This window comes from Elgaria multicarinata, chromosome 5 (assembly GCF_023053635.1).
Source record: "Elgaria multicarinata webbii isolate HBS135686 ecotype San Diego chromosome 5, rElgMul1.1.pri, whole genome shotgun sequence".
Taxonomy (NCBI): domain Eukaryota; kingdom Metazoa; phylum Chordata; class Lepidosauria; order Squamata; family Anguidae; genus Elgaria; species Elgaria multicarinata.
In genome coordinates this window covers 827,885-1,116,242 of record NC_086175.1, presented here as the reverse complement: position 1 = coordinate 1,116,242, position 288,358 = coordinate 827,885, and the positions used below count along the sequence as shown (strand labels likewise).

At 44.9% G+C, this 288,358-nt stretch overlaps 1 protein-coding gene across 3 annotated transcripts; it reads left to right on the top strand.

The window, feature by feature from the left end:
- The first annotated feature begins 105,773 nt into the window (after positions 1–105,773).
- C5H10orf71 (chromosome 5 C10orf71 homolog) lies at positions 105,774–251,113 on the top strand. Of its 3 annotated transcripts, none has more exons than XM_063125879.1 (3): positions 105,774–105,791; positions 209,274–209,349; positions 245,626–251,113. In XM_063125879.1, the coding sequence occupies exon 3, from the start codon at positions 245,805–245,807 to the stop codon at positions 250,269–250,271; it is 4,467 nt and encodes a 1,488-aa protein (XP_062981949.1). In that variant the 5' UTR covers positions 105,774–105,791; positions 209,274–209,349; positions 245,626–245,804; the 3' UTR covers positions 250,272–251,113. The 3 variants fall into 3 exon arrangements, with proteins under 3 accessions (XP_062981949.1, XP_062981948.1, XP_062981950.1); XM_063125878.1 differs by lacking the exon at positions 105,774–105,791 and adding an exon at positions 106,028–106,063; XM_063125880.1 differs by lacking the exon at positions 105,774–105,791 and having other exon boundaries at positions 209,336–209,345.
- The last annotated feature ends 37,245 nt before the right edge of the window (positions 251,114–288,358 follow it).

Here is a 288,358-nt window from a genome sequence, read left to right as displayed (position 1 = left end):
AGGCAGCACCAGTCCTTTTTGCTTTCGATCTGCGAAGGGGGATGTCTCCTCGGGAGCTAGTCCCCCAGACCTGGACAGTCTTTGCTCCCAAGGAGACCAGCCCAGGCGCAGAGGGCAAGCGTCCCCTGCCATACTGCTTCTTGTGCGCGCACACGCGATGCTTTACGTGTGTCTCTCCTCTTCCTCTTTTTCTCCTCAGATCGGGTCTAGTGAGCTCCCTCCCCTCTCGAGGAGGCAGAGCCGTGCAGCCAGCCAGCCAGCCAGCCAGCCAGCGTCTGCCTTGCGAGCCCCCCCTCCCGCTGCATGAGAGGGGGGGGCCAGGCTGGTGAGATCTGCCGCTCCAGGTGGCTGCTTTAGTTGTGGGTCAGGGAGGACGCAAGAAAGAAGACACGGACACAAGAGCATTTGGGTGAAACTAGGGCCTCTTTTATTGAATAATTAGGCTAATCCTCCCTCCCCGGATCTGAGTGCGATAGTGCGGGAATCTCACATCTACACAGGCCTACTGCCTGCCAAAAGGGCGAGCCACTCTCCAGGCTAGGAGCCGAATCCTCGGCTCCACGCCTTTACGACACTCTGAGAGTGTGGAGAGACCATCCCACTGCACCCCCCGCCCACTGCCATAAGGGACAGTGGGTAGATGCAGCGAGTATGGTCTCCAACCGCACGCCATAGCCTGACTCGTAAGCCGCACAACCCCGAGGAGCAGGTCCTCTGGCTATGCAGCTCACCGCCCAGGGTGCCAGTGGGCTCACCGTCCCTGTCTTAGGTTTAGATTCCCGCACCTTCCTGCTCACAAATTAACCTATTTATAACCCAGATCGCCCTAACGCTCCTAGTGTGAAGTAGGCGAAAACCACGTATGTGGGAAAATTCCTACTTAGCCCTCCTTCCAAAAGGAGCGACCGGCTAATCCCAAACTAGGAACGGGCGGGAGGGTGGGAGCCGAAAATGCGGAGAGGCCGAGCCTCGGGCGGTGCGGCTTTTATAGCCGCGGCTCCACCCTTGGCTCACGAGGCTCACATACTGAGCCACGTGAGCCCAGTGCTCCTTTTCTCAGCCCTTCCCAAACCCACAACCATTTGCTTTCCCGCTCAAACTTAGGTTGGGCGGGAAGCATATATCATTCTATCTTTCAACTTTCTGTAATTTCTTAGCTACGTCTTGCCAATTCTTGGTGGAGACATTTTGGTTTTTAGGTGTGGCTTTTTATTCTTCTTTTCACAAATCTGACAACTGGAGGTCTGCTTCTGTTAAAACAAGTTCTCCAGTGGGGAAGGGTTTTCTAGCTAGACCGTAAGGCCTAAGTAATCTTTGTTCAAAATTCTAATTATCAGCTGAATTCTAAATCTGGTAAGCTCTGACTGGAGCTTGATTTGGGGCAGCAAAATCTTAGCACAGGAAACAATTTAGAGGGAGCATTTTTCTCACTTTTTCTATCATGACTCTTTGGATCTTGGCCAAGGACTCCTAAAGGACAAGTCCAAATAGAATGCTTGCATTTGCTTTTCAAAGACTTTTCAAGCTCACTGTTCAAGTAGCCTATTACATTTGGTTGGGCCACCTGTCCAGCAAATAACCTAGCACTTTTTGTTTCTGGGAGTTGGCGTGTTGGCTTGAAGTCTTTTTACTTTTGGCAATCTAACTACAACTGCTGCTAGTACAGGAAAAGGAGAGGGTTTCCCCCCCCCTCCTTCTAAATAATCTGGGCAGCCTGACTTTAACTTGGTGAATCTAACTGTGATGTTCTTATAACTACAATCAAACCACATACAGGGATCATGCATATGGCAATTTCCAGGTTTTGACACAGACACACACCTGGAGTTTCTATTTCTTTCTCTTCTATTTTTCTCCCTCCTCTTCTGCCCCCCCTTTGTTCATGGTGCATTTGACACTATGTTACCAGCTTGGTTAGGCAGAAATACATAAGGAGGAGGCAGGCAATTTAACGGTTCTTATTTTAAATTCAGGATTTTAAATTCAGGAGTCTTTGGTATTTTGACTTGCTTCTTCTTCCTGTGGATTTTTAGGGGTATTAACTGCTCCTTATTATCCTTAGTCACCCAACAAGAGGCATACGTTTTCTTGTGATCTTGGAGTTTTATTGTTAACATAGAAGTTTAAAGTCTGACACCCAGGCTTCATCAGACCTATATTTTGGCCAAAAAACACTAGGGGTTTTTATGGTTTTCTTTGGCCAGTCCAAACAACAATATTTAATCATCTTCTTCTTATCTTTCCCTTTTGTACAAGATAAATATTCCCAAGACATTAGCATCCTCCCCAACAGACTATCGAGAGGAATGTCGTGGGCCTGGAGAGACTCATCGTTACATGGTCCTTTCTTCGTTTTAGGCACCTTATTTCCCATGGTGAAACCCCGAGACTAAACAACTTCTGCAAATTGTCCACCCAGGGTGTGGATATTTCTTGGGGCTAAGTGCGAACCGCCAAAAGTCAACCCAAGTGGGGCTAAGCGCGAACTACTAAGTGCGAACCGCCAAAAGTCAACCCAATGAATGGGGCTAAGTACGAACCACAAAATACGAACCGCCAAAAGTCAACCCAAGTGGGGCTAAGCGCGAACCACAAAACGTCTACCCAAGATGTGGAAGTGTCATATAACAGTCAGTTCTTCATTCACTTCGTCTCTATCCGGCCATGGTCCTCGCGGAAACATGGAACTGCAGATCCGAGACTCCACACTCGCTTCGTGCTTCTTGGACATGTCTCAAACATCAGTCAGGACTCTCCACTCCACAATTCACCCATCCTGACCACCAAGGTAATACTTAATAGTCAATTGTTTTACCTTGGTTCGTGCACGAAGTTGCCTGGTCGATGCCGTGCCTACATTTGAATCCCTAAGTGGTTTCACCAGTCCAAATGTTCCAGGAGTTTGCCAGTCAGACCACTGACCCTCGGTGTTGGCCAGAGGGGCTGCCAAAACTTCAGCAGGATGCGTCTTCCCTGTGTCTGGCACCGATGGCCAGCAGCCACGATGGCTTGATCCCGGACGAGCCCCCAAATTGTTAGAAATGCGATTTGAAATAAAGATTCAAGGACAATGGTGAAAGCACTCTGTTCCTTTTATTGATACAGAATTGCAAGTCTGGGTGTCCAGCAAAGTAGGCACACTGTCCGGGAAAGCTGCCAAGTGGCTTGACAAAGATAAGCTCACACAGTTGGTATCTTAGTAACAAGGAATTTATTGCAGTTACAGACTTCGGAAGCAAGGTCCAGAGATGCAGTCCAAAGGTCACAGGAGTAGGCACGGGTAAATGTTGTCAGAGGCAGTCCAAGGTTACCACAGGATTCCGGAAGTCGTCAGGCGTGGTCACGGGGTCCGGGAGTCAAGGCTGGGTTCAGGAACTCGGGATCTGGAGCGAGGTGCGTGCTCAAGAGCTCTGGGAGCCAGCTTCCACCGAAGAGCTCAGATAATCTCTGACAATTTGGCAGGGCTCCTGGCTGCTCCTTTTATCCTCAGTCAGAGTGCTGAGTCAGCGTTCCGCAGCTGATCTCTGATTGCTTGGCGTTTCTCTTGAAGGCGGCTAGACCGCCTTCGGGTGGACTTGTCCGCCCTTAACTGGCTGAAACTGGGCTGGTCCCTCTCCTCCCCAGATCCCTGCGGCTCTTCCAGAGTCTTTGCTGGCATCAAGCCCTCAGAGCTGGCAGAGGTTCCTGCTGGCCTTGGCTCCTCTCCCTGAGGCTCTGCCACAGCCTCTGCCAGTCCATTCTCTTCTCCTGAGCCAGGCCCCTCTGCACTGGGTCCAGCCTCTGCCACCTCCCCCTCATCTCCCGACTCCGGTTCCATGCAGGGCATGACACTACTCCCCCCTCCATTATCCCCTTCCCCCGAACCCTGAGGGCCCGGTTTCCGGGGATAACGGCGGTGGAAGTCGCGAACCAAGACGGGAGCGTGGACTTCCGAAGCTGGTTCCCATGATCGCTCCTCAGGACCATAGCCCACCCAGTCGATCAGATATTGGAGTCGACCACGGTACCTTCGGGAGTCCAACACCTGTGCCACCTCAAATTCCTCTTCCCCATTTACTAGTACTGGAGGAGGAGGAGGCCCGGCCCCCGAATCCGGCCGCACCCCAGTCGCCGGGACTAGCAAGGATCGGTGGAAGACTGGGTGTATCCGTAATGTCCGAGGCAGCTGTAATCTGAAGGCCACTGGGTTGACCTCTGCGGTTATTAGGTACGGCCCTATAAACCGAGCGTCCAGCTTCCGACACGGCCGTTGCAGAGGCAGATTTCGGGTCGACAGCCAGACTCGGTCCCCGACCTTTAAGGGAGGTCCCTCCTGTCGCTTCCGATCCGCCCCGGCCTTATATGCTTCTTTGGCCACCTCCAACTGCTCTTGAAGCAATGCCCGAGCTGCCTGCAATTCCCGCAACCACTGGTCTGCTGCAGGAACCGCCGAAGAAGGAACGGCTGCCGGAAACCATCGAGGATGAAACCCCCCTGTCGTGAAAAAAGGGGTCTGCTGGGTGGAGGCATGGACCGAGTTGTTATATGCAAACTCCGCCAAGGGGAGCAACTCCGCCCAGTCATCCTGCTGATAGTTTGTATAACAGCGTAAGTACTGCTCCAGCGTGCCGTTAGTTCGCTCCGTCTGACCGTCCGTCTGGGGATGGTATGCTGACGACATGTGGGCCTTGATATCCAACAGCTGGAGGAGACTCTTCCAGAACCTGGCCGTAAACTGCACTCCGCGGTCTGAGACTATTCCCTCTGGGAGGCCATGGTACCTGAACACCTGATTGACAAAGAGCCTCGCCGTTTCTTTTGCCGTGGGCATCCCTATGCAAGGTACAAAATGGGCCATCTTCGAAAATAAATCTACTACCACGAAGATGGTGGTATGGCCTGCAGACAGAGGAAGGTCCGTTATAAAATCCATTGAGATCACCCGCCAGGGGCCTGAAGGAGTCGCCAAGGGGTGCAATAGCCCTGCCGGCCTCCCCCGCAAATCCTTAGCTCTGTGACAGACTGGGCAGCTTTGCACATAGCGGCCAACATCCGCTCGGACCCGAGGCCACCAAAATTCCCGAGTCAGTAGATGCAGTGTTTTGCAGAACCCAAAGTGCCCGGCAGGCTTTGAATCGTGGCACAGGCGAAGCACCGAATCCCGACAAGGCCCTCCTGGTACATAAAGACGGCCACGATGATACAGAAGGCCATCCTTCATGGCGAACGGAGTTGGCGGGTCATCCCTGGCGTGTGCTGCCACCAAAGAGTCCCGCCCCTGGAGGTCCCGAATCTGCTCGATCAAGGGGGATCCTACTGGGGCAGCCGCAAAATGTTCCGGACGCAGAATTGTTGACCTCTGTTCTTCCCCAGGCTGTGTCGCATATTCAGGCTTCCGAGATAACGCATCCGCTTGTCGATTCTGGGAGCGTGGGATGTACTTCAGCTTGAAGTTGAACCGGGCGAAGAACAAGGACCATCGCTTCTGACGCTGCGTCAGTTTCCGTGCAGTCTGCAAATACTCCAGATTACGATGGTCCGTTCTCACCTCCACCGGGTGTACCGCTCCCTCCAGCAAATGCCGCCATGCCTCAAAGGCCGCCTTAATGGCCAGCAGCTCCTTCTCCCAGATGGTGTAGTTCCGTTCTGGGGGCGTGAGCTGTCTGGAGTAAAAGGCACAAGGCGACAACCGAGATGCATCCTTGTTTGGCTGCAGCAGCACTGCTCCGATAGCAACATCCGAGGCGTCTGTCTCCACTATGAAAGGGGTCCGAGGATCGGGATGCTGTAAAATTGGAGACGAGGTAAACCTAATTTTCAGTTTCTCAAAGGCCTGCTGGGTGCTCATAGTCCACTGAAACGGGGCCTTACCCCGGAGCAACTGTGTGAGAGGCTCAGCGAGGGTCGCAAAGTCGGGAATGAATCTCCGATAAAAATTTGCGAATCCTAAGAACCGCTGAACCTCCTTCCTGTTCCTCGGAGGCTGCCACGATAACACCGCCTCCACCTTTGCTTGGTCCATCTCCACCCCTCTTGCCGAGATCCGGTACCCCAAAAATTCCACCTCCGTCAAATCGAACTCACATTTTTCTAATTTTGCATAGAGATGGTGTTCCTGGAGTCTTCGAAGCACCGCCTTCACATGGACGTCGTGGATGGTCTGGTTCGGGGAGTAGATCAAAAAATCATCCAGGTAAATTATGACGAACCGATCCAAGTAGTCCCGGAACACATCGTTCACGAAGTGCTGAAACACGGCTGGGGCGTTGCACAGGCCGAACGGCATGACCGTGTACTCGTACTGGCCGTATCTGGTCATAAAGGCAGTCTTCCACTCATCCCCGGGTCGGATGCGCACCAAGTTATAGGCTCCCCTTAAATCCAGCTTCGTAAAAACCCGAGCATGGCGCAGACGTTCCAGCAACTCCGGGATCAAGGGTAGCGGGTACCGGTTGCGGATGGTAATTCTGTTCAAAGCTCTGTAATCATTGCAGAGCCTGAGTTCACTAGTGTTCTTCTTCGTCACAAAGAGGACCGGGGCCCCTGCAGGCGACGTGGATGGACGAATGAAGCCCTTCCTCAGGTTGGACTCTAAAAAGTCCCTTAGGGCGGCCAGTTCCGGTTCCGACAAAGAATACAGGCGCCCCGCCGGTATAGGGGCTCCTGGGACTAAGTCTATGGCACAGTCATACGTCCGGTGTGGAGGCAGTCGCTCAGCTTCCTTTTTGTTGAAGACTCCCGCCAATTCCTGGTATTTTGCGGGTAGGCCGCCAGCAGGTTCTTGGGGGGGGTTTTCTGGGGCGGCAGGGATCCGTTCGGGCCAGCAGTATTCCTGACAGTAGGGTGAAGCAAACAGCACTTCCCTCCGAGCCCAAGATATACAGGGGTCGTGCTGGGTCAGCCAGGGCATCCCCAGGACCAGCGGGAAGTGTGGGACAGCGGCCACGAAAAACTGGACCTGTTCTACATGGCCCTGAATCTCCATAGTCAGCACCTCCGTCTGTTGGTTCACAGGGCCTGACTTTAGGAGCCGTCCGTCAATGGTCTCCACCGGCCGGGGTTCTTCCAAGTGCTGCAACGGGACCTGGTGCTGGGTGGCAAACCCCAGGTCCATAAAGCTGTTGGACGCCCCAGAGTCAATCATGGCCCCTACTGACATCACCAGGCCCTCCCGTCCCCTAAGGGTAGCAGTGACCAACAGCGGATCCCTTCGGGGTTCTAACTGGGGTAGGGTAGTGGCTAAAGCAGGTTCTCCCAGTCTTTTAACCCCAACTAAGCCTGGGAGGGTCCGTTTCCCGGCAAGGGGGCCCCTCGCTGCTTGAGAGGACACACCCGGGCAAAATGGCCCCCCTGTCCACAGTAAAGGCAAAGGCCCCCTGCCCTCCTCCGCTCTTTTTCTGCTGCTGACAGACGTGGACGTGCTCCTCCCAGCTGCATCGGCTCCTCTGGTGGGCTAATCACCGGAACCTTGGGCGAGGCTACGGATGTCTCTGGAGCAACTGCAGGTCCCCTCAAAGCCCACCCTTCTGACCTGGGTGGGTTCTGTAAGCGGGCTAGCCTGCGGGCATTCAGCCTGCCATCAATCCGTGCCGCCTGTTCCATGAGCAGAGCCAAAGACTCAGGTGGAGCAACTCGGGCCAATTCATCAAGGATAGCGTCTGAGAGTCCATATCTATACTGGGCTTGGAGGGCGCTATCGTTCCAGGTAAGGTCCTGGGCGATGAGGCGGAACTCAGTGGTGTACTCCCTCACTGAGCCCTTTCCCTGGTGCAGGTGATGGAGGAGCCTTTCTGCTGTTTCCACCTTAACTGGATCTCCCCAGGTATCCAACATCTCTTTAAAAAAATTGTCCAGCTGGTTCAGGAACGGGTGGTCTTGGAGCAGATATGGAGTAGCCCATCGCTGCGCTGGTCCAGACAGGAGGCTGATGACAAACGCCACTTTCTGAGTGTCTGTAGGGAACTCCTCTGGCCTGAGCTGGAAGTGCAGCCTGCACTGGGCAAAAAACCCTTCCAGCTCCTGCGGTTTGCCAGCGAATTTTTCAGGCAGAGCTGCCAAGCACTTGATTCTTCGAGGGGGGGGCTGGGGTTGAGCAGCTTGCGTTTGTAACACAGCCACGGCCGTTTGCAATTGAGCCACCAGCGTCTCCAGCTGCTGATTCCTCTGCACTAACTCTTCCATTGCTTTTTCTTTTCTTTGTCAGCCAGGTCAGAGATTATTCTGTCCGGGAAAGCTGCCAAGTGGCTTGACAAAGATAAGCTCACACAGTTGGTATCTTAGTAACAAGGAATTTATTGCAGTTACAGACTTCGGAAGCAAGGTCCAGAGATGCAGTCCAAAGGTCACAGGAGTAGGCACGGGTAAATGTTGTCAGAGGCAGTCCAAGGTTACCACAGGATTCCGGAAGTCGTCAGGCGTGGTCACGGGGTCCGGGAGTCAAGGCTGGGTTCAGGAACTCGGGATCTGGAGCGAGGTGCGTGCTCAAGAGCTCTGGGAGCCAGCTTCCACCGAAGAGCTCAGATAATCTCTGACAATTTGGCAGGGCTCCTGGCTGCTCCTTTTATCCTCAGTCAGAGTGCTGAGTCAGCGTTCCGCAGCTGATCTCTGATTGCTTGGCGTTTCTCTTGAAGGCGGCTAGACCGCCTTCGGGTGGACTTGTCCGCCCTTAACTGGCTGAAACTGGGCTGGTCCCTCTCCTCCCCAGATCCCTGCGGCTCTTCCAGAGTCTTTGCTGGCATCAAGCCCTCAGAGCTGGCAGAGGTTCCTGCTGGCCTTGGCTCCTCTCCCTGAGGCTCTGCCACAGCCTCTGCCAGTCCATTCTCTTCTCCTGAGCCAGGCCCCTCTGCACTGGGTCCAGCCTCTGCCACCTCCCCCTCATCTCCCGACTCCGGTTCCATGCAGGGCATGACACACACCCTACTTGCATCCGGTGGCAGCAGACAGTCTTATACCTTACACCCGGCCGAAGAGGTCCCTCCCCGTCTCGTTATTTGTTAGAGACTTGAGGGGTTACAGCCTATCCCGGCACACAGCTTTGTCCCGCCTCTGTTTACTTACTTTTCATTTCATTTAATATTTCACCCACCCCTATTTACTTATGTCTAAATATGGGTTTGATTTGTCTGGGCCTACCCACTTTATTGCTCTTTATTATCCTTCCACCCATCAGGTAACCACAAAAGTCATGAGTTCAAAAACAACCGATGTATGTTTCAGTTTTGTTCTATTTATCACCTTTTCTGACCACTAGTCTAACCACAAATTCCGCTTTGTTCTTTTTACTCCGACTGAATAGTCTAACGGCGCTTTGCACCTGTTTGGGCTCTTCCCTGTCCCTTAACCATCTTTCAGTAAAGATAACAGTACTTTAGGCTGGCTGCTATTCAGCCACATATTTTTAATTATATTATATTTCTTTATAACATATAGTATTAGCATCCTTATACATATAACATTATTGAAAAAGTAACATATCTCTCCATTTCTCACACAAACAAAAAAACATATTAAGAAAATTAATAGTTAACAGTTTTTAAAGAATTCCTATGTACTGAAGTTAGTAATGTACATTTTAATCTAAAATACTTGAAGCTACAATACTTACATGCAACAGGTCTAGCACTACTTGTGATTAATCTGTATGTTGTTACACAGGCTGCTAGCAGAAATAGAATACAAAGTTGTTTGAATCCTTATGTACTAGTGAAGGCAGTTAAAGCCCAGGTATGGTAAATTGGGGTTAATTGTACTCCTAACGGAGGCTAAAGCAAACATTCATTCTAAATTGATGAATGAAGCTCATTGTCATATTAACTGTAGCTACCAAAATTATCCCTGCAGGTAAGCATCACCAGTTACATTGCAAACTCAACTAGAGAGACACACATAGCGAAAAAGTCAGTAAGACTTCAAGATAGCAAAGTATTTCATCTGAACTGTACTACCACTGGATCAAGGGAAAGAAAAAGCAGACTACTCTAATTCTGCTCTTCCACCTGAGTGGGCCCTTGGGAGGAAGCCGTGCAACGCTGCTCGCTTGCTCGTGGGCGGCAAGCAGAGACGCCTATTGCGGGGGCTTGTGTGTTCAACCGCCTGTGGTTCTTGCTGTCCCTATAGGGTGAAAGTGATGGTGAAGGAGACGGTGGGTGATGCGATGCACCCCAGTTATCCAATAATCTTTAAACAATTGCCTTTGGCATCAGTTACTAGGGAAATACATTTATTACATTTTCTCATGGTGAGAGAGAAATGGAACATTGTTCAGAAACTGGAGAGTGGGGGATGGCATGAGAGGCGTTACACAAACGGGGGGGAACAGGGCAGGAAAGTCATAGGACTGGGGCACAACCATACAGACACAGTGGGGAAGAGAGAGAAAACGTTTACTCCCCCAAATTGTCTTGAGAGGCCCAATTAGGACTTCGTGTACTGATAACTCAAGGACACGCCATGCGAGCCACATTTCAACAAGAATTCGTAGACAGCACTGTGCAGTAGACAGAAAGCGAGTCGAGGTGCAGCTGCGGAAGGATGCTGGTCCCCAGAACAAAGCAGCAGCACATAACGTTGATCCTATTACTTCTAATTAGGTGTCTTAGAAGATGGCTGCATTTCCTGGAGATGAAAGGTGACTCCTCCCAGCAGTGGATTGAGGGCAACTCGTTTGGAATTCACCTAAGTGCACTGGCATATATTAATGTCTTCATTTCAGAGCGCAAATGGAGAGGACTTTGGGGTGCAATTTTCCGATCCCTCCGTCATTTGGATCGGCACCTGCTTTCTTTGGAGAACAAGCAGTAAAGAGCAGCACATGTTTGTAGTTCACTCAAGCGCTTTCCCTTATTCTTCATGCACTAATTAATGAGGCAGCTTGGTGAAGAGCTATACAAATTTTGCTCACTTCTGCTAAATGCTGCTTTAAAAACCTGTGGAGTTATTGCTTTCCGCTTCCTGCTTCCCAACATTGCCATTTTTTTGTTCTGTTCTTGGGCAGAAGTTGTCCATCCACAGGAAGTTTGGGTCAGCACCTTTCTTGCTCTCACATTACATTAACACAGTCACGCACCATCATGGAGCAGCACCGTAAAGTTCAACCGACGAAGAAGAAGAGGATTTGGCCTCAGAAGACCCCCCGCCCCAACATCCATCCTCGCGTGTGGTTTGCAATGTTGAACATCGTAAGCAAGAGAGATTCCCAATCCAAGGGCCTTCTCTGCTGTGGCACCCCGGCTGTGGAATGAGCTCCCTAAGGAGGTTCGCCTGGCACCTACATTATATGCTTTTAGATGCCAGGTGAAGGCCTTTTTATTCTCCCAGCATTTTAACAGTCTATAAATAAATTTTAACTTGGTGTTTTAAATTTGTAATTTTGCATTGCTGCTGTTTTTATCTGGTTGAACTTTTATATTGTATTTTATATTATGGTTTTATACTGTTGTTTTATACTTTGAATGTTTTTAATTTTTGTGAACTGCCCAGAGAGCTCCGGCTATTCGGCGGTATAGAAATGTAATAAATAAATAAATAAGATGCAAATGTCACTTGGAGGGAGGGGAGGGGAGGGGAGGGGAGAGAGGTTGTAACTATATGCGGTGAAACTGCTGTTTGGATATGGGATCATTACGCCCAGATCAGAGGAGGAGGGCAAATTGACGAATGTGATGTGTGATTTCATGTTAAGTTCTGCTTCAATACATATACCTGCTGTGTGTACTTACATCAATAAAAGCTTTTCTTTTCAATATGCTGAAGTTTTCTGTCCATCTAAGTAGCGCTGTGTGGGGAATGACGTGGGCATTGTGGATAAGCTCATTCCGTCATCATCTGAAAAAAGTTCAGAGGAAAGGTGTAGTGTGGTGTCATGGGTAAACTGTTACCCTGGGAGTAGGGAGATCTGGACCCAGTTCTAATTTTCACCCAGCCATGGAAACTCACTGTGTGACTTTGAGCCAGTCACAAACCCTTTTGAGTTTATAGTCCACAAGTGCGAAGGAACATATGAGTGCTCTTCCATTCCAATTGATTTCAACTGCTTGGGCAAGTAGCCCACCCGGTTGGGGTCTGGAGCAGCTGCAGTGGCTGCAGCAAGAGAGCTGCCTCCCCGGCCACCAGTGACACCAGCAGGAGCAGCTGCTGCAGGGCCCAGAGCGACGGAGGCAGCAGCAGCGCCACAACCAAGTGCACAGCCTCCGTGAGCAGGATGGAGGGCACCGACAACAGCTGTAGTAGTAGCAGCGCAGCAGCCACGAGGAGCACGCTCAGCCCCCTTGCACTCACTGTTTGCCTGCCTCTCTCTGGCTGCAATTTCAGGAGATGCCTGGCAGCCTCGAATTCCACAGGGCAACCTCAAATGCACAGTGGAGCATGGGCAGAGTGCCCCGATCCTCACCCCGCCCCACCCTGCCCCCGTCTTCTCAAGTACCAGAGTCCATTTGCAACACAAACCACTGTGGAGAAGTTGGGAAGGTGAGAGGGGGAGTTGCCCAACTTCAAACAACCAATAAACTGTAGGGGGAGGCACAAAGGAGATCAGTGGGCGGGGACTACGGGGGGGGGAAACAAGGTGTGGTGTAAGTGAATCTCAGCGGAGGTAACAGAGAGGTGTGCACACGTGTAAGTTTTGCAAGCTTACATACGCTATGGAAATGAAGTGGGATAATATGAGGGAAAACCAGAACAAAAGTGTAGGTGGGATGAAGACCTGACAAAGAAATGTGTGATGCAACTTTGTTTGGTTTCCCAGGAAACTTAACAAAAGGTCAAACTCTTCCTCCCTCTGTGATCTTTGATCAGTAATCTTTGCATAGAGTAAAAAGGCAAGCTAACTGGCAGGCTGAAGAATGCAACTGTTCATGGCGATTCAGAATCACCCTGTTTAATTGGGAGGAAGTCCCATTGGACTTAATGGGATTCATGTCTAAGTAAACCAGGTTTTTGATTTTGGTCATTAGTAGGTAAGCATGGTCTAGGAGAACAAAATGAAGCGGGACATAGGCTGATAGAATTTTGCCAGGACAACTCACTGTGCATAACAAACACTCTCTTCCAACAACCGAAAAGACGGCTTTATACATGGACTTCACCAGATGGCTGACACCGAAATCAGATTGACTACATCCTTTGCAGCCAAAGGTGGCGGACATCTATACAGACGGTAAAAACAAGACCTGGAGCTGACTGTAGTTCAGATCACAAACTTCTCATTGCACAATTTAGAATCAAACTAAAGAGAATAGGGAAGACCCACAGATCAGTTAGATATGAGCTCACTAATATTCCTAATGAATATGCAGTGGAAGTGAAGAATAGATTTAAGGGACTAGATTTAGTAGATAGGGTCCCAGAAGAACTATGGACAGAAGTTCGCAACATTGTCCAAGAGGTGGCAACAAAAAACGTCCCAAAGAAAAAGAAAACCAAGAAGGCAAGATGGCTGTCTGCTGAGACACTAGAAGTAGCCCAAGAAAGAAGGAAAGCAAAAGGCAACAGTGATAGGGGGAGATATTTAACCCAATTAAATGCAAAATTCCAGAGGTTAGCCAGAAGAGATAAGGAATTATTTTTAAACAAGCAATGCACGGAAGTGGAAGAAGACAATAGAAAAGGAAGGACAAGAGACCTCTTCCAGAAAATTAGAAACATCGGAGGTAAATTCCAGGCAAAAATGGGTATGATCAAAAACAAAGATGGCAAGGACCTAACAGAAACAGAAGAGATCAAGAAAAGGTGGCAAGAATATGCGGAAGATCTCTATAGGAAGGATAATAATATTGGGGATAGGTCAGACAGTGTGGTCAGTGAGTTAGAGCCAGACATCCTGAAGAGTGAGGTTGAATGGGCCTTAAGCATTGCTAATAACAAGGCAGCAGGAGACGACGGTATCCCAGCTGAACTGTTTAAAATACTGCAAGATAATGCTGTCAAGGTGATGCATGCCATATGCCAGCAAATCTGGAAAACACAAGAATGGCCATCAGACTGGAAAAAATCAACTTATATCCCCATACCAAAAAAGGGAAACACTAAAGAATGTTCAAACTATCGTACAGTGGCACTTATTTCACATGCCAGCAAGGTAATGCTCAAGATCCTGCAAGGTAGACTCCAGCAATTCATGGAGCGAGAATTGCCAGATGTACAAGCTGGGTTTAGAAAAGGCAGAGGAACTAGAGACCAAATTGCCAATATCCTCTGGATAATGGAGAAAGCCAGGGAATTCCAGAAAAAAACATCTATTTCTGTTTTATTGACTATTCTAAAGCCTTTGACTGTGTGGATCATAACAAACTGTGGCAAGTTCTTGGTGGTATGGGGATACCAAGTTATCTTGTCTGCCTCCTGAGGAATCTATATAACGAACAAGTAGCAACGGTAAGAACAGACCACGGAACAACGGACTGGTTTAAGATTGGGAAAGGAGTACGGCAGGGTTGTATACTCTCACCTTACCTATTCAACTTGTATGCAGAACACATCATGCGACATGCTGGGCTTGACGAATCCAAGGCTGGAGTTAAAATCGCAGGAAGAAACTTTAACAATCTCAGATATGCAGATGACACCACATTGATGGCTGAAAGCGAGGAGGAGCTGAGGAGCCTTATGACAAAGGTGAAAGAAGAAAGTGCAAAAGGTGGGTTGCAGTTAAACCTCAAAAAAACCAAGATTATGGCAACCAGCTTGATTGATAACTGGCAAATAGAGGGAGAAAACGTGGAGGCAGTGACAGACTTTGTATTTCTGGGCGCAAAGATTACTGCAGACGCTGACTGCAGCCAGGAAATCAGAAGACGTTTACTTCTTGGGAGGAGAGCAATGACAAATCTTGATAAAATAGTTAAGAGCAGAGACACCACACTGACAACAGAGGTCCGCATAGTTAAAGCAATGGTATTCCCTGTAGTAACCTATGGCTGCGAGAGCTGGACCATAAGGAAGGCTGAGCGAAGGAAGATAGATGCTTTTGAACTGTGGTGTTGGAGGAGAATTCTGAGAGTGCCTTGGACTGCAAGAAGATCAAATCAGTCCATACTCGAGGAAATAAAGCCAGACTGCTCACTTGAGGGAATGGTATTAAAGGCAAAACTGAAGTACTTTGGCCACATAATGAGAAGACAGGATACCCTGGAGAAGAGGCTGATGCTAGGGAAAGTGGAAGGCAAAAGGAAGAGGGGCTGACCAAGGGCAAGATGGATGGATGATATTCTGGAGGTGACAGACTTAGAATCATAGAATCATAGAATCATAGAATCATAGAATCATAGAATAGCAGAGTTGGAAGGGGCCTACAAGGCCATCGAGTCCAACCCCCTGCTCAATGCAGGAATCCACCCTAAAGCATCCCTGACAGATGGTTGTCCAGCTGCCTCTTGAATGCCTCTAGTGTGGGAGAGCCCACAACCTCCCTAGGTAGCTGATTCCACCGTCGCACTTGACCTTGGGGGAGCTGGGGGTGGCGACAGCCGACAGAAAGCTCTGGTGTGGGCTGATCCATGAAGTCACGAAGAGTCGGAAGCGACTGAACGAATAAACAACAACAAATATATATATGGAAACTGTTCCAGAATCTATATTTGGTCTAATCTATATTTGCTTAAGTATGGATTTTGGAATTTATTTTACATCCCAAAGTAAAAATAACAATTCTTGTAGCACCTTAAAAGTAACAAATGTATTGTGGCACAGAGTTTTCAGACACCATCCAGGTAAAAATGGACACTTTTACCATTCAAAGTATTACTGAACCACTCCATACCCTAACTGATCACAAATGAGGTGATATATTATGTTTCAGGCACTATGCAGTGACCCCCTGATTTGCCTCGGAGGCCGATCCGGAGCCCCCGAAGCAGCCCCGATCCACCTCGGGGCTGCTTCGGGGGTTACCGATCTGCCTCAATGCTGAAACGGAGGTGAAATTCGGACCCTCTGAGGCAACTTGGAGTTTTCTGGGTGCTGGCTGCACAGCTGGCACCCAGAAAACTCTTCTCATTTACCTGGTGCCTCCGCAATCCACTGCCATGGATGGCAGAGGCACCTGGTAAGCCCCCTTCCCCACTTACATGCATCTGCTGTCTGCTGCCACCGGACGCAGGCTTGCTTCCAGGCTTCAGTGTCGTCAGAGTGGAAGCTGCCAGGTGCAAGCCGGCGGTGGTGGTGGACCCAGGTAAGAGGGAAGGGGAGGGGGCTTACCTGTTGCCTCTGTCAATGATGCCATCTTTCTTCTGTTGGCTTCTGGTGCTGCTGGAAATGAAAGGGAATAGGCCGTGAAATAACTTAAAATCGCATGACCTCCTCCCTTTCATTTCCGGCGGTGGCACTGGAAGCCGCCAGAAGAAAGATGGCGGCAGCGACGGAGGCAGCAGGAAATGAGACTGTTGGGGGGGGGGGGTTCGAACCACCCCAATCCACTTCGGATTCAGGGTTCAGATCTGAGGCAGTGCACAGCCCTAGTATGCTTCACTGCAGGATGTACTGTAATAAATACATTTTTATTACTATTATTATACTACTATATTTATTTGTTACCTGCTTCTCCCTCTGGATCGAGGCAAGGTACAACACAAATGCAAAACACCATAAAATACATATAATTGATGAAAACATATACAACTAATACGTTATTAAAAAACTGCACATTATTAAAAGGCATCTTAAAATTCTACTTGGTAAGCCTGCCGGAAGAGATCAGTCTTCATTACTACACAATTGATGAAGCTCTCTGGGCAGTTCACAAGAATTCACACACAGAAAAAAATTGCAGTTTCATTGAGCATGTGTGAAGTGTTTTCAAGCTCTTCAACTTCAAAATTGCTTGTGAATGAACATGTTTATGGAGGAGCATTGTGGCTGGGAGTGACACAGTCTTCTTTTTACAAGGAGAGAGACATGGAGCTCCATCACAGCAGCGGTTTAACGTTCTCTCACTTGGGGGTTCTCCTAGAACCATCTCTGTCACTTGAGGCTCAGGTGGCCTCGGTGGCATGGAGTGCCTTCTACCAACTCCATTTGGTGGCCCAGCTACGCCCCTATCTGGACAGGGGTAACCTAGCTTTAGTCGTCCATGCTCTGGTAACCCCCAAATTAGATTACTACAATGCCCTCTACATGGGGCAGCCTTTGAAGACAGTTCGGAAGCTGCCGCTTGTGCAAAATACAGTGACCAGATTGATAACTGGAACCAGAAGGTTCGAACATATAACACCACCAATTCTGGCCCGCTTGCAGTGGCTGCCTATACATTTCCTAGCCCAATTCCAGGTGCTGGTTTTAACCTATAAAGCCTTACATGGCTTAGGACCACAATACCTGATGGAATGCCTCTCCCGACATGAACCTGCGCTCAACATCTAAGGTGCTCCTCCAAGTGCCTACTCCAAGGGAAGCTTGAAGGATAGCAACAAGGGAGGTGGCCTTTTCAGTGTTGGCCCCTCAATTATGGAATGATCTCCCTCATGAGGCTCGGCTGGTGCAAACATTGTTATCTTTTTGATGTGAGGTCAAGACTTTTCTCTTCTCCCAGGCATTTAACAGCATTTAACAACATATGTTAAGTTGGGTTTTTTTAAAATGGACCCCAGAACTGTTGTTGTTTAAATGGATACTGTTGTTTTATACTGTTGTTTTTATATACTGTTGTTTTTTATATTTTTGATGGTTTTAAATTTGGTGTACTTTTTAATGTTCACTGTTTTAAACTTTTGTAAACCGCCCAGAGAGCTTCGGCTATGCGGTGGTATATAAATTTAATATATAAATAAATATGTCTGGTACAGGGCATTGCAGCGCAAGAGTCACATAACATCATTCCTGTCCTGCACCCAACTTGCCTCTTTTCTTCCATTTTGCATGTTATATTGGTGCAGGGTAAGTCTGGATTATTTTCCCCAAGCAGATTTCATGTGCCCTTAAGCCTCCATGTAGTGCTGTGTACTCACTTTTTCCTTTGTTGGGTGTGTGTGCTTTGAATGGAGTCTTACTGACTAAAGGGGAGGGTGGGGCGTTTCTCCTCCTTCAGCACTCCTTGTTGAATGGATGGACTTGTGCTTAGTTAGTTGAATGGACTTTTTACTGCTCCAACCCCAGCCTCATTGTGTGCAGAAACGTAGCCCAGCTGATGGAACATTAAATCAGGAAATCAATAGACAACAAAGCCAGAGTGAGTGGGGGAAGGAGCCCAAATCACTGAGGACCCCAGCAGATCTCTATTTTTATGAACTGGAGATGCACAGCTATGCATTATCAAAGTAAAGGAAAACAGATCCTCCACAAATACAAACAGGTGGGATTTTGCATTGGTGGAGTATCAGGAGAATGGTTTGATGGGGTGGGATTAAAAAATCCTAAAACTCAAAGCATGAGTGGATCTGATTCAAACTTGGCATGGCTACATCCCTCCTTAAGAGCTAAAACCATGCCAAGTTTCATCTCTTTATTTTTTAAAAGAAAATATGCAGACATAAGCATTTTGGTTAGCCACAGATGTCAATATTAAAGCTACCCCTCAGCCCACTCAGCCTCTTCCAAATATATTTATTTATTTATTTATTTATTATTACATTTTTATACCGCCCAGTAGCAGAAGAATGTAAGCCTATGCGGCAGGGTCTCGCTATTTACTGTTTTACTATGTACAGCACCATGTACATTGATGGTGCTATATAAATAAATAATAATAATAATAATAATAATAATAATAACAATAATAATAAGTAAGTAAGAGACTTACTTCTGCGTAAACATGTATAGAACTGACTTTTAATAGTGTGGTCACTCAGAAGCTTTTTTTAAAAAGTTTAAAATAGCAAACTGGAAAGAAGTGCTCTGCAACCCTATGCTTCTGAGGTCTTACTTCTGTTTACTCAGAAGTAAGTCTCTCCCTGTTCAAAGGGGTTTACTCAAGGGTAAGCATGCACTGGATTTTAGTATGACTTGGATGTAAATGCAGTTGCAATCAATGGGATTTACTCTTGAGTAGGGAATCAAGCCAGGGCAATAAACAAGCTCCATTGAACACCCCTCACTCACTCCAATTCTGCCTTAATCCACTCCTGTGCAGAATCAGAGGTGTGTGTGTGTGTGTGTGTGTGTGTGTGTGTGTGTGTGTGTGAATGGGAAGGAATGACTTGAGGGGTGAATTAAAAATTCCTAAAAAATCAAGGGATGAACCAATCTGACTCAAACTTGGCATGCCTAAAGTCTTATGTAAGAGCTCCCACACTCCCAAGTTTTAGCTCTTAATCTTTAAAAATGAGGGAGCTGTAAGAAGTTTGGTTAATTCCATAGGAGCTCCAAAGAGCAAGGGGAAGAGAAGGCTGCCACTTGATCACAATGTCCATCAAGAACAAGAACCAATGAACTGGAAGGGGAGGGGGAAGTGGTGGGGTGGAGCAGGATGGGTGCAATTGCAGCAGGAGAGCAAACAAGGGGAAAGAGAGTTCACCAGTATAGTGACCATCGTGATAGGGAGGAATGTTTGCTGCACTTATGAAACAGAGGTAAAAATGCAGAAGCAAACTAGGTGGGGGAATAGGTGTGATGGAGCTCATGAAATCCCATCATGCGGGAATTTTTTTTAGAAAGTTAGAGAGCAATCATTTGCTGTGCTAGGCACTTGGAGGAGAAAGTTTCTGGTATTCACTCAGAATTTGACACCACAGTTATTATAGCAGTCTGGGGATGTCTCCAGTGCCCCCTGTGGTCATTTCCTGGGATTACTTCCAATTGTTGCAACTTGATAATGTGGACAAGATGCTTGAATCACTCCTTCCCACCACATGTAAACTTGACCCTTGCTCACCTTAGCTAATACGATCTAGCAGAGGTGGATTGATTGGGTGGGTCCAGATGGTGGTAAATGCCTCACTTTGTCAGGAAGTGGTGGCTGCCACCTTGAAAGAGGCTGCAGTGCATCCTCTCCTGAAGAGGGCCTCCCTGGACCCACAGTATGTGAGAACTACCTATCGTTAATATCCCCCTTTTGGGCAAGGTGCTTGAGCATGTGGTTGGCTGGGTAACTTTAGATGTTCTCAGAGGGAACTAATTATATGGAACCATTTCAGTCTGGTTTCAAGCCAGTGCATAGCACTGAAATGGTCTTGGTTGCTCTGACTGACAACCTACTCTGGGTGAAAGACAGAGGTGCTACCCTGTTGATCTTTCTGAACCTCTCAGTGGCTTTTGATACTATTGATCATGGTATCTTACTTACTTCCATGAGTGGCGTCATCATGTGTGTGCTATAAATCATTCTTTTAAAGACGCCCTTTCTCTTGCAGTCAAAGATATCCTGCCTTTGAGCATGGAGGCTTTCTCCTAGGGCTGTGCACAGCCCCCCGATCCGCTTCTCATCCAGATCCACAACTTCCAGATTGGGTCTGCTTCTCTCCGCAGCAATCTGCCTATGGTCCACTCTGCTGCGGAACTCCAGATCCAAATCGGAGATCCTTGTTTTCCCCCCATAGACTTGCATTGAAATTCACATGCCTATAACTTTTTTCTGTTGATGTTAGAAACCTCAAACTTGGCACCATGAGAGCTTATCCATGTATCCACATTCACAGGAAGGGTGGAATTAAAAGCAGCAGTGTTGCTGAATCACAACAACAAGAAGATATATTTTTAAAAAAGGCTATGTCTGTCTTTTACCAGTAAGAGGAAAGTGGACGTGCCAGGGGGAGGGGGAATTGTGCCAATTTCACTGGTCCTGTCTAGGTACCAGTCTTTCAGAAGCTACCACACACTTCAACTCATGAGAGACATAGTAGGTAGCTTCACTGGCTAACCTTTGGAGGGTTCTGATGACCCTCCAAGGGCAGGAGAGTGCACTGGACACGTCCACATGCCTTATGGACATCATCCCCTTGCACAACATCTATTCAGTTGTTCACCAAGGTTAGGATGGGTAGCAGTGCTGTGTTTCCTCTGTTATTTATTTTCTTAGTATATGATTTAAGGCTGTGTTTGTGCTTTTGGTGGGGCTACTGTTTCAAAAAACACTGGGAAAAGTCCGTTCAGAGACTAAGAAAGAAAAGTTTCCCAGCATTCCCAAGTTACTAAGTATCCCGTTTTGCTTATTCCCCCCCCCTCCAACTTTGGAATTGGAGGATGCTTCATCAGGTGATCATGACTGGGAGTTGAATCTGCCTCTCATCACTTCAAAAAAAGTTACCCCCTCCCGCTTTTTTTACCCTATTGTTTAAAAAATTATAGCAAGCAAACGGCAGCATGAAAACTGCTGAAAATAGACACAAATGACCCCCCCACGACTTTCTAAGCACATTCAGTTTCAAAGATGTAGCTTGAAAAATAAAAAAAGTTATATGCTAATCTTTTCCGCAATGCAGTCCTATGTGGAAAATATCCAAAATGGCGGGCGGAGCACTCCGCGTCAAAGCGATTTATTCGCTTTCAGTTGCTTCTCTTCACCATGCTTCGCTAGCCACCCAATCCACTTCTCCTCCGCCTGTAACGGAGGTGATTGAAGCCACTCCGCTATCTCTTCTAAGAACTGAAGAGAAGCGGAACACAGCCCTACTTTCTCCAATGAGATCTCTAATAGATAGTCCTCTTTAACATTACTGGACATTATATTCCATAAAATGTAGCCAGAGATGGACTATATCGATTGTCTCCAGCCAGGAATTTCACTAATCAGCCAATATTTTTTTTTTTAAAAAAAAAGTCACTGAAGATGCAGTCAGATTTAATGCAAGTTGTTTCAGTGCTTCAGATTCAGCACATTGGAAGTAAGTACTATTGGACTCAATGGAATTTACCTCTGAGTAAGCAACGTCTTTGTTGTGGATTTTGATCATGAACATGGTGCTTTGTTCTTTTTTACTTTTTTTTAATGCATACTCTGTCTGCTGGGGGGAGGGGGTTCATCCACCATACAACATGGTAATGACCCATGGTGGGTTAGTGTCAAGGAATAGTTTCACCCCTGCTATGGACCTTGTCGTTTTTAGCTAAGAGTTCATTGGCTGGGGCCCACAAGGCCCACAGCGGTGCTGAAATCTATTGCCTGACAGTTAGCCTGTCATCTGAACAGGCCCACAGTCTTGCCCAGCCAGCGGTAGAGTATGCATTTTTATTATTGTGTAGTTTTATTGTTATATTATATTGCTGTTTTGCTGCGAATACACACTATGTTCACCACTTTGATGTCTCTAAATAAAGTGGTATATAAATCTGGGGGGGGATGTAAATAGGAAATTGACTGTAGCCCTATTCCAAGTGTTCTGTACCTAAATAGGGCAAACACAGGATGAGCACTGCAGCCCTGCCCCCTCTCCTTCATCCCATCTACTTGTGGAGGGCGATTGTCCTTTATCTCCAGGCCAGCCAGAGCACTCCAACAGATCAGTGCCATCTAGCTCTGCCTAGAGATGTGAAGGCCTGGAAAAATCTGGAAAAAAACATTTCCCCCGTTTTCCCCCAAAGCCTTTTTTTTTGGGGGGGGGGTCCTGAAAATTTGAAAAAAATGAAGAAAAATGGATTATGGGATGTTTTATTTTAGCATGATGAATAAAATGTTTAAGACAAGGTGTTCAGATATTTACTTCTCTAAATGATTTCTAAAAACTACATACAATATCAGATTATAACAATTTCTGTGCACTGAGGACAAGCAAGTCCTAGGTTGCAAAGTGAGACTACAACTCTCAAATGCCAGAGCAAGATGCATTTCTGCCTCTAGGGGGCAGCACTGGCATTGAAGCAGAGCCTGAAACTGATAGTGATGGCTATAGCTCAGAAAATGAGTCTAATTAAATTGCATGCATATTCATTGAATCTTGGTCCCCTCCTTTTTTTCTCAGTTTATTTTATGGGAATGGGTGCTTTATGCCTGTTTGACACTGTGGAGGATAAATAATTTTCCTTGTTACTAAGGTTGATGGTTTCTTCTGTTGTTGTTTTTTAAATTGTTCTTTGCCTGCTCCTCATAAATTGGCTAAACCAAAGAGGTTCAGGTGTTCCTAACAGCTCAAGGAGCTTGTAGCGCCATTTGTTACCAAAAATGTAAAAAAAGAAAAAAAGAAAAGGAAATTTGGTTTGTAATAATTGTTTGGATGCACTGTACTTTTAATATACCAAATGTAATAATTTTATGCCAAACCAACTTGGACATAATTACATTTTATATTCCTAAAATAACAAAGTGACTTTCAATCTGTAAAAAGTGTTAATATTACATTATTTCAATTTCCCCCCAAAAATCCATTTTTTCTGTGGGGGGGGGGAACAGTTTTTTCCATGGCTTCAAAATTTCTGGAAATTTTACATCTTTAGCTCTGTGTCTCATATTATTAATAAGTAGACATATATTTTCCCCAACATCGTTAGCGCTATTAACAACTTGTCAATAGTACAGAATGGCTGATTTGAAGCATTTCAAAACAAAGCTGAATTAAACAGCCTATTTACACCATGTGAGAAAAAAATGGAATTACCACTTCTAAGTACAAGACTTACTTTTAATTAAATTTGTTAAATTTAACTTCAGGAGATGACATGTAATTTGGATTCCATAGTAAAACAAAACAGTCTGATAGTGGAAATGCAGCTGCCTAAAACCACCTGCATAAAACGAAGCACCTGCAATGACAACCAAGTAAGGGCTGAGATGTGGCTCATCTGGAAGGAGGAGGATCCCTGGTGCCATTCAAAGAGTTCTCTAAATAATCAGTATTTGCTGGGAAAGCAAGGAAACAGGTTTGGGAATGAAAATATTATATGAAATGGTGTCTGTCTGAAGCTTAGGCAGAAAACCTTAGAGCTCCTGCTAATGTTGGGAACAAGTAACAGTTATGACAAATGCAGAAGCTTCCTTACAAAGAGTGCAGGATGGGCAGAGTAGGAACCAGTAGCCTGACTGTGCCATAATGGTAGGTATTCTTGCGTAGTCATCAATAATGGCTCTCCTCCCCTCTGCTAGGACACAGATGTGTATGTCCATCATGACAATATGCTCTGAGCTTACTGCAAGAGCGGATCCTGGGAAAATATCCAGTGCCCTTAGCTCCAATTATAGCCCTACCGTCACGGCGTGCAGTATAAGATAGTGGGGAAATCATTTGGCAGAAGTAGTGTTTGGAACCTGTATAGAGAATTACTGAGATCTTTTGCATGACTTTTAGTGGGGTATGTTACTAAAAGAGCAAAGTATCTACAGCAATGAAAGGAAAAAATAAATGTGTTTAAAAAGATTATTTTAAAAAAGTTATTTTTAAGAACATTGTCCTACTGCTCAGCATAATCCCTGAAGCAAAAAAATGTGTTTGACATCTTTTGTTTTTAAAATCTCATGTGTATTTCTTGAGTGAAAAAATGCATATACAGCAACAGCAGGAATCTCAAATCCCAAAAGATGGGGTATATATTTTCTAGAAAAGATATTTTTATGACAGTTTCCTCAACCAATGTCTTCTATGTCCCATTATTTTCTATGGAAAATGTAAAACTAATCATACTCTGGGTTATGAGAAATGTGTCATTTGAAAACTACCCAAACACTGCTCAGAGGTTTACTATGACTTACTGTGATTCTGGCCTATGTGGCAAAAAAATAAAATAAAAAAATACCGGGTTAAGAATGTGTCATGTCCTTCGGGCGCAGCCAATGTTAAGGTGAGCTTCCCTGCTCAACTTGCAGGTCACCCGAGGCCTCGCTTGCCAAGTCATGACTCTGAAGCTTCCACCACAGCATCCTTTATTGATGAACCTATGGGAGAACACTAACTCCTGAGGAGCCACACGCCAGACTGCCTGGCTTCAAAGCCTATGCAAAGGGAACAGAATAGATGCCCCTGCCCAGGCCTCTGAAAAGGAAAGGGAAACTAACAGTGGCAGGCCTCTTAAAGGTATATACACACATATCACAGAATGGGTGAACAACTTTGAGTGTTCAACTTGAATGCATAAAAAGATTCAAAAGTGAGTTAGAAGGGCTTAATGACTCCATTACCATGTCCCCACGACCAAGGTGGGGGGACTAATGTTGTGGGGCAAAGATAGGGTAGCAGGCAACAGAGTTGGCTATCTCAAAGTCAAGAGAGGCCTGCCATGCCTCCCCTTCTTCCTCCAACTGTGGGTAAAGTGAAGATGCTCCACGCGTAGTAGTCTTAGGATCACCATATTTTTGAAACCAAAAAGGAGGACATGTCCAGCTCCCAAGGGGGTGTGCCCACTAACATGCCCAGCCCCCAAGGAGGTGTTCCCATCCAAACATGGACTTGGTCACATGCTTGATTTCACAGCACACAATTAAGACAAACCTTAAGACAAACCTTATACCGCTATTGGGCGGTATAAAAATGTAATAAATAAATAAATAAATAAATAAGACAAACCTTAATATTAAAATCACTGCAATAAAGAACCAGTGAGACATTCAGTGTATCTGAAATGAACTTATTCCTGCTTTTGCCTTACTTTGAAGCTTTTGCCATACTCTGTGTGATACAGTCTCCCCTTCCCTCAAATATCTTTTCTGAAAGCAAGTCCTTTACTGGATGACCATAGCCTCAGCTTTCCTAACATTTAACACTCTTTCCACATCACCTTTCTCATATCCATACTCACACATTCAGCATATTGCTACCACTGAACAAATGAAACTGTTGACAAGTACAGAAAAATCTCGTACAACAAACAAGCAAACAAGCATTCAGAAAGTGTATAAACTACTATTACCCTGCAAACATTAGTCATGGAACAAAATGGACTAAAGGCTAGCACTTCTTAGCTTGTTTCAACTTCAACCAGATGTAACAGTCAAAAACAAAGAAAAACACACCTACTTCATTGACATAGCAATACCTAATGACAAAAATGTTGCAGAAAAGGAAGAGGACAAGAGAGAAAATATACACCACTGGCTATAGAAGTTAAAGAACTATGGCAACAGGAAAAAGTTACAATTATTCCAACAGTCACATTAGTCACCAGCATCACATCATCATCATTTTTTTAAACAGAAAAACATCAAAAATTAGGCCTACCAAAATACATGCATGCCAACATCCAGAAAGAAGCCATACTTAAAACATGTTCAAAAGTCAGAAAATTTCTGTATCAGTAAAAGACAGCATGACTTGGCAAGGCCCATCAGATGATGATGATGATGATGATGATGATAAGGGCAATCCTGTTAATTTTTTAAAGGGTTTTTTAAGAGGGCCACTCTTTCTCATCTCCACTCTTCCTCATCTCCATCCGCCCCTCTGCCAGTCTCCACTTCCCCAAGCCCACCGGGTGCCAAAGCCAGCCCCAGCCCCCCACCACAGCAGAATACAGCAGCACACTACAATCACAGAGTCATAGAATAGTAGAGTTCAAAGGGACCTATAATGCCATTGAATCCAACCCCCTGCTCAATGCAGAAATCCACCTTAAAGAATACCTGAAAGATGGTTGTCCTGCTCCCTCTTGAAAGCCTCTAGTGAGGGATAGCCCTCAACCTCCCTAGGTAATTGGATCCATTGTCGTATTGTTCTAACAGTCAGGACGTTTTTCCTGATGTCCACCCAGACTTCCTGTAACTTGAGCCCATTATTCTGGGTCCTGCACTCTGGGATGATCGAGAAGAGATCCTAGCCCTTCTCTGTGTGACAACCCTTCAAGTTTTTGAAGAGTGCTATCATGTTTCCCCTCAATATTCTCTTCTCTAGGTAATCATGCCCAGTTCGTTTAGTCTCTCATCATAGGGCTTTGTTTCCACACCCTGATCATTCTCTTTTCCTCTGAACACTCTCAAGCTTGTCTACATCCTTCTTGAAGTGTTGTGGCTAGAACTGGACGCAATACTCAAGATAAGGGCTAACCAGTGCCGAATATACGGGATCCAGTACCTTGTGCAATTTGGAAGCTATACTGCTATTAATGCAGCACAAAATAGCATTTGCTTTCTTTGCAGCCACATCACACTGTTGGCTCATATTCAGCTTGCGATCTACAACAATTCCAAGATCCTTCTTGCTTGTAGTATTGCTGAGCCAAGTATCCCCTATCTTGTGCATTTGGTTACATTTTCCTAGGTGTAGAACTTGGTATTTATCCCTATAAATTTTCATTCTGTTGTTTTCAGCCCAGCACTCCAGCCTATCAAGATCACTTTGAAGCTTGTTTCTCTCTTCCAGGGTATTAGCTACCCCACCCAATTTTGTGTCATCTGCAAGTTTGGTAAGCGTTCCCTGCACCTCCTCGTCCAAATCATTAATAAAAAATATTTTTGTCAAGTACAAAGCCCTGCGGTACCCCACTCATTACCACCACCCCAGTTTGAGAAGATACCACTGATAAGTACTCTTTGAGTCTGATTCTGTATCCAACTGTGGATCCAACTAATAGTTGTTCCATCTAGCCCACTTTTAGCTAGTTTGTTAATCAGAATATCATAGGGCAGTTTGTCAAAAGCTTTGCTGAAGTCAAGATATATTAAGTCTACAGCATTCCCACAGTCCACAAGGGAGCTTACCCTATCAAAAAATGAAATCTGATTAGTCTGACAGGATTTGTTCTTGATGAATCCATGCCGGCTTTTAGTAACCACTGCATTGTTTTCAAGGTGCTTACAGATTGACTTATTTATAATTCTGCTCCAAAAATTTCCCAGGGATGGATGTCAGACTGACTAGTCTATAGTTCCCAGGTTCCTCTTTTTTGCCCTTTTTGAATATATGGACAATGTTAGTCCTCCTCCAGTTGTCTGGCACCTCACCCGTATTCCATTATTTTGCAAGGATAATAGACAATGCTTCTGAGAGTTCTTCCACCAGCTTCTTCATTACTCTAGGATGCAGAGTTCATCAGGATTTGGAGATTTGAACTCATTCAAACAAATTATGTGTCCTTTGACCATTTGTTTCTCAATCTCAAACTGCATTCCTGCCCCTTCAACTTGTACTTCACTTTTTACAAGGGGTCATAGACCTGCTTTTAGGTTAGCGAGGGATGCTAAAAGAAATAAAAAGGCTTTCTTCAGATACGTGAGTAGTAAAAGACAGAGGAAAGAAATGGTGGTTCAGCTGCTTAATGAGGATGGCAAATTGATAACAGATGACAAAGAAAAGGCTGAAGTGCTCAATTCCTAATTTGCCTCAGTCTTCTCCCAAAAGCGGGTCTATGACCCCCCCTGGAGAAAGTGAAGCAGAAGTTGAGGGGGCAGGATTGCAATTTGAGATTGATAAACAAATGGTCAAAGAACACCTAATTTCCTTGAATGAGTTCAAATCTCCAGGGCCTGATGAACTGCATCCTAGAGTAATGAAGGAGCTAGCGGAAGAACTCTCAGAACCTTTGTCTATTATCTTTGCAAAATCATGGAAGATGGGTGAGGTTGTTTGGGGAAATAAGTATTGATGTACAAATTCCTCCGCAGCTCACAAATAAACGCAAGCGTGAGTTTTGAATCTTCAACGCAGTTTATTTAGAGAAGTTCTTCAAAACAAAACAACCAGGCTTGTAGCAGCAAATTATAACAAAGCAATTGTCTCTCCATAAATCAAAGTAAGCATAACAGCTTTACGGTTCTCCTTGACAAAAGTTGGCTTTGCATCAAAACAGCATACTCCCTTCTCTGGCAGCGGCAGCAGCTTACGCCATACCCTCAAACCTCCAGTGGCTGACTGCATATTGGTGTGAAAGAGCGAGCTTTTTACTCCCTTCATTCAAACACCAACAGGTGTGCTGAGCTTGCAAGTCTTTGCCAATAATCTGCCTTAATTACTGTTAAGGTTAACACGAAAACCTGACATCCCCCTGCTTTTTGTGTACACCGATACAGTAATTACTTCATTTAATACAATTGTAAGTATTTTGTCAACTTCTGATGTTGTTCCTTACTTATCGGTTTAGACAAGAAATCTGCAGGAATGTCTTTTCCAGCTAAATATTGAACTTGCAATAGACCATTTCTTATACATTCTTTTGCATGACACAATTTGATTTGCAAATATTTGGTTCTTTGCTTACAACTATCAGTTTTTTAAGATAGAAATACTTGATTGATTGTCTTGATAAACAATAACAGGTTTTGGTACATCAATCTCAGCATCCTTTAACAATTGTAATAACCATTCAATGTTTACAATTGCATAGTTAAAAGCATTCAATTCCGCTTCACATGAACTTAATGAGACTGTAGACTGTTTTTTACAGGACCAATCAAATAAACTGTTATTTAACATGTAACAAACTCCAGATGTACTTTTTCTATCATTTATATCATCTCCAAAACTAGCATCAGCATGAATTTCTAAACCTCCAGTGCATTCCTTTGTAAACTTCAGTTTGTAGTTCAAAGTACCCTTTAAATAACGTGCTATTCGCTTCATAGCTTTCCAAGTATGTTCTGTGGGTTTAGCAGTTTGCCTACTCAATAAATTTACACTCACAGAAATATCTGGTCGGGTAGCATTGGCAATAAAACTTAGTTGCCCTAGTATACTTCTGTACAAGGTAGCATTTTCAAAATGTTTACTTTGACCATCTGCTTGGAAATTCTGCACCATTGGAGTATCGACAGAATTAGCATTCTGCAAATTAAGTTTGTCAAGCACATCATTTATCTTTTTTGATTGATGCAAATAAAAATTGCCCTCTTGGTCTTTTTCTACTTCTAAAGAAAGATAATTAGTTACATTACCTAAGTCTTTTAACTCAAATTGTTCTTTTAAATTTTGTACAAACCTGCTGTCTAGAAGTTCCATGAAAGGTTGTTTTTTAACTAACCTCCAGGTTTTATTCTTATCTAGTGAATTTAATTCAGTTTGTATGGCTTGAAGCCAAGGTTTAGCATTTTCTTCAGACAGTTTCTGTACATCTTTATAACTTTGAGGTTCATAAATGGCTCTACCAGCAAATTCATCAGAGTATCTCACAGGAGGTATACCTTTGGTAGAACGTTCTGACTTACGCACTACAACATGTTCATCCTTAGAACTATCAGCATCACTATCCTTTTCCACTGTGTCCATAGTATGCAATGGTTTTTTATCTTCTGCATCACTTCCTGATTCTTCCGATTGTTTTAAACTGTCCCTTTCATTACTGCTATCCTCACTTTCATCACTATCACCACTATCATTAGTTTCTGTTTCACTTTTGTCAACAGGAGTGGATTGGAAAATTCCAACTCGTTCCCAATTAACATTATACTCAACACTTTTTGTTAATCTTATATTTTGAGTATTTGTCATTAGCACTCTATATGACCCTTTTTCATAACCAAGAAATATTCCATGTTGACCTTTTTCTTGTAACTTCTGACTTTGTGGTGTATGCACCCACATGTCAGATCCAAAAATCTTAAAATGACTCACAGAAGGTTTTTTGTTGTACAATTTTTGATAAGGAGTGCACTCTATTACTGAACTTATGCTTCTATTACGCACATAGTTAAAACAGTTCAGTGCCTCCGCCCAGAACTCATCTCCTAAGTTGGTATCATGCAGAAGTGTTTTTAACCCCTGCAACAGGGTTTGGTTCATTCTCTCACACAAAGCGTTTTGCCATGGAGAACGTGGGGTGGCAATCATGTGCTCTATCTCCTGCTGTGAAAGAAAACTTTGAAATTCTGCAGAGCAGAATTCTCCACCTCTATCAGTGAAAAAACAGGTGACTTGGGTATTATGCTTATTATTAACCCAAGCACAAAATGATTTAAACTTTTCAAAGGCCTCATTTTTCTTCTGAAGCATTTATACAAAAGAATATCTCGTATATTGATCTATGAGGACCATAAAAAAATTTGCTCCTCCTCTGGAAACCTTAAGGGGTCCAACAAGATCTCCATGAACAATCTGAAATGGTTTTTCAGCTTTTCTATTTGTCATCTTTCCCTTAGGGGCTTGCTTAACCTTTTGTTTAGTTAAACCTGTAAACAAACCCTTATCTTTGCACATATTGTGGGTAGCACCACTGTCTATCACGAAATGGTCCCACCTTTTCTTTGAAGTGGACACAGCAACAAGCGCTTTAACTTGTCGCTTAAACACCCCTTTCTGTTGTCCTTGTCCTTGTTTCTTCTTCTTTTTACAATCTTTACGTAGATGTCCCATTTCTCCACAAGAAAAACAATGACGTACTTTTAGTGCCACTATCTTCTCACTCTCAGCAGTTAAATTACCCCTGCTGTTTGATATGTGCTTTTGTGAAGTTGTAACTGCATCATTACACCTGGAAGCCACACGCCTATCTACTTCATCCATGAGCCTCGCTTGAATAAGTTCAAGAGTCAGCTGTGCTGGGGGCAAAGCAGCTAATTGAGCAGAGATACTTTCATAACTTTCATTTAAACTGCTCAATACAATGTAGCAGAATTGCAAGTCAGGAATTTCTACTTCACGTCGTAATAACTCATCTCGGAGCGACCTTAAATTCCTCACATGTTTAGCTAGGTCACCATCTGGAGCCAACAGTGCGATATGGCTGCAAGAAAGGCAAATGCTATTTTGGGCTGCATTAATAGAAGTATAGCTTCCAAATCACGTGAGGTACTGGTTCCTCTCTATTCGGCCCTGGTTAGGCCTCATCTAGAGTATTGCGTCCAGTTCTGGGCTCCACAATTCAAGAAGGATGCAGACAAGCTGGAGCATGTTCAGAGGAGGGCAACCAGGATGATCAGGGGTCTGGAAACAAAGCCCTATGAAGAGAGTAAAAGAACTGGGCATGTTTAGCCTGGAGAAGAGAAGATTGAGGGGAGACATGATAGCACTCTTCAAATACTTCAAAGGTTGTCACACAGAGGAGGGCCAGGATCTCTTCTCGATCCTCCCAGAGTGCAGGACACGGAATAATGGGCTCAAGTTAAAGGAAGCCAGATTCCAGCTGGACATCAGGAAAAACTTCCTGACTGTTAGAGCAGTACGACAATGGAATCAGTTGCCTGGTGAGGTTGTGGACTCTCCCACACTAGAGGCCTTCAAGAGGCAGCTGGACAACTATCTGTCAGGGATTCTTTAGGGTGGATTCCTGCATTGAGCAGGGGGTTGGACTCGATGGCCTTGTAGGCCCCTTCCAACTCTGCTATTCTATGACTCTATGATTCTATGAAGACTGAGCCAAAGTAGGAATTGAGCACTTCAGCCTTTTCTTTGCCATCTGTTATCAATTTGCCGACCCTCATTAAGCATTTGAACCACCATTTCTTTCCTCTGTCTTTTACTACTTACGTATCTGAAGAAAGCCTTTTTATTGCTTTTAGCATCCCTCACTAATCTCAGCTCATTCACAGCTTTAGCCTCCCTGATGCCATTTTGGCACTTCTGTGCTACCTTTCTGTACTCTTCTTTTGTAGCCTGGCCTTCCTTCCACTTCCTGTATGTATCCTTTTTTGTTTCAGGTCATCTCTAAGCCTGTTTGTGGAGCTACATTGGTTTCTTCCATTTTCTTCTATCTTTTCTCCTTGTTGTAATTGTTTGTAATTGTGCCTTTAAAATTTCCTTTTTAAAAAACTCCCACCCATCTTGCAGTCCTTTTCTCATTAGGGTCACTTGCCATAGGACCTTACTTATAATAGGTCTGTGTTTATTAAGAATCAGTTTTCCTAAAACCCAGAGAACATGTATGGCTACACTTAGCTTTTGCTTCCTTTAAAATCAAGAATTCAAGTATGACATGGCCACTTTCCCCCAGAGCTCCCGTAACTGCCACCTTATCCACTAAGTCATCCGTATTGGTCAATATCAAGTCAAGGATTGCCGATCCTCTAGTCCTTCCTCCACGTTCTGTAGGAGAAAGTTCACTCACACATGTCAGGAATTTCTTGGAAGGGTCGCTTTTGGCAGTATTTGTTACCCAATAGACATTGGGTAATTGAAGTCCCCCATCACTACTACATTGCACTTCCTTGAAACACTGGCAAATTGCTTTTCAAAAGTTTCTTCCTTGTCTTCTTCTTGATAGGGTGGTCGGTAGTAGACTCCGATTATCATATTCTTTTTATTCCTTGCTCCATTTATTTTAATCCAGACGCTCTCGACGGGGCTCCCATCCTGATCCGCCTGTATTTCTGTGCAGGGATAAGTATTTTAACATATAGTGCAACTCCGCCTCCCTTTCTATTTCTTCTGTTCTTTTTGAACAAATTATAACCTTCAATTGCTATATTCTAGTCATGAGAGTCATCCCACCATGTTTCAGTTATACCTATCAAGCCATATTTGCCTTGATGTATTAAGAGTTCAAGTTCATTCTGTTTGTTTTCCATACTCTGGGCTTTAGTATATAGACATTGAAGACCATGTGCTTTATACTCTGACTTCATTCCTATAATGTTGTGAACACTGTTTTTAGGTGCTTTTGGAGCTGTTCTCTGTATTGTGGTGCATGGGCCTTCATCCATTGTTGCCTCAAAGTTTGCATCTTCTGTCCCCGTAAGATTCAGTTTAAAGCCCTCCTGATGAAGTTCTTCATCCTGTGGCCAAACACATTCTTCCCACCCCTTGTGAGGTCCAACCATCCCTTGCCAGCTGTCCATCTTCCAAGTATTTTATTTATTTATTTATTTATTTATTTAAGGATCTTTATGCCGCCATTCAGCCAAAAAAGGCTCTCACGGCGGCTTACAAAAGTATTTCTTGACAGTCCCTGCCCACAGGCTTACAATCTAAAAGACATGACACAAAAGGAAAGGGGATTGGGAGGGAGGAGGAGGAGGGGGGAAAGGAAAGCAAATTCAGGCACTACAATCTTAGTTGCAAAGTTCAGCAGTTACAGTTGACAACAGGAGGGAGGGGGCTCTCAGCTGGAGCTGGACCCAGGCACAGTGGAGAGGTGCCTGGCTGCTGCTTCCTCCCTCACTGGTGGCCTCTGTAACGCAGTCTATGGTCCCAGAATCCCAGTCTCTCGCGTCTGCACCACCTTTGTAGACAGGCATTCACCCAGAGTAGTCTTCTTTCCCTTTCTAATCCTCTTTAAAGAACTGGGAGGATGGATGAGTAAACGACCTGGGCCCCAATGTTCTTGAGTTTCCTTCCCTGAGCTTCAAAATCCAATGTGATTTCATCGTAGCTCCGCTTGGCAATACAATTTGTTCCCACATGGATGAGAAAAAAAGGGTATGTGTCAGTGGGCTTTAGGAGCTTTGGCAACCCTTCAGTCACATCTTTACCTGGTGAGTCCATGGGTCTTCACAACATTCTTGGTAGGGCTGTGCTCCGCTCTAATTTGGATCCCCGAATCAGGAACAGAGTGACTCGATCCAGACTTGGTAAATTTGGATCCAGATTGGGTCTAGGGATCTTCGGATCGAAGTGAAGTGGTTTGCCTCATTTCAGATCGCTTTGCCTCGATCCGGAGCTCTGGACGCCATTCTGAGCGTTTTTCCCATTGATTTGTATTGGGCAAATAAATGCCTGTAACTTCATAATTTTCAAAGATATAGCCCTGAAAATTACTGAGAGAGATTGCTCATTGGGGGTCATTTGTGTAGATTTTCAGAAATATCCGTTAAGCAGTTTGGTGGCAATTATTATTATTTTTTATGGGTAAGCGGGAGGGGGAAATAAGACTTTTTCAGCATTGATAGACAGCTTCATCTGCCAATTGTGCTGATAAGTGATCACCCCATGTGAAGCATCCTCCAATCCTAATGTTGGAGTGGGGGGACTAAGCCAGAGGCATACAGAGAAACTTTTCTTTCTCTGACTTTGTGGGGTAGGACTTTGTTCAGTGAGGAGTGAAATTTTCTGGAGCTGTGTTTGGAGGAGTTAGTTGGAAATATTTTTAAAAATTCCCCCCAAAATCAGGGCATGATCTGATTTCCTTCAAAGTGGCCATGCCTAAGGTCTTATGTGGAAGCTATCATGGTGCCCAGTTACATGTGAGTAGCTTACAAAATAACAGAAATCACTGCATTTCTGTAAATGGGGGAAATCTTTTTAAAAATCCCCAAAAATCAGGGCATGATCCCATTTCCTTCATAGTGGCCATGACTAAGGATCTATTTAGAAGCTATCATGGTGCCCATTTTCATGTTACTAACTTGAAAACTAAAAAAGTTATAGGCATTTTACATTTGCAATGCAAGTCATGGGGGGGGGGGAACAGAGCTCCAGATCTGGATCCGCAGTGGAGTGGAGGCAGATCGATCTGAAGTGGAGCGGATCCAATCCAAAAGGTGTGGATTGGAATCCAGAGTGGATTGGGGGGTCCGTGCACAGCCCTAATTCTTGGGTTTTAATCCCATGCAACAGGGAGTCTTCCACAATGACTACTCTTCTCTTCTTCTTGGTCAACTGTCTCTTTTTCACCGTTGCACGGGGTCCCCTGTAATTCTTACTCTTCAGGCTGTCCTCCAGTCTCACCCTCCAGTAGCTGAAAGCAGTTACATAACTTTAATGGTTCCACTGGTGCAGAATGTCTTCCAGTTCTTCTGCTCCTAACTGTCACCATTTCACAGGGAGTTTCCTCTTCATTTCCTTTCCTCACCTCAGCATTCCACTTCTGCTTCAGCTTGCTGATGCTCTTCAATCTCTTGTGCTTCTTGTTACTGTTGCCTTTCCACCATTCGATCTAAGGACTCCTCACCTTCTCTTATTCCTTGGAGGGTGAGCACTCACTCTTTCTTACAATAGTGCAACCAGCTTGCACTTGTTGCAGGTATACGCCGTGTTGTTCTCAGACAGGAACACAAACATTGCACACACTTTGCACCACTAGACACTCCTTTCCATCCATATTCTCTATTTCCATATTCTCTATTTCTGTTTTGTCTCTTCCTTTCTGATTGCATTGGAATTGCCTGTGGTTTGTCCTGTCCTCTCTGAAGGTCCACAACAAAGTCCCCTATTATATGACTGTGTCTTACAAGGAGAACATTCTGTTGAGCAGCTCCTTCTTGAACTCCCCTGAGAAACTCCTGTTTGCTCCCCCTGTTCACTTGGTCTGATCACTCTCTCTCTCTCTCTCTGGGACCTGTCTTCCTTTTCTAGCTTCTAGTTCAGCAGGGGAGGCTCCTCTTCTCTGCTTCTGCTCAGCTTGGAGCCAGGAATCAGAATGAGACCCCCTGTCTACTCAGCTGCTGAAAGCAATCAGGCCACATTCCTTCAGGCCCTGCAGCGACTCTCAGGACACGCCCCTTGACTCAGCACTCAGGAGCACATGGCAAGCACACAGCCACTTTGAGTAGGCAGCCTCCTGGATTTACTTGAGGCCGCTTTTCTCCTCCTTGCCTTGGTCTCTTCTTCTACTACACTCTCCCTGACAAACTCCTGCTTGCTCCCCCGTTTGCTCGCTCTGATTGCTTGTTCTCTGGGAGCTGGCTTCTTTTTGTAGTGTCAGGAACGATGTCAGATTGATGAAGATTTGGAACTGCTTCCATTACTATGATTCAGCAAATTACTGTAGATAATTTTCCAATACAGCAACACTGTCCTAGCACAATGACTTTGGCATTTGTCCAAAAATATAACATCTGACAAAAGGGGGGGAAGTGTACAAAGCTATAATGCTGGCTTTGAAGGCCCATCTTTTCAGTCGCTATTAACAATCAGAGAAAGACATTTTGTTGATAAGAAGATCTTTGCAGACATCTTCCTACATGTTAGATATGAGATATATTCTTTTGATAAGAACAGTTTTGTATGAATGTAACAAAATATCATTTACAGGGCACTTTGCCCTCTTATCATAAATTTGAAGAATGCTTTAAACAATTTATGTATGTACATAGGCCTCTGTGTCAATATGTCAATCTAATTTTACAATAAGAATATATTTTTCTTACATGTTCTCCTACCATGTTTTAAAGTATGTATTTTAAATGTTTTCAGCCCCTTGAAGAAGGCCTTGAAAAGGTACAGGCCAAAACGCGTCGGGCTTTACAAACTACAATAAAAAGTTCAGCATTCTGAGAATTCGTTTCTCCCTTCTTTTCACTTCATTGGATGCTTTTCTCCCACTGCTTTTGCAAATTGACGGTCCAGCAGACTAAACAGAGAATGCCAACATGCTTTCTGGCACCCGAAGGCACGCTCAACAGGCAGGCACGCACAGCTGTGTTAAAAGCTGAAGTTCTTCTGCATGGCATCCGCGGGTAGTAATATGGAGCCATCAGCACCCATCAGCTGAAGGGCAAACTAGAGGGCCCACAGGATGTCTGCATATGGAGACTGGCCCAGAGGAGAAGAAGCACCCTGTTGCCAGCTTGTCCACCAGGGGGAGTTCCAAAAAATGGCTGTATCATGACTCCATGCCAACACCCCCGCAAACACATCCAGGAACCTCCCCCTCGCATCCAACAGAGCCTGCAAAATCATGCTATGTAAGTGCTTGTGATTGTAGTATTTGTTGCTCCACGCACGGGATGCAGGATGTGCATGTCCTTAGAGCCCAGCATCCCCACTGCCCGCAGGAAGCCCAGGGCATGGAACCCATGCATGTTCTTCTTCTTGTCCCTCACCCAGATGATGTCATTGAGGTACTACTCATTCAGAACCCTCCTGGTCTCCTGGAAGATTTCACAGACAGTTGACTTGCACACTCCGAAGATGGTGGAAAGGGGCAAGTAGCTCACGTTGAAGGCCTGCATGTACAGCATCATGGGAAACTGGAATATGTGGCCTCATCACAGTGGATTCTATCTGCAGAATCAGGGTGACCTCAGCCACCAGTTTGTCAAACATCATGCAGGACATGTGGAAGCTGCCTTGGAAGTGCTAATTGTCCCAGTCTTCCAAATTCTGCATCTCTGCCCAGATGGCATCGGTCCGAGCAAGCACCCAGCAGCAGATAGTATTGCACTGCTCCAGCAGGTCCTCAGCCATCTTCAGCATCGGGATCCTGTGCAGGACATCCACTGCTGTGCTCCTGGCCACCATCCCTTCAGTCGTGCCAGCTGTGTCTCAGATGGGCAGCAAGGACTGGAGGCAGTCCAGGAGCAGTGGCTGAAGGGCCCCCAGCACCAGCAAACAGGAGATGAGTGGGCAGAAGGGAGCCCAGATGCTGCCGCCTGGTATGGCAGGCATCCTTCTCCTTGTTATCTGCACCATCATTCACCACCTCCAGGATGATGGCTTCCATGGCAGCTGTGGCAACTTGTCTTCTGGCCATTTTCAATGCTTTTTCATGGCCAGGGGGAAGAAAGAGAACAACTGGAGAAGAGTGGTGGGTGTGCCAGCCGAGGGGCAGGCCCCCAGCAAAGAGGAGACCGAGGCAGGGCTGGGGTGGGAGTAGCAAGATCCACAGCATGGGAACAGGGCTCTGTGACCAGATTTTTTTGCCTGCTCCACAGCTGCACAACAGGGGAAGACAGAGGGGGGACTGGAGAGGGAGGCGGTGAGAGGCTCCATGGAGAAGCATGCCACTGAGGGGGGGATGGGAGGGGGGCTGCTGGATCACTCCACTGGGGCTGCTTGAGGAATCAGGGGGGCTTAAAGGTGGCAGCGCCACTCAATGCAATTCAAGCGTCTCAGGCGGTGCTCAATAGCAGGCAGCACATCTTGCACAGATCACAGGTGGTGCTCCAGCTGAAGGTACAGCCTGCTGAGGAAGCCCAGGTGATGCTCAGCCAACTTCACTGTCAAGGTAGGGGAGAGGGGGAGAGAAGGGGAGGGGAGAGGAGCAACAGCAGACCTCAGTGTCAGGGCCTGCTCCCTGTAGATTCCACCCCTCCTAACTGTCCACACACAAAGCTTGTTGCCACAGAAGCCTCTGATGGTGGTGCTGGGCCTGCATCTGCATGCGAAGAGTGGGCTGGGCTCAGTGGGCCCACCCTGACTAAGAGGGTGCTGGCATCTCAAGGGGCTGAAGGCAGAATGAGGGAAACAAGGGGTTCACATGAGACATCTCTGAAAGAAGCAACATTGTTGTGGTATTGGTAGGCAATGCCATCCTTGACCATTCAGCTGTGCTGGAGAGAAGGAGCCACTATGGCAAGGGCAGGACATAGGGGCCACTTGTCAAAATAGGGGGTGGGTGGGCAGAAGGGACTGAGCAGAAGTGGGAAGGGGTCATAGGCTGCCTACTCTGCCTCATGTGGAAGGTTGCCCCCAGGCCCTTGCTCACCCTCCTCATCCAAGCCAAGTGGTATGGTGCAGGGATGCTTTGGCAGGCTTCCAGAGCAGTGGTGGGCAGTACCTTTGCAGGCCTGTATTTTGTATGCTGGACTCCTCAGGAGGCCAGTGCTAAGGCCTGGGTGGCTCCATTTGGTGGTCAATAGCAGCCGTGTGGTCACGCAAGCCTCTTTCGATGATGTCATTGGTGGTGGACATGGCCTTGGTCAGGCCATTGACATGGTTGGGAAGTCCTAGGTACACAGCCTCTCCAGACTCGCTTATGGCCTGAGTGCAGTCCCCCATGGCATCAGTGGCTATGCACATTGCCCACACAATGAGGATGTGCTTCTTGGTGCATCTGGTCTTCTCCTCGGCCATCATGTGAGTGAAAAGGCCGTGAATTCTCCCTCTGGTAGCCTCTGTGGCTATGACCAGGTCCTTTGCCACCTGCAGCTGGTCTGCTTTGCGCTTGTTGCAAAGCCGGGCACACCTCTGCGCCGTTCATCAGTGGGTGGGCTTCTGAAGCAGGGCCTGCATCACCTGCAGCAGCAGCAGGTGGGGGCAGTGGCTCTTCTTTGAGTGCCAGAGGGTCCTGCATTTCTTCCTCCAGCTCCTGCAGAGGGTCAGGAGCTGTGGCTGTCAGCGTAAATGACAGCCACAGCTCCTAGGGCTTCCTCATCGACAGTCTCCCCCTCCATGGCAACAATTTGTTTTTCTCTGTTGATTAAATAATCAAAATAGCATACCGTGAGTTGTGTGTCAGTTGTATTGCAGATGACTTGATAAGCAACGCAATGGACGGTTGCCTAATTATTCAACCGTTGCTTATTGTGTCATCCGAACCTGGCCATTGTTTTTTGGTCTCTTTCACAGGGAGGGTGGAAAATTCAGAGAATTTTCTCCTTGGAGAGGGGGGCAGGGTTTTCACATACTTTTTAAAAGTGTAGCTGGTTGCTGAGGGACCTTCTTCCTATTTTTTAGTGTTTCAAAAAAGGACCCCGTTCCTCCAGCATCTGGATGAGCTCAGCAGTTCTTAGTTCTTAGCCTATTGGAGACCATGTGACCTTGCCCTCTCCAATTAGCATCTAGTAAGCGCTCCTGAAAATGCTGGGGGTGTTTTAAAAAAGAAAAAGAAAGAAAGAAGTCTCCTCAACAAGTGACTACATTTAAAAAGGTATGTGGAAAACTTGTTCCCTCCCCAAGGAGAAAATTCTCTGAAATTCTCATATCTCCCAGCCATTTCTGCCTGAGTTTTGTCCTCCACCCCACCCCCAACCCTCACATACATACAGAATGCGAAAAATAGAATGGTCAAAATTTTTGGCGTAGCACTAAATTCAACAGTTGTCCAGTAAGCTGTTCATACATTAATCTAGCAGTAACATACATACATTTATGATTAGTGGAGCAAAGTCCAGAGAAATCCTGAGAGCCAATTTCTTTGGGTGCCAGTCACAAGCTCCACAACTATCTTACACCAAGCACACTCAGAGGTACGTTTAGCCTGCATTTTTGCTTTCATATAGGGGAAATATATGAGTAATAGCCGTAGCCAATCATTCTTTTAAAGAGAGAAGAAATTCCAATGATGTGTGCTAGGTTTCTCATAATAAGGAATGGCAATCATCTCCTACAAGGTCTCAACCAGGATGATCAGGGGTCTGGAAACAAAGCCCTATGAAGAGAGACTGAAAGAACTGGGCATGTTTAGCCTGAAGAAGAGAAGATTGAGGGGAGACATGATAGCACTCTTCAAATACTTAAAAGGTTGTCACACAGAGGAGGGACAGGATCTCTTCTCGATCCTCCCAGAGTGCAGGACATGGAATAATGGGCTCAAGTTAAAGGAAGCCAGATTCCAGCTGGACATCAGGAAAAACTTCCTGACTGTTAGAGCAGTGCAACAATGGAATCAGTTACCTAGGGAGGTTGTGGCCTCTCCCACACTAGAGGCCTTCAAGAGGCAGCTGGACAAGCATCTGTCGGGGATGCTTTAGGGTGGATTCCTGCATTGAGAAGGGGGTTGGACTCGATGGCCTTGTAGGCCCCTTCCAACTCTGCTATTCTATGATTCTATGATTCTATGGGATAACAATTCATCTTCAGTTCAGCATATAAGCAAACTAACCAAGGACAATTTGAATGGATTTTAAAAGGTGCTACCTGTAAGGGATGGGTGAATGGAACTGGGACTGGCCAGTCTTTTAACGTGTTAATTTTATTGTTATGGTTTATAGGAAAAGGGAGATAAGTGGTCCAGCTGCATGGGGGAGAATGGTGATGCCAGGAACTGCCTGAGGCATGTCCACCCGGCCTTGAGAGACATTAACATCTCAGGCGGAGGTGTGAAAGATCTACGTATGAAAAGCCAATGGGAGGGGGGAAGGAATTGGAGAAAAGAAACTATAAAATATACTTTGTGGGGGGAGTTCAGCGCGGCTGGCTGACTCCAAGGCTGGGTGATGTATGAACTGTAGTTTTAGTTTTCTGGCTTGCTTTTTCTGGGTTCTTATTTATATGCATGTTTTAATAGTTTTTAGTATGCTAATCCCATGTAACCTACCCGGTTCCTGAAATAAATGGTCTTAAACCTCCAAATTGTGAGCTGTGAGTGTCTCTTCTGGGGATCTGTGCTAAATCCAGTCTAAGGGCAAGCTTGGCTGGTGCGTGCTTCCTTTACATGGTGGGCAGCGGTGGGATTCGACACAGATCTGGAGGAACGAGACGCTGGTAGGAAAAGGGAGAGTGACGAAGCATACGTTGAACCCAGATCAAGCAAAGTCGAGTAGGCCAGCCAAGGATGTTTCAGAATCGGGGAGCGGAAGCTCCAGGAGTAGAGTTGTTGGGGGCGACCTCTCAGGAGGGAGCGAAGGGGGAGTCCCGTCCAGCCACTGTCAAGTGGGGGATGCAGGGGACACCCAGCTCTGAGGAGAGGGCCCAGAGGTGACATGCTGCACAGCTCTGGATGCCAGGCGAGGAGCGGGAGAGGCCATGGTTCGAGGTCCAGCCGAAGATTTCATTTCCCATGGTGATGATGGAAGGAGACACCTCGAGTGTGCAAGTCCCGCACCCGCAGGGAACCCCGCTGCTACAGACCCCTCGTCCACAGGGAATGGCGGATGGAAACGGCCCGGGCGCGAGGGCCGAAGGGGAGAGTGAGGAAAGGAAGGTGCAGCGCATGTATACTGAATGCTTGGAGCTGATGTCCCGCCACCTGAGGATCGTGGAGAGGGAGAGAGGGGGAGCGCCGGGATAGCAGTTCGACTGACGGGCTTTCCCGATGTACCAGGAGGGAGATGATGTGGGAGCCTTTCTGGCACTCTTTGAGGATGCGTGCGATGAGCTGGGAGTCTTGGAGAGCCAGAGGATGAGTCTACTGTGGCCACAAGTTACTGGAACTTTGAGAGAAATGATAGTCACCATCCCTCGGGAGTTACGCCACGACTATACACATTTCAAGGCTATAGCCAAAGAGCAGTTTGCCCTCACGGCGGAACATTGCTGGCAAAAGTTTCGACAGCTGACCAGAAACCCCAAGGAGACTTTCGCTGTGTTCGCTACTCATATGATGACGGCTATGGAGGCTTGGATGGATGCGGAGGGGGTTAAAGATCTGAAAGGAACCAATGACCTGGTGGCCAAGGAACAGCTCTATCGGCAGTTCCCCGAAAAGTACGATGCTTGGGTGGGAGAGAAGAACCCCCCAACTCTGATGGAAGCAGCGAAGATGGCAGACTGTCTGCAGGCGTTCGAGCGGAAGGGAGCCAGAGGGACCCCGCGGCCTATGGAGAAGGGCCAGGAGAGACATCCTGGAGGAGTGTCGGTGGAAAAGAAGGTGGTGTGGCCTGGAAAGGAGCGCCGGGAGAAAGGGAGTGCATCAGGCGGCGTGGCGGCGACCGGGCCCCAGGTGTGTGGGGGGTGCTTCTACTGCAAGGAGCCGGGGCACTTGAAGAGAGAGTGTCCCAAGCTGGTGGCCAAGCATGCGGGAGGAAGCGGTGGTCCGGGCGGCGGCAGCCCCACCGGCACCGGCATCCCCGGTGTCTAACTGGAACGATGACAGCGAAGGAGAAGTAGCTGACCTGGAGTGGGAGTACATGCGCACCGAGCCGGCTGGAGTGGCGCAGGCAACGGTGGCCCCAGGGAATCCCGGTTCCACGATGGCTGTCTCCATGTGGTTGGTGACCCCGGCCCAGCTCCAGTGGAGCCGCAGGAAATTCTCTGAGGGCGTGGTGGTCGATGGGAGGCCAGTTTGGGCTCAAAGAGATACCGGCGCGGACCTTAGCAGTGCCCATGTAGATCTGCTTAAGCCAGGACAAAAACTTGTGGGTCGAACCGTAACTGTGACCCCGTATGGGGCACCTCCATTCGAGGCACCGCTGGCTCGAGTGAACATTGAGTACCGGGGGTGGAAGGGGGAGATAGTTATCCTCACGCATACGGAAGGGCCAGCCTTCCTTCTGGGTAACGACTTATGTTTTAAAGTTACCCAGCTCGCGGTGATGACCCGGAGGAAAGCAGCCTAACAGAAGGAAGAACGGGAGGGGGAAGATCTAGCGGGCCCTTTAACGGAACCTTCCAATACCGAACCCTCCAAAGAGGGAAGGGAAGGCAGGAATCCGACCCTGCAGGCTTGGACACGCTGGAGTTTCGCCAAGAGTTGCAGCAGGATCCCACTCTATAGGAGTGTCGGGAGGCGGAGGGTGGCCCGACGGAGGGAAGAGGGAAAGTGGGGATGGCTGTGTTCACTTGGGAATGGGGAGGGCTTTACAGACAGTTCTCGCCCAAAGGAGGAGGGGGGTAGAAAGTAGGGATGTGCTCCGCTCCGATTAGGAGCGTAGAAGCAGTAGCGGATTGGCCTGCTCCGCCTTACCCAGAGGCGGAGTAGGAGCGGACCGCGGACCCCCTAGAAGCAAGGCGAAGAGAAGCGCCCATTTTTCGGAGCTCCGAGTTCAGGCGGAGCGCTCCGGTCGCCATCTTGAAAACATTTCGCCATAGGATTGCATTGCGGCAAATAATCGCGCATAACTACGTTGTTTTTGAAGCTATCATTCTGGAAATTCTTGTGCACAGAGAGTCGTGCATGGGGGTCATTTTGAGACCACTCTCAACTTTCTGCGTTGTCTGGGTCGCGGGCTATATTTTTGTGAAAATCGGATCAACCGCGCGGCTCAAACGGCGTTTTCGGCTTTTCGCCCATAGGATTGCATTGAGGGAAAGAATCGGGGATAACTGGGGGGGGTTTAAGCTATCGTTCTGGAAATTCTTGTGCACAGAGAGTCGTGGATGGGGGTCATTTTGAGACCACTCTCAACTTTCTGCATCGTACGGTTCGCGGGCTATATTTTTGTGAAAATCGGGTCAACCGCGCGGCTCAAACTGCGTTTTCGGCTTATCGCCCATAGGATTGCATTGAGGGAAAGAATCGGGGATAACTGGGGGGGGTTAAGCTATCGTTCTGAAAATTCTTGTGCACAGAGAGTCGTGGATGGGGGTCATTTTGAGACCACTCTCAACTTTCTGCGTCGTACGGGTCGCGGGCTAGACGTTTTTAAAAAATCGGCGGGAAAAATACCTTTTTCAAAGGGCTGAGGGGCAGAGTCAGCTCCCGGTCATGATGATCCCAAAGTTGGAGGAGGGCATAGGCAAAACAGGTAACTTGGGATTCTGGGAAACTTCTCTTTCTTCATCTGAACGGGCTTTTCCCCGTGTTTTTTAACACAGTAGCCCCACCAAATGCACAAACACAACCTGAAATCATATACTAAGCCAAGAATAAGAGATAGAAACACAGCACTGCTCCCCACCCTAACCTTGGGGAACAACTGAATCGATGTGGTGCAAGGGGATGAGCTCCCCTAGGGCATCTCATCGTGGACGTGCCCCCACTCTCTCCTGCACTGGAAGGCCATTAGAGCCTTCCAAAGAGAGTAAAACGGTGGAGCAATGCCTATCATGAGTTGAAGTGAATGGTCACTTTTCAGCGGTGGAACAATGCCTGTTCTGAGTCGAAGTGAGCGTTTTACTTCTTCTCAGAGCTGTGGCTGTCAGTGTCTTGAACTGGCAGCTACTTCCCCCTCCCCCGGGCACGTCCCCCTATTGCTGGTAAAAGACAGATATAGCCTTTTTAAAAAAGTTCTTCTTGTTGTTTATTGAGCAACACTGCTGCTTTTAATTCCACCCCTCCTTTGTTTATTGATTGATTTATTCCATTTTATATGCATTACTGGCTTATCCTTGGCTCACTTCCTTATGCCCCCAGAAATGCCAGCTGCATGCCTGCCTGCCTTCCCTCCCTCCTCCCCTGCCCACCTCGCAGGGATGTTGTGTGTGGGGTGCCCGATTTTCAAAAATTCCCCAAAAATCAGGGGATGATGGGATTGCTTTGAAACTTGGCATGCGTGTGTATATCCCCATGAGGTGTCATGGTGCCAAACATGAGGTTTCTAAATTGAACAGAAAAAAAGTTGTATAATTTTTTAGCTTTCAATGCAAGCCTATGGGGGGGGGGAAACGGAGCTCCGGATCCGGATCCGGAGCTCCGGGCGGAGCGGAGCGGAAGTGGGCGGAGCGGGGTGGGGCGGAGCGGCCCGATCCGGAAAATGGCGGATCTGCAAGTGAAGCGGAGCGGGGGGTCTGTGCACACCCCTAGTAGAAAGGAAACAGCTGGTGGTGCCCCAGTCCTCCAGGGGGAAGGTGTTGGAAGCAGCCCATGAGTTGCTGTGGGGGGGACATTTGGGGATTCGCCGAACGCTGGAACGAGTGAGCCGGGACTTTTACTGGCCCGGGGTCGCCCAAGAGGTACGGGACTTTTGTTCCTCGTGCGACACCTGCCAGCGAGTCGGGTTCCCTAAAGACCATCCAAAGGCCCCCCACAAGCCCTCGCCCATTACCGAGGTACCGTTTGAAAAGATGGGGGTGGATATATTGGGACCCTTTAGCCCAGCCACCCGGTCGGGGGAAAAGTACATCTTGACGCTGGTAGACTATGCCACCCGATACGTGGAAGCAGTGCCCCTCACGGTTATTTCCACCCCGCAACTGGCGAAAGCCATGATGATTATTTTTACCCGAGTGGGGGTCCCCAAGGTGTTGGTCCATGATTTGGGAGGAGGATTTATGTCCCAATTGCTGAAAGAGTTATGGAAGCTAGCCGGAGTACAACAGTGCACCTCTGCAGCCTATCATCATGAGGGAAATGGGCTGGTGGAACGATTCAACCAGACTTTGGGGAGAATGTTGAAAGCATATGCCACTAAACATGCAGCGGATTGGGATCAGGCCCTGCCCTACCTTCTCTTTGCGGCACGGGATGCCAAAAGTGATAGCTTGGGGTTCTCAGCCAACGAATTGGTTTTTGGGCGGGAGCTAAGAGGCCCATTAAAATTATTATGAGAGGGTTGGGAAGGACGAACCGCTCCTACTCCAGTCTCAGTGGTGGCCTATATGCAAAATTTACAAAATTTATTGTGGGAAGTGGGGGAGGCAGCCCAGAAGAATCTGGCTCAGGCTCAGCAAACCCAGAAGAGATGGTACGATAGGATGGCAAGGCAGCGGGTGTTCCAGGAGGGGGATAAGGTGTTAGTGTTGAAACCGCTGAAGCCGGAAAAGCTGGCGGTTCGGTGGGAGGGCCCATTGGTGGTAGAAAAGAAGCTAAATGAAGTCAACTATTTGTTAAGGGACCCCGACCGCCAGCGCCGCGCCAAGGTATATCATGTAAACATGATGAAGCCGTTCCTCGAGCGAGGGGTGCGTGTGTGCCAAGTGGGGAGGGGGGATCCCCTGGACAAGGAGGCAGGGTTAGACATCTTGGCTAACTATCGGGGAAAGGAGGGGCTAGCAGACGTTCAGGTCCCAGAGGAACTGACCCCCCAGCAGAGGAAGCAGTTGAAGCGGTGTTTAGGAAAGTTCGAGGATTTGTTTTCGGGGTTGCCAGGGTGGACGTCGCTGACCACGCATTCCATTGACACAGGAAAGCATCCCCCAATTCAGTCTCTGCCTCATCGGCTGAATGGAAAGCATTTAGAGATAGTGAATAGGGAGATTGAGGAAATGCTGGCCATGGGAGTAATTAAGAAGAGCCAAAGCCCATGGTCTTCGCCTCTTGTGCTCGTGGCTAAAAAGGACGGGTCAGTCCGTTTTTGCGTGGACTTCCGGAAATTAAACAGTGTCTCCACTGTGGCGGCTTACCCCATGCTCCGCACAGATGACCTGATAGAAACACTGGGGAAAGCCAAATTCATCTCCACGCTTGATTTGACCAAGGGATATGGGCAAGTGCCCCTAGATGAGGACGCGGCTTTGAAGTCTGCCTTTTCCACCCCCAGGGGGCACTATCAGTTTACGGTACTTCCGTTCGGGCTCTCGAATGCACTGGGAGGCTTCCAAAAACTTATGGACCAGGTTCTGGAGGGGCAAGGGGGATTTTTTGTGTGTTTACCTGGATGACGTGGCGATGTTCAGTGACACTTGGGAGCAGCACTTATCGCATTTATCCCAAGTGTTAAGCAGGCTATGGGAGGCCGGGTTAACCATGAAGGCCTCCAAGTGACAGTTTGGGAGGGGGGAGGTAACCTATCTGGGCCATAGAGTGGGGCAGGGAGCGTTAAAGCCTATGGAGGCCAAAGTAGAGGCAATCCAGCAATGGCCCATTCCCCAGACTAAGAAACAGGTCCAGTCCTTCCTGGGACTGGCAGGATACTATTGGAAGTTTGTCCCTAATTTTACCTTGACCGAGCTATGCTGAAAGAGACAACCGATACGAGTGCAGTGGACGGAAGTGTGTCAGCGGGCGTTTGAAGGGTTGAAGGGAAAGCTGAAACAGGCCCCAGTCCTCCGAGCGCCTGATTTCGATCGGCCATTCGTGGTTCAAACGGACACCTCGGAGGCGGGTTTCGGAGCGGTACTGCTGCAAGAGGGTGAGGGGGGCATTCATCAGTAAAAAGCTTTTGCCTCGGGAAAGAGCTCTGGCTACCATTGAAAAAGAATGCCTGGCTATAGTTTGGGCAGTGGGGAAACTACGCCCGTACCTGTGGGGGCGCCCGTTTCAGATTCAAACCGATCACTCCCCGCTCTGCTGGCTAGCCTGGGTAAAAAACACCAACCAGAAACTGCTGCGATGGAGCCTGGCCCTACAAGATTTTGATTTTACCATTTCCCACATAAAAGGCAAAGAGAATGTTGTGGCAAATGGACTGTCTCGGAGCTTCAACCGAGAGGGGGGGAGTGGGAATCAAGAGGATAAACCCCTGCCCCTGCATGGGCACAAAAGAGAGAATAAAGCACAGGGGTCAATGTGTAAAAAATTAAATCAAGGTATGGGTAGGATGGAATTTTCTAGAAATTCCATCTTAAGGGGGGAGGTGTAAAGGATGGGTGAATGGAACTGGGACTGGCCTGTCTTTTAACGTGTTAATTTTATTGTTATGGTTCATAGGAAAAGGGAGATAAGCGGTTCAGCTGCATGGGGGAGAATGGTGATGCCAGGAACTGCCTGAGGCATGTCCGCCCGGCCTTGAGAGACATTAACATCTCAGGCGGAGGTGTGAAAGATCTACGTATGAAAAGCCAAGGGGAGGGGAGAAGGAGTTGGAGAAAATAAACTATAAAATATACTTTGTGTGGGGAGTTTTGTGGCTGACTCCAAGGCTGGGTGATGTATGAACTGTAGTTTTAATTTTCTGGCTTGCTTTTTCTGGGTTCTTATATATATGCATGTTTTAATAGTTTTTAGTATGCTATTCCCATGTAACCTACCCGTTTCCTGAAATAAATGGTCTTAAACCTCCAAATTGTGAGCTGTGAGTGTCTCTTCTGGGGATCTGTGCTAAATCCAGTCTAAGGGCCAGCTTTGCTGGTGCGTGCTTCCTTTACTCTACCAATATATGCAACTTTGGCCATTGGTTTCAGATGATTTGCAAACACTGCAGCAATGTGGGAGGAAATTTAATGTGTGTGTTTTTCCTTTATTTTTTAGAGAAGTTGAATGTCCTCTTCACCTTGCATTCTGCACACACACTTGGAGTGTCTTTTTATTATTGCTGTCTTTACATTTATATCCTGACTTTTCTTTGTGGATACTATTTGGAAGGGTTTCCCCCTTTTCCTGTAATGGCAGCCATTTCTTCCTTTCCAATTAATAATAAAAGGTTTATTGATATAACTGATACTGCTTTTCCATCAGCTTAAAGCAGCATAGGATAGACAAAATACCACTCAAATGTCAAAAATGGAATCCTAAAAACAATCACAACAAAACCCAAATGGAAAAACAAGATAACAGCATTCATTGACCTCACAACTCACCCAACTCATATCAAAAGTGAACACAAAAGGAACATTTTGCAAGCCTTCCTTAAAGCCTTGGCTGCCTGAAAAATGACAAAAAGAAATTTAAAAATGTTTGTCACCTCAAAATGTGTTTAGATCCCCTCCACATCTCTTGAGGGGGAGAATTTGATTTGTAATGGGAAGAATAGAACTCTGAAAGGGGAAGAAAAGAACTCTGGCAGCCACCATTTTGTTTATTTGCACTTTGGGAAAATGAAAATGATCACCACAATAATAATAGAAAAAATACTGCCTTCTGCAACTCACTTGAGCTAATATGGGAGACAGCAGTCGAATATCCAGGGGCATTCAGTTTACAGATTAGGCAGATTTTATTCAAGGGGGTGCAGCAATGTTAAATACCGTTTCAAAGAAAAAGCAGTGTTTGAAACTGGCTTGTTTAAGAAAGGATTGTCAGGGATTGTGTAAATGCTGGAATAGAATGGAATAGGCCAAAACAACTCCTTTATTTAAAATATACTGTGCCAAAACAATGGCATGTTTTAGCAAGTGAGCCAAATTAACCAAACTCACCAGTCCCACAGAACTGTATGGGAGTGATACAATCTGCCACCAAACTTCCACAGAAACACCCACTGGTGAATTTGGTCTCTTCCATTCACTTCTACGCTGGTGTTTTACACAGTTTTCCAGTACACGTCATGCTTTGTGCTCTGTAAATATCTACACTTAGCCAGGAGAAAACTTGAATGTCCTCTTCACCTTGCATTCTGCACACACACATGGAGTGTCTTTTTATTATTGGTATCTTTACATTTATATCCTGACTTTTCTTTGTGGATACTATTTGGAAGGGTTTCCCCTTTTCCTGTAATGGCAGCCACCCTCGGCTGTCATTACAGGAAAAGGGGAAACCCTTCTCCCCCATCCCCACCCCACCATGCCCATCAGGGCCTGAAGGGCCTTTTAATACTTGTGTGGCATGGGGAGCATGTGGCTGGGAGAATATCCGAAAAAAGCACCCCAGAAAGAGTGCTCCAACACATGCCCATTGGTACCTCAAAGAGCCTCTTAATGGGCTTGCAGAGAAGAAGGCTTTTCCCTTCTTCTGTAATGATGGATGCCATGTGGAAGGGTCGCAAATCACTCAGACTAATGAATATGTTATACAGATTTCCACTGTTACAGGAAATCAAAGCTACTAACCAATAACTCCACCCAGAAAGTCCTCCCAGAGGGAGGTTCCACATACGGGGATGTAAGAGTTACACACATGCACACACGAAGAAGAGATACAAATCAGTACATGGTGTGATGTTTGGGAGGAGTTCCCACGGGCTGAAGACAAAGAAGCGTACGTAAGTGATCAAATGGACCAATAAAGTCTGAGTACTAACCTCACCAACTTAACCCATAAGCTGCCTTTGCACATGCGTGTTTACTATCTCAATAAATGTTTGATTGCACTTAGAAGCACATATCAACACTACTAACCACATGGTACATCACATGGACCACTGAATGTAAGCTGATGGTGTTGATAACATAAATGTATAAAAACAACCCCTCCATGTTTGAGGGGTGTGACATTGCTTCTGCGTGAGCGACAGTATTCACCCTAACTGCAGTTTAGTAAAATAAGAAAAACCCAAGAAGCCTCTGTCGTCTTTCTACCAAGTGTATACAAATCTGAACACTATGTTGCACTTGGTCTAAGCATATTTGTGTTACAGATTTGGCGAGCTGTCAGCCAGGAGAGAAACCGACCCGTGAGCCAAGGCAATGCCACCAACTGAGCACAGAAGCAGCTGCCAGTTCTCAAAAGTTAGAAACTGTCTGTTGACCCTTGGAGGTGTGGCCTTGGTAGCCCAGCAAACAAAGTTAACAAAAGGAACGGAGAGCTCGGGTTCGTGTGTCTGTGTCTCTGTGTGTGTGCATCTGAAACCGGTTTCCTCGTAACTTGCTTGTTTGAACTTCTCTGAAACGGTACGTACAAACCCATTGCCACGCCCTCACATAGGAAGGAAGCCTTGGGTGGGGGGGGGGTTCCACAAGAGATAGGAAGTCACAGAGTGTAGTACAATAACGCCAGACTTCACTTGGGGGGCCTTGGTCGATAAGATGGAAGTTGCCTACCACGGAGCTTGAATACACTCCCTTAAAGAGTGTTTTGGATCATTTCTGGGCTTTTAGGGGAGGGGGGGGTTAATTTAAAGCGACCTGGGGCCTGTCTACACACAGTCTTCGGGGCGCCTGGAGTGCATCTGCAGTGCGCCCCGAAATCGATGATGTAAGGTACCCTTACGTTCCAAGAAGAGGTGGAGGAGGAGGAGGAGGAGGAGGAGGAGGAGGAGGTCCCGCATCGCCCCGCACGGTGACGGGGTGAAGAGTTGCCGGGCCTGGCGGCTTCGCCGGGGAATCAGCTGTGTCCTTGGCGCCGCCCACCTGCCCGCCGGCCTCCTGTTGCCGGTGAAAGAGCCACCCGGGCCCACCTGCGTCAGAGAGCTCGGCGGAAGAAGCCGCCGCCAGCTTCTTCCACTGAGCTCTATGACCCAGGTGGCTCTTTCGCCGGCAACAGGAGGCCGGCGGGCAGGTGGTCGAAGCCGCCGGGCCTGGCAACTCTTCACCCCATCCCCGCGAGGGGCCATGCGGGACCTCCTCCTCCTCCTCCTCCTCCACCTCTTCTTGGAATGTAAGGGGTACTGTCTACATCATTGATTTCGGGGCGCACTGCAGACGCACTCCAGGCACCCTGAAGACTGTGTGTAGATAGGCCCCTGTACTTGTACAATTGTATGACTTTATACTGTTAGTTTTACCCTACCCAGTGCCTGTTTACCCTACCCTGTGCCTGTTTGCATTCTCTTCCCCTCCTTATTGTTTTATCATGATTTTATTAGAATGTAAGCCTATGCGGCAGGGTCTTGCTATTTACTGTTTTACTCTGTACAGCACCATGTACATTGATGGTGCTATATAAATAAATAAATAAATAAATAATAATAATAATTAAACCTGTTTGAGGGTTAAAATGGCCCAGAGGGGGACATGCAAAATGCCAACTCCCCAACAAACACCCAGCTGACATCTGGGCTCCCTCCTTTGGCCAACGTCCTTTTTCCCAGTCCGGCTGATCCGTTCCTTGCTGCCCAGGGCCCCAAACGCCAGTGGCATTTGCCCACGCCCTAAATGCTTTGGTGCCACCAGCTGCCGCAAGCCTTGTTCCCCAATCCTGACAGCTGATTTCTTCCTTATAAGTCAGGCAGAGAATTCTGTTGTTCAGTCAGTTACCTTGCCCCATGCAGCAGAGCCCGCTGCTTGCCATGTTCCTTCTGTGACCGATTTTTTCCCTGTTGCCGCTGCGTGAGCCGTGCGCCTTGCCCCGAACCTGTCGCCAGTTACGTATGTGATGGCAGACAGCCCTTCAGCTGTCCTTGTTCCCATCCCAGCCTCTTTCCTCCACCACAGCCCATCAAACGACAGCAGAGCTGCCAGCTCCTCAGCCGGCACAGATTTCCTTTTCCTTTCCTAGCTAGCCAGTCCACAGTGCCCAGTTGACTCTCAGCCATACAATAGCTGTAGAATGCAGAGCCCACGCCCCTGAATACCTGGAGGGACGGGCTGCTTCCCCAGAGGAGGGAGCGAGATTACAGCAGACACAGAAGTGCTTGAGAGAAAGAAGAGGGGAAATCACCCCTCCCCTTGAGATGTACCCAGTGAGTCATCTGTAAGCAGACTGAGCATTAAAAAGAAAAAAAATGAATGTCCTGGCAAGAAGCCAACACAGACAGTGAATAGACTGTGGAATGTCGAAGAAGCCTTGAAAAAGTTAAAGCAAGATTTAAGTTCTGAGTTTTCCTAAAGCACACCCGGTCTGAAAGGCCAGCAAAAGAGAGAGATTTGAGAAGAATTCAAAAGAAAATGTTCACACTCCGAGAGACTTTTAACCCAGATGGAGAAAAGGCACTATGTCCCCTTTACCACATCTGATTTGTTTAATTAGCGAAACCAGAATCCTTCTCTCAGAGAAGATCCTGCAAAAATGCAGGGGATGTTTGCCTCAATCTTCAGAAGCCATCTCCCCACCTGGGGAGATGTGCAGACCATGCTGAATGAACTTTTAAGTCCTGAAGAAAGTTGCATGGTGGAAACACGAGCAGGCAATAAGCAGAGGAAGAAAAGCTGCAAAGAACTAGACCAGCTGTGACTGGAGCCCTCCCTGACAAGGAACCCAATTGAGACCCCAATGCAGTTGCAGGGAGAAATGCCCTTGTCAGATATAGAAGGCTGATCATAGAAAGCCTTAAAATAGCCATTCCAAAAACCCACCAATTTGTCAAAATTGTATGAAGTCAAGCAAACTGCCACAGAAGACCCTAGAGCCTTCTTGCAAAGATTATTTGATACTTTTAAGCGCTACAATGACATTAACCCAGAAGCCCAATTGTGCCAAAAAGAAGTTGTGTTTTTAAGCTACCAGTTAACAAAAGGGACTCAGACTTTGGGGAGTGAAAGGGTGCAAGCTATTCAACAAATGCTCCGTCCAGAGAACCCCAAAGCTCAGAGAGCTTTCCTAAGAATACTAGCTTCTGCAAGCTGTAGATTCCAGATTATAAGAAGAAAGCTAAGCCTTTATATGAGCCCTTTACAAAAGAAATAGAAAAAGGCTTTCTTTGAATTGAAACAAGCTTTGCTATCTGCAACAGCCTTGATATAGTACAAGATGCCCAGAAAATCATTATAAGTTGCAGATTCGCATAGAGTTCCACAGATCCTTAGTGTGGCTAAGGAGAAGTTCCTGAACTCATCACAACCAGCTTGAGAGTTAATCCAAAACCCTCAAGACCATCTGCACCAGATAAAAGCAGCTCCATAGACAATGAAACCAAGTGATCAGAGTATGCAGTAGTCACGCTGTGAGACATTGTAGAAGAAAGAGGCCTGCCTTCCTGTGAAGCATGAAACTGTAATCTTGAACTTGCTTGAAGCTCTCACCAAGCTAACTCAAATAGCAGTAGTGCATTGCAAGGCCCAGCAACACAGAAAGCAACGTGAGAGGGAACCTCAAGAAGCTCCAATGTTAGCCCTTGTGCCCCAGGTGAAATTACCAGAAGAACCACCAGCGTATACAACCAAGAAAAGAAAAGAAAACGTTGCCAGAAGAGACATGGAAGAAGAAAAGAAGCAAGAGAAAGTAGCCCGGCGAGATGAAACTAGAGAGATGACAAGAAGAAGAAGAGACAGAAGAACATCCCAGCAGCTAAAAACATCAGGAGAGTGGGCAAAGATTTTGCACTCACCGTAAACTGAAGAGGAACTTGAAGAAAAATTGTGAACTGTTGCATGCCAGAATCGCAGAAATGGGAGAAGAGTGGTGACCAAGATCCAGCCCACCCCAAGATGATGCAAGATGACCTCAAGAAGAACAAGGTGGCCATGTCATAGCCATGACTAGTGAAGAAGAATGATGAGAATGTACATAGAAGAAAGAGTAAAGTCGTTGAAAGAATTGAGAGAGAAGCATTTTAGCACTTATCCCCTCCTCACCAAGGTGGGAGATAAAAAAGCTAAGACATGAATTCTTAGTTTCAGAAAAATGTGCAGTTACCATGCTCAGTCATGACTGAGTTGCAAGCCCATATCTTCTTTGAGGAGGGCCAGATGACAGCAGAACTACCCAAGCAACAGAGTTCCAACCATCAATATGGCAATCTTCTAAAAGAATGTCCAAAGAGAACAGAATTTGATAGAAACTTCAATTGCAGACACCACCAACAAAATGAACTAGAAGTGGCCCAACCAGAGCTAAGAACGTGATACCAGTGAAGATCAAAGTAAAAGCATAGAGCCACCATATCCTTGCTGAAAGAACTTGGGGCAAAAGATATAACGTGTCCAAAGAAAAAGCACAGATTTATCAGCAAAAAGTCACTTTCCTGGGCTATTAACTTTTGAAAGGGTCTAGAACCCTAAGCCAAGAAGAATTTTAGGCCATACAAGAGTACCCAGGCCAGGGACCCCAAAGCCGTAGGAGCCTTTCTCGGACTCACAAGTTTTTGCAGACTGTAGATTTCTGTCTATAGAAGTAAAGCGCAACCTCTGTATGAATCACTGAAGAAAAACATGATTGACAAGTGGAAATAGAGCCCAGAGATGGAAAAGGCTTTCCTTGAGCTAAAAAACGTTCAGATAATTGAAAACCTTATAGACTGTGTGTGCATGAGACATTAAGACTTGCCTCAAGAGTCCTGACACAGAAGATAAGCCAAATATGGTGACCTGTGAGCTAATACTCCAAGGTGTTCAAGGTTCAGTGGACTCTCCATTCCCAGTGGCCAGGTTGAAAGCTCAATTTATAGCTGCGCGGCAGCGAGCATGTCATGTCACATTGCCTCAGCTGGAAAGGCTTCGTCCTGCAGTGGGATGGGTGACTGCATGTGGATGTTGTCTGCTATAGATTATTCACAAAAAGGTTCTTCCCCTTGTTCTCACCCATGTCAAGTGCACAACCCGGGGTAGAACCAAAATAGACACCCTTTGAATTGTTTGTATGAGAGAACGCTAAGATCTCGCCTGTAACAAATACTAGAAATGTAAATTTAGTTATTAGTACTCTAGAATTGCAAGAATATGTTACTGGCTTGTAGTCTGTCTTATCTTTCTACAGATTTGTGGTCCCTTTCCAGTAGATACCTTTGGATGTGTCAGTCCTTTTGTTCCAGCTCGAGGACTGGGTCCTGATAAAGACTTCAAACTTGCACTCAAAAGTGAAAGGGTTTGAAGAGTTGCTAAAAGAAACTAAGATCTAAAAGAAAATTGTCCTAATGCATAATCAGTGTTAATTAGCTTTGAGCCAAGAACTTTAGACTTTGTGCTTTGCATGCAAAGACTGTTCATTTGTACCCAGAGACTTTCAAAAACTGTTCATTTGCACCCAAGGACTTTCAGAGACTGTTCATTTGCATTCCACGCATTCAGAGACTTTCCACTCAGAGACACTGAAACCTGTGAATTTGTGACAAACACACTGTTTTTGAATTGTTTACACACTGTTCGAATTCACCATGATACGCATAAGACTTATTTTCCTGCTATTTGTGAATGTGCAATGTGAAAATTCCATACTGCAATTGAGCAAGAGTCTCCAAGACTCACTAAATTTAACAAAATGATAGCCTTGATTGAGTGCAGAACAAGGCCTGAGAGTAGACTTCCCATTTAAAGTACAACCTCTGTCTGCTCAAGACATTGTGAGCCGCACTGTTTTGTCAAATAATGTCAATTCAGAGAAGCAACATGGTCTGATGAAAGGTATGAAGCTAGAGAATGGTAAGAAGTCGAACCTACTACAATGCGCTGGTGCTTTAAGTGTCCAAAGAGTGGTCTAGGCAGCAGGTATGTGAGAGAATTGAAGTGTATATGGACACATGTTTAGAAGCGTGAAATGTTTTGACCTCTTATTTGTTAGTATCATCCTAGGTCATGGAACAGTACTCACTTGGGAAACATTCCATGCCCACTTAATGTGACATCCCCACTTTAATTAGCAGCACGTTACACAAAATTAGTAGGTCCAGATTACATGACACCAACCACAGCAATGTGGGCCTGCCGGCTGAAAAATGCTCTTAAAAGTAAAATAACCATTCCTAAAATCACCATAGAATAGCAACACATAGATAGAACTCGCAAGCAAGAGTTCTCACAAGCGTAGATAGCAAATGAGTCATGGGGCCTTGCTAGACGAGGCTTTAGCGCGCTTTGTAGGCCGGTTTCCCTGCTGTGCATCCAGATGACACACAGGGGAATCTGGCGCCAGGCCGCACTGAGGCCTCCTCTAACGCGCCATAAGCGAAGTCGCTTATGGCGTGCCTTTTTCACAGCCCCGGCCTCAGTGAGAAATGTCTAGGAAGGTCCGTGGCTTTTTGCGGCTACTCGCTTACTCGCGAGTAGCCGCGAAAAGCCACGGACCTGGCACTGCGCTCATATGAGCGCTGTGCCCATCGTGCCGGGGGGGTGATCCAGGGGGGGAGATGGGGGAGGGAAGGCCGGACCGGCAGGAGAGGGGTGGGCGGGGGGCGATGAACAGGAGATGGCGAGGGGGGACGGAGGGCGACGAACAGGAGATGGCGAGGGAGGGCGGGGGGCGACGAACAGGAGATGGCGAGGGGGGATGGAGGGCGACGAACAGGAGATGGCGAGGGGTGACGGAGGGCGACGAACAGGAGATGGTGAGGGAGGGCGGGGGGTGACGAACAGGAGATGGCGAGGGGGGACGGAGGGCGAGGAACAGGAGATGGCGAGGGGGGACGGAGGGCTACGAACAGGAGATGGTGAGAGAGGGCGGGGGGTGATGAACAGGAGATGGCGAGGGGGGACGGAGGGCGAGGAACAGGAGATGGCGAGGGGGGACGGAGGGCTACGAACAGGAGATGGTGAGAGAGGGCGGGGGGTGATGAACAGGAGATGGCGAGGGGGGACGGAGGGCGAGGAACAGGAGATGACGAGGGAGGGCGGGGGTGACGAACAGGAGATGGCGAGGGGGGGCGGAGGGCAACGAACAGGAGATGGCGAGGGGGGACGGATGGGGGGGGTTAACTTAAAAAAACCCTTACGTTCTCCGGAGTCTTCGGGCCGCACGTGGCCCCTTTAAACTAAAAAAAAAAATGGCGGACGCTGCAGGGCTTGCGTCGTCCCTGCGCGTCCGGCATCTGGAAGCTGAGGCGGCGCGCGCTAACGTTAGTGCGCCTTGGCCCTGCCTCCCTGCCGGCTTATCCCGGCAGGTCTAGCAAAGCCCCTGGTTGACTGATGTTGGAATCACTGTCAATGATTCTAATATTACCAAGACCCTGCTCAAAAGACTCAGGTTCTCATGACATCAAGAGTGCCTGTTAGATAGCCCCTTCCAAGGAGGCTATTACTATGATAGGCCCTCTGCTGGTGGACAAAATGACACATGGACAGGTCTGTATCAAGAGGGCAAAGAAGCCAAAGTCGGTCACTACTTTGCTGGTAGTGACAAGGCCTATCAAGTGCTTCCTCCTAACTAGTATAGGACATGCTACATTGGAGCCATACATCCACCCTTCAGAGTGTTAGATGCTTCACACCAAATGTATTATCCCTCTTACACTTGTCTCATGAAAAAGAATTTTTTTAGCCCTCAAGCAAAATACTGGCTAAGTACAAGAAGCCAGTCACTTAGTCCTAGATAGGTGTAAGAGAGGCCAGGACCTTAACAAATAGTATTATCAAGTTGCAAGCTGTAGTAGAAGTCCTAGCCAATGATTCCTCTGATGCAGGCTGCTATGCAGGAAGTTGACCAGATCCAGAAAGCAGTGCTGCAGAACCGCATGGGTTTGGACTATCCTCTAGCTTCCTGAAGCAGACTCTGTAAAGTCTTTGAACTTACTGATTGTTGCCTAAAAATTGATGACATGAGTAGCGCATGTTCCAGTCCAAGATTAGCATAGTTTCAACTTATAGTATTAGTTGAGATCATAATTTAGAAGACTGAGATAGAGATAGAAAGCTTTTAGAATTGTCATAATTATTATTTGTTTCTGTATTTTTGCTTGCTGCTGTCTTCAATGTGTGCCTTCACTGTTGCCAACTAGAAAAGCACTCTAGTGTAGTAAAGAAAAGTAATTCTCAGACTGTGCCCACCTCGCAAGGTAGGTGTAAGTTAGCTCAAGCAATGCCTTTTGAGGAGGGAGTGTTATACAGATTTCCACTGTTACAGGAAATCAAAGCTACTAACCAATGACACCACCCAGAAAGTCCTCCCAGAGGGAGGTTCCACATACGGGGATGTAAGAGTTACACACACACATGCACACACGAAGAAGAGATACAAATCAGTACATGGTGTGATGTTTGGGAGGAGTTCCCACGGGCTGAAGACAAAGAAGCGTACGTAAGTGATCAAATGGACCAATAAAGTCTGAGTACTAACCTCACCAACTTAACCCATAAGCTGCCTTTGCACATGCGTGTTTACTATCTCAATAAATGTTTGATTGCACTTAGAAGCACATATCAACACTACTAACCACATGGTACATCACATGGACCACTGAATGTAAGCTGATGGTGTTGATAACATAAATGTATAAAAACTAGGGGTGTGCATGGACCCCCCGCTCCGCTTCACTTAGAGATCCGCCATTTTCGGAGCGGCCCGCTTCGCCCCGCCCCTGCTCCGCCCACTTCCGCTCCGCTCCGCTCGGAGCTCTGGATCCGGATCCGGAGCTCCGTTTTTTCCCCCCATAGGGTTGCATTGAAAGCTAAAAAAGTATACAACTTTTCTTCTGTTCAAGTTAGAAACCTCACGTTTGGCACCATGACACCTCATGGACATATACACTCGCACGCCAAGTTTCAAGCAAATCCCATCATCCCCTGATTTTTGGGGAATTTTTGAAAATCGGGCACCCCATTCACACCCCTTGGGATAGCTTCGTCAATTTGGATGTTAGAAACCTCAAACTTGGCACCATGAAAGCTTATCCATGTGTCCACATGGATGCCCAGACTCAAGGCAGTCCCATCATCCCCTGATTTTTGGCGCGGCTCTAACCTCTAACGCACCACCCATAACCCTAATTCACACCCCTTGGGATAGCTCCGTCAATTTGAACGTTAGAAACCTCAAACTCAGCACCATGATAGCTTATCCACGTGTCCACATGGACGCCAAGTTTCAAGCAAATCCCATCATTCCCTGATTTTTGGGGAATTTATGAAAATCGGGAACCCCATTCACACCCCTTGGGATAGCTCCGTCAATTTGCATGTTAGAAACCTCAAACTCGGCACCAGGACAGCTTATCTATGTGTCCACATGGACGCCTAGACTCAAGGCAATCCCATCATCCCCTGATTTTTGGCACCCCAAATCAAGTCCCATTCTACAACTACGTCAATTTGCACGTTAGAAACCTCAAACTCAGCACCAGGATAGCTTACCCATGTGTCCACATGGATGCCAAGTTTCAAGCCAATCCCATCATCCCCTGATGTTAGGGGAAGTTTTGAAAATCGGGCACTCCAGTATGTCAGGGATTTAAAGTTGCAATGCAGACAGCTCAATGGGGCCAGTTCAAAGGAAATCCCAACATGCCATGAGATAACCCTAAATCTTCTTCCACACTTGAAAAAGGGATTATTGAACTTGATAAAGTCTAAGTGAGCACAGGAAGGACTTCTCCCCTGAGTCAAAGCAAGACACATACACCATCCCTGCAAGGCGGGAAGGGGAGAAGGGAGGGAGGGAAGGCAGGCAGGCAGGCAGGCAGGCAGGCAGGCAGGCAGCATGCATTGTAGTGCCGCAAGGATGGCTTGAGCACTAACGCATAGCAAACCAACCCGTAAGCGGGCGCAAGGAGCAAGTGAGGCAAAGATGGCTGGTTGTTTCTTTCTAAGCCAGCAGTTACGCATTGAGGGGCACAGAGGAGGACGACTGGGAGCAACCGTGCCAGAGGGTGCTGGGCACGAACCGCAAAGCCCATCTCCCAGGCACCAGGTGGGCAGAGAGGCAGGCAGAGCAGGCGAGGAGTCAGTCCTGGCAGATGCCCCACCACAGCAGCACCCCGGGGGAGGCGGGCAGGCAGGCAGGCAGGCAGGCTGCGGGCATTTCTTGGGGCACAAGGAAGTGAGGCAAGGATGGTTGGTTTCTATGCCAGCACTGCAGTTAGTCACGCATTGCAAACGCAAACCATCCCAGCGAGTCGGTCACCGAGGAGGACGGGCTAGCAGAGGGGTAGGCAGAGTGACATGTCATAGATCTAGTATTGGGGAGGAGTCAGTCCCGGCAGATGCCCCACCACAGTAGCACCCTGGGTGGGCATTGGAAAACGCCATCTTGTGGGTCCATACTTCCCCCACCCCATTTCCGGCAGGGTTGCCTGCCTAACCCTTGTGGGGATGGGAGATGGAGAGCTGAGAGTGGAAGTGCCAGCAGCAGTCTTCGGCTTTCCCCTGGAACCAGTCGCCTTGCCCGCCTCTTTCCCCAGCAAGACCGACTGGTGCTTCCTCTGAAGATGCATCTTCATGCTGCTGGTTCCATAATGCCCTGTAGATGAACCCCTGCTTAGGCTGAGTTTGCAGTGGCGACAGACAGCAAAGCGGGGATCCGCTCCCAACTCAAAGTGGTCCCACACGATGCTTGTCTTTCGCTTCCATGGTGACACCACCAATTGCCCGCCTGAGCTCTCTGGTGCTGCCACAGAAACAGGGGTTGCAGCGGAAGAGGTGTGGGATGAGACTGGGGAGGGAGCCTCGGCCTGCTGCTGCTCCTCCTCAGCCCCCACATCCTGGAGGACCACCGCCTCCTCCTCCTCCCCCTCCACTGTGCTGAGGACCTCGTCTAGGTCCATCAGCGGGCTCATGGGCTCAAAGGATAATGAAGGAGATACTCCTCCTCCTCCTCTAATGGCACTGCTGCCACCTGCCTCTTTGCAACCTGCCTCTTGCTGCCACCTGCCTCTTGCCACCTGCCTGCTTACTGGTGCCAGCCTGAGCCTTGCTGCTTTCAGCACGCTTGCTCCCTCTTCTCATGATGACTAATAAAATATTAATACTACTACTAATATGTATGAGAATATACTAATATATATACTACTAAGAATATGTAAAAGAATATAATAATATGTTTAAGAATATTACTAATAAATGTAGGGAAATGGGACAAGAAGTGTGTGTATGCTTTCAAAAGAAAGCTTTCACAAAAGCAGAACAGTCAGGCTTTAATAGAGGGAAGGGTTAGGGTTAGGGTTAGACAACCAACCCAACCAACCAAACACACACTCCAAAATTTAAAAATAAAGTTTATATTAAGTCAAAGTAAGGGAAAAACACAGGGCAAACTAAGCTATAAGTCAGAAAGAAGCAAACAAACACACACACACGCACCAAGCAAAATCCTAATCTATCTCCAAAGTCCAAACAAACACACAGCAGCCAGCAGCACTAACTAACTAAGTCTTCCCTCCACGAACGCCAACCCACAAAGAGACACAAAGCAGAAAGCTCTCAGGGTGGGTCTGCCTTAGTCCCCCCTCCAACGCTGGGATTGGAGGATGATGGTTCATGAGGTGATCAATTCTCATCAGGATTGGGAGTTGAATGTGCCTGTCATCGCTTCAAAAAAAATAAAAAAACTAGGGGTGTGCATGGACCCCCCGCTCCGCTTCACTTGCAGATCCGCCATTTTCCGGATCGGGCCGCTCCGCCCCGCCCCCGCTCTGCCCACTTCCGCTCCGCTCCGCTCGGAGCTCCGGATCCGGATCGGAGCTCCATTTCCCCCCCCCCATAGGCTTGCATTGAAAGCTAAAAAATTATACAACTTTTTTTCTGTTCAAGTTAGAAACCTCATGTTTGGCACCATGACACCTCATGGGGATATACACACGCACGCCAAGTTTCAAAGCAATCCCATCATCCCCTGATTTTTGGGGAATTTTTGAAAATCGGGCACCCCACACACAACATCCCTGCGAGGTGGGCAGGGGAGGAGGGAGGGAAGGCAGGCAGGCATGCAGCTGGCATTTCTGGGGGCATAAGGAAGTGAGCCAAGGATTAGCCAGTAATGCGTATAAAATGGAATAAATCAATAAATAAACAAAGGAGGGGTGGAATTAAAAGCAGCAGTGTTGCTCAATAAACAGCAAGAAGAATTTTTTTAAAAAGGCTATATCTGTCTTTTACCAGCAATAGGGGGACGTGCCCGGGGGAGGGGGAAGTAGCTGCCAGTTCAAGACAGCCACCAACAGCTCTGAGAAGAAGTAAAACGCTCACTTCAACTCATAACAGGCATTGCTCTACCACTGAAAAGTGACCATTCACTTCAACTCATGATAGGCATTGCTCCACCGTTTTACTCTCTTTGGAAGGCTCTAATGGCCTTCCAGTGCAGGAGAGAGTGGGGGCACGTCCACGATGAGATGCCCTAGGGGAGCTCATCCCCTTGCACCACATCTATTCAGTTGTTCACCAAGGTTAGGGTGGGGAGCAGTGCTGTGTTTCTATCTCTTATTCTTGGCTTAGTATATGATTTCAGGTTGTGTTTGTGCATTTGGTGGGGCTACTGTGTTAAAAAACACGGGGAAAAGCCCGTTCAGATGAAGAAAGAGAAGTTTCCCAGAATCCCAAGTTACCTGTTTTGCCTATGCCCTCCTCCAACTTTGGGATCATCATGACCGGGAGCTGACTCTGCCCCTCAGCCCTTTGAAAAAGGTATTTTTCCCGCCAATTTTTTAAGAACTTCTAGCGCGCGACTCGTACGACGCAGAAAGTTGAGAGTAGTCTCAAAATGACCCCCATCCACGACTCTCTGTGCACAAGAATTTTCAGAACGATAGCTTAACCCCCCCCCAGTTATCCCCGATTCTTTCCCTCAATGCAATCCTATGGGCGAAAAGCCGAAAACGCCGTTTGAGCCGCGCGGTTGACCCGATTTTCACAAAAATATAGCACGCGACCCAGACAACGCAGAGAGGTGAGAGTGGTCTCAAAATGACCCCCATCCACGACTCTCTGTGCACAAGAATTTTCAGAACGATAGCTTAAACCCCCCCCCAGTTATCCCCGATTCTTTCCCTCAATGCAATCCTATGGGCGAAAAGCCGAAAACGCCGTTTGAGCCGCGCGGTTGACCCGATTTTCACAAAAATATAGCACGCGACCCAGACAACGCAGAGAGGTGAGAGTGGTCTCAAAATGACCCCCATCCACGACTCTCTGAGCACAAGAATTTCTAGAACGATAGCTTCAAAAACAACCTAGTTATGCACGATTATTTGCCGCAATGCAATCCTATGGCGAAATGTTTTCAAGATGGCGACCGGAGCGCTCCGCCTGAACTCGGAGCTCCGAAAAATGGGCGCTTCTCTTCGCCTTGCTTCTAGGGGGTCCGCGGTCCGCTCCTACTCCGCCTCTGGGTAAGGCGGAGCAGGCCAATCCGCTACTGCTTCTACGCTCCTAATCGGAGCGGATCACACCCCTAAAAAAAACCCAAACCCCGATTTTCAAAAAAATATTGCACGTGAACCACAGGACGCAGAAAGTTGAGAGTAGTCTCAAAATGACCCCCATCCACGACTGTCTAAGCACAAGAATTTTCAGAACGATAGCTTAACCCCCCCCCAGTTATCCCCGATTCTTTCCCGCAATGCAATCCTATGGGCGAAAAGCCGAAAATCACCGTTTGAGACGCGCTGTTGACCCGATTTTTTAAAAATTCTAGCACGTGACCCGCACGATGCAGAGAGGTGAGAGTAGTCTCAAAATGACCCCCATCCATGACTCTCTGTGCACAAGAATTTCCAGAACGATAGCTTCAAAAAGAACGTAGTTATCCGCGATTATTTGCCGCAATGCAATCCTATGGGTGAAATGTTTTCAAGATGGCGACCGGAGTGCTCCGCCTGAACTAGGAGCTCCGAAAAATGGTCGCTTCTCTTCGCCTTGCTTCTAGGGGTCCGCGGTCCGCTCCTACTCCGCCTCTGGGTAAGGCGGAGCACGCCAATCCGCTCCTGCTTCTACGCTCCTAATCGGAGCGGAGCACATGCCTAATAAAAACAACCCCTCCATGTTTGAGGGGTGTGACATTGCTTCTGCGTGAGCGACAGTGTTCACCCTAACTGCAGTTTAGTAAAATAAGAAAAACCCAAGAAGCCTCTGTCGTCTTTCTACCAAGTGTATACAAATCTGAACACTATGTTGCACTTGGTCTAAGCATATTTGTGTAACAAATACACCCAAAACTATTAAGTACTACAGCAAGGGGGAGAAATACCTGGTGCCAAAGTATGTCTGTTACCCAAATCCAAATTTTCAGACCTGTGACTCTGTTTCTATGAACTCCATCACACCTTTCCCCCCCACCCTGGTTTGCCTCCACATTTTTACCTCTGTTTCATAAGTGCAGCAAGCGTCTCTCCCTTTCACGATCGTTGCTATACCAGTGAACTCTCTTTTCATGTGTTTGCTCTCCTGCTGCTATTGCGCACACCTGGCCCATCTCCTTCCCTTTCCAGTTCATTGGTTCTTGTAACTGATGGACATTGTGATCAAGTGGCAGCCTTCCCCCAATGAGTGAAGGCTCATTGGAACTCCTATGGGAATAAACCAAAATGCTTACAGCTCCCTCATTTTTAAAGATTAAGAGATGGAATGTGGGCCTGTGAGACCTCTTAAGTAGGGCTTTAGGCATGCCAAGTTTAAATCAAATTGGTTCATCCATTGATTTTTTAGGAATTTTTAATTCCCCTCAAGTCATTCCTTCCCATCAATACACACACCTCTGATTCTGTGCAGGGTGGATTAAGGTAGAATCGGAGGTGTGTGTGTGTGTGTGTATGTGTGCATGTGTTCAATGGAGCTCCTTTATTGCCCAGACTTGATTCCCTTACTAACAACTGCATCTACATCCAAGTCATACTAAAATCCGATACATGCTTAACTTTGGTAAACCTGGGCCGGATCTATACTACTGCTTTAAAGCAGTAGTGTAGATCCTGCCCTGGTTGTATCGAGAGAGACTTACTTCTGAATAAACGGAAGTAAGACCTCAGAAGTAAGCATCGGGTAGCAGAGCACTTCTTTCCATTTTGCTGTTTTAGACTTTTTAAAAAAGCTTCTGAGTGAACACACTATTAAAAGTCAGTTCTATACATGTTTACACAGAAGTAAGTCTCTCTCCATATTTGGAAGAGGCTGACTGCGGGGAGGGGTAGCTTTGATATTGACACCTGTGGCTAACCAAAATGTTTACATCTGCATAATTTTTTAAAAGATAAACAGATGAAACTTGGCATGGTGATAGCTCTTAAGGAGGGCTTTAGGCATGCCAAGTTTGAGTCAGACCTGTTCATGACTTGATTTTTAGGAATTTTCTTTTTAACACCCCCCCTCAAACCATTCTCCTGATACTCCACCAATGTGAAATTCCACCTGTTTGCATTTGTGGAGGATCTGTTTTCCTTTACTTTGATAATGCACAGCTGTGCATCTCCTGTTCATAAAAATAGAGATCTGCTGCTGTCCTCAGAGACATGGCCACCTCTCCCCCACCCCGCTCTTGCTCTGGTTTTGTTGTTTAGCAATTTACTGATTTAATGTTTCATCGGCTGGGCTCCATTTCTACAGGGCAATGAGGGTGGGGTTGGAGCAGTAAAACATCCATTCAGCTGACTAAGTACAAGTCCAGTCATTCAACACAGTCTGCTGGAGGAGTAGAACTGTCCTGCCCTCCCTTTTCATCTGCAAGTCTCCATTCAAAGCACATGCTCCCAGCAAAGGAAAAAGTAAAAGGACAGCACTACACAGAGGCCTAAGGGTGCATGAAATCAGCTTGGGGAAAGTAATCCAGACTTTCCTTGCACCAAAAAATGCACAAACTAGAGGAAAAGAGGCAAGATGGATGCAGGACAGGGATGACGCCATGTGAGTCCCACACTGCAATGCCAGATACCAGATATGGCTAGAGTGCATTAAACCGCTGCTGTTATGGAGCTCTACGTGTCTGTATCCTCTCCTTGTCCTGTTGCATATACCACATCCATTCTCCTAGGGGTATATCTAGCCATGCTTGTTACCCAAGATGGGTAGCTTTAAATGGGTTCACTGTGCCATAGCCACTAATACTAGTATAGGGACTGAAAGTCCTTCTCTAAGTCTCTCCTGTTACAATATTTGTGGTCTAATCCTTGCCTTTTTATAGTTCCATTTTTGTATGTGTGTGTGTGTGTGTGTGTGTGTGTGTGTGTGTGTGTGTGTGTATGAAAGTATGTGTGTGTCATGTATGTCTGGAAATGTTTACCCACTTCCATATATGGTGCTGCCTTAATGCTGTTCATTCAGACAGGTCTTCATGTACATGGATCAGAAAAATTCTAAAAACATGAATTTGGGGGGTTTAACTATTTTTAAATAATTTAATAAAACCCCTAGGTTTATGCCTACAATTCCCAGCATGCCTGGGCAGAACTCCCAGCATGCCTTGGCTGGGAGGCGAGACTTACTGGCCTTTGGTGGCCATTGTGATTCCTAAAGTCAGTCAACCCAATTCCACGTAAAAGGAAACAACCCACATAAATGGGCTGCATCCATTTGCGGTGCCTCTTTCCACCTGCCATGTGTGGTTTTAAAGTCATAACTAGATACAGCAGCGTGTTTTTGAGAGGGTGAACTCTGGACATTCTCAAAGGCACCCCATCCAGATATCAGTTTTCTCAGAAACTGAGGGAAGCACATGGACAGCTTTCACCCTTAAGAAGGAGGAAAAGGAAGCATGCCCAGAAACAGGCTTGATGAAGGGAACAAGTGCCCAACCCAGTCCCAGACCTCAGTACAGGCTCCTGATGGAGCACTTTGTGGGTGAGAGTGCAGGCTGAGACAGTCCCAGCAGGACTTGTCCGGAATTGTCCCCATCCACTGACAGCCACTTGCCTCCCCTCTTGGAGATGCTATTCTTGGATGCTCTGTCAGGGAGCAGCATCAGCCACGAGAGGAAGAAAGTGCCTCTCAGCGGACATGGGCACCTGAGGGCCTCCAAAGGCATGCTGGGAGGTGTAGTACTGGCATCACTATCTCTCAGTCCTAACTCGGCTCCCACTAACTGACTTCCGCTAGCTCCTTCATTACTCTAGGATGCAGTTCATCAGGCCCTGGAGATTTGAACTCATTCAAGGAAATTAGGTGTTCTTTGACCATTTGTTTATCAATCTCAAATTGCAATCCTGCCCCCTCAACTTCAGCTTCACTTTCTCCAGGGGGGTCGTAGACCAGCTTTTGGGAGAAGACTGAGGCAAAGTAGGAATTGAGCACTTCAGCCTTTTCTTTGTCATCTGTTATCAATTTGCCATCCTCATTAAGCAGTTGAACCACCATTTCTTTCCTTTGTCTTTTACTACTCACGTATCTGAAGAAAGCCTTTTTATTGCTTTTAGCATCCCTCGCTAACCTCAGCTCATTCTCAGCTTTAGCCTTCCTGATGCCATTTCGGCACTTCTGCGCCCCCTGTCTGTACTCTTCTTTTGTAGCCTAGCCTTTCTTCCACTTCCTATACGTATCCTTTTTTGTTTTCAGGTCATCTCTAAGCTTTTTGTGGAGCCACATAGGTTTCCTCCTCTGTTGTCTTCTATCTTTTCTCCTTGTTGGAATTGTTTGTAACTGTGCCTTTAAAATTTCATTTTTTAAATACTCCCACCCATCCTGCACTCCTTTTCTCATTAGGCTCACTTGCCACGGGACCTTACTTATTATAGTTCTGAGTTTATTAAAATCAGCTTTCCTAAAATCCAGAGTATGTGTATGGCTACACTCAACTTTTGTCTCCTTCATAATCAAGAATTCAAGTATGACGTGGTCCCTTTCCCCCAGAGTTCCCGTAACTGCCACTTTATCCACTATGTCATCCCTGTTGGTCAATATCAAGTCAAGGATTGCCGATCCTCTAGTTCCTTCCTCCACTTTCTGTAGGAGAAAGTTATCACCCACACATGTCAGGAATTTCTTGGAAGGGACGCTTTTGGCAGTATTTGTCTCCCAACAGATTTCAGGGTAATTGAAGTCCCCCATCACTACTACATCACACTTCCTTGAAACACTGGCAATTTGTTTCTCAAAAGTTTCATCCTCGTCTTCTCCTTGATTGGGTGGTCGGTAGTAGACTCCGATTATCATGTTCTTTTTATTCCTTGCCCCATTTATTTTAATCCAGATGCTCTCGATGTGGCTCCCAGTCTCATCCGCCTGTATTTCTGTGCAGGGATAGGTATTTTCTATTTCTTCTGTTCTTTTTGAACAAGTTATAACCTTCAATTGCTATATTCCAGTCATGGGAGTCATCCCACCAAGTTTTCTCTTATTCTTTGGAGGGTGGACACTCGCTGCTCAAGTCCTCTCACTTTTTCTTCCAAAAGTGCCACCAGCTTGCACTTGTTGCAGGTATACGCCATGTTGAGCTCAGGCAGAAACACGAACATTGCACACCCTTTGCAGATCACCATCTCTAGGGACTCCTTTCCATCCGTATTGTCTATTTCTGCTTTGGTTTTTTTCCTTTCTGATTATAGTAGAATTGCCTTTGCTTTGTTCTGTCCTCTGTGAAGGTACACAACTATATGAGTATGTCTTAAGGGAAAATAAGATTTTTGGGGTTTTTTTTGTGGTTTTGTGGGGTGTTTTCTATTTATGTTTTTCTTCATTTTTCCCCTCTCTTTTTTTCTTAGAGGCCTCCCCCTTGACCTCCCTTGCCAAACTCCCCCTGTCAAACTCCTGTTTGCTCTTCCTGTTCGCTCGCTCTCTGGGAACTGGCTTACTTTTCTAGCTTCTACTTGAGCTGGGCCAGCTGCTCTTCCCTGCTTCTGCTCAGCTCCAAGTCAGGAAACAGAATTATTCATGGACCGAAGCAACACTGAGCATATATACTAGTATATATATAAATTAATGTTTGAATTTTATTTAAATGCCTTTGTGGAACCTTAATTGGCAATGTAAGAAATTGAAATAAAAATCTAGGCAAAATTTTCATCTTACAATTCTCCCCAGACACGGAACAGGCACTTTTGCCCACCTCTTGAGATCCTATACAGCTTTACACAACACACTCATATAATTACCCTCAACTGCATTATATACATTATCAGAGAATACTATTCCCACATATTTAACCCTCTTGGTTTACAATTTGAGCCTGTTGTAAATTCAAGTTCTTCTTTTTGTTCCCTCTCCAATATAAAATTATTTTGAAGATTTTTCTTGGTTCACGTTATGTCCAGATGCATTACCAAGTTCATTTATTGTACAATCCTTTCCATGTTTAGACAAAAGGATGTGCTACTCCCAGTATTCTCTGCCTTTTTCTGTCTAAACAAGCAGAGGATTGTGCCCTTAACTTTTTTTCCCTTTTTTTTAGAGTCCTTGACAGTTTCTAAACCTGTCTTTTTCCCTGGGATGGAAAATGACATCCAAATGACACACAGGGAATCCCGGGAGCAGGCAGGGACAATCCCTCCATTTTCCTGGGATAATCCATAGGTGTAGAAAGGTAGGGTGACCATATTTTGGAAACTAAAAAGGAGGACAATATGGCTTCCCTCAGGAGGCATGGCTACCCCAACATGCCCACCCCCCAAGGCAGGGCCAACTCAACATGTCCGGCTCCTAAGTACAAGGGTGTGTGGCCTAGTCACATGTCTAATTCTACACCTTACAATTAAGACAAAAGTGTTCTATATTATATGTTAATATTAAAATCACTGAAATAAAGAACAAGTGAGACATTCAACGTTTCAGAACTTAATATATATTTTTATTTACTGTACAAATTTTAAGACTTTTCTTCCTCCTGAAGTGATAATCCATGTTCATCACAACAGTTCCAGCTGCAGGAGCTGTGACTAGATTCAAAAGAATGCAGGACTCCTGCCTTGCAGCTTTAACTGCTGAAATCCCTTTTCAATACTACTGTTAATGATACAGGAGCCCTGTCCTCATTTTCATATGGTGATCCTATCAACAACAGCTCCCCAGATGTTTCGGACTTCAATGTATCAAATCTAAAAAACAAGGCTTAAATGTGCGCGCACTCGTGTGCACACACACACACACACACACACATACACATGCAAGATTAAATAAAGCATCTTTAAAATTTAAAAGTACTGCCTGAAGAGGAGTCCTAGTGAATTAATTAGCTTTGCTCCTCTCACCCTCACTGAACCATCATTATCACCATTATAATAATTCATTCACCATTATCATCATCCATTCACCATTATCGCCATTATCATCATCCATTATCAATCATCATCGTCCATTATCATTATCACAATTATCACCATCATAAGCAATATCACCATTATCATCCATCATCATTATCACTATTATCATCTTGCATTATCATTATCATCATTATCACCATAATTAGCAATATCATCATTATTATCATCCATTATCATGATCATCATTATTATCATCCATTATCAATATCACCATGGTCAGCATCCATTATCATTATCACCATGGTCAGCAACCATTATTACCGTCGTCACCCATTATCACAATTGTTAATATCATCATCATCATCCATCGCAAAGAGGTTGATCATTGGGAAACCCCACAGAGAGAACACTGCTTCTCAGATTGAAGAGTTCAATTCCCACTTATGGGAGGTCTGTGTGGATCGACTGTACATCGACTTAGCCACATCGTTGTTCTTGCTGGCGATATGGATAGCAGTAAGTTCTATCCTGTTATTGATGCACCAATTCCAGATTTTGATGGTAAGAAGGACAAGCCAAGCAAGCCTCCTTGCTTGTTCAGATAAAAACTACAGTTGTATTGTTCAATTCAACCTGGATGTGTTGATGCCACAGAATAGTCATAAAAGTTCTCCTTGCTTTCTACACCTCTAGCAGTTCGAGGTAATTTATGTGGTTGGCTGCTTCCCAGTTGGACCAGTGGCCTTGAACTTTGAGAGTGCCACAGTGTGCACCCCAACCTGACATTGACACATTGGTTGTAACAGTCCTTGTCAGTATTGGATGGTGGAACAGGATTCAAATGGTGAGCTTGCTCAAACTTTCCCATCACCTCAGTGAGGTCCTGACTGCAGAAGGTGGGCTGAGGATCACCTGCTGAGCATTCTGTTGAGTATCAAACACTGATAAACCAGTCCTGGAGTGTGTTCATCTGCAGCCTCACAAAGGGAACCATAGCTGTGGTTGCCTACATGTAGCCCAGTAGCCATTGTATAGCTAAGGCTTTGATTGATGTTCAGTATCTGACTGTTTTGGCCAAGGTTATCAATGCCTGTGCTCTCTTTCACAGGAGGTAGACAAAGCCCCTTATGGAGTTGATGGTCACTCCGATAAATTGGATTTATTTATTTATTTATTTATTACATTTTTATACCGCCCAATAGCTGAAGCTCTCTGGGTGGTTCACAAAAATTAAAACCACAATAAAACAACCAACAGGTTAAAAGCACGATTACAAAATACAGTATAAAAAGCACAACCAGGATAAAACCATGCAGCAAAATTGATATAAGATTAAAATACAGAGTTAAAACAGTAAAATTGAAATTTAAGTTAAAATTAAGTGTTAAAATACTGAGAGAATGAAAAGGTCTTCACCTGGCGACGAAAGCAGTACAGCGTAGGCGCCAGGCGGACCTCTCTGGGGAGCTCATTCCACAACCGGGGTGCCACAGCAGAGAAAGCCTTCCTCCTAGTAGCCACCTGCCTCACTTCCTTTGGCAGGGGCTCACAGAGAAGGGCTCCTGTAGATGATCTTAAAGTCCAGGCAGGTACATATGGGAGGAGGCGTTCCAAGCGAGAGGTTATCAGAGCATGGATAACTGTAGCTAGGCTATCTTTGTCCAGATAAGGGCGTAGTTGGTATATCAACCTACGCTGATAAAAGGTGCTCTTTGCCACTGAGTTCACCTGTGCCTCAAGTGACAGTTCTGGATCCAAGAGCACCCCCAAACTACGGACACAATCCTTTAGGGAGAGTGCAACCCCATCCAGAACAGGGCAAACATCACCTCGCCGGACAGATGAACCACCCGCTAACAGTACCTCCATCTTGTCTGGATTGAGTCTCAGTTTGTTAGCCCTCATCCAGTCCATTACCGTGCCCAGGCACTGGTTCAGAACAGTCACTGCCTCACCTGCGTTTGATGAAAAGGAAAGGTAGAGCTGGGTATCATCCGCATATTGATGACACATCAGTCCACATCTCTGGATAACCTCCCCCAGCGGCTTCATGTATATGTTAAACAGCATAGGGGATAAGATAGAGCCCTGTGGAACCCCATGGCTTAGGTGCCATGGCACAGAGCAATAATCCCCCAGCACCACCTTCTGGAATTGGCCATCTAAGTAGGAGCAGAACCACTGCAATGCAGTACCTCCCACTCCCAACTCAGACAACCTATCCAGAAGGATACCATGGTCAATGGTATCGAAGGCCGCTGAGAGGTCCAGAAGAACCAACAGGGTCGCACTCCCCCTGTCTCTCTCCTGACAGAGGTCATCCCACAGGGCGACCAAGGCAGTTTCCATTCCAAAACCAGGCCTGAAACCCGATTGAAATGGATCTTGATAATCCATTTCATTCAAGAGTGCCTGGAGTTGTTCTGCAACCACCCGCTCAAGCACCTTGCCCAGGAAAGGGATATTAGCCACCGGCCTGTAGTTGTTAACGTCCTCCGGGTCCAGATTAGGCTTCTTCAGGAGTGGTCTAATTACCGCCTCTTTTAAAGAGGCCGGCACCACTCCCTCTCTCAAGGAGGCATTTACAACCTCCTGGACCCAGCCGGCGATCCCCTCCTTATTTGATGTAATGAGCCACGAGGGGTAAGGGTCAAGCACACAGGTGGTCGACCGGACTTGGCCAAGCACCTTGTCCACATCCTCGGGCCTCAATAACTGAAACTCATCCAATAAAACTGAGCCGGACGGCGCTCTGAACGCCTCTACTAGTGGAACTGCATTAAGTGTGGTGTCCAATTCATGACGAATCTGAGCGACTTTATCTTCAAAGTGCCGTGCAAACTCGTCACAGCATGCTACCGAGGGTTCAACTATCTCACGCCCTGGCCCAGAGTGTAACAGGTGGAAAAGCTCTGCCGGACGACACTGAGAAGATGCAATGCTGGTGGAAAAGAACTGCCTCTTTGCCACTCTCACCGCCACAGAGTAGGCTCGATAGTGAGCTCTAACCCGTGTTCGATCAGACCCAGCACGAGTTTTCCTCCACCTGCGTTCTAGCCGTCTCCCCTCTTGCTTCATTGCCCTCAGCTCAGATGTATACCAAGGAGCTGACCAGGCTCTACTCAGAGGGAGAGGACACTTGGGTGCGATCGTGTCAACTGCCCGAGTCATCGCTGCATTCCACAGAGCGACCTGAGCTTCGACAGGAGCACTGGCCATATCAGCAGGAAAATCCCCCAGAGCCCTCTGGAATCCATCGGAGTCCATTAGCCTCCTGGGGTGGACCATTTTAATAGGCCCCCCACCCTTGCAGAGGGGAAAGGCAGCCGAGAGTCTAAACCTCAATAGGAAGTGATCTGACCATGACAAGGGGGTAGACGTTAATTCCCCCATTAACATGGATGGTATGAGAACTAATTTTTCTACATTCACATACAGGTCCAGTCTCTCCAGCAGTTGTAGGGTAAGTTGAATATTGTGTCGAAGTTGATGACACGACCTTGCCACCACAAGCCAGTTGTCTATGTGTAGATGTACTTTCACTTCTTGTATTCTTAGTTGAGCACCCACCACTGGCATGTACTTGATAAAGATGCATGGAGCCATGAGAATGCCAAACAGAAGGACCATAAAGTAGAAGAACTGTTTGCCAACTATGAAGCAAAGAAATTCCTGTCTGCATTCCTCTATCAAGCTGTGAAAGTATGCATCTCTCAAATCTATGGTTGCAAATTAATCTCCTTTCTTTAGGAGGGGCACAATGAATGCAAGTGTAACTATTCTGAATTTTCTCGGAGTTATAAATGAGTTGACTCCTCCGAAATCCAAAATCAGTCTGATGCCACTGTCCTTTTTCGGGACGGTAAAATACCGGGAATAGAACTGCCTGTGAGCTTTGTGCATGGGGATCTCTTGTATCGCTCCTTTCCATTGGAGTGTACCCACCTCTGCTCAAAGTACAGGAGAAAGGTTGGTAGATCATATTCCCAAAAAGGGAAGGGGGCTGTCAAACTTGATTCTGTAACCTTCTCTCATGATCTGGAGAACCCATGAATCCGCCGTGATGCTCTCTCAAGTATAAATGTACTGAGAGAGACAAAGAAGGTAGCCGGGTAGCTTCGTAGTCAAAGAGCAGTGCAGTCAGGTGCTGCTTTTTTATGTAATCCTGGAGTCTTCATGAGGATAGGAACTTTGATGACCGTATGACTAGCATTTGGCTTGTTGGCTGGTCTGCTGCCCATAGGAGCAGTCCAGCTCAGTTGAAACAGTTGTTGTGGCTGGGAGAGGCCCATTTTCCTGGCAGTTGCTCTTGCCTTCTGCACTGTGTCTATTGTCTAATCTGTTTTGGAGTGAAACAACCCTACCTCATCGAAGGGGAGATTCTCAATTTGTGCTCATGCCGCCTGTGAAAGTCCTGCCAAGTGCAACCACACGTGTTTTCTTAGTGCAGTTGCTCCCATCATGGTCTTTGTCCCACAGTCCATCTGATGTCTTGCTGTATGCATTTGCTGTCTCACCAGATTAGACACCTCCGCCAGAAAAATGCAAGCAAGTTTTTGCCTATCATCGGGGAGATAGTCACATAATGACCTAATTCTTTCCTATAGGAAAAGTTGATATTGGGCCATTGTTGCTTGATACTTCACCACTCTCAGACTAAGTGGTGCCAATGTACAGATGCTCCATCCCATGAGATCCAGCCTCCTGCCCTCTTTATCAAAAGGTATTTATTTATATTTATTGCATTTTTATACCACCCAATAGCTGAAGCTCCCTGGACGGTACACAAAAATTAAAACCATTCAAAGTATAAAACAAGCAGTATAAAAACATTATATAAAATACAATATAAAACACAACCAGGATAAAATCAGCAGCAGTAAACTGCTCAGAGAGCTTCAAGTATGGGGCGGTATATAAATGTAATAAATAAATAAATATAAATAAAGCAGTGCAGAAATACAAATTTAAAATAGAAATTTAAAACAGCAAAGTTAAAATTAAATTTATAGACTGTTAAAATGCTGAGAGAATAAAAAGGTCTTCACCTGGCATCTGAAAGAATCTTACAAGATTGCCTGACAGTCTAGAGGAGTGTGGATAAGTATGGAATAGCAACTGAAGAAGTGGCTTCAGTAATTACTGCATCAAAAAACAGATCTTTTAGCCTTTCCACCTGCTGTTGCCTCTCAAGACGAAGTGCTGTATTCAAATTCAGTAGGGCAATAGTACTCCCACTCCTACCAACTCTTTCTACAGTACCAGTAAGAGGAGTAGTTGGATGCCTTTTCCCATTCCCATTGGGGCAAACGGCACCTGTCTCTTGTCTTGGTACTGACAAAGACCTTTCCCTTCTGGATGCATCTCTTCTGGATGCAGTAGGTATTTTTGAGCTCAAAGGATGGTTTGCAGTTGCAGTTTGTAGTATTGCTGAGCCAAGTATCCCCCATCTTGTAACTGTGCATTTGGTTTCTATTTCCTAGATGTAGAACTTGGCATTTATCCCTATTAAATTTCATTCTGTTGTTTTCAGCCCAGCACTCCAGCCTATCAAGATCACTTTGAAGTTTGTTTCTGTCTTCCAGGGTATTAGCTATCCCACCCAATTTTGTGTCATCTGCAAATTTGATCAGCGTTCCCTGCACCTCCTCGTCCAAATCATTAATAAAAATGTTGAAGAGCACTGGGTCCAGGACTGAGCCCTGCGGTACCCCACTCGTTGCCTCTCCCCAGTTTGAGAAGGTTCCATTGATAAGTTCTCTTTGAGTCCGATTCTGTAGCCAACTGAATCCACCTGATAGTTGTTCCATCTAGCCCACTTTTAGCTAGTTTGTTAATCAGAATGTCATGTAGTACTTTGTCAAAAGCTTTGCTGAAGTCAAGATATATGACATCCACAGCATTCCCACAGTCCACAAGGGAGGTTACCCGATCAAAAAATGAGATCAAATTAGTCTGACAGGATTTGTTCCTGACAAATCCATGTTGGCTTCTAGTTATCACTGAATTGATTTCAAGGTGATTTCTCCAGCTCCTAAACCTGTACTCCTCCACTGGCCTGCAGGAGCCCTACACTACAGGGACCCATGCAGCTCTTCACAAACACCCAAGGCTGCTACTTTGGCCATCATGGATACCAGCAGCCAAGAGATCACCGATGGCCAGACCAAGGGAACTGGGGGCCTTGCTAGACCTGCCGGCTTATGCCGGCAGGGAGGCGGGGCTGAGGTGCGCTGAAGTTAGCGCGCCTCCCCCAGGCTACCACACGCACGACGCGCAGGGACGTCGCGTCCCTGCGGCGTCCGCCATTTTAAATTTTTTTTTAAAGGGGCTGGGTGCGGCCCGAAGACTCCGGCGAGGTAAGTGTGTTTTTTCTGGTTTTTTTTTACTGGGGGGGGGGGCGAAGGCTGGGAGGGTGGGTGCCAGGGTGGGTGGCACGGGGGGAGGGCGGGTGCGATCGCACCGCACGCCACCCGAGCCCAGGCAATGCCTGGCATGGGACAGCACAATGCCGCCCCATGCCAGGCATTGCCCGGGCGGCGCGCGGCGCGATCGCACCCGCCCTCCCCCCGTGCCACCCACCCTGGCACCCACCCTCCCAGCCTTCGTCCCCCCCGCCGATGGGCACAGCGCTCCTATGAGCACAGCGCTCCTATGAGCACTGTGCCAGGTCCGCGGCTTTTCGTGGCTCCTCGCGAGTAAGTGAGGAGCCGCGAAAAGCTGCAGAAGTCCCTAGACGTTCCCCAGCTCCGGCCTGAGGCCGGAGCTGGGGAAAAGGCGCGCCATAAGCGAATTCGCTTATGGCGCGTTGGAGGAGGCCTCAGCGCGGCCTGTCTCTGGATTCCCCTGTGCGTCATCTGGACGCACAGCAGGGAAGCCGGGACAGAAGGCGCGCTAAGGCCTCGTCTAGGAAGGCCCTGGGTCACAGAGCATTGTCTTGGACACCACCCAGGAGGGTTCAGGAAGGTGCAGAGCTGAGCACTGGTCCCAAGCAGAGATAGCAGCCTTCATAGAACTCTGGGGAAGCACCGAGGGCCTCAGAATCATGAACACTGCCCGGCATGACCAGCTCTACCCATGGCCCTCTGAGCAGCTGAAGGAATACAGGTATGTGTGCAACCCCAAGCAGTGCAAGGACAAGCTCCACGGGCTGAAGAGGAAATTCAAGGAGATCATCATGCACAACAGAACTGGGGTCGAGCCAAGAACCATGCCCTTCTATGATGAGCTGGCACGCCTGCTGGGAAAGCGGCATGACATTGTGCCAGGATACACGCCGGGCAGCAGGATCGCCCCATCCATTACCTCCACCAGAGACCGACCCCAACTGAGCCAAGGCACCGGTCATGATGCCTCCTCCACCAGAGCTGACCCACAGCAAGGGCAGAAGCCAATTGCCCACCCTCCTCTCACCAGCACGCTGCTGGATACGGCCCCCACACAGCTGTTGCCACCCATGCCCAGGGCCATGGTTAGGGCTAGTGGATCTACCAGCCCCTCTCTGCTGGTGAAGTGGCCACCAGCCACCTTCAGGACTGTGGCCTCCTCCAGCAGCACCTCCCTTTATTTTATTTATTTATTTATTTATTTATTTATTTATTACATTTTTATACCGCCCAATAGCCGAAGCTCTCTGGGCGGTTCACAAAAATTAAAACCACAGTAAAACACCCAACAGTTTAAAACACAATTACGAAATACAGTATAAAAAGCGCAACCAGGATAAAACCACACAGCAAAGTTGATATAGGATTAAAATACAGAGTTAAAACAGTAAAATTTAAATTTAAGTTAAAATTAAGTGTTAAAATACTGAGTGAATAAAAAGGTCTTCAGCTGGCGACGAAAGCAGTACAGTGTAGGCGCCAAGCGGACCTCTCTGGGGAGCTCGTTCCACAACCGGGGTGCCACAGCGGAGAAAGCCCTCCTCCTAGTAGCCACCTGCCTCACTTCCTTTGGCAGGGGCTCACGGAGAAGGCCCCCTGTAGATGATCTTAAGGTCCGGGTAGGTACATATGGGAGGAGGCGTTCCTTCAGATAACCTGGCCCCAAACCGTTTAGGGCTTTAAATGTCAATACCAGCACTTTGAATTGGGCCCGGACCTGGACTGGCAGCCAATGAAGTTGTAAAAGGACTGGCGTAATGTGATCTCGCCGGCCAGTCCCTGTTAATAACCTTGCTGCCCTGTTTTGCACCAGTTGAAGTTTCCGGACCGTTTTCAAAGGCAGCCCCACGTATAACGCATTGCAGTAATCCAAACGAGAGGTTATCAGAGCATGGATAACTGTAGCTAAGCTATCTCTGTCCAGATAAGGGCGCAGCTGGTATATCAGCCTGAGCTGATAAAAGGTGCTCTTTGCCACTGAGTTCACCTGTGCCTCAAGTGACAGTTCTGGATCGAAGAGCACCCCCAAACTACGGACCCGATCCTTTAGGGGGAGTGCAACCCCGTCCAGGACAGGGCAAACATCACCTCGCCGGACAGAAGAACCACCCGCTAACAGTACCTCCGTCTTGTCTGGATTGAGTTTCAGTTTATTAGCCCTCATCCAGTCCATTACCGTGCCCAGGCACTGGTTCAGAACAGCCACTGCCTCACCTGGGTTTGATGAAAAGGAAAGGTAGAGCTGGGTATCATCCGCATATTGATGACACCTCAGTCCACATCTCCGGATAACCTCCCCCAGCGGCTTCATGTATATGTTAAACAGCATAGGGGATAAGATAGAGCCCTGTGGAACCCCATGGCTTAGATGCCACGGCACAGAGCAATAATCCCCCAGCACCACCTTCTGGAATCGGCCATCCAAGTAGGAGCGGAACCACTGCAACGCAGTACCTCCAACTCCCAGCTCAGACAACCTATCCAGAAGGATACCATGGTCGATGGTATCGAAGGCCGCTGAGAGGTCCAGGAGAACCAACAGGGTCGCACTCCCCCTGTCTCTCTCCCGACAGAGGTCATCCCACAGGGCGACCAAGGCAGTTTCTGTTCCAAAACCAGGCCTGAAGCCCGATTGAAATGGATCTAGATAATCCGTTTCATTCAAGAGTGCCTGGAGTTGTCCTGCAACCACCCGCTCAAGCACCTTGCCCAGGAAAGGGATATTAGCCACCGGCCTGTAGTTGTTAACATCTTCCGGGTCCAGATTAGGCTTCTTCAGGAGTGGTCTAATTACCGCCTCTTTTAAAGAGGCCGGCACCACTCCCTCTCTCAAGGAGGCATTTACAACCTCCTGGACCCAGCCGGCGATCCCCTCCTTATTTAATGTAATGAGCCACGAGGGGCAAGGGTCAAGCACACAGGTGGTCGACCGGACTTGGCCAAGCACCTTGTCCACATCCTCGGGCCTCACTAACTGAAACTCATCCAATAAAACTGAACCGGACGGCGCTCTGAACACCTCTACTAGTGGAGCTGCATTAAGTGTGGTGTCCAATTCATGACGAATCTGAGCGACTTTATCTTCAAAGTGCCGTGCAAATTTGTCACAGCGTGCTACCGAGGGTTCCACCATCTCTCGCCCTGGCCCAGAGTGTAACAGGCCGCGAACCACCCGGAAAAGCTCCGCCGGACGACACTGAGAAGACGCAATGCTGGTGGAAAAGAACTGCCTCTTTGCCACCCTCACCGCCACAGAGTAGGCTCGATAGTGAGCTCTAACCCGTGTTCGATCAGACCCAGCACGAGTCTTCCTCCACCTGCGTTCTAGCCGTCTCCCCTCTTGCTTCATTGCCCTCAGCTCAGGTGTATACCAAGGAGCTGACCGGGCTCTGCTCAGAGGGAGAGGACGCTTGGGCGCGATCGTGTCAACCGCCCGAGTCATCTCTGCATTCCACAGAGCGACCTGGGCTTCGACAGGAGCACCAGCCATACCAGCAGGAAAATCCCCCAGAGCCCTCTGGAATCCATCGGAGTCCATTAGCCTCCGGGGGCGGACCATTTTAATAGGCCCCCCACCCTTGCAGAGGGGAAAGGCCGCCGAGAGTCTAAACCTCAGTAGGAAGTGATCTGACTATGACAAGGGGGTAGATGTTAGTTCCCCCACTTCCAGATCACCATCCTCCTGCCCAGTCGAGAAAACCAGATCAAGCGTGTGTCCCTTTGCGTGTGTTGGGCCGATGACATGTTGAGACAGCCCCATGGTTGTCATGGCAGCCATGAAGTCCTGAGCCGCTCCAGAGACAGCAGCCTCGGCATGGAAGTTGAGATCCCCCAGAACCACCATCCTGGGGGTTCTCAACACCAGGTCCGAGACAACCTCCGTCAGATCAGGCAGGGAGACTGTGGGGCAGCGGGGTGGACGGTACACCAGCAGAATCCCTAATCTGTCTCGAGTACCCAACACACAGTACAGACACTCAAGATCAGCACTCGACTGAACAGGAAGCCTAGAGAGGGAGATTGTATTCCTATAGACCACGGCAACCCCCCCTCCCCGGCCCTCGAGTCTGTGCTGGTGCTGCACCGAGTACCCAGGAGGGCAGAGCTGGGTGAGAGCAACCCCTCCCAGTTTCCCCACCCAGGTCTCAGTGATGCATACCAGGTCAGCCCCCTCATCCACAATCAGATCATGGATGAGAGAGATTTTGTTTTGGACTGACCTGGCATTCAGCAGCAGCACCACCAGACCCGAGAGCAAGCTGATAAGGCCGCCAGGAACCATCTGGTTGGGGGAAGGACTAGAAGAGGGGATAGCTGTAAGGAATCTGTCCCCTCTTCTCCTCATCTGGCCTGTTCCTCCCCCAGCACCATACCTCCCCCTACCCGTGACCACAGTTATGCAGGCACCCCCATATTCCCCAGAGCTCCCCAGGCACATATTAAAAATTATTTAAAAATTGATTAAAAGTTTTTAAAAAATTGCTGTTGGTTGCTGGTCGGCTGGTGTTCTTCAAAACAGGGTTCTTCAAAACAGGGTGGCTCCTCTGTGCGACGCAGAGTGCGGCGCCAAGTGCGCACTCGGTGCCGCACTCTGCGCGTCGCCGAGGCGCGCGCCGAGGCGCTGCCTCTGGCCGGCTGGAGCTTTACCTGGAAGCAAGGCGGGGCACTAGTCAGCAGATGTTCAGCAGCTGGGGGAAAGAGACTGCAGAGCCCAGGCTCCTGCAGCCCCAAGGTCTTCTCTCCCCACTGCAAGCAGCAAGCACACCCCACCTTCCCCTGGCCGGCTGGAGCTTTACCTGGAAGCAAGGCGGGGCACTAGTCAGCAGATGTTCAGCAGCTGGGGGAAAGAGACTGCAGAGCCCAGGCTCCTGCAGCCCCAAGGTCTTCTCTCCCCACTTCTCTCCCCACTGCAAGCAGCAAGCACACCCTTGCCACCATCTCCTCAAGCACCAACAGCTGTTTCTCAGACTGTTCTGCACGGACCTGCAGGCAGAGTCAGAATGGCCAGGAGCCTCTAGTGCCAGACACACAGGAGATCAATGACCACTCAGGGCCCTCACACCCACAGCTTCTGCAGAAGCAGCATCCAGTATCTTGAGCCAAGGCTGGGGCTGGAGGAGGTGCCGTCAGGAAGGCTGTGTGGACAGCTTTCCCAGAAGACATGCAGGAGGAGCTGGATGCTGGCTCTAAGAGCCTGTTTGCCTGCCCTGCAAAGCAGATCACATGTCCCATGAGGACCCCTTGTTTCCCTCATTCCACCTTCAGCCCCTTCAGATGCCAGCACCATCTCAGTCAGGATGGGCTCATCAAGGCTGGCCCACTCTTTGCATTCAGCCACAGACCCAGCACCTCCGCCAGAGGCTTCTGCAGTGACAAGGTTTGTGGGTGGGAGGGGTGGCATGTACAGGTAGCAGACCCTGACACTGATGTATGATGTTGCTCCTCTCCTGCCTTCTCTTAACCGCTCCCCTCACAGTGAAGTTGGCTGAGTGTCACCTGGGCTTCCTCTGCAGGTTACAGGTGCAGCTGGAGTGCCATCTGTGCTCTTTGCAGGACCTGCTGGCTACTATTCAGCGTCACCTGAGATGCTTGGAGCACATTGTGTGGCACTGCTGCCTTACAGTCCCCCTGAATAACACAACAGCCCCCCTCCTATTCTCCTAGCCTGTGTGATGTGCTTCCAGCTCCCCTTCTGCCCATCTTGTCCAGTTGCACAGCAGACATAACAGTCTGCCCGTTGAGCCCTGTTCCCACACTGTAGATGTGCCTACTCCCACCCCGGCCCTGCCTTCACCTCTACTTTGCTAGGGCCCTGCCCCTCAACTGTGACACCCACCGTTCCACTCCAGTCTTTCTACTTCTCCCCTGGCCACCGAAGAGTGCTGAAAATGGCCGGAGGAGAAGCTATCACGGCTGCCATTGAGGACATCATCCTGGTGGTGGTGGAGATACCAAGGACTAGGATGCCCTCCGTGCCAGGCGGCGATGTGCCAGGGCATTCTCGGTGGCTGCTCCAGTGCTCTGGAACTCTCTTCCCGGGAAAGCTGGGGTGGCTCCCTCCTTGATGGGCTTTCGGAAGCCGGTTAAAACTTTTTTGTTCCAGCAGGCCTTTGGAGAATAATCTGGCCCTCCATCTATGTTAATGTCTTATAATTTTGTTGTGTATTTTAAACGTTTATGGTTTTGTTTCCCCCCCCCCATGTATGTTTTAAACTTAAATGTACCCTCAGTCCACTTCTGCTCCTTACACATGGGGGTAGTACACCCATGTCCACTCTGCAATCATTTGGCATACCCGTGCCGCCTCCACTCTTGCCCCATGCTTTCTAGGTGGTACCCGTGCCGCCTCCACTCTTGCCCCCTCCCATCCACTAGGATGGCATCGCTGTCATCACCTGCACGAGACAGGTCAGGGTGGTCCTCCAGTAACACATCCCCATGAGACTCGCAGATCTTGTGCAGAATGCAGAAGCACAATATGACATCTGGGATGATGTCAGACTCAAGGTCCAGCAGACTAAAAACAGAATGCCGACATGCTTTCAGGTGCCCAAAGGCATGCTCAACAGGCAAATGAGCAAAGCAGTGGGAGTAGTTGAACTTCTGCTCAGGCATCCATGGGAGGAGATGCAGTTAGATCACAATTACAATGTATTATTAATGCATCTCTCAGGGAGGGTAGTTTTCCATCATGCTTAAAAGAAGCGGTGATACAGCTGCTTCTAAAAAAGCCCTCCCTGGACCCCCTGGATTTTAATAACTATAGACCAGTATCAAATCTACCATTTTTGGGTAACGTGATCAAGAAGGTGGTTGCAAACCAACTCCAAGCAGCTTTGGATGATGCAGATTATCTAGATACAGTTCAAACTGGCTTCAGAGCAGGATATGGAGTTGAGACAGCTATGATCTACACCTGAGTATTGATGGGGAGTGTGCCCCTGCTGGTACTTTTGGACCTCTCAGCGGTTTTTGATACCATTGACCATGGTATCCTTCTGGATTGATTTAGGGGATTGGGAATCGGGGGCACTGTGCTTCAGTGGTTCCGGTCCTACCTCTCAGGCAGGTTCCAGGTGGTGATGCTTGGGGATAGCTGCTCCTCAAAGAAGGAGCTGATGTTTGGTATACCACAAGGTGCCACCTTTTCCCCAATGCTATTTAATATTTACATGAAACCGCTGGGAGAGATCATGGGGCGGGGTGCTATCAGTATGCTGATGACTCCCAAATATATTTCTCTATGCCTTCGACAACAGTGTCAGCTAAGGATAGCGTGTCTCCTCTGAATGAATGCTTAGAGTCAGTAATGGGCTGGATGAGGAAAAACAAACTGAAGCTGAATCCAGACAAGATGGAGGTGCTCGCTGTCAAAGGCCACAACCTCGGTTTGGAGGTGTGTCAACCAGTTCTGGATGGGGTTACACTCCTGCTAAAAGACTGTGTTTGCAGCTTGGGGGTGCTTCTGATCCGTCGCTCCAAATGACAGCCCAGATAGATGCGATGGCCGGGAGTGCCTACTATCAGCTTCGGCTGATACGCCAGCTGCACCTCTTCCTAGAGTTAGAAGATCTAAAGAGGGTAAGTGACCTGTTCTGGATGAGGTGGCGCTCCCTCTGAAGGAGCAGGTAAGTAGCTTGGGAGTACTCCTAGACCCATTGTTATTTATTTATTTATTATTTATTTACCATACTTATACCCCGCTCCTCAGCCAAAAAAGGCTCTCGGAGCGGCTTACACTTAGGAAAAAAGACAGTCCCTGCCCTCAGGCTTACAATCTAATAAAGACATGACACACAAGGAAAAGGAGTCAAGGAGGGAAAAGGAGTCAAGGAGGGATAATAATAATAATAACTGTTAGTTTTTCCCTACCCTGTGCCTGCTTACCCTTCCCTGTACCTGTTTGCATTCTCTTCCCCTCCTTATTGTTTTACTATGATTTTATTAGATTGTAAGCCTATGCGGCAGGGTCTTGCTATTTACTGTTTTACTCTGTACAGCACCATGTACATTGATGGTGCTATATAAATAAATAAATAAATAAATAAATAATAATAATAATAATAATAATAATAATAGGGAGGGAGGGAGGAGAGAGAAAGAAAGAGAGAGAGAGAGAGAGAGTCCAGCAGGAGCAGGCCCCGATGTTACTTCTGCCTGCTCCTGTCCCCTCGGTCTTTCTTCTTCCCCACAGGGCCAAGATGGCAGTTTGCCCTGTGGGGGGGGGGGAAGAGTCCAGCAGGAGCAGGCCCTGATGTTACTTCTGCCTGCTCCTGTCCCCTCGGTCTTTCTTCTTCCCCACAGGGCCAAGATGGCAGTTTGCCCTGTGGGGGGGGGGAAGAGTCCAGCAGGAGCAGGCCCTGATGTTACTTCTGCCTGCTCCTGTCCCCTCGGTCTTTCTTCTTCCCCACAGGGCCAAGATGGCAGTTTGCCCTGTGGGGGGGGGGGAAGAGTCCAGCAGGAGCAGGCCCCGATGTTACTTCTGCCTGCTCCTGTCCCCTCGGTCCTACTTCTTCCCCACAGGGCCAAGATGGCAGTTTGCCCTGTGGGGGGGGGGAAGAGTCCAGCAGGAGCAGGCCCCGATGTTACTTCTGCCTGCTCCTGTCCCCTCGGTCCTTCTTCTTCCCCACAGGGCCAAGATGGCAGTTTGCCCTGTGGGGGGGGGAAGAGTCCAGCAGGAGCAGGCCCCAATGTTACTTCTGCCTGCTCCTGTCCCCTCGGTCCTTCTTCTTCCCCACAGGGCCAAGATGGCAGTTTGCCCTGTGGGAGTGGGGGGAAGAGTCCAGCAGGAGCAGGCCCCGATGTTACTTCTGCCTGCTCCTGTCCCCTCGGTCTTTCTTCTTCCCCACAGGGCCAAGATGGCAGTTTGCCCTGTGGGGGGGGGAAGAGTCCAGCAGGAACAGGCCCCGATGTTACTTCTGCCTGCTCCTGTCCCCTCGGTCCTTCTTCTTCCCCACAGGGCCAAGATGGCAGTTTGCCTTGTGGGGGGGGGAAGAGTCCAGCAGGAGCAGGCCCTGATGTTACTTCTGCCTGCTCTGTCCCCTCGGTCCTTCTTCTTCCCCACAGGGCCAAGATGGCAGTTTGCCCTGTGTGTGTGGGGGGAAGAGTCCAGCAGGAGCAGGCCCTGATGTTACTTCTGCCTGCTCTGTCCCCTCGGTCCTTCCTTGTTGTCACTGGATGCTCAGGTGGACTCTGTGGCATGGAATACTTGGGGTCAGCTTCGGCTGATCTGCCAGCTATGGCTTTTCCTGGACAGGGACAACCTAGCCACAGTAGTGCATGCACTGGTAACTTCCTGCTTAGCCTACTGCAATGCACTCTACGTGGGGCTACCCTTGAAGACGACGCGGAAGTTGCAGCTAGTGCAAAATGCAGCAGCTAGACTGCTGGGAGGTACATCATACAAAGACCAAATAACAGGAGCTGCACTGGCTGCCTATATGCTTCCAGTCGGAATTCAAGGTGTTGGTAATGATGTTTAAAGCCCTAAATGGCTTGGGACCTCGATACTTGAGAGAGCGCTTCTCCTTATATATGCTTGCTCGAGACCTTAGATCTGTTGGAGGAGCTCTTCTCCACATCCCACCAATGCAACATATATGCTATGTTGGGACAAGGGAGAGGGCTTTCTCTGTTGTGGCACCCCGACTGTGGAATGCCCTCCCCTTGGAGGCCCAATTGGCGCTAACATTGACTGCATTTTGACGCCAAGTAAAAACATGGCTTTTTAACAAAGCCTTTGATGGTTAAACTCACTGGCACATTGTTTAAACTGTTTTAACTACTTTTACTGCTTTTAAATTATATATTGTTTTAACCTGGATCATAGTTTAATTTGTTTTTAACTGTGCATATCTATTGTTTTATACTATATGTTTTTATCTGTATGCCACTCTGAGATCTTCATGATATAGGGCAGGATATAAATGTTTTAAATAAATAAATAAATAAATAAATAAATAAATAGTGCATGCACTGGTAACTTCAAGGCTCAAGTTCTGCAATGTGCTCTACATAGGACTACCTTTGTGCCTAGTCTGGAAACTTCAACTAGTTCAAAATATGGCAGCCAGACTGGTCACCAGTACACCTAGGGTTGACCACATTACACCAGTTCTAAAATCTTTACACTGGCTGCCAATTCATTTCCATGCAAAGTATAAAGTGTTGGTTATCACCTTTAAAGCCCTACATGGTTTGGGTCCAGGCTACCTGCAGGATCACCTTCTCCCGTACAATCCGCCCCGCACACTCAGGTCCTCTGGGAAAAATTTACTTCAGCTAGCAAAAACTAGATTAACAACTGTTACCCAGAGGACCTTCTCTTCTGCTGCTCCCAGACTGTGGAATGACCTGCCGGAGGAGACTCGTCAACTTAACAGTCTAACAGCATTTAAGAAAGCCATTAAGACTGATCACTTCCAGCAGGCCAATCCAGTGAAATTTTAAGATGTTTTAAAAATGTTTTTAATGTTTCTAGGATTTTTTTTAGGATGTTTTTAACAAGGTATATTATGTTTTAATTGAGTATTATGTATTTTTTCTATATTGTTGTTCCCTGCCTTAATCAGAATGGAGAGGCGGGTAAGAAATAAAATTATTATTATTGTTATTATTGTTATTTATTTATTTATTTATTTATTTATTTATTTATTAGCAGTGTGGAGCCATCAGCCACATCTGAAGGGCAAACACCTTGTCGGCCAGAACCACAGGGCCCACGGAGGATGACAGTGATGACAGCGATGCCATCATAATGGATGGGTGGGGGTCTTTGCCGAACCTGCACAATCCACCTAGAAAGCACGGGTGCGCCAAAAGATGGCAGAGTGGATCTGGGTGTACTACCTCCATGTGTAAGGAGCAGAAGTGGACTGAGGGTACGTTAACTGGCATCGCTTAGCGAGTGACACGACCCCCTCCCATACTTACCTTCCCGCAGTGAGGTGCAATGCTTTGAGAAGTGGAAACCATTGTGCCTTAGCGGGTACTTTTGCTCACTGTGAACCTGCCCTGTCTTCCTTACTAATACAGCAACTCCCACATGGCCGTGGGCCCATTTCTGTAGCTGCCGATGAATAAAGATTCTTCCAATAGTGCTACTGCCTCTAAAAGTGCTTGTGTAAAAGGAATGGGCACCTTGGCCTGCTGCTAGAGAAGTGGGGAATCGGGGAGGACTGGAAGAGGCTCAGGAGGGGACAGAGGGCTGTAGCTGTTTTCAGTGCCCACGTGCACTCTTTGGCTGGGTTTTGCTTGAGGCTTGGGGAAGCATAGGCTCGCAGCAGAGCGGGTGGAAATGATGAGGGGCGGCGGGCCAGGCAGACTTGTGGGATGCTGCCAGGGTGAGTGGCTGAACGGGCATCCAGCGATGAAGGGACATCGGTGGTCCTGAGTACCCGGGGGCCACTGGGTGAAGTGGGTGGGGGAGGCATGAACAGGGAAAGGGGCATATTTCCTATGTATGGACAGTTCATAGAATCATAGAATAGCAGAGTTGGAAAGGGCCTACAAGGCCATTGAGTCCAACCCCCTGCTTAGTGCAGGAATCCACCCTAAAGCACCCCTGACAGATGGTTGTCCAGCTGCCTCTTGAAGATCTCTAGTGTGGGAGAGCCCACAACCTCACCAGGCAACTGATTCCATTGTCGTACTGCTCTAACAGTCAGGAAGTTTTTCCTGATGTCCAGCTGGAATCTGGCTTCCTTTAACTTGGGCCCGTTATTCCGTGTCTGGGCATTAGTATATAGACATCGAAGACCACATGTTTTATAGTCTGGCTTTGTTCCTACATTGTTGCGGACACTATTTGGGGGCACTATTGGAGCTGTTTTCTGTACTGTGGTGCATTGGCCTTCATTCATTGTTGCCTCGAAATTTACGTCTCCCGCCCCTGTAAGATTCATATGTATAGGCACTTGGCTGAATCTTTCTGCTGCAATCGAAGACAGAGAGGATGGCCCACAGCTGGCAATCCCCTAATGGGGCACAGGAGGGATGTGCTGATGTCGGCGGCCATGGATTTTGGGCTGCTGGGACACTATTGGGAGGCCTGAGGTTGGGAGGAGAAGTGGGAGGGTGGACTGTCAGTCAAGCGGCGTATTGACTATTAACGTACTTGACAGGAGTTTCAGCCTCACACTGGGGGTGGGGCAACATGTTGTGTGGGGAGTACCTGTGCATTAGGGAAAATACATTAATGCACGGTCAATGTGCTGTTCCCCCCACTCCCCGTTGACTATGTGTCATCTAGGGTGACCATATGAAAGGGAGGACAGGGCTCCTGTATCTTTAACTGTAATGTAGAAAAGGGAATTTCAGCAGGTGTCAATTGAAGAGGGTGAAATTCTCTCTTCATCAACACAGTTAAAGCTGCAGAAGCCCTGCTCTCTTTTGTATCTGGCCACTCTACTATAGCGAGTGTAGCTTTACCTGTTGCGATGAAGAGGCATTTCATCCACTTCAATTATTTATTTATTTATTTATTTATTTATCATATTTATACCCCGCTCCTCAGCCAAAAAAGGCTCTCAGAGCGGCTTACACTTAGCAAAAAAGACAGTCCCTGCCCTCAGGCTTACAGTCTAATAAAGACATGACACACAAGGAACAGGAGTTCAGGAGGGAGGGAGGGGGGAGGAGAGAGAGAGAGAGAGAGAGTCCAACAGGAGCAGGCCCTGTGGGGAAGAAGAAGGAACAAGGGGACAGGAGCAGGCAGAAGAAACATCATGGCCTGCTCCTGTTGGACTCTTCCCCAACCCCCACAGGGCAAACTGTCATCTTGGCCCTGTGGGGAAGAAGAAGGAACAAGGGAACAGAAGCAGGCAGAAGAAACATCATGGTCTGCTCCTGTTGGACATTCAATTGACATCTGTTGCAATTCCCTTTTCTACATTACTGTTAAAGATACAGGAGCCCTGTCCTTTTCATATGATCACCCTAGTGTCATCCAAACTCAGCCTATGTGTGGTCATTTTGTGGCCCTCCAGAAGTTTTAGCCTACAACTCTGTTCAGTCCTACTAAACATAGCAATGGTGAGGGGTCTTGGGAATTGTAGGCCAAAATATTTGTAGGTCAAAATATCTGAAGGGCCATCCCTGCCCTGGTTTTTATTCTATTGATTGTAACTAGGCATGTGCTCCACTCCGATTAGGAGCGGAGAAGCAGTAGTGGATTGGCCTGCTCCGCCTTACCCAGAGGCGGAGTAGAAGCGGACCGTGGACCCTTAGAAGCAAGGCGAAGAGAAGCGGCCATTTTTCGGAGCTCCTAGTTCAGGCGGAGCGCTCCGATCGCCATCTTGAAACATTTCGCCCATAGGATTGCATTGCGGAAAACAATTGGGGATAACTGGGTTGATTTTTAAGCTATCGTTCTGAAAATTCTTGTGCACAGAGAGTCGTGGATGGGGGTCATTTTGAGACTACTCTCAGCTCTCTGCGTGGTGCGGGTCGCGCGCCAGAATTTTTTAAAAAATCAGTGGGAAAAATACCTTTTTCAAAGGGCTGAGGGGCAGAGTCAGCTCCCAGTCATGATCACATGATCCCAAAGTTAGAGGAGGGCATAGGCAAAACGGGTAACTTGGGATTCTGGGAAACTTCTCTTTCTTCATCTGAACGGACTTTTCCCCGTGTTTTTTAACACAGTAGCCCCACCAAATGCACAAACACAACCTGAAATCATATACTAAGCCAAGAATAAGAGATAGAAACACAGCACTGCTACCCACCCTAACTTTGGGGAACAACTGAAAAGATGTGGTGCAAGGGGATGAGCTCCCCTAGGGCATCTCATCGTGGACGTGCCCCCACTCTCTCCTGCACTGGAAGGCCATCAGAGCCTTCCAAAGAGAGTAAAACGGTGGAGCAATGCCTATCATGAGTCGAAGTGAGCGTTTACTTCTTAGTGGTGGAGCGATGCCTATTATGAGTTGAAGTGAGCGTTTACTTCTTAGAGCTGTTGGTAAAGCAATGGCTTTCTTGAGCTGAACTGGCAGCTGCTTCCCTCTCCCCCGGGCACGTCCCCCTATTGCTGGTAAAAGACAGATATAGCCTTTTTAAAAAAGTTCTTCTTGCTGTTTATTCAGCAACACTGCTGCTTTTAATTCTCCTTCGTTTATTTATTTGTTTATTTATTCCATTTTATATGCATTACTGGCTTATCCTTGGCTCACTTCCTTATGCCCCCAGAAATGTCTGCTGCCTGCCTGCCTTCCCTCTCTCCTCCCCTGCCCACCTTGCAGGGATGTTGTGTGTGTGGCTTTGACTCAGGGGAGAAGTCCTTCCTGCGCTCACTTGGAGTTTTGGAAGTTCCAAATTTTGCAGGTTTAAGCCCCACCAAAAAACAGGGGATGATGGGACTGCCTTGAGTCTGGGCGTGCGTATGTATCCCTGGATAAGCTTTCATGGTGGTGAGTTTGAGGGTTTTTTTAATGTGCAAAATTGACGGAGCTATGGAAAGGGGTGTTGGATTTTCATAAATTCCCCAAAAATCAGGAGATGATGGGATTTGCTTGAAACTTGGCGTGCATGTGGACACATGGATAAGCTGACCTGGTGGCGAGTTTGAGGTTTCTAACGTGCAAATTGACGGAGCTATGGAAAGGGGTGTGAATGGGGTGCCCGATTTTCAAAAATTCCCCAAAAATCAGGGGATGATGGGATTGCTTTGAAACTTGGCGTGCATGTGTATACCCCCATGAGGTGTCATGGTGCCAAACATGAGGTTTCTAACTTGAACAGAAAAAAAGTTGTATAATTTTTTAGCTTTCAATGCAACCCTATGGGGGGAAAAAACGGAGCTCCAGATCCGGATCCGGAGCTCCGAGCGGAGCGGAGCGGAAGTGGGCGGAGCGGGGGCGGGGTGAAGCGGGCCACTCCGAAAATGGCGGATCTCTAAGTGAAGCGGAGCGGGGGGGTCCGTGCACACCCCTAGTTTTTATACATTTATGTTATCAACACCATCAGCTTACATTCAGTGGTCCATGTGATGTACCATGTGGTTAGTAGTGTTGATATGTGCTTCTAAGTGCAATCAAACATTTATTGAGATAGTAAACACGCATGTGCAAAGGCAGCTTATGGGTTAAGTTGGTGAGGTTAGTACTCAGACTTTATTGGTCCATTTGATCACTTACGTACGCTTCTTTGTCTTCAGCCCGTGGGAACTCCTCCCAAACATCACACCATGTACTGATTTGTATCTCTTCTTCGTGTGTGCATGTGTGTGTGTAACTCTTACATCCCCGTATGTGGAACCTCCCTCTGGGAGGACTTTCTGGGTGGTGTTATTGGTTAGTATATGTGTATACAGTGCATGTGTATACCCCCATGAGGTGTCATGGTGCCAAACATGAGGTTTCTAACTTGAACAGAAAAAAAGTTGTATAATTTTTTAGCTTTCAATGCAACCCTATGGGGGGGGGGAAACGGAGCTCCGATCCGGATCCGGAGCTCCGAGCGGAGCGGAGCGGAAGTGGGCGGGGCGAAGCGGCCCGCTCCGAAAATCACGGATCTGCAAGTGAAGCGGAGCGGGGGGTCCGTGCACACCCCTAATTGTAACACTTCTCCATTATATTGAATGAGGTGAAATTAAGAGACTAAAGGGGGAAGAAGCAAAGTGGGGGGAGTGCATTCCCTGCAGGTCCTTCATGGGATATGGCTCCCCTCATTCATTTTGCTTCTGCAGTCTCTTAATTTTCCTGCTGAATATAATGTAGCAACACAATACCATCACATTCAATAGGAGGAAAATAAGAGGCGGACAGGTCAGTCAGTTTTCCAAACCTGAGTTTGGACTGGAAAAATAATCTGAGATCTTCTGAGTTTTATTTGAGGAGTGGGGAAGTGCATCTTGGATTGCTACCAGTTTATTTGAGGAGTCTGTGAGATATCTTTAATTCCCACACATCTTTAATTCCCAGGAACAATTCAAAGAACTGATATTAAACTTTAAAATGATTAGGACTTTTTGTTACATTTCCCTGTTTATGTTGGGATCACCTGTGGAGGTTGTTCTCCAGCTCGGAGGGGAGGGGAGTGTTGCCTGGGGGGGGGAAGGGCCTATTTTGTAGGGTGACCATAAGAAAAGGAGGACAGGGCTCCTGTATCTTTAACAGTTGTATTGAAAAAGGGAATCTCAGCAGGTGTCATTTGTATATATGGGGAACCTGGTGAAACTTCCTCTTCATCACAACAGTTAAAGCTGCAAGAGCCCTGCCCTCTTTTAAATCTGGTCACTCTAGTATAGCTCCTGCAGCTTGGACTGTTGTGATGAAGAGGGAATTTCACCAGGTTCTCCACATATACAAATAACACCTGCTGAAATTCCCTTTTCTATGCAACTGTTAGATACAGAAGCTCTGTCCTCCTTTTTGTATGGTCACCCTATATTATGTAATCGAGCCATGTCGAATATTCTCTATAGCAAGGGCAGCAAATCTATGGTGCACGTGCTTAATTAGTCCATAAAACCTTTGGTGGTGGATACCCCCTTTTAAAACCTCATCTCCTTTTATCTATTCTACCCCCGCCCCTGACTTTCCATGCTTTTCCCTGTTGTGCACTGAAAAAAGCTCCTTTTCTCATCACTCAGCAGGGAAGTCTTCTTATCTTCAAACAGCTGCTTATTGTAAATCCCCCTGCATGAGAAAGGCTATGAGCAGGAAGATGCTCAGTAATTCAGAGCTTCTCTACATTAAGGAAAATCCCATCGTTTTTCCACTGCTGTTGTACTTCCTGTTTCTTTGGCATGATTGATATGAATTGAATTACACGGGAGGAGAGGGTCAACAAGGCAGAAGGTCCTGCTGTTTGTTCCCCAGGGCTCCTTTAAATGGCAGACACAGCTGAATCGAGGGAGTGCCTCCCTCCCTCCTTCCCTCCCTGACCTAAGTGCAAAGGAGAGGGGGTTCTTGTTGTCTGTTTCCTCACAGCCCCCAGGAAAGCCAGAACTTACTCCTGAATAGAAGTAAGATTTTGCTGTAAGTTTACAACCCTTGTCACACTTACTTGGGAGTAAGCCCCATTGAACACAATGGAATTTACTTCTGAGTAGACACATGGGGATCAGATCTGTCTGCTTTTGTTGCAAGGAGGCATTTTACCCTCTTTATTTAAAGTCCTTCCTCCCTTCAGCAAGTTCATAGCGCAAAGTCAGCATTACATGTTGCTGATTTCATGCCATTTGGGGTTTATTCGAGTTTATTTGTAATGCATTTTAAAATGGGAGACTTCCTGATTGTTTACTGTGTTGTTAAATTGACCTGAAACTTCTGTGAGTGGCCAGAAACTAACATGCTATAAATAGCTTGTTTAGATAAGCTGTCAGTTCTGCTTCCATCTGAGGCTTGCCGTGCTTACTTGTGAGTAGATTTGCAGTTATTTGTCTGTGACTTATGTATAGACATGCTGTTTGCACTTACTTCTGAGTAAACATGGAGATGCTTGGTATTCAGAATACTATTTGAAAGGGCTGTTGAATGATTCAGTCTTGCTTACATCTGAGTAGAAAAGCAGAGGCTTGTCCTGCTTACCTCTGAGAAGGCTGAAACTAACTAAGAATAAGAGTTTAGGCTCACCCACTCTGCTTTTCACTTTGCCCAAGATGGAACACAGCCCTCGAGACCTTTTGCAGATTGAAATATGATCCTTGGACTGAAAAAGGCTCCCTGCCCCACAGAGAGGTTTGCCTGGCACCAATTTTATTTCCTGATAAATAACTCTTAATTAAACAGTGATGAGGTTGTTTTGTGGCTACCTCAGATATATTTCACTGGATTTTATTGCTGCTGTATTGTGAATTACAATTACTTTTTTGGTTTTTATTTTTTATATTTTTTACTGAAAGCTGCCTTGTGAAGAACAAATCCTGTCAGACAAATTTGATCTCATTTTTTGATCGGGTAACCTCCCTTGTGGACTGTGGGAATGCTGTGGACGTCATAAATCTTGACTTCAGCAAAGCTTTTGACAAAGTGCTCCATGATATTCTGATTAACAAACTAGCTAAAAGTGGGCTAGATGGAACAACTATTAGGTGGATTCACAGTTGGCTACAGAATCGGACTCAAAGAGTACTTATCAATGGAACCTTCTCAAACTGGGGAGAGGCAACGAGTGGGGTACCGCAGGGCTTAGTCCTGGGCCCAGTGCTCTTCAACATTTTTATTAATGATTTGGATGAGAAGGTGCAGGGAATGCTTATCAAATTTGCAGATGACACCAAATTGGGTGGGATAGCTAATACCCTGGAAGACAGAAACAAACTTCAAAGTGATCTTGATAGGCTGGAGTGCTGGGCTGAAAACAACAGAATGAAATTTAATAGGGATAAATGCCAAGTTCTACATTTAGGAAATAGAAACCAAATGCACAGTTACAAGATGGGGGATACTTGGCTCAGCAATACTCCAAATGAGAAGGATCTTGAAATTGTTGTAGATTGCAAGCTGAATATGAGCCAACACTGCGATATGGCTGCAAGAAAGGCAAATGCTATTTTTGGGCTGCATTAGTAGAAGTATAGCTTCCAAATCACGTGAGGTACTGGTTGCTCTTTATTCAGCCCTGGTTAGGCCTCATCTAGAGTATTGCATCCAGTTCTGGGCTCCACAATTCAAGAAGGACGCAGACAAGCTGGAGCGTGTTCAGAGGAGGGCAACTAGGATGATCAGGGCTCTGGAAACAAAGCCCTGTGAAGAGAGACTGAAAGAACTGGAGATGTTTAGCCTGGAGAAGAGACATGATAGCACTCTTCAAATACTTAAAAGGTTGTCACACAGAGGAGGGCCAGGATCTCTTCTCGATCTTCCCAGAGTGCAGGGCCCGGAATAATGGGCTCAAGTTAAAGGAAGCCATATTCCAGCTGGACATCAGGAAAAACTTCCTGACTGTTTGAGCAGTACGACAATGGAACCAGTTACCTAGGGAGGTTGTGGGCTCTCCCACACTAGAGACCTTCAAGAGGCAGCTGGACAACCATCTGTCAGGGATGCTTTAGGGTGGATTCCTGCATTGAGCAGGGGGTTGGTCTCAATGGCCTTGTAGGCTCCTTTCAACTCTGCTATTCTATGATTCTATGAATATAATATATAAATTGAAAGGTGAGGTTTAAATTCTAATAAAATAATTATCTCTTCAGAGCTGGTCACCCAAACTCCATTTTCTTCTCACTCCAGCTGGTGGGTTTTATACTAGACATAAGCCAGGCTGGAACAAAAGTGTTGGTGGGGGTGGAGGGGGTGGGGTGGCCACAGGAAGGTAAGGTGGGGAAAGGGATGGTTCAGTTCCAGTCATCCACACACACATTATGTTGTAAAAAAAATTAGACCCCAGTCCCAGATTTATTCATGACCAGTGCAGAAGCATGAACAACGAATCTGGTGGTCTTCATTATGTAGGGATGGTTGAATCTGTCAAACTCAATCTAACAGAGAATCTCGTTTTCCACTGCCAAATTCATTTCACTGTGGTTCCATGCAAGCTTCCTGCCCATACATAGATAAATGTGTATGTATTTTGTGTGTATTTTGGACACATGATTGAAATTACACATTTTTGTACACATGCATCCATTGACAAAGGCATGTCCATGCAAAATTTAGAAATGTACATGTTTTTATTGCACATTTTCAAAATGTGTGCATGTTGCTGAATGTTGTTGTTGTCTGGAAGTTTAGAGATTATGGATTTTTCACTGCAAATTACATTCAGGTCTACATTCAGTTCTGGGAAGTGCAAATTGGGTGATCTCACATAAAAATGGGAAACCATCACATTCCTCACCCATCCATCCCTACCTTCATGTTGTGTTTGCCCTTAAGACAACAAGCTCCATAACACCAGTGTTATAGTCTGCTGTCAAGGTGAATTGCATGCAAAGGACTCAGATGATGCTGACCATGTCCTGCTGTGATTGTGGTTCTTCCCCCACCCCCCTTAGCGATGTATTTTAGCATGTGGAAAGTCCAGTTCTCCAGTAATGCAAAAGCACCCTGCTCAAACTTCAAAGTGTATTTTCATCCATTGTTTTCAATCCAATGTTCTGTGGGTGTGTTTTAAAGGCGAGTATTGTTGACAAAAGAGAGGGGCGTGCCTTTTCTCCAGTGGCTGTTTTTAAATTCCAATTCAAATCCTTTTCCCTTCCTGCTTCCTGGTGGCTGGGTCTATTGTACTTTTGATCCTCCACCTTTGCTTCATTACTTCCTTTGTGGGGGGAGAGAGAGGGGGATGCATTGGTAACATCATAGAGGGGGCTGCGTAGCTTCTCTCCTCTCCCCTTTCCCTCTTATTTAGAAGTGTGTGACAAGGGGAACACAATGCAACCTCCAGCGGCAGGTGATAGGAGTTTTAGTTGATTAATCAATTAAACTCTATGGGATTTTAAAAATGGAAATTAAACAAATGCTTATATTTGAGTAAGTTTTACAGCTAAAGAGATCAAAATTGGCACAGTAATAGCTATTAAGGAGGGCTTTCCGCATACCAAATTTGAATCTGACTGGGTCATCCATTGATTTTTTATGATTTTAAAAATTTCCTCCCTTGATCCCTTTGGAGCTTGTGGGAGGAAGTGCGAAGGATCGTAGGAGAGCTGTTCCATTCCTTTGATCAGGCAAAACTGTGCATCTTCAAGTTCATGAAGATTGTTCAGAAATTGGTGACTGGGGGCGGGGATGGCAGGAGAGGTGATACAAAAACAGGGGGAAGCCAGGGATGAAAATCATAGAACTAGGAAAGAACAAGACAGGTGAGGGGGCAGAATGATACCCAGCTTGGGGGAGGGGAGGAGTAAGCCTATGCGGCAGGGTCTTGCTATTTACTGTTTTACTCTGTACAGCACCATGTACATTGATGGTGCTATATAAATAAATAAATAATAATAATAATAATAATAATAATAATAATAATAATAACAAAACCTGGTAAATGTTGCAGAATGAAACACAGTTGTGGGGGGAGGAGAGGGAAATGGGGGTATTCCCTTCCCACTTACGTAATGGGGCAGAACGATACCCAACTTGGGTGGGGGGGAGAGAGGAGAGGACAAGTGAAATAAACAGGCAATGGTGAATAAGTGCACTCATGACAGTACTTAGGGGGAAGGAGTTCTTTTCCAAAAGTGTTCACTACCTGCCCCCTCACCTGTATCATTGTGCCCCAGTTCTATGACTTTCCTCCCTGGCTTCCCCCTGTTTGTGTATCACCTCTCCTGTCACCCCCCCACTCCCCAATTTCTGAACAATCTTCATGAACTGGAAGTTGCACAGCTTCACCTGATCAAAGGAATGGAACAGTGCTCCTACGATCCTTCGCACTTCCTCCTTCAAGCTCCAAAGGGTTTGAGGGAGGACATTTTAAAAAGTGTTCAGTAACAAGAGAAGCTACTCCCAGTGCAACTTCCAACAACCAATAAACTGTAGGGGGAGGTACAAAGGACATCAATGGGTGTAGGTGATGGCAAAAACTACAAGGTGTGAGAGTGAACCTCAATGGGATAATAGTGGGTGCTACAGGAGAGGTGTAAAGACATTTGGACGTACAAGCACACAGGTGTATGTTTTCAAGCTTTCATACACTATGGAAATGAAGTGGGATAATTTGAGGAAAAATGTGTACGTGTGATGGAGCTCAATGTTGGAGCTGTAAGGAAAGGGTTAAGTGTACTCAAAATTACTGTTTTTAGCAATTCACTCTTGTTCATTGTCTGTTATAGAATTGCAGAAGTACCGCTTATCTCTCCACCTGGCTGTAGGCGGGAAGCCATCTCCTGGCTCCATTGAGGCGAGAGAAGTGACCTTGAGGGCAATTTGCAACTGTGAAAGAGAAATTGGCCCATCTGGAGGGAGGGGGAGGAGTAGAATAGCAGGGGCCTTAAAAAGTCTACCAAATCTGAGGCCAGTGCCTGAGCTGAAGGACACCTGGCTGGGGGGAAGTATATTCTGTAACAAATGTTTTAGTTTGCTGGTGTGGGGTTCGGGGTTTATGTATCCATTTTAGTAGCTAATCTGATGTAAATGCTTGCCTCTTACCCTTCCTATTTTCAATAAAGAATTGGGCTTAACCCTTTCAATTTGAGAGCTGTGTGCTTTATTCCAAGATCTGTGCAAAATCCAGTGGGCAGCCGGTTTGGCTGAGTGTGGTTTCCTTGACATGGTGGGCAGCACTGGGATTTGACACAGATCTGGAGGAATAAATGCTGGCAAGTTAAGGAGAGCAGGAGAAAAAGAAACTGAGCCCTAAACCAGCAAAAAGTAGTCCAGCCAGGATGTTTTGGGGGATACCCCTGGGAGAAGAAGAGTTAGCTCAGAGTCAGGGAGCGGAAGCTCCAGGAGTAGAGGTCTGAGGAGAAAACCCTCGGGAAGAAGCAGGGGAAGAGGCCTGTGCAGCCACCTTAGGGTGGAGATTGCAGGAGACACCCAGCTTCGAGGGAAGAGCTCAGAGACGTTCCACAGTACGGTGGTGGGAGCCACAGGAGGAGGTGGACCAAGCGTGGTATGAGTGCGAACTGGGCATGGCTATGCCAGCGGAATTACTGGCAGAGGAAGTCAAGGAGAGGCCCAGTTCACGGCGAGCCACGACGTCAGGGGAGCTCGGACAATCGGAGGAGCGAAAAATGTGGGTCCCGCAGCGGCAGGAGGCCCGGCCACCCCTGCTCCCTCGCTCTCCAGGAGGGACGAGCGGAAATGGCGGGGAAACCAAGGAGCAGAGGATGCGGAGGATATATGCTGACTGCATGGAGATGATGGCCTGGCAGTTGCAGCTGATGAAGAGAGGAGGAAACCCCGGTCCACGGATCGATAGAAGGGCATTCCCCATGTTCCAGGAGGGAGACGATGTGGGGGCGTTTCTGGCCCTGTTCGAGGATACGTGTGACGAGATGGGGGTGCCGGTGGCCCAGAGAATGAGTCTGCTGAGGCCGCAGATTACGGGAACTTTGCGGGAAATGGTGGCTACCATCCCGCGGGAGCTGCGTAATAGCTACCCGTATTTCAAAAACTTGGCCAAAGAACAGTTTGCTTTAACAGCAGAGCACTGCCGACAAAAGTTTCGCTGTTTGACCAAGAGTCCGAAAGAAACTTTTTCCGCCTTTGCCACCAGGATGGTGACCGCCATGGATGCCTGGATGGAAGCGGAGGGGGTGCAAGATTTGAGAGGAGCAAAGAATCTGGTGGCGAAAGAACAACTGTATCGGCAGTTCCCGGAGAAGTTTGATGCCTGGGTCGGAGAGAAGAATCCCCAGACCGTGATGGAGACGGCTAAGATGGCAGACCAGCTTCAGGCGTTTGAGCGGAAGGGAGCTGGTGGGGCGTCGAGTTTGCCGGAGGGGCGGGCTTGAGCGAGTCCAGCAGAAAAGAAGCCCGTGTGGCCGGCCAAGGAGCGGCGAGAGAAAGGCGGAGTAGCAGCAGCAGGCGGATGTTTTTACTGCAAAGAGCCGGGGCACATGAAGAGAGAATGCCCCAAATTGGCTGCTAAGTCACCAGCCGTAGGGGTAAAACCGTCACCCGGGGTACGAGCGGCTGGGGCACCGGCGGCGCCTTCCTCACCCGTGTCCAACTGGAGTGATGACTGCTGAGGCGAGACGACCGATTTGGAGTGGGAGCACATGCAGGCAGCGTCAGCAGGAGTAGCCCAGGCCGCCACGGTGTCTGGAAGCCCCGAGCAGGCAAACGCGGTTTCCATGCGGCTGGTGACTCCGGCACAGCTCCGGTGGAGTCGGCGCAAATTCTGTGAGTGCGTGGTGGTCAATGGGAAGACAATTCGGGCTCAGAGGGATACCGGTGCGGATTTAAGTTCGGCCCACATAGGACTATTGAAGCCTGGACAAAGTTTGAAGGGCCGAACTATAAAGGTGAACCCTTACGGGGCGCCGCCCTTCGACGTGCCGCTGGCCCGAGTGAAATTGGAATATCAGGGGTGGAAAGGGGAGCTAGTTATCCTTATGCATAAGGAAGGGCCTGCTTTCCTCTTGGGCAATGACTTGTGTTTTAAAGTAACTCAGTTAGCTGTCATGACCCGGGGAAAAGCAGCCCGTTAGCGGGAGGATTCCCCTGGGAAGGAGGAAGCCTCGATGGGTTCAGAAGACCCAGCACGGGGAGAAGGGGTAAAGGGGAGGAGGTTACCCCCAAATTCCTTAAGGAGGTGCAACAGGATCCCTCGTTGCAAGAGTGTCGGGAGGCTGCGGGAGGTCCTGCGGGAGAGAGAGGAAAAATGGGAAAAGCTACGTTTGTGTGGGAACGAGGCAGGCTGTACCGCAGGTTCTCACCGAAAGGAAGAGGGGGAGTGGAACGAAAACAGCTAGTGGTACCCAAAGGAGAATGGGAAAAAGTATTGGAAACAGCACACGAGCGATTTGGGGGGGGGGCATTTGGGACTCTGCCGCACACTGGAGCGGGTGAGTCAGGATTTTTACTGGCCGGGGGTGGCACAAGATGTAAAGGACTTTTGCAATTCTTGCGAAGTCTGCCAGCGGGTAGGCTACCCTCGAGATCACCCGAAGGCCCCCCCTACACCCGTCCTTAATTACAGAAGTGCCGTTTGAAAAGGTGGGGGTTAATATTCTGGGCCCTTTTAATCCTGCTACACGGGGAGGAAAAAAGTACATTTTAACCATGGTAGATTATGCCACGCGATATGCAGAGGCAGTACCATTGGCAGTTATTTCGGCTCCCCAGGTAGACAAGGCCTTGATGTCTATATTCACCCGGGTGGGGGTCCCTAAAACCCTGGTGCATGACCAAGGAGGAAATTTCATGTCAGCCCTGTTGAAGGAGCTGTGGAGATTGGCCGGAGTACAACAGTGTGTGGCGGCGGCGTATCATCATGAAGGGAATGGGCTGGTGGAACGGTTTAATCAAACTCTGGGGAAAATGTTAAAGGCATATGCGGTGAAGCACACAGCCGACTGGGATCAGGCCCTGCCCTACCTTCTCTTTGCTGCCCGGGACACCAAAAGTGATAGCCTTGGGTTCTCAGCAAACAAATTGGTGTTTGGGAGAGAGTTGAGAGGACCCTTGAAGCTGTTGCGGGAGCGATGGGAGGAGGGTGCTTCTTCCGCTCCCATGTCGGTGGTGGAGTATATGCAAAACTTACAGAATTTGCTAAAAGAGGTAGGAGAGGCCGCCCAGGAGAATCTAGAGCAGGCTCAGCAAAGTCAGAAACGTTGGTATGATCGGCAAGCCAAACGGCGAGTGTTTCAAGTAGGTGACAAGGTGTTAGTTTTGAAGCCCGTGAAGCCCGAGAAATTGGCGGTGCATTGGGAAGGGCCCTTGGTGGTGGAGAAAAAGTTGAGCGAAGTGAACTATTTGTTGCGGGATGTAGATAAACAACGGCGGTTGAAACTTTTTCATGTAAATATGATGAAGCCGTTTTGGGAACGCGGAGTGCACATTGGACAAGTAGGCAGTGAGGAAGGAGGAGGAGATGGGGCCGGGTTGGATGTCTTGGCGAGTTATCGACGCATGGAGGGGGTGGAAGAAATTCAGGTTCCCGGGGAGCTGAGCGCCCTGCAAGGGAGGCAGTTGCAGCAGCGGCTCGGAGAGTTTAGGGAATTGTTCTCGGGGTTGCCCGGGAGAACGTCTTTGACTAGGCACTCCATAAATACCGGGAAGCACCCCCCGATACATACCCCACCTCACCGGTTAAACGGGAAACAACTAGAGGTGGTGAATAAAGAAGTGGAGGAAATGTTAGCTATGGGGGTGATTGAAAAAAGTCAGAGCCCCTGGTCCTCCCCCCTCGCGCTTGTGGCCAAGAAGGACGGTTCGGTCCGTTTCTGCATTGATTTTAGGAAGTTGAACAGTGTGACCACCGTAGAGGCGTACCCCATGCCCCATACTGATGATTTGATTGAGACACTCGGAAAAGCACAGTTCATATCGACATTAGACTTAACTAAGGGTTACTGGCAGGTGCCGCTGGATGAGGACGCGGCTGCCAAGTCCGCCTTCTCTACTCCACGGGGGCACTACCAATTTAGAGTTCTTCCTTTTGGGCTCTCGTCAGCCCCGGCTTGCTTCCAGAGGTTAATGGATCAGGTCCTAGACGGTTTAGGAGCGTTTGCGTGCGTTTATTTGGATGACGTGGCCGTGTTTAGCGACACATGGGAACAACATCTGGAACATCTGGGACAAGTGCTGGGCCATCTGCGGGAAGTGGGGTTGACCGTGAAGGCTTCCAAGTGTCAGTTTGGGCAAGGAGAGGTGACTTACTTAGGGCATAAAGTGGGGAGGGGGGCGCTGAAGCCGATGGCTGCTAAAGTGGAGGCCATCAGGCAGTGGCCGATTCCCCAAACCAAGAAGCAGGTGCAGTCCTTTCTGGGGCTAGCTGGCTATTATCGGAGATTCGTGCCAAATTTTAGTCAGCTGGCCACCCCCTTGACGGAGTTGTGTAGAAAGAGACAGCCAATATGGGTTCACTGGACTAGAGCTTGCCAGCAGGCGTTCGAGAAGCTGAAGGAGCGTTTGCAGTGTGCTACGGTCTTGAAAGCCCCCGATTTTGACCAGCCATTTGTGGTGCAAACGGATGCCTCGGAGGCAGGCTTAGGTGCGGTGTTACTGCAGAAAGGAGCCGGGGGGCTACAACCGGTGGCATTCGTCAGCAAAAAGTTGCTGCCGAGAGAAAGGGTGTTAGCAACCATTGAAAAAGAATGTTTGGCTATTGTTTGGGCCCTGGGCAAGCTAAGACCGTATCTTTGGGGAAGAGCCTTTTCAATCCAAACTGACCATTCTCCCTTGTGCTGGTTAGCCAGGGTGAAAAACACCAACCAAAAACTATTGCGCTTTACAAGACTTTGAGTTTACAATATCCCACATTAAAGGCAGAGAGAATGTGGTGGCTGATGGACTGTCCCGGAGCTTCAACCGAGGGGAGGGGGGAAGTTAAACGGTAAAAAAGGGTTTTAGCATGAGATGGCTTTTTCTAGAAAAGCCATCTTAAGGGGGAAGGTGTAAGGAAAGGGTTAAGTGTACTCAGAATTACTGTTTTTAGTCATTTATTCTTGTCCATTGTCTGTTATAGAAATGCAGAAGTACCGCTTATCTCTCCACCTGGCTGTAGGCGGGAAGCCATCTCCTGGCTCCGTTGAGGCGAGAGAAGTGACCTTGAGGGCAATTTGCAACTGTGAAAGAGAAATTGGCCCATCTGGAGGGAGGGGGAGGAGTAGAATAGTGGGGGCCTTAAAAAGTCTACCAAATCTGAAGCCAGTGCCTGAGCTGAAGGACACCTGGCTGCGGGGAAGTATATTCTGTAACAAATGTTTTAGTTTGCTGGTGTGGGGTTCGGGGTTTATGTATCCATTTTAGTAGCTAATCTGATGTAAATGCTTGCCTCTTACCCTTCCTAATTCAATAAAGGATTGGGCTTAACCCTTTCAATTTGAGAGCTGTGTGCTTTATTCCAAGATCTGTGCAAAATCCAGTGGGCAGCCGGTTTGGCTGAGTGTGGTTTCCTTTACAGGAGCAATGCCATGTGCTCTCTCAAGATGAAATTGCATCCTCATAAAAATGTGGGCCTTCATGTACTCAGGTGTAAAGATGGCATGTATATGTTTTACTCATTAATCATTTTTGATGCTGATGGACAGAGATTGCTGTATTCCTTTTTGTTATTTTTCTTCAGAATGTTTTGCTTCACAACTCCAAATAACTCCACAACAGTGATTATAGGCAGAACGTATGTCAAACCCAACAAGAGGCGTTCTAAATGATATAAAATGGAAGCAGGAGCATATACTCTTGTTTGTTGTTCATTGCTGCAGCCCAAATTCAGATGGGTGCTGAGGTTCCCCATAACTTTGCCCCACACTTCCACAGACGCTGTCAACTTCCATAATTTCTTTGGTCCATCTACAACACAAATCTGTATTTATATTTGTGACAGTAAAGCACAGTTTGTTGACCATATGCACGATCCAGCTAATATCCAATATTTTACTGCTGCATTCGAAAGGAAACCCAATGCTGGATGTCTTTTCCATTAAGGCTGCTTTTCTATTGGCTTTCAAAGGACAGGCAGTGCTGTGAAGAATGCAGCATGCAATGCATTTGTCCAACCCTGATGATGAAATGTACTATTCATGAAATGACACCATGAAGACAATCATGTGTATAACTCATGGGCACATTTTTGAATTATTATTTTTAATGATGACTTTCATACAAGCATTTTCACCCACCACCTGATGATATGAAAATGCAGTGGTTTATAGTTTGAATCACCCTTGGTGGCTGGCCAATCAGAGAACATTATATTCTGTCCCTCAGTTATCTTTGAAGCCCTGCCAGAGGCAAAGCTGTATGTAAAAATAGCTTATGAGTGCCTATCTGTTACTTGACACTGCGTGCTTATTCCAATACGTACGTTTGCCTCTTCCACAACATGTTCTACACTTGGTTTCTCCTTGCCTAATATATATTTTGGTATGTTTTACTGACTTTGGATTTCTTGTTCGCTTCATTTCGACTATTTGGGCAGGTCTTGGGGGGCACAGATTTGTGCCCCTTCAACTTCCAAAATCGCCTTTCTCATTCACATTAAAAAGAGACCCCATCAAGGATATGAGTTACAGGAAGTGGTAAGCAGCCTGCTGTGAAATCAAGTGTGCTGGGTACTTGGCTCAGCTGAAGAAGGCACCATGGCCCTCCTCTATAACTGATTTTTTTTTAAAAAAAATAATACTTGGATATAAAAGGTAAGGCATAAGAAACTGCATGGGCTAAGATGCTGTGGGAGTGCTGGATGTTTATAACTGTGTTCATAAGGATAGTATGAAAGCACTTTATGTGAAACAGATTAGATGAAGCATTAAATGAAACATTTGTATTTTTCCACATGGCCAGACTTCTGAGTTAAGCTTGCCCATATGTGCCAGCTCTCTAAAAACCAGTAAAATTATCCTCTATACTATATATGTAGATTTGTTTTCTCTGCAATTAACACAAGTAATGGTGCAATCAAAAGAAAAGATATTAAGGTTGCAATTCTCTGCATAGTTATTTGATAGCAAATGTTATTGAACTCTATAGGACTTATTTCTGAGTAAATATACATAGGGCTGGACTTATTGATCTGCACATTGATCTGTTAAAAGTAGGTGTTACTAAGTAAAAAACAAAAGTTTGATATAAAGTCTTAGTTTTATTTTCTAACTGAAAAATGCATATATATCAGAGATATTTGATACTTGGGTGTGGTGGAGACTGCTGTTCGACACATAATCTATCATAAACATTTGTTCAGACAGAAGTTACTCTAATTAAATATTCTAATGTCACTTAAATATTCTACTGTTAGTTAATTACCCAAGCAATTACTCTCGAGGCTAGGAAAGATGACTGAGGCTGCAATCTTGTACACACTTACCAGGAGTAATTCCCATTTAATTCCATTTATTTATTTGTTCACTTATTAATTATTCTATACTGCCAAAGCTGTTTGGGGTGTGTGTACAGAACTTAAAACCATAACGTAAGAGTTTAAAATTGCAATATAAAGCCAAAGTAAAAACCAACAGCAGTATAAAGATCTAAAAATGCAATAACAAATTAACAAAAATTGAAGGGCTAAAATGCTTGTGGGAATAAAAGGGTCTTCACCTGGGTTTACTCCTTAGAATGTCCCAGTTGACATTGATAGGATAGTACTGTCAGACTATTAACTGTATCCTCTATGTCACTGAAAAGTATCACCAATACTTTGGAGTCTTTAGGTCCAGTTGCAAAGATAGTTCCTCAGCTGTGCTCACACAAAGAACAGTTTCCTCATTCGTATAAAATACAAGTAAATATAGATTACAACTGGATTTAGAAAATCCTGTTCTCTTGTCCTCTGTAAAGTGTTGTTCATCAAAATTATATTAAAAGGGCATGGTAGTGACCCATTAGTTTAGGTGACTTGCCCCCCCCCCAAAAGGTTTTGCCTTTGTAAGCCTCAAAAATTCTGCTTATAAAAATGACACTTGTTTAGATAATATGATAAAACTAGGCATCCATGTTTTATTTGATGAGGTCTATAGTTCTCCAAAATTTCAAAGCAATCCGCTAAAAATGGTTACACGTACAGCAAATTTAATGACGTGTATAAATGAAAATTGACACATGTACATTTATTTCAAATTTTGGTGGAAAATGCTGATATATGTTATTCTGCCTTGTCAGGAATAATTGGTTTGGGTGAAATTCTGAGAAACGTTTCAAAGGTTATTAAGGTGTTTCTGCCCCATGAAAGCCTATGGCAGCAACTGCTGGCAAAATGATGGTGAGCATGCTTAGTTTCACTCTGAAGCTAGAATGCTGCCAGTACTCCAGTGTTTTCAGAGGAATTCTGTTACAGAGGGCTTCTTTGTGCAATGCCTATTACTTTAATTATGGAATTTGACCTCACAAAGCCAAACTACATGTTACTACATGGATTGTAACCTAGTTTAGGGAATAAGTAGACTAACCCTTTGCTGCCCTGCTGTGGTCCCAAACTGGATCGGGGGGGGGGCATTCCTTCAATTTCCATGGCCAAAAAAGACATCCAATTTTAACGTATATTGCAGGCATAAGACAAGGGGTTAAAAGCCCATGCCCACTCCTCTAGGGTCCTGATCCATATGATGTCCCATAAGTTATTTTTATACTGGAACACATACACACACACACACACACACACACACACACACACACACCTAGCTACATAAGTAGGGCTGTTCACCACCTCAGATCCGAACCCCGAATCCGAAGTGGATCGGGATGGTTCGGACCCTTCTGCACTGGATCTGAGGCAGTACAGGTGAAGGCCAAGGCGGCCCGAAGCTGAAGCCAATTGGCTCTGAAGCTTAGGGCCACCTGGGGGCTTCAGAGCTGCCCCTAGCCCCCACCCCCAGTCTCCTTACCTGCTGCCTCCATCGCCGCCACCATCTTTCTTCTGGCAGCTTCCAGTGCCACCACCGGAAATGAAAGGGAGTAGGCCACACGGTTTTAAGATATCACACAGCCTTCTCCCTTTCATTTCTGGCGGCAGCAGTGGAAGCTGCCAGAAGAAAGATGGCGATGAAGGCAGCAGATAAGCCCCCTCCCCCCTTCCCCACTTAACTCTGTCCACCACTTCCTTCACCACCTGACGCAAGCCAGTGGACGCAGACCCAGGTAAGCCCCCCTCCCCCCTTCCCCACTTACTTGCATCCACCACCACTGCTGGATGCAACCCGGTGGTGGCGGACCCAGGTAAGCCCCACTCCTCCCTTCCCCAGTTACCTCCATCTGCCACATCCGCCTACTTCTGGTCTTCTGCGTCATTGGCATTGGAAGCTGCCGGATGCAAACTGGTGGTGGTGGTGGACAGCGGACGCAGGAAAGGGGGGAAGGGGGCTTACCTGGTGCCGCCGCTATCCTCGGTGGTAGTGGCAGATGGCGGAGGCACCAGGTAAGTGGGGAGACTTTTCTGGGTGCCAGTTGCACATCCTGGCTGCGCAGCTGTCACCCAGAAACCCCCCAAGGCAGATCAGGGCTGCTTCAGATCGGCCTCCGAGGTGGATCAGGGAGTGGGTGCACAGCCCTTCTTTAAAGTACTAGGCAGTTAGATTCTCAGGATATTTTGTGGGGATGTAATGCATAGGTGCAGGGAGGGGGCAAAACAATCACATCACCGCACTGATAGCAGAAATATAGCACATCCCTGACATTTATTTCCACATGTTAGGTAAAGGAAACATGGGGATTGGGGCCCATGTGCTGACTTGCTGAGGGCAGAATACAGTGCAAGGGCCTCATTCCCTGCTGCTTCTTTCTATGTGGTGGGAAAGGATGTGCAAGGATCATGTCTCAAACTAGGGATAGTCTCACATTGTACTCAACATGTCTTCACATCTATGCATTTATTAAGGTTGCTGTGCGCTGTGGGCATGTAGCCTGGTTCAGTCACTCATGTGCAAGCTCTACACATGTGGAGGGGAAGCAGTTACAGCTTGGCTGAGTGTAGGGATATTAACCCCCCCAACTGTGGTCTCAATCTGCATGAGGCCCCCATGTCTCCAATTTACACTGCCAAAAGGCATCCAGTAGGGAATCTACACGTCGTTGTGAGGGCGCTTGCAGGCGCCCCCAGTGCGCCCCCAAAACGACTGTGTAGCTCGTGCCCCTGAAGAGACAGAGGAAGAGGCGGAGGAGGAGGAGGCTGGGGAATCCGGCCGTGTTCTGCCGCCGCCGCCCACCTCCCCGCTGGCCTCCTGTTGCTGGCGAAAGAGCCAGCCGGGTCAAACAGCTTCTTCTGCTCTCTCCCCCCGCCTTCTTCCGCCGAGCTCTCCAACCCGGCCGGCCCTGAAGAGACGGAGGAAGAGGCGGAGGAGGAGGCGGCTGGGGAATCCAGCCGCGTCCTTGCCGCTGCTGCCGCCCACTTCCCCACCGGCCAGGTCAGAAAGCTTGGCGGAAGAAGGCGGGCAGAGAGCGGAAGAAGCTCTCCGACCCAGCTGGCTCTTCCGCCGGCAGCAGGAGGCTGGCGGGGAGGTGGGCGGCGGCGGCGGCAGGACGCGGCCGGATTCCCCAGCCGCCTCCTCCTCTGCCTCTTCCTCCGTCTCTTCAGGGGCACGAGCTACACAATCATTTTGGGGGCGCACTGGGGGCGCATGCAAGCGCCCTCACAACGACGTGTAGATTCCCAGCAGCTCTAATGAAAATTGCAGGCAAAGGGTTGCCCGCCACACAAACTCTCTCTCACACACGAATTCTGGTTCATTAGGACCCCCTGCATTATTTTTGAGTAAAAATAAGGGGAAATAAAGCTACATCCTTAAAGCAATCTGTAGTTTGACTCTCAGAGAATTTGGGAGAGCTGGAGATGGAATCCACAGATTCAGGGAGCAGAAAGTTCAAGGTCTTACATCACCTTTCTAAAAGTAGAAATGCAGCATAACAGTCCCAATCCTTGTTCTTGCTCCCTGTGTGGTGGGAAAAGGTCATACAAAGATAATCTCAAACTAGGCATATAGTCACACATTACACTAGATGTGCTTTTCCATTCTATGTATACTCATTAACATGCTTGTGAGAAACTAGCCTTATTCAGTTATTCTTGTCATGCATAAGCTCTGCACACGAGGAAGTGAAATGGACATGAGCTTGCTAGCTCTGCTCCCTCCTTCACCATTCTCATCACTTTCTACCTATGTGGAGGGTGACTGTCTGTAAAGGTCAGCCTCCTTTATCCATAGAACAGGAGTGGACATTGTGTGGTCCATGGGGCCCCTGCTTCCTCCCCCACAGCAGTCCCCACTCTCTCCCAGTACTTCCAGACTGAAACAGTGGGTGATTCCTAATAAAAGTATTAACCTACCATTGTTTTGGTGTGTTTTTTTTCTTATTAGCAAACATGGTTACTTGAATTTGTTGTTTGTTTGAGGTGTATAGCTAAAAAAAAGTTAAGTGTGCACCTTAAAATCATGATTAGCATTAGTTAAGTATTTATAATTCCATTTATCATGTAGGTAAACTTGCAAGAAAGCAGTTTCAAATACATTGGGAAGGGGGTAGGGTCAGCTCATAGGAGGATGTCCCTTGCAATACAGCAAGACATGGATGCTTTATAAGACAACAGAGCACCAGGACAATGTGGGGCATCTTTGCTGGTCCCAGGTACTTCTTCCCCAGTTGATTTAGGCCTGAAAGACCCAGGAAAGGATGGTGCATGGAAGGTAAGTTGAAAGCAACTACAATGTATCACATGGCACAACACCATCACTAATCCCAGGGCATGTCAGTTAAGGAATCTTCCTTAGATCACGGTGGTTAAGCAGTTTGAACTAAACATTATGGCTTAGCATGTTGTGTGAACCATTCCTAACCATGGTGGCTACATAACCATGGTTTAAACATGCTCATTAACCATTTGCTGCAAAAGGGTTAGCGCTCTAGCCATGGCTTAGTGTGTTGTCGGAACAGACCCATAGTTTTCAATTTCCTGGTTTTTAGGAGCTTGAGCCAACATGAGATAACCTTAACTCTGGTCTTAAATGGGCAGTTTTCGTAGACTAAGTAGAGATTTATATGGGCAGGAGAAGTATTTTGCATCCCTACCTATACTGCAAGGTATAAATGAATTGGCATTTATTATGTTTTATTTTCTTGTGGCTATAGTTTAGTGTGGAGTTCTAGTGACTTTGCTTAGGGTTACTGCCCAAAAGTGACCTGAAAGGAAGACTGGAATTACATATTGGGGGGCGGGGACAACACCCCATTGAGCTAATCTATGAAACTTATGAGAATCTAAGAAATGCCATTCTAGCTCAGGTGTCATCTACCCTGGCACTGTCTTTCCAAAGGAACCACATAGCCAACTGTGGATCCACCTAAAAGTTGTTCCAACTAGCCCACTATTAGCAAGTTTGTTAATCAGAATATCATTGGGCGCTTTGTCAAAAGTTTTGCAGAAATCAGTATATATTATGTCCACAGCATTCCCACAGTCCACAAGGGAGGTTACCCAATCAAAAAATGAGATCAAATTAGTCTGACAGGATTTGTTCTTGACAAATCCATGCTGGCTTCTAATAATCAATGCATTGTTTTCAAAGTGCTTACAGATTGACTTCTTTATAATCTGCTCCAAAATTTTCCCAGGGATGGATGTCAGACTGACTGGTCTGTAGTTTCCAGGTTCCTCCTTTTTGCCCTGTTTGAAGATAGGGACAACATTAGCCCTCCTCCAGTCATCTGGCACCTCCCCCGTCTTCCATGATTTTGTAAAGATAACAGACAGTGGTTTTGAGAGTTCTTCTGCCAGCTCCTTTATTACTCTAGGATGCAGTTCATGAGGCCTTGGAGAATTGAACTCGTTCAAAGAAATTAGGTGCTCCTTAACCATTGGTTTATCAATCTCAAACTGCAATACTGCCCCGTCAGCTCGCATGCCATGTTTTCCAGTCCTTTAGCCATGACCCAACAAAGCAACTATAAGTCCTTGGTATTTTATTTTATTTATTTATTTATTACATTTTTATACCGCCCAATAGCTGAAGCTCTCTGAGCGGTTCACAAAAATTAAAACCATAATAAAACAACCAACAGGTTAAAAGCACAAATACAAAATACAGTATAAAAAGCACAACCAGGATAAAAACCATGCAGCAAAATTGATATAAATTAAAATACAGAGTTAAAACAGTAAAATTTAAATTTAAGTTAAAATTAAGTGTTAAAATACTGAGAGAATAAAAAGGTCTTCAGCTGGCGACGAAAGCAGTACAGTGTAGGTGCCAGGCGGACCTCTCTGGGGAGCTCATTCCACAACTGGGGTGCCACAGCAGAGAAAGCCCTCCTCCTAGTAGCCACCTGCCTCACTTCGTTTGGCAAGGGCTCACGGAGAAGGGCTCCTGTAGATGATCTTAAGGTCCGGGCAGGTACATATGGGAGGAGGCGTTCCTTCAAATAACCTGGCCCCAAACTGTTTAGGGCTTTAAATGTCAATACCAGCACTTTGAATCGGGCCTGGACCTGGACTGGCAGCCAATGAAGTTGTAAAAGGACTGACATAATATGATCTCGCCGGCCAGTCCCTGTTAGTAAACAGGCTGCCCTGTTTTGTACCAGCTGAAGCTTCCGGACCATTTTCAAAGGCAGTAATCCAAACGAGAGGTTATCAGAGCATGGATAACTGTAGCTAGGCTATCTCTGTCCAGATAAGGGCGTAGCTGGTATATCAACCTAAGCTGATAAAAGGTGCTCTTTGCCACTGAGTTCACCTGTGCCTCAAGTGACAGTTCTGGATCCAAGAGCACCCCCAAACTACGGACCCGATCCTTTAGGGAGAGTGCAACCCCATCCAGGACAGGGCAAACATCACCTATCTGGACAGATGAACCACCTGCTAACAGTACCTCCGTCTTGTCTGGATTGAGTCTCAGTTTGTTAGCCTTCATCCAGTCCATTACCGTGCCCAGGCACTGGTTCAGAACAGTCACTGCCTCACCTGGGTTTGATGAAAAGGAAAGGTAGAGCTGGGTATCATCCGCATATTGATGACACCTCAGTCCACATTTCCGGATAACCTCCCCCAGCGGCTTCATGTATATGTTAAACAGCATAGGGGATAAGATAGAGCCCTGTGGAACCCCATGGCTTAGGAGCCATGGCACAGAGCAATAATCCCCCAGCACCACCTTCTGGAATCGGCCATCCAAGTAGGAGCAGAACCGCTGCAATGCAGTACCTTCAACTCCCAGCTCAGACAACCTATCCAGAAGGATACCATGGTCGATGGTATCGAAGGCCGCTGAGAGGTCCAGGAGAACCAACAGGGTTCTCTCTTGACAGAGGTCATCCCACAGGGTGACCAAGGCAGTTTCCGTTCCAAAAAAAGGCCTGAAACCTGATTGAAATGGATCTAGATAATCCATTTCATTCAAGAGTGCCTGGAGTTGTCCTGCAACCACCCGCTCAAGCACCTTGCCCAGGAAAGGGATATTAGCCACCGGCCTGTAGTTGTTAACATCTTCCGGGTCCAGATTAGGCTTCTTCAGGAGTGGTCTAATTACCGCCTCTTTTAAAGAGGCCGGCACCACTCCCTCTCTCAAGAAGGCATTTACAACCTCCTGGACCCAGCCGGCGATCCCCTCCTTATTTGATGTAATGAGCCACGAGTGGCAAGGGTCAAGCAGACAGGTGGTCGACCAGGCTTGGCCAAGCACCTTGTCCACATCCTCGGGCCTCAATAACTGAAACTCATCCAATAAAACTGAACCGGACGATGCTCTGAACGCCTCTACTAGTGGAGCTGCATTAAGTGTGGTGTCCAATTCATGACGAATCTGAGCGACTTTATCTTCAAAGTGCCGTGCAAACTCGTCACAGCGTGCTACTGTGGGTTCAACCATCTCACTTCCTGGCCTAGAGTGTAACAGGCCGTGAACCACTTGGAAAAGCTCCATCAGACAACACTGAGAAGATGCAATGCTGGTGGAAAAGAACTGTCTCTTTGCCACCCTCACTGCCACAGAGTAGGCTCGATAGTGAGCTCTAACCCGTGTTCGATCAGACCCAGCACGAGTTTTCCTCCACCTGCGTTCTAGCTGTCTCCCCTCTTGCTTCATTGCCCTCAGCTCAGGTGTATACCAAGGAGCTGACCGGGCTCTGCTCAGAGGGAGAGGGTGCTTGGGCACGATCGTGTCAACCGCCCGAGTCATCTCTGCATTCCACAGAGCGACCTGAGCTTCGACAGGAGCACTGGCCATATCAGCAGGAAAATCCCCCAGAGCCCTCTGGAATCCATCGGAGTCCATTAGCCTCCGGGGGTGGACCATTTTAATAGGCCCCCCACCCTTGCAGAGGGGAAAGGCCGCCGAGAGTCTAAACCTCAATAGGAAGTGATCCGACCATGACAAGGGGGTAGATGTTAGTTCCCCCACTTCGAGATTACCATCCTCCTGTCCAGTCGAGAAAACCAGATCAAGCGTGTGTCCTTTTACATGCGTTGGGCCAGTAACATTTTGAGACAGCCCCATGGTTGTCATGGCAGCCATAAAGTCCTGAGCCGCCCCGGATACAGGAGCCTCAGCATGGAAGTTGAGATCCCCCAGAACCACCATCCTGGGGGTCCTCAACACCAGGTCCGAGAGGTTGTTTCATGCAACCTCTTCCCCTTTTCCCCAATTCTATTCCAACATACCAATGTGGCTTTCAGGCTGCAAGTTGGGTAGTGGCCACTGCCTGTTGTTGTCACTGCCAGCATATTTCCAGCAACAATGGCAGCAAGAATCACCCCACACTTCAAAAAGGTACTGTTACATGCACTAACTGCTGCTGCTCCCTCAAATGCTGAACTTTAGGGTATATCTGGTGTGGAGACTCAGTGCCAGCCCCAGGAAAACCTGCCTGCAAGCACCCTTGCCAACAGTAGGGATCCAGCTTCTAAGGAAAATTCTCAAGTGAAAAAGAAAAATAGTCTACTCTTATTTTCTCCTAGCATCTAGTAATCAGATATGCTATTTCTGAATATGGAAATCTCCTACTTTTATTTGCCTTTGGGAACTTTTGTCATAGTAGAAGCATTTGACCTAAGAAACTGTATTGTTTGTTAAAACTGATTCAGCACAAACACAGTTAAATTTAACTTCATACCTTCTTCGGTGTGGCTTATAATAAAGGCCTTTAAGATCTGTGTTCAAACTTAGCACAAATCTTGGCTTAACTCTCTTGAGTGGTTAGCTGGCTAAATACTTGTTAAGGGAGGCAATCTACAAAATCAAAGGTTATGGCAGCAACTGAGGAAGAAAAACCTGAATCCTTGAAGCATGATCTAGAACCTTGGAAAGTAAACTCCATCTCCTAAATCTAGCTCTGAGTTGTTTGTCTCATGTATATTCAGCTTTGATTATGTCTACTTTGGTGTTAATGAGAGTTGAACTGTGAGCACCTGTGAAAAAAGAATGGGTTACAGGCAGAGCCATTAGGGACCAAGAAAACGGAGATGAATTGAGGATGAAAAACCTTGGTGGACCAGATTTAGCAGTTGTAGTCAGATTAAAACCTCAGATTAAGGGTACAATCCTATGAAGATAGCCCAGGAAAACCAGAGGTTGAAGCCTCTAGGTTCAGAGGCAGCCAAGTATCCAATTCAGGATGGCTGTGACATGGAGGTGATCTTCACTTCTGGTCTTCAACCGCCCTGCATTTTAGCTAGATGGGTGATTTTACAGGAAGGGGAATGAAGGAGGGTGGGGATGGGTGGGGATAGCTCATAGCCCCATGTCCCCATTCTCACACACCCCAGAATGTCTCCTTTCCCTTTCTTCAAGCTCCACTGTGGTTCTACCTGCGTCAGCTACGAGGGGGTGGGGAGCACAGTTGTCTGGCTCCCAGTTTGGAGCCCTGTTTACGAGCTCAGAGGAAACCAAGCAATCCTTTGCCATCCCAGATGCTGTCTAGGGTACATAGAATTGCTCCCTAATTTGTTGACAGCATTGCTCTGGTTATAACTGCCTTCCTTTCCTGTATCTGTGTCCTAAAGTATCTGTCTCTTTGTATATGTAATACATTGTTTCATCGAACCTAGCTTGATGTTACTTTGAAATATTGCATCGTCCAACTCTGATGATCCACAATCTTTCAGTGGATCAAAGCCAACACACTATGTAAACAATGTAAATATGATTTTGTTTATTGTTAAGATCATAGAAACAGGGGGGCGGAGCCGGACGCCATGGCGGGTAAGATTTCTCCTTAAGAGCTCCTGATCGGGGGGAATCTGAAAAGCTATTATCTCATTTAAAAAGGCATGGGTCGTTAATGAAAATGAAGGAAGTGGATTATGAGTGCTAAGAGAGGGTGAAAATCCTGTTTTCAGAAGTAAACTCAGTATAAAGAGGGAGGAAAGCAGCACGTTCTTTGGCTGTAAACAGACAGAAGGAGGGGGAAGCAAGCAAGAAAATGAAACTAACATTTGCTAGAGCTCTCCCGTCTCCTACGTCTGATAAGTGGTGATTTATACTCCTAATCTGAGAGAAAGGCTTATTTGGCAGTAAATTCACCCTTTAAAAAAGCACTGAAGAAGAAGTGTTTATTTGCGTAGGAAGAGAGACAGTGTGGATTGTAAATGGGACATTGACTGAGAGCTAAAAATAGATCCATGCCGTACGTTAGAAAATTTAAAAAAAAAAACCCCGGGGAAGGCTACTTGGCAAAGAGTTCATCCTTCTAATCATAATTTGGCCCGTCTTGAGAAAGTGTCTGTAGAAAAAGTCTCACAAAGCAGTGAAAGCGAAAGCAACGGATCTGTCGAGATGGCGGAGGGATCTGGCACGGTGCCAATTTCAACTGCATTGGAAGAATTGAAGAAGCTGATTCTGGACAGCACTGCCACACTGAGCAAGAAGATGGATGTTAATGAAAAAAATGCAGCAGCACGGATGGAGGTGCTTGCAGATAAGGTCGTGCAGAATGACAGAGAGATAAAGAAGCTGGATGTGGAAGTAAAAGCACTTGTGAAAAAACAGGATGTCTTTGAAAAAAGTTGTGAGGTAAAATTTCAAGATCAAGATCTAAAGTTGATCCAGCTTCAAGATCAGGATCGTCGTAATGTACGAATTAAACAATTTGTTGAAGAACCAGCAGAGGATTTGAGAAAAATAGTTTTGAAGTGGTTCAACGATATGATGCCAGATTTGGATATAAAAGACTGTGATATTGAAAGGATCCATAGAGTGGGAGGAGCAAACTATAGAGGATCAACCAGAGACATTCTTGTGAGATTTGGCAGTTACTATAAAAAAGAGCAAGTGATGAAGAAATTGAGGTCTATGGTCATGATTAAATATAAAGGCAAAGCAGTGCAAGTATTCAACGATCTTTGTCAGCAAACACTCCAATGGAGATGCAGCATTAAGCAAATAACTGAAACGCTAACAAAAAATACAGTGAGATATTCTTGGGGTTACCCTGTTTTTTTAAAAGTTTTCCTATGCTGGGGGCCAACACAGAGTAACCTCTTTGGAGAAGGGCAAGGAGCTGCTGAAGAGTTTGGGGTTATTTAAGGATTCAAGTCTTGGAGCTGGAGTTGGGAATGGAGCCAAAGCCAGGGCGTCTGGGATGGGGTAAAATGGGGAATGGTATTATGAGATAATAATATGTTAAGTAGTTAAGTATAGAGATCTTGCCGTTATGGCGGGGCCCCACCTCCCCCCTCTCCCCTAAGTTAGATAATGGCCGGAGTAATAGACTCACGGGGATATGGGGAGGGGGAAGGTAGTGGGGGGGAAGAGGGGTTGGGGGTATTAATAGGGTGGGAGGGAGGGAGTTGAAGGGGGGTTCAGGGTTTATTTTTATTTTTGTTGTTGTGTATGTTTATGAGTTGCAGAGCACACGGGATCGGAAGGAAAATCAAAAGGGTGATTATGAATAAGAATATTAAAGTATCAACGCTTAATGTTAAAGGTCTGGGGGCAGTCGTGAAAAGGAGGAGAATAGAACAAATGTTAAATAAAGAAAGATCTGATATTATTATGATGCAAGAAACACACCCAAAAATTTGACGGCGTAAATGAAATTCGGACAAGGTGGTCTGTTTATTATGAAAAGTCATTAGGGACGTCAAAAAAAAATGGAGTAGCAATTTTGATTTCAAAAAAAGTGGATTCATATTGAAAACTGTAAAAAAGGATGATAATGGTAGATATCATGATAAAGGGGCAAATAGAAAGTGAACAATATACATTAGTAAATGTTTATGCCCCTAATGAGAGACATAGAGAGTTTTTTATGGATTCATTTAATGAAATAGAGGCATTTAGGGAAGGATATCTTATTTTAGCTGGGGATTTTAATATGGTAATGGATAATAGAGTGGATAGATCAAACCCCATAAATGTGGAAAAAAGAAATAATATTACTATACTAAATAAACTAGTAAAAGAAAAAGTTTATGTAGATTGTTGGCGTTTATTGAATGGATCGAATTTGGGATTTTCTTACTACTCCTCAGTTCATCAGACATACTCTAGAATAGATTATATAATGGTTTCAAAAGAGTTTGCAAGTAAGGTATGTAAAATGGAAATGGGGGTAATAAAGGTAACAGACCATGCAGTGTTAAGTTTAGAGTTTACAGTTAAAAAGAATTATAAGGAAGCGTTTAGGTGGAAACTAAACACAAAACTTTTGAAGTACAATAAGGTGGTAGAAAAAATGCAAAGAGAATTGACAGAGTCTTGGGAAATTAATGAGAAGGGAGGAACATCAAGGGTAGTAGTTAGGGATACCATGAAGGCAGTATCAAGAGGGATATGTATTAGAGAAATGTGTAATTTAAGGAGGCAACAAGTAGCAGAGCAGGAACAATTGGAGGAAGAGATTAAGAAAATGGAGAAAGATTATTGGCAATTTAAAAATAAATATAAATTAATAGAAATACAAGCAAAGAAAAAACAATTAGAAAATTTAAATTTAGAGGAGGTTCAAAAAAATTTAATATATATGAAAAGGGAGTATTTTGAAAACAGTAATAGGAATTCTAGATTGCTTGCCAGACTCACACAAAAAGAAAAAGCCAGGAATGGGATAGGGATTTTGAAGGATAAACAAGGGAAGTATTGTCATATAATGAAGGATAAAGTAAAGATTTTTCAGGAGTTTTATCAAGAATTGTATAAGGTAAAGGATATTCAAAAACAAAAGTTGGAAGCTTATATAGAAAAGTATATAAAGAAGAGAATAAAAATAGAGCATAAAGAGTTAATGGAAAAGGTAATAACTCAAGGAGAAGTAGAAGAAGTAATTGAGAACTTGAAGCCGGGTAAATCACCGGGGGTAGATGGTTTAGGTCCAGAATATTATAAGGTTTTTAAAGGAATTTTAGTACCAAAATTATTGAATTTGTATAATTCCATATTGGAAGGGGATAGAATGCCAGAATCATGGGAACATTCATTAATAATTTTAATACCAAAACCAGATAAAGATTTGACTGTCCCTGATTCATATAGACCTATTTCATTAATAAACCAAGATGCTAAGATTTTTTCAACTATTTTAGCAAGGCGGTTGAATAAATTTATAGAGGAATATATAGGGAAGGACCAATGTGGATTTGTGGCAGGTAGACAGATGTCTAATTTAGTGGGAAGAGTATTAAATGTAATACAGGTGATAAATAAGTCTAGGGTTAAAGCGGGAATTCTGGCATTGGATATTTTTAAGGCTTTAGATTGTTTGAGCTGGCAAGCTTTAAAGATGGTTTTAAATAAAATGGGGTTTGGAAATAAATTTAAAGCGATAATAGAACAGTTATACTCTCAAAATACAGCCATAGTGGTAGTGAATGATGGTGTGACAGATAAGATACGACTAGCCAGAGGGACAAGGCAAGGATGTCCGCTCTCACCAGTCCTATTTGTAATGGTAATGGAATTATTGGCGAATGCAATACGAGAAGATGAGGAGATTGAAGGAATAGGTAGTATGAAAGAAATTAAATTGAATATGTTTGCAGATGACACGTTGTTGACGATAAAAAATCCAATAGAGAAGATGGGGAGAATTAAACAGCAACTGAGAGAATTTGAGGATATCACGGGGTTAAGAATAAATTGGTCTAAATCAGAAATGATGTTGTTTAATTATACTAAAAAGGAAGAGAAGGATTGGGAAGAAAAGGGAAGAGAAATGAGAGTTAAGAATCAGATTAGATATTTGGGAATAAAAATTACGCAGAAGCTAGAGAGTTTAGAGAAAGAGAATTTAAATGTGTTAAAAAAAGAGATTTTAGCAAAATTGGAAAAATATAAAAGGTTAAATTTATCTTGGTTTGGAAGAATAGCATTAATAAAAATGAAGATTTTAGCAAAGATTAATTTTGTGTTTAGGATGCTACCAATAAAAATTTCAGAATTAGAGCTAAAAAGTTGGCAAAGGATTATAAATAATTATTGTAATGGTGATAAGAAAGCGAGGGTAAATAAAAGTAAATGGTATTTGAGCCAAAACAAGGGAGGATTGGGTCTCCCGAATATTAAATTATACTATGTAGCTAATAGATTAAGATATATAGTGGAGGCAATTACAGGATTAGGGGAATTAGATTGGATGGAAGAAAAAATTACTAGTAATATAGAGACGAATTTGGAAAATGTATTTTTTATGGAAGGGAAAAAAATGGGTGGAAAGTATAAATAACCCGCTTTTGAGGTCTCACTGGGAAATTTGGAGTAAATATAAAGGGGAGCTGCTTCCAAGCAGCTCTCCTTTGTCACCGGTAATAATGTTGAAGAATTTCCCGGAGGAATTAAAGAGTAGATTAAGTAAAGTTTTAATAGAAAAAAATAAAATGAAATTAAGGGAATGGTTAAGAGGAATGAGCACAAGAGAGGATATGGAAGAGGTTTTGAAGGATAAAAAATTAACTTGGTTAAATTATAGGCAATTAGAACAGTGGACTAAAAAGTGGGTAAGAGATAATGGAGATTGTAGAGAATTAACAAAGTTTGAGGAACTAATAGTTAAGAAAGATAATGAAAGGGAGAAAAGAACAGTGTTAAAAGGGTTGATGAGTGAAATATACAGAATATTGGTGGAGAAAGGGACGGTGGATAATTCGGGTAAAATGGTTTGGGAGACAGATTTGAAGGTACAAATAGGACAACAGGGTTGGGAGGGATTATGGAAACAAAGAGCGTTGAGAAATATGTCAGTAAGAATAAAAGAGAATTATTTTAAAATTGTATGGAGGTGGTACCTAACTCCGGTTAGATTGAATAAGATAAACAATCAGCAATCAGAAAATTGTTGGAGAGGTTGTGGGGTTAAAGGAACGTATTTGCATATGTGGTGGGAATGTAACTATGTTCAGAAATTGTGGAAGATGGTGTTTTTGGAGATTGAAGAAATTGTGGAAATGAAGATAGAACGAACACCAAAAGTTGCATTGCTGTCACTATTTGAAGATGATTTTAAATGTAAAAAGGAAATTAAGGAACTGATAACGAATTTACTGACTGCAGTGAGATTGATTGTAGCTAGGAACTGGAAGATTCAAGGGGAATATTCTATTGAAGAATGGTATAAAGAAGTATGGGATATAGCTATTAATGATAAATTGACAAGTAATATTAAATGGAGAAGAGGTATAGCTAAATCAAATGATTTTGAAGGAATTTGGAAACAGTTCCTAATATTTGTGTTTTCTAAAGGAAGTGGGAAACCGCCAGCGGAAGAAAGCATGAGATGTTGGAAGCAGGAATAGATCCCGAGGTGGGGGGGCACTTATATGTTAAGAATGGTATATTGTATGATAGGATAAGTAATAGATAATATTTACTCAATATATATGTATTCAACATTTAGTTAAATGTATGTAGTATGTTGTGTTGTTGTTTTTGTAAGATGTTTATTTTGTGTTTTAAAATAAAAAAAAATTATATATATAAAAAAAGATCATAGAAACATAGAATAGCAGAGTTGGAAGGGGCCTATAAAGCCATCAAGTTCAACCCCCTGCTCAACACCTGATAGATGGCTGTCCTGCTGCATCTTGAATGACTCCACTGTGGGAGAGCCCACGACCTCCTTAGGTAATAGCTTCCATTGTCATACTGTCTAACAGCCAGGAAGTCCAGATAGATTCAGGCTTCCTGTAACTTGAGCCCATTATTCCATGTCCTGCACTCTGGGAGGGTTGAGAAGAGATAATTGAATCATAGAATCATAGAATAGCAGAGTTGGAAGGGGTCTACAAGGCCATCTAGTCCAACCCCCTGCTCAATGCAGGAATCCACCCTAAAGCATCCCTGACGGATGGCTGTCCAGCTGCCTCTTGAATGCCTCTAGTGTGGGAGAACCCACAACCTCCCTAGGTAACTGATCCACCATTGCACTGCTCTAACAGTCAGGAAGTTTTTCCTGATGTCCAGCTGTAATCTGGCTTCCTGTAACTTGAGCCCGTTATTCCGTGTCCTGCACTCTGGGAGGATCGAGAAGAGATCCTGGCCCTCCTCTGTGTGACAACCTTTTAAGTATTTGAAGAGTGCTATCATGTCTCCCCTCAATCTTCTCTTCTCAAGGCTAAACATGCCCAGTTCTTTCAGTCTCTCTTCATAGGGCTTTGTTTCTAGACCCCTGATCATCCTGGTTGCCCTCCACTGAACACACTCCAGCTTGACTGCGTCCTTCTTGAATTGTGGAGCCCAGAACTGGACGCAATACTCTAGATGAGGCTTAACTACGGCCAAATAGAGAGGAACCAGTACCTCACGTGATTTGGAAGCTATACTTCTAGTAATGCAGCCCAAAATAGCATTTGCCTTTCTTGCAGCCATATTGCACTGTTGGCTCATATTCAGCTTGCGATCTACAACAATTCCAAGATCTTTCTCATTTATAGTATTGCTGAGCCAAGTGTCCCCCATCTTGTAACTGTGCATTTGGTTTCTATTCCCTAAATGTAGAACTTGGCATTTATCCCTATTAAATTTCATTCTGTTGTTTTCAGCCCAGCACTCCAGCCTATCAGGATCACTTTGAATAGAGTGACCAAACGTCCGGATCTGCCTGGACATGCCCAGAAAAGGGGGGGGCAAATCTGGGTCCGGCCGGAAATACCCATTTCCCCCCTTTTGTCCAGGAAAAAATGTGCTTTAAAGGCCCTCCAGGCTTCCATCGGGGCCTCTCCTAGGTCGTCATCACCACGGCGACCAAGGAGAGGCCCCAATTGAAGCCTGGGGGCCCTTAAACCATGCATTTCCGAAACGCAGAAACGCCTGGCTTAAGCCATGCCCACCTCATCCATCCAGGCCTCTCCAAACGAGGTCATAGGAGAGGCCCGGATGGACGAGGTGGGCGTGGCTTAAGCCAGATGTTTCCCGTGTTTCGGAAACTTGCGGTTTAAGGCTCTCCCGGCTTCCATCGGGGTCCCTCCTTGGTCGCCATGGTGACGACGACCAAGGAGAGGCCCCAATGGAAGCTGGGAGAGCCTTAAACTGTGTGTCTCCTGGACTTCCAGGAGCGCGACCCCACCCCTCCCTTCCTCAATGGGGCCTTCTACTTGGCCTTCGCCATCGTGCAGGCCAAGTAGAACAACTCATCAGGGCAGGGGGATGGAGTTGGTGTCAGCGGCGCGGGCGCAGGCAGCCATCCTCCAACCCATCTTTAGCCATGCTGCTGGGGCTTGCAGCCATGCGCAGGGCTGGAGTTGGCCAGGCCCAGGCTTCACCTCCTCCACAGCGCAGCCTGGGATGGGGCGCGAACAGACCGGGAGGAAGATGCGAGCAGTGACAGCCCAACCCCTGCTCAAGTGCTTGTGGATTACTGGAGCTGGCGCAGGAACAGTAGCGTGGCTGGGATACCAAGAGCAGCCCTTTCCTGCTCCAGCTGCTCTTGTGGCTGCAGACAAGGAGCCTGAAGGAGGTAAACTCTTGCTCACTCTCTGTTCCTCCCCTATCCCCTTTTCCTTCGAGTCTTTTGCCTTGGTGGAAAAGGCAAAAGACCTTTTGGTGCTGCAAAAGTTGGTTTGGGCTGCTGCTGCTGCTGCCGCCGCCTCTCTCTCTCCCTCTCCCAATCTGTCTCCCCCTCTCTATTTCTAACTTCCTTTCTCTCCCCTCTCTCTGCCACCCATTTTATCTTCTCTCTCTCTATCCCTCCATCCCCCATTGATCCTTTCTCCCCCTCTCTCCTTCTGACACCCCTTCATTCTCTCGCTCTCTTGCTCACTCTCCCCTTCTCTTTTCCTCCCTGCCAAGGTGCCAAGGCAGGGACAGAACACTCTTTCTTTCTGACACCCCATTTTCCCCCTTCTCTCTCTCTTTCTTTCCATCCATCTAGCCCCCACCAAACTTGATGCTGCCTAGATGTGTTGGATTACAACTTCCATCAGACTAAGCAAGCATGGACAATCCGGGATGATGTGAGTTGTAATCCAAAACATCTGGAGGGTCCCAGGTTGGGGAATGCTGCTTTAAATCAAGTGGTTGGCTCAGTGGCAACTTTAAAAAAAAGCTATTTTCTGATTTTATAATCTCTGTGTTGAGGTGGGAGCAGTCAGCAGGCAGTTTACCTCTTATCCCCCTTCAGGAAATTCAAGGTCCACCTGAAAGACTCTAAGTATTTTTGAACGTATAAGTCTTCTTAGAATCCACAGGGTTTTATTTTTGTTTTTTGCAGAGGGTTTAAAGATGTAAGAAAAACGTGAAAATTTGTTTACAACTAATTTTAAAAGCATTATAAAAAAGCATTTCTGAAGCCTGAAATTAAGTGAAACTGGAAATGGATGCAAGCTTTGAAATTGATGATTTGTGTTTAAGGGCCTTAAATCTCATTGAACTCTGTGGGACTTAATTCTGAGTAAATATGCGTGGCCTCTGCTGTACAACTACCTTGCAATAGTATCTCACTGGCAAGTCTCCCATTAAGGTATTTCCCTTAGAGTTCTACTGAGGAAATTATTTCTCAACAACAATAGTTGTTTTTACCCTTCCTCTGTGGCATGTGGTTTGGCTCACTTGCTTGAGTTAGTTGTGCCTACTTGGTCTGTAGTGCAAAGGAAAAAGTGGGTCTCTAGCTAGTGCTAGAAGATAGTGTTTTTTTAAAAAAAAAATTATTTGACCCATAGACCTTCCTCTCCAATTTGTTTGAAATACTTGCTGATAATTGTTCATCCTTCTTTTAAAAACATCTTTTTAAAAATTAACAGGGTTGACATTATTATTATTTCTTTTCTTGCTCATGGTGCTTTTTTTCTAGATGAACATGATGGGCTTTGCCAAGTCATTTCGTCTTTAACTGATTCATAAATTCCCTGACTAATGAACATGTTTTAAGTGTGACTGCTTTCTGGATGTTGGTGTATTTTGATAGGTCTTGTTTCTGAAGGTTTTCTGTAAAAAAAAAAGTTTTTAAAAAATGATGTGATGCTGGTGACTGATGTGACTTACAGTATAATTGTAACTTTTTCTTGCTGCCACGGTTCTTTAATTTCTATAGTCAGTGCTGTGTATTTCTCTCTCTCTTTTCCTCTTCTGCAACATTTTTCTCATTAGTTATTGCTATCCCAATGAGGTAGTTGTGTGTGTTTTTTGTTTATGACTGGTAGGTCTTGTCATTTGCAAAGTATTGTCTTGTCCCAGAATTGTTCTGTCTCAGCATAGCGTAGCTTGGCTTGACTTGTTAGAGTGTGTCTGGATGTCCTAGGCTCTGAAACCATCTTTCAGAGCACCTGCTGGTTGCATGATCCAGGAGGCCAGGATTAGGCCTTGACAGGAGGGGCTTGCACTTGCTAGAGTAAGGTGAACAGATGTGAAGAGGCTGCAATCCTATATTCATTTATCTGGGAGTAAGCTTTATTGAAATCAATGGGATTTGTTTCTGTCGTCTCTTTGGGCAGTTTTCTTTGGGTCCCTGATTGGGATTTCTGTTCTCAGCACACTGAGGCAGTGAAAATTCAGGAGATATTGGGATGAAGGGAGGGAAAGATCTTTGTTTAGCATTGTGATAATGGGAACCCAGAGGACCTTTTCTTCTGCTGCCCCAGGACTGTGGAATAGCCTGCTGAGGAGATTCATCAGCTTAATACTCTATCTGAGTTTAAGAAAGTGATAAAGACAGATATCTTCTGGCAGGCCTATCCAGATGAATTTTAAATTTAAGAATTTTAAGATGTTGTGATTGTTAAATGTTAAGAAAAGTGAGACTATGGTCTTTGCAGTCAGAAAATATATTTGAGGGAAGGGGAGACTGTGTGACACAGAGTATAGCAAAAGATTCAAAGTACAGCAAAAGCTACAAAAGTAGGAGTGAGTGAAGTTAATTTTGAAAACATTGAATGTCTCACTTGTTCTTTATTTCAGTGGTTTTAACATTAAGATGTTATGTAGAACAGGTTTGTCTTAATTGTGTACTGTGAAATCAGACAAGTGACCAAGGCCATGTTTGAGTGGGCACACCCCTTTGGGGCTGGGCATGTTGGTGGGCATGCCCCTTTGGGGCTGGGCATGTTGGTGGGCAAGTCCCCTTGGGGGCTGGGCATGTTGGTGGGCACACCCCCTTGGGGGATGGACATGTTGGTGGGCACGCCCCCTTGGGGGCAGCCATTTTGTCCTCACTTTTGATTTTCAAAATATGGTCACCCTAACTTTGAAGTTTGTTTCTGTCTTCCAGGGTATTAGCTATCCCACCCAATTTTGTGTTATCTGCAAATTTGATCAGCGTTCCCTGCACCTCCTCGTCCAAATCATTAATAAAAATGTTGAAGAGCACTGGGCCCAGGACTGAGCCCTGCGGCACCCCACTTGTTGCCTCTCCCCAGTTTGAGAAGGTTCCATTGATAAGTACTCTTTGAGTCCGATTCTGTAGCCAACTGTGAATCCACCTAATAGTTGTTCCATCTAGCCCACTTTTAGCTAGTTTGTTAATCAGAACGTCATGTGGTACTTTGTCAAAAGCTTTGCTGAAGTCAAGATATATGACGTCCACAGCATTCCCACAGTCCACAAGGGAGGTTATCCTCTCAAAAAATGAGATCAAATTAGTCTGACAGGATTTGTTCCTGACAAATCCATGTTGGCTTCTAGTAATCACTGCATTGATTTCAAGGTGTTTACAGATTGACTTCTTTATAATCTGCTCCAGAATTTTCCCAGGGATGGATGTCAGACTGACTGGTCTGTAGTTCCCAGGTTCCTCCTTTTTGCCCTTTTTGAAGATAGGGACAACGTTAGCCCTCCTCCAGTTGTCCGGCACCTCACCCATCATCCATGATTTTGCAAAGATAATAGACAAAGGTTCTGAGAGTTCTTCCACTAGCTCCTTCATTACTCTAGGATGCAGTTCATCGGGCCTGGAGATTTAAACTCATTCAAGGAAATTAGGTGTTCTTTGACCATTTGTTTATCAATCTCAAACTTCTATCCTGCCCCCTCAACTTCTGCTTCACTTTTTCCAGGGGGGTCATAGACCCGCTTTTGGGAGAAGACCGAGGCAAAGTAGGAATTGAGCACTTCAGCCTTTTCTTTGTCGTCTGTTATCAATTTCCCATCCTCGTTAAGCAGTTGAACCACCATTTCTTTCCTCTGTCTTTTACTACTCACGTATCTGAAGAAAGCCTTTTTATTTCTTTTAGCATCCCTCGCTAATCTCAGCTCATTCACAGCTTTAGCCTTCCTGATGCCATTTCGGCACTTCTGCGCCACCTGTCTGTACTCTTCTTTTGTAGCCTGGCCTTCCTTCCACTTCCTATATGTATCCTTTTTTGTTTTCAGGTCATCTCTAAGCTTTTTGTGGAGCCACATTGGTTTCCTCTGTTGTCTTCTATCTTTTCTCCTTGTTGGAATTGTTTGTAACTGTGCCTTTAAAATTTCATTTTTTAAATACTCCCACCCATCCTGCACTCCTTTTCTCATTAGGCTCACTTGCCATGGGACCTTACTTATTATAGTTCTGAGTTTATTAAAATCAGCTTTCCTAAAATCCAGAGTACGTGTATGGCTACGCTCGACTTTTGTCTCCTTCATAATCAAGAATTCAAGTATGACGTGGTCACTTTCCCCCAGAGTTCCTGTAACTGCCACTTTATCCACTAAGTCATCCCTATTGGTCAATAACAAGTCAAGGATTGCCGATCCTCTAGTTCCTTCCTCCACTTTCTGTAGGAGAAAGTTATCACCCATACATGTCAGGAATTTCTTGGAAGGGCCGCTTTAGGCAGTAATGGTCTCCCAACAGATATCAGAGTAATTGAAGTCCCCCATCACTACTACATCACACTTCCTTGAAACACTGGCAATTTGTTTCTCAAAAGTTTCGTCCTCGTCTTCTCCTTGATTGGGTGGTGGGTAGTCGACTCCGATTATCATATTCTTTTTATTCCTTGCCCCATTTATTTTAATCCAGATGCTCTCGATGTGGCTCCCAGTCTCATCTGCCTGTATTTCTGTGCAGGGATAGGTATTTTTAACATATAGTGCAATTCCACCTCCCTTTCTATTTCTTCTGTTCTTTTTGAACAAGTTATATCCTTTAATTGCTATATTCCAGTCATGGGAGTCATCCCACCAAGTTTCAATTATACCTATCAAGTCGTATTTGCCTTCATGTAATAAGAGTTCAAGTTCATTCTGTTTGTTTCCCATGCTCTGGGCATTAGTATATAGACATCGAAGACCATGTGTTTTATAGTCTGGCTTTGTTCCTACATTGTTGCAGACACTATTTTGGGACACTGTTGGAGCTGTTCTCTGAACTGTGGTGCATTCGCTTTCATCCATTGTTGCCTCGAAATTTACGTCTCCCGCCCCCGTAAGATTCAGTTTAAAGCCCTCCTGATCAAGTTCTTCATGCTGTGGCCGAACTCATTCTTTCCAGCCCTTGTGAGGTGCAACCCATCCCTTGCCAGCAGTCCATGTTCCAAGTAGCATAGCCCGTGGTCCCAGAATCCAAAACTCTCACGACGGCACCACATTCGAAGCCAGTCGTTCATCCGGAGTATTTTTCTTTCCCTTTCTAATCCTCTTCCAAAAACTGGGAGGATGGATGAGAAAACTACCTGGGCTCCAAAGTTCTTCAGTTTCCTTCCCAGAGCTTCAAAGTCTGAAATGATTTCTTCGTAGCTCTGCTTGGCTAGATCCTGGCCCTCCTCTGTATGACAACCTTTCAAGTACATGAAGAGTGCTTTTTAATATATTTTTAGTATTTTTATCCTGCCCTTCAGCCAAAAAGGCTCTCAAGGTGGCTTACAAAATTATTTCTGTGGTCACTGCCCACAGGCTTAAAATCTAAAAAAAATGACACAAAAGGAAAGGGGATTGGGAGGGAGGAGGAGGGGAGAAAGCCAGGCAAATCCTGGCATTAGATTCTTAGTCGTTAAGTTCAGCAGTGACTGTTGGTAGCAGGAGGGAGGGGGCTCTCAGCTGCAGCTGGATCCAGGCACGATGGAGAGGTACCTGGCTGATGCTTCCTCACCCGTTATCATGTCTCCCCTCAGCCTTCTCTTCTCAACGCTAAACATGTCCAGTTCTTTCAATCTCTCCTCAAATGACTTTGTTTCCAGACCCTGATCATCCCCATTGCCCTCCTCTGAACACGCTCCAAATTGTCTGCATCCTTCTTGAAGTGTGGTGCCCAGTAGGGGTGTGCATGGACCCCCTGCTCCGCTTCTCTTCCAGATCCTTAGATTGCCTATCAGACAGGGGGTGGGCCTCCTCTGTTGCAGGTTGGTGTTCATGGAAATGGGCATACAAGGCAGCATCATTCTGACCAGTTCGAGCATTAAGATCACCCGCCAAGATTACCGAGGCTTCAGGATATAAATCTGTCAGCTTATTGATATACTCCTCCAATTTTAACCAATCTTCTTTAACCAATTGCTTTTCCCTATGTGGTGGCATATATACATTAATTACTAGTAAATTAAATGAATTAAACTTTAAAATCAACGCGGTGGCCAAATAAGTCAGGGGCTCCAATCTAGATAGGGAGGCCCTGATGCTTGTAGCTATTAGAATACCCAGTCCTCCCTTGGGCCGCCCACCTTTGTTACTAGGAGTTGCATCTAAAGAGTAGGAGGCAAAGCCATTTATGGATAGATCCTCCCTGGCCCATGTCTCTTGAAAAAGTAAAATCTCATGCTTTTTTATGAATTCCATAAAGGGGGGATCTACCACTTTACTTAGCCAACCTGCAATATTCCAGGAAAGAAGACTTATTTGTGATATGTTACAGTGGCACTTTTTTTGTCAAACTGGTGCAGACCCCCCCTTGCGGGAAGCTCTGAGTTGTTATAGTCACTCTGGGACAAGCAGATGAAGTTACTCCCCCTATAAGTGACTGATGCTCCTTTGCAATTTCCTCAGCCCCTGATGATGGCCTCAAGTCCTCCTCCAGCTCTTCAATCAATTCCATCTGTGTCATGATCTTGCTAACATTAGTTTTCACTGGTCCCATCACCTTTAATCTGCTGGCACTTGCAGTGATCTCTTTGGCCACTGGGTCACGTTGCACAAGTTTATTATCCTGGCGAGTAAATTCTGCTATACCCAGACCTCTCTGTGAGCCTTTCTCCCCTCCATTGGAGCCATTTCCAACTCCCCTCCCACTGGTTTGATCATTTTTCTGGTGGATTAGGGCACGGTCCTCTACTGACCCGGGTGCTTCTCTCTTAGCCAACGGGCTTGCACATTCTGCTTGCCTGATTATCAAATGTTCTCTCAAAGACGTCAGACGCCTCAGGATATCTTTCTGTGCTTCTAGGTCCAACTCACAGAAAGAGTCCAAAAGAGCTATCTCCTCATTAGTATAGGGTTCATCATCCTTATAGCATCTGTGCCACTGATCCTGTGCAGTTTTTTGATCAGCTTGGCCTTTAAGAGTAGGAGCCCTTTTGTGGACCATGTGAATGGGAATTCCACAGGCCGTCACTGAATCTGTGGAGTTATTCAAGTTTATTGAGTTGTTGGTCTGCTTCTTTCCACAGTGCTCCGGGTGTTTTATATTATATCCTCTTGAGTCCAGCAGTGATTCTTGGTTTTTTGGAGACACCCTTATACTGCTATAAATAGGACTTTCATTACTATCTGAGAACTTCTGGGTGTTTATACCTTTATGGCTAAAGAGAGTTCCGTCTGTGGTATCAAAGTCAATTCAATTTGTAGTGGCACATGTCTCCTTCTCATAGGTGTTTTTTTGGGTATAAAGAACTGGAAAGACCTAAAGCCAGAGGTGTCAGGTTTTCAAAAAATCTTGAGAAAAAAATGCCCCTCCCAGCAAAAGCTTCTCTGCTGTCATATACAGTTTTGGCCTTGCCCCACTCATTGAAGGTAACCACAGCATGAGCATGTGTATAATTATAGTATAAGTATTCCACATGGACAATATTATTTAAAGTAACCAGCCCTGGGAAAACTGCATCCAAGATTATTTTTAAGTGCCGTTTGCGTTCGTGCTGGGTTAAAAAATCTGCAGGCTTGGTATAATTCACTAATACCAACTTCTGGCGATTCAATATTAAGTTCCAACTGGAGTATTTTACGTTTTTCGTCTGGTGGAGCTTCTTTTTCTGTGGGGCTAGTGTCCAAGGATCCTGCGTATCAGAAACTTGGATCTGATCCTGTACTGATGTTAGTGGGATGGGCTGTAGGGGGGTATCAAATATAATTTCAGATTGGAGCTTGCCAGTATCACCAATAGTTTCCTTGTTCTTGGTTTCCTTAACTTTTGAATCTGCTTTCTGCTTGGGACTTTTGTCAAGCAGTTTAAAAAGTTTCTTGAATTCCATTTTCTTGTATCTTACAGAGTTAGCATTTTTCACATTTTTGGTCTTTTTTAGATTACTGCCCCCTTTCTTCTTGGCCAATCTCCTGCCCACCTTCTTATTTGGCATAGTAGAATTGTTTGTTTGTGCTTCAGTTTTACGCATCTCCATTTCTGAAACCACTCCTCCAAGCTCAGGGGTGTCTTTTGTGTATACTTCAGCCAGTGTTGTTAGAAGGTTGGAATTTGACATTTATTTATTTATTTATTACATTTTTATACCGCCCAATAGCCAAAGCTCTCTGGGCGGTTCACAAAAATTTATTTGGTTTTTGCTCAGATGTCTTACTTTCAATTTCACTTGTGTTGCCTTGGATTCCTTTCTTAGATCTGCCTAGTGCAAAAACTGTTAATGTAATCAGAAGCTCCTTGCATTCTGAGAGAAACTTCTTTATCAGAGATATATCATCTGCCCAGCTCGTAAACAGTCTCTTGGTCAGTTCATGTTGGCTGCTAAGCAGATTGGTTACCACATGGGGATCTTTGTCATCAGAGAAGATAGAGTGAATGTTTCGATATGGGGGTAAAGAATCGAAGTTCTTGCCCAAAAATGCATCCGGGCAGGTCGGTATGACAGAACTTTTTGAGCTGCCTTGTGGAGTTTCAGACGAGCAAATCGGATGTCCAGTCTCTGCAAGGGGGACCCCCACAGATGCGAATTCTGCAGCTAAACTGCATCTGCATTCCTCTGGGTTTTCCCAGTCCATGACCCTCATTATACTCTGAGGTCCCAGGGACCAGTCTAGAACCTCCTTATCAGGAGTCTTTGTCTCAGGTGTTAGATTTAAAAGTTCCTCAGAGTTGATAGGAAAAAACTTAGTGATTTTTAATTGTTTTTGGGCCTTGGTAAAGGAGATCACATCTTCAGTGACTGGAACCAGACCTTGTTGTTTATATCTGCCTCTGGTGAGGACCATTGTGATCTTTATGATGTTACACACTATTAACTAGGGATGTGCTCCGCTCCGATTAGGAGCGTAGAAGCAGTAGCGGATTGGCCTGCTCCGCCTTACCCAGAGGCGGAGTAGGAGCGGACCGCGGACCCCCTAGAAGCAAGGCGAAGAGAAGCGCCCATTTTTCGGAGCTCCTAGTTCAGGCGGAGCGCTCCGGTCGCCATCTTGAAAACATTTCGCCATAGGATTGCATTGCGGCAAATAATCGCGCATAACTACGTTGTTTTTGAAGCTATCATTGTGAAAATTCTTGTGCACAGAGAGTCGTGGATGGGGGTCATTTTGAGACCACTCTCACCTCTCTGCACACCCTACTATTAACCAGAAAGCAGAAATAAGCCCAGCGAGGCACAGGAAGTGGTATCCAGTAATCAATGGCCAATGTCTTTCTGGTAATTCCTTTTGCTATTACATCTGAATGGCCGTGGTTCTTTTGATCCCTGGTTAGTTCTTGTTTGGTTCTTCCCCCTCCTCTGTACACCCTGAGAGGTTTGATATGTGGGGGAGCTTCTCTAGCAGCATCCAAAGAACACTGAATCTCCAGGTGTCTGAGTATTATGGAACGTTACTTCAACTGTCCGTAGACCTCTAGGTAGCGGCTTCTTGCCCACGGCGGAGAGCCTCAGGCCGAGAGCCCTTTTGCTCTCGCCCTTCGGCTCGCGCCTATAGGATGTTGAAGACTTAAATACCTGGGGAAAGAGGACAGGTTGCTTGCAGCTGCTGGGGATGGAGGGCAACAGCAAACACTCACAGGACTCCTCCAATGCAACCCCAAACCTCTCCTGGCCAAGGTGCCTCTAGAAGCCTCATTTTAAATACCTGGGGAAAGAGGACAGGTTGTTTGCAGCTGCTGGGGACGGAGGGCAACAGCAAACACTCACAGGACTCCTCCAATGCAACCCCAAAAACGGAGCTCCGTTTCCCCCCCCCATAGGCTTGCATTAAGCTAAAAAAGTATACAACTTTTTTCTGATAAAGTTAGAAACCTCAAGTTTGGCACCATGACACCCAATGACACACACGCACGCCAAGACTCAAGGCAATCCCATCATCCCCTGATTTTTGGGGAATTTATGAAAATCGGGCACCCCATTCATACCCCTTTCGATAGCTTTGTCAATTTGCACGTTACAAACCTCAAACTTGCCACCATGATAGTTTATCCAGGGATACACATGCATGCCAAGACTCAAGGCAGTCCCATCATCCCCTGATTTTTGGGGAATTTATGAAAATCGGGCACCCCATTTGCAGACGTGGACTGTTCTCTGACATTTGGACAGATAAAAAAAGGGAAGTGGGCACACTCACAGATGCCATCTAGACCCACAATCATGCCAAGGTACAAGGCAATCCCATCATCCCCTGATTTTTTTTTAATATTTTTTTATTTTCTACATTAATTAAACATACAACATTACAGTAATAAAAAAAATCAAACATCTGCTACATACATATTGAATAAACGTTGAGTACATATTAGGGGTGTGCACGGACCCCCCGCTCCGCTTCACTTGCAGATCCGCCATTTTCCGGATCGGGCCGCTCCGCCCCGCCCCCGCTCCACCCACTTCCCCTCTGCTCCGCCCGGAGCTCCGGATCCGGATCCGGAGCTCCGTTTCCCCCCCCCATAGGCTTGCATTGAAAGCTAAAAAATTATACAACTTTTTATCTGTTCAAGTTAGAAACCTCATGTTTGGCACCATGACACCTCATGGGGATATACACACGCACGCCAAGTTTCAAAGCAATCCCATCATCTCCTGATTTTTGGGGAATTTTTGAAAATCGGGCACCCCACACACAACATCCCTGCGAGGTGGGCAGGGGAGGAGGGAGGGAAGGCAGGCAGGCATGCAGCTGGCATTTCTGGGGGCATAAGGAAGTGAGCCAAGGATAAGCCAGTAATGCATATAAAATGGAATAAATCAATAAATAAACAAAGAGGGGTGGAATTAAAAGCAGCAGTGTTGCTCAATAAACAGCAAGAAGATTTTTTAAAAAAAGTCTATATCTGTCTTTTACCAGCAATAGGGGGACGTGCCCAGGGGAGGGGGAAGCAGCTGCCAGTTCAACTCAAGACAGCCACCAACAGCTCTGAGATTAAGAAGTAAACGCTCACTTCAACTCATAACAGGCATCGCTCCACCACTAAAAAGTGAACATTCACTTCAACTATATCTGTCTTTTACCAGCAATAGGGGGACGTGCCCGGGGGAGGGGGAAGTAGCTGCCAGTTCAAGACAGCCACCAACAGCTCTGAGAAGAAGTAAAACGCTCACTTCAACTCATAACAGGCATTGCTCTACCACTGAAAAGTGACCATTCACTTCAACTCATGATAGGCATTGCTCCACCGTTTTACTCTCTTTGGAAGGCTCTAATGGCCTTCCAGTGCAGGAGAGAGTGGGGGCACGTCCACGATGAGATGCCCTAGGGGAGCTCATCCCCTTGCACCACATCGATTCAGTTGTTCACCAAGGTTAGGGTGGGGAGCAGTGCTGTGTTTCTATTAGGGATGTGCTCCGCTCCGATTAGGAGCGTAGAAGCAGTAGCGGATTGGCCTGCTCCGCCTTACCCAGAGGCGGAGTAGGAGCGGACCGCGGACCCCCTAGAAGCAAGGCGAAGAGAAGCGACCATTTTTCGGAGCTCCGAGTTCAGGCGGAGCGCTCCGGTCGCCATCTTGAAAACATTTCGCCATAGGATTGCATTGCGGCAAATAATCGCGCATAACTACGTTGTTTTTGAAGCTATCGTTCTGGAAATTCTTGTGCACAGAGAGTCGTGGATGGGGGTCATTTTGAGACCACTCTCACCTCTCTGCGTGCTGTGGTTCACGTGCAATATTTTTTTAAAAATCGGGGCAACCGCGGGGCTCAAACTGCGTTTCGGCTTTTCGCCCATAGGATTGCATTGAGGGAAAGAATCGGGGATAACTGGGGGGGGGTTTAAGCTATCGTTCTGAAAATTCTTGTGCACAGAGAGTCGTGGATGGGGGTCATTTTGAGACCACTCTCAACTTTCTGCGTGCTGTGGTTCACGTGCAATATTTTTTTAAAAATAGGGTCAACCGCGGGGCTCCGTTTCGGCTTTTCGCCCATAGGATTGCATTGAGGGAAAGAATCGGGGATAACTGGGGGGGGGGTTTAAGCTATCGTTCTGAAAATTCTTGTGCACAGAGAGTCGTGGATGGGGGTCATTTTGAGACCACTCTCAACTTTCTGCGTGCTGTGGTTCACGTGCAATATTTTTTTAAAAATAGGGTCAACCGCGGGGCTCCGTTTCGGCTTTTCGCCCATAGGATTGCATTGAGGGAAAGAATCGGGGATAACTGGGGGGGGGTTTAAGCTATCGTTCTGAAAATTCTTGTGCACAGAGAGTCGTGGATGGGGGTCATTTTGAGACCACTCTCAACTTTCTGCGTGCTGTGGTTCACGTGCAATATTTTTTTAAAAATCGGGGTTTGGGTTTTTTTTATTTTTTTATTTTTATTTTTTTGGAAGCGATGACAGGCACATTCAACTCCCAATCCTGATGAGAATTGATCTCCTCAGAAAGCATCCTCCTCCAATCCCAGCGTTGGAGGGGGGACTAAGGCAGACCCACCCTGAGAACTTTCTGTTTTGTGTCTCTTTGTGGGTTGGCGTTCGTGGAGGGAACACTTAGTTAGTTAGTGCTCCTGCTTTGGACTTTGGAGATAGATTAGGATAGGTTTAGTTTGGCGTGTGTGTGTGTTTGTTTGCTTCTTTCTGACTTGTAGCTTAGTTTGCCCTGTGTTTTCCCCTTACTTTGATTTAATATAAACTTTATTTTTGAATTTTGGAGTGTGTGGTTGGGTTGGTTGGGTTGGTTGCCCCCCCCCCTTCCCTGTATTAAAGCCTGACTGTTCTGCTTTTGTGAAAGCTTTCTTTTGAAAGCATACACACAGTTTTTGTCCCATTTCCCTACATTTATATTCTTAAACATATTTTATTATATTCTTTCACATAGTCCATTAGTATATATTCTCATACATATTATATTAGTATTCATATTTTGTTCTTCTTATAGTAGTGGTTGGTTCTTTTCCCCCCTCCCCTCTCTTAAATCCTGATTGTGTTTCCTTCTATCTTCTATATACCAAATATACCAAAAAAATTGGATTCTCTTTTTCTTCTCTGTGTAACTTCGACGGAGTGGGCTGCTTTTGTCAAGTTCAACAGGCAGCCACAGATTGAGCATTTTGGGGAAAGCATACGCACACCATTTCCCTATTCTTAAACATATTATTATTATATTCTTTGACATAGTCTTAGTAGTCTATTAGTACATTCTCATACATATTATAGTAGTGGTTGGTTCTTTTCCCCCCTCCCCTCTCTTAAATCCTGATTGTGTTTCCTTCTATCTTCTATATACCAAATATACCAAAAAAATTGGATTCTCTTTTTCTTCTCTGTGTAACTTCGACGGAGTGGGCTGCTTTTGTCAAGTTCAACAGGCAGCCACAGATTGAGCATTTTGGGGAAAGCATACGCACACCATTTCCCTATTCTTAAACATATTATATTATATTCTTTGACATAGTCTTAGTAGTCTATTAGTATACATTCTCATACATATTATAGTAGTGGTTGGTTCTTTTCCCCCCTCCCCTCTCTTAAATCCTGATTGTGTTTCCTTCTATCTTCTATATACCAAATATACCAAAAAAATTGGATTCTCTTTTTCTTCTCTGTGTAACTTCGACGGAGTGGGCTGCTTTTGTCAAGTTCAACAGGCAGCCACAGATTGAGCATTTTGGGGAAAGCATACGCACACCATTTCCCTATTCTTAAACATATTATATTATATTCTTTGACATAGTCTTAGTAGTCTATTAGTATACATTCTCATACATATTATAGTAGTGGTTGGTTCTTTTCCCCCCTCCCCTCTCTTAAATCCTGATTGTGTTTCCTTCTATCTTCTATATACCAAATATACCAAAAAAATTGGATTCTCTTTTTCTTCTCTGTGTAACTTCGACGGAGTGGGCTGCTTTTGTCAAGTTCAACAGGCAGCCACAGATTGAGCATTTTGGGGAAAGCATACGCACACCATTTCCCTATTCTTAAACATATTATATTATATTCTTTGACATAGTCTTAGTAGTCTATTAGTATACATTCTCATACATATTAGTAGTAGTAGTATTCATATTTTGTTCTTGTTATAGTAGTGGTTGTCCCATTTCTTGTCCCATTTCCCTACATTTATTAGTAATATTCTTAAACATATTATTATATTCTTGTAGATATTCTTAGTAGTAGATATATATATATATATTAGTATATTCTCATACATTAGTAGTAGTATATTTTATTGTTCTTGTCCCATTTCCCTACATTTAAACATATTATATCTTCTTATACATATTCTTAGTAGTACCTTATACATAGTATTAGTAGTATTAATATTTTGTTAGTCATCATGAAAAGAGGAAGCAGGCGTGCTGAAAGCAGCAAGGCTCAGTCTGCCAGCAGTAAGCAGGCTTCCTCTCCTCCTGTGAAACTCAAACGGGCAACTCCTTGGCTGACTGCTCCAAAACAGAAGCAGGACAAGCAGCAGGCAGAGCCACTCTCTTCTGCAACTTGTGCCCGGCGTTCTCTTTTTGAGGGTGGGAATGGGAAAAGTGCCCGTTTGCAAGAGGCACGTGGCAGCAGTGCCATTAGAGGAGGAGGAGTATCCCCAACTCCTTCATTCTCCTTTCAGCCCACGAGCCCGATGATGGACCTAGACGAGGTCCTCAGCACAGTGGAGGGGGGGGAGGAGGAGGAGGAGGCGGTGGGCCTCCAGGATGTGGGGGCTGAGGAGGAGCAGCAGCAGGCCGAGGCTCTCTCCCCAGTCTCATCCCACACCCCTGTTTCTGTGGCAACACCAGAGAGCTCAGGCGGGCAATTGGTGGTGTCACCACGGAAACGAAAGACAAGCATCGTGTGGGACCACTTTGAGTTGGGAGCGGATCCCCGCTTTGCTGTCTGTCGCCACTGCAAACTCAGCCTAAGCAGGGGTTCATCGACAGGGCATTATGGAACCAGCAGCATGAAGATGCATCTTAAGAGGCAGCACCAGTCGGTCTTGCTGGGGAAAGAGGCGGGCAAGGCGACTGGTTCCAGGGGAAAGCCGAAGGCGGTGGCTGCTGCTGCTGCTGCTGCTGCTGCTGCTGCTGGCACTTCCAGTCTCAGCTCTCCATCTCCCATCCCCACAAGGGTTAGGCAGGCAACCCTGCCGGAAATGGGGTGGGGGAAGTATGGAACCACAAGATGGCGTTTTCCAACGCCCTCCCAGATCACCACGTCAATCGGTGAGATGGTGGCGTTGGACGACCAGCCATTCAGCCTCGTCGACAACGCAGGCTTCAAGAGGCTGATGGCGCTTGTGGTGCCATACTACAAGCTGCCGTGTCGCACCACCCTGAGCAGGCGGGTGGTGCCTTCCCTGTACCGTTCCTGCAGGGAGTTAGTGCTGGGTCGTCTGTGCCAGGCAGAGGCACGGATGGTGCACTTCACCTCGGACATTTGGTCCAGCGAGGGCGGAGTGCACGCTTACCTGTCCCTGACGGCACACTGGTGGGCAGCCGTGGGGCAGGAAGGATCCAGCACTACAGGGACTGGCAAGGAGGGCTACTGCTGGGCCCTCCTCCACACGCAAGTGATGGACCAGTCCCACACGGCAGGGGAGATTACGGAGGCCATGAACCGCATGGTGGATGGGTGGCTAGCTGGGCAGAAGGTCACCCGCGGTTACATGGTCACGGACGGGGGAGCCAACATGGTGAAGGCGGTGCGCGACGGCGGATTCGAGGGCGTCCGCTGCATCGCGCACGTCTTGAACCTGGTGGTGAGGGATGGCCTTGGGATGGGCAGCAGCAAGCCCAACCTCGGTCCCCTGTCCGGGATCCGTAACCTCCTGGAGAGCTGCAGAAAGGTGGCAGGCCATTTCCACCACAGCGTCAAGGGCAGTCGCTTGCTGCGGGAGAAGCAGGAGGAGTTGAATCTCCCGCAGCACAGGCTAGTGCAGGATGTGGTGACACGCTGGAACTCCACCTACCTGATGCTGGAGCGGATGGTGGAGCAACAGCGTGCCATCCACGACTTGTTCAGGGTCAGGGACATGGGCGTCCACCACCTGGGCAAGCAGCAGTGGGACGCCATGTCCCAGCTGGTGGCGGTCCTCAAGCCGTTCCTGAACGCCACCGAGACCCTGAGCAAAAGCTCTGCCCTCCTCAGCCAGGTGATCCCTGTATGCAGGCATCTCCAGAAACAGATGGGCGACTTTCTGGAGTACAGGGATCCCGTCACCGGCAGGCGCTTCGAGCCCGAGGTCCGCGAAGCGGTGACTAGGCTGAGGGACGGCGTGACGCGGAGGCTGGAGCCCATCCAAACCGACAGGGTCCACATGTTGGCAGCCATGTGCGACCCTCGTGTGAAGGATGGGCTTTGTGGGCCAAATAGCAGGCAGCACTGGGTGGAAACGCTGGTGGGCGAAGTGCGGGCGGCATGGGCCAAGAGGGTGGGGCAGAGTGAGGCAGAGGAGCAGGCCACCCCTCCCCGCAGCAGCACCAGCAGCACCAGCAGCAGCCTCACCTGCATCCCTCCCAGCAGCAGCACAGGCGAGGGGTATTGGGAAGAGGCTCTGCACACCGTGTTTGGGCAGAGACCCTCCCCAGCCACCAGCCAGGATGACGCTGCAACCACCGTGCAGCGTTACCTGTCAGAGCCCATCGAGGACTCCTCCATGGACCCCCTGGCCTACTGGTCATCCCGTTTTCAGATTTGGCCGGACCTGGCGCGGGTGGCCATGGATCGACTCAGCTGCCCACCCACCAGTGTTCCAAGCGAGAGGGTGTTCTCTATGGCGGGCGACATAGTGACCCCTCACCGCTCTCGCTTGGAGCCGGACTTGGTGGAGCAGCTGGTCTTTCTGAAGGGCAATCTCCCCCTGCTGGGATACCCCACCCTCAAGCCCTCGTGGGAGTGACAGGCAGGCTCCCTTTAATTCCACCCCTCCTTGGGTTGGCAGGCACACTACAGTTCAGGCAGGCTGGTTTTTTCTCTGTAGGCACTAGGCAGAGTTTGTCACCGTGCGTGTGTGTGACTGACTGTGAGGGCAAAGCACCGCACTTGAGTTCATTTCATTTCTGTGGCGTCCGGTACAGCTTAGTCAACTCATCCGGATAGTTTTCCACCCAGTTCCAAAAGACTCCATTTATTTATTTATTTATTTATTTATTTATTTAATTACATTTATATACCGCCCCACAGCCAAAGCTCTCTGGGCGGTTTACAACCGTTTGTCCATGATTGACTGCACGTTTAGGTGAGGTGCAAGCAGGGGGCAAGGCAATGCCTGGCACCACCACCACCACTAGCCAGGCTGCCTCTCTCCAGCAGTCCACGGGTCGCCCTTTGGAGTGCCCTGGGAGTGGAAGACGTACTCCCTGATCCAGAAGTATGGTTTTTTGAGAAGCAAACAGGCGAGTCCTCGCCTTTGAGAAGCAACCTTTCACTTGAACTCATGGAAGTCATTGACTTCAGCACAGCCACTACATAGAGGCTGTGGACCTCTGGGTGACTCCATCAGTGTGCTGATTTTGAGAAGCAACCTTTCACTGAAACTCATTCACTTCCCCAATTGAGGGTGAGGGAGGTTACACTCCAGCAGTCCACGGGTCGCCCTTTAGATAGCTCTGGGATCAAATGGAGTCCTTGATCTGTGTGCTGATTTTGAGAAGCAACCTTTCACTGAAACTCATTCACTTCCCCAATTGAGGGTGAGGGAGGTTACACTCCAGCAGTCCACGGGTCGCCCTTTAGATAGCTCTGGGATCAAATGGAGTCCTTGATCTGTGTGCTGATTTTGAGAAGCAACCTTTCACTGAAACTCATTCACTTCCCCAATTGCGGCTGGTACTCCAACAGTCCACCGAACGCCCATAGCACAGCCACTTAGTGCATAGGGACAGTTTAAGTTTCCTCCTGAGAAGTGAGCACTCACTTCAACTCATGACAGCCATTGACTTCACCACAGCCACTACTGCGGATGCTGTGGTCCTCCAGGATGTGGGGATAAGTAGCAGTCGCTGGTCGAGCTTCTCTCCCCAGTCTCATATGGAGCAATTTTGAGCTCTCACTTCGACTTCAAGTTCAGACACTTGAGCACAGCCCCTACGGTGGAGGCACAGCTGGCCGTGCCTCTCTCCCCAACCACTGACTGCACAGGGACAGTTTAAGTTTCCTCCTGAGAAGTGAGCACTCACTTCAACTCATGACAGCCATTGACTTCACCACAGCCACTACTGCGGATGCTGTGGTCCTCCAGGATGTGGGGATAAGTAGCAGTCGCTGGTCGAGCTTCTCTCCCCAGTCTCATATGGAGCAATTTTGAGCTCTCACTTCGACTTCAAGTTCAGACACTTGAGCACAGCCCCTACGGTGGAGGCACAGCTGGCCGTGCCTCTCTCCCCAACCACTGACTGCACAGGGACAGTTTAAGTTTCCTCCTGAGAAGTGAGCACTCACTTCAACTCATGACAGCCATTGACTTCACCACAGCCACTACTGTGGATGCTGTGGTCCTCCAGGATGTGGGGATAAGTAGCAGTCGCTGGTCGAGCTTCTCTCCCCGGTCTCGTCCCACCCCTCTTCCGCTGTAACCCTGTCTTTGAGAAGCAAGCTGTCACTTCAACTCATGGACTTCCCCTATGTGCGGGTGGTACTCCAGTAGTCGACCGATCGCCCATAGCACAGCCACTTAGTGCGTAGGGACAGTTTAAGTTTCCTCCTGAGAAGCAAGCTGTCACTTCAACTCATGGACTTCCCCTATGTGCGGGTGGTACTCCAGGTGTCCACCGATCGCCCATACCACAGCCACTTTGTGTGTACGGACAGTTTAATTTTCCTGAGAAGTGAGCACTCACTTCAACTCATGGACTTCCCCAATTGCGGCTGGTACTCCAACAGTCCACCGAACGCCCATATCACAGCCACTTAGTGCATAGGGACAGTTTAAGTTTCCTCCTGAGAAGTGAGCTTTCACTTCGACTCATGACAGCCATTGACTTCACCACAGCCACTTCTCGGTGGATGCTTTGTTCCACCAGGATGTGGGTGAGGAGGATTAGTTGCAGCAGCTGGCCGAGCGTCTCTCCCCAGTCTCGCAATTCAAGTTATCTGAGAAGTGAGCTTTCACTTCGACTCATGGACTTCCCCTATGTGTGGGAGGTACTCCAGCAGTCGACCGATCGCCCATAGAACAGCCACTTAGTGTGTACGGACAGTTTAATTTTCCTGAGAAGTGAGCACTCACTTCAACTCATGAAACTCATGAAAGCCATAGACTTCCGATGCAACCTCTCTCTCCTCAGTCTCATCCTCTTCCTCTTCCCCTTCTGCTGTAACCCGTCTTTGAGAAGCAAGCTTTCACTTAAACTCATCATTCACTTCCCCAACTGAGGGAGGTAAAGTCCAGCAGTCCACGGGTCGCCCTTTGGAGTGCCCTGGGAGTGGAAGACGTACTCCCTGATCCCGAAGTATGGTTTTGAGAAGTAAGCTGTCACTTGAACTCATGAGCCTCTGTGCAAAAGCTGTCCTTGTGTGTGTGGTTGTGAGTGTTACTGCAGCTGCCTGTCTCGCTGCGAAAATGAAACAGGCAAGTCCTCGCCTTTGAGAAGCAACCTTTCACTTAAACTCATGGAAGTCATTGACTTCAGCACAGCCACTACGTAGAGGCTGTGGACCTCTGGGTGACCCGATCAGTGTGCTGATTTTGAGAAGCAACCTTTCACTGAAACTCATTCACTTCCCCAATTGCGGCTGGTACTCCAGTAGTCCACCGAACTCCCATAGCACAGCCACTTAGTGCATAGGGACAGTTTAAGTTTCCTCCTGAGAAGTGAGCACTCACTTCAACTCATGACAGCCATTGACTTCACCACAGCCACTACTGCGGATGCTGTGGTCCTCCAGGATGTGGGTGAGGATTAGTCGCAGCAGCTGGTCGAGCTCCTCTCCCTGGTCTCATATGGAGCAATTTTGAGCTCTCACTTCGACTCCAAGTTCAGACACTTGAGCACAGCCCCTACGGTGGAGGCACAGCTGGCCGTGCCTCTCTCCCCAACCACTGACTGCACAGGGACAGTTTAAGTTTCCTCCTGAGAAGTGAGCACTCACTTCGACTCATGACAGCCGTTGACTTCACCACAGCCACTTTGTGTGGGATGCTGTGGTCCTCCAGGATGTGGGGATTAGTAGTAGCCACTGGTCGAGCTTCTCTCCCCGGTCTCGTCCCACCCCTCTTCCGCTGTAACCCTATCTTTGAGAAGCAAGCTGTCACTTCAACTCATGGACTTCCCCTATGTGCGGGTGGTACTCCAGGTGTCCACCGATCGCCCATAGCACAGCCACTTAGTGCGTAGGGACAGTTTAAGTTTCCTCCTGAGAAGTCAGCACTCACTTCAACTCATGACAGCCATTGACTTCACCACAGCCACTTCTCGGTGGATGCTTTGTTCCACCAGGATGTGGGTGAGGATTAGTAGCAGAAGCTGGTCGAGCTTCTCTCCCCAGTCTCATATGGAGCAATTTTGAGCTCTCACTTCGACTCCAAGTTCAGACACTTGAGCACAGCCCCTACGGTGGAGGCACAGCTGGCCGTGCCTCTCTCCCCAACCACTGACTGCACAGGGACAGTTTAAGTTTCCTCCTGAGAAGTGAGCACTCACTTCGACTCATGACAGCCGTTGACTTCACCACAGCCACTTTGTGTGGGATGCTGTGGTCCTCCAGGATGTGGGGATTAGTAGTAGCCACTGGTCGAGCTTCTCTCCCCGGTCTCGTCCCACCCCTCTTCCGCTGTAACCCTATCTTTGAGAAGCAAGCTGTCACTTCAACTCATGGACTTCCCCTATGTGCGGGTGGTACTCCAGGTGTCCACCGATCGCCCATAGAACAGCCACTTAGTGTGTACGGACAGTTTAATTTTCCTGAGAAGTGAGCACTCACTTCAACTCATGACAGCCATTGACTTCACCACAGCCACTACTGCGGATGCTGTGGTCCTCCAGGATGTGGGTGAGGATTAGTCGCAGCAGCTGGTCGAGCTCCTCTCCCTGGTCTCGTCCCACCCCTCTTCCGCTGTAACGCCCTCTTTGAGAAGCAAGCTGTCACTGAAACTCATGAAAGCCATAGACTTCCGAAGCAACCTTTCACTTCAACTCATTGACTTCCCCTTTGAGAAAAAGCTAAGCTCCAGTAATGCACCGTTTTTCCGTGGGACAGCTCTCTTTCGAGAAGCTGCACTGCATATGCAGCAGTGCCATGGCTTTGAGAAGCCGAGACCCATCCCAGCCACCGGGAACCGGAGGAAAACTCCAGCAGTCCACGGGTCACCCTTTAGATAGCTCGGGGATCAAATGGAGTCCTTGATCTGTGTGCTGATTTTGAGAAGCAACCTTTCACTGAAACTCATTCACTTCCCCAATTGTGGCTGGTACTCCAACAGTCCACCGAACTCCCATAGCACAGCCACTTAGTGCATACTAGGGACAGTTTAAGTTTCCTCCTGAGAAGTCAGCACTCACTTCGACTCATGACAGCCATTGACTTCACCACAGCCACTTTGTGTGGGATGCTGTGGTCCTCCAGGATGTGGGGATTAGTAGTAGTCACTGGTCGAGCTTGTCTCCCCGGTCTCGTCCCACCCCTCTTCCGCTGTAACCCTGTCTTTGAGAAGCAAGCTGTCACTTCAACTCATGGACTTCCCCTCAGAGAAAAAGCTAAGCTCCAGCAGTCCACCGATCTCCCGTAGCACAGCCACTACATTTCCTGAGAAGTGAGCTCTCACTTCAACTCGTCTTGTAGTGCGCCCGCCGAGTTGAGCACAGCCACTACAGTGGAGGCGCCTGCCCGCCTGCCTGGGAGCCATCCTTGTGAGGTAGCTGGATCTGCTGGGACTGACTCCCCCACAGATCTATGGCTTACTTGTGCAAGGTACCAGCTTTTCTGGGCCCGCCAACCCATGCCTGCCTGCCTGTCTGCCCGCCTCCCCCGGGGTGCTGCTGTGGTGGGGCATCTGCCAGGACTGACTCCTCGCCTGCTCTGCCCGCCTGGTGCCTGGGAGATGGGCTTTGCGGTTCGTGGCCAGCACCCTCCGGCACGCTTGCTCCCAGTCGTCCTCCTCTGTGCCCCTCAAGGCGTAACTGCTGGCTTAGAAAGAAACAACCAGCCATCTTTGCCTCACTTTGCGCCCACTTATGGGTTGGTTTGCTATGCGTTAGTGCTCAAGCCATCCTTGCGGCACTACAATGCATGCTGCCTGCCTGCTTTCCCTCCCTTCTCCCCTTCCCGCCTTGCAGCGATGGTGTATGTGTCTTGCTTTGACTAAGGGGAGAAGTCCTTCCTGCGCTCACTTAGACTTTATCAAATTCAATAATCCCTTTTTCAAATGTGCCAGAAGATTTAGGGTTATCTCGTGGCATGTTGGGATTGCCTTGGAACTGGCCCCATTGAGCTGTCTGCAATTGCAACTTTAAATCCCTGACATACTGGAGTGTTCAAATTTCAAAAGTTCCCCTAACATCAGGGGATGATGGGATTGCCTTGAAACTTGGTGTCCATGGGGACACATGGGTAAGCTGTCATGGGACCAAAGGATAGGTTTCTAACGTGCAAATTGACGTAGTTGTAGAATGGGACTTGATTTGGGGTGAGTTAAAAAGTTTAAGCCGCGCCAAAAATCAGGGGATGATGGGATTTGCTTGCAACTTGGCGTGCATGTGGACACATGGATAAGCTGCCCTGGTGCCGAGTTTGAGGTTTCTAACATGCAAATTGACGGAGCTATCCCAAGGGGTGTGAATGGGGTGCCCGATTTTCATAAATTCCCCAAAAATCAGGGGATGATGGGATTGCCTTGAAACTTGGCGTGCATGTGGACACGTGGATAAGCTATCATGGTGCTGAGTTTGAGGTTTCTAACGTGCAAATTGACGTAGTTGTAGAATGGGACAATTTGGGGTGAGTTAAGCCATGCCAAAAATCAGGGGATGATGGGATTTGCTTGCAACTTGGCGTGCATGTGGACACATGGATAAGCTGCCCTGGTGCCGAGTTTGAGGTTTCTAACATGCAAATTGACGGAGCTATCCCAAGGGGTGTGAATGGGGTGCCCGATTTTCATAAATTCCCCAAAAATCAGGGGATGATGGGATTGCCTTGAAACTTGGCGTGCATGTGGACACGTGGATAAGCTATCATGGTGCTGAGTTTGAGGTTTCTAACGTGCAAATTGACGGAGCTATCTAAAGGGGTGTGAATTAGGGTTATGGGAGGTGCGTTAGAGGGTAGAGCCGCGCCAAAAATCAGGGGATGATGGGATTTGCTTGCAACTTGGCGTGCATGTGGACACATGGATAAGCTGCCCTGGTGCCGAGTTTGAGGTTTCTAACATGCAAATTGACGGAGCTATCCCAAGGGGTGTGAATGGGGTGCCCGATTTTCAAAAATTCGCCAAAAATCAGGGGATGATGGGATTGCCTTGAAACTTGGCGTGTGTGTGTATACGCCCATGAGGTGTCATGGTGCCAAACGTGAGGTTTCTAACTTCAACGGAAAAAAAGTTGTTTACTTTTTTAGCTTTCAATGCAAGCCTATGGGGGGGCAAAAACGGAGCTCCGGATCCGATCCGGAGCTCCGAGCGGAGCGGAGCGGAAGTGGGCGGAGCGGGGGCGGGGCGGAGCGACCCGCTCCGAAAAATGGCGGATCTGCAAGTGAAGCGGAGCGGGGGGTCCGTGCACACCCCTAGTTTCTATCTCTTATTCTTGGCTTAGTATATGATTTCAGGTTGTGTTTGTGCATTTGGTGGGGGTACTGTTTTAAAAAACACGGGGAAAAGCCCGTTCAGATGAAGAAAGAGAAGTTTCCCAGAATCCCAAGTTACCTGTTTTGCCTATGCCCTCCTCCAACTTTGGGATCATCATGACCGGGAGCTGACTCTGCCCCTCAGCCCTTTGAAAAAGGTATTTTTCCCGCCGATTTTTTAAAAACTTCTAGCCCGCGACCCGTACGATGCAGAGAGGTGAGAGTGGTCTCAAAATGACCCCCATCCACGACTCTCTGTGCACAAGAATTTTCAGAACGATAGCTTAAACCCCCCCCAGTTATCCCCGATTCTTTCTGTCAATGCAATCCTATGGGCGAAAAGCCGAAAACGCCGTTTGAGCCGTGCGGTTGACCCGATTTTCACAAAAATATAGCCCGCGACCCAGACAACGCAGAGAGGTGAGAGTGGTCTCAAAATGACCCCCATCCACGACTCTCTGTGCACAAGAATTTTCAGAATGATAGCTTCAAAAACAACGTAGTTATGCGCGATTATTTGCTGCAATGCAAATATGGCGAAATGTTTTCAAGATGGCGACCGGAGCGCTCCGCCTGAACTCGGAGCTCCGAAAAATGGGCGCTTCTCTTCGCCTTGCTTCTAGGGGGTCCGCGGTCCGCTCCTACTCCGCCTCTGGGTAAGGCGGAGCAGGCCAATCCGCTACTGCTTCTACGCTCCTAATCGGAGCGGAGCACATCCCTAGTACATATATGTTGAATAGTTATTACCTATAAATTATCATACTACAACATAATCATTCTTAACACAAAAGTGCACCCCCCACCTCGGGATCTATTCCTGAGTCCAAAATCTTATCATTTCTTCCGCTGGCGGTTTCCCACTTCCCTTAGTAAACACAAATATTAGGAGCTGTTTCCAGATTCCTTCAAACTCCTTTATTTTAGTTATACCTTTTCTCCACTTAATATTACAAGTCAGTTTATCATTAATAGCTATATCCCATACTTCTTTATACCATTCTTCAATAAAATATTCCCCTTGAATCTTCCAGTTCCTAGCTACCATCAATCGTGCTGCAGTCAGCAAACTCGATATCAACTCTTTAGTTTCTTTTCCACATTTTAAATCTTCAAATAGTGACAGTAATGCAATCTTTGGTATTTGTTCTATTTTCATTCCCACTATTTCTTCAATTTCTAAAAACACCATCTTCCATAATCTTTGTACATATCTGCATTCCCACCACATATGTAAATACGTTCCTTTTCCCCCACATCCTCTCCAACAATTTGCTGAATGCTGATCATTTATCTTATTCAATCTTATCGGGGTTAGGTACCACCTCCACAAAATTTTAAAATAATTCTCCTTTATTCTCACTGACATACTTCTCAACACTCTTTGTTTCCATAGTCCCTCCCATCTCTGTCGCCCTATTTGTACCTTCAAATCTGTCTCCCATACCATTTTCCCTGAGCTATCCCTTCTCCTTTTCTAACAATATTTTATATATTTCGCTCATTAACCCTTTTAAAACTATACTACCTCCTTTACCTTTTTCCTTATTTACTATTAACTCTTCAAACTTCGTCATCCCTCTGCAAACTCTATTGTCTTTAATCCACTTTTTATTCCATTGTTCTAATTGCCCATACTCTAACCAAGATAATTTTTTCTCCTTTAACAAATTTTCCATATCTTCTCTTGTTTTTATATCTCTTAACCAATCCTTTAATTTCATTTTATTTTTCTCTTTTAATATTTTACATAATCTACCCTTCAGATCCTCTGGGAAATTCTTTAACATCATTACCGGTGCTAAGGGAGAGTTGCTCGGAAGCAGCTTCCCTTTAAATTTACTCCAAATTTCCCAATGAGTCCTCAGGAGTGGATTATCTATACTTCCAACCCACTTTCTCCCTCCTTCCTTAAAAAAGACGTTTTCCAAACTCATCTCTACATTACTTGTAGTTTTTTCCTCTATCCAATATAAATCTCCTACTCCTATAATTGCTTCTACAATATGTCTTAATCTATTTGCTACATAGTATAATTTTATATTTGGGAGACCCAATCCACCCTTGTTTTGGCTTAGATACCAATTATTCTTATTTACCCTCACTTTCTTTTCTCCATTACAATATTTATTAATAATATTTTGCCAACTTTTTATCTCAGTTTCTGAGATTTTTATTGGTAACATCCTAAACGCAAAATTAATTTTAGCTAAAATCTTCATTTTTATTAATGCTATTCTTCCAAACCAAGATAAATTTAATCTTTTATATTTTTCCAATTTTTCTAATACCTCTTTCTTTAACCTCATTAAATTCTCCTTTCCTAAATTCTCTAAGTTTTTTGTAAGTTTAATTCCCAAATATTTAATCTCCTCCTTAACTCTCATTTCTATTCCTTTATGTTCCCATTCCTTTTCCTCTTTCTTAGTATAGTTAAACAACATCATCTCTGATTTAGACCAATTTATTCTTAACCCTGTAACTTCTTCAAATTCCCTCAATTGATATTTAATTCTTTCTATTTTTCTTATTGGGTTCTTAATAGTCAATAAGGTGTCATCCGCAAACATATTCAACTTTATTTCCCTTACCTCTCCAATTCCTTCTATCTCTTCATCATCCCTTAATGCATTCGCCAATACTTCCATAAGCATTACAAGCAGGACCGGCGAGAGCGGACATCCTTGTCTTGTACCTCTGGCTAGTCGTATCTATTCAGTGAGTCCATCGTTTACCACCACTACAGCTGTATTTTGGGAATATAGCTGTTCTATTATATTTTTAAATTTATTTCCAAATCCCATTTTATCTACAATAATCTTTAATGCCTGCCAGCTCACACAATCAAAAGCCTTAAAAATATCCAATGCCAAAATTCCTGCCTTGGTATTTGACTTTTTTATTACATTTATTGCATTTAAAACTCTTCCCATTAAACTATGCATCTGCCTTCCTGCCACAAATCCACATTGATCCTCTCCTATATATTCTGATATAAATTTATTTAACCGTTTAGCCATAATAGATGAAAAAAATTTGGCATCCTGATTTATTAGTGATATAGGTCTATAAGAATCAGGACTAGTCAAATCTTTATTTGGTTTTGGAATTAATATTATCAATGAATGTTCCCATGAATCAGGTATCTTCTCTCCTAATAATATAGCATTATAAAGTTTCACTAATTTCGGGACTAAAAATTCTTTAAAAGCTTTATAATATTCTGATCCTAAACCATCTGCTCCCGGTGATTTACCAACTTTCAAATTATCAATTACGTCTTCAACTTCTCTTTGAGTTATTACCTTCTCCATTTGCTCTTTATGTACTGTTTTTATTCTCTTCCTTATAAACCTTCCAATATATTCCTCCACCTTCTCATGTTGAATTTCTTTACCCTTATATAATTCCTGATAAAATTTCTGAATTTTTTTTATTTTATCTTTCATTGTATGACAATAATTCCCTCGATTATCCTTCAATGCTTCTATCGCATTTGTCCCTTTTTCTTTTTGTGTGAGTCTGGCAAGCAATCTAGAATTCCTATTGCTATTTTCAAAATATTCCCTTTTCATATATATTAAATTTTTTTGAACCTCCTCTAAGTTTAAATTTTCTAATTGTTTCTTCTTAGCTTGTATTTCTACTAATTTATATTTATTTTTACCTTGCCAATATTCTTCCTCCAAACTTCTAATTTCTGTCTCTAGCTTTTCCTGCTCAGCATGTTGTTGTCTTTTTAAACTGCACATTTCTCTAATACAAATTCCTCTTACTACAGCCTTCATGGTGTCCCAAACGACTGACCCAACTGTTCCTCCCTTTTCATTAATTTCCCATGACTCTGACAATTCCTTCTGAATTTTTTCTACCACTTTATTATATTTCAGTATTTTTGTATTCAATTTCCATCTATACGCCTCTTTATAGTTCTTCTTAACTGCAAATTCTAGACTTAACAAAGCGTGATCAGTTACCTTTATTACCCCCATTTCCATTTTACAAATCTTCGTTGCAAAATCTTTTGAGACAAAAATATAATCTATCCTGGAGTATGTATGATGAACTGGGGGAAAATATGAAAACCCAGGCTTAACCCCATTGAGTAAACGCCAAGAATCTAAATAATCATTTTCTTTTACTAATTTATTCAAGATAGTTATATTATTCCTCTTTTCAACCTTAATGGGGTTCGACCTGTCCCATCTATTATCCATAACCATGTTAAAATCCCCAGCTAAAATAACATATCCCTCCTTAAATTCTTCTATTTCTTTAAATAATTTTATAAAAAACTCTCTATGTCTCTCATTTGGGGCATACACATTAATTAACGTATATACCTTTCCTTCAATTTTACCTTTTATCATAAGATATCTACCACTATCATTCTTTTTTATATCTTCTAATATGAATCCACTTTTTTTCGAAATCAAAGTGGCCACTCCATTTTTTTTGAAGTCCCTAACGACTTTTCATAATAAGCTAGCCATTTTAATTTTATCATATTCACATTCTCAAAGCCTTGATGTGTTTCTTGCAACATTATGATATCAGATCCTTCTTTATTAAACATTTGTTCTATTCTCCTCCTTTTCACGACTGCCCCCAAACCTTTAACATTGAGTGTTGATACTTTTATCATTTTATCCATATTCACCCTTTTGGAGTCTCTTTCGATCCCTTGTGCTCTGAAACTCAAATTTACACACATAAAAACACAAACTCCATACTACAGCCCCCAATCCCCTTACTCTAACCCCTGCCCTCTTCCCTCCCCCCTCCCCTCCCCCAACTCTTTCCCCCCCCACATCCCCGTGAGTCTAGTACTCCAGCCATCTATTTTAGAGGGAGGGGAGGAGGCAGTGCTGCGCCTGGCCGGCAAGGTTTCTATGTTTAACATTTCTATCTGCAATTATCTCATAATACAATTAACAATTCTGTTACATCCCAGATGTCCCAGCCTCATCCCCCCCACCTGTTCCAGTCACACCTGCTTCCTCAAACAGACCCAAGCTCTTCAACAACTCTTTACCCTGATCCAGTGAGGTTACTCTGTGTTCCCCCCTCCATGTGTAAATCTTAGAAAAACAGGATAACCCCACGAATATGTGATTTTTTTCTTCACTAGTATTTCAGTTATTGGCTTGATACTGCATCTCCAATTCAATGTATGCTGAGAGAGATCATTATAAATTTGCACTGATTTGCCTTTATACTGCAGCTGGGCCATAGATCTCAATTTCTTCATGACTTGCTCTTTTTTATAATAATTACCAAATTTCACCAAAATGTCTCTAATCCCTTTATAATTTTGCCCCCCCCCCCCACTCTGTGGATTCGATCAAAATCAGATTCATCAATTTGCAAATCAGGCATCAACTCTTTAAACCAATTCAAGATTATTTCTCTCAACTCCTCTCCTTGTGTTTGCTTTAAATGTTTTATTCAAATTGATGACCGACGAGATTGATCCTCCAAAGCTATCAGCCTTAATTCATAATCTTTAAACTGGACATTTGTTGATTTTTCAAAAGCCTCTTGCTTCTTTTGGTTCAAATCCGCTCTTGCCTCAAGATCATCAATGGCCTTAGAGTTCTGCGATGTCTTATCTGCCAGCACACGCATCTGTTGCTTAAAAGTCTCCATCTGCTGATCCATTTTTTAAAAAATGATTGTGTTATTTTCTGCAATAGCAGCTCTGATTTCTGCTATTGAGGGTGGCTGACTGCCAGATGTTTTTCCCCCTTCAGCCATGTTTTCTTCTCTAGTTGGGTCTGTGTCTAGAAGAGCTGTGTCTGTCTCTTCCTGTTCTCCTTCTGCAACTGAACCTTCCAGGTGGGCGAGATTATGATTACTTGGGTGTTTTTTCTGAACACTTAACTTCTGCAACTCTTTTTTAATCCTCCTTTTGATGTGCGACATAGGGCGTAAATCTTTAACTCTGGCTCCCTTTCTTAACAGTTTAGTTTTTAGCTTGTCTTCTGTGTATTAATCGCTCTTTCTTCTCAGGGGGGGAAAATTACATCAGATATCAAAACAGCATTCACTAGAGGGGACCAAAACAAGCCATAAACAATCCACAAGTGCCATAAACACTTCGCCTCCTCACTGAACGCTGCTATCTCTCCACTACCGATCACCCCCCCTTCGCTCACCAGCCGACGATAACTACAACAAACTGCATTCCTCTTTATGGAGCCAGTATTTCAATCTTCTCCACTTTGTAACAGAAGATAAGAGGTGAGATTCGCTATAAATCAAGTCTGCGTCTAACAAAAACAAAACCTTCACTGCTTTAACTACGCCATCAACAGCCGAGTGCTGCAATCAGTTTCGCTTTCCACAGACGCATATAAAACATTCCAAAAAATCTCACCTTATCTCTTCCAGCTTATTCCAACATCAACAAGTTAAACAGTTAACATTCATAGTCCTTTTCCATCATTTGCTTAGAGATTTATGCCCATTAAAAAGGAGATAATTGCTTTTCCTGGCAAGGCCGGTTAGAGAATCAGAAAAAACTCACCGACTCCATGGCTGCCAAGCTCCGCCCCCATCATCCCCTGATTTTTGGCAGAGCTTAAACCTGCAGACAGCTCAATGGGGCCATTTCAAAGAAAATCCCAACATGCCATGAATTGGGGAGTAGAGCTAAACCTAAATATGAATCTTCTTCCACACTTGCAAAATAGATTTGGAACTTCCAAAAGTCTAATTGAGCACAGGAAGGACTTCTCCCCTTAGTCAAAGCCAGACACAAACCATCCCTGCGAGGCGGGCAGGGGAGGAGGGAGGGCAGGCAGGCAGGCAGCAGACATTTCTGGGGGCATAAGGAAGTGAGCCAAGGATAAGCCAGTAATGCATATAAAATGGAATAAATAAATAAATAAACAAAGAAGGGGTGGAATTAAAAGCAGCAGTGTTGCTGAATAAACAACAAGAAGAACTTTTAAAAAAGGCTATATCTGTCTTTTATCAGTAATAGGGTGGGGGAGAGTGGACGTGCCCAAAGGGGGAAGCATCAGCCAATTTGACTGGTCCTGGCTAGGTACCAGTCTTTTAAGAAGCAAACGCTCACTTGCATTGCTCCACTGGGTTACTCTTTGGAGGGCTCTGATGGCCCTCCAAGTACAGGAAAGTGAGGGCACGTCCACATGCCCTAGGGGAGCTCATCCCCTTGCACCACATCTATTCAGTTGTTCCCCAAAGTTAGGGTAGGTAGCAGTGCTGTGTTTTTTCTATCTCTTATTATTGGCTTAGTATATGATTTCAGGTTGTGTTTGTGCATTTGGTGGGGCTACTGTTTTAAAAAACACTGGGAAAAATCTGTTCAGACTAAGAAAGAAAAGTTCCCAGAATCCCAAGTTACCCGTTTTGCCTATCCCCTCCTCCAACTTTGGGATCATGTGATCATGACCAGGAGTTGACTCTGCCCCTCAGCAATCGAAAAGGTAATCTTTTTCCCGCCTTTACCCAACTTTTAAAAAAATTCTAGCAAGCGAACCGCACCATGCAGAGAGCTGAGAGTAGGCTCAAAATGACCCTCAGCCATGACTCTCTAAGCACAAGAAGTTTCAGAAAGATAGCTTCAAAAACAACCCAGTTATCCCCTTTTCTTTTCCGCAATGCAATCCTATGGGCGAAATGTTTCAAAATGGCGATCAGATCGGTCCGTGGAAAGAGGATCGCTACGAAAATGGGCGCTTCTCTTCGCCTTGCTTCTAGGGGTCCGCAGTCCGCTTCTACTCCACCTCTGGGCAAGGCAGAGCAGGCCAATTCGCTTCTGATTCTCCGGTTCTAATCGGAGCAGAACACATGCCTAGTGCCCAGAACTGGTTGTAGTACTCAACTTGAGGCCTAAAAAGTGCTGAATAGAGGGAAACCAATAGCTCGCATGAGTTGGAAGCTATACTTCTATTAATGTAGCCCATTTGCTTTTTTTGCAGCCACTTCACACTGTTGGCTCATATTCAGCTTGTGATCTACAACAATTCCAAGATCCTTCTCGTTTGTAGTATTGCTGAGCCAAGTATCCCCCATCTTGTAACTGTGCCTTTGGTTTCTATTTCCTAGATGTAGAACTTGGCATTTATCCCTATTAAATTTCATTCTGTTGTTTTCAGTTCAGCACTCCAGCCTATCAAGATCACTTTGAAGTTTCTTTCTTTCTTCCAGGGTTTTAGCTATCCCACCCAATTTTGTGTCATCTGCAAATTTGATAAGCATTCCCTGCACCTCCTCGTCCAAATCATTAACAAAAATGTTGAAGAACACTGGGCCCAGGATTGAGTCCTGTGGTACACCACTCATTACCTCCTCCAATTGTTTGAGAAGATACTATTGATAAGTACTCTTTGAGCCCAATTCTGTAGCCAACTGTGGTTCCACCTAACAGTTGTTCCATCCAGACAACTTTTAGCTAGTTTCCTGATCAGAATATCATGGGGCACTTTGTCAACAGCTTTGCTAAAGTCAAGATATATTACGTCCACAGCATTCCCACAGTCCACAAGGGAGGTTACTCAATCAAAAAATGAGTTCAGATTAGTCTGACAGGATTTGCTCTTAAAAAATCCATGCTGGCTTCCAGTGATCACTGCATCCTTTTCAAGGTGCTTACAGATTGACTTCTTTATAATCTTCTCCAAAAAAATTCCCAGAGATTGATGTCAAACTAACTGGTCTATAGTTCCCAGGTTCCTCCTTTTTGAAGATAGAGACAACATTAGTCCTCATCCAGTCATCCAGCACCTCACCTGTCTCCCAGGATTTTACTTTATTTTATTATATTTATTTTTCCTTTTCTCCAGAAACTAAAGATCTCTCCATGTTGAGAGGTAGTGATTGCCCCAGACCATCCTATGAGGAATAGGATACATGGTTTCCTCAGGCACCAAAATGTCCTAGGCCAATACTGGCTGTGTATGGTCCATCACTGAAAGAAGGAATTCTAAACAGGGACTCTTTGGTAGAAATGGAAGTGTCAGAGCTATCCTATGGCCTCAGCTACACTGACGGTCACTTACAGCAGTGTAACCTTAGTGTAACTTTTCTAAGATTGTAGGCACTATGAGCAACAGCTTTCAGCAAAAGCACTCACCTATTCATCAGTGTAGCCTTTTCTGCCTGACAAGTTAAGCTATGAGTGGGCAATTTGGTTCCTTCCAGATGTTTTAAACTACAACTCCCATGATCCCTTACCATAGGACCTGCTGTCTGGGGCTAATGGGAGTTGTACTCCAAAAGATCTGGGGGCAAACATCAGTTCTGGACTGTTTTGCAATACAAACTAACCATCAGGAGTTGTGGTGGGAAGAAAGCACCAGCAAGAAGAAGGGAAGATGGTGACAGGGCAATGTTGGGAGATGGCACTCTTGGGAGGAGCCTGTCATACCCTTCCCCTAGGGATCCCTTCCCTGAGGCTATGGGTACGTTTGTGGTGTATATGAGGAAGTTTGTCCTTTTACTTCAAACTTTGTCCCTTATACAGCTTCAAGTCCAGATCAAGGAAATACTGCTTTTTACTACCAGACTTTGACCAATCTCAATACTAGGGGTGTGATCCGCTCCGATTAGGAGTGTAGAAGCAGTAGCGGATTGGCCTGCTCCACCTTACCCAGAGGCGGAGTAGGAGCGGACCGCGGACCCCTAGAAGCAAGGCGAAGAGAAGCGACCATTTTTCGGAGCTCCTAGTTCAGGCGGAGCGCTCCGGTCGCCATCTTGAAAACATTTCGCCATAGGATTGCATTGCGGCAAATAATCGCGCATAACTAGGTTGTTTTTGAAGCTATCGTTCTGGAAATTCTTGTGCTCAGAGAGTCGTGGACGGGGGTCATTTTGAGACCACTCTCACCTCTCTGCGTTGTCTGGGTCGCGTGCTATATTTTTTTGAAAATCGGGTCAACCGCGCGGCTCAAACGGCGTTTTCGGCTTTTCGCCCATAGGATTGCATTGAGGGAAAGAATCGGGGATAACTGGGGGGGGTTAAGCTATCGTTCTGAAAATTCTTGTGCACAGAGAGTCGTGGATGGGGGTCATTTTGAGACTACTCTCAACTTTCTGCGTCGTACAGGTCGCGCGCTAGAAGTTTTTAAAAAATCGGCGGGAAAAATACCTTTTTCAAAGGGCTGAGGGGCAGAGTCAGCTCCCGGTCATGATGATCCCAAAGTTAGAGGAGGGCATAGGCAAAACAGGTAACTTGGGATTCTGGGAAACTTCTCTTTCTTCATCTGAACGGGCTTTTCCCAGTGATTTTTAACACAGTAGCCCCACCAAATGCACAAACACAACCTGAAATCATATACTAAGCCAAGAATAAGAGATAGAAACACAACACTGCTCCCCACCCTAACTTTGGGGAACAACTGAAAAGATGTGGTGCAAGGGGATGAGCTCCCCTAGGGCATCTCATCGTGGACGTGCCCCCACTCTCTCCTGCACTGGAAGGCCATTAGAGCCTTCCAAAGAGAGTAAAACGGTGGAGCAATGCCTATCATGAGTTGAAGTGAATGTTCACTTTTTAGTGGTGGAGCGATGCCTGTTATGAGTTGAAGTGAGCGTTTACTTCTTAATCTCAGAGCTGTTGGTGGCTGTCTTGAGTTGAACTGGCAGCTGCTTCCCCCTCCCCTGGGCACGTCCCCCTATTGCTGGTAAAAGACAGATATAGACTTTTTTAAAAAAATCTTCTTGCTGTTTATTGAGCAACACTGCTGCTTTTAATTCCACCCCTCTTTGTTTATTTATTGATTTATTCCATTTTATATGCATTACTGGCTTATCCTTGGCTCACTTCCTTATGCCCCCAGAAATGCCAGCTGCATGCCTGCCTGCCTTCCCTCCCTCCTCCCCTGCCCACCTCGCAGGGATGTTGTGTGTGTGTGGCTTTGACTCAGGGGAGAAGTCCTTCCTGCGCTCACTTGGAGTTTTGGAAGTTCCAAATTTTGCAGGTTTAAGCCCCACCAAAAAACAGGGGATGATGGGACTGCCTTGAGTCTGGGCGTGCGTATGTATCCCTGGATAAGCTTTCATGGTGGTGAGTTTGAGGGTTTTTTTAACGTGCAAAATTGACGGAGCTATGGAAAGGGGTGTTGGATTTTCATAAATTCCCCAAAAATCAGGGGATGATGGGACTGCCTTGAGTCTCGGCGTGCGTATGTATCCCTGGATAAGCTTTCATGGTGGCGAGTTTGAGGTTTCTAACGTGCAAATTGACGGAGCTATGGAAAGGGGTGTGAATGGGGTGCCCGATTTTCAAAAATTCCCCAAAAATCAGGGGATGATGGGATTGCTTTGAAACTTGGCATGCGTGTGTATACCCCCATGAGGTGTCATGGTACCAAACATGAGGTTTCTAACTTGAACAGAAAAAAAGTTGTATAATTTTTTAGCTTTCAATGCAAGCCTATGGGGGGGGAAACGGAGCTCCGGATCTGGATCCGGAGCTCCGAGCGGAGCGGAGCGGAAGTGGGCGGAGCGGGGGCGGGGCAGAGCGGCCCGATCCGGAAAATGGCGGATCTGCAAGTGAAGCGGAGCGGGGGGTCCGTGCACACCCCTACTCAATACCTCTACCTGTGTGCATTAGTGTGCTAGGGGAATAGTGCACTTTCTGTAGGCCCCATAAAGTTGGCATTGATGAGAACTTGGCCGGGCTATCTCCTGGAACAGGAGCAATCTCAATAAAGCACTGAAGTTATTTATAATGCCTATTTTATTCTTAACTCCTCCCTTAGCCTCTAGCCCCAAAATAACAAATAACTTGTCCTTCTACTTTCTAACACTAACTCTCCCACTAACTGACTAAGTGACTACAGACACTCTTATTTAAAACATGACCTCATGCTCTCCACCAATCAGACACCAGCACACCAACATTCCATTCACTCACTCCCCCTCCCCGTTAACTCCCCCGTATTCACTCTGTATAATTGACATTGACTTCACTACTATATATACGCAACAACCTGTAAAATACATTATATCACATAACCAGGCATCACATATTCCCACCCCACTTAAAAAACCCCATAGAATTATGCTTGTCTCCAAAGATAATTCAAAGTATCCAAAGAAGTTTTTAAGTCCAAAAGGATAATGTCCAAATTTAGCAGTCTTACATAGCATGTCACTCTCGGAAAGAGTGTTCATTGAAGATCCATCCCACAAGCTATGTCCAAACAAGCGAGTTCACCAACCATGGTCCCAGTCTTTAACTGCTCACTCTGTAGACCCTGGGCTTCCACTCTCTGCTCCGCATCTGAATAAGCCATCCTCAGTGATATTGTCCTTGCCTTTAATATGCTGGTACTCGACTTGAAATTCTTGCAGGCTCCACAACCACCACTGTAACATAGTATTGCTATTCCTCATTGTCTCTAGCCACACTAAGGCCCGATTATCAGTTTGCACAGTAAGCTTTTCTCTCCACACATAATTACACAGTTTACTCATAGACCCTACAATTGCTAAACACTCTTTCTGTACAGAGGAATAATTCTGTTCTCTGGATGATAACTTGCGGCTCAGGGATGTAATAGGATGTTTTAGTCCTTTTTCCTGTAATAGCACTGCACCAATTTCAATATCTGAAGCATCACTGGCTATAAAGAAGGGCTGATCAAAGTCCAGAGACATCAATACTGGACTCTGACATAAGTCTTGCTTTAGTCGTTCAAAAGCCTCTTGGCATTTGCTTCTCCAGATGATATTTTCAGGCCCTTTCTTTTTTGGTGAGTATATGTAAAAGGTTGTTTTGTCCCCAACTTTTCTATGAACCTCCTATAGTATCCTACCATTCCCTTGTGGCCTGAACTTTTTAGGAACCATTAGTTGTTTCTCTGGCTCACAACTAGTGTGTCTCACTCTAGGCACCCACAATCTACATAATAGCCCTTTTCCTCATACAATTGGCTCCCTTACTGCCTCTGTAAACAGAATCTCTTTGTTTAAAGCTTGTTCTCTCATAACTTCTAAACTAATGTCACTGTTCACCTCTTGTTTAAACTCTTCATTTTCATGATATACTTGTGTAAAAATAGTTGCTACATCAGTATCTCTCTCACTCAGAGGTCTCTATAGCAACCTGATTTCCAGTCAGTTCAGCAGGTTCACATTCTGAGACTGAGGTTACTCTAATCTGACAGAGTAGCTCTAGCCTTTTGGCCTTCAGTGACTAAGTATATTTTTTCACCTGTTCCCATTATATTTCTTCCTAAAATAACAGGCTCAACTTGTTCAGAATTTATCCCCGCATCATATACACCTCTCTTTCTCCCTCTCTCCTCCAGGAAATCTTCACTCTAGCCAAATAATTTCATTTGGTTTTCCCCTGACTCCTTTTATTTTGATGGTTCTTTGGGGATTGATTTCTGAGGTATTAATTAAATCTTCCCCTAACGAGGTCAACTGCATGCCTGTGTCCAGGATTGACCAATATTTCTTGCCATTCACCAGAACTTCCTCTCTTAACTCAGAACTAAAGTCCTTCACCTTCTCAAGCTTCACTTTACAACAATGCACTTTCTGTGGGGAATCTAAGGCATTATCTACTACTGACAATTTTTTATCAAAGCTGGAGAACTGGTTTTTGCTAATGTTTATGTACAGGGGAATTGGTAATGGCCTTGTTTACCACATCTAAAACAGATTTTTCCATCATTTTTATTAAACCCTGGTTTAAATTGTCCCTTTTCTACTACATTAGCTTTATACTGGACATTTTGTTGGTAAGGTTTCCCCGATTCCTTCTTCAGCCACATTTTGTTCACTTCATTGACAATTGTTTTAGAACAATTGTCTCTGAATGTTTTACCTAACCCTTAACCCCTCTGTGGAAGTCTAGATGGTCTGCCAATTCTGCTGCTTCACCAACATTCTGATGATCTCTGTCTCTCACAATTAAACGTATTTCTGAGGAGAGCTGATAAAGGAATTGATCCAAAATAATCACATCTCTTATCTTTTCTTTAGTGTAAGCCTTAGCACTGCTAAGCATTCTCTCATAGATTAGTAAGTCTGGCACTCAAATTTATGAACTGCCAACTTGTAGATGACAGTTTCTGAACTGTTTTCTGAAATGATTAGCTCCAGGCCTAAACTTTTTTTTTAAAAAAAACCCCCACACAGCTTCTTTATACATGGGGCTGTCTATGAGATTCATCACACCAGCATTATACTGTGCATTCACTATGAAGTGCATGCAAAGGACTCCGATGTTTTCTACTTTATAATGTGCTTTTATTGTGAAGTACTCTGATGCATCCTGCTTTGATCCTCCTTCCCCAAAAGAAGCAAAGTATTTTGGTGCGGGGGAAGTCTGGTTTTTCCGGGCATGCGAAAGCACCCTGCTCAAACTGCAACATGTATTTTCATCCCTCATTTTGAATCCGTGTGTTTTCAAGGGGTACTTTGCTGACAAAAGAGAGGGGCATGCCTTTTCTACAGTGGGTGTTTTTAAATTCCTAGTCAATGCAAATAATAAATGGGCTAGTGCTCTGTGCTCTTTGTGTCAGCAAAACTCTGTATTTGTAACAGATCTTGTGAAGGGAAATGAGGAAACAACATGAGTGTTTAAAAGGCTGGGAAAGACAGAAAGCAAACAAGCATTTCCTCTTATTTTCTTCGGGGGGGGGAGAGGGTGGGGTGGCTTCTCTGTCTTGCTGCTTGTCTCACTCGCTCTCATCTCCTACTATGCACCCATGTTCACAAGGACAGGGAGGAAGGAGATATGGGGAGGGGAGCAACCCTCAATTTGCTCTGGAAAAAAAATCTGTGAAATAGAACCTCCATGTTCAGAGGCAGTGTACCTCTGATTGCAAAAGAGGGGAAGGGACAGAGAGAGAAACTGTGTGTAAGATAGACCTTTAAAAAAAGAAAAATAGAAAAATAGAAAGTAGACCTTGCAATGACACAAACATTTATTATTGAAAAGCAGCCTTATGATGGTGGTGATTATCTTTAGAAATCTTATCTCCCCCTCCCTTCATGAGGGACAGAGAGAAGTACCGCATTTCTTCGATTGTAAGACGCCATCGATTGTAAGACGTACACTAATTTCAGTACCACCAACAGAAAGAAAAAACCTAAGACACACCTGTGATTCTAAGACGCACCCCATTTTTAGAGATGTTTATATGGGGGGAAAAGTGCATCTTAGAATCGAAGAAATAGGGTAATAGTAGTTTGGGACGCTACTTATTTCCCTGACTCCACAAAGATTTCTACTCATGCAGGGGCTTTAATTTTTGCATATGTTTTGCATCTTAATTTTTTCCTGAGTATCTTTTTTAGTCAGACTAACAGTGCAAAACTCCTATGCATGTTTCTTTAGGAGTAATGCCCAAAGGTTTTTTTCACATTTCACCCATGTGACTTTATGTTTCCTTCTATTTTATACTTATATGGATAGAGTTTGAGAATGCAGCCATAGAACTAGGGGCCCCTTCACACACTCATCATTCATTGATCACAGTTTTTTCCTGTGCACATTACATGATTTATTTATTTATTTATTTATTTATTGCATTTTTATACCGCCCAACAGCCAAAGCTCCCTGTTGTTGCCTTGCAGCTGTTGTCACGCATCTCCCCCCCCTCTTTTCCCCACATTATTTCTAAACGGGGTTGGGGGGGAAATAAGTATTTTTTCAGGTCACACCATTAAATTGCCACTTCACACCCATGTCCTTCCACCATGGCACAATGAGCTGTTTTGGTCTGGGCAGATGTTGGAGGTGAAATTCAGGGTGGAGCTCTGCTGAGTGGGTTCTCCCCTCTGATTTCTGGAGGGGGGGCGTCTCTCCTCACCATTGGATTACTTGTCAGAAAACCAATCCATTTTCCTATTATCGGCAAAGGGAATTAACAAAAATGCATGCATCTCTGTCATTTTTAAAGATAAAGAGATGAAACTTGGCACCCTAGTAGCTCTTACATAGGGCTTTAGCCATGACAAATTTAACTCAGATCCCTTCATCTCTTGATTTTTAGGATTTTTTAAAAAACAAAACCCTCAAACTATTCAGGAGGAAGGGCTGCCAGTGTCTCATGGGCCCGGTTCCTCCTTGCCCAGTTTTTCCCCTCCTTCTGCTCCCTGCAGTTGTGGGGGGGGGGGAGAAAGCAGTCACAGAGGGCGGAGTCGTCTCCTTGCTCCAACTGTTGTTTTTCTTACCCTTTATTTTTAACGGCACTGCATTGTGGGCCCATTGAGGCGGCCCAGCAGCCAGCCAGCTTGCTCGGCCACCTGCTCCCACCTGTCCTGGTGTGCTGAACTTGGCTCCAGTGTTTGTTTGTTTTTAACTTTTTCTCAGAAGGACCACCAGCAGCAGAATCAGCAGCAGAGAAAAGGGAGTGCCTAATTTTGGGCAGCGGTGGTGGCAGGGGGTGGGGGACTAGAAAAAACACCTCTCCCTCTCCCTCCACTTCCTCTCCTTTCTCTCCCACTCCCATAACAGCCAGAGCCAGCAGCAGCACCCATTACACACCTCATGATGGAATAATAAACCTTTATTAATCCAGAAAATGTGTGCTGTTTGTGCATGAGGGTGGGTTTTTTTTGAGGGGGGGAGTGTGCTGCAACACACACTCAAATTAGACCAATTGTAGAAATTTCAACACAAAACTCACAATGGGTTTTTTTGGTGTAGAGAGAGGTGGGGAGGAGGAGTACACACACACACACACACACACACACACACAGAGTCAGTCTCCTGTGCATCTTTTGCTCCATTTCCCCATGCTAGCACTAAAAATAAAACCTCAGAAAACCCAATTCTTCTGGGATAAATCATATTTGTCAGGTTTTCCTGCCACGTGCAGGCAAAGTTGCACTACAAAATGCTCACTAGAGAGCGGTGTCCCATTCAACTGTATTAAGGTTTTACAAGCCACGTGGATGCTGCTCTCTTCCTTGTGTAATTACAGCTCATTGCAGAAGAGATGCAGGAGTGCCTACTATCAGCTTCGGCTGATACGCCAGCTGCACCCTTTCCTAGAGTTGGAAGACCTAAAGATGGTAGTGCACGAATTGGTAACTTCAAAGCTCGACTTCTGCAATGTGCTCTACATAGGGCTCCCTTTGCGCCTAATCCAGAAACTTCAATTAGTCCAAAATACGGCAGCCAGGCTGGTCACCAGTATACCTTAAGGGTGACCACATTACACCAGTTTTAAAGTCTCTTCACTGGCTACCAGTTAGTTTCCGGGCGAAGTATAAAGTGTTGGTTATCACCTTTAAAGCCAACATGGTTTGGGTCCAGGTTACCTGCGGGATCGCCTTCTCCCATAGAATCCACCCCACACACTCAGGTCCTCTGGGAAGAATCTACTTCAGTCAGTGAAAACTAGGCTGACAACCATTATCCAGAGGACCTTCTCTTCTGCTGCTCCACTACCACCACCACTTTAATTGGTACACTGCTTTTCTACATAAATATTAGGGCTGTGCAGGGACTCCCTGATCTGCCTGGAAGGCTGATCCGGAGCCCCCGAAACAGCTCTGATTCACCTCGGGGCTATCTAGGGGGTTCCTGACCTGCCTGGGTGCCAAAGCCAAGGCAAAATCCAGACCCTCCGAGGTGACTCAGAGTTTTCTGGGTGCCGCTGTGCAGCCAGCACTCAGAAAACTGTCCCCACTTACCTGGTGCCTCCACCATATGTTGCTGTGGACAGTGGAGGAACCACATAAGCCCCCTCCCCCTCCCTCACTTACCTGTGTCTGCCATCCACCGCCACCAGCTTGCATCCAGCAGCTTCTACTCAAGGATGCTGAAAGCAGAAGCAGGCTGCGGCCTGCTTCCGGCCTTCAGCATCCTCAAGTGGAAGCTGCCAGATGCACGCCAGTGGTGGTGGATGCAGGTAAGTGGGGAAGGGGGGAGGGGGGCTTACCTGGGTCTGCTGTTGCCACCGCCGCCACTGGCTTGTATCCAGCGGCTTTGACTCAAGGCCGCTAAAGGCCACCGGCCGCAAACTGGCTGCAGTGGCAGACACAGGTAAGTGGGGAAGGGGGAGGGGACTTACCTGCTGCCTCCATTGCCATCTTTCTTCTGGCAGCTTCCAGTACTGCTGGAAATGAAAGGGAGTAGGCTGCACGATAACTTAAAATCCCTTTCATTTCCAGTGATGGCACCAGAAAGAAAGATGGCAGCAGCAACATAGGAAGCAGGTAAGAGACTGGTGGGGTGGGGGGGCAGGGCCAACTATGAAGTGCTGAGGTGGCCTGACGCTTCGGAGCCAATTGGCTTCAGCTTTGGACCACCTCGGCCTTCACCCGAACTGCCTCGGATCTGGTTCGGAAGGGTCCAACCAACCCCAATCCACTTTGGATTTGGGGTTTGGATCTGAGGCGGTCCTTCTATTCCAAACTTGAATAGGTTTTTAAACTTTTAAAATTGTTTGGGGAAATATGCCATAAGGAACAGCTGAGTATGAATTACACTAAGACCAACGTTATGGTATTTGGTGAGTGTGCAATTCAACATACTGAGCCAGTGCGGTGTAGTGGCTAAGGTGATGGACATGGAGTTGGGAGATCCAAGTTCTCTCATGCAAAATTGACAATATGGGGAAATCCAGATTTAAGAATTGGAAAGAAAACGTTCTTGTGGAGGACATAGACGAATACGATGATTTTTACTTTGGATCAGTTAATAGGGCCGGATGATGAGTTTTTGTCATTTTCTGATTTACATGCTAGAATCATAGAATAGTAGAGTTGGAAGGGGCCTATAAGGCCATCGAGTCCAACCCACTGCTCAAAGAAGGAATCCACTTTAAAGCATCCCTGACAGATGGTTGTCCAGCTGCCTTTTGAATGACTCTAGTGTGGGAGAGCCCACAACCTCCCTAGGTAACTGGTTCCATTGTCGTACTGCTCTAACAGTCAGGAAGTTTTTCCTAATGTCCAGCTGGAATCTGGCTTCCTGTAACTTGAGCTCATTATTCCGTGTCCTGCTCTCTGGGAGGATCGAGAAGAGATCCTGGCCCTCCTCTTTGTGAAAAACTTTCAAGTACTTGAAGAGTGCTCTCATGTCTCCCTGCAATCTTCTCAATCTGTTCCTAGTTTTGTCAGAGTGCTTTCTTGTGCTGCTTCCCCTGTGGGTGTCAGAACTAACACTTGTTCTTGGAGTGCACTCACTCCCTGTGGCCCCAGCATTGCCCTTTCAGTTTCAATTTATTTATTTTGGTCATGGACCAGTACAGCAGAAAACATCATCAGTAATAATATTTTTCAAAAAACCTGACAAAATGCGTACAATAAAATACATACATAAAATACATATATAAAACATAGCAGTTTCATCCTAAATCTAAAATTGTAATGTTCAGCAATAAAACTCTTCAACATCAATTTCCATTGGCTTATGGCAGCCGCACAAAAACTGGCCTCTTTTAGAGTAACCTGAGGATTCTGATCAAATAGAAGATGTTTTAGGTAGTATTCATCTGATCTGCCAGGGATTCGTTGCAAGTTAGGGAGCATCTTACGGGGGCATACTTGTTCTTGGTAGGGTATATTTCCAAACCTTCCAGCCAAAAGTGCTGAAGGCAGAACATTGAACCCGGCCAGAGTGAAAGCTTTCCTGAATTTAGGAATATTCAAGTCCACCAGATATTTTGCATATGAAAATGTCATCCCATTATCTCTAAATTCAGGGTACCTTGAGGCCAGACTCAAATAATTTTTGCAATTCCATATCCCAAATACACTGTTGAATTGTTATTTAAGCTTTTTTGTAACCAACAGCAACTAGGGCATTTGGTGAGAAGTAGGGCTGTGCAGGGACCACCCCCCAATCCACCTCAGAGGCCAATCTGGAGCCCCTGAAGCAGCCCCAATTCACCTTGGGGCTGCCTTGGGGGTTCCCATTCCGCCTAGGCACTGAAGCCAAGGTGAAATTCGGACCCTGCCAAGGCAACTCAGGAGTTTTCTGGGTGCCGGCTGCACAGCCGGCACCCAGAAAACTGTCCCCACTTACGTGGTGCCTCCGCTGCCGCAGATGGTGGAGGCACCAGGTAAGTCCTCCTCCCCCTTCCCCCCTTACCTGCTTCGCTGTCTGCTGCATTGTGTGCTTCCAAATCACGTGAGATACTGGTTCCTCTCTATTCGGCCCTGGTTAAGCCTCATCTAGAGTATTGCGTCCAATTCTGGGCTCCACAATTCAAGAAGGATGCAGACAAGCTGGAGTGTGTTCAGAGGAGGGCAACCAGGATGATCAGGGCTCTGGAAACAAAGCCCTATGAAGAGAGACTGAAAGAACTGTGCATGTTTAGCCTGGAGAAGAGAAGATTGAGGGGAGACATGATAGCACTCTTCAAATACTTAAAAGGTTGTCACACAGAGGAGGGCCAGGATCTCTTCTCGATCCTCCCAGAGTGCAGGACATGGAATAATGGGCTCAAGTTAAAGCTGGACATCAGGAAAAACTTCCTGACTGTTAGAGCAGTATGACAATGGAATCAGTTGCCTGGTGAGGTTGTGGCCTCTCCCACACTAGAGTCATTCAAGAGGCAGCTGGACAACCATCTGTCAGGGATGCTTTAGGGTGGATTCCTGCATTGAGCAGGGGGTTGGACTCAATGGCCTTGTAGGCCCCTTCCAACTCTGCTATTCTATGATTCTACTTCCAGTCTTATGCATCGGCGGCAGTGGAAGCTGCCGGATGCGAGGGCGGTGGCAGATGGTGCTTTACTCCATTAAAAGTAAAGTTTTGATCAGTTAGATGTCGCACCACTCTAAACCATGCTGCTTAACCACAAAATGGTTAAGGGTTAAGCAGCATGGTTTAGTGTGTTGTCTGAACCAGGCCATTGGCTTTAAGCAGTTCTGGAGGGATGTTGTCTCCACCTGGTGTTTTACTCTGTTTAAGTTTCAGGATAAGGTTATTAATTTCAGAAACATATACAGGGGGCCACTTGGGAACACTATTAATTAAAGCCCTTGAAAACTGTTGGGAGACTTGCCCACTTGCATACGTAGTATGGAAATGGGATTCCCAAACTTTAGCAGGGATAAGATACTCCAGTTCAGCTGTTGTATTTGGCCAGCCCCTCGAGATAACTTTCCAAAAAGTGGCTGAGTCACCCACCCTCGATGTATCTATTAAGCACTGCCATGTCTCACTTTGAGCTCGCTTCTTTTTTTCTTTAATAAGAGCTTTGTGTCTCCTTTTGTGCTCATACCACTTCTTGGGAAATACTGACAGATTCTGTTCCCTATACTGCCTGTAGTATTATTTTTTAACTATGGAGTGTTTTAAGACAATACAGTCATGGTCAAACCACCTTTTAGATTTGTTGGAGGAGGGAAATTGTCCTACACCCTTTTTATGCTTCAAGCAATTTTGAAGGGAGGAGATCAGTACTTGGAATAAAGATACTGCTGTTTCAGGGGAAACTGCATTTAACAAAGCATCTCTAAATTGGAGAATGCAATCTGAGTATAACATCTCAGATGTTGCTTTGTCTAGTTTAGCAGACCACCTAATCCATGAGGATCTAATTTCTACCGCTGCAATCATTGGGAAATCATGATCAGCATGCACATTAAGGTTTCTCAGGTTTAGGGATAGCATTCAAAGTGATCTTGATAGGCTGGAGTGCTGGGCTGAAAACAACAGAATGAAATTTAATAGGGATAAATGCCAAGTTCTACATTTAGGGAATAGAAACCAAATGCACAGTTACAAGATGGGGGACACTTGGCTCAGCAATACTACAAACGAGAAAGATCTTGGAATTGTTGTAGATCACAAGCTGAATATGAGCCAACAGTGCGATATGGCTGCAAGAAAGGCAAATGCTATTTTGGGCTGCATTAATAGAAGTATAGCTTCCAAATCACGTGAGGTACTGGTTCCTCTCTACTCGGCCCTGGTTAGGCCTCATCTAGAGTATTGCGTCCAGTTCTGGGCTCCACAATTCAAGAAGGACGCAGACAAGCTGGAGCGTGTTCAGAGGAGGGCAACCAGGATGATCAGAGGTCTAGAAACAAAGCCCTATGAAGAGAGACTGAAAGAACTGGGCATGTTTAGCCTGGAGAAGAGAAGATTGAGGGGAGACATGATAGCACTCTTCAAATACTTAAAAGGTTGTCACACAGAGGAGGGCCAGGATCTCTTCTCGATCCTCCCAGAGTGCAGGACACGGAATAACGGGCTCAAGTTAAAGGAAGCCAGATTCCGGCTGGACATCAGGAAAAACTTCCTGACTGTTAGAGCAGTGCGACAATGGAATCAGCTACCTAGGGAGGTTGTGGGCTCTCCCACACTAGAGGCATTCAAGAGGCAGCTGGACAACCATCTGTCAGGGATGCTTTAGGGTGGATTCCTGCATTGAGCAGGGGGTTGGACTCGATGGCCTTGTAGGCCCCTTCCAACTCTGCTATTCTATGATTCTATGATTCTATGATTAAGGGTAGATGGTCACTCTCAACACGGTTACCCACCTTGCACCCAATCACCCTATTTAATAAATTGTAAGAGACTATGATGTAACCAATCGTTGATGCACCCAACCTAGACAGGAAGGTAAATTCCCCGTTCGTATCACGCTCTACACTGCCATTCAAAATCATTTTCATAAGGCATAAGCCAGCGTAATTACAACCCTTATCCTTAGATTGCCTATCAGGCAGGGAGTGGGCCTCCTCTATTACAGGAAATGGGCATACAAGGCATCATCATTCTGACCAGTTGAAGCATTAAGATCACCAGCCATGATCACTGGGGCTTCAGGATACAAAACTGTCAGCTTATTGATATACTGTATTCCTACAGCAAGAGCCAGTCTTCTTTAACCAATTGCTTTTTCCTATGTGGTGGCATATATACATTAATTATTAGTAAATTAAACAAATTACACTTTAGAATCAATGCTGTGGTCAAATGAGTCAGGGGCTCCAGCCTAGATAGGGAGGCCCTGATACTTGTAGCTACTAAAATACAGGGTCCTCCTTTGGGCCACCCACCATTGTTACTAGGAATTGCTTCTAAAGGGTAGGAGGCAAAGCCATTTATAGATAAATCCTCTCTGGCCCAGGTTTCTTGGAAAAGTAAAATCTCATGCTTTTTGATGAATTCTACGAAAAGGGGGATCTACCATTTTACTTAACCAACCTGCGCTATTCCAAGAAAGAAGAGTTATTTGTGACACATTACAATGTCACTTTTTTGTCAAACCAGTACAGACTTCCCCCTTGCAGGAAGCTCTGGGCTCTTATAGTCACTCTGGGGCAAGTGGATGAAGTTACTCCCCTAATAAATGACTGATGTTCCTTTGTAATTTCCTTGGCCCTTGAGGCCTCCTCCAGATCTTCAGTCAATTCCATCTGTGTCATGATCTTGCTGACATTAGTTTTCACTGGTCCTATCAGCTTTATGAGGGGGTATACAGGTTCAACAGGGCTTTCTGGGGATCCCAATTCCTCTTCTTTCAAGTATCACATATCTCTAATTAAAATTAGAGATTTTAATCTGCTGGCATTTGCAGTAATCTCTTTGGCCACTGAATTATGCTGCACAAATTTATTATCCTGGGAAGTAGTATACTACACCCAGTCCTCTCTGTAAACCTTTCTCCCCTCCATTGGAGCCATTACCAAAAACAAACAAACAAATAAACCACTGGTTTGATTTTTTTTTCTGGTGGATTAGGGCACAGTCCTCTACTGGCCCAAGTGCTTCCCCCTTAGCCAACAGGCTTGCACATCCTGCTTGCCTGGCTATCAAATGTTGTCTCAAAGACTTCAGATGCCTCCAGATATCATTTTGTGCTTCTAAGGGAAATGCACAAAGAGAGTCCAAAAGGGCTATCTCCTCATTAGTATATTTTTATTTATTTATTTATTTATTTAAGGATTTTTATGCCGCCATTCAGCCAAAAAAGGCTCTCATGGCGGCTTACAAGAGTATTTCTTGACAGTCCCTGCCCACAGGCTTACAATCTAAAAGACATGACACAAAAGGAAAGGGGATTGGGAGGGAGGAGGAGGAGGGGGGAAAGGAAAGCAAATTCAGGCACTACAATGTTAGTTGGAAAGTTCAGCAGCTACAGGTGACAGCAGGAGGGAGGGGGCTCTCAGCTGGAGCTGGACCCAGGCACGGTGGAGAGGTGCCTGGCTGCTGCTTCCTCCCTCACTGGTGGCCTCTCCAGAGACAGTTGGTAGCAGGAGGGAGGGGGCTCTCAGCTGGAGCTGGACCCAGGCACGGTGGAGAGGTGCCTGGCTGCTGCTTCCTCCCTCACTGGTGGCCTCTCCCGAGACAGTTGACAGCAGGAGGGAGGGGGCTCTCAGCTGGAGCTGGACCCAGGCACGGTGGAGAGGTGCCTGGCTGCTGCTTCCTCCCTCACTGGTGGCCTCTCCAGAGACAGTTGGTAGCAGGAGGGAGGGGGCTCTCAGCTGGAGCTGGACCCAGGCACGGTGGAGAGGTGCCTGGCTGCTGCTTCCTCCCTCACTGGTGGCCTCTCCCGAGACAGTTGGTAGCAGGAGGGAGGGGGCTCTCAGCTGGAGCTGGACCCAGGTATGGTGGAGAGGTGCCTGGCTGCTGCTTCCTCCCTCACTATATGGTTCATCCTTATAGTATCTGTGCCACTGATCCCATAATGACTTTTGATCAGCTTGACCTTTAAGAGTAAGAAGCCTTTCGTGGGCCATATAAAAAGTGGGAGTTCCATGGGCTGCAACTGAATCTGTAGACTTGGGGCTTTGCTAGACCTACCGGGTGTTCCGTCGTTGAGGAGCGGTGAAAGCGGATTTTCCTGTTCAGCCGTGACACCTCATCATCCACACCTGCCTTCGATTTGTGGCGGAAGTTTGCACAGCCACACCGGCCTGATTGCCGCGGCTTTTTTTTCGCTTGCCGCACGGTTTGCGCAAGTCCGAAAGACCGCAAACTTGCACAGCCGTCAGCGATGTGCCAGTGCCAGCTGAAGTGCTGCTGGTGCTGTTGAGGGTCAACATTGATGCGGTCACTTCCTGATGGGGGTCGTGGCGGGTGTAATATGACCCGAGGTCAATCGTCTGCATGGGCACTCTGTGCCTATATCTCCCATCATGCCTCTGAGGTGTCGCCGCCGATGACCACCTCTGTGCCCTCTGCCCCATCCCAAGGAGCCAACCCACATCTGGCCGTAGCCATGGCAGCAGCCCACAAACAGCTCTGCCCTCTGCCAGCCTGGTACCCACACCAACAGGCAGCATACAGCACCACCATTATGCAGCCACGGTGGCTGCCCACCGCGAGGAGTCACCAACTCCCCATGAAGGCGGACTGTGGGATGCCCGGCTTTCCGAAAACTGACCCACGCAGAGGTTGCAGTAGAAAAAACAGGCACACATGCCCCAGCAGCGCACCAGCCACTTTTCCGTTCCTCCGTTCCTGCGCTAACTGTCACTGTGGAAATAATTAAAAAAAAGCCGCTCCACCGCGCTGCCCCAGCTGGCGGGCTGGGCGCAAATGGCGGAGGCGGCTTGACCAAAGCCGCTGGCCACTCCCCTTAGCACGCCTTTTCCTGACCAGTGCGGACCGCAGTGACCTCACATCCTCCCACACGTACTCCGAATTACCGCGGCCCGGCAGGAAAAGGCGCACTTGAACTCACTTTTTTAAAGTCGGGATAAAGAGGCTTCACCCCAGGATAACGACGGATCGTCGTGAACGTCATCTGGAAGCCTCGACACGACTGCCGAAGGTAACGCGCGCTACAGCCTCGTCTAGTAATGCCCTTGATTAAGTTTTTTTTAGCTGTTGGCCCACTTCTTTCCATAGTGTTCTGGGTGTTTTATATTATATCCTCTTAAGTCCAACAGTGATTCTTGGTTTTCAAGAGACCTTGACACCCTTATGCTGCTATAAATAAGATCTTCTTTACTATCCAAGTACTTCTGGGTACTTATACCTTTATGGCTAAAGAGAGTTCCTTCTATGGTATCAAGGTCAATTAAATTTGTAATGACACATATCTCCTTCTATTGGGTGTTTTTTGGGTATGAGGAATGGGAGGCACCTGAAGCCAGGGGAGGTGTCAGATTTTCAAAAAGTCTTGAGATAAAAATATCGCTCCCAGCAAAAGCATCTCTGCTGTCATATACAATTTTGGCCTGAAGGTGACCACGGCACGAGCATGTGTGTAATTATAGTATAAATATTCCACGTGAGCAATATTACCTGAAGTAATCAGCCCTGGGAGAACTGCATCCAAAATTATTGTTAAGTGCAGTTTGCATTCGTTCTGGGTTAAAAGACCTGCAGGCTTAGGATAATTCACTAAAACCAACTTTTGACAATCCAATATTAAGTTCCAGTTGGAATCTATGCGGCAGGGTCTTGCTATTTACTGTTTTACTCTGTACAGCACCATGTACATTGATGGTGCTATATAAATAAATAAATAAATAAATAATAATAATAATAATAATAATAATAATAATAATAATAATAATGGTAGGGCTTCTTTCTCAGTGGGGCTAGTGTCCAAGGATCCTGCATACTTGGGTCTGATCCTGTGCTGATGTTAGTGAGATGGGCTGTATCAGATATAATTTTATATTGTATCAAATATAATTTTAGATTGGTGATTGTCAGTGTTTGTTCTTGGTTTCCTTCTTAACTTTTGGACCTGCTTCCTGCGTAGGACTTTTGTCTAGCAGTTTAAAGAGCTTCTTGAATTCCATTTTCTTGTATCATAGAGGCTTAGCGGTGTGTTTTTTTTTTTTTTTTTTTTACATTTTTGGTCTTCTTTAAATTACTGCCCCCTTTCTTCTTAGCCTTCCTATTCAAGAAATACTTTTGTAAGCCGCCATGAGAGCCTTTTTTGGCTGAATGGCGGCATAAAAATCCTTAAATAAATAAATAAATAAATAAATAAATATTCAACATAGTAGGGTTGTTTGTTTGTGCCCCAATTTTACTCAGCTCCATTCCTGAGACCACTCCTCCAAGATCCAGGCCATCTTTTGAATGTACTTCAACCAGTGTTGTTAGAAGGTTGTTGAATTCTGACAGAAAGGATTTAATATGTTCTAGATCCTTCATCACCAAAAGGAACCAGCCTACAAATGGTACTTTCAAAGGACTGTCCTCATTTGCTTCCTCCAGTTGATTACCGAACTCTTTTTTGTTTCCTTTCCCATCAGTACAGGCCAGCTCTGCCACTTGTCTTAGCATCATTTAATTTAATTGATTATCCTCTTCAGGTACCAGTATTGTTCCCAAGGGTGCCTTGTTTTCAGCACAAGCCAGCTCTTGTGTACCACTTCCACTTGACAATAGAGGACTGCTCTGCCCACCCTGGCTGCCCACTCTGGCTGACTCATCTTTTACCCAGGCCATGATTGGGATAGAAGTTCTCTTGACTACAGGGTCTTGCCCTGTTAGTCTCTCAGTATCCACAAGGGCCCAATAGCATGCTAGGAGCTGCCACCGAAAGGGAGAGTAGGCAAGCATCGGGAACAAAATCCCAAGGGCACCCTTTTTCCTGAAGGCCCCCTTTGTCATCAGCATTTGCTGGTATGGGGATACCAAGTCATCTTGTCTGCCTCCTGAGGAATCCGTATAACGAACAAGTAGCAATGGTAAGAACAGACCACGGAACAACGGACTGGTTTAAGATTGGGAAAGGAGTATGGCAGGGCTGTATACTCTCACCTTACCTATTCAACTTGTATGCAGAACACATCATGCAACATGCTGGGCTTGACAAATCGAAGGCTGGAGTTAAAATCGCAGGATAATTCATTCGTCAGGCTTTCTTTACAGAAAAGAAAATGCTCCTCATTCTTTTAGTTGTCTTGCTACTATCTTACAACAAAACAAGAAACTAAATTCTCTATTAATTCAATGCTTTGTCAGATTTGACTAAAGCACTAAGGAAACATAGCAACAAAAATAGAAAGGCAAAAAGAATTAAATATCCTTCAAAACTTTCAGGGGTAATCTAATGCATTTAGATCCATTCTTTTTAGTAGAGACAACATTGTTCACAATTCTAGAGTCTGAAAACATCTGCTTTGAAATGGTGACTAGCATTGTTACAAACTTAAGCACCTATTTTAATTCTATAAGGTCCTGTCCATTTTAGGATCACCTTTTCTTTTTGTACTACTTCCATAGAATCATAGAATAGCAGAGTTGGAAGGGGCCTAAAAGGCCATCGAGTCCAACCCCCTGCTCAATGCAGGAATCCACCCTAAAGCATATCTGACAGCTGAATGCCTCTAGTGTGGGAGAGCTCACAACCTCCCTAGGTAACTGGGTCTATTGTCGTACTGCTCTAACAGTCAGGAACTTTCTTGAGTACATCTTTTCCCTTTCTTACTTTCCCATTTCTATGTTGTCTCTGCCCTTCCTGCATGCTTCTTTTAGTATTTTCTTGCTGCTCAGGACTTTCTCCCATGCAAATGGCTTGAGACTGACTTGCGGGCAGCACTTTAAGCCTATCTCTCTGCTTGACTTGTGCTACCCATGCTTTTTCCAGGTCTTTCCTGAATTGCTCTATCCAGCTTTTGAGCTCTATCACACCTGCACGTTTGCCCTGGTTTGCCCTCGAATTATCCACCCTTGTTTCTATAGTGTGTTCTATAGCCTGATCACTTACACCTTTACATTTTTACGTTTTATTCATCTTTACACCTTTCCTCTCCTGCGCATCAGTATATCGCTGTTGTTCTGTTGAGATATACTCTCAGATCTCCTTTGTACCTCCCCCTACAGTTCATTGGTTAGTGGTAGTTGGACGCCTCGCTCTCCCTGGTAATCGGCATGGGGCACTCCTGGTCTTGCAGTGCTTTTTCCTAGGAAGTAGATTCTCTTGCTACTGAACTCACTTCAGGAAAACTCTGTCTCTCTCCTACTTACTTTTGTGGTTATTCCCTGTTGCCTAAGCTACGCCCGTTCCCCTCACCCTAACTGAAGACTTTGGAGCGTGAACATACTAAAATCAGATGCAGGCTTACCTTTGAGTAAACCCCATTGAACAGAAAGAGATTTATTTCTGAGTAAACAGATGTAAGACCTCAGAAGTAAGCATAAGGTTGCAGAGCACTTCTTTCCAGTTTGCTGATTTAGACTTTAAAAAAAGCTTCTGAGTGACCAGGAGGGAATCTACACGTCATACTGAAGGCGCTTGTGTGCACCTCCAGGTCGCTGTCAAAATGATGGTGTAGACGGAGAAAGAAGAGACGGAGGAAGAGGAGGAGGAGGAGGAGGCTGGGGAACCGGCCGCGTCCTTGCCGCCGCTGCCGCCTCCCCGCCGGCCTCCTGCTGCCGGGGTAAGAGCCACCCAGGTCGGAGAGCTTGGCTTCCGCTTCTGCCGAGCTCTCCGACCTGGGTGGCTCTTACCCCGGCAGTAGGAGGCCAGGGGGGGGCGGCGGCAAGGACGCAGCTGGTTCCCCAGCCTCCTCCTCCTCCGCCTCTTCCTTCGTCTCTTCTTTCTCCATCTACACCATCGTTTTGACGGCGACCTGGAGGTGCACGCAAGCGCCTTCAGTACGACGTGTAGATTCCCTCCACACTATTAAAAGTCTGTTCTATATGTGTTAACTCAGAAATAAGTCTCTCTCTGTCCAATGGGGTTTACTCAAAGATAAGCCTGGATCTGATTTTAGTATGACTGGGATGTAAATGCAGTTGAAATCAATGGGATTTACTTTTGAGTAAGGGAATTAGCAGATCTGTAGTTTATGAACTTGAAGATGCACAGCTTTACATGATCAAAGCAATGGAAGACTGATCTTTTGCACTTGTGGATTATCAGGAAAAGGGTTTAAGAGGAAAATTTAAAAAATCATAAAAACTCAAGGGATGATCCAATCTGATTCACACTTGACAAGCTAAATCCCTCCTTAAGAGCTATCATTGTGCCAATTTTGATATCTTTGTCTTTAAAAATGAAGGTGCTGCAGGCAAGGAGGGTGCATTTTCCACTTTTCTTTTAAAGTAAAAAATGCCTACTCAGGAGAAGGAATGTAGAGTTCAATGGGACCTTTCTTCCTCTCCCTTCATGGTTGAGTGGAGAACCACTCCACCCTCCTCTTTTGTTAGCGATACCACCCTTAGACACATACGCCACCAACAAAGAATGTGATGGTCAAATAGAATGCAACCCCAGAAATACACGGGAGGGAGGAGAGCATTTATTTCGCAGGGAGGGAAAATAGTCCAGACCTTCTGAGCTCCAAAAAGAAATGAAATATGGAGTATAAGAACCGAAATGTGTGCAGGATGTGTTTCTGCCTTCCAGGATCCCACCCCTCAGGTGTCTCAATGGCTTGGCACACACTGTTGTGCTCTGCCTTTTTCCTCCTTAAAACATATATCCATTCCTTCTTAAAAAGTGCAACTTCCTCTGTCACCACCAGAGTTGGTTGCTGATGGCCACTTGCTTTCACTTCCAGTGACTTAACTCCACTGTTCTCCAATTACTCTATTTTGGACAGCACAGCGAGAGAAATCCAGCTGATTTCCCTCCCCAATTCTGGTGCTTCAGCACCTTTCATGCAAATTGCCTCCTTCCTAATCAGAGACTGTATTTGCAGGACTTCTATTACTTTCTCCTCCTTCCCTTTCCATTCTTGAACTGTGGAAAAGAAGTCACTATTCCTTCCAACCCATCCTCAGGATGCCATTCCTGGGATGCAATAAACATGTCAGCTTTACAAGGGTTAGATTTAAGCCCCCGTTCTGCCTGCTCTTGCTGTTTAAGCTTTTCAAACCAGACAACCAGATAATCAGCCTTTCTGTCCAATCCCCCCTCCCCTGCACACTTCCCAGCACCTCCTGCAAGAGAGCTTGTTGATCTTCAAAGGCGGCAATGCCCTTGGATTGCTGCTGGACCTGCTTCTGAGAGACTTCTAAATTATCCCATGCATTGCATCACGCAGTGAGTAGCACCCATCCTATTCCTGCCACCGATTTCTCCCCATCTTCCTCCCCCACTCCTAATGTCTGCAAGCACTTCATCATAGCATCAGGAGTAGGGGTGTGCACAGACCCCCCGCTCCGCTTCTCTTCCAGATCCACAATTTGTAGATCAGGCCGCTTCGCTCCACCCCCATTCCGCCTATGTCCACTCCACTCCGCTGCGGAGCTCCGGATCCGAATCGGAGCTCCGTTTCCCCCCCCATAGGCTTGCATTGAAAGCTAAAAAAGTATACAACTTTTTTCTGTTAAAGTTAGAAACCTCAAGTTTGTCACCATGACACCTCATGGAGGTATACACACGCATGCCAAGTTTCAAGCCAATCCCATCATCCCCTGATATTTGGGGAATTTTTGAAAATCGGGCACCCCATTCACACCCCTTTCGATAGCTCTGTCAATTTGCACATTAGAAACCTCAAACTCAGCACCATGATAGCTTATCCAGGGATACACATGCATGGCAAGACTCAAGGCAATCCCATCATCCCCTGATTTTTGGCGGGGCTTAAACCTTTTAACTCACCCCAAATCAAGTCCCATTTCACAACTACGTCAATTTGCATGTCAGAAACCTCACCTTCGGTCCCATGACAGCTTACCCATGTGTCCACATGGATGCCAAGTTTCAAGCCAATCCCATCATCCCCTGATGTTAGGGGAAGTTTTGAAAATCGGACACCTTCAGGCATGGACTATTCTCTGACATTTTGACAGATAAAAAAAACTTGGAAGTGGGCATGCCATCTAGATCCACATTAATGGCAAGCCTCAAGCCAATCCCATCATCCCCTGATGTTAGGGGAAGTTATGAAAATCAGACACTCCAGTATCTCAGGGATTTAAAGTTGCAATACAGACAGCTCAATGGGGCCAGTTCAAAGGAAATCCCAACATGCCATGAGATAACCCTAAATCTTCTTCCACACACGAAAAATGGATTTTTGAACTTGATAAAGTCTAAGTGAGTGCAGGAAGGACTTCTCCCCGAGTCAAAGCAAGACATACAAACCATCCCTGCGAGGCGGGAAGGGGAGAAGGTAGGGAAGGCAGGTAGGCAGCATGCATTTCTGGGGGCACAAGATAGTGCCGCAAGTATGGCTTGAGCACTAACGCATAGCAAACCAACCCATAAGTGGGCGCAAGGAAGAAGTGAGGCAAAGATGGCTGGTTGTTTCTTTCTAAGCCAGCAGTTACACAATGAGGGGCACAGAGGAGGACGACTGGGAGCAAGCATGCTGGAGGGTGCTGGGCACGAACCGCAAAGCCCATCTCCCAGGCACCAGGCGGGCAGAGAGGCAGGCAGAGCAGGCAAGGAGTCAGTCCTGGCAGATGTCCCACCACAGCAGCACCCCGGGGGAGGCGGGCAGGCAGACAGGCAGACAGGCAGGCAGGCAGCGGGCATTTCTGGGGGCACAAGGAAGTGAGGCCAGGATGGCTGGTTTCTAAGCCAGCACTGCAGTTAGTCACGCATTGCAAACGCAAACCATCCCAGCGAGTCAGTCACCGAGGAGGAGGACAGGCTAGCAGAGGGGCAGGCAGAGACATGTCATAGATCTAGTATTGGGGAGTAGTCAGTCCCTGCAGATGCCCCACCACAGTAGCACCCTGGGTGGGGGAAAGCAGGCAGGCAGGCAGGCGGGCGGGCGGGCAGGCAGGCGGGCAGGCAGGCAGGCAGGCGGGCATGGGTTGGCGGGCCCAGAAAAGCTGGTACCTTGCACAAGTAAGCCATAGATCTCTGGGGGAGTCAGTCCCAGCAGATCCAGCTACCTCATAAGGACGGCTCCCAGGCAGGCGGGCATGGGCAGGTAGGTTATAGCTTATTGAAGCAGTCACTTTGAATGTGGCAGATGATGCCAGCAATCAACCACACTTTGGCTTGGAGCACTAACGTTGCTGGATGATCCACCTCTAAGTGTATTGGTGTTGGATGACCTGGAGAAATCAATCCTCAGCCAGCACCCTCCAAAGGGCAACCAGTGGAGTGCTGGAGTTTTCCGCCTCTTCTCGGTGGCTGTGGCGGTTCTCTGCCCAACCTTGGCGTGCAGACAGAGCCTGTGCCCAATACCCCTGGACTGTGCTCCTCCTGGGAGGGAGCTCACTACTCAGAAAACTTAAACTGTTCCTATGCACTTCACTCTAAACTTGAAAGGTCGACCGGTCGACTGCTGGAGCTTAGCTCCCTCAACAGGTGAAGTCAATGAATTAAAGTGATAGGTTGCTTCTCAAAGAGGGGTTACAGCGGAAGAGGGATGGGAAGAGACTGGGGAGAGAGGCTCGGCCAGCTGCGCATCCACCGTAGTGGCTGTGCTAAAGTGTCTGAACTTGGAGTTGAAGTGAGAGCTCACTTCTCAGAAAACTTAAACTGTTCGTATGCACTTCACCTTTTGGAAGAACAATGAAAGAGCAACCAGAGGACTGCTTGGTTACTCCTGAACCACTGGGCGAAGCCTAAGTAGTGGCTGTGGTGAAGTCAACGACTGCCATGAGTTGCAGTGTCAGCTCACTTCTCAGAAAACTTTAATTGCTCTGTATGCAGCTAGCTCCTTCAAACAGGGGAAGTCAGTGAGTTGAAGACAGATTGCTTTTCAAAGAGGGGTTACAGCGGAAGAGGGGTGGGACGAGACTGGGGAGAGAAGCTCGACCAGCTGCTGCAACTAATCTCTGGAGGACCAGAGCATCCAACACAAAGTGGCTGTGCTGCTAAAGTCTCTGAACTTCAAGAGGAGTTGAAGTGAGAGCTCACTTTCACTTCTCAGAAAACTTAAACTGCACTTCACCTTAAACTTGAACGGTCGACCGGTCGACTGATGGCGCTTAGCTCCTTCAAACAGGGGAAGTCAGAGGGGTGGGACGAGACTGGGGAGAGAGGCTAAACCAGCTTCTGCTACTAATCCTCACCCACATCCTGGGGGAACACAGCATCCACCGCGAAGTGGCTGTGCTAAAGTCAATGACTGTCATGAGTTGAAGTGAGAGCTCCCTTCTCAGAAAACTTAAACTGTCCATACGCACTAAGTGGCTGTGCTACGGGAGACCGGTGGATTGCTGGAGTTTACCTCCCGCACATTGGGGAAGCCAATGAGTTGAAGTGAGAGGTTGCTTCTCAAAGAGGGGTTACAGCGGAAGAGGAAGAGGAGTGGGACGAGACTGGGGAAAGAGGCTCGGCCAGCTGCTGCTAATCCTCACCCACATCCTGGAGGACCAGAGCAGCCACCGTAGTGGCTGTGCTAAAGTCTCAGAACTTCAAGATGAGGTGAAGTGAGAGCTCACTTCTCAGAAAAGTTAAACTGTCCGTACGCACTAAGTGGCTGTGCTATGGAAGACTGGTCGACTGCTGGAGTTTACCTCCCGCACATTGGGGAAGTCAGTGAGTTGAAGTGAGAGGTTGCTTCTCAAAGAGGGGTTACAGCGGAAGAGGAAGAGGGGTGGGATGAGACTGGGGAGAGAAGCTCGACCAGCTGCTGCTACTAATGACTAGACTTCAGGGAAAGGACAACATGAGGAACAGTTAGCTTTTACAATGAAAGACATTGGAAAGGAAGTATCAGAAAAGGAATCCATAGCATCCAAAGAGGATTTCTCATGCAGTCCTGATGGGAAAGAAGCAGAAACAGAAAAATACATTGTAGGGAAGAGATTGGTTTGGCCTCTGAAAGTTCAAAATCTTGCGCAAGCAAAAGGAAAAGTATAAACCATGTTACGTACTTTTGGTAAACATCAGCCATGAGAGAAAAGGAAAACAAGAATATTGTTTAATACCTCCAAATACAAAGAAATTGCTACACAACACACAAAACAAGAAGACTGCTGTTTTTAAAAAACTGCAAGTTGCCCTAGGACTAGCCCGTTTGATTTTCACAGCCGGAGAGGCTGCCAGCTTGCCAAGCCTCAAGCCAATCCAAGCCTCCCCTGATTTTTTGGGAATTTTTGAAAACCAGACACCACAGTATCTCAGGGATTTAAAGCTGCAGACAGGGGCCAGTTCAAAGGAAATCCCAACATGCCAGGAGATAACCCTAAATCTTCTTCCACACTTAAAAAATGGATTTTGAACTTGATAAAGTCTAAGTGAGCGCAGGAAGGACTTCTCCCCTGGGGAGTGAGTCCCAGCAGATCCAGCTACCTCACAAGGACGGTTCCTAGGCAGGCGGGCATGGGCAGGCAGGCAGGCAGGCATGGGCCGGTGGGCACAAAGGAGCTGGTACCTTGAACAAGTATGCCATAGATCTCTGGGGGAGTGAGTCCCAGCAGATCCAGCTACCTCACAAGGACGGCTCCTGGGCAGGCAGGCATGGGCAGGCAGGCAGGCGGGCAGGCATGGGCCAGTGGGCACAAAGGAGCTGGTACCTTGCACAAGTATGCCATAGATCTCTGGGGGAGTGAGTCCCAGCAGATCCAGCTACCTCACAAGGACGGCTCCCGGGCAGGCGGGCATGGGCAGGCAGGCGGGCAAAAAGGAGCTAGAAGTTATTGCAGCAGTTACTTTGAGTGTGGAAGATTTGTGGAGCATTAACGTTGCTGCTGGATGCAAAGTGGAAGTGTCGGATGACATGGAAAAACCAAGCCTCAGCCAGAACCTTCCAAAGGGCAACTCCTGGACTGCTGGAGTTTACCTCCCTCAATTGGGGAAGTGAATGAATTAAAGTGTCAGATTGCTTATCAAAGCCATGAACGTTACCGAGGAAGAGGGGTTGGAAGAGACTTCCATGAGTTGCAGTGTCAGGTCGCTTCTCAAAGCGAACACTAACTCATTGTGGTGAGTGAGGCGAGGACTATCCTGTTTCATTTTCGCAGCGAGACAGGCAGCCACAGTCACACACACAACCACACACACAATGACGCACTCTGCCTACAGCTTTTGCACAGAGGCTCATGATGCCCACCAGGCATGAAGTATTCTCCTTTAGGGGAAGATTCAGCCTGGCAGTGCCTGCAACATCTACTGTGGTAGTAAGGAAGAGATAGCCTGAATTTGACGTAGTGAACTGAATTGTAGAAGTACTACAGCCTGCCTGCCTGCCTGCCTGACGAAGAAGGCATGACCTTACTGAGAGAGACGAATCAAATGATTCAGAGTTGATGTTGTGAACTGAAATGCAGCCACTAAATATAATGAAATGATAATAATAATAATAATAATAATAATAATAATAATAATTACAACAACCACTTTTAAAAAGAAAAAGCCTGCCTGCCTGAACTGTAGTCTGCCTGCCAACCGAAGGAGGGGTGGAATTAAAGGGAGGGGAGCCTGCCTGTCACTCCCACGGGGGCTTGAGGGTGGGGTATCCCAGCAGGGGCGGATTGCCCTTCAGAAAGACCAGCTGCTCCACCAAGTCCGGCTCCAAGCGAGAGCGGTGAGGGGTCACTATGTCGCCCGCCATAGGGAACACCCTCTCGCTTGGAACACTGGTGGGTGGGCAGCTGAGTCGATCGCTGGCCACCCGCGCCAGGTCCAGCCAAATCTGGTGGCGGGATGACCAGTAGGCCAGGGGGTCTGTGGAGCACTCCTCCATGGGCTCTGCAGGTAACGCTGCACGGCGGTTGCAGCTTCATCCTGGCCGGTGGCTGGGGAGGGTCTCTGCCCAACCACGGCGTGCAGAGCCTGTGCCCAAAACCCCTGGCCTGTGCTCCTGCTGGGAGGGATGCAGGTGAGGCTGCTGCTGGTGCTGCTGCTGCTGCCGCTGCGGGGAGTGGTGGCCTGCTCCTCTGCCTCACTCTGCCCCACCCTCTAGGCCCGTGCCGCCCGCACTTCACCCACCAGCATTTCCACCCAGTGCTGCCTGGTATTTGGCCCACAAAGCCCATCCTTCACACGAGGGTCACACATGGGTCCAACATGTAGACCCTCTCTGTTTGGATGGGCTCCAGCCTCCGCATCAGGCTGTCCCTCAGCCTAGTCACCGCTTTGCATACCTCGGGCTTGACGCGCCTGTCGGTGACGGGATCCTTGTACTCCAGAAACTCGCCCATCTGTTTCTGGAGATGCCTGCATACAGGGATCACCTGGCTGAGGAGGGCAGAGCTAGTGCTCAGGGTCTCGGTGGCCTCAAGGAACGGCTTGAGGACCGCCACCAGCTGGGACATGGCGTCCCACTGCTGCTTGCCCAGGGCTGGGTGGACGCCCATGTCCCTGACCCTGAACAAGTCGTGGATGGCACGCTGTTGCTCCACCATACGCTCCAGCATCAGGTAGGTGGAGTTCCAGCGTGTCACCACGTCTTGCACTAGCCTGTGCTGCGGGAGATTCAACTCCTCCTGCTTCTCCCGCAGCAAGCGACTGCCCTTGACGCTGTGTGGAAATGCCCTGCCACCTTTCTGCAGCTCTCCAGGAGGTTACGGATACCGGCCAGGGGACCGAGGTTGGGCTTGCTGCTGCCCATCCCAAGGCCATCCCTCACCACCAGGTTCAAGACGTGCGTGATGCAGCAGATGCCCTCGAATCCGCCATCGTGCACCGCCTTCACCATGTTGGCTCCCCCATCCGTGACCATGTAACCGCGGGTGAGCTTCTGCCCAGCTAGCCACCCATCCACCATGCGGTTCATGGCCTCCGTAATCTCCCCTGCCGTGTGGGACTGGTCCATCACTTGCGTATGGGAGAGGGCCCAGCAGTAGCCCTCCTTGCCAGTCCCTCTAGTGCTGGATGCTTCCTGCCCCACGCCTGCCCACCAGTGAGCCATCAGGGACAGGTAAGCGTGCACTCCGCCCTCGCTGGACCAAATGTCTCAGGTGAAGTGCACCATCTGTGCCTCTGCCTGGCATAGACGACCCAGCACTAACTCCCTGCAGGAACGGTACAGGGAAGGCACCACCCGCCTGCTAAGGGTGGTGCGACACGGCAGCTTATAGTATGGAACCACAAGTGCCATCAGCCTCTTGAAGCCTGCGTTGTCGACGAGGCTGAATGGCTAGTCGTCCAATGCCACCATCTCACCGATGCAGGTGGTGATCCGGGTGGGCATTGGAAAACGCCATGTTGTGGGTCCATACTTCCCCCACCCCATGTCCTCCAGGGTTGCCTGCCTAACTCTTGTGGGGATGCGAGATGGAGCAGCAGCAGCAGCAGCCTTCAGCTTTCCCATGGAACCAGTCCCCTTGCCTGCCTCTTTCCCCAGCAAGATCAACTGGTGCTGCCTCTGAAGATGCATCTTCATGCTGCTGGTTCCATAATGCCCTGTAGATGAACCCCTGCTTAGGGTGAGTTTGCAGTGGAGACAGACAGCAAAGCGGGGATCCACTCCCAACTCAAAGTGGTCCCACACTATGCTTGTCTTTCGCTTCCGTGGTAACACCAATTGCCTGCCTGAGCTCTCTGGTGTTGCCACAGAAACAGGGGTTACAGCGGAAGAGGTGTGGGATGAGACTGGGGAGAGAGCCTCGGCCTGCTGCTGCTCCTCCTCAGCCCCCACATCCTGGAGGACCACCGCCTCCTCCTCCTCCTGCCCCTCCACTGTGCTGAGGACCTTGTCTAGGAGGTCTGGAGACAGGTCCATCAGCAAGCTCATGGGCTCAAACAATAATGAAGGAGTTGGGGGGGATACTCCTCCTCCTCCTCTAATGGCACTGCTGCCACCTGTCTCTTGCAAAGGGGCACTTTTCCCATTCCCACCCTCAAAAAGAGAACGCCGGGCACAAGTTGCAGAAGAGAGTGCCTCTGCCTGCTGCTTCCACTCCGCCTCTGGGAAAAGCAGAGCAGGCCAATTCACTTCTGATTCTCCGCTTCTAATCGGAGCGAAGCACATGCCTAATCAGGAGTAGAGCTCCCACACTCAACCAACTCAGATTCCCCAGACATCGGTGGAGTCAACCGATTTAAAATTATGAGCTCTGGCCAATACCTTGCTCAATAGATGTTTTCCCCCACCAGGGCATTGCTATTGAAATCCTGGCAAGACTATACCACTTTGTTTTGCTAATTAATTAAGGTTTGGATTACAGAAGCAATAACAACACAAGTGGTTAAAAGTCTATTGCTTTATTATCTAGCAAGCTAAAGAAATACATATATAAGGCTAAAATCAAAGCTAAGCAAGGCCTTACATTCTCCGTTCAGTTGCTGGGATCCCTGTAAAAAGAATGACAATGGAGAGACTCCATCTGCTGGCCAATCAAGTCCACTGCACCCTTTACTGCAAGCTAGGTCGGTGGTGAAGTTCCATCTGACAGACGCCAGGGGAGCTACAGACACGAGTGATATGTGCTGTTCAGCCCTTATGTCACTGTGGCAGCTATGATGTTCCCACCTCTTATCAGCGTGTTTCCAAAGGCACAGACATTTGACGTATGAGACACGAGGCAGTCTCACATATCAAAAGAAGCAGTTCTGGGAAGTATGCCAAGAAGCCTGCTGGTAGATAAAACTTTTCTCAGGTTTCAAAGGCATTACATCACCCTGGTTGTTTCTATTGCCCATTTTAACTCCTTACTTGCATTACACAGAGCAGGCAGCTCTTTATGTAAAGGCTCTCTCTTTTGTTTTAATTATTTTATTATTTTCTAAAACACAAACAAAACAAACAAATAACCATTACAAAAAACAAAATCCAACATCATAAAAAAACCCATTCAAAACATACACAATTAAGATGGACTTCCAATTCCCTCCCCAGCAAAAAAATATGTAACAATATTTTCTCTTACTCTATAATTAAAAGAAAAGTTTCCCTCTTTCTTTAATTATAACAAATTCTTCTCATTCATTGAATGCACGGATAAACACATTGGGTTTTTTCTTCTTGCTGTTTATTTGTTCAGTCATTTCCGACTCTTCGTGACTTCATGGACCAGCCCACGCCAGAGCTTTCTGTCGGCTGTCGCCACCCCAGCTTCCCCAAGGTCAAGTCTGTCACCTCCAGAATATCATCCATCCATTTTGCCCTTGGTCAGCCACTCTTCCTTTTGTCTTCCACTTTCCCTAGCATCAGCCTCTTCTCCAGGGTATCCTGTCTTCTCATTATGTGGCCAAAGTACTTCAGTTTTGCCTTTAATACCATTCCCTCAAGTGAGCAGTCTGGCTTTATTTCCTGGAGTATGGACTGGTTTGATCTTCTTGCAGTCCACGGCACTCTCAGAATTTTCCTCCAACACCACAGTTCAAAAGCATCTATCTTCCTTCGCTCAGCTTTCCTTATGGTCCAGCTCTCGCAGCCATAGGTTACTATGGGGAATACCATTGCTTTAACTATGCGGACCTCTGTTGTCAGTGTGGTGTCTCTGCTCTTAACTAAGACAACTAAAAGAATGAGGAGCATTTTCTTTTCTGTAAAGAAAGCCTGACAAATGAATTATAAATATTCAAAAATAGCCTGATTGGCAAATGGGTAGGGGAACATAGCAGGCATAGGCTATCTGATGTATAAGTATATTTCCATGTAACAGTATACTTATTAGGAAAAGTCATTGAAATTGTTTGGAAGAATCCTAAGGGAGTCTATTGGAATAAATGGGAAATCAACCCTAGGAAAGTGTAAGGCCCTGCCCAGCAGATGCAATTCCGAGGCATGGTATGGGAAGGTCCTGTCAAGCCGATACCTGAAACAGTGCTCAATGTGATTACTATTTTACAAGCCCCTACATCTAAAACTGAGGCCCAATGCCTTGTAGGTTTAATGGGCTTCTGGAGGAACCATTCACCAAGTAACACACAAGGAAGTGCAGTTTGAGGGCAGGGTGGGGGGAGAAACAGCTTTAACTGATGCTAAGGCAGCATTGGCTGCTGCCATGCTTTGGGGCCCTACACCAAGGGACAGCCCTTTGAACTATTTTTGTTGTTGTTTATTCGTTCAGTCGTTTCCGACTCTTCGTGACTTCATGGACCAGCCCACACCAGAGCTTTCTGTCGGCTGTCGCCACCCCTAGCTTCCCCAAGGTCAAGTCTGTCACCTCCAGAATATCATCCATCCATCTTGCCGTTGGTCAGCCCCTCTTCCTTTTGCCTTCTACATCAGCCTCTTCTCTAGGGTATCCTGTCTTCTCATTATGTGGCCAAAGTACTTCAGTTTTGCCTTTAATACCATTCCCTCAAGTGAGCAGTCTGGCTTTATTTCCTGGAGTATGGACTGGTTTGATCTTCTTGCAGTCCAAGGCACTCTCAGAATTTTCCTCCAACACCACAGGTCAAAAGCATCTCTCTTCCTTCGCTCAGCTTTCCTTATGGTCCAGCTCTCGCAGCCATAGGTTACTACGGGGAATACCATTGCTTTAACTATGCGGACCAAGGAGATCATTACCTTGTCGGGGTGCTGGAGCTTGAGCACCTCAAGGATGCCATGAGCTAATCCGTGAAGTTTTTTTTCTAGTCCCTGCAAAAAGTCTGTGAAAGGTTTCCATTCAGTTATAAACCTATATGTTGACTTTTCTCTGATTATTGACGCAAGTTTTGCCATCTCCAGCACCTTCAGCAGCCATTCATCCGTAGTAGGTAGTATTGAGCCTTTCCATTTTTGTGCATATAGTAGTCTCTCTGCTGTAGTCATATACAACTGCTGTATCATATACAAAAACAAAGTCCCAAAGTTCTTTTTCATCTGGTCATACATTAAACCCAGCAGAAAATATTCCGGCTTCAATTGTATATTGGTTTTTAATATCTTCTGCATCAAAGAATGAATTTGTAGCCAAAATGTTTTGGCTTTTTTACAAGTCTACTACATATGATAAAATGTTAATTTTGCTCTTCACATTTCCAGCAGGTTCCCAATACATTTTTATACATTTTGGACCATTTGGACATATACCATCTATACATCATCTTATAAAAGTTTCCTTTAAGACCAGAACTTTAGGTAAATTTTAAACCTCTTAACCGCATATCTTCCCATTGGGCCATTGATATATTATAACCAAAGTTTTGGCCCCATTTTATCATACAGTCCTTTACTTGTTCATCTTCCATTTCAAACTTCAACAAAAGTTTATACATTTTTGCAATAACATTTTCATCATTTGTACATAATGCCCTTTCAAATTCAGATTTTGTTTGTTCAAAACCATTTTTTTAATCTAATAAACCTTTCCAACATTTGTAAATATGAAAACCATTGACATGTGTAACCTTCATTTATCAACCTTTCTCTTGTTTTTAGTTTGTATTCACCTTCTACTAGTTCTAATATATTGCAGTATGTTAACCAATTATGTGTACTTGACATCTCTTTTCTTTGGTGTGCTTCCTGCATTGATAACCGTAATATCCATTCTTTTATCCATACCAAGCAACAGGCAGAAAAATATAATTTCAAATCTGGTAAGCCCAGACTTCCTCTCTCTTTTGCATCTTGCAGTATTTTATATTTAATTCTAGGTTTTTTTGCTTGCCATATAAATCTAGGTATATCTTTCTGCCACTATTTGAATGGTAAATCCGATGTCACAATCAATATTTTCTGAAACAAAAACAACATTATTGGTAAAACAATCTTAATTGTTGCAATTCTCCCCAACAATGACAATTGAACCTTATCCCATCTTGCTAAGTCTTTTTTAATCTCATTCCATGCCTTAACATAATTATTATGAAACAACATAAAATTCATATTAGTGAGGGTGACACCCAAATATTTTACCTTATTTTCAATCTTTTCCCACCAATTTTGTTTGCTCTTGAGGTTTCATGTTTTTTGTTAGCATCATAGCTAACAAAAAACATGAAACATAGCTAAAAAAAAAGTTTATTAACCCTAAAACCTGCTACCGCACCAAATTCTTTCAATTTATTCATCAAAATTTCAATTCTTTTTAAAGGTTCTTCCAAAGTAAACACCAGATAGTCTGCAAAGGCTCTCAACTTATATGTTTCTTTTTAAATCTTTACTCCTCCAATTCTTTCTTCTTGTCTTATGTCTCTATTCATTACTTCTAACACCAAAATAAACAACAAAGGTGACAATGGACAACCTTGTCTTTTACTTCTTTGTATTTCACATGATTTTGTCAATTCTCCATGAAATAATTATTTGCGCATTTTGTGAAGTATATATTGACTTAACCCATTTTGTTAAATTTACTCCAAAATTCATTTATTCCAAGATCTTAAATAAAAATTTCCAATTAAGATTGTCAAAGGCCTATTTTGCGTCCAAGAAAATTAGTACAGCTTGGTTTTCAAGGTGCTTTTTGAAATACTCCAAAACATTCAAAACAGTTCTAACATTATCTCTCAACTGTCTTTTAGGTAAGAAACCACTTTGGTCCTCATGAATAAATTCTTGTAGGTGTGTTTAGTGATATCAGTGTGTTTAGTCATATTAAATTCTTGTAGGTGTGATATTAGTGTTTCGGCTAATATCATTGTAAACAATTTATAATCGTTATTCAACAGTGATATTGGTCTATAGTTTTTTGTCCCTCTTTTGGTATTAAAGTTTGGTATAAGCCATCTTCCATGTTTCAGTTATCTTCCCACTATTCAGAACAGAATTCATCACATTTTGTAGAGGTTGTAAAAACTCCTTCTCAAAACTCTTGTAATATAAACCTGGCAATCCATCTAGTCCAGGTGTTTTCCCAGGCTTAATCTTTCTTATTACATCATTTCTGTTATTATTATAGGTCATTCATGATCTGTCTCTGTTCTTCAGTAATTTTGGGTAGTTTTTGCTTTTTAAAACCTCATGTCCTTTATAGAAGTTTGAATAATATTGATGAAAGACTCTTTGTATAGCCATATTATCAGTTAGTTCTGTATCAGTCCCTTGTATTTTTACTATCATCTTCTTCTCTCTTTCTCTTCACAATTTATAAACCATCTTCCTGGTTTATTTACAGATTCAAAATTCCTTTGTTCCACATAATTTAGTTATATTTAGGGCTGTGCCTTCTGGTGGTTTGGATTGATCCAAACCTCCCCTGAACTGCTCTGGAACTGGATTCAGAGGTCATTTTGCCCCCCCTCCCACTTACTTGCCTATGCAGCTGACAGTGGAGGCAGGTAAATGGGGAAGGGGGGACAAAATGGGGGACAAATAAGCCTGAAGCCTGGGCCACAGTTGAAGCCGCCGCCCGGACTGTGATGGACCCAGGTAAGCCACCTCCCCCCTCTGTCATACCTGGCTCCACCACCATCACCGCACAGGCTGCCGCACTGCCACTTCCAGGTTAGCCCAATCCCTCCCACTTACCTGGCTCCATCGTGGCCTGGGTGGTGGCTTCAACTGTGGCCCAGGCCTAAGGCCAGAAAAAGACCACGGCCCGTTTCCGGACTTAGGCCTGGGCCACAGTTGAAGCCACTGCCTGGACCGCGACAGACCCAGGTAAGCCCCCTTCCCCATTTACCTGGCTCTGCTGCCATTACTGCACAGACCGAGGTGGCATCAGATGGGGGAGCCAAGTAAGCTCCCCTCACCACTTACCTTGCTCCGAAGCTTTGGAATGGTCCAAATTGCTTCAGCCCCACAAGCCTCTGGCATCCTTGCTCCCAGTGCTAAAGGGGCATACTGCCTGTCCTCCTCTGTGCCCGCCTCGCAGGGATGGTTTGTGCATGTCTTGCTTTGACTCAGGGTACCCTTCCATGTGATAAAAGGCAGCTGCATTGCGCGTTCACCCTGTTTAAGATTTCTTGGAAGTGGTTCACCTGAGATGAAGATCATCCTTATTTAGAAAAAATCTTGATTCCCTCAAATCATCTGTGCTATTGATTGCTATGGGCAAGCACTTTGCAATGGATCCCTATGGGCAGGTATGGTTTCTTTATGGGCATAGTACTGTCCTTTTTTGTGGGGGATTTTTTCACATATTCCCCAAAAATCAGGGGATGCTTGGATTTCCTTCCAACTGGGCATGAATGTGGATACATGGATAAGCTCTCATGGTGCCAATTTTGAGGTTTCTAACATGAAAACTAATGGAGTTCTAGCATGGGACTTGAATTGGGGTGAGTTAAAAGGAAAAAAATCGCCAAAAATCAGGGGATGAGGGGAATTGCTTGAAGCTTGCCATGAATGTGGATCTAGATGGCATCTGTGAGGGTGCCAACTTTCAAGTTTGTATCTGTAAAAATGTTGGAGTAAATCCCATTTCTGAAAATGGGGTGTAGGTTTTTCAAAAATTCCCCAAAAATCAGGGGATGCTTCGATTTCCTTCCAACTGGGCAGGAATGTGCATTCATGGATAAGCTCTCATGGTGCTGATTTTGAGATTTCTAACATTAACAGAAAAAAGTTATAGGCGTTTGGATTTCAATGCAAGTCTATGGGGGGGAAACACGGAGCTCCGATTCAAATCCGGACCTCTGCAGCGAAGCGGAGCGGACTATATGTGGATCACTGCGGAGGAGAGCAGACCCAATCTGGAAGTTGCAGATCTGGATGAGAAGCAGATTGGGGGGTCCGTGCACAGTCCTAATAAATGGTGCAAATGCACCCCAAAAGAGATAATTTTTCATTATTTGAGAAAACTAAAACAAGATATTGTTTGTTTACAAGAGACCCATATTAGGAAAAAAGATCTTAAATATGTAGTTAATAAAAATTTGGGTGAAGAATTCATTTCATCAAATATGAAAAAGAAAAATGGAGTAGCCTGAAACCAGAATTAGAACTGTCCAATGAACAAGGTTGATTTGTAGGAGTAAAAATCAATATAAATGGATCTATAACTATGGTGTTCGGGGTTTACGCTCCCAATGAGTATAAAGCGGATTTCTACAAAAGGCTTATGTACAGTCTAATCGATTTTTCGTATGGTAGTTGGTGTCTGAGGGGAGATTGGAATGGAGTTATCTCACCTCAAATGGACAGGACATCTGAGAAAAATATTAAAAGTCATCAGGGTAAACTCCCGAAAACTTTTTTTGATCTGATGTATAATTTAGGATTGGTGGATGTATGGAGGCACAAAAATGTTAACGCAAAGGAATACTCTTATTTTTCAGAGGGATATAGATCTTTCTCAAGAATAGATATGATATTAGCAATAGGGATTGGCTGGGCATACCCTGGAGTGTGTGAACTGTGACGGAGTTGTGTGTGTGTGGGTGCATCTTGAAAAATCAACACGTTATAGCACTTTGAAATGAGCGGATGGCATGAAAGAAATTAAGTTTTTAGAAGTATTGCGACCCAAGTGTGGCAACACAAAGTCTGAGTTGTTTATCCCATGAACAGCTATGTGTTGTACGCTCACCCAGTTTAAATATTTTCTATCTTGAAGTCCCTGTGTTCATTTTTGACGTGGTTACCTGAGAAAAAGATTCTGATTTAGGTTTAACTTTAACAAATTCCCCCAAAATCAGGGCATGATCTGATTTCCTTCAAACTTGGCATGAATAAAGATGTGTTTATACGCTCTCCTGGTGGGCAGTTGCATGTGTGTATCCAGAAAAATGATGGAGGTACATGCATTTCTGTAAATGGGGGAATCTTTTAAAAATTCACCAAAAATCAGGGGATAATCTGATTTCCTTCAAAGTGGCTATGCCTAAGGATCTATTTAGAATATCTCCTGGTGCCCATTGTCATGTTTCTAAATTGAACACTAAAAAAGTTATAGGCATTTGACATTTTCAATGCAAGTCTATGGGGGGGGGGAAACGTGGAGATGCGGATCTGCTGTCAACGGGAGCGGAGCGGAGGTGGATCGTCCCAAAGCAGAGCAGACCCAATGAAAAAGTTGCGGATTGAAATCCAGAGAGGATTGGGGGGTCCGTACACAGCCCTAATTGGCAACCAGTGAATTCGTTACAAAAATCTATAAAATAGAGATTCTACTGAAGTATTTCTCTGAATATATGGACTGTAAAAGAAAAGCCAATATTTTCAGATGGAGATTAAGTGAAACTTTATTACAAAACAAAACTGTTATGGAAGCGTTTAAAAGGAAAATAAAATAATACTTCGAGATGAATTTAAACAAGGGCACAGATATAAGAATGGTTTGGGATGCAAGTAAAGCTTCTATTAGATGTAAAGGTTCTCTCAGAGAAGTTTAGCATTGGGTGAAGATGGTTGCATATCAAACCTAATCTCCTCGAGATAACAAAGGTCTTTCAGATTTTCCCAAACACTGGTATAGCTATGATTGTGAAAAGGAGGACTGCTTGCAGCACTTATGAAATGGAGGTAAAAAACACGGAGGCAAACCAGGTAGGAAAAATAGGTGTGATGGAGCCCTAGGTTTGGTTGGGCAGCTTTTACAGCTTCAGAGCCTCCATTATTGTTAGAAACACTTATAGAAGCTGAACAGATATGTTGACCCATGACCCCGATATATAAGTATTTAGTAGTAGTAAATAAATATGATACCCATGGTTTAAGACAGGATTGGAATAGAGAATTGGAGTGTCCTATTTTGCTTAATCAATGGATTGTTGCCTCATTGTCTGTATCTGAAGTTTCTATGGATTTTAGGCTACATCTCATTCAGCAAAAAATCTTGTTTGGGGTTTATTGGACTGTGCAACACCTTTGCAATAAGGGTGTATCTAACTTACACAATTGCTGGAGATGTAATGCACATAATGCTTCTTTAATTCACATGTTTTGGCAATGCCCCTTTTTGGGAGATGATTACAATAAGGATAAACATTGTACTGAAACACATAGTCAGTGCAAATGGATTTTTGAGCCCTTTTGACAGCTAAAAGATATTATCACATTGGAAGGATAAATGCTCACCTCCCATAATGCAATGGACTGAGGACTTAATGCTCTCAACATTTGAATGGGTGTTATATAGGTGTAACTTTCAACTGGATATATATATGGTTATTTGGTCTGCTTTTCTTGAAACCAATGTATAAATCTCTCTCATTCCCTTTTTAAATTAATGGTATACCTGATGAAAAATGAGGGTTTCCCCCCTTTTTTACTCAAAGGGAAGCTCATGAAACTTTGCATGGATCAGGACCCTAGTATGGTGGTAGGGCACTAACCCTTTATGCTAAGCCTGCAATTGACCATATATGGAAGCCAGTTTTGCAATGTAAATTGGAAGCATGGGGGTGGGACTGATCCAAATTGAGACCATAACATGGGCAGAATATTAAAATTTCCCAACCCAATGTAATGCTGAACAGTAATGTGTAGTGTTACCTTGTAAGGACAGATTCCATAACTAAAGGACGAGAGGGTCATTCTGTGCCAAATCACCCAATAATGGTAGCATGACCATTTTAAAATAATAGTAATTTTTGTACACATGTTCCTACATGTATTGAGAGTCCAACATGAACTTTTATTTTTATCCCCCATAGTTTTTCTGCTACAGCCATTTTGCAAAATGGTGCCCACCAATTTTTGGAAATGTTCTTCTTCACACAACATCAATACCTCAGAGCCTATTTGACTTGGTTAAAAACCCCATCACATAGCTCTTGATATGAGCTACATTTCATCTTATATACATTCTTTTCCTACGTTATCTCCTTATACTTGAAATTTGACTCTGAAATTAATGTTGGTTTTGTTGGTGTGTTTTTTTTAAGTCAGTTTTTGAGCTGTTGATGTTAAAATCACTGAAATAAAGAACATGTATCTGAATCACAGAATAGTAGAGTTGGAAGGGGCCTAAAAAGAGAGCCAGTGTGGTGTAGTGGCTGAAGTGTTGGACTGAGAGTCGGGAGATCCGGGTTCTAGTCCCCATTCAGCCATGGAAACCCACTGGGTGACTTTGGGCCAGTTACAGACTCTCAGCCCAACCCACCTCACAGGGTTGTTGTTGTGAGGATAAAATGGAGAGAAGGAGGAGGATTATGTGTGCCGCCTTGGGTTCCTTGGAGGAAAAAAGGTGGGATATAAATGCAATAATAAAATAAATTAAAAAATTAAAAGGCCATCAAGTCCAACCCCCACATGAAGTTAACATCTGCTTTAGTTGCTGTACAAATTTCTTTGTGGTAATTCTTTTTGCTGTCCTCATACAAGATCAATAAAAAAGAAAATCTATTATTTTCCTTTTTTCTGAATTAGGAGAAGATAGCTAAAGAAAACTGTGGTTAGGTAGGGCGTACAACAGTGCTAGACAAAACAGAAAAAGGGAAATATGCAGTAAAGATTAGAAAGGGAAGCAAAAGGTGCAATCCTCTAGCCAAAAAAAAAGTCCTACAACCCCCGGCTTTCCACAGCCAGCATGCACAGGATTGTTCCCTAACCAGAAGCAAGCCTCACTGTGTTTAATAGGACTTATTCCCAAGTAAGGGTGGAGAAAGAAGAGAGAAAGAATGATTGGGTCACTGCAGCAATCTTTTCTCAGGTCTATTCAGTGTGATTTAATATTAAGCAAGAAAGAGTGGCTGTCGTTAAAACATTGTAACACTTGAGAAGTAATATAAACTAGATTTTTCACAAGTCAGTTTCTGTTAAAGCCTTTTCCAGATTTGTATGTGTACATTATTGGGAGAACTGTTGATAAGCATCCACAATATGGCCTCAGTGGTGAGTTTCTACCAAATCAACTATACCACTAACAAAACATCTGGCTACAAATTACAAGATTACAGAGTTTACATTTATTTATTCCATTTATATCCTGCCTGTTTTCCTCCAAGGAACCCAAAGCGGTGTACATAATCTTTTTCCTCGAGAGGATAAAATGGCTAGTTTATCCTCACAACAGTAGGAGGACTATACAAAAAGGAGGACAGGGCTCCTGTATCTTTAACAGTTGCATAGAAAAGGGATCTTCAACGGGTGTCATTAGTATGCATGCAGCACCTGGTGAAATCCCCTCTTCATCACAACAGTTAAAGTTACAGGAGCCCTGCCCTCTTTTGTACTTGGTCACTCTAGTATAGCTCCTGCAGCTTGAACTGTTGTGATGACAAAGGGATTTCACCAGGTGCTGCATGCATAGAAATGACACCTGCTGAAATTCCCTTTTCTATGCAACTGTTAAAGATACAGGAGCCCTGTCCTCCTTTTCATATGGATACCCTATTCTAGCCACTACACCACAATCCACAAATTAGATATTTAATATACTAACAGTATTAAATGGATAGTCAATGTTAATTCTGGTTAACTTTGTATGAATGGCTAGTCAGAGTTGCATAATCCTACTCAGAAGTACGTTCAATTGAGTTTACTTTCATTTATTTAGGATTGCAGCCTAAATAACTGAAAGGATGCACATATATCAAATGTTAGGACAGCAAACATATCAAATTTAAGCAAATAAATCATTCAACACTACTCAGACATAAAAATGTGAGGAAAGCAACCTGATTGTTTCCAATGACCATACACTTCATTCTTCACTCAGACCAAATGTTTTAAAAATATATTTCACTTTTCTGAAATACATAGTGACATTTACCCAGAATTAAGCTTCACTGAATACAGTGGGATTTGTTTCCAAACCTGCATCGGACTGGGCTTAAGTGTCATGAAACAAATACCAGAGAAGTAACATGCCAAATACTTAGAACCAAGCAGCTAGTCCTTGTTAATAAACTAACACATGCTTCTCTTCACATCAGTTTGCCTTTCTTTAGCAAGCGCAAAGCCCTCCTGTCAAGGAGGACTATACACCCACCCTAACCTTGCCTTATGGATCATGTAACAGCAGGTACAGTCCAGAAAGATGCTTTCAAGAGCCAAGTAGATCCAGACACAAGCAATTCAAGCCAAACCACACTATACACCCACATACTATTTTGCCCTAGTCCAAACATTGGTGCTCATATCCTTTTTTGCTGCGGTGCCACATCTCCCCTTTGACCCAAATAAGGGGCCTGGGCAGCTTGGAAGAAGCAACAGGTAAAGAAGGCCTCTGGCACTCCACTGAATATGTCAGCAGCCACTCCACCTGCTCCTCCACTATAATGGAGAACGTATTAACTGTCTGGGTACCTCTCTCTTCATAATCAGGTACTTGCTTGCAATGGTGTTGTTAAACAATTTTTGATGCTGGATGTAATAGTCTTAGAGGCCCCTTTATATTTAAAATGCATTGCTTCACTTCAAATGACAAGTATACCTTCCACACTGACAGCTGCTACATTTCTGATTTATAAGATGTTTTTAGAATGTTTTTAACAATGTATATTACGTTTTAATTCAGTTTTATGTATTTTATTGTTTATTGTTGTTCCCCGCCTCGATCAAAATGGAGAGGCGGGTAAGAAATATTTTATATATATATATATATATATATATATATATATATATATATATATTCTAAGCATGTGAGGAGTTTCACATTTTAAACTCACTTAAAGTGCAATCCTTTGCATGTTTAGAAAGAAAAAAGACCTACAATTCTTAGCATACTCCAGCCAATTATGCTGGCTAGGGGATTCTAGGAGCTGTAGGACATTTTTTTTGTCTAAACATGCATAGGATTGTGCCTTTAATTCATCATATCACACTAGAATGAATAAAGGAATCAAATACGGATTTAGGTTTGTTTGATTTTTGGTTAAACATAATCACTGGCTCAGAGTTTATTTTTAAGCACCTAAGATTAAAAGATGTAGTCCTTAATATTTTATTCCCACCTTATAAAATAGATTACCCAGCCCTTAGACTTGTGTTCATGTATCAACTCATTCCCTGGTTACTTCAAGCATATTTAGGTTGCAATCTGAACTCACTCACTGAAGAGCAAGTTCCATTGTAATCAATGGTTCTTACTTTTGTTCAGACAAATGTAGTGTTAATAAATTAGTTCTTTCTTAGCCCATCCTGCTATAAATGAATTAACCTTGATTGAAGGTGTGTGTTTGTTGTTTATTCGTTCAGTCGCTTCCGACTCTTCGTGACTTCATGGACCAGCCCACGCCAGAGCTTTCTGTTGGCCGTTGCCACCCCTAGCTCCCCCAAGGTCGAGTCTGTCACCTCCAGAATATCATCCATCCATCTAGTCCTTGGTCGGCCCCTCTTCCTTTTGCCTTCCACTTTCCCTAGCATCAGCATCTTCTCCAGGGTACCCTGTCTTCTCATTATGTGGCCAGAGTACTTCAGTTTTGCCTTTAATACCATTTCCTCAAGTGAGCAGTCTGGCTTTATTTCCTGGAGTATGGACTGGTTTGATCTTCTTGCAGTCCAAGGCACTCTCAGAATTTTCCTCCAACACCACAGTTCAAAAGCGTCTATCTTCCTTCACTCAGCTTTCCTTATGGTCCAGCTCTCGCAGCCATAGGTTACTACAGGGAATACCATTGCTCTAACTATGCGGACCTTTGTTGTAAGTGTGGTGTCTCTGCTCTGTCAAAGTGTCAAAGTAATCTTGATAGGCTGGAGTGCTGGGCTGAAAACAACAGGATGAAATTTAATAGGGATAAATGCCAAGTTCTACATTTAGGAAATAGAAACCAAAGGCACAGTTACAAGATGGGGGATACTTGGCTCAGCAATACTACAAATGAGAAGGATCTTGGAAGTTGAATATGAGCCAACAGTGCGATATGGCTGCAAGAAAGGCAAATGCTATTTTGGGCTGCATTAATAGAAGTATAGCTTCCAAATCACATGAGGTACTGGTTCCTCTCTATTCGGCCCTGGTTAGGCCTCATCTAGAGTATTGTGTCCAGTTCTGGGCTCCACAATTCAAGAAGGAAGCAGACAAGCTGGAGCGTATTCAGAGGAGGGCAACCAGGATGATCATGGGTCTGGAAACAAAGCCCTATGAAGAGAGACTGAAAGAACTGGACATGTTTAGCCTGGAGAAGAGAAGATTGAGGGGAGACATGATAGCACTCTTCAAATACTTAAAAGGTTGTCACACAGAGGAGGGCCAGGATCTCTTCTCGATCCTCCCAGAGTTCAGGACACGGAATAACGGGCTCAAGTTAAAGGAAGCCAGATTCCGGCTGGACATCAGGAAAAACGTCCTGACTGTTAGAGCAGTACGACAATGGAATCAGTTACCTAGGGAGGTTGTGGGCTCTCCCACACTAGAGTCATTCAAGAGGCAGCTGGACAACCATCTGTCAGGGATGCTTTAGGGTGGATTCCTGCACTGAGCAGGGGGTTGGACTCAATGGCCTTGTAGGCCCCTTCCAAATCTGCTATTCTATGATTCTATGAATGTGGATCTAGATGGCATCTGTGAGGCTGCCTGCTTCAAAGTTTTTTATCTGTCAAAATGTTGGAGAAAATCCCATGTCTGGAAATGGGGTGTCCGATTTTCAAAAATTCCCCAAAAATCAGGGGAGGCTTGGATTTGCTTAAAGCTTGGCATGCATGTGTATACATGGATCAGGTGTCATGGCACTTAATTTAACATTTCTAACATGAAAATTGACAGAGATATCGAAAGGGGTGTGAATAGTGGTTAGGGGTGATGCTTTAGAGGTTAAACCCCTGCCAAAAATCAGGGGATGATGGGATTTGCTTGAAACATGCCATGAATGTGGATCTAGACGGCATCTGTGAGGGTGCCTGCTTCCAAGTTTTTATCTGTCAAAATGTCAGAGTAAATCCCATGTCTGAAAATGGGGTGTCCGGTTTTCAAAAATTTCCCAAAAATCAGGGGATGCTTTGATTTTAATAAACTCAGAACTATGATAAGTAAGGTCCCATGGCAAATGAGCCTAATGAGAAAAGGAGTGCAGGATGGGTGTGAGTATTTAAAAAAGGAAATTTTAAAGGCACAGTTACAAACAATTCCAAAAAGGAGAAAAGTTAGAAGACAACAGAGGAAACCAATGTGGCTCCATAAAAAGCTTAGAGATGACCTGAAAACAAAAAGGGATACATATAGGAAGTGGAAGGAAGGCCAGGCTACAAAAGAAGAGTACAGACAAGTGGCGCAGAAGTGCCGAAATGGCGTCAGGAAGGCTAAAGCTGTGAATGAGCTGAGATTAGCAAGGGATGCTAAAAGCAATAAAAAGGCTTTCTTCAGATATGGGAGTAGTAAAAGACAGACGAAAGAAAGGATGGTTCAACTGCTTAATGAGGATGGCAAATTGATAACAGATGACAAAGAAAAGGCTGAAGTGCTCAATTCCTACTTTGCCTCAGTCTTCTCTCAAAAGCGGGTCTATGACCCACCTGGAAAAAGTGAAGCAGAAGTTGAGGGGGCAGGATTACAGTTTGAGATTGATAAACAAATGGTCAAAGAACACCTAATTTCCTTGAATGAGTTCAAATCTCCAGGCCCGATGAACTGCATCCTAGAGTAATGAAGGAGCTAGCGGAAGAACTCTCAGAACCTTTGTCTATTATCTTTGCAAAATCATGGAAGACGGATGAGGTGCCGGACAACTGGAGGAGGGCTAACGTTGTCCCTATCTTCAAAAAGGGCAAAAAGGAGGAACCTGGGAACTACAGACCAGTCAGTCTGACATCTATCCCTGTGAAAATTCTGGAGCAGATTCTAAAGAAGTCAATCTGTAAACACCTTGAAATCAATGCGGTGATCACTAGAAGCCAACATGGATTTGTAAAGAACAAGTCCTGTCAGACAAATTTGATCTCATTTTTTGATAAGATAACCTCCCTTGTGGACCATGGGAATGCTGTGGACGTCATATATTTTGACTTTAGCAAAGCTTTTGACAAAGTACCCCATGACATTCTGATTAACAAACTAGCTAAAAGTGGGCTAGATGGAACAACTATTAGGTGGATTCACAGTTGGCTACAGAATCGGACTCAAAGAGTACTTATCAATAGAACCTTCTCAAACTGGGGAGAGGCAACGAGTGGGGTGCCGCAGGGCTCAGTCCTGGGCCCAGTGCTCTTCAACATTTTTATTAATGATTTGGACGAGGAGGTGCAGGGAACGCTGACCAAATTTGCAGATGACACCAAATTGGGTGGGATAGCTAATACCCTGGAAGACAGAAACAAACTTCAAAGTGATCTTGATAGGCTGGAGTGCTGGGCTGAAAACAACAGGATGAAATTTAATAGGGATAAATGCCAAGTTCTACATTTGGGATATAGAAATCAAAGGCACAGTTACAAGATGGGGGATACTTGGCTCAGGAACACTACAAACGAGAAGGATCTTGGAATTGTTGTAGATCGCAAGCTGAATATGAGCCAACAGTGCGATATGGTTGCAAGAAAGGCAAATGCTATTTTGGGCTGCATTAATAGAAGTATAGCTTCCAAATCACGTGAGGTACTGGTTCCTCTCTATTCGGCCCTGGTTAGGCCTCATCTAGAGTATTGCGTCCAGTTCTGGGCTCCACAATTCAAGAAGGACGCAGACAAGCTGGAGCGTGTTCAGAGGAGGGCAACCAGGATGATCAGGGCTCTGGAAACAAAGCCCTATGAAGAGAGACTGAAAGAACTGGGCATGTTTAGCCTGGAGAAGAGAAGATTGAGGGGAGACATGATAGCACTCTTCAAATACTTAAAAGGTTGTCACACAGAGGAGGGCCAGGATCTCTTCTCGATCCTCCCAGAGTGCAGGACACAGAATAATGGGCTCAAGTTAAAGGAAGCCAGATTCCAGCTGGACATCAGGAAAAACTTCCTGACTGTTAGAGCAGTGCGACAATGGAATCAGTTACCTAGGGAGGTTGTGGGCTCTCCCACACTAGAGGCCTTCAAGAGGCAGCTGGACAAGCATCTGTCGGGGATGCTTTAGGGTGGATTCCTGCATTGAGCATGGGGTTGGACTTGATGGCCTTGTAGGCCCCTTCCAACTCTGCTATTCTAAGATTCTATGATTCTATGATTTGCTTGAGGCTTGGCATGCTTGTGTATACATGGATAAGCTATCATGATGCCGAGTTTGAGATTTCTAATGTTAACAGAAAAAAAGTTGTAGGCTTTTTTGGATTTGAATGCATGTCTATTGGGGGGAAAAGCGGAGCTCCAATCTGGATCCTGAGGTTTGCAGCGAACCGGAGCGGACTATAGGCGGACCGGATCGGAGTGGAGCAGACCCGATCCAGAAGTTGCGAATCTGGAAGAGAAGCAGATCGGGGGGTCCGTGCACACCCCTAATATAGACATCGAAGACCATGTGTTTTATAGTCTGGCTTTGTTCCTATATTGTTGCGGACACTATTTTGGGGCAGAGCTTCGGCTATTGGGCGGTATAAAAATGTAATAAATAAATAAATAAATAAATAAATACTATTGGAGCTGTTCTCTGTAATGTGGTGCATTGGCCTTCATCCATTGTTTCCTCAATGTTTAGGTCTCCCGCCCCTGTAAGATTCAGTTTAAAGCCCTCCTGATCAAGTTCTTCATGCTGTGGCCGAACAGATTCTTTCCAGCCCTTCTGAGGTGCAATCCATCCCTTGCCAGCAGTCCATGTTCCAAGTAGCGTAGCCAGTGGTCCCAGAATCCAAAACTCTCATGTCGGCACCACCTTCATAGCCAGTTGTTCATCCGAAGTATTTTTCTTTCCCTTTCTAATCCTCTTCCAAGAACCGGGAGGATGGATGAGAAAACTACCTGGGCCCCAAAGTTCTTCAGTTTCCTTCCCAGAGCTTCAAAGTCTGAAATGATTTCTTCGTAGCTGTGCTTGGCGACATCATTTGTTCCCACATGGATGAGAAGAAAGGTGTATGTGTCCGTGGGCTTTATGAGCTTTGGTAACCCTTCAGTCACATCTCTAATCTGTGCTCCAGGGAGACAGCACACCTGGTGAGTCCATGGGTCTTCACGACATACTCGGGTTTCAATCCCACGCAGCAGGGAGTCTCCCGCAACGACTTCTCTTCTCTTTTTCTTGGTTGACCTACCTTCTGCCTCTTGTTCACTGTTGCACAGTGTCTGTTGTACTTCTTCCTCTGCAAACTGTCCTTCAGTCTCATTCTCCAGTAGCTGTAAGCTGTTACTTAAGTCTAATGGTTCCACCGTTGCAGAATGCCTTCTAGTTCTTCTGCTCCTAACTGTCACTCTTTTCCAGGGAGTTTCCTCTTCATTGGCTTTCCTCCCCTCAGCATACTTCTGCTTCAGCTGGCTGTTGCTCTTCAATCTCATGTGCTTCTTGTTGCTGTTGCAGTTCCACCGTTCGGTCTAAGAACTCCTCGTCTTCTCTTATTCCTTGCAGGGTGGACACTTGCCACTCAACTCCTCTCACTTTTTCTTCCCAAATTGCCACCAACTTGCACTTGTTGCAGGTGTACGCCATGTTGAGCTCAGGCAGAAACACGAACATTGCACACCCTTTGCAGGTCACCACCTCTAGGGACTCTTTCCCATCCATTTTGTCTATTTCTGCTTTGTTTTTTCCTTTCTGATTATAGTGGAATTGCCTTTGCTTTGTCCTGTCCTCTCTGAAGGTACACAACTATATGAGTATGTCTTAAGAGAAAATAAGATTTTTTGATTGAGGTTTTTTTGTGTGTGTTTTGGGTTTTTTTTCTCTTTATGTTTTTCTTTGTTTTCCCCCCTATTTTTTTCCTTAGAGGCCTCCCCCGCTGAACTCCCCCTGTCACTCGCTCTCTGTTCGCTCTCTCTCTGGGAACTGGCTTACTTTTCTAGCTTCTACTTGAGCTGGGTCAGCTGCTCTTCCCTGCTTCTGCTCAGCTCCAAGTCAGGAAGCAGAATGAGGTCACTGGGAGGCCAACAACAATCAGCAGCAATCAGGCCACTGATTGCTGAGAACAATCAGCAATCAGGCCACACACCCTTCAGGCCTTGCAGCAACTCTCCACACCCACCCCTTCCTTTCTTCACTCAGCACTCAGGAGCACATGGCAAGCACATGGCCTCTTTGAATTGGCAGCCTCCTGGATTTCCTTGAGGCTTCTCTTCTCCCCCTTATCTTGGTCTCCTCTTCCCCTACACTCCCCCTATCAAACTCCTGTTTGCTCTTCCTTTTAGTGCGAGGTCTGTTTGCAAGCTCTCTCTCTCTCTCTCTCTCTCTCTCTCTCTCTCTCTCTCTCTCTCTCTCTCTCTCTCTCTCTCTGACACACACACACACACCAGATCCATCTGTCCATCCACACACAAGCAAAATCCTGTGTACCTATTATAAGTCCATGCTTGTATACCGACACACACACACACACCTCCCTTCTCCTCTACACAAGAACATGAGAAGCCACACTCACTCTGTTTCACGATCCATCTAAACTCCTCCCCTCTGGATCACCCACAAAGCTCTCCTCTGTCTTTCTCAGGCACAGGCACACGACCCTTCCCAATACCCCCACTGCTTCCTGCCGGCTCCCCATTAGAACCCTTAGCCCCCTCACAGAAGCTTTAATTTAATAAAGATTGGGGTGAGCTTAAAACAGCTTACAAACCTCATACAGTATATTACAAATGCCAAAAGAATATTACAATTAAAACATAAGACAACTTAAACATCACAAAACGCACAAGCTTCAATCCCATTAAAAATCCCAAACCATCATACATCATTCAGCCCCAGAAAAATCCACAAGCACTAAAACAATACCATCTTTAAAAGCTTCTTTACTTTACATAGTAAGATCCCACCTTTCCATAAGTGTAGCTAAGGACATTAAAACCACAATAATATTTTCAGGATGATTTTTGCAGATTGTGGCAGGCAAAGCAGAAACTACCTTTGCCTCCTGCCTTTCCTTCCTCCCTCCCCCTTGGCCCCCCTCCCCCCTGGCCAATGGTGTAGCAGCCATGCAAATGGTGTAGCTGATTGGAGCACCTCCGGAAGACACGCACACTCTCACTCCGTCTCCCCCACCCCCGGTAAATTGGGGGCCAGCGCCAGTTGCCCCGGATATCCCCGAATTTCTGAAGGTCTCCGGGTTTTGCCTGATCATCTGGTCACCCTATTTATTTATTTATTTATTTATTACATTTTTATACCACCCAATAGCCGAAGCTCTCTGGGCGGTTCACAAAAATTAAAACCATAATAAAACAACCAACAGGTTAAAAACACAAATACAAAATACAGTATAAAAAGCACAACCAGGATAAAACCACGCAGCAAAATTGATATAAGATTAAAATACAGAGTTAGAACAGTAAAATTTAAATTTAAGTTAAAATTAAGTGTTAAAATACTGAGAGAATAAAAAGGCCTTCTACTTTCAAGTTAATAACACAATGAAGACACAACAGAAAGATAAAGCACAATACCCCCCAAATTTTCTATAAATTTTTAATCCATTTATTGTAGCAAAAAGAAAAATGAAAGGTACATTGTCCATGTGCAAAAACTGATTACCATCACAGAAAACACATCAAGATAAAATCGTTATACTGGTCATTTTCTCAATGGATCTGTTCTGAAATTTGTCTAGCTTAATGTACTCAAGCTACAGGTACCTTATGCCAAATTGGCAAGTGTTGGGATTCCAGTAATTTCATTTTATTTATTACTTTTCTCTATACTGCCCAATACCAAAATTCTTTTGGCAGGTTATAAAGGGATGAATTGTTTAAATATTAGAAATATTTAGAATCTTTAAGCTTTTTAACATGTTAAAATGCTCTCTAATCACTCTCCCTCAAGTGCATTAGCACACTTACATAATAAAATCAAGAATTTCAAAGACCTGGATGCTTTGCGTTTGTAATGGGCTTGATAAACTTAACTCAATGCTGGTTAATGATGTTAGAATAATAGGGCATGAGGCTGGTGTTGTGGATTTTCATTGTCATCGGCCAAACACCAACATGACCTTAGGTAGCATTCTCAAAGCTAAGGGCCTTTGCAAGTCAGAAATGCCATCGCAACAGAGCTCCCATCCACACAGGGAGACTGAAATCCGCCTTGAAGCTCTCAGTATTTAAATCAGGCAATTCCACAACTGTAGTAGTGGAACAGCTTGTCCATGAAATACCTTGAATATTTCTTAGAAAGTGGATTATGAATGCTGTATATAATATAAGCAATAGCAGAAATGTATGTACTAATACACCCTTTATCGTATGTTGTTCACCCAAATGAATTGGAGGGAAATTATCAGATCCATTTAATGAAGAATCTGTGATTACTTTCCTCCAATTCATCTGTTTATCACCTGGGTCTTGGCTCTTTATTGTAACATCAACATCCATTCACTGGCTTCACTTGAGAACTTATTTATTTATTACATTTCTATAGCACCCAATAGCCGGAGCTCTCTGGGTGGTTCACAAAAATTAAAAACATTCAAAGTATAAAACAACAGTATAAAACCATAATATAAAATACAATATAAAAGCTCAACCAGATAAAAAGAGCAGCAATGCAAAATTACAAATTTAAAACACCAAGTTAAAAAAAATTATGGACTGTTAAAATGCTGGGAGAATAAAAAGGTCTTCACCTGGCGTCTAAAAGCATATAATGTAGGTGCCAAGCAAACCTCCTTAGGGAGTTCATTCCAAAGCCGGGGTGCCACAGCAGAGAAGGCCCTCCTCCTGGTAGCCACCTGCCTCACTTCCTTTGGCAGGGGCTCGCGGAGAAGGACCCCTGAGGATGACGTTAGGGTCCGGGCAGGTACATTGAAGTTCTCAACAAAAACTTGATTGTGAGTGCCAAAAAGAATAAGTTTCGAGTTTACCTTTATTGTTCAAAGCCACAATTCCACATGGACAGAAATAATAGAATACAATAATAAAAAAAGATATTTTAAGATGTGTCATTGTTTGGTTCCTCACAACTGTTGGAATAATGAAGAAATCAATGACACTGCAAAAAACTCCTCATAAACAAATTGGCCCTGTTCAATTGACACTAAACCATAATGGTTAAGTATTCTGAGCTAACCATGATGGCTTAATGTGTCATCTGAATGGTATTTTTCCTAACCATGGTGGCTACATAACCATGGTTTAACCACCCTCTAACTATGTGCTAGAGCATGGTTTAGCGGCCCTAACTGTGGTTTAGCGTGTCGTCTGAACAGGCCCCTGTGGTGAACTGAGTGCCACCATAGAGCTCCTTGGCATTAGTGGCTGAAAACAGCCCTTCCGCTCCTGCCAGATCCCTATGGTCAAAATGGGTGATCTCATTAGCAATGCCATCTCTGTCAATGGAATCAGACTGTCTTGGTTCAGGAAAATCACAAAAATAAATTTTAAAAAGGCCCCAAATGCACGAGCACAAAAACAAACAAACAAACAAAACAACAACAACAACTCAAACAAAAAACATTTTTTGCTGTTTTTTTTTTAATTTTTGCATTTCCCCCAAAGTTTAAAAGGTTAAAAAGTGGCTGCTACAGTGCTGCCCTGTCATGGCTGCCCACGGCTGTAAGTAGCATTGGCCTACAATGGCCGGCAGCAGCTGTCTGGGCTGCTTGGGAGACTGGGCTGCATGAGGGAGTGGGCAGAGGACTGCAGGGTTCTGCCTGACTGGAGGTACTTAGGGAGTGGTTGGGTGAACCATGCTGCAGAGGGTTGTGAGGTGGTCGTCTGGCAACAGCGCACAGAGTAGCTAGTGTGAACCACCATGCAGCATGGGGAGCCAAACGATCCTTCCCCATGTGTCATTCGAACAGGCGCACTGTGTTTGTTTTCTTAGAAATTGATCTTCCTGCACTTCATTAATTTGCACAGTGAAAGAATCTAAAGAACAATAAAGAAGTGTCTGTTGAAAACATTTCATAAAAATATTTTCAATTTGTCATTAAAGATGGGCTGCAATGAAGCTGATATGAACATGACAAGATCAAAATGGGAGCCTTCTCAGCACCTGTTTAACATAGTAGGTAAGAAAAATCTGGTTATCCACACAAAATGGTAAAATCATTATTTTAGCCTGACTAGAATGAAAGAGCTGAAAACAACCTCTGGGATACTTTTGCCTACACAGCAGGCCTCCTTAAACGTGTAGAATATTATGATGCATGCTCATAAAGTAAAGCTGAACTGCCCCATTCATATGTGGTGAATATGGGAGAAAATTGGCAACCTGGGGTGGGGTGGGATTCTTCCCAACATTATGTGGCTTATCATTTGCAGTGGCAGTGATGGCAGCCATAATTTCCCCTCCAGAATGCCCCAGTTTGGGCATTGATTCAGGTCATGGGGTGGGCTGGTGATGGAGAAATGACACCCCCCTATTTCATGTCATTTTTCTTAATGGTCTTCGGCAGCTGCAGACCTACACACAGATGGACTTTGGACCAACAGGTCATTGACCAGATTTGCTCATTTAGATATCTGGGCATTCTCTTTAGTGAGTCCCTCTCATGGAAAGGGCACAGGGAGGCAGCGAAATTGAAAGCACAAAAAACTATAGAGGCTCTAATGAAGTTTTATTATAATAAAGGGGGACAGTTGATCGAACCTGCCCTAAAAATCTTTAACACCAAAGTAATAACGCAGCTGCTTTATGGGTCTGAAATCTGGGGGTCTGACAACACCATGACCAAAGCCTTGGAGATTGTGCAGAACAACTTCCTTCGAAAACTTTTCTCTCTTCCATCTGGTACCCCTGCAGCTTTCTTGCGCACAGAAGCTGGTAGTCCTTCAGTTAGGGCAAGAACTGAGAGTGCCCAGCTAAAATATTTTAAATGAATCGCCATCTTGCAAAATGAGCGTCTTCCTACTAAGTGTTTTCTAGAAATTGATTACAATTGTCATTGGACGGCTATATTCCAAAAGCTCCTGCATAGTTATCATCTCCCTGAATTGAAGTTTGCTCTAGACGTGGATAAGAAGCAACTAAGGGATTGGTGTTTTTGGATAGATTCCAGGAGGGACCTGCAACTTATTAAAAATTCTAAATTCTCTCGGTGGTTCCCTCTTCTAAAAATAGAACACTATAGAGCATGTTATCTGTCCAAATTGAGGCCACTGCCCCTGAGAAATGCCTTCATTGAATTGAGGTTTCAAGTGATGCCAACTGCAGTGCTGGACGGACACTACCACAAGGTACCATTTGAATCGAGATTATGTATCTGTGGTCAACAACAATTGGAAGACATAGCACACTATATGTTAACTTGCCCTCTGTATAGGGACCCAAGAGAGAGACTCTTGAAACCGCTGCTGACATATGGAGGCATGAATGCCCAAGCAGAAACAGTTCTCTTCCTCCTTAGCGATACCAACATTTATGTCACTCATAAAGTGTCCCTGTTTGCACTGGCAGCGAAAAAGATTAGGAAGAGAGAACTAGATAAAATTGCTATAAACTGCCACGGAGACTCAGAGTGCTGAGCAAAATGAGAGCTTTAGTCACAGTAAATTTAAAGTTGTCTGTATGGTTCTCTTGGTTATTTTAAACTATTGTGTACTTTTATAGTTGTATGCTTTTCTATGGATGTATTTGTCATGGCCTTCGGCTAGCACAATAAACTTATGATGATAATGATGATGATGATGATGTCATTTTTCTCCCAGAATGCCCTGGAATGATGTTACCTGCAGGCATTGGTGGGTCAGAGAGGGCAGCTTCTGCTGAGAAGAGCTCTGCTACAGGAAGTAGTGCTAAAGGGTAAAAAGGGGGTGGGGGAAAGAACGCTGCGCCACCATCACAGCAAAGGAAACCTTTGCAGAATCCTTTCCTTAAATCACCTCTTTTAATGGGGAAAATGTTGCTCCTTCTCAAATTCAAGCTAAAAGTCCTCCCAGAATTTTTTCTTCTCAAATCTACCATAAACAATGTCTTTTTCTCATACCCCATCCCTGCTTCCAAGGAAAGAAGATTATACAACTGTTCTGAACTATTTCTTCCATCCACCAGCCATTATTCAGTTAGGAAATATTTATTGATACCCAGTTTAAGCCTGCATGGTTGTAGCTGGGATCCATGGCCCCATCTTGAGGGTGGTGTGTTGGCACCATGAGGCCTCAACCTCCTGCATTTGCACTCCTTCCAGGCATCTGCACAGGAAGGAGTGTTTATTTATTTATTTATTTATTTATTTATTTATTTATTACATTTCTATACCGCCCAATAGCCAGAGCTCTCTGGGCGGTTCACATGTTAGTGTTAGTGCAGGGTTGCTGCTGCCACTGCAGCCGCTCCAAGCACAGGGGCGGGCGGGGGAGGAATGAGGCAGCCAGAGGGGGAGGAATAGAGGGACGCATAGTGCCTGAACCGGCTCTGTAAATAAAACAAAAACCAAAAATGGGTGGGGGGAATGGGCAGCCAGAGAGAGAGGAAGATCTCCTGACTTGGGGCTCCTGGAGGTCCACCCCCTTCCCTGTTCAGCTAATGGTGACCAATCAGGGGTTGCTATTGACTATGACAAGCCTCCACAGCAAAAAAAAAAAAAAAAGCCTGGGTAAGTGCCTGACTTTTTTTAACCGGAGTTTTAGGGTTTGGCCCTGGATGGCTTCAGGATCGCAGCTGCATCATATAGAGGACCTGCTGCCACTCCGGATCCACACTGGGCCAAACTCCTCATCAAGATGTACCCCATATCTTAGGGTGACCATATGACAGGAAAAACTTGGATTTGTCCAGACTTTTGGCAACAAATCTGGGATTGGCGGGGGGAATCCGGATTTTTCCCCTCTTCCCCAGCCAAAGAGCAGCTCTACTTTAATGGGAATTAACAAAAATGCTTATAACTCCATCATTTTTAATGATAAAAACATGAAACTTGGCATGATGGTAGCTCTTATGTAGGGCTTTAGCCATACCAACTTTGAAACAGATCCATTCATCCATTGATTTTTTAGGATTTTTTTTAATAATTGAGGTTTTAAAATTATTATTTTTAAATCATCATTTTTAAAGATAAAGAGATGAAATTTGGTACCATGATAGCTTTTAGCTAGATCGTTAGCCATAACAAATTTGAAACCAATCCGTTCATCCATTGATTTTTAGGAATTTTTTAAAATTTGAGGATTTAATTTTTTTTTAAAAAATGTTATTTTTTAAGATAAAGAGATGAAACTTGGCACCATGATTGCTCTTAACAAGACTTTAGCTATGCCAAGTTTGAAACAGATCTGTTCATCCATTGAGTTTTAGGATTTTTAAAAAAAGGTTTGAGGTTTTAAAATTATTTTTAAAAAATGACATTTTAAAAGATAAAGGGCTGAAAGTTGGCACCATGATAGCTCTTAAGGAGAGATTTAGCCATGCCAAGTTTGAATCAGATTCGTTCATCCATTGTTTTTTTAGGATTGTTTTTAAAGTTCAAAGTTTTAAAATTATTGTTTTTAAAAACTGCTGGAGCCATATCCTTCAAACTTAGGTTGTTAAACCTCCTCTTCAGGGTCTTGCACATTGAGCAGTTTCAGCCCTTGGCATTAAGGGGATCTCCAGTCTTTAGGTAAGAAGTGCTGGGCAAGCAGGGCACCTTTCCTGTTGCAGATTTGGTGGACGGTCGGGTACCTGGAGCTCAGCAGAGGCAAGGCATCCACAAATCAAAATGTGGGAAAGAAGAGGTCAGTCAAAGCAACCCACAGGGCAAAACAGAATGGGCCAGAGGCTTTTTTCTCAAAGTTCCACATCATGGGCGATGAAGCGTCCATCCTTAGAGAAAAACTCTCACAACGGTGAGGGGCCAGTCGAGATAGAGGCTCTCTTCTTTACAGATGCCCTGTTGCTGTGGATATTAGAACCTGGCGTATCATTGCTTTGCTTTGCTACCACTTCCCTTCCACTTCCCTTTGTACACTTGTGAGCTAGACTCTGTCTGCACTGCTGGGATGCAATGCAGAACATTTGAAGTGCATGCCAGAGAAAAATAGATCGATTTGTGGCTTTGGCTGCCTGGCATATCTCTTAGAGGCAGAGTTAGACTGAAGACACAACTCAGAGTTGGCTGCAGCTGAGCCCTGAGAGGCTCCTGTGCCACACAGAGCCTTTTTAAGAGTGTCTCAGAGTCCAGTTTTGGTGCAGGCAGAGACGGTTGGTAGTGGAGATTTTTTAAAAAACAAGAGTTGGGAGACTTTGGCAGAGGGGTGCGGGGTGGGGGATTATTTGAGGCTGGAGATGTTTGCTGGTTGGCATAAGGCAGAGAGAGGCTGAAGACAACCCAGATGTACCTGTAGCTTGGCCCTGAGGCTGGCTTGCCATGCAGTGCGTTTTAAGAGTGCATCAGAGTTGAGCAGTTGTGCAGGAGGAGAGGAGGTGGAGGCAGCTGGTGGCAGAGGTTTTTAAAGTATTGGGCAAAAGGTGGGATAGAATAATAATAATAACAATAATAATAATAATAATGATGTAAGAGTCACCAGACATGACCAAGCAATAACCTGCAATAAGCAATATCCCAAGCCACAAGTGTGCAGCCTAGCTGGACCATTGGGAGACTTTGGAGGGGGGAGAGGGAGAGATTTTTTTGAGGCTGGGAGGCTTTGGTTTGCCTGCAATGACTTAGAGTGAGAGACAACAGAGGCTGCACATACAACCCAGAGACATCTATTGTAACTTATGCCCATGGTGCTGGCATGCAATGCAGGGCATTAGGGTCTCAGAGTCGCATGTTTGTGCAGGAAGTAGACAGGAGTTCAAAGTCTGGGGCTCATCTACACCAAGCAGGATATTGCACTATGAAAGCAGTATATGAAAGGCAGGAGCCACACCAAGCAGGATATAGCGGTATGAAAGCGGTATATGGTCTGTGTCAATGGACTCCAACAGTTGTAAGTGCACTTCAATACCACTATAAAACAGTAGTGTGGCTCCTGCCTTTTATATACCTCTTTCATAATGGAATATCCTGCTAGGTGTAGATGTGCCCTGGATGTGAGAAGTGGTGCTAACAAGCCTTGAGAAGCTAATGTATATAAGTGAGAAGTGTGAATGGGCATAGTGTTCACTGCCACAACACCCACCCTAATGTCAGAGTAGAGAAACTTGTGACAATTATACACAAGCTTTTTAAAAAAATTGAAATTAAAAAATAAAAAAGCCAGCCATCTGGCCGGCCAGTAGCAAACCCTGTTAACAACAACAACAGCTTGCAATGAGTGAGGATACAGTCAGAAAAGATATTTGAGGGAAGGGGAGAATGTATCACACAGAGTATAGCAAAAGCTTCAAAGTACAGCAAAAGCTACAAAAGTAGGAGTGAGTGAAGTTAATTTCAGATAATTGAATCTCTCACTTGTTCTTTATTTCAGTGATAAGATGTTATGTTTGTCTTAAATGTGTGCTGTAAAATCAGACATGTGACCAAGGCTATGTTTGGGTGGGCACGCCCCCTTGGGGCCAACCATGTTGTCCTCCTTTTTGGTTTCCAAAATATGGTCACCCTACCATATCTGCCCCAAGGATCCCAAACACCACTTCTTCTCATAACCATCACTAGTCATGGGAAAATCCTTAGGCCATGGTGAGGTAGTCATGAGCATGGTGATAGCATGTTCAGAACCACCCTATTCACCAGCTCATGTAGCTCATGGAGGAACTTAAGAGCTTGATATTGGATAGCAACGCAACCCTGATTAAAAAGATGGATGAACATTCGAAGAAGGCAGATAAGAGGATGGAGGTGTTAGCTGACAAGATTGCCCAGAATGACAGAGCTATAAAGACGTTAGAAGTTGGAGTAAAATCATTGAAGAAAAGGCAGGATGTCTTTGAAAAAAGTTGCAATGTAAAGTTCCAGGATCAAGAATTAAAGCTGATCCAATTACAAGATGAAGATCGAAGATCTAATCTACGAATTAAAAACTTTATTGAAGAACCAGGAGAGGATTTGAGAAAAATAATTTTGAAGTGGTTTAAAGACATGATGCCTGATCTGGAATTAAAAGACTGTAATTCATAGAGTGGGAGGAGCAAACTACAGAGGAGCAACTAAAGACATCCTAGTGAAATTTGGCAGTTACTACAAAAAGAAGCAAGTTATGAAGAAATTGAGATCTATGGCTCTGATAAAATACAAAGGCAGAGCAGTGCAAATCTACAATGATCTTTGTCAGCAAACACTCCAATGGAGATGCAGCGTTAAGCAAATAACTGAAACATTAACAAAGAATACAATAAAGTATGCCTGGGGTTACCCTGTTCTCTTGAGATTTTCACATGGTGGGAGGCAGCACAGAGTAACCTCTTTGGATCAGGGCAAGGAGCTACTGAAGAGTTTGGGTTTGTTTAATGATGAAAGTCTGGAAGCTGCAATTGGGAATGGAGGTGAAGCTGGGGCGTCAGGGTTTATGGTTTTTGTGTTTTTATGTATGTGATTATGAGTTGCAGAACACACGGGATCAGAAGGAGTATCAAAAGGTTAAATATGGATAAGAAAATTAAAGTATCAATGCTCAATGTCAAAGGTCTGGGGGCAGTCGTGAAAAGGAGGAGAACTGAACAAATGTTAAATAGAGAAAGATCTGATATTATTATGCTGCAAGAAACACACCAAGGGTTCGATGGAGTAAACAAAATACGCACAAAATGGTCAGTGTATTATGAAAAGTCACTGGGGACAACAACAAAAAATGGAGTGGCTATTTTGATTTCAAAAAAAGCGGATTTATATTAGAAACTATAAAAAAGGATGATAATGGTAGATATCTTATGATAAAGGGACAAATTGAAGGCAAGGCATATACATTAGTTAATGTTTATGCCCCCAATGAGAGACATAGAGAGTTTTATATGGAATTATTTAAAGAAATAGAAGAGTTTAAGGAGGGGTATGTTATTTTAGCTGGGGATTTTAATATGGTAATGGATAATAGATTGGACAGGTCAAGCCCCACTAATGCGGAAAAGAGAAATAATATTACTATATTGAATAAATTAGTAAAAGAAAAAGATTATGTGGATTGTTGGCGTTTACTTAGTGGGGCGAATCCTGGCTTTTCTTATTACTCTCCAGTTCATCATACATACTCTAGGATAGATTATATATTTGTTTCAAAAGAGTTTGCAACTGACGTAATTAAAATGGAAACGGGGGTAATAAGGTAACAGATCACGCATTGCTAAGTTTAGAGTTTACAGTTAGGAAGAATTATAAAGAAGCGTATAGGTGGAAAATGAATACAAAAATATTGAAATATAATAAAGTGGTAGAAAAAATGCAGAGGGAACTGTCAGAGACTTGGGAAATTAATGAAAAGGGTGGAACGATAAGGGCAGTTGTTTGGGATACCATGAAGGCGGTAGCAAGAGGGATTTGTATTAGGGAAACGTGTAATTTAAGGAGGCAACAGCTCGCAGCGCAGGAAAAGTTGGAGGTAGAGATTAGGAAGTTGGAGAAAGATTATTGGCAGTGTAAAAATAAACATAAATTAATAGAAATACAAGCAAAGAAAAAAGAATTAGAGAATATAAATATTGAGCAAGTCCAGAAAAATATAATTTATATGAAAAAGGGAGTATTTTGAAAACAGCAATAGAAATTCAAGATTGCTTGCCAGGCTCACACAAAAGGAAAAAATGAGGAATGGGATAGGAATATTGAAGGATAAACAAGGGGATTATTGTCACATAACGAAGGGTAAAATAAAAATCTTTCAAGAATTTTATCAAGAATTGTATAAAGGAAAAGATATCCAAAAAAAGAAGTTGGAAGATTACATAGAAAAGTATATAAAGAAGGGAATTAAAACAGAACGTAAAGAGTTAATGGAGAAGGTAATAACTCAAAGAGAAGTTGAAGAGGTAATTGATAATTTGAAAGTGGGAAAATCACCTGGGGTAGATGGTTTAGGACCGGAATATTATAAAGTTTTTAGAACGCTTTTAGTACCGAAATTATTGAAGCTGTACAACGCTATATTGGAAGGAGAGAAGACACCAGAATCATGGGAACATTCATTGATAATTTTAATTCCAAAACCAGATAAAGACTTGACTGTCCCTGATTCATATAGACCTATTTCATTAATAAATCAAGATGCTAAAAAATTTTCAACTATCTTAGCAAAACGGTTAAATAAATTTATAGCTGAATACATACGGGAAGATCAATGCGGATTTGTAGCGGGCAGACATATGCACAATTTAGTGGGAAGAGTTTTAAATGCAATACAGGTGATAAAAAAGTCTAAGATTAAGGCAGGAATTTTGGCATTGGATAGTTTTAAGGCTTTCGATTGTGTGAGCTGGCAAGCTTTAAAGATGGTTCTAAATAAAATGGAATTTGGAAATAAATTTAAAGTTATAATAGAACAGTTGTATTCTCAAAATGCAGCCGTAGTGGTAGTGAATGATGGAGTTACGGATAAGATATGACTAGCCAGAGGGACAAGACAAGGATGTCCACTCTCGCCAGTCCTGTTTGTAATGGTTATGGAATTATTGGCGAATGCAATAAGAGATGATGGGGAGAGAGAAGGAATAGGTGGTATTAAAAGAATAAAACTGAATATGTTTGCAGATGATACCTTGCTAACCATTAAAAATCCAATAGGAAAGATGGGAAGAATTAAACAACAATTGAGAGAATTTGAGGAAATTACTGGGTTAAGAATAAACTGGTCCAAATCAGAGATGATGTTATTTAATTATACTAAAAAGGAAGAGAAGGATTGGGAAGAAAAGGGAAGAGAAATGAGAGTTAAGGAACAGATTAGATATTTGGGAATTAAAATTACACAAAATTTAGAGAGTTTAGAGAAAGAGAATCTAAATAGTTTTAAAAAAGAGATTTTAGTAAAATTGGAAAAATATAAAAGATTAAATTTATCCTGGTTTGGAAGAATAGCACTAATAAAAATGAAGATATTAGCAAAGATTAATTTTGTGTTTAGGATGTTACCAATAAAAATTTCAGAATCAGAGATAAAAAGTTGGCAAAATATCATAAATAATTACTGTAATGGAGGTAAGAAAGCGAGGGTAAATAAGAATAAATGGTATTTATGTCAAAAAAAAGGGAGGATTGGGTCTCCCAAATATTAAACTATATTACGTAGCTAATAGGTTAAGACATATTGTGGAGGCAATTATAGGAATAGGAGAATTAGACTGGATGGATGATAAAACTACAAGTAATATAGAGATTAATTTGGAAAATGTATTTTTTAGGGAAGGGAAAAAAATGGGTTGAAAGTATAGGTAATCTGCTCTTGAGGTTTCACTGGGAAATTTGGAGTAAATACAAATTAGCACCAGTAATAATGTTAAAGAATTTCCCAGAGGAATTAAAGAGTAGATTAAGTAAAGTTTTATGGGGAAAAATAAAATGAAATTAAGGGAATGGTTAAGAGAAATGAACACAAGAGAGGATTTGGAAGAGGTTTTAAAAGATATAAAATTAACTTGGTTAAATTATAGGCAATTAGAACACTGGACTAAAAAGTGGGTAAGAGAAAATGGAGAGTGTAGAGAATTGATGAAGTTTGAGGAATTAATAGTTAAGAAAGAAAATGATAAGGGAAAAAGAACAGTGTCAAAAGGATTAATGAGTGAAATATATAGAATACTGTTGGAGAAAGGGTTGATGGATAGTTCAGGTAAAATGGTTTGGGAGACAGACTTGAATGTACAAATAGGACAACAGGGCTGGGAGGGACTATGGAAACAAAGAGCGTTGAGAAATATGTCAGTAAGAATAAAAGAGAATTACTTTAAAATTATATGGAGGTGGTACCTAACCCCGGTTAGATTAAATAAGATGAATAATCAACATTCAGCAAATTGTTGGAGAGGATGTGGGGGGAAAGGAACGTATTTACATATGTGGTGGGAATGCAAATATGTACAAAAATTGTGGAAGATGGTGTTTTTGGAGATTGAAGAAATTGCGGGAATGAAGATAGAGCGAACACCTAAAGTAGCATTACTGTCACTATTTGAAGATTTAAAATGTAAAAAAGAAACTAAGGAATTGATAACGAATTTGCTGACTGCAGCAAGATTGATTGTAGCTAGGAACTGGAAGATTCAAGGGGAATATTGTATTGAAGAATGGTTTAAAGAAGTATGGGATATAGCTATTAATGATAAATTGACTTGTAATATTAAATGGAGAAGAGGTATAGCTAAAACAAATGATTTTGAAGGAATTTGGAAACAGTTCCTAATATTTGTGTTTTCTAAGGGAAGTGGGGAACCACCAGCAGAAGAAAGTATGAGATTTTGGAATCAGGAATGAGATCCCGAGGTGGGGGATGCACTTGTATGTTAAGTTTGATTATGTTATATAGATATGATATCGATGTTATTCAACATTTATATAGTATGTTGTTTTGTTTTAATTGTAATGGTGTATGTTTAAGTATGGTAGAAAATAAAAAATAAAAATAAAAAATGACATATGGTTAAAAATTACAGCTATCAAAAACGTAACATGCATTGCTAAAAGGATAGTAAGATAGGAGCACAGTGGACATACAGAAACCTTTAATTCCTTCTCAATGACATTTCATTTATGTCTCTGAATCTTTATAACAACACACTCCAATTGTATCTAAAAACTTTGCTCTACGTCTATTAGCTTTCACTGCAAACAGTGCAACCCTTTGTATCACATATGGGTTGGTTGAATATAATAAATAACACAGTTTTTCCTTAACACCCCAGTATTTCACTTTCTTTAAAAAAGGCTCTAAATAACTTTTCCTTATATCTATATATAAGGGACAGTCAAATACATAGTGTGTTATGTCCTCTGGAACTGGCTCTCCACAAACACATAACCTGTCTTCTACTGGTATGCCGTGGAATCTCCCCCATTTCATCGCCGTATCCATTTGTTCAAACCTTAAACGTGTAAGGGCTTTCCGGTGTTCCATTTTCATGGGTACTGATAGGTATTTCTCAAGTTGGTGTCGGTATTTTGTGCTAGCTAGCCATTTTGCTGTTCTTAAGGATGTGAGCGCTGTTATATCAGTTTGCGCTCCTATGTCCAACACTCTTTGTTTAAAAATATTTCTGCTAGCTGTCAGTGTTGGATTGAGTGCCTGGTGAGAAAATCCAAAGTTTGGAAGGAGTTTGAAAAGTTTCTGCAGCCAAAAGTTCCCTTGCACAGTGGACCTTTGTTCCTCCAGACAAATCTTTGGGAGTCTCTCTTCAGTTAAGTTACTTACTCTACACCAGTAGTTTACCATCCTTGCATATCTCAACCCAGAGATCTTTTCTGTACCCAATTCTGCTCTGGTTAAGTATGCTGGGGTGGACTTAGAGACCCCCAGGATCAGACACAAGAAGCGACTTTGAACTCCTTCAATTTTTGAAAGGTTTGCAAAGCCCCATATTTCTGCACCAAAAATTAGCGAAGGTATCACTTTTGCTTTGTAAATTTTTAAAATTGGGCATAATGTGCCTGGGTAACTGTAATTTAACAGTCTATTTAGAGATTGTAAAGAGGCCACTGGTTTTAGTTCATTTTTCTTGATTTGTGACGCCCAGGATCCAGATGCAGAGAAGTTAAGACCAAGGTAACAGTAACGTTTTACCTGCTCTAAGACCTTGGAATTAATAGACCATCTGTAGGACTTTCTCTTTTTGCCAAATACTACTACTTTGGACTTGTTATTGTTAATAAGTAGGTCATTTTCTTTACAGTATGCACTAAGCTGTCTCAAGAGTCTTCTCAAACCCACTTGGGATGTTGAAAGCAAAATCATGTCGTCAGCATACAATAAAATGTTTACCGCTCTTTTTGAGATTTTGGGCATATGATAGCTCTGGTTATGAACAAATGCCACTATGTCATTAATACAAAAATTAAAAAGAAATGGTGCTAGGATGCAACCTTGTCGCACACCCTTGTGTGAAGGGATATGATCAGTAAGGACAAAATTTGAGCCTGCTCTAACCTTCAGATAGGTTTCGGAATAGAGGGCTTTTATTAATAATAGGAGCCTCCGATCTATATTTGTATTTGCCAGTTTTTCCCAAAGGCGGTACCTGTTTATAGAATCAAAAGCAACACTTAAGTCTATAAAGGCAGCAAAGAGCTGTCCGCCCTTAGCTGTGTACTTAGTAATAAGGTGTTGTAATGTGAAGCAGTTATCCAAAGTAGATCGTTATTTCCTGAAACCACACTGTTCTTCTGCAAAAATGGCATTTTCCTCTGCCCAGTCCTCTAATTTTTGTAAGAGGTGCTTAGCATAAATTTTTGCAGGAATATCGATCAGACTGATTGGCCTGTAATTGTTGGGATCCTGCTGGTTGCCTTTTTTAAATATGGGAATAATTATACTGAGATTCCAGCCCTTTGGAATACAGCCTGTGTGATTTATATGAGTGAATAGTCCAGCCAGTAGTGAGGCCCACCAGTCCAAGTCATTCTTGAATAATTCGGGAGGTAAAAAATCTTCACCTGGTGCCTTGTTGTTTTTCAAGGTCTGAATGAGTGATTTGATCTTGAGAAGATACAGGTGGACATGAAGGTAAGAGATTAGGGTCCTGGGCCAGGAGCAATTTACTTTCAGACCTTGGGTCTTTTCCATTTTTGAATAACTCCGAGTAGAATTTTTCCCACTTTGTAGCTGGTATGGGGATGTCAAAAGAATATTTTACTTCTTTTAGTCTACCTCCAACTAAATGCCAAAAATAGGCCGAGTTTGTCCAAGTTGCTGCTGCTTCAAGCTCAGCCCAGATGTATTTCTGGAACTGTGATTTTTTTTGCTGAAATTAGTTTTTTGTAGTCGTGTCTGAGTTTTAACATTGTGTATTGTGCTTCCTGATCAGCTACAGCATGCACTCTCCGCAACTGGCTCCTCAGTTTCTTTCTTAGTATGTTGCACTCTTTGTCAAACCATAATGACTTCATGGGCTTTAGCTGGTTTGAAATTTCCATTTTTAAGTGAGGCCTCATGCTATCACATAAGGACTGATATGCTTCCAATACTAATTTTATATTGGAGTCAGGAGCTAAGATTATATTTTGCAAAGATATGCTTAGTGCTGAGTTTTGGAAGACTTTGAGCTTATTTACTTTAACTTTTTGCCATTTCAGTCTCCTCTCCCCCTGTATTTCCAGATTCTGTGCTAACCAATGATCTGTAGGGGATGCTTTCCTCATATTGGACTTAGCGGCTATTTTCAGTGCTATGGGCTGATGGTCACTATTGTCCCTCGGGTTTACTGTTATACCAGAAAATAAATGGGCACTTCTTCTGGGAACACAGACATAATCGAGGACACTACCTGCCCATTGAGAAAAATAAGTGTAGGGATAAGGAGTGTTTTTATCATTATTACCTACAATCAGCAGTCCAAACTTATATGTTAACTGGAAAAGGTATACCCCTGCATTGTTTATTTTCTTATCCCGGGATTTCCAGTAATTTAAATCAGAAGAATCATCTTCCAAGATTCCGCACTGCTCAGCGACTTTTGTCATTGATGTTCCTATTCTAGCATTAAAATCACCCAACAGTATAAGTAGGGAACTAGGAAACCTTATATACAATTCTTCCAGAAAATATTCTAACTGCAGCCAAGCATTAGGTGTATAGTATTGGGAAGATATTGGTGGTATATATACATTTACAACTATAAGCATCAAATCCTGTGCCATAAATTTTACTGCAAGTAAATTCTTATCCATTGGTACTGAGTCAACCAAGCTACCCTCCCATCCCAGATCTTCCTTGGCCAAAATGGCTAAAAGGCCTATGGCTCTACCTTTCTCATTTAGTTTCCATGCAGGGTTAACCCATGTTTGAAAATCTGGAATTATTAGCTTATCCTTAGCTAAAAGCCATGTTTCTTGTAAAGCTAGCACTGGGTATTTGGATAAAAATGAAATAATGTCATAGTCGTGAACTTTACTCTTCCACCCTGCTATATTCCAAGACATAATAGCAACGGGCTTATCTTCTATGTCATAGATTTCACATGCCCTCTTTATATAGTCTGTTGATGTTACAGTTGTTGATTGATAGGGCACCTCTACAACTTGCTGTTTATGCAGTCAGTGGGGGTAATCTGAGGTTGTCCTCTGTTTCCCCTGGGTTCCTAGCACTGCTTCCTCCAGGGTTTCAATCATGTCGATTTGTGGACATAACCTGCTGACATTTGAAATCACTGGGTACCTTGGATTTACTAATTGGGGGTTGTTTTCTCCTGGGTTCTCCACTCGACCTGGTTCTTTCTCAATATGTCTCATATCAGGACAAGATTTAAATTTTGAGGTCACGAGATTTGGCTATGTTGTTGTGTAAACTGTGCCATTTCTATTTATTCTTGGCTCGATGTTTATCTCTGCAGTAACCAGGCAGTTCTGCCCACCTGCCATCACACTGAGAGGCTCCTGAAGAAACTCCATCTCTCTGAGGTGCCTACTTTCCTGGAGTTGTTGACCGCAGACTACTGGCACTAGTTGAGCATCCTTGTTTTCTGTTTGTCTTCCCAGGTCTACTTGCCTACTTATCAATTGCTCCTTTAGAGAATCTAGTCTTGCAATGATTTCATTTTGAGTTTCTGTTGGCAACGCACTAAAAGATTCTAACAAGGCTTTCTCCTCATTATTATATGAATCTCTTCCATTTGGGAATGTTTCCCTCTTTTGATCTTGCACAATGGGGCACTTCCATTTAAAGATATGGTCGTTTTCCATGTCCCTTGACCCTAGCTGGACCTCTTGCTGTAACTTGTGCTTTTTCACTCCAAAATTGTTTATTTTCTCAGTGTCCTGGTCATTAGGGGACATGTAGGGAATTTCAAGATCATTCCATTGTATAAGGTTTTCCCCACTTTCACTATCTAAACCACTATTTTCATTTTGAATCTCTCTTAATTTCCTCCTTACCAGACGCAGGGGGGGAGCTATATTTTCAAAAATCCTCGAGACATGAATACCTATTTGTTGGAGATCGTGCTTTCTACTATATATTTTCCCAACCATTTAGCAATTACAGAAAGTGACCACCATGTGTGCCTGTTTGTAGTTAAAAAAATAAATATTCAATGTGTGTAATATCTGCGGTAGTAATTTCCTGTGAGACAATTGGTTCAAGAGTTTGTATTAAATGGAGTTTGCGTTGTAACTGTGTTAGTAGCCCCTTTGGTTTTGGAAAGTTAGAAAAGACTAGTCTGTACTGCATGAGTCTCAGCTTCCAATTCTGTTCATCTGGTTTCACCGCCTGGTAGGATATATCGTCAGTATCTTGTGCCAAAACATTTCTCCCCATTTCAGCTCTTGCCTCCTGTTTTTTAAGCACATGTTGCCATGGGTCGTTCATTTCAGTGGGCTCATAATTCTTATCGGAGATCACTGGAGCTACAGCTGGTATTTTGATTGACTGCTTAGGGGAAAGCTTTCCCACAGGTTTCTTTCTTTTGTTCTTTTCCTCTTTGGCCAGTTTTCTACTCTTAGATGACTTTTTAACCAGCACCATTTTGGGGTTTTTGTCTATTAGTTTGAATAATTTTTCATAGTTCATTTTCCTATTCCGGAAGGTTAGGTTTGGGACTGCCTTTCCTTTTTTAATTTCTGTAGGCCCTAAGCTTTTACTCTTTTTCTCCTTTTTATTTCCCTTTTTGATTTTCTTTGAATTGTGCTGGGCATTTATTTTGCTCTCTCTTACTTGACAGGTGTCCGCCTTTACCTTCTGGGTAATCCCTGATTTTATTTCAAATTGTGGAAAATTGGTTTCTCCCTTTTTATGTATCTCCACCATTGTTGTTAATAGTCCATTCGATTCTGCCAAGAAAGATTTGATTAAACCTAGATCCTTGGAGGTGTCAATCACCCGTTTTTCAATTTCAAATAATTGTTCAATTATTAGTTGTCCACCTTCTTCAGTTATATAGTAGCCATCATTAATTTTTAGGCTACTCACTTCATAGCTAGGAGGGTTTTCTTTTTGTGCAAATGATGGGGAGTGCCTTCCTAGTTCTGCTACCTGCTTTTCCATTAGCTCATCTAGGGAGATTTGTTGTTCTTGTGCACTTATTTGGGAGGTATTTCCTACAAGAGCTAACTCAGATGCCAAGTTCCTGGTATCATCATCTGAAATGTATCCCAACATAGCACACCTGGGGTCTATAGACCAGTCTAATACAGAATTAGTTGTAGTCTCATTTCCAACTACTGCTGCTGTTACTTCTTTTTTAGGAGAGAAAAATTGTGTAATTGCGGTCTGAGATTTAGGTTTCTGTTTCCTGCTGTCAGTAGGTACTTCCACTGGGAGCCCCAGGGTTTTGTATCCTTGTCTGGTGAACACCATTTCATCAGTTAGGATAACACTGTAGTTATCAATTATTCACCATAAAACTAAATGCTAAACTAATTGTTAAAAACAATGTTGGCAAATTAAAATAAGTTTAAAAATTAAAACAATATAGTATAACAAATTACATAAACTGCTGAAGCAAGTGATATAAAAATATTAGGAGTGGTAAAAACAGATAGAATCTAGGTAATTAAGAACATTAAGATAAAGTCAGACAACATCACATCAACCAAGATAGGTTATTCAGCTTAAAACACAACAATCTCCTATGAAAGAGTTTTGTAGTCATTGATAATAGTATTCCTGCAAGGATATATTAACTATTTGCAAGTACGGGTACCTTATGTCCACCTTTGCAAGCAGGCAACCCACTCAACGAGTACGCTGACTATATTGATAACTGCTTTTCTGGTGTAGACACTCATCCGGTTCTTTAATCCCAGGAGGTGGTTCTTTGTTGGTGGCTTCGTGCCCAGTGCTGAGAGCCTCAGGCCAAGGGCCCTTTAGCTCTTGCCCTTCGGCTCGCACTGCAGGCTCGCGCCTTCTAGCACCCAGGGGCCTTTTGTACCTGTAAGGGGTCGGGGCAGACAAACCCTTAGCAAGCAGGTCCTCCAAGCCTTGCCCATAGCAACCTTTCCCAGAACCCAGGGGCCTTTTGTACCTGTAAGGGGTCGGGGCAGACAAACCCTTAGCAAGCAGGTCCTCCAAGCCTTGCCCACAGCCGTACACAACAGTCCTCCCCCTTAGTTAAACCCCCCTAGGCCCCTTCCAACTCTACTATTCCATCAGCTATTAGTATAGAGAATGTTCTCAATATAGAATATCTCTTCTACAACCAAGATCATGCTCGTGCAGTAGTGACCTTCAAGAATCAACAAATCACTAGTGGAATATACAGACAAAAAACCAAATTTGCTGAAGGTGGCATGAAAGTCTGTAGATATTTTAATAACAAGACTATTATGCTGTTATTCTATAATGCCTACATTCTCTCCAGAATTGTAAAATTGGCATGCTGATAAGTCTAGGGAACTCTCAGACAAATGACCAGCGTACTAATGAAAAGCAGGCCAATTTCTCTCAAGAAATATATTATATGTCAAATAAAAACAATAAAGAAAGAAGTTTGATAAACTCTTTTCTAGCCCTTCCTCATCATTTTCAGGACAAAATCATTAACAGATTAACCTCACTGCATAATACTCTTATCACTATTCAGCTTCCAGAGAAAGCTAGACGAGATCTGTTTGGAAAGACTAAATTAACAATTAGCGGAGACAGTGCTGGAAACAAACAACAGGAGAAAGGAAAAAAACTCTTCAAATAACATCAATCAAAATTGTGGATAATTTTCTCCTCCTATAGAGTACAATTTTACTTTGCCAACGAAGTCTCCCATGACCTCGGATGAATGGCTACAAAGAAGATTTCTCACCTCAAATGAACTAGGACAGTCTGCCTCCCTATCTACAAATCAGGCCACTTCTATCAACAGAGAATGTTTTAATCCTTTAGTAGCGGGAGGGTCCATGTTTCTGGATAAGGGAGGGGAGATTGATCAAATTGAGCTGAATTGACTCAATTTGGAGCCTGACAATATTCCAAATCCCTGCCTTAATTCAGGCTCAGCCCAATTTGCATGGAAGGCTTCCCTAGAGCCTCAAGGAACATATGGAAAGGAGGACAGGGCTCCTGTATCTTTAACAGTTGCATAGAAAAGGGAATTTTGGCAGCTGTCATTTGTATATATGGAGAACCTGGTGAAATTTCCTCTTCATCACCACAGTTAAAGCTGCAGGAGCTATACTAGAGTGACCAGATTTAAAAGAGGGCAGGGCACCTGCAGCTTTAACTGGTGTGATGAAGAGCAAATTTCACCAGGTTCCCCATATATACAAATGACACCTGCTGAAATTCCCTTTTCAATACAACTATTAAAGATACAGGAGCCCTGTCCTCCTTTTCATATGGTCACCCTAGGATACTGCCTATCTCCCATTTAGGAAATCTATGAATAAAACAATTAATGCAGCAGGTATCTGTATGTTCCAGTTAGCTTACAAATTTAGGTTGTGTTTTTGTAATGGCACTGGGCAGGACAAGTCAGCAGGGAATTTCACATTATCCTCCATAATGTGGGAGTGTCATAGATTATGTCTTATGTAATTTTGAATGTGCCCCTTATGTAAAGAATTTCACAGTGGGAATCCAACCAGTGAGTGACCACCAGCCGTTGTGTTTGGAGCTGGCTGATTTTCAAGTCACTTTGACAGGCTTGGGATGTGAGGCCCCTTATACGCATAAAGGGAAATGGAGATTGAGATGGTGTCTTGATATCCAGTCAAAAGCAGAGGAGGTTCTCCTTAGCAAACAAATGATGAGCCTTAGAACTAGGTTGTTGGGAAAAGAGACTTATGATCTATTACCCATTTATTATGATATTGTGCAATTCACAAGTACTCTCTCTCTAAATAACTTGCCCTATAAGCCAAGCTGTCAATCTTCAAGATGGTTCAATATAGAATGTAGATTGGCAAGACGAGATCTTTGCTCATTGGGTAGGCGAGTTAGCTTCAATATCACTACTTCTGCAATGAAACAATGGACTGAGAAGCGCTGCCTCTATAGGAAATTGCTGAAAAGCAAACAAGCTTCCTTCTATGCACAAATGTGGGAAGAAATTGAATGTGCTGCAGTCTGTAAAGACTCCAAGAAATTTTGGGACTTAGTGTCTGACAAGCTAAAGGAAGCAAAATATGTCCTAGATGCTCACATTCTGTCAAAGACTTGGGAGACCACTTTAAACATGTATTTAACTTTGATTGCGACCCAGGCCTGATAATAAGAACTCTTACACCCATTCACTATCCTGGCATTAAGGATACACCTATATGCCCCCAGTAACTACCTCTGAAGTGAAGAGCTTAATATCTCAATTATGCAGACAGAAAGTTCCTGGGGAATATATGCATCCCCTAGAGATGTTTCTCGACAATTTAAATTGGTGGGCTCCTGTACTAGCAAAAATCTTCACATATGTTAACTCCTCAGGTAAAATACCTAAGAGATGTGAATGAAGTATAGTAGCCCCAATCTTTAAGAAAGGAGACAAATTTCTCCCAACCAACTATTGTCCAATAAGTCTTTTGGATGTTTCTTCCAAACTGTACACACGCTACCTTCTGGATTGAAGCCTGGGTAGACAACAACAATATTTTTGGTGTTGAACAAGCAGGCTTCCAACATGGGAAGTCAACTATAGATCAATGCTTTGTTCTAAATCATCTGAGAGAAGAATATGCAGGTGCTCGAAGGAAATATCTGTATGCTGCTTTTGTTGATTTGACTGCTGCCTTCGATGGCATAAATAGGGAGATCTTATGGAGTAAACTATGGAGACTTGGGATGGACAGGTGCCCGTTGACTTCAATCAAGAATTTGTACACAGGTACGAAGCTCCAAGTGAGGGAAGCAGGGAAGGACAGCTGTCAAGGGAAATTGTTTCAAGCAGAGGTGTAAAACAAGGCTGTTTGTTAGCTCCTTTGCTGTTTAATGTCTATGTGAATGACATCATTGAACAACTAGTTGACAAATCCAATTTCCCAGTAGCTATTTGCTCACGGAAACTGAACATATAGTTGTATGCTGATGATATGGTCCTTCTGTCCCAAATCCAAATAGGCATGAGGAGACTTTTAAAATTGTTTGGGGAAATAGGCCATAAGGAAAAATTGAGTGTGAATTATGCTAAGACCAAAGTTATGATATTCGGTAAGCGTGCAATTCGACATAAATGGTTCTTAGACAAACATCTCCTTGAGCAGTCCAATAGATTCAACAATCTGGGGATCTGTTTTGCACATAATGGCTCATGGAATAGCTATTGGGAAATTATTAACCTAAGAGCCCAAAGTTTAACACAGTCTGTGTTGAAATTTGCCAGAGTTAAGGGTGGTAGCCTTGTGTTTCCAGCTCTAAGAGTTTTTGCTGCCAAGGTTATCCCTCAGATGATTTATGGGGCAGAAATTTGGGGTATTCCAGGGCCAACACAACTGGAGTCAGTACAGAACACCTTTATATGCATCTTATTGGGACTGCCACCAGGAACGCCTACATTCTATCTGAGAGCAGAAGTGGGAGTAATGCCAATTCTATATTTTATTTTGATGGCCATTTTTTATTATTTTCCAAAACTGAAATATTCTGTAAATTGTGTATAGCAGAGCAGGCACATTCACCATCTCAAAACACCTGGATAGCTAAAAGTACATTTTTACTACAGAAATATGGGCTTGATCCAGATGCCCCTTTTGTTGCTGGAACTTATTCTAGCAGACGCAAATCCAAAGTGCATCTCCAAGAGCTATTTGCAAAAAAGGATATGGAGGCTATCTATCTAGATTTTCTAATGCCTACCCTTTTTAAAAATGGCACCAAATACTTGTCTGATCTAAATCCACCTCTTCACAGGGCATTCACTGCCCTGTGCTGCCAGGCAATGAAATAAAACTTTATGGAAGGCGGGTTTAAGAAAATCCCCAGAAATCAGAGCCTATGCATCTGTGGCAGCCGACAGGTAGAGGACACCATACACTATATGCTATACTGCAAACTGTATGAAACACCTAGGGAAAAAATATTTAGAGAAGCCCTTAAGGGTGATTCCTACCCTCAGTGATATGGACAAGGTCAAATATCTACTGTCCAGTACAGACAGGTTTGTAAAGTTTAACATAACCAAATTTGCTGTGTAGGCTGCCAAGGTTATCCCTCATGTGGCCTGCCTTGAGATATAAGATTTTAGTTGTATGCGCATGTATGTCTTAACATTTTATAACATTTTATCTATTGTTTTGTATATGACACGCTTTTATACTCTCTGTATAACTTTTGTGTATGTAATTGGCTAAAAAGCCTCGTGTGGCGCAGAGTGGTAAAGCAGCAGTTTCTGCAGCTGAAACTCTCCCCATGGCCTGAGTTCGATCCCAGCGGAAGCTGGTTCTCAGGCAGCTGGCTCGGGTCAACTCAGCCTTCCATCCTCCCGAGGTCGGTAAAATGAGTACCCAGTTAGCTGGGGGAAAGGTAATGATGGCCGGGGAAGGCAAAGGCCTGCCAAGAAAACGTCAGCGAAAGCTGGTGTCCCTCCAAGAGTCAGTAATGACTCAGTGCTTGCACAAGAGGTTCCTTTGCTTTCCTAATTGGCTAAAACCTGTATTTGGTTGCCTTCAATAAATTGATTATTGATTGTTATATGGTAGCTCATCCACTGAGCCCTCCATCCTTGTCATGCTGCATTAATGCCAGGTCAGTCCACAATAAGACTGCTCTTATTCATGATTTAATCATGGATGAGAAGGCTGACCTTCCTGAGACTTCTTTGGGTGAGCTGGGTGAGGTTGATCTGACTCAGCTCTGCCCACCTGGGTACTCAGTGCAGCACCAACAGAGATTGGAAGGCCTGGGTGGGGGAGTCACCACGATTCATAGATCTTCCATCTCTACCACCAGGAAGCCACTCCACCTTGGAACAGGCCTTGAGGAGCTGCACCTGGTGTTGGGCCATAGAGACAGATTGGGGATGCTGGTGGTGTACTACCCACCCTGCTGGCCAGCATCCTCCCTGACTGAGCTGGCGGAGGTGGTCCCCAGCTAGGCTAATGAATGGCTGATCTGTACACTTTCTGGAGGCCCAGAAAACATGCCCCCTGGTCCTCAGCCTGCATCCCCCTACCCTGTGCCTTTCTCCGACATTTGTTGTTGTTGTTGTTGTTGTTGTTTTAAAAAAAATACCCTCCAGACCCTCCTAAGAGTGTGAAAACCTAGACATGTCTGGGCAAAACCAGACAGTTGGTCATATATATTGCATACACCCACCACTTTGGAAAGATGCTCAACTCAAGGTTTTTTTTAGTGTGCAGTTGGACACAAAATGTGCAGTTGGGGAAAAAATGTGCAGTTGGAAATCTGATAACGTGCAGTTGAAAACAGTAATGAAAAAAAGAAGACATGTTATGTGAATGTGTTTATTAAGAACTTAACAATAGACAAAGTCAGGGATGGCATGTAACACAAATTATATAAGGATGCAGGTAGAAGAGCCCTTGATGGTGTGACTGATGTTGTTGGGTCCTGTGACAGTGTTGCCTGAACATATGTGGGGGGCAGAGTTGGCACTTGGGTCTATTGCATGGTCTGGTCCCTCTGTATGTGTTTCTGTCCTGTGTACTGTTGCTGGTTAGCATCCGCTTCAAGTTGGGAGGTGGTCTGTAGGCCAGGACTGGTCTGCCTCCCAAGGCTTGTGAGAGAGAAGTGTCTGTACTGATGATGGGTTGGAGTTCACTGATGATCAGTTGCAATGATTTCAATTGGGGGCTGTAGGTGACAACAGTGGTGTACTTCCTTCCTGGGTGGGAAGGCCCTGTCAATCTTTCTTTAAGTTTAACTTGCTACTAGTGTGTGGGATCATCTGTCCAGTTTTGAAAGAGAAATAATGTGTTTGGCTTGGGCGGAGGCAGGGGGGGAGGTTTCTGACAAGGCATTTGTACAGTTGGAACATTTGCTTTACCACCCCCACCACCCCCAGTTCAACTCTGCTTTAATTTGGTGGCTTCATGTTAATGAACCTACTTGCATATATATGAAGATTAAAACCTACTGACACTCACTCTCCTGGCTAATAAACTCATACACAAACACAGGATCTTTAAAACTTTGGTCTCATAGTGTCAGGGCTATTCAAGGCACTGCTGTGGAGTTTCGTAGGTTTTTTTTTTTTTTTTTTTTTTGTATCTAAGATTTAATTAGAAGTAGTCTGGAAGGATTTGGGCCTGTTCAACCTCTGGAATGTCAGAATCTGTGTGAATTGATCTCTGTCAATAGTCTCAGAGCAGGGATGGGGGTGGGGCCCTACTCCCACAGCCACCTGCTTGTTTTGTGCTTGGCAGGGAAGCTGTCTGTGAGAAACTGATAGAGAAGGAGTGGGGTTTGCAGGAGTGTTGCCCAGATTGAAGCATCATCTTGGTGGGCTGAGTAGGGTCACCCTGTTTTGCTGAAAGGCCAAAAGCCCCAGTCTGTCAAGTGGTCTGGAAGAGGCCTACGCCTCCCTTTTTAAGCTGGTGCACAGGTGAGGAGCCTTTGCCAGAAACATCTGCTCTTCATCCCTGGAAAACCTCCCTTTGGATCCATCATCATATGAGACTCTGGAGGGCACTCTGCACATGCTCCCTCCTAAGTGGAACTTTGGATTACTAAGAACTTGCCATGAAAAGTACTGTGAGGCTTTTCATAGACTTGAACTCTTGTTTGCTGGGGATTGTGTGTCGTCAGCTCAGTGCTCTGGCAGACGGGGCTTGATCATTGGTTGTTGGACCTCCTATGACTGGAAACCATTCTATGCTAGCCTCATGAGTGCTTCATAAACATAAGACCATAAGAAGAGTCATGCTGGATCAGACCAAAGATCCATCTAGTCCAGCACTCTGTTCACACAGTGGCCAATCAGTTGTAGACCAGGAACCTACAAGAAGGACCCTCCCACCCATTTCCCCCAGAAACTGGTGTATACAGGCTTACTGTCTCTGATACTGGAGGTTACACTTAGCCATCAAGACTAGTAGCCATTGGGGTTCTTCAGATGAGTGTTTTATCGCACACTCGTGATTGGCCACTCATGGTTCTTTGCAGGACTTTTGTCGAGGCAGCATTCCTCCAGTGCATCTCCAGGTCCTTCTGCTCTTTTTTCTGTCACAAAATACCATCCAGAAAATCTGAATATTTTTGCTATAACAAAACTTGCCACCATTTCCTGCTGTGTGCAGGAGAACCTGCATGATAAAAACATGACTGAATGCCCCATGTGGCCATTGCTTGCTTCCTCTTTATTCCCCATGTGAAGAAATAGAAATCTGCTTGCCCCTATTGTGGGACAAAAGCAGGAGGCAAAGCAACGGTAGGGAAATGCAATTACCCCCCTCCCGCCCACCCATCTGATGATCCCCATTGATAGTCATCTCCTCCAGTAATTTATCCAACCCCCTCTTAAAGCCTTCCAAATTGGTGGCTGTCACCACATCTTGTGGTATTGAATTCCAGAGTTTATACGCTGTGTGAAGAAGCTTCAAGGGATGACCCCAGGTTCTAGTATTATGGGAGAATGAGAAAAATGTCTCCCTATCCACATTCTCCATACCATGCACAATTTTGTATATCTCTATCATATCTCCCCTCAGCCTCCTTTTTTCAAAGCTGAACAATCCCAACTGTTGTAATCTTCCCTCATAGGAGAGACGATCCAGCCCCTTGATCATGTTAGTTGCCCTGTTCTGCACTTTTTCCAGCTCTACAATAACTTTTGTTAGGTGTGGTGACCAAAACTGTACACAGTATTCTAAATGAGGTTAAATCGTAGATTTGTATAAAGGCAGTATGATACTGGCAGTATTATTTTCAATTCCTTTTCTAATAATGCCTAACATGAAGTTTGCCTTCTTTACAGTGGCTGCACACTGAGTTGACATTTTCATCGAGCTTTCCCACACACACACACACACACACACCCAAGATCCCTTTCTTGCTCGGTCTCCCCCAGTGATCCTATCAGGTTATACTTGAAGTTGGGTTTTTGTTGTTGTTGTTGTTGTTGTTGTTGTCCCAACATGCATCACATTACCCTTGCTTACATTGAACCGCATCTGCCATTTGGACACCCACTCTCCCAGCTTGGAGAGATCCCTTTGGAGCTCCTCACAATCCCTTTTTGTTTTAACCACCTTAAATAATTTGATGTCATTGGCAAACTCAGCCACTTTACTACTTCACTCATAATTCCAGATCATTTATGAACAAGTTGAAAGAATTGGTCCCAATACAGATCCTTGTGGAACCCCACTATTTACTTCCCTCCATTGGGAGAATTTACCATTTATTCCTATTCTCTGCTTTTTGTTTTTTAACCAGTTGCTGATCTGTAAGAGGACCTCTACCCTTATTCCATTACTGCTAAGTTTGCTCAGGAGTCTTTTGTGAGGGACTTTATCAAAAGATTTTTGGAAGTCCAAGTAAACAACATCCACCAGATCACCCCTGTCTACATGTCTGTTGACACTTTCAAAGTACCCTAAAAGATTAGTGAGATAGGACTTACCTTTGTGGAAGCCATGTTGATTCTTTTTCAGAAGGACTTGACCTCTATGCTTACTAGGGCTGTGCACGAACCCCCGATCCGCTCTGGATCCCTATCCGCAACTTTTGGATCGGGTCTGCTCCACTTTTGCCCAATCCGCCTATGGTCCACTCCACTCTGTGGTGGGGCTCCAGATCCAGATCAGAGTTCCGTGTTTTCCCCCCATAGACTTGCATTGAAAATGTCAAATGCCTATAACTTTTTTAGTTTTCAAGTTAGAAACATCTAAATGGGCACCATGAGAGCTTATAAATGTATCCAGACACATGCCCATTTTGAAGGAAATCCAAGCATGCCCTGATTTTTGGGGAATATTTGAAAAATCTCCCAATTTTCAGAAATGCAGTGATCTCTGTCATTTTTCCAGATGCAGACCTGCAACGAGGCACCATCACAGCTCCCACCTACATCCTTATTCATGACTATTTTGGAGGAAATCTGAGCATGGCCTGATTTGGGAGGAATTTTAAAAAATATTTCCCCATTTACATAAATGCATGTATCTCTGTCATTTTTCCACATACAGACCTCTAAGTGGGCACCATCAGAGCTTCCACATTGATCCTTATTCACACCCATTTTGAAGTAAATCCAAGCATACCCTGATTTTTAGTGAATTTTTAAAGATATATCAAAATAAGCATCTCAGGTTAAACACTTCAAAAATGGACACACGGATCTTCAATAAATCTTAAACAGTGTGAGTGTAGCACAGCAGCAATACAGCTGCCTTTCATCATATGGAAGGACTAACGCCCTGAGTCAAAGCAAGACACACACAAACTGGCCCTCTGAGGCAGACACAGAGGAGGAGAGGCAGCAGGCGGCTATGCCCCAGAAGCACTGGGAGCAAGCATGCCATAGGCTTGTGGGGTTGACCCACACAGCCCATCTACCCCACAATGATGGCACCCAGGCAGAGGAGGCAGGCAGGCAGGCAGACAGGCAGGCTGGTGGGCATTAAGGGGCTGGTAAATCGCACAGGTAAGCCATAGATCTCTGGGGGTGTGATTCCCAGTAGATCCAGCTAACCCACAATGATGGCACCCAGGTCCATCAGCGGGCTCCCCTCAATCAATAATGAAGGTGTTGGGGATACTCCTACTCCTCCTACAATGGCACTAATGCTGCTGCTGCTGCCTACCTCTTGCAAAGAGGCACTTTTCCCACCCTCAAAAAGTGAATAGCAGGCAGCGGGTGCATCTGCCTGCTTCTTCTCTTGCTTCTGTTGATGAGCACCCAGCCAAGGACTTGCACGTTTGATTTTCACAGCAGGAGGGGCTGCCTGCTTACTGGTGCCAGCCTTGCCTTGCCCACTGCTTCCACCATGACCAACCACAGATGGGCGCCTGCTGCCTTTTCTCATTATCAATATTTATTATTATTATTATTATTATTATTAGTAGTAGTAGTAGTAGTAGTAGTAGTATTCATTATTTGAGGAAATGAGACAAGTGTGTGCTTTGCCCAAACTTTATTTGAATGCTTTTTGCACTTAACAAGCAGTGCACTTAACAAGAAGTGCCCAGCAAACACACTCACACAATCACACACAGTCCCAACAAATACACACACACACAGAGTGAGAGAGAGAAAGAGAGAAAGAGATAATAGATTTTGTTTGTAATTATTTTGTTTTTTTATATAGAAGAAGGAAAATGAATACAAACACAGTCACAGAACACAGGGCTTAAAGGCGGGGGGGAAGGGGTGGGGGTTGGGAAACAAACCAACACTCCAAATGAAGAATTATAAATTCATATAAATCAAACTAAGGCAAAACACAGAGCAAAGGAAAGCTAAGCTAAAAGTCAGAAACAAACAAACAACCCAATCTGATTTAAATCCTATATCTCCTCCAAAACACAGCGAGCTACCCTAACCCTCCTCTCTCCATGAACTCCAAACCTACAAAGAGAGAGAAAGGAAAACTGTCTCTTGGTGGCTCTGGCTTAACCACCCCTCCAGCATTGGGATTGGAGGATTTTCCACATCAAGTGATCACTTATCACGACTGGGAGTTGAATCTGCCTCTCATCGCTTCAAAAAAATGTTCCCCCCTCCCGTTTTACCCATTCTATAAAAATTAAAATCAAGTAAACGAAATATTTGACACAAATGACCCCCAATCATCACTCTCTAAGCACAGTAAGTTTCAGAGATGTAGCTTTAAAAACAAAGAAGTTATAGGCGTTCTTTCGCCCAATGCAATCCTATGTGAAAAAAGTTCCAAAATGCCAGGCAGAGCCTTGTGACAAAATGGATCACTCCGTAAATGGGCAACTCGCTTTGTGACAGTTTGCTTTGCGCCCAACCCAATCCATCTCCGCCTTTGGCGGAGGCAAATCAAGCCGATCTGATGTCACTTCTACAAACTGAACCGAAGCGGTGCACAGCCCTAATGCTTACTAATCTAGTCTTTAATATTGCTTTTAACCAATTTACCTGGAACATAGAATCATAGAATAGCAGAGTTGGAAGGGGCCTGCAAGGCCATCGAGTCCAACCCCCTGCTCAATGCAGGAATCCACCCTAAAGCATCCCTGACAGATGCTTGCCCAGCTGCCTCTTGAAGGCCTCTAGTGTGGGAGAGCCCACAACCTCCCTAGGTAGCTGATTCCATTGTCGCACTGCTCTAACAGTCAGGAAGTTTTTCCTGATGTCCAGCCGGAATCTGGCTTCCTTTAACTTGAGCCCGTTATTCCGTGTCCTGCACTCTGGGAGGATCGAGAAGAGATCCTGGCCCTCCTCTGTGTGACAACCTTTTAAGTATTTGAAGAGTGCTATCATGTCTCCCCTCAATCTTCTCTTCTCCAGGCTAAACATGCCCAGTTCTTTCAGTCTCTCTTCATAGGGCTTTGTTTCTAGACCTCTGATCATCCTGGTTGCCCTCTTCTGAACATGCTCCAGCTTGTCTGTGTCCTTCTTGAATTGTGGAGCCCAGAACTGGACGCAATACTCTAGATGAGGCCTAACCAGGGAGGATCGAGAAGAGATCCTGGCCCTCCTCTGTTTGACAACCTTTTACTTAAAGGCATGTGCTATGTTCCGATTAGAAGCGCAGAAGCAGGAGCGAATTGGCCTGCTCCGCCTTGCCCAGAGGCGGAGTGGAAGTGGACCGCGGACCCCTAGAAGCAAGGCGAAGAGAAGCGGCCATTTTCAGAGCGCTTCTGTTTCCGCGGTCTGGTCCGATTGCCATCTTGAAAGATTTCGCCCATTGGATTGCATTGCGGAAAAGAAAGGGGGATAACTGTGTTGTTTTTGAAGCCATCTTTCTGAAAATTCTTGTGCTTAGAGAGTCGTGGATGGGGGTCATTTTGACCCTACTCTCAGCTCTCTGCGTGATGCGGTTCGTGTGCTAGAATTTTTTAAAAGGAGGGTAAAGGCGGGAAAAAGGTTACCTGTTTCGATTGCTGAGGGGCAGAGTCAACTCCTGGTCATGATCACATGATCCCAAAGTTGGAGGAGGGGATAGGCAAAACGGGTAACCTGGGATTCTGGGAAACTTCTCTTTCTACTCTGAACGGAGTTTTCCCAAGAGTTTTTTTAAAAACAGTAGCTCCACCAAATGCACTAACACAACCTGAAATCATACTAACAGATAGGAAACACACAGCAGTGCTACCCACCCTAACTTTGGGGAAGAACTGAATACATGTGGTGCTAGGGGATGAGCTTCCCTAGGGCATGCCATGTGGACGTGCCCCCACTCTCTCCTGTACTTGGAGGGCCATCAGAGCCCTCCAAAGAGAGTAACCCGGTGGAGCAATGCCTATCATGAGTTGAACTGACAGTGTTGCTTCTTAAAAGACTGGTCACTAGGACCAGTCAAATTGGCAGCTGCTTCCCCCTCCCCTGGGCACATCCCCCTATTGCTGGTAAAAGACAGATATAGCCTTTTTTAAAAAGTTCTTCTTGTTGTTTATTCAGCAACACTGCTGCTTTTAATTCCACCCCTCCTTCGTTTATTTATTTATTTATTTATTCCATTTTATATGCATTACTGGCTTATCCTTGGCTCACTTCCTTATGCCCCCAGAAATGCCAGCTGCCTGCCTGCCTTCCCTCTCTCCTCCCCTGCCCGCCTCGCAGGGATATTGTGTGTGTCTGGCTTTGACTCAGTGGAGAAGTCCTTCCTGCGCTCACTTAGAGTTTTGGAAGTTCCAAATCCATTTTTCAAGTGTGGAAGAAGATTCATTTAGGTTGATCTCTACTCCCCAATTCATGGCATGTTGGGATTTCCTTTGAAATGACCCCATTGAGCTGTCTGCAGGTTTAAGCCCCGCCAATAAACAGGGGATGATGGGACTGCCTTGAATCTGGGCATGCGTGTGTATCCCTGGATAAGTTATCATGGTGGCGAGTTTGAGATTTTTAACGTGCAAATTGACGGAGCTATCGAATGGGGTGTCGGATTTTCATAAATTCCCCAAAAATCAGGGGATGATGGGACTGCCTTGAGTCTTGGCGTGCGTGTGCATCCTAGGATAAGCTATCATGGTGGCGAGTTTGAAATTTTTAACGTGCAAATTGACGGAGCTATCAAAAGGGGTGTGAATGGGGTGTTGGATTTTCATAAATTCCCCAAAAATCAGGGGATGATGGGACTGCCTTGAGTCTCGGCATGCGTGTGCATCCCTGGATAAGCTATCATGGTGGTGAGCTTGAGATTTTTAACGTGCAAATTGACGGAGCTATCAAAAGGGGTGTGAATGGTGTTGGATTTTCATAAATTCCCCAAAAATCAGGGGATGATGGGATTGCCTTGAGTCTTGGCATGCGTGTGTATACCTCCATGAGGTGTCATGGTGCCAAACTTGAGGTTTCTAACTTTCACAGAAAAAAAGTTGTATACTTTTTTAGCTTAATGCAAGCCTATGGGGGGGAAACGGAGCTCCGATCCGGATCCGGATCTCCGCAGCGGAGCGGAGCGGACATAGGCGGAGTGGGGGCGGGGCGGAGTGGGCCGATCTGCAAATCGCAGATCTGGAAGACAAGTGGAGCGGGGGGTCCGTGCACACCCCTACTTTTAAGTATTTGAAGAGTGCTATCATGTCTCCCCTCAATCTTCTCTTCTCCGGGCTAAATATGGCCCGTTCTTTCAGCTTCTCTTCATAGGGCTTTGTTTCCAGACCCCTGATCATCCTGGTTGCCCTCCTCTGAACCCCCTCCAGCTTGTCTGCATCCTTCTTGAACTGAGGTACCCAGAACTGGACGCAATACTCTAGATAAGGCCTAACTAGGGCCGAATAGAGAGGAACCAGTACCTCACAAGATTTGGAAGGTATACTTCTATTAATGCAGCCCAAAATAGCATTGGCCTTTCTTGCAGCCATATCGCACTGTTGGCTCATATTCAGCTTGTGATCTACAACAATTCCAAGATCCTTCTCGTTTGTGGTATCGCTGAACCAAGTATCCCCCATCTTGTAACTGTGCATTTGGTTTCTATTTCCTAAATGTAGAAGTTGGCATTTATCCCTATTAAATTTCATTCATTATTTTCAGCCCAGCACTCCAGCCTATCAAGATCACTTTGAAGTGCGTTTCTGTCTTCCAGGGAATTAGCTATCCCACCCAAGTTGGTGTCATCTGCGAATTTGATAAGCATTCCCTGCACCTCCTTGTCCAAATCATTAATAAAATAATAAAAATGTTGAAGAGCACTGGGCCCAGGACTGAGCCCTGCGGTACCCCCACTCGTTGCCTCTCCTCAGTTTGAAAAGGTTCCATAGATAAGTACTCTTTGAGTCCGATTCTGTAGCCAACTGTGAATCTACCTAATAGTTGTTCCATCTAGCCCACTTTTAGCTAGTTTGTTAATCAAAATATCATGGGGCACTTTGTCAAAAGCTTTGCTGAAGTCAAGATATATGACGTCCACAGCATTCCCACAGTCCACAAGGGAGGTTACCCGATCAAAAAATGAGATCAAATTAGTCTGACAGGATTTGTTCCTGACAAATCCATGTTGGCTTCTAGTGATCACCGCATTGATTTCAAGGTGTTTACAGATTGACTTCTTTAGAATCTGCTCCAGAATTTTCCCAGGGATGGATGTCAGACTGACTGGTCTGTAGTTCCCAGGTTCCTCCTTTTTGCCCTTTTTGAAGATAGGGACAACGTTAGCCCTCCTCCAGTCGTCTGGCACCTCACCCGTCTTCCATGATTTTGCAAAGATAATAGACAAAGGTTCTGAGAGTTCTTCCGCTAGCCCCTTCTAATGAACTAGGATGCAGTTCATCGGGCCCTGGAGATTTAAACTCATTCAAGGAAATTAGGTGTTCTTTGACCATTTGTTTATCAATTTCAAATTGCAATCCTGCCCCCTCAACTTCTGCTTCACTTTCTCCAGGGGGGGTGTGTCATAGAGCCGCTTTTGGGAAAGACTGAAGCAAAGTAGGAATTGAGCACGTCAGCCTTTTCTTTGTCATCTATTATCAACTTGCCATCCTCATTAAGCAGCTGAACCACCATTTCTTTCCTCTGTCTTTTACTACTCACATATCTGAAGAAAGCCTTTTTATTTCTTTTAGCATCCCTCGCTAATCTCAGCTCATTCTGAGCTTTAGCCTTCCTGATGCCATTTCGGCACTTCTGCGCCACTTGTCTGTACTCTTCTTTTGTAGCCTGGCCTTCCTTCCACTTCCTATATGTATCCTTTTTTGTTTTCAGGTCATCTCTAAGCTTTTTGTGGAGCCACATTGGTTTCCTCTGTTGTCTTCTATCTTTTGTCCTTTTTGGAATTGTTTGTAACTGTGCCTTTAAAATTTCCTTTTTTAAATACTCCCACCCATCCTGCACTCCTTTTCTCATTAGGCTCACTTGCTACGGGACCTTACTTATCATAGTTCTGAGTTTATTAAAATCAGCTTTCCTAAAATCCAGAGTACGTGTATGGCTACACTCAACTTTTGTCTCCTTCATAATCAAGAATTCAAGTATGACATGGTCACTTTCCCCCAGAGTTCCCGTAACTGCCACTTTATCCACTAAGTCATCCCTATTGGTCAATATCAAGTCAAGGATTGCCGATCCTCTAGTTCCTTCCTCCACTTTCTGTAGGAGAAAGTTATCACCCACACATGTCAGGAATTTCTTGGAAGGGACGCTTTTGGCAGTATTTGTCTCCCAACAGATATCAGGGTAATTAAACAAACTGGGTAATTAAACAAATCAGTCTGTAATTTCCCGATCCCCTCTGGATCCCTTTTTAGAAATTGGTGATATATTGGACACCCTCCAATCCTCTGGTACAGAGGCTGAGCTTAGGGACATGTTGCATATTTTGGTTAGATGATCAACTCTAGGATGGATACCATCCGGGTCTGGTGATTTTTTTTTCAATTTGTCAACAAAGTTGAGAACTTCATGTTTTCTCATCACTATTTGCCTCCGTTCCTCAGACTTCCTTCCTGAAAACATCAGTTCAGGCACAGGTATCATCTGCAGAGAATGCAAAGAATTCATTCAGCTGCAAAGAATTAATTTGGCTTCTCTGCAATCTCCCTATCCCTTAACTCCATTGTCATCCAGCAGTCCAACTGCTTCCCTAGCTGGTTTCCTGCTTCTGATATATTTCAAGAATTCTGTATTGTTGGCCATGATATTGTTAGCAGTATGCTCTTCAAAATGTTTTTTTTTCATCTCTTATTGTTGGTTTGCATCACTTTTGTGCAAGCTTGTGCTTCCTTTTATATTCTTTACCTGGGCATGGCTTCCTTTTTCTGAAGGAAGCCTTCTTTTCTACAATAACTTCATTGACACTGCTAGTTAACCATGCCAGTGAAGTCTGACTGTACAGTTATACTTGTGATCTTCCATTCCCCTTGCTATTGAAACTTATGCAATTGTATTTGTCTCAGTGCACAAATCATGCAATCTTGCATCCCAAAACTGCTTACCAATGATGGCCAAAAATGTACATATGGTGTGAAATACACCTATTATTATTATGGTGCTATATTTGAATTTCTCTGGATGCTTCCATGTGATTTCGACAGCTGTGGACAATTGCAGAGACTGTGTGATGTTGATAGGCTGTTTTAGCATCTCATATACAGTTGACATTTCAGTTGCTGGAGCATATATTCTGGGCAAGTAGCCAATATTGTCTTGCACTATGGTGACTTCATCACAGACAAGTATATTGAAGCCTTTCCAGCTACTCATTGCTTGGTCTTCATGGTTTGACATGTGTGCCAGAAGCCACGTGAGATTTTTCTGGAAAGGAGGGTGAAACAATATGTTAGTGTTTCACTCTACAGTCTAAGTTATTGGTGGCTCTTCCACCTCACCAGCATTTTTATATTAGTAACATAAATGTCTGGCTAGAAATATTTCTCTTTTTTGAGAATCATCAGACAGGGTGGGGTGGGGAATCATGGTTCCCTACCATCATTTCTCCCCTCCTGCTTCTGTCTCACAATACAATGACCACATGGCCCATTCAGTGGGCTTTTTTATTGTGCTGCATTTCCTGCACACAGCAAGTTTCACTTCTAAAAATACATTGGACTTACCAGGGTCTTATTTTGTGACAGAAGGAAGGCCAGAATGAACGGGACACACATGAGAGGTGGATGGCGTCATCAAAAGGACCAATGAAAAACCATGAGTGGGCAGTAATGAGCATGCGATGAAATGCTTGTCTGATGACACTCTTTGTTTTTAATGCTTGAGGCATTGATTTAGGAAAATATTCAACTGGATGGCAATTCCTATTTCTGGCCTTAGGCGTGGGTGGCAGTCGAAGCCGCCGCATGGACCACAGCGGCAGTGCATGATGGAGCCAGGTAAACCCCCCTCCCCCTTACCTGGCTACGCTGCCATCACTGCACGGACTATGGTGGCCGTGGACAGGGGACCCAGGTAAGCTCCCCTCTCCACTTACCTGGCTCCAAAGCTTTGGAACGTTCCAAATCGCTTCAGACCGTTCCAAACTGCTTCAGGTCAATCTGAACCTTCCCCGATCTGATCCGGAACCAGGCTTAGGAGGTCTGGATCGGCCTGCTCTGCTTCAGATTCAGGGATCCGTAATGGAGCGGAGCACACCCCTATTCATGGATGCAATCAATCTGGAGGACAGATTAGTCATAAACATCACTTGAAGCCTGTTGAATAGTTCATTTCTCATGAATGAAAATAGTTCTTTGTATGCACATTAGCTATTGCATCATACAGAAGTTCATCATTATTTATGGTACCATCAGGATAGGCTGAACTGTTGCAAGTAGCCTCCTTCTTTGTGTAGACATGACAGGTAACAAGACTGATGGCACTGCGCTTCTGTAGTTACAAGACCTCCATTGATAATGGCAATCATCCTTGCATCTAATTTCCTAATGGCTCCACCTCTGATACTGGTATGTGTATGTAGTTCACAACATTGATCGAGACACTCTCTTGGTGTGTGTGTGTGTGTTTGTCTTTTCAAACAATTGACACCCCCCCCCCCCCGATGTAATTAGCCTATAGAAAAGCATGGGCCTTGTCTCCTTGACCTTTTTTGAACATGTTCTCCTGTCTTCAGTTCAATAGTTTTCAGTTCAAGAGCTTCGGCTATTGGGCGGTATAGAAATGTAATTAATAAATAATAAATAAATAGTTGTGTTATCTCCAGCAATGATAACATCCAAACATTTTTCATTGTAAACAGGCTGTGATATTTCCTATGGTATAGCACTGTAGGTATTTCCGCCTCTGCTAAATCTTCAGATACCCTTAAGATTGTTTTTGGGTTATTTTTTTAAAAATTAAATGCAGGACACATGGTTCACAAGTTACAGCTTAAATTAGAGAAGCTAGAAAAAGATGGGTTCATTCATCTTGATGATGTCATAAAAAGCTTATGCAACAAATCAGAATAGTCTATCACATAAAAATACAATCCAGAGACATACACCTTTCAAAAAAATCATAATGAAGTTTTGCCAATTTACTTGATACTGATATATCAATTTTCAGCTCTTGGCCCATGGACTATACATTTTTTCCATTATACATGGAAAAAATCCAAATATATAATGCCTCCCTCCCCAACAGAAATATATGAAATCTACACACACACACACACACACAGGGACTGCCAATAGATGGTTCTTTCCCCTTTGTAATCATGGGATGGTGAATTTTGGGAGAAATTTGGGAGAATTTTGGGAGAAAAATTCCCTAATCTGTATCAGGGCCCCAAATGCTTGCACTAAAGTAAAATAGTGAGGTTAAGCTGTACAATATGTAACTAATGCAGCATAGTTAGTTTAGTCCTGTGTTTCAGGTTTTAGAACATTTCTTTTGTTGCACAGAGCTATACAGAGTCACTTAGAATCAGACTTGCACCATAGCCCCCATCCCTTCATCTTTAGAGCTCCATCCTGTTAAGGATAGATCTTGGCTACCATTGGCAATCCTCCTCTCCTCCTTCTGAGTGAAGCTGGAACTCCCTATGGGATAGTATAATTCTATCTCAATTTGTTCCATAGTGAAGTACTAGGACAAGCACCAAGGCAGTCTTCCTACTCCAAGCTTTAAAGGAAAGAGGTAATGATGTTCTTATTATTAGAATTTCTGAAGAGGGAGAAAGAGATCTTAAGCATCTGTGCAATTAACTTCAAATATCTTTGTTATTAGCTAAAGTTGTGCCTTCTTGTGACTGCTTTAGTTACTGAAACCTGGTTTACATAGTTTAAATCTAAGATATTTAACAGAATATGATTTTGGAAGGATTAAACTGGGGATCAATGGGAGAGAATTTGTATGTAACTCTTTTCTTACTATACAATAATATGTGTTATATGTGTTCAATTTGCAGAACAGAACACCCCGTTTTGTGTTTCCATGTGATAAATGAATATAGAGCTGCACATTTTAGAAGAGAAAATCACCCAAAGATGTTGAAAATGGCTGAGAAATGGTAACAAAAGGAATCATCTACATATGTTAAATATGAAACTGTCATTTTGATAATTTTATCCATGACTCATATGGACAATGCAGGGGAATAAGAAGCCCACAGATGGACAAAGTGACTCTTCCAGCATTGGGAGCCTCCTGGATGACACTGACAGAGAAGTCTGCAGTCTCACTGATCGAGCCTTCAAAAGCCTGTGTGTAGCTGAGCTTGAAACATCTTACACAGAATCTGATCCAATTGTTTCATCCAATAACCCCCATCAGTTCTCTAGTAAATTCTTTCAAGGCCCATGGATTCACACCATAAAAAAAAACACTGACAAGCAACTGTCAAAAACATTCCAGCAGTTTCCAAATGATGCTCCAGAAGATCTGAAGGCTTCTGCAAACAACAGCCCAAACATAAGGAGGAACCTTGGGATGCCAGTGTCTGGTCTCCATGATTGTAAACATACCTCAAAAGTGTCCTCTTTGATAAAGACTTTTGATAAGGCTGAGAATCAGAAGTCACTAGCAATGGCCAAACAGCCTGTTAAAAATAGTTTGACAGAATACCCATTAATTTATGGAGGCAATATTACATTTTGGGATGGCAAAACAATATTAAGCATCCAAAAAGAACTCTCTGCATTTTCTGACCCATGCCAAGATGTGACAAATACAAATGATTGGCAAAAAATACACAAAAGGCATAACAAAATGGATCTGGACTGTCAAGGTTCACATTATTTTTGCCTTGCTCAGGTAGAGGCTTCAAATATACCAAAGTCCAAAATCTCCACTGTCTCTAAAAAGACAGTGAAAAATAGAACTGGAAAAGCAAAAGAACCAACCAGAAAAGCCGATTTTCTCCACAGTGAGAACAGTGCTTTTGAATCATGGAATGCACATTATAAAAAACTGATTGAAATGGATGGATCTACTGAAATTATAACCAAAGACAAAAACCTTACATACTTTGAAGATATACCTTTTTTTAAAGAGTCCTGTATTCCTGAACATATAACATTTCCCCACAAAGTCACAGTTCCTATAGTTCTGGAACAAGGTTTCTCAGATGCCTTTTCACAAAAGCCTCTATCCAAAGCCATCCTCTCTCCAGTATCTCTAGCCCAGATACATTTTCCTGTACTATCTAAAGCCAAAAATACTGCTGTACAGATGTTGTTACCCCAAGTATCTGATCTGGCAACATCTGAACACAGAATTCCCACACCACCCTCCCTCCCATCAACAGCCCCTTTTCCACCAACACGGATCTCCCAGGTTGTTTCACCCATCCCAATCCCCAAGGCTCCCATTCCACAAACATCTGTGCCTCAGGTCCCTGTTCCACCAGAAGCAGCATCCCACAGCCCTGATACACAAGCACTAGTGCCACAAGTTATTTTGTGCCCAAAGAAAACTAGCCAATCAGAATTTAAGCCTGAGCTGGAAAATGTTTGCCCACCATGGAGGAAACAAAAGACTGCCCTTGGGGTAATTGAATTGGCACAGGATACTGAAACTGAGGAACCAAAACTAAAGGATTCCTCAGGTAGAAAGCCATCTGATGTCACTCCTTTGGCTGAAACAGCTACAGTTTATTCAAACAGAGCCTCATCTGATCCCTCTAGTCCTTTTTTCAATATCTCAAAACTTTTAACTCCATTCATACCACCCAAGCAAGACAAACAGCCATCAGAAAATCAGTTATTACTGGTAACTCCTCCCTTATCTGAAGTTGGAGTAACCAAAGAATCTGATGAAATAAAACTTTATTGTTCTCAGAACAATTATAAGTCTAAAGCACCAAGTTTATTATTCAATCTGAAGGATATCCGAAAACGTGTGAAAAGCACTTACAGTCCCTCTCCTCTTCTAAGAGCCATTGAAGACAAAAAGAAGATTAAAGAACAAGATAACATAAAAGCAAGTGTTACCGCATCCGATATGCTAGGAGAAGGCAGTATGAAATTGGTAGAGGATGATGTAAGAGGCCATAAGCCTTCTGAACAAGTGGACAATACCCAGGAGAAGGACAGTGCCATCCACTTAAATGGCCATCTTACAGACAATTATCTGACTTTGAGTTCACCCAAGTCAAAGACAGATACTTTGAATTACCAAAACAAGAATGGTTTATGGCAAAGTGATTTAGTGGATGTAGAGGACTGTGAGGTGGTTTCTGTGACTGAACTTCACCAAAATGAGCACAGTGTAAGTCAACTTTTGCCTTCATCCAACTCCTACTTTGCAGATGTGACAACTGAGCAGGAAGTGTGCATAGAAAGATTCCATTTACGGGATCCTCAAAATAAAACAGTTGCTCTGAGACAGACTGTTGGTGCTGGACCTCAAGTATCCCCAAATCTATTTTTCACAGCTGAAGAAAATATGAAGAAGAATAATGAAAATCAAGCTTGCCCACTAATTGGACATGAACAAAAAGGCAAAAGAAGCACCAGCTCTTCTGAGCAGTCTTTTCTTTCTATAACAGATCAGCCATTTAATGAGGCACCTTTTTCTCTAATGCAGCTCTTTCAGAAAGCATGCCTTCAAGAAAGCCAGAAGAGGAAGAATGGCATTAGTGGAGAGGAAAAGCTAAAGTGCAAAGAAAAAGAGAAGGCAGAAAGGAAGAATGAATTGCATGACTACCTTCTTAACAACTGTGACTTTAACACAGATTGGAAGTGTGAAAGGAAAAAAGAGCAGAGTGAAAATAAGAATGCAGTACAAGAAATAATGGCGAAGGAGAAGAAAGGAGACAGATGGAAAAATATGGATTCTGCATCAGAAGCCAAGTCAGAAGAGCTACTGATACCAACTTCATCAATTTTATTTAAGCCCAATTTGTTTATGATTAAAGACAACACATTTAAATCATCACCTGTGATAAAGGCAGTGAAGTTACCTCTGCTCAGGTCTTTGTCCTGTGAAGATGCTATTTCTGGCAGTCATGTGGAGACTGAAAAACTGGCTTATGGGCCAATACAAGCCACTCCAAATACTCAAGAGATGGACTTGTCTTTATCAAAAATCAGAAGGCCGCACAGTGCAAAGGATGCTGCAATAGACAGAGGTGCTGAAGAGTCAGGATCCATCCCAGTGAATGTGGGCTGTCAAGTGGCAAATAAAAGCAACTCAATAGCAGGATATACCCTTGGGGAAGGAATAGAGGGCGTTTATATGCAGGAACTAGTGGGAAATTATGAAGGAACTAATGTTACATCAGTGTTATCAAAGACAGTTTTGAAAGGCAATGGGAAATTGGCCAAACCCAAAGAAAAGGCTAGAGCTGGGAAACTGAGGTCTAGTTCTGCCAGTCAGCCAAATCTTCGTTTTGAAGGTGACCTAATAGAAAACAAGCAACAGTCTCCTACAAGAGAAAAGTCAACTCATTTTAAGAGTAATCTCTTCTCTAAATGCAAAGGTGGTTCTAGCGTGAAAAAACTAATAAGTCTAGAGACAAGCTCTCCCATGGTATTAGAGAACCAGACATGTTCTCCTGCTTCCAGTGATGCTTTTGTAGACACATCAGCTGCATCAGGCAACCTAACAAGTCCAAGGTCAGACAACATGGTGCAATCTGCCTTTACAACCTCATTGTCAGATACAAGTGCAAAGTTCAACATATCACAGGCTGAAAAAATAGCACCTTTTCCTTTGCTACACAAAACAGAAAGCAGAGATAAACCTTCTGCCATGGAAACATTTGATCCAATAAAGACCAGTGAACTTCCAGGAGACACTGGCAGTTCTCCCATGATGAATGAAAGACTTCAGCTGATGGGTCGAATGGCAAAGACAGCATCTAAACCCCCTGCTGTACCACCAAAAACAGAAAAGACATTACGGAGGGCAAAGAAACTGGCGAATAGGAGGAAAAAAATAGAGGCACAACAGAAAAGGCTTCAGGATGAACCTACATCACCCTGTGGAGACATTGTACCCTTGCCACCTGTCCAATCTTCACTCTCTCCAATAGGCACTAATTCTCTTTTGACACCTTCAGAATCTAACCTGGTGAGGTTACAACTCACTCCATCATTAAGTCCCACACCCTCTATACCTGCAACCCAGCGTAAACTCCTTCAGGATCCAGACTCTGGAGAGTATTTTATTGTAGATTTACCAATTCAATTAAAGACCTTCTATGATCCAGAAAGCGGCAGATATGTCCAAGTCTCAATTCCTTCTTCAAAAAGGAACTTATCCCAAACACCCTCTTCAGAAATTCCCCCTCCTCATTATGTCTTGTACCCCAGTGCTCTTCCTCTCAGAGTTTCATCTGCTCCAGTCATGGCATCACCTTTTCAGCTTTCTGAACCTGCTTCATTTATGCAAGGAGCACCCTCAGAATCAGCTTCTGACTGGCAACCAAGTGGCCAGTATCCAGCATCTCTAGAAGGCCAACACTGCCTTGAGTCTGCTCTGTCTGATGTTCATAGTCAAGAAGCTGAAGGGTCACAACATAACTCTGAAAAGGACATGGGCCTCTCTGCTAATGCTGACATCATTTCGATGGGTGCAATTGAAGATTTTGCAGTTGAAGGTATATTGTGAGAATATAAGATGTTTACCATTATTTTAGAAACACAGACATATGCACCTGAAAAACAAGCACACCCTCTTCAATATTAGTATATACATAAGGGCTGGATTTAGTGCAGTTATGTTAGGAAGATAACTGAGCTGCTGTCTGATAAAATGTTCTGATAGAATGAATGCCAAACATTAAGGAAAAGAATGGACTATATGAAGCCTCTGGTGAACTTCTCTGTCCTACTGCTTGAGTGACTGTGTGATGTATGATGGAGAGTAATGAGGGACAGATTCCTGTTTGGAGGGAGGAAAAAACCCCAGGCGTAGATTTCTGCATCGCACAGAATTTACTGACAAACAACAAGTGATGATGAGAATCAAATATAGCAATGAGAATTCAATTTTTTGTGTAATTTGAAAAAACTAATTCATTGATACAGTTCTGTCCAATGCAGAAATACTTTTTTGCCTAGATTCACTGGTGTCCCAGTATAATTGCATGGTGTAGTCCAAAGTGCTGCTGAAGAGTCAGGCTTGGACAAATCTTCACATATATTATTCATACCTCATGGGAGGCTCACACTCAGAAATATCCCTCTGGGCTAAACCTTAAGGTTTGGAAAATGAGTGAGTGGTTGAAACATATCAGGTTACTATATTTTCACTTAAGCATGCAACACTTCTCATTTTTCTATTTTTTCATTGCCAATTGTGTTGGTACAAGAATGATAGCATTTCCCATTTTCTTTTGATCTGGTATGGTTTTGTGTCTATAAATAACAAGGAACAAAGCAGGCGATTACTGTCTAGAAAGTGGAAATGGAGAGAAATTACACTAGAATTTCTTGAGACCCTGAACCTACAACTCACTTGAGAGTCACTTAATTATATGGTTTTACTTTGCAGCTTGGATGATCTCCAAGCTGCAAAGCTTCAAAGCTTCAACTAGTGTGGCAAAGTGGATAGCTATTGTCAGGATTTCCGAGGTGCCTCTTTGTCTTCTGCAATCCCATGTATGAGGAATTTCATATAGAACAGGTAGGCTCCTCCAACCTGGTACCTCCAGATGTTTTCTACTACAGATCCCAGCATTTATTTATTTTTTACTATTGGTGACTTGGGCTGTTGGGAATTGAAATCCAAAACATCTGGAGGGCACCAGGTTGGAGAAGGTTGGAATAGAGTATCTGTTAATTTTTTTAAAAAAGTCTGTAATAGAAATATATTAACACAATAGTCACTTCAGTGAAAAAGATCACTGGAGGATCTCTGTTATAGCCATTGCCAGCTCCAATTTACATTTTCAAATAAATCAAGTTTCTGTCCCCTATGGTATTGGAGGTACTTTTTGAAATATGAAACCATTAATTGCAAAAAGGTCCTGTGTTACAGAATTTTGGCATTTCTCTGACATAAAGATACCTGTCTCTCCCTCAAGGACTCTTCTGTTCTTCTGCCTATACACTCCTAGTATGCACTGCTTATTCACACACACACACACACCAAAAGCTTGGAAATTGGTTTTGCAATAAACATGGAAATGTTAGAAACTATGCAAAACATGCACATAACTTGGACTCGGGGTGGGGGCCAGTATGAAAAACCCTGATTATTGTCCAGTTTATCATATTTTAACTTTATTTTTCAGTGTAGCTCTCCTTTCCTGGACATTGTGGCTCCCAATCAAAGGGATGGTTTTGAGGGGTGTGGTCTGATTAGCCACCATTGTTTTAAGTAAAACTAAGAGTCACTATAGTTTAAAGACACTATATTCAGCATGTGAGTGGAATACCCTGCACCTCATTACAAAGAAGGCAGAACTAATGCTGTAAATCTCAAAGGCCTTAGCTAGACCTAAACTAGACCTCCGTGCCGGACGGGACGAATAGCTCGGCGGAAGAAGGCGGGGTGGAGAGCGGAAGAAGCTCTCCACCCCACCTTCTTCAAAAAGAGCTCTCAGAGCTGGCCGGCACGGAGGAAGCTGGGTGGCAGTGGCGCCGGCGGCGCCGGCGAGGACGTGTCTTCCTCATCTCTTCACCAGGCAAGTTACACGATCGTTCTCGGGGTGCACTGGGGGCAGATGGAAGCGCCCCAAGAACCACGTGTGGAAGAGCCCCAGGTAGAATCATAGAATAGTAGAGCTGGAAGGGGCCTATAAGGCCATCGAGTCCAACACACTGCTCAATGCAGGAATCCACCCTAAAGCTGCTCCAAGTGGCCAGGAAGCACATCTGCTTCCACACATGTTGAAAATGGGGCTGCAAATGCCCCTGGACCTGGCAGGACTTGATGATGTACTATCCCCTCCCAGGGTTATGGTATAGAAAAAAGAGATGGATGTCCCCATGTGGAGTCCCAGGTGCCCCATTTTCAACACATGGAGCAGCAGCCATGCTTCCTTGCCACTGTTTTTATCTGTTAATGGGGAAGGTTGTGTGTTTTTAAACTGAGCCTCAGAATATCTTTTAAAATCGTAGTTATCTTTTATTTTTTCAGAGTTTTGGGGAATGTGGAAATGGGATGAAATAGACTTAGAACTGAATACATTAAAAAAAAAAGATGAACACTGAATTTAGACTAATCATTCTGTCCCTGATTCCAGCTCTTGGATCCCGGAGGCCCAGAATCCTCCTTCTACCACAGAAGTAGAGAAGGGCAGATATATATTCAATCTGTACCACAGGGCTACATGTGAGAGATTCATTGTTAGGGTCTGTCACAGGTCTTTAAAAAAATTAATGTCAGCAGCAGATATGCAGAGGGATTGGATTTGGACTATGGCATGGCGGACGGAAGTTTAATCCTTTCCCCCTTGCTGTTTTCCCATTTAAAATACCTCCATAAAACTATTTGCCCTGTGATGAAAAACAGGCAGGTAACTCTGTGGTACATGTATGTTTGTCCCTGCTAGGCAAATAGTTTAAGGGCAGGGGGTGGGGGTGGGAGGGACAATTTCATTGGGACAATAGCAAGGATTGTGGGGGGTGTTTAAAAACACCCTTTCCTAACACTATAGTCCTGATCGAAACTAGTGAGTCCTGCAGCTGATTAACTTCAAACATTAAAAACAGAAAGATCCTGATCATGCATCTCACATGTCCCATCTAGTTTGGTGTGAGATAGTCTATTTTTAAGTACCAATGCAATTATCTTAGGTAATATATCTCAACAATCGCAATACATATCCCCCGATATGTTGTTCTTTTTGGTGTTGCACTTATTTAACAAGCCTGGCTTGTTAAACTTATATTCTTTAACTGATATGAATGCCAGTATTTCATTCACTTGCCTGGATAGGAAACCAGCCTAATGCTATTCAGCCTCTATTCTTAAACTTCCTGTCTGTCAGAGCAGTATGACAATGGAATCAGTTACCTAGGGAGGTTGTGGGCTCTCCCACACTAGAGTCATTCAAGAGGCAGCTGGACCACCATCTGTCACAGATGCTTTAGGGTGGATTCCTGCATGGAGCAGGTGGTTGGATTTGATGGCCTTGTAGACCCCTTCCAACTCTGCTATTCTAAGATTCTATGATTCTATGATAACTTGGGATTAACCTTGCAACAATTTTCTGCACCATGCATGTAGACTGGCAGCACAAGGGATTTACATTAGACTATGTTAAGGACTGGATTCTCCGCACAAACAGCACATCTGAAAAGCAGATGGAGGGGAATAACTATTCTTCCTACTGTGAGTGTGCCTTGGAAAGTTAGAAACTCCTATCTGGTCACACAGACAAAGAAGCACAGTTGCATAAATGTAAAACAGGGCTTCTCAGATATTGGTTGGTTGGAATTTACAAAAGAAGTTTTGTTTTCTGCCCCATGCCCGTCTTAGGGGGTCTATCTGCATTAGGATTGTTTTGTTTTATTATACAATTGATATACACTGCCCCTCCTGAATGTTTCTGTGGCAGCTTACAGAAGGTATCTAAAATATAAAAGCATAAAATACATTCCAAAATAAAGCACATAAACAAAACATCACAGCAGCAGAAAAGGAAACTGGATAAACTCTTTTCAAACCCCACTAGACAATAAAAGCAGTAGTAAGAAAAACTCTTTCATGTACTGAGTTAAATGTCCAGAGAACTGTTTTTTTTTACATAATTCTGGAAGGACATGAGGGACAGTGCCAGGTGTACAAACCTAGGGAGGGTAATCCACAAACAATACTCCACTCAGGAAAGGCCCATTACGTGCCCCACCCCACCCTCAGTAGCAGGTAGGGGTATCTGGAGAAGGTCTCAACAGATCTCAAAACACAGACAGGTTCATATAGGTTTCAGTATATGAATTGTTATAAAAATGTATAGAAATATAATAAATAAACCATCACAACAATACAATTCTATCCCCAGCAAGTTCCAGTTCAGTTGATGGGAGAACAGCTCCTATGGAAGCTATGACTAAGACTGGTAACAGATGTGATAAAACTTTTTCTGGGGCTATAGCTAGACCTAAGGTTTATCCCTGGATCGTCCAGGGGTCAAACCTGTTCATCTAGGTGACACACAGGGGATCCAGTGCTCAAGCAGGGGCGAACCGTGGATGATCCCAGGATAAATCTTAGGTCTAGCTGTGGCCTGGGTTGTAATGCTTGAGATGGGGCTGTGCATGATAAAATGCTCCATTTAAAAAGTCCTCTGCATATAGAAAACCAGAATGCCAGGAGAAGGCTAAGGCAGAACCTTTCCCCTGATATCTAATGTTCTATTTGTAAAGAATGTTTTCATGCAGATGAGCACTCATTGATGGGAATGGCCACCACCTGCAGCCTGAAGCAGCCCAGAGACAGGTTTGCCACCACAGTGCAAACTAAGCCCCAGAAGCCCCATCCAACTTGCTCTCTCTCCCTGGATGGTACTTTCATGGCCCAGTAGGGCTGTGCATGGACCCCCCCCCCCAATTTGCTTCAGATCTCAATTTGGCCGTTCCGAATTGGGCCCGATTAGCTTTGGGTTGATTTGGACCTCCCCCATTTTGCTTCAAAGCTAAATCCCAATTGAGATTCAGACCTCTGAATCGAGATTCAGATGACTAATTTTCCCCATAGATTTGCATTGGGAGAAATAAACATGTATAACTCTTTTATTTTTCAAGATAGAAACATGAAACTTGGTGACCTTACAGATGGCCTGTAGATACTCATGTGTAAAACATTTCAGACACATCTGTGCAGTGGTTTTCTCACAAGGAATTTTTAAAAATGTGATTTTTTTTCAAGCAATCCAGTCAATGCAAAGTGCAATAACTTTCCATTTTACAAGATATACACATGAAAGTTGGGTACCTTATAGATGGCATGTAGATACACATGTTGTTGATTGTTGTTGATTGTTGTTGGCATTTCAGTGACCTCATTCTGGTTCCTGACTTGGAGCTAAGCAGAAGCAGGGAAGAGCAGCTGGCCCAGCTCAAGTAGGAGCTATAAAAGTAAGCCAGATTCCCAGGGAGCGAGCGAACAGGGAGCGAGCTAACAGGAAGAGCAAACAGGAGTTTGACAGGGGGAGTGTAGGGGAAGAGGAGACCAAGGAAAGGGGAAGAAGAGAAGCCTCAAGGAAACCCAGGAGGCTGCCAATTCAAAGAGGCCATGTGCTTGCCATGTGCTCCTGAGTGCTGAGTGAGAGGTCGGTGTCTATAGTTGCTGCAGAAGCTGAAGGGGGAGTGGCCTGATTGTCAGTTGGACTCAGCAATCAGTGCCTAATTGATGTTGATTGTTGTTGGCATTTCAGTGACCTCATTCTGGTTCCTGACTTGGAGCTAAGCAGAAGCAGGGAAGAGCAGCTGGCCCAGCTCAAGTAGGAGCTATAAAAGTAAGCCAGATTCCCAGGGAGCGAGCGAACAGGAGTTCGGCAGGGGAGGTCAAGGGGGAGGCCTCTTAAAAAATAAATAAAATAATAAAAAATAAAAATAAAAAAGAGGTGGGGGGAAAAAAAAGAAAAACATAAAGAGAAAAAAACCCCACAAAACCACCACCAAACAAAAGCAAAAAAACCCCAAAAGATTACTTTCCCTTAAGACATCCTCATATAGTTGTATACCTTCAGAGAGGACACAACAAAGCAAAGGCAATTCTACTATAATCAAAAAGGAAAAAAAACTAAAGCAGAAATTGACAATATGGATGGAAAGGAGTCCCTAGAGGTGGTGACCTGCAAAGGGTGTGCAATGTTCGTGTTTCTGCCTGAGCTCAACATGGCGTATACCTGCAACAAGTGCAAGCTGGTGGCACTTTTGGAAGAAAAAGTGAGAGGACTTGAGCAGTGAGTGTCCACCCTCCAAAGAATAAGAGAAGATGAGGAGTTCTTAGACCGAACGGTGGAACTGCAACAGCAACAAGAAGCACATGAGATTGAAGAACAACAGCCAGCTGAAGCAGAAGTGGAGTATGCTGAGGGGAGGAAAGCCAATGAAGAGGAAACTCTCTGGAAAAGAGTGACAGTTAGGAGAGGAGGAATTAGAGGGCGTTCTGCACCGGTGGGGCCATTGAAGTTAAGCAACCACTTTCAGCTTCTGGAGAATGAGACTGAAGGACAGTTTGCAGAGGAGGAAGTACAGGAGACACCATGCAACAGTGACCAAGGGACAGAAGGTAGGTCAACCAAGAAGAAAAGAAGAGTAGTCGTTGTGGGAGACTCCCTGCTGCGTGGGATTGAAACCCAAGTATGTCGTGAAGACCCATGGACTCGCCAGGTGTGCTGTCTCCCTGGAGCACAGATTAGAGATGTGACTGAAAGGTTACCGAAGCTCATAAAGACAACGGACACATACCCCTTTCTTCTCATCCATGTGGGAACAAATGATGTCGCCAAGCACAGCTACGAAGAAATCATTTCAGACTTTGAAGTTCTGGGAAGGAAACTGAAGAACTTTGGGGCCCAGGTAGTTTTCTCATCCATCCTCCCGGTTCTTGGAAGAGGATTAGAAAGGGAAAGAAAAATACTCCGGATGAATGACTGGCTTCGAAGGTGGTGCCGTCGTGAGAGTTTTGGATTCTGGGACCACGGGCTACGCTACTTGGAACATGGACTGCTGGCAAGGGATGGGTTGCACCTCACAAGGGCTGGAAAGAATGAGTTCGGCCACAGCATGAAGAACTTCATCAGGAGGGCTTTAAACTGAATCTTACGGGGGTGGGAGACGTAAATTTTGAGGCAACAATGGATGAAGGCCAATGCACCACAGTACAGAGAACAGCTCCAACAGTGTCCCAAAATAGTGTCTGCAACAAGGTAGGAACAAAGCCAGACTATAAAACACATGGTCTTCGATGTCTATATACAGAGCATGGGAAACAAACAGAATGAACTTGAACTCTTATTACATGAAGGTAAATACGACTTGATAGGTATAACTGAAATTTGGTGGGATGACTCCCATGACTGGAATATAGCAATTGAAGGATATAACTTGTTCAAAAAGAACAGAAGAAATAGAAAGGGAGGTGGAGTTGCACTATATGTTAAAAATACCTATCCCTGCACAGAAATACAGGCGGATGAGATTGGGAGCCCCGTCGAGAGCGTCTGGATTAAAATAAATGGGGCTAGGAATAAAAAGAATATGATAATCGGAGTCTACTACCAACCACCCAATCAAGGAGAAGACGAGGACGAAACTTTTGAGAAACAAATTACCAGTGTTTCAAGGAAGTGTGATGTAGTAGTGATGGGGGACTTCAATTACCCTGATATGTGTTGGGAGACCATTACTGCCAAAAGCGTCCCTTCCAAGAAATTCCTGACATGTATGGGTGATAACTTTCTCCTACAGAAAGTGGAGGAAGGAACTAGAGGATCGGCAATCCTTGACTTGTTATTGACCAATAGGGACGACTTAGTGGATAAAGTGGCAGTTACGGGAACTCTGGGGGAAAGTGACCACGTCATACTTGAATTCTTGATTATGAAGGAGACAAAAGTCAAGCGTAGCCATACACGTACTCTGGCTTTTAGGAAAGCTGATTTTAATAAACTCAGAACTATAATAAGTAAGGTCCCGTGGCAAGGGAGCCTATAGAGAAAAGGAGTGCAGGATGGGTGGGAGTATTTAAAAAATGAAATTTTAAAGGCACAGTTACAAACAATTCCAACAAGGAGAAAAGATAGAAGACAACAGAGGAAACCAATGTGGCTCCACAAAAAGCTTATTGATGACCTGAAAACAAAAAGGGATACATATAGGAAGTGGAAGGAAGGCCAGGCTACAAAAGAAGAGTACAGACAAGTGGCGCAGAAGTGCCGAAATGGCATCAGGAAGGCTAAAGCTGTGAATGAGCTGAGATTAGCGAGGGATGCTAAAAGCAATAAAAAGGCTTTCTTCAGATACGTGAGTAGTAAAAGACAGAGGAAAGAAATGGTGGTTCAACTGCTTAATGAGGATGGCAAATTGATAACAGATTACAAAGAAAAGGCTGAAGTGCTCAATTCCTGCTTTGCCTCGGTCTTCTCCCAAAAGCGGGTCTATGACCCCCCTGGAAAAAGTGAAGCAGAAGTTGAGGGGGCAGGATTGCAGTTTGAGATTGATAAACAAATGGTCAAAGAACACCTAATTTCCTTGAATGAGTTCAAATCTCCAGGGCCCGATGAACTGCATCCAAGAGTAATGAAGGAGCTAGCGGAAGAACTCTCAGAACCTTTGTCTATTATCTTTGCAAAATCATGGAAGACGGGTGAGGTGCTGGATGACTGGAGGAGGGCTAACGTTGTCCCTATCTTCAAAAAGGGCAAAAAGGAGGAACCTGGGAACTACAGACCAGTCAGTCTGACATCCATCCCTGGGAAAATTCTGGAGCAGATTCTAAAGAAGTCAATCTGTAAACACCTTGAAATCAATGCAGTGATTACTAGAAGCCAACATGGATTTGTCAGGAACAAATCCTGTCAGACTAATTTGATCTCATTTTTTGATAGGATAACCTCCCTTGTGGACTGTGGGAATGCTGTGGACGTCATATATCTTGACTTCAGCAAAGCTTTTGACAAAGTACCACATGACATTCTGATTAACAAACTAGCTAAAAGTGGGCTAGATGGAACAACTATTAGGTGGATCCACAGTTGGCTACAGAATCGGACTCAAAGAGTACTTATCAATGGAACCTTCTCAAACTGGGGAGAGGCAACGAGTGGGGTGCCGCAGGGCTCAGTCCTGGGCCCAGTGCTCTTCAACATTTTTATTAATGATTTGGACGAGGAGGTGCAGGGAACGCTGATCAAATTCGCAGATGACACAAAATTGGGTGGGATAGCTAATACCCTGGAAGACAGAAACAAACTTCAAAGTGATCTTGATAGGCTGGAGTGCTGGGCTGAAAACAACAGAATGAAATTTAATAGGGATAAATGCCAAGTTCTACATTTAGGGAATAGAAACCAAATGCACAGTTACAAGATGGGGGACACTTGGCTCAGCAATACTACAAACGAGAAAGATCTTGGAATTGTTGTAGATCACAAGCTGAATATGAGCCAACAGTGCGATATGGCTGCAAGAAAGGCAAATGCTATTTTGGGCTGCATTAATAGAAGTATAGCTTCCAAATCACGTGAGGTACTGGTTCCTCTCTATTGGGCCCTGGTTAGGCCTCATCTAGAGTATTGCATCCAGTTCTGGGCTCCACAATTCAAGAAGGACGCAGACAAGCTGGAGCGTGTTCAGAAGAGGGCAACCAGGATGATCAGAGGTCTAGAAACAAAGCCCTATGAAGAGAGACTGAAAGAACTGGGCATGTTTAGTCTGGAGAAGAGAAGATTGAGGGGAGACATGATAGCACTCTTCAAATACTTAAAAGGTTGTCACACAGAGGAGGGCCAGGATCTCTTCTCGATCCTCCCAGAGTGCAGGACACGGAATAACGGGCTCAAGTTAAAGGAAGCCAGATTCCGGCTGGACATCAGGAAAAACTTCCTGACTGTTAGAGCAGTGCGACAATGGAATCAGCTACCTAGGGAGGTTGTGCGCTCTCCCACACTAGAGGCCTTCAAGAGGCAGCTGGGCAAGCATCTGTCAGGGATGCTTTAGGGTGGATTCCTGCATTGAGCAGGGGGTTGGACTCGATGGCCTTGTAGGCCTCCTCCAACTCTGCTATTCTATGATTCTATGATTCTATGTGTGAAAAATTTCAGCCAAATTGTTGATCTTGGCTTCAAAGGGTAGACCAGCCAGCTTACCTCTCAGGGTTCTTATAGACGTGTCACTGCTATGCAGAACTCCAGCAAGTGATCCACAGGGATAGGCCACAGAGCAGCCAAAATGTGCTCCTTGCTAAATGTGCAGAACTCCTTACCTGCTCTCTCATATGCTGTTCATATGCTGGGAGCCACAGATCTCAACATGGTATCTGTTGCTTCAGCTCTCCAAGATCCCACAGCCTGCAGGGCATGGGATCTTGGTGCTGTCTGGCTGTGTGTCCAACTCCTAGAACCTGGACATCTGATTATGTGACAAAGCATCAGCAGTTCAATTATCCAGCCAGGCAAAAAAGGTTACATTGAATTGAAGGCAATGGGAAGTCATGGCCCTAACAAGTCACATCACCCATGTGTTTTTCGATGATAAGGAATTAACCACCTGGACCATGGCCATGTTAACACACCAGAAATGGACTGCTGTATTGGAAAGAAGATCAGCCCAGAGCCACACGGCTGCTACAGAGAAATATCTCCAAAAATGTCAGGTCTTGGCAGATCTCAGTTTCCTTCCAATGCTGTGGCCACTGCTATGCACACAATGATGTGGCCACTGCTATGCACACAATGCTGTGGCCACTGCTATACACACAATGCTACAGCCACTGCTGGTACCTGACAATCACCCCAAAACTATGAGAGCCTGAGGCATCGGATCACTCCTGCAGCTGTGCCTTCAACAGTAATTCCTGCCTCCAAAAAGATATGCTGTTATATTAATCAAGGAAGGACGGCCAAACATCCAAATCTACTCTTGTTTCTGCTGACATTCCTATACAATGAAGGGGATGTTCTACCCCTTCATAGCATCACACAGGCACCTGATGAAGGCGTGACCTGGAGCCACCACTCTGCTAGCAAAATTCAGGTGCCTGACTCATTCCTGCCATTGACAGAGAGTGTCATGCCTCACCAGCACAGAGAGTGACTTTATGTGCCCCATGGGCAGTGCAATCAATTTCTGAAGCATGTCCAATTTGCCTTTGGGAAGACTGCAACTCTGTTATGTTGAGTCAAGCTGAATAACTAAAAAGGCCAAAATTGTAGCTGGTCCTTCCATTTTTTCATGGGCAAATGGAACACCCATCTCAGTGGCCAGTGACTCAAATTCTGCCATGTAGCGTTTGCACTGATCTGAATGCACAATGCCCATGAAAAGAAAATCATCTAAATAATGTGTGGAGTTATTTGAGTCAGTGCGACACCTCCAGGCCCACTCCAAAAAGGTGCTGAACTTCTCAAATACTGAGCAAGACATCTAGTACCCTATAGGAAGGGTTCAAATAACATAGAACTCTTATGAAAGGAAAAACCCAGGAGGTCAAAATCCTCCAGGTGTACTGGCAGAAAGTGAACAGCTGATTTGATATCACACTTTCCCATCAGAGCCCCCTCCTGCAGCGCTGAACCATATATATGGTGCTGTCAAAGAAAGCATAATGGACTGTACATAATTCAGTTGGGATGGCATCATTAACTGATCCGCCCTGGTGGTACGACAAATTGTGAATTAACAGATACTCTTCAGGGGTCTTCTTGGAGACTATGCTTAAAAGGGAGGCTCTGAGCTGGGGCAATGGGGTAAGCGGAAAAGCGCCTAACACACAGCCAGCCCTTACTTCTTTGTTTATTTTCTCCATGACTACATCCTCCATCCCAGAGATGGATGACTGGTTTCTGGAGAAAAAAGGTGCGCGAATGCCTTGGAAAGAAATCCTAAATCTATGACAAAAAATAAAATTGCATCATCCCATTGTGGGTAATTGTACAATAAGGGGACTAAAGTATCTATCCTAATTCATACAATCATAGAATCATAGAATAGCAGAGTTGGATGGGGCCTCAAAGGCCATCGAGTCCAACCCCCCTGCTCAATGCAGGAATCCACCTTAAAGCATTCCTGACAGATGGTTGTACAGCTGCCTCTTGAATACCTCTAGTGTGGGGGAGCCCATGACCTCCCTAGGTAATTGGCCCTATTGTTGTACTGCTCTAACAGTCAGGAAGTTTTTCCTAATGTCCAGACGGAAGCTGGCTTCCTGTAACTTGACATTAGTCCATGTCCTGCACTCTGGGAGGATTGAGAAAAAATCCTGGCCCTCCTCTGTGTGACAACCTTTGAAGTATTTGAAGAGTGCTATCATGTCTCTCCTCAATCTTCTCTTCTGCAGGCTAAACATGCCCAGTTCTTTCAGTCTCTCTTCATAGGGCTTTGTTTTCACACTCCTGATCATCCTCGTTGCTCTACTCTGAAACCCCTCCATCTTGTCTGCATCCTTTTTAAAGTGTGGTTCCCAGAAATGGATGCAATACTCAAGATGAGGCCTAACCAGGGCCGAATAGAGGAGAACCAGTACCTTGCGTGATTTGGAAACTATACTTCTATTAATGCATCTCAAAACAACATTTGCTTTTTTTTGCAGTCAAATCATACTGTAGGCTCATATTCAGCTTGTGATCTACAATTCCATGATCCTTCTCGCTTGCAGAATTGCTGAGCCAAGTATCCCCCATCTTGCAACTACGCATTTGGTTTCTTTTTCCTAGATGTAGAACTTGGCATTTATCCATATTAAATTTCATTTTGCTGTTTTCAGCCCAGCGCTCCAGCCTATCAAGGTCACTTTGAAGTTTGTTTCTATTTTCCAAGTTATTAGCTACCCCACCCAATTTTGTATCATCTGCAAATTTGATAAGCGTTCCCTGCATCTCCTCGTCCAAATCATTAATAAAAATGTTGAAGAGCACTGGGCCGAGGACTGAGCCCTGCAGTACCCCACTCGTTACCTCCCCCCAGTTTGAGATGGTTCTGTTGATAAACACTCTTTGAGTCTGATTCTGTAGCCAACCGTGAATTCACTTAATAGTTATTCAATCTAGCCCACTTTTAGCTAGTTTGTTAATCAGAATTTTGGGGCATTATTGGAGCTGCTCTCTGTACTGTGGTGCATGGGCCTTCATCCATTGTTGCCTTGAGTTTAAGGGCCTTGCTAGATGACAGTGTAGCCCGGTGCATCCAGATGACACACAGGGGATTCCAGGCTCAGGCAGGGGTAATCCTCCCTTGGCCCAGGATAACCAGCACCGGTTGTGGCCCGGTATTTCCCGCGGTCTCGGGCTTTCAAGAGCTAAGTATCTGGGAAAAGTGGCGGATGGTGAGCAGTGCTCCACAGGAGCATTGTGGCCATCAGGGCAGGGTGGGAAGATGGGGGAAACAGAGCCGGGGGTGGTGGGGAAAACAGAGCCAGGGGGATGGGGGAAACAGAGCTAGGGGGGATGTTGGGGATCAGAGATCACAGGTGGGGGGGATTGGAGATCGTGGGTGGGTGGGATCGGAGATCATCGGCGGGGGGGATCGAAGATCGTGGGTGAGGGGATCATGGCCAGGGTGGGGAAATTGGGGTGGGGGGAGCAGGGAACCCTTTTTTTAAAAATGCTGTGCTCCTGCGCACCCAACACTTTAAAATTTAAAAAATGGTGGACGTGACAGGGCTTTCCTGCAGCACGTCGCATCTGACTTTTAGACTGGGGTGACAGCCCACACTACTTTTAGCGTGGGCTGGCCCCTCCTCCCAACTGGATTCAAAGGTAGGTCTAAGAAGTCCCAGAGTCTCCCATCCCTGTAAGATTCAGTTTAAAGCCATCCTGATCAATTTCTTCATGCTGTGGCCAAACACATTATTTCCAGGCCTTGTGAGGTGCAACCCATCCCTTGCCAGCAGTCCATCTTCCAAATAGCATAGTCTGTGGTCCCAGGATTATCAAGAGTCTGGAAACAAAGCCCTATGAAGAGAGACTGAAAGAACTGAACATGTTTAGCCTGGAGAAGAGAAGATGGAGGGTAGACATAATAGCACTCTTCAAATACTTAAAAGGTTGTCACACAGAGGAGGGCCAGTATCTCTTCTCGATCCTCCCAGAGTGCAGGACATGGAATAATGGGCTCAAGTTAAAGGAAACCAGATTCCGGCTGGACATTAGGAAAAACTTCCTGACTGTTAGAGCAGTACGACAATGGAACCAGTTACCTAGGGAGGTTGTGGCCTCTCCCACACTAGAGGCCTTCAAGAGGCAGCTGGACAACCATCTGTCAGGGATGCTTTAGGGTGGATACCTGCATTGAGCAGGGGGTTGGACTTGATGGCCCTGTAGGCCCCTTCCAACTCTGCGATTCTGTGATTCTATGATTCTATGATCTTTAATTTTTGTGAACCGCTCCAGGGAGCTTTGTCTATTGGGCAGTATAAAAATGCAATAAAAAAATAAATAAACTCTTCAATATCCAGCATCCACAGATAAAAGATAACTTTTAACTTTTAACACAGATAACTGCCTCATGAAAAGGAAGCATTTCATGTTTTGTGTCTGTATTTGGAGACAACTTGAAAAACTAAAATTAAAAATTAAAATTCCCTGATTTATCCTGGAAGCACACAAGATGATAAAGGAAAATATTCTATATCAGAATAAGTTACAGTTTACTGTGTTAATTATTATAGCTCATTTTATGCTACGTTCTGTTTCTTCTTGTTTGGATCTTAAAGTAGCAGATCATGATCAAGTTTGTGGTCAAGTTTCAGTCCTGCATAGGCTGCATTTCCATCCATAGATATTTACTCAAAAGTAAGACCCATTGAATTTCCTTGGTTCTTGAAAAGAAACATACTTGATTTTTGATTTGCCACTCTCAGCAATCTATGTATGCTACGTATTATGGCTGTGTGCCCCGCTCCACAAATCCAAAGGTTCAACAGAGCTCCGTCGAAGCTTCATATTCATGGAGCAGAGTGGGGATGTTTTTTTAAACCATCAGATACCTTTGGAGCAAAGCGAAGCCCTGACGGAACTTCTAAGATCTGTTTTTAAAGTTTCTTCTAAGGCTTTTTGATGGTCTGTCAGGCTTGCAGCAGAGTCACTCTCTGCACTTTTCTTGGCAATCATCTTGTCAAGGTGCTTGGCAATGTGCATGATCTCCTCCTCCCCACCCATGGCACCAGTTCCTTGTTTCTCCTAGTGGTATGAGGGGGGGAGGAAGAGGGGGCACAACACCCCAGGATGCTGTCGAGTCTGGCTGGGAGCTTCTGTTGTATGCACCAGGCCAAGGCATGATGAAAACTGTAGTCCCATCATGCTCCATGGCTCCTTCATCAGCTGGGCACGGGGTGGTGATCTGGTACTGTGCTTCCCTGAGAGCAATGCACGGCACCAGTGTTTTGGTCCATGAAGCATTGTGGGTGATGTAGATGTCTTGATGCTTCATTACTGAAGGACTACAAGCCTCAAGGTATCCTGCTGGCATATTAGATTTTCCACAAAAGCTAACATTGAGGGAAATAGGAGCTGGTAGGTGGAGAGACTTTAGTGAAAAGAATGAAAGCAGAAAGGAAGTCAATAGAGGGGAATTAATGGAAGAATAGGTGGGGAGGGGCAAGAAAATAGCCAAGGACAGTCAAACTGAAATAGGAGGGGGGAGATGAAAGGTAACAAAAGGAATGGAGTCGAAGCTGCAAGAACAGAAAAAGAGCATAGTTAGTTTACATGGCTTCCAAAAGGAGATTTTATAGTGTAGTTTTAATATTGTGTTTTATGCAATAGTAATCCGAAGAGAGCAGTTATCCAAAAATGGATCAGAGTTCTGATGGATAACCTCATGAAGTGAAGCAACTGAGCTACTTCAAAAATCAGAGCAGAGCAGCCCCTCAGTGGAACTCTGCTTCAATTTTCAAAGTGGAGCATAGCTGCTCCGCACAGCCCTACTATGTATATCTGCTCTTCCTATCCCTATAGTTCCCTGCAAGGTCCAGCCAGGGGAGGTTAGTAAATTAAACCCAGGGGTAGAGGGTGAGATTCCATCAAGTTCATCTGAGAGCAGGTGCTGTAGAACATGGACCTGCCAGGAGTGGTGAGGCTGGGTTTGTTGCAGATCCAGCTAGACAATGCTATGCCCTGTTAGTCCCTCTGTTTGGTAGCCTGCAGGAACACCTGCCTCATGAAGCAAATAGGGCACTCGTGCATTGCTGTGGCTTACAACACTGACCTCTGGGAAGTGCAGGGAGAGAGCGACAAATCACCAAAGGATAAAGTAGTAAGAATTTTTGCTTATTCAAATAATTTGATATTGAGACCATGTGAAGTTGGGGTTCACTTATTCCCCTACAGAAGGCCACTTTCTAACTGGAGCTCTGTTTTCTGGGCCAAACAATACCTGAGGCTCTGCTGGGTTTTTCTTTGGGCAACGTAGACTTCAAATCAATTAAGAGGCTTTTAAAACAAACAGACAGTCTACAAGAATCCTCTTAATCTTTAGGGAAAGGAAAGGAACCTCTTGTGCAACCACTGAGTCATTACTGACTCTTGGAGGGAAGCCAGCTTTCGCTGATGTTTTCTTGGCAGGCTGGGTGGTTTGCTATTGCCTTCCCCAGCCATTATTACCTTTCCCCCAGCTAACTGGGTACTCATTTTACCGACCTCAGGAGGATGGAAGGCTGAGTCGACCCGAGCCGGCTGCCTGAAACCAGCTTCTGCTGGGATCGAACTCAGGCCGTGGGGAGAGTTTCAGCCGCAGAAACTGCTGCTTTACCGCTCTGCGCCACATGAGGCTTAATCTTTAACTCCCCCCCCCCCCAAATCCCAGCAGTAATAATGGGAAAGAAAGACCAATTAGCCAAGAAAGGAATGGTCCCTCTTTGGCACTTTAAAGACACCACAGTAAGACCTTTGCTGCTATCTAAAAAGCAGGACATGGGAAGAAAAAACTCCTTCTTTCTTTCTTTTTAAAATAATGTTTTTATTAAAGATTTTCATATATTCAACATACCACAAACATTATAATATAATATAATATAATATCTCCCTCCCTCCCCCAAATGAATAATAATAATAATAATAATAATAATAATAATAATATAACAAATAAGAAAACAATGGAGTGAAGCTTATTCCCCTTATTACCTTTTTAAATTCTTGATATTATTATAAATTTACTATAGATTTAATCTATATCGGAAATGTCATACCATTTATACAATCCATAGCTATGTTTGATATACATATATCAGCAACTCAGAATCAGTTGTGTGTGAAATTATTATTATTATTTATTTATTTATTTATTTATTTATATAGCACCATCAATGTACATGGTGCTGTACAGAGTAAAACAGTAAATCGCAAGACCCTGCCGCATAGGCTTACAATCTAATCAATCATAGTAAAGCAATAAGGAGGGGAAGAGAATGTAAACAGACACTGGGTAGGGTAAACAGGCACAGGGTAGGGTAAAACTAACAGTGTAAAGTCCAAACAACATCAAGTTTTAAAAGCTTTAGGAAAAAGAAACGTTTTTAGCTGAGCTTTAAAAGCTGCGATTGAACTTGTGGATCTCAGATGTTCTGGAAGAGCGTTCCAGGCGTAAGGGGCAGCAGAGGAAAATGGCCGAAGAGGAGCAAGGGAAGTAGAGATCCTTGGGCAGGTGAGAAACATGGCATCAGAGGAGCAAAGAGGACGAGCGGGGCAATAGTGTGAGATGAGAGAGGAGAGATAGGAAGGAGCTAGACCGTGAAAAGCTTTGAAGGTCGACAGGAGAAGTTTATATTGGATTCTGAAGTGAATTGGAAGCCAATGAAGAGATTTCAGAAGTGGAGTAACATGGTCAGAGCGGCGAGCCAGGAAGATGATCTTAGTGGCAGAGTGGTGAACAGAAACCAGTGGACTGATGTGAGAAGAAGGAAGGCCAGAGAGAAGAAGGTTGCAGTAGTCCAACCAAGAAATAACCAGTGCATGAACAAGCGTCTTGGCAGAAGAGATAGACAGAAATGATCGAATCCTGGCAATATTATACAGGAAAAAACGACAGGAAAATGAATTTTCACCATATAGCACTAAACACTAGTGGCTCATCTTTGCCTTGTAGTACTCATAACTTAACTGCAGTAGACCATATGTTCTTATACCATGCCTCTTTGTCAAGATGATCCAAATTTTTCCACTGTTTTTCCACTGCTGTTTGTCTCACAGCTGCTATTAAGAAAGTTACTAATTGTTTAACTACAATAGGTTGCTTTTTATTATAATACAAGTACAATAAAATTAATTCTGGAATAAACTGAATATATTCCTGTGTTATCTGTAATAGTTCCTGATGTACCATATGCCAGAACTACTGAACCCACGGGCATTCCCACCAGAGGTGATAATATGTGCTTCTGGAGGAACACCCCCTCCAGCAGTCAGACTTCCCATCGGACGTGATGTGAGCCATTTGCACTGGGGTTCTATACCAAAGATGCAGCCTCTTCAAAGATGTTTCCTTAATGGCTGCTGAGACTGATTTGTATGGGGTTTATACCCAAAGCTGATCCCAAAGCCAAAGTCTGTCTCCCATGCAACTTTCAGTCCCTGTAAAGAACCTGTTTGCACCTCAAATAAAATTCTATAAAGATATGATACAATTCCCTCCCCTGTGAACACTTTTGAAAGAATTATTTGTTCAGTTGCCGTTAATGGCCTAGTAGCATGTAATTTGGTAATTGGATCTCGCAGTATGTGCATTAATTGTATTTCTTGTATCCAATTTAAGTTTCACTGTTGTATTTTGGTTTTCAGCTGATCTATTGTATAAGCAATGCTTTATATATAAAAATCTCTTAAATGAAACAGGCCATAGTCTGTCCATTGTGCTATTTTTCTTCTCAACCCTTCATCTAATAATCTGGAGTATGTTTGTAGTGTAGTCATTGGAGAGCACACTGGTGCTAATTTGGTCTGCCACCTTTTCCAAACAGTAAAAGTTGTTAGTGTGTAAGGGTTTTTAATTTGGCGGATATCTCCTATCTTTATTATTCCATGAGGTACAGCCCACATGGGGCCCATCCCCAACATCTCCTCCAATCTGATCCAATTCTCCCCCCCTCATTAATTATGAATCCCAATTGCCTTAGTTGAAATGCTTCGTAATATATTGATAAGGAAGTCCCCAGCCTCCACCAGCTGTTCTTTTATAATAATATTTCATTGCTAACCTAGGTGTTTTGCCCTGAAAAATAAATGCATTTATTTGTTTTTGCCAATTTTTTAATATTTGAAGCTGGATGAGGATGGAGAGGACTTGGAATAAGTATAAGAATCTCATAATCACTTTAATCTAAATTGCTGCTATTCTTCCTAAAATTGATAATTTTAGTTTTGACCATGATTTTATATTTTGTTTAATCTCCTTAAGTTATAATTTAAGTTAAATATTTTGGCTATATTATGTGGTAATTGTATACCTAAGTATTTAAATGAAGTATGACACATTGGACCTGGAGGGTCTTACACACATCTAATTGCTGCTGGGGCAGCATATTGAAAAACATACTGCTTTCTCAAAGTTTACTCGTAGGTCTGCTACTTGTGGAAAAGATGTCAATTATTGTTTCAGATAGCATCACTATCATATCATCTGCATACATGCTCAATAAGTGTTCTTTGCCTCCTCCCCAGCAGCCTGTACAAGGGTGTTAGTATGTAAGACATTAGCTGATGGTTCCAAGGAGAGCGTGAAGAGCAGAGAAGATAATGGACAGCCTTGTTTTGTTCCTCTTTCAATTGATATTGGTAATGAATCCATCTGATTTGTCCTAACTAAGGCCCTATTTACAGTACATAGACTTGAAATCGTTGCAATAAATTGATCTCCCAATTGATATGCTTGAAGAACTTTTAACAAATATGGCTATTCAAGGCAATCACATGCCTTAAAAATATCCAAAGATAATAAGCCTAAGGGTTGTTTTTTATATGAAGCATCCCAGTTTATATTCAAAAGCCTTCAAATAGGATCTACAATATGACGCCTTGGAATAAATCCAGCTTGATCCTGATGATCCTTATAATATGGTGTAGTATAGATACTAATATAGAGGAAAACAATTTCTGGTCTTGGTTAAGCAATGTTATAGGACAATAAGATCCCACCTGGGTTAGATCTTTCCTTGGTTTTGGCAATACTATAATACAAGACTTTTTCCATGTGTGTGGGATAGATCCCCCCTCCCAAATATTGTTGAAGAGACTTGTAATGTGTGGACATAATGTTTCTCTAATTATTTTATAAAAAGAACTTCAAAACCCATCAGGGCCTGGACTTTTGTTACGTTTCAATCTTTTAATTGCTTGCTCTACTTCCTCTACTGATATGGGTTTATTCAAAATGTTACGATGTTCTGGAGTTGCAGGTGTGATACCCCCTAAGCTCCAGAAATGCAGTAACATTTTCTAAGTTGTGGTGTGTTGATTGATATAGTCTTTTATTAAAATTTGCAAATAATGTATTAATTTGCATTTGATCTGATGTCTTACTACCATCTTCCTTACACATGAGGAATGCTACTATGAGTCAGGGAATAAAAACACAAGGCTATTGGCAAGAGCCATACAAAAGAGAAGAAATAGGGGAAAGTTGCATTGGCAGAACCAGTATGGGGGTGGTAGGGGAATATAAATACAGGGAGCAGCCCCTCTCACACCACTCTTCCACTTCTAATCACAGTGTCCAATATGGCTTTTCAGTTTAAAACAATAACAGTGGGTTGGGAATTTTTCATGTGTTCCTGTGTATCATCTAGTTTATTTTTTAGACACCATTTTTTAAAAAAAGAAACACACACACACACACAAAGAAAAGAATGAAATTACCACCCATTGTCTACTTTAGTTCTAGAATGTACATTTTAATTAGGGCTGTGATCTGCTTCTCTTCGGTTCAGAGAAGCAATAGCGAAGTGGGGGGCTTCGCCTCCATTATAGGTGGAGGAGAAGCGAGTCGGGGGCTAGCAAAGCATAGTGAAGAGAAGCAACCACAAGCGAATCGATCCACTTTTCACAAAGTGCACCGCCTGCCATTTTGGATATTTATTTATTTATTTATTACATTTTTATTAGGGGTGTGCACGGACCCCCCGCTCCGCTTCACTTGCAGATCCGCCATTTTTCGGAGCGGGTCGCTCCGCCCCGCCCCCGCTCCGCCCACTTCCGCTCCGCTCCGCTCGGAGCTCCGGATCCGGATCCGGAGCTCCGTTTTTGCCCCCCCATAGGGTTGCATTGAAAGCTAAAAAAGTAAACAACTTTTTTTCCGTTGAAGTTAGAAACCTCACGTTTGGCACCATGACACCTCATGGGCGTATACACACACACGCCAAGTTTCAAGGCAATCCCATCATCCCCTGATTTTTGGCGAATTTTTGAAAATCGGGCACCCCACACACAACATCCCTGCGAGGTGGGCAGGGGAGGAGGGAGGGAAGGCAGGCAGGCATGCAGCTGGCATTTCTGGGGGCATAAGGAAGGGAGCCAAGGATAAGCCAGTAATGCATAGAAAATGGAATAAATCAATCAATAAACAAAGGAGGGGTGGAATTAAAAGCAGCAGTGTTGCTCAATAAACAGCAAGAAGAATTAAAAAAAAAAGGCTATATCTGTCTTTTACCAGCAATAGGGGGACGTGCCCGGGGGAGGGGGAAGTAGCTGCCAGTTCAAGACAGCCACCAACAGCTCTGAGAAGAAGTAAAACGCTCACTTCAACTCATAACAGGCATTGCTCCACCACTGAAAAGTGACCATTCACTTCAACTCATGATAGGCATTGCTCCACCGTTTTACTCTCTTTGGAAGGCTCTATGGCCTTCCAGTGCAGGAGAGAGTGGGGGCACGTCCACGATGAGATGCCCTAGGGGAGCTCATCCCCTTGCACCACATCGATTCAGTTGTTCACCAAGGTTAGGGTGGGGAGCAGTGCTGTGTTTTCTATCTCTTATTCTTGGCTTAGTATATGATTTCAGGTTGTGTTTGTGCATTTGGTGGGGCTACTGTGTTAAAAAACACGGGGAAAAGCCCGTTCAGATGAAGAAAGAGAAGTTTCCCAGAATCCCAAGTTACCTGTTTTGCCTATGCCCTCCTCCAACTTTGGGATCATCATGACCGGGAGCTGACTCTGCCCCTCAGCCCTTTGAAAAAGGTATTTTTCCCGCCGATTTTTAAAAAACTTCTAGCCCGCGACCCGTACGATGCAGAAAGTTGAGAGTGGTCTCAAAATGACCCCCATCCACGACTCTCTGTGCACAAGAATTTTCAGAACGATAGCTTAAACCCCCCCCCCAGTTATCCCCGATTCTTTCCCTCAATGCAATCCTATGGGCGAAAAGCCGAAACGGAGCCCCGCGGTTGACCCTATTTTTAAAAAACTTCTAGCCCGCGACCCGTACGATGCAGAAAGTTGAGAGTGGTCTCAAAATGACCCCCATCCACGACTCTCTGTGCACAAGAATTTTCAGAACGATAGCTTAAACCCCCCCCCAGTTATCCCCGATTCTTTCCCTCAATGCAATCCTATGGGCGAAAAGCCGAAACGCAGTTTGAGCCCCGCGGTTGCCCCGATTTTTAAAAAAATATTGCACGTGAACCACAGCACGCAGAGAGGTGAGAGTGGTCTCAAAATGACCCCCATCCACGACTCTCTGTGCACAAGAATTTCCAGAACGATAGCTTCAAAAACAACGTAGTTATGCGCGATTATTTGCCGCAATGCAATCCTATGGCGAAATGTTTTCAAGATGGCGACCGGAGCGCTCCGACTGAACTCGGAGCTCCGAAAAATGGTCGCTTCTCTTCGCCTTGCTTCTAGGGGGTCCGCGGTCCGCTCCTACTCCGCCTCTGGGTAAGGCGGAGCAGGCCAATCCGCTACTGCTTCTACGCTCCTAATCGGAGCGGAGCACATCCCTAATTTTTATACTGCCCAATAGCCGAAGCTCTCTGGGTGGTTCACAAAACTATTTTTCCCCATAGGATTGCATTGCGGAAAAGTTTAGCGCATAACTTTTTTTTTGTTTTGAAACCCACATCCCTGAAACTTGCTGTGCTTAGAGAGTGGTGGTTGGGGGTTATTTGTGGAGATGTTCAGACCTTTTCGTCCTGTGGTTTGCTTGGTATTAATTCGTTTAGAATGGCTAAAAGCAAGAGGTAAGGGTTTTTTTAAAGCGATGAGAGGCAGATTCAACTCCCAATTGTGATGAGAAGTGATCACCTTATGTGAAGCATCCTCCAATCCCACTGTTGGAGGGGGGACTAAGGCAGACCCACTCAGAGACCCTTTTCCTTTCTGTCTCTTTGTGGGGTTGGTCTTAGTGGAGAGAGGACTTAGTTCTGTGCTGCAGCTGTGTTTTGAAGGAGATAGGATTATTAGGATTAGGATTTGGCTTGGGTTGTGTTTCTTTGTTTGTTTCTGAGTGCTTGCTCTGTGCTTTTCCCGTACTTTGATTTATGTAAACTTTTCATTTTTCATTTTTGGAGTGTTTGTTTGGTTTCCCAACCCCACCCCACCCCCAACCTCTTCCCCCTCTTTTAAATCCTGTGCTCTGTGCCTGTGTTTCATCTTCCTTCTTTCTTCTATATAAACAAAGTTTACAAAAAATACCAAAAAAATATTATCCTCTCTTTCTGTCTCTTACTCTGTGTGTGCGTGTGTTCCTTTGGACTGTGTGTTATTGTGTGAGTGTGTTTGCCATGCACTGCTTGTTAAGTGCAAAAAGCAAATAAAGTTTGACCATTCAAATCAAGTTTGGGCAAAACATACACACTTGTCCCATTAATAAATATATTTATTATTACTATTATAATTATAATTATAATTAATTATAATAATTATTATTCATCATGCGAAAAGGCAGCAGGTGCACGTCTGTGGCTGGGCGTGCTGAAAGCCGTGCTGGTCAAGGCAAGGCTGGCACCAGTAAGCAGGCAGCCTCTCCTGTTGTGAAAATCAAATGGGCAAGTCCTTGGCTGGCTGCTCCTCAACAGAAGCAGGAGAAGAAGCAGGCAGGTGCACCCGCTTCTCCAACTTGCGTCCGGCGTTCGCTTTTTGAGGGTGGAAAAAGTGCCCCTTTGCAAGAGGCAGGTGGCAGCAGCATTAGTGCCATTGTAGGAAGAGGAGTATCCCCAACTTCTTCATTATTGCTTGAGGCCGTGAGCCCGCTGATGGACCTGTCTCCAGACCTCATAGACAAGGTCTTCAGCACAGTGGAGGGGCAGGAGGAGGAGGCGGTGGTCCTCCAGGACATGGGTGATAATGAGCAGCAGCAGGCCGAGGCTCTCTCCCCAGTCTCATCCAACCCCTCTTCCTCTGTAACCCCTGTTTCTGTGGTGACACCAGAGAGCTCAGGCGGGCAATTGGTGTCACCATGGAAGTGAAAGAGAGCTTGCAGAACTTCCAAAGGACAACCAGTGGACTGCTGGAGTCAAAGTCCCGTTCCCGTTGCTGAACAACATGGCAAAGTGAAAGTAATGGTTTAGTGAAGGAGTTGAAGTGTAAGGTAGCTTCTCAAAGCCAGGAGCCCAGACAGGAGCACCTGTCTGGGAAGTGGGCAAAGGCAGGCATTGGCAGGCAGGCACAAAGGAGCTGGTACCTCGCACAGGTAAGCCATAGATCTCTGGGGAAGTCATTCCCAGCAGATCCAGCTACCCCACAAGGATGGCTCCTAGGCAGAGAGGCAGGCACAGGCAGGCAGGCAGACATTTCTGCAGTCATAAGTAAGTGAGCCAAGGATTGTTTCCATTCCTGGCCAGTATGGCAAACCAGCCCTGTTAGGCAGGAGCAGCACAGACAGATGTCTTTCGCAACCCATAACTAATAGGGGGCTAGGAGGAGAAGAGTAAACCTTTGTCTTCCTTGCTTCAGAGTTGATTTACTGCACTGTCATCACAGCCATTATACAATTATAATAATAGTAACAAGAATTCTAGCAGTACTACTACTAATATTAATAATAACAATCACAACCACAATATGAAGTTGAACCACATTAAAGCCTGCCTGACTTCACTGAATTGGGAAAAACAGAATGAGAAAGGAGGGGTGGAAAAGCAGCAGTTCTGCTGCTTTCAAGAAATACTCTGTGAATGTAGTGAGAGGAGCTAGTGAAGCCGGACCTGGTTTGGGTTCCATTGTCCCATGATGATGATGCTTTTGTTATTGAAGCAGTTACTTTGAGTGTGGAAGATGATGCACCCATTTACCACGCTGTGGCTTGGAGCATTAACATTGCTGGATGATCCACCTGCATTTCAGTACCGCAAAGTACTTGGAGCCTCAGATTTCCTTCCCACTGGGCATGAAGGTGGATACATGGATAAGCTCTCATGGTGCCAATTTTGAGGTTTCTTATGTGAAAACTGACAGAGATATCAAAAGGGTTAGGGATGATGCTTAAAACATTAAAAAAAACATTAAAAATTATGAAAAATCAGGGCATACTCGGATTGGCTTGAAACTTGCCATGAATGTGGATCTAGATAGCATCTGTGAGGGTGCCCATTTGCAAGTTTGTGTCTGTAAAACTGTTGGAGTAAATCCAAATTCTGAAAATGGGGTGTAGGATTTTCAAAAATTCCCAAAAAATCACTGGAGCCTTGGATTTCCTTCCCACTGGGCATGAAGGTGGATACATGGATAAGCTCTCATGGTGCTGATTTTGAGGTTTCTAACATTAACAGAAAAAAGTTATAGGCATTTGGATTTCAATGCAAGTCTATGGGGGGAGGAAATGGAGCTCCGATTTGGATCCGGAGCTCTGCAGCGAAGCAGAGCGGACCATAGGTGGATCGACGTGGAGCAGAGCTGATCTGGACATTGCGGATCAGGATCCGTAGCGGATCGGGGGGTCCGTGCACAGCCCTAGTTTTAATATATTGTCAATACTGAGAAAACAAATGAAGTATTTCCTATATTAAGCACAAATATCTTGTTCTTGTGATCTTGTTCACCCAAAAACATTGAATGAAGAGGAGAATGAAGAGAACTAAAAACTCAAATAGAACATCAAGCTGGGAGGAGTACTGTTGCCATTGCTATCTCTGTCCTGCTTCCAGCTCCTTTGCTGATGCTGATAGGAGAGACAGCGATAGGTGCCTTATCCTCTTGAGAACTTGACAACCATTCAGGATTGTAGCCAGGATAGTGGGGGTGATAAAGAAGGCAAGCTGTGGCCATGGCAAAGTTGCCTGTGTTAGTAGCCTAAAAGTGGGTCAAAGACAGTAGTTGAACAAAGCCAGATCAAGAACCGCTTTTCAAAAGTGTATGAAGATGCAGATTTGCAGTGGGTAGATGCTTTGCCCATTGTAGCCATGCAGATTAGAACAATCCCACAGGCAAAACACAAGCTCTCCCCTTTTGAGATTCTTATGGGGGGGGGGGCATACAATCCTGCATTGGCTCCTCCAGATGGGGGTCCTCATGCCCTGCACCACTCCCTTGTGGAATACTGCAAGGGCCTCTCTAATGCTCTGCAAGTTGTGCATTCACAGCTCCGTGACACCCAGCCACCCTTAACCGACAAGCCTGCTCATGACATTCAGCCTGGAGACTACGTCTACGTGACACGCTACTTAAAGAAGCATTGTCTTGAACCTTGCTGGAGAGGTCCCTACCAGGTGCTCCTCATCACCTACACAGTGGTTAAAGTCGCAGCAGTCAGTCTGTGGGTTCATGCATTACACTGCAAGCTTACTCACCTTCTTCCAGAGGCCCTCCTGGAGCCATCAGGGAGAGCCAGGAGCTCAACAACATTCAAACCTTGAGCATTCATGTCAAGGCAACCAGCCATTGAATCCAGAAGCCAGTGCCTTTCACCCTGGAGAGCAGTAGGCCTGTCAACTGACTGTGAATTAAAGTATAGACTTGAACAGAAGAAGACAAAAAACCATCATAGCAGGCACCCTCTGCAGAGAGATGATTGGGACAAGTTGTGTGCCCCTTACGCCTGGAACGCTCTTCCAGAACATTTGAGAACTACAACTTCAATCGCAGCTTTTAAAGCTCAACTAAAAACTTTTCTTTTTCCTAAAGCTTTTAAAACTTGATGTTGTGCAGACTTTATACTGTTAGTTTTACCCTACCCTGTGCCTGCTTACCCTACCCTGTGCCTGTTTGCATTCTCTTCCCCTCCTTATTGTTTTACTATGATTTTATTAGATTGTAAGCCTATGCGGCAGAGTCTTGCTATTTACTGTTTTACTCTGTACAGCACCATGTACATTGATGGTGCTATATAAATAAATAATAATAATAATAATAATAATAATAATAATAATAATCTGTACGAAGACGGATGGTTGACAGAAGACATTTGCAACTTGGGGTTTTTGCACTGAAGTAGGGAAATCAGCAATCCCAAATAGCTCTCCATTTTGGAAAGCCCCCTGCAGGAAGGTCCCATGCCTCATCAACTAAACCTGGAGTGCAAGATCCGTAGAGGAAACCCAGTTAGCCTGTCTTAGTTATTCTGTTCCTCTTGTTACTTATAGCCGCTCTTATCTGGGAAACATTTAAGAATATGTGGAATAGAGTATTGTTTCTGTTATATATTGCCTATGCTTTCCCTGAATTCCCCACACCCCTACATTCCTGCTTTGAAAGCCATTATAGGGTTAATTCCAGCCAAAGTGTCACAATGGCTAAAATCTGACCAGGTAACTTGGCTGGCCTCCCTATATTCTGACAATACTTATAGATGGGTTCCCCATCACATTGACAAATGTGATTTGTCAACCACTCCCATTTGATTAATAAATATAAAGAACAGTTGTACCAGCAATGGTTTCCAAAAGGAATTCCAGAGTATGAAATTCACCATTTAAGCCAATTTCCCAGTATGGGCAGAACATGAGAATGGCACCAAAGATGTAGAAGGAGTCCCTGAGAGCCTTTGTGAATGGACTTTAGGGTTTGACACAGACGTGGGAGATTTGGGGGTGAGTCCAGGGACAAAAGATGTGTTTGACCATACTTGTAAACAGCTAAATATTCCACTGGGAAGCTGAGGCACACAGTGCAGTTTATTCAATTTACACCAAAGCCCAAGTCAACTTTACCACTCATTAGTGAGCTAGCGAATCTAGTTCGTTGTTCAATTCCTCACTGAAAATGGCTATACTTATCTACGTAATTTTGATGTGTCATTTTGTACAAAGAATCCCTCTGCATTTGTATATGAGTCTTTGCTCTCAGCCATTCAAGAGTCCCTGATATGTGGATACAATCTTACCACCTGGGAAAATGTGGCAAGACTATGGAACAAGGTTAGCTATAAAGCCCAATGCCCTTGGTATTATACCTAGGGGTGTGATCCGCTTCGCTTAGAACCGGAGAAGCAACAGCGAATTGGGGTGATCCGCCTCCGCCCGAGGCGGAGGAGAAGCAAATCGGGGGGCTGGAGAAGTATGGCGAAGAGAGGCGACCATAAGCGGAGCGCTCCTCTTTTCACGGAGCACTCTGCCCACCATTTTGGATTTTTTAACCCATAGGATTGCATTGCGGAAAAGATTAGTGGATAACTTTTTTGTTTTTCAAGCTATCTATTTGAAACTTGGTGTGCTTAGAGAGTCGTGGGTGGGGGTCATTTTGAGCCTATTTTCAGCACTCCGCGTGGTGTGGTTTGCTTGTTATATTTTTTTTAATAGGGTAAAAAAAGCGGGAGAGGTACCTTTTTGAAGTGCTGAGAGGCAGATTCAACTCCCAGTCATGATCACCTGATGAAGCATCCTCCAATCCCAAAGTTGGAGTGGGGGATAGGCAAAACGGGATACTTAGTAACTTGTGAAACTTCTCTTTCTTCGTCTCTGAATGGACTTTTCCCAGTGTTTTTTTAAACAGTAGCCCCACCAAATGCACAAACACAACCTGAAATCATATACTAAGCAAATAAATAATAAATAGGAAACACAGCACTGCTCCCCACCCTAACCTTGGTGAACAACTGAATAGATGTGGTGCAAGGGGATGAGGTCCCCTAGGGCATGTGGACATGCCCAGTGCACACACTCCTGCTCTTGGAGGGTCATCCGAACACTCCAAAGCTTAAACAGTCTAGAACTTCGAGAAGCTAATGCCTCTCATGAGTTGAAGTGTCAGGTACTAGCTTCTTAAAGACTGGTACTTACTTAGGGCCAGTCAAATTGGCATATCCCCCTCCCCCTGGGCACGTCCACTTTCCTCTTACTGGTAAAAGACAGACATGGTCTTTTTAAAAAAATTCTTCTTGTTGTTTATTCAGCAACACTAATTCCACCCCTCCTTTATTTATTTATTTATTTATTTATTTATTTATTTATTTATTACCTTTTATATTTATACACCTCATAGCCCAAGCTCTCCTGGCTTTTCCCTTCAGTGAAGTCAGGCAGGCTTTCATTGTGGTTCAACTCCTTGTTGTTGTTGTTGTTGTTATTGCTATTAATATTAATTAGTACTATTATTAACATTATTATTTTGTTGTTGTTTAATAATGGCTGTAATCACAATGCAGTCAATCAACTCTGAAGCAAGGATCACAAAGCTTTACTCTTCTCCTCCTAGCCTCCCAGTTATGGGATGCAAAAGAAAAGGCATCTCTCTGTGCTGCTCCCACCTCACAGGGATGGTTTGCACTACTGGCTTTGAAACAATCCTTGGCTCACTTCATTGTGCCCACAGAAATGTCTGCTCCATGCCTGCCTTCCTGCCTCCGCCTGTGTGCTGTTGTTTTGGGGTACCTGCTGGGACTGACTCCCCCATAGATCTATGGCATGTCTTTGCCTGCCTCTCTGCCCACCTGGTGCCTGGGAGCTGTACTACATGATGGGCTTTGTGGTTTGTGCCCACAAGCCTCTGGCATGCTTGCTCCCAGTCCTCCTCTGTGCCTGCCTCGCAGGGTTGGTTTGCAATGCATTACTGCTGGCTTTGAAATAAACAATCCTTGGCTCACTTCCTTGTGCCCCCAGAAATGTCTGCTGCCTGCCTGCCTTCCCTCCTTCCCCTGGGTGCTGCTGTGGTGGGGCATCTGCCGGGATTGACTCCCCCAGAGATCTATGGCATATCCCATAGTCCAGTCCTCCTCCTCTGTGCCTGCCTCGCAGGGATGGTTTGTGTGTGTCTTGCTTTGACTCAGGGGATAAGTCCTTCTTGCGCTCACTTAGACTTTATGAAGCTCCAAATAATTTTTTCAAGTGTGGAAGAAGATTCATATTTAGGTTTATCTACTCCCCAATTCATGGTATGTTGGGATTTCCTTTGAAATGGCCATGAATAAAGCCCATTGAGCTGTCTGCAGCTTTAAAAATCCCTGAGATACTGGGGTGTCTGATTTTCAAAAATTCCCCCCAAATCAGGGGAGGCTTGGATTTGCTTGAGGCTTGGTATGCATGTGTATATATGCATCAGGTGTCATGGTGCCTAATTTGACGTTTCTAACGTGAAAATTGATGGAGTTTTAGCATGGGACTTGAATTGGGGTGAGTTAAAAGGTTAAACCCCCGCCAAAAATCAGGGGATGATGGGATTTGCTTGAAACTTGCCATAAATGTGGATCTAGATGGCATCTGTGAGGGTGCCTGCTTCAAAGTTTTTTATCTGTCAAAATGTTAGAGAAAATCCCATGTCTGAAAATGGGGTGTCCGATTTTCAAAAATTCCCCGAAAATCAGGGGATGCTTGGATTTGCTTGAGGCTTGGTATGCATGTGTATACATGCATCAGGTGTCATGGTGCCTAATTTGACGTTTTTAACGTGAAAATTGATGGAGTTTTAGCATGGGACTTGAATTGGGGTGAGTTAAAAGGTTAACTGCTTGAGGCTTGGCATGCTTGTGTATACATGGATAAGCTATCATGGTGCTGAGTTTGAGGTTTCTAACATTAACAGAAAAAAAGTTGTAGGCTTTTTTGGATTTCAATGCAAGTCTATAGGGGGGGAAAGTGGAGCTCCGATCCGGATCCGGAGCTTCGCAGTGAACCGGAGCAGACTATAGGCGGGGCGGAGCGGAGTGGACCTGATCTGGAAGTTGCAAATCTGGAAGAGAAGCTGATCGGGGGGTCCGTGCACACCCCTAATTATACCCCCTCTCCGAGATAGAGAGAGAGAGAGAGAGAACTTCGGGGCAACCACCTTACTATTTTGCTAAAAGATCAACTTGGTTTGTATTTCATATGTGAGAACCATGGCTATAAAGCTCTTCCATCACATTGAAGGGGAAGGTGCACTCTCAGTCACATAAACCCAATGATTGAAATCAGAAAAAAACTCACCTCTTAGCTCATAACCAATCTAGGCAATTTTATTCACAGAGGCAAGACCAGAAAGGCCAATAACCCCCTAGTTGAAAGGCCCTTGCAATTTCATGCTCCTGTTCAATGGATCTTCCCTCAACTGGGAGTTGCAGAGCTTGAAAAAGCTATTGTATACATTTCCAAAGAGCTAGATTGCTTTTAATCACACATTAAATGCACTCCTAGACTTGACCCAAGAAGTCAAATCCTTGTCTACAGTAATTTTACAAAAAATGCTTGGCCTTAGATCAATTATTAGCCCAACAAGTTGGAGTTCATGCAGTTGTCAATTAAAGTTGTTGTCTTTATGTAGACTTGAGCCAGAAGATTGTGACAGAAGTAAATAAAGTAAAAGAGGCAGTTCAAGTCTTCCATAGGGGAGAAGTCACAGAATGAGATTGGTGGGGCTAGCTCCTGAATATCTCAGGATAGTTGAGAACATTGTTAAAATATGTAATTATGGGGTAATTATACTTGGTATTGGTTATGTATTAGCAATGCTCTTTATAAAGCTCTTTATCAGATGCACTGATAAAGCCTCAGAACTACTCACAGGAAAAGAAATTAGGCAGGTGGCTTTAAATGAAATAGAGTTGAATGAATGGGGAAAAGAAGAAATTACAAATATACTCAGCATTAAATAGGGCTGTGCATCGCTTTGGATACGAACCCTGAATCCAAGGCAAATCACAGTGATTCAGAGGGCTTTGAAACAGATCCGAATGGAATCAAAACAGGTCTGAATCAGTCTGAAGTGAATCGTCATGATCCAAATCGATTTGGATTGATTCAGACCCTTTCCAAAGCACAGAGAGACATGAAAATTGGCACCATGAGTAGAGCTTCATCTCCACCAAGTTTGAAGCATATCAGTTCATCCCCTGATGTTTAGGAATTTTTTAAAGTTTGAGGTTTTAAAAATAATTTATTTTTAAAGATAACAAGAGGAAACTCAGCACCATGATAGTTCCCAAATAGGGCTTTAGGCATGCCAAGGTTGAAGCATATCAGTTCATCCCTTGTTTTGGGAGGGGGGATTTTTAAAGTTCAAACTCAAACCTCATTGGGATCTAGCACCTTGAGAAGTAACCATACTTCCAAAAAATAAAAATGAAATTAAAGATGCAAACATGAGAATTAGCACCATGGTAGGGCTTCAGTAGGGCTTCAGCCATTCCAAGTTTTGAAGCAGATCAATTAAGGAATTGATAACGAATTTGCTAACTGCAGCAAGGTTGATTGTAGCTAGGAACTGGAAGATTCAAGGTGATTATTATATTGAAGAGTGGTATAAAGAAGTATGGGAGATTGCTATTAATGATAAATTAACATGTAACATAAAAGTGAGAAGAGGTATAGCAAAAACGAATGATTTCGAGGAAATTTGGAAGCAGTTCCTAATATTTGTGTTTTCTAAGGGAAGTGGAAAACCACCAGCAGAAGAGGTGTTAAGATTTTGGAAACAGGAATGATCCCGAAGGGAAGGGGGAGCACTTGTTATAATGTTGAATTATTTTGGATTATGTTATGATAAAGCATTATGTGTTAACAATTATATATTCAAGCAATTTGTTAGGTATTAGTATGTTAATTGTTATGTTGGTTTGTATTTTATGTAGTAATAAATAAAAATAATAAAAAAACCTTGTTTTTTGATGGAATTTTATAAATGTGCACTTTATTGTGTACTGCTTGTGCACAACACAGCAGAGACTCACACACAAAGTAGACAGTGGGAGACTCAAGAATACAGAACACAGATGATGATGATTAATAATAATCTCTGCTTACAGTTCAGTAACTCAACTCTGAAGAAGGAACCAAAAGGGATCCTCTTCCTAGCCTCTTTGATTAAGGGGATGCTTTGCAATCCCTTTTTCCTATTAGAAACAGGCATTATTATTATTATTATTATTATTATTATTATTATTATTATTATTATTATTTCTCTTTCTCGCTCATGGAGGTTTTTTTAGACAACATGACGGGCATTGCCAAGTCATGCTGTCTTTTACAGATTTATGAATTTCCTGACAATTGAGCATGTTTTAAGTATGACTGCTTTCTGGATGTTGGTGTGGCCGTTTCTGAAGGTTTTCTGTAGTTTTTTGATGTGATGCCAGTATAGTATTTTGATGTGGAGCCAGTGACTGATGTGACTAATGGAATAATTCTGACCTTTTCTTGTTGCCATAGTTCTTTCACTTCCATGGCCAGTAGTGTATATTTTTCTCTATTTTCCTCTTCCTTTTCAACAACATTTTTGTCATTCGGTATTGCTATTTTGATGAGGTTTGTGTGTTTTTCTTTTTTGTCTATGACCGTTATGTCTGGTCGGTTGTAAGGTATTGTTTTGTCAGTATGAATTGTTCTGCCCCAGTATATTTTATGATCTGCATTTTCCAAGATTGTTTCGGGTGAGTATGCATAGTATGGTGTAGGTTGTTTGATAAGGTTGAATTTATTTTTTATTTATTTTTTTAATTTATCATACTTATACCCCGCTCCTCAGCCAAAAAAGGCTCTTGGAGCGGCTTACACTTAGCAAAAAAGAATTTGATGGCCAGTTGTTGGTGAATTATTTTTGCAAGGGTATTGTGCCTGTCTGTATAGTCCATTCCTGCCAGAATTTTAAATCCTCCTGTTACATGGTTTATTGTTCTTGGAATTTATGGCATTTCCTGCATAGGTCTGTTGTTGTTGTTGTTGTTATTGGCTGTGCTTACCATGGAGTAAGTCAACTCGAAGGACCCTGAAACTACCTTCCTCCTAGCCTCCTATTAAGGGGATGCCAAAGTATCTCTCACTAACTATGTTTCGAAACACTGTGCTCACCTCACAGGGCCAGTTTGTTTGCTTTCTGCCAGCCTCTCTGGGCCAGCCTGCCTCTACGCCCTCCTGGTGCCTGGGAGATGTAGATGAGCTGGGTTGGTCAATCGCACAAGCCTATGGCATACTTGCTCCCAGTGCTTCATGAGCATAGCCGCCTGCTGCCTGTCTTTCTCTGTGCCCACCTTGCAGGGCAGGTTTATTTGCTTTCTGCCGGCCTCTGTGCCCACTGACATAGCTACCTCTCTGCCTGGTTTGTGTTTCTGGCTTTGAATCAAGACAATCCTTGGCTCACTTACTCGTGCCCGCATAGCTCCCTGCTGCCTTTCTGAGCACCTGCACACTTCTCCAATATTACCTGCCTGGTCCCGCCTTGCAGGGCTGGTTTGACTCAATTTCTGAGGCATATTGCTCCCAGCCAGGTAATGTGTGTATTGCAGGTAGCCTACTTTCCCTGTTTCTTGTCTGAATGGGAAGGGCCTCAGGGCTATTAGCTTCAGACCTTTTTTTTTTTTTTGCATGTTAGCACTAGGTGCATATATGCTAAACCTAGTTCTGTTATCAGGCAAGGGAATTTGAAGTCAACTGTTTTTGGTAAGGACAGTCTATTTTTATCTGGCTAAGAGACATGATTGTACTGAAACTAGGAGATTGCTCATTGTGATCAATGGAAATTGAGTGAACCCCAAGCTACCACTGAGGAAGAATGAAGGTGTACAGCTGTGTATGGTACCACAATACCATATGGGATTGAACATGCTTCAGTTAAGTATTTCCCTCCCTCACCCCGACCTCCCAGTTAAGAGTACATGTTTTGCATAAAGAAGGTCCTAGGTTCTTCAATCCTTGGGATCTCTAGTTAAAGAGATACTGTTGTTTTTATGTTATTGTTGGTTTTAAATTTTGTATATTTTTAACGTTTACTGTTTTTAACTTTTGTAAACCGCCCAGACAGCTTCAGCTATGGGGTGGTATATAAATGTAATAAATAAATAAATTAAAAAAAATGATCACCTCTCTGCCTGAGACTTTGGAGAACTGCTCTCAGAACAAATATTACAAAGTGGGCCAGTGTTCAGAGCTTTGTAGGACAGATTGAGGACTTTCCTATTTACAATCTGAATTAACTATTTGTTACAAAACTTAAAACAAATGTGAATTTCCATCAGAGTTATCACTGATATTTCTCTGGTCATTCTCAAATAATCTATTAGAGTAACAAAATCTAGTATTTCAGGTGTCATGAATTTCATCATTACAATAATTCAATGAATTTTTCAGTTTGGAACCCTTTGTGCACCATTTACCAGGTGTGATGCCTGTACAAGTCTTTCTGAAATGGAGTTACATTAGAATTGTGGTGAAGGAGTGTGACACACATTCTGTATGTGTCTGTATGTCTGGATAGATAGATTTCTTCTATATATAACCAAACTAATAGTATATGGAGGGGAAACACTTTCAAATAATACAGAGCTCCTCTTGGGGTCCTTTTTTGTAATTTTTTTTAAAAAAATTATTAAAACAACAGAAAATACATCATGCAGCAGGTATTTCTCATTATTTATTATATAGCACAACTGGCAGGGCACATTTTCCAGCCACATCAGGCAGCCTTTGTGATGGTTTCCAGTTTTGCACAGTCACTAGAGTGGCACACCATGAATTATTAAATCAGTGCTTCGTGGTAATACATAATTTCTCATCAATTATTCATGCTAATGTGTGTGTAGTTTACTTAATTGTGTTATTGACGATCAAAAGTAATTTCCTGAAAATCCTCAAGGACAGAAAATTTAATCAGCATAACTACTTTTCAGATGCAATGCTGTTAAGTATTCTTAATTTGCTCAACAGTTCACTTATTTATGTACCTTTCTACAGGAAAAATGAGTTTAATCAAACCATTAGAATGAAACGTTAGTGTATGAAAGGGCCAAGTTCAGCTGAATGATCGGTAATTATGCTGAAATGAAATTGAGATTGCTTAGAATTGACAAACCACTTTTGCAGTGGAACTTAAGAAAATGAAGGGATTTTTTTTGTGGGGGGGAATTCAAACAATGACTGGAATGATCAAGAAGAAGGACAAGGGATTCCTCTTCTTCACAAGATGTTTGCAAGTCTTCATTGGCAAGAAGAACATTCTTTTACTATTCAGATAAATGCATTAAGAACTCAAGGTGAAGAAAATATGGAGCTGGAGAAACCCTGGGTGGTTCCTAAATCCACAGGGTTGCTGTGATTGCCATAACTGCTCTGGTTGCCTGCTTCAGCTTTTGGGATGCAAATTTATCAAAAGGACAGAATAAATGAACAACAGGTAAAGTTTAAACAAAAAACCAATCAACTTATATCTGAGTTCTGCATCAGGTTTGGGATAGAATGGGATGGGACTGGCCAGTCCTGTGGAACGTTATTGCATTGCAGATGATGCCCATCACCAGCCTAAAGAACAGAGCTCAAAATGATGTCTGTTTCTTTAAGAGCTCTGATCCAGAGAGATTTAGGTTTGTAAGGGTCCGATAGTTTATCTTTCTAAGAATTATTTAAGATAAACAAGTAAGCTGGGTAGTTGTGATTCTTTGTAGAACTGGGCACTTCCCTTTCACGATCAAGGGAGTACAGAGACATAAAATGCATCTCTCGAGGGTCTCTTCACACCTTTTCTATGTTTAGGTCTGCAATCCTATACGTACTTACCTCACTGAATGCAGTGGGACTATGATTGCACTGAATTAAATGTACGTCTGATGTTTCTGTTGTAAACCACCTTAGAAATGTATTTGATGGACACCAGAAATTGGATTGATTTACCCTTGCAGGTGAATTTGGGGCCCTAGACTACTATTCCAATAAACAAAAATGCATTGTCACAGTAAGCGAGGAGCCAAGCCTTCCGATTAATGGGAGGCTTCTCCAAAAGGAAGTCCATAAGCGCACCTGGCCTCAGTGGGCACTCAGTGGACTTGGGCCCATGTGAGTAGAATAGGGCCAATCTGAGAAGATGGCAGCGTCAAAGGATCTAATTTACTACAATCATGATTTAAACCTTTGATTGTCAACTGCTGCTGCACTGGTTTTGGTGTCATTTCTTCCTTCTGCTCTGTGGAGATTGATTTCATCTTGTCTGAAACCAAGGATCCGGAGGCAAAAACATATGCTAGTATGAAGTTCCAATTCTATTGTGATGAGGGGGAATTGCTGTGATGAAAAAGGGCTCTCAATAAGGCAAGCAGAGCAGACTGAGAGTAAAGTAACCCCTCTGTGGAAGAGAATGGATCCAAAGACCCTATGCACCATGCAAAACAATGCTTTTAAGCTGCTATTCTATAGCCACTTACCTAGGAGCAAGCCCCATTGAATTCAATGAGACTTACTTCTGAGTAGATATGTATAGGATGATCCAAAACTGTGTATTCCTAGAATCTGATGTGCTTTTCAAAATGTTGTAGACTCTTCCAAATTTTTAATGTTTCCCCAAATCCTAGCTAAGATGACTACCTAGAAATAGCGTTGTTGGCTGGGATCATCCTCTGAATGTATTAATTGCTGCCACTGATGTATGTGTTTTCCTATTCCCAGACTGAATGTAGGGAGCACCATAAACAAAGTGATGGTCCCATGAAAGTATCTGGGATTTCTACAAATTCAGCCATAATGTTCTGCAAGAAATTGCCAGTCTTGCTATGCCCCTTCCTACTGAAACCTGCATGACCTGAGCCACAAAATCAGTGGTGCCTAGAGCACATGTAATTGAGTCCTCTTTCTACACATTGCAGGTTACTGTGTAGAATGTCTTGGGTATGGAGCCTTTGTAGAGAGGAGCTCAGGCAGCATGTCATCCCCTGCATAGGACCTCTTACACATTGGTGAGACTCACCTCCATCCACAGTGCTCTCTGAGCGTTAGGAAATTTCAGCTGAAATACCAACAACTCTCACAGCAAGACTTTTCTATACTCAGAGCATCC

What these genes read in the sequence shown, in the direction of transcription:
- C5H10orf71 (XM_063125879.1), top strand. Translation starts at nt 245,805, where the DNA reads ATGCAGGGGAATAAGAAGCCCACAGATGGACAAAGTGACTCTTCCAGC.